The sequence below is a fragment of the Paramisgurnus dabryanus genome, chromosome 20 (genome assembly GCF_030506205.2).
Source record: "Paramisgurnus dabryanus chromosome 20, PD_genome_1.1, whole genome shotgun sequence".
Taxonomy (NCBI): Eukaryota; Metazoa; Chordata; class Actinopteri; order Cypriniformes; family Cobitidae; genus Paramisgurnus; species Paramisgurnus dabryanus.
Window position 1 is genome coordinate 13,750,143 of NC_133356.1, and position 287,567 is coordinate 14,037,709.

A 287,567-nucleotide genomic window follows, 5' to 3' on the forward strand; every position below is an offset into this window, starting at 1 on the left:
TTCCAGTACATAAACAGTTTATGTGGCTTGATTCATAAATAGCAGATGGGTCTTTCATTTCCTAAGGCAGTGTTTTGCATCAAATTGTATTATATGTATTCAAATTACATTAATGTTATTCCAGTTAAATCCAAATTATTCAATTAATTTTTAGAGTTCATATCAGAAACAACATTTTAAAGAAATATTCGAAATGGAACTTAGAAAGTATATTTACAATTACATTTACTTAATTTTATTATAGTGATTTCATTCAATACATGAAGCACATAGGAGAACGGTCCTGTCACTTCTGTTATTTTGTGTGGAGTGTCTGCACTGCCATGCCAACAATGCTGGTTCTGTGAAAGCCCGGGGCTCCAGTGGAGAGACCATAACAAGCTCGGCCGTTTGGGTCATTGCGTGCCATTAAACACCTCCCGTGGCCCCTGGGGACCCCACTGGAGACCCCCTTTTTACTTCACACTTGAATGTGTCCCTAAATCTGTATTAAAAATCTGACGTTCCTGCCCACTAGGACACTGTTACTGAGTGAATCACAGGATAAATCGAGTAGGAGGGGAGATACCTCTGCTCTGTTTTGTTTCCAGCTCTCTTTTTATTGCTGGACTGTGGGAAGGTGAAGCCATTAAGCCTCAGAATCCTACACCGCTTTTAAAAATGAATAAAAACAGAACAAGGGCGAAAGAATTCAAATTAACTCTGGTTCACAGAAGACCTTTGATTCTTGAATGTGGCTGACCAGTTGGACCTGAGAGGGAAAGCTATTCTGTTTTCAATCCTGCTGAATAATGAGAATGATCCTTTAATTAACAAACTAACTAACTAAGATTTGATTGTAATAAGCATAGGGTCTTGTTTAGAAGGTTGCCTTTGTGGAATACATTCCCTTAAAATGTTTGTCCTTCTTTATATAACAGCATGTAGTCCTGTGGTCTTGTAAAGCACACTGTTTTTTTTTGCTTTCCTCTCCTTTCCCTCATTCATGAGGTTTGTACGGGGTTTGTTGCTAAATAAACAAATCTGTCTTTGGGTTGGAATGGGTAAAATTTCACAGATAAACAAAATTAAGCATTTAAATCTCACTTTATTGTATTACATATCAAATTAGTAGTTTTATTTTATTATTAACATGTATAAGGGTTCAATAAGCAGTTATTTAGTTAAAACTTAATCCACGTTAGGGATTCATTATTCAGTCATTCAACCAACAAAAACAAACAATATAATTCCAGTAGATGACAAGAAATTCATTTGCGGTTCCCTCTTTTACACTTTCCGTCAAGCTTCCAGTTATTTGCTCTCCTTATTTGAGTTCATTTTGTTTTTGGTTGCTGTCATACCATGAATAACCACAATATATAAAAATTTTATAGACAGTCGTATGAAATCAAGTGTGGCAAAATTGCCCAATGGATTTGTTATTTGATAGGGGTGGCAAAAACAAATAGTGTTGTTAAACTCAATTGCCAATACATAAATGGTTTATGTGGTTTGGGCAGATGGGTCTTTTATTTCCTGAGGCTGTTTTTGCAAGTTAAATTGAGGGGCGAATAAATTGTGTTATATGTGGTCAAACCAGAAATCACATTAATGTTATTCCATACTTCATCATAATAGGCTTATCATGTTAGCATGTAGATTTGCATAAAAATGTCTTTAAGTACATAATTACATTCATATGGCCGAATCCAGAGCCCCTAAAGGAAAAATAAAGTATCTATTTAGTCCGCTTGAAGAACAAAATTATACAAAAATGTATAAAAATTTGCATAAAATACACACAGCATCACAAACTATTTTTTATTACATTATTATTTGTACATTTTTGGTAATAAGAAAGTGGTTGCTAATATTAGAGGCTTTTAAGGAAATTTTACACATCTGCATATCACATATTACTTTGTCTTTTTGGCATCAGGACAAATGTATCTTAAGTTACCATCTATAACTGTCAGCATCTGTAAGGAATTTCTGAAAGGAAAGCACAGTAAGTCATTGCCTGCTCTGTTTTTTCTTGCTTTTCCCATTTGTGTTGGCTATATGGGAACTCAAGTGAAATATAATTATCCCTGCCGTGCCTGAAATGATCAATCACTTCAAGAGTTTGCAAAATTCTGGTGCTCTTCGAACAGCACAATATTAACATGCCAATCTTGCCAAAGCCTCCAATGGCAATGGGCATCTTTTCTGGCATTGGTCTCTTCCAGCATACCTGCAGAATAACAGTTTAAAGGGTTGAAAGAGCTGTTTGTTTGAGTCTCTGTCCTGTAGGGGCAATGATTAGTGTTTCTCTAACAGGGGGCCGGGGCCCTCTGGGGTCCTTAATAAACTTCCAAGGGGGCCTCAAGAATTAGCCCAGTCACACGAAATTACGTACCTATAGTCACATAATTTCTTGATTCTTTTTCGTGATACTGTCACGAATTTCTGGGTTTTTTCGTGATCGTATCACAAATTTCTGTTTGTGTGTCATTGTCACGTATTGGTTACTCAACTGTTTTGTCTTAATTTCTTACCATTTTTGCTTCGGTTTAGGGTTAGATTTACATAAAATGACATCCTTACCCAAACCCAACTCTAACCCTAACGCCAGGCGACAATGTTTTAAAATGTAGAAAATATAAAAAAATAAATCAGAAAAAATAGTATAAACCAATACTTCAAGTGACATCCTAATGCAAACACCAAATCTAACACTAAACCGAAGCGAAAATGTTTTGAAAATAGGAAAAAGCAGTTGAGTAACCAATTCGTGACAATGACACATAAACAGAAATTCGTGATACGATCATGAAAAACCATGGAAATTCGTGACAGTATCACGAAAAAGAATAAAAAATTACGTGACTATAGGTACATAATTTTGTGTGACTTGATTTCAAGATGACCTAAAATTATTCAGAATAAGAAAAAAAAACATTTAAATAAGCTAAAGCATCTCAAAATCAAGATATTTCTTAATATGTTTTCTTATTTTTGTAATGAATATACACATTTGTTTGGTTACACCAAGTATATTCTATTGAGTGGGCGGGCCTTCAAATTTTGTAGTGGACAACAGGGATCCTTGAATTTAAAAAAGGTTGAGCACCCCTGCTCTGGATGCTCTATTCTGTTAAGACTTTATCACAAACACACTACAAAAGCTCAGCTTTTTATACAATAAAAGAAACAAAAATAATGCAAGGCTGTTTTGGATTTGATTTGATATTTATGATATTTAACATGCCACAGAATATTCCCTATTTCCTTTTTTCCTCATTTTGCCACTGAACATCAAACAGCATGAAATGCATTTCAGGCCAACCAAATAGTTTTGCTTGGCTTCACTGAGCCAAGCCTGGCTAGGTGGGACTGTGTGAGTTTTTTTCTGTAAATGCGGATACACAATGCAATATGTCATTTTTGTCATGTAAATTCCCTCCTTCTATATACATATAAATGTAGCTTGAAATGAATTTGTAATTCTTTGCCACTCACACTTGCTGAATATGATGAAATTCCAATCGGATATCCTACACTGTAAAAAAATTCCGTAGAAATTGCAGCTGAGTTGCCGGTAATTTACCGTAGATTTACATTTATGTTTTTTTCTGGCAACATTTTGTTCAAAGTTAAATGAAAATTAAACATTTACAAGTCTTTATCTTTACAGAGTAAAACTAAAGAACAGCATCAAGCAAAACATTCTGGGAAACAAAATCTGAAGCAAAAACAGAAAAAGGTTGATGATGATTTCTGGTTCCCAGAATGCTTTGCATGAGGCGGTTATTGTATAGTTTTATTCTGTAAAGATAAAGACTTGTTAATATTTGAAATTTATTTAACTTTGAACAAACTCTTGCCAGTAAATAACATAAATGTAAATCTACGGTAAATTACCGGCAACCCAGCTGCAATAACATTGAAATTTCTACGGAATTTTTTTACAGTGTATCTCGTGTTATAGTAATTTATTTGTGCTATTGACACGATTTTCCACTGTTTTCCGTGCCTCTGGAGCATAATTGTTTTTTTTGTGGCACACAGCACGAATTTCTAGAAACATTTTTTTGTGCCTGTGGCACGACTTTCTGTATTGTGTCATTTTATTTTATTTTTCGCATTGTTTTTCCTGTTTTTAAATGATTGTCACTTGGGGTTAGATTCGGGGTTTGCGTTAGGATGCAATTTTATGCATTGGTTTCTACATGTTTTCGTCCACTTTTTTTCGTCCACTTTTTTCCATTCTCGACTGGAGTTGGGGTTAGAGTTAGGATGTCCCATGAAGTGATTCTAACCCCAACCCCAAGTGACAATGGTAAAAAAAAAAAGGAAAAACCAATGAGAAAACTAAATGTAAAATTAAACGGTTTCTAGAAATTTGTGCTCCACGTGCACGAAAAACAGCAGAAAATCGTGTCAATAGCACGAATAAATTAATCAAAAATGTTGTGACTATAACGCAAATGTCCATGAAATTGCGTTGAAAAATCGGATTTGGACTTAAAGTATGAACATGGCATGTTTGTACTGATGCAATGAATAGAAATGATATGAATCTGTTCATGTGCATGGTTCTATTATGAATCCCACAGACATGTCTGTCCAGTTCTGGATGGTGGCCCTGTCCTAAATCATGAGATCACTTGGCTTTAGGGGGAGATGCAGTGCATCCATTGTTCTGGTCCAGAAGTAATAAAACTCACTCATGCTGTCCGGCTTGCAATGGCTCACTGCTGTCTCTTTAAGGCTAACATGATTTCACCCCTGACTACTGTGATCAGAAGGTCTCACGGCTTTGATCCTTAACTCTCTGTCAATCAAAATTAGTTATCCTTCAATACTGATCTCTTCTCTTTCCCCTCCCTTCAGGGGCCTGTCCAAGAACAAGCATGACTTTGTTTATGCTGAATGTCTTCATGAAAACGGTCACATGCTGAGCTTGAGTTGCTTCACACGAGTGCCACATGTCACCTTTGAGTTGACTGTCTTGCGATGAGCAGTATTTCTATTTGATGATTAAGATGTGAGTGAAGCTGGCTATTGAGATTCAAACTCAAAAAAAAAAACATTAACACAAGGTTTCATGTATATCAACATGAATAAAAATAAAAATTTTTAAGAGTGTATCTGGATTTCTGTCACATTTAGTAGAAGTTTTGCCCCAAGCCCTGGTCAATTTATGACCTTAATGTGCACATAGACAAACCTGTTTTTATTAAAAGATCTATGGTTCAAGTTATAAATGTGCTTGAAAAGAACGTAGACATTAAACTTCCTCAGCAGTCTCTCTACACTAAGGATATTACTTCGTTTCTTTGCTTACCTTCATCGACATTCCAACAGAAAGGTGAAGTGGAAGTTCTGGAATGACTTGATGACTTCTTCAGGAGTGACTGCTTCCAAAAGAGCTCTGCTTACTGCCAAATAATACATCATCATTCTACTATTCTGCCCGCTTATTCATCTTTCTGTCCACATCAATTTTTTTCTCCCTTTTATTGTTTTTCCTTGTTGGTGAGTGTGTGGAGTTTGAGCATTTTGTCTCTGTTAAGACCTTCACGTCATCAGAAAGTGACTCACAAACAGATCACTGAGGACCATTCAGTCATAAAGATATTTGATACTGGAGTTTACTGAAAGCTCATCTATTTAGGAGCTTTTTCCTGTGAATTAAACTTAAAGAGCTAAGTGCAACCCGAGATTTATTTTTAAAGCCAATCAGAGCATAACAAATATAGCATAAATCACTGCTGTGCTGACGCATATAAATGTTGTTTGAGCTTTAAAATGAAATCAGAATATTATAAAGCTGACCTTATACAGGTATAAATTTGTGCTATATGCACAAATCTCTTCATAAAATCTTTGACTTTACCAGGTCTGTCCTACTAGTTAGCCCTATTATATGTACATAAATAAATGTATATATGTGTTATGTATGTATGGGTTGTTTCTATTCATGGTTGGGTCAAACATGGACATTTTCTAGGTTGATTTAAATAAACAGTTGAGTTTTTCCATATCTGTAATATATTTCTTGTTGCACCTAACTCTTTCCCCGCCATTGACGAGTTATCTCGTCAATGAAGAGAAAACATTTGCATAAAAAGTGTTTCTGTTGAATTTTTATGGTAATCTGCAATACTACGATTATCCACTTACCCAATTAATGAAAAAACTGAAGCCAAAATGATATTTACTAATTTAAAATTCAGTTTGATAATTGTTCTGAATCTCATCTCTAACAAAACTTCTTCACAAAAATGCAATTATTTCAGCTTTTTGCTAATTTTTTTATAAAAAATTACCCATATTTAAGAGTTTATAAGCAGAAAAAAATATAGATTTTGTTAGTTTTTTTGTTTATTGTTTGTTTGAAAGCAGAGGGTCTGTCCTTTCATTTGATATATTTGTATGCTTATATATTTTTAGAAGAAACATTTCCTAGAAGGCATTTTGTGAAACTTTTGTGAAAATCACAAAAAACGCTGGTGGGGAATGAGTTAAATGTTTAAGTTTAGTCAGACATATCAACTTTCTTAACTGAAGTTAATGGGATTAAGTTACTACAACCTTATTTTTATAATTAATAGCAACTTCAACTTTTTTTGACTAGTTTAAAAAGACTAATTAATTCAAGTTGTTCAAACTTAAACATTTAAGTGCAAGTTTAGATGCAAAACCCTCATTTTTTATCAGGCTCTTATGTTTAGGTTCAGTAATTTCGCTTTAATGGGAAAGAGGTATTAGTCAGTTATTGAAATGCCTTATTTATACAAATGTCACTTTTGTCGTTATATTAGTATTTAACAAATTTGCCTGTCATTTGCTGCAAAACCCTCTAAGTGCATGCACTTTTGGCAAAAACCTTGTTTCCCAAACTTTGTTTCCCAAATTCCACCCTCCCAATTCCCCAGCCACTCTTCATTGTCCTTTCTAAATAACAAAAAAGGCTCAACAATTCAGTCATTATCCTGATATATTCAGTAAACCTCCTTTAACCGGGTACTTTTGCAGCTCGACGATTGAAATCCGATGTAAGCGCACATTTCATAAAATTTTTCTTCCGTGCACTTAGAGGACTTTGCTGAAAAATTATGTGGTGTTTAAATGATTCTGCCAACAAACTGGTATTTCTGAATGGCCTAAGGCGGGAATTAAGTAGATTTGATGCGAAACTATTTTGATGTGTCGAGAGGTTTTGGTTTGTTGTTTAGCGGCTTCTATATCTAAGCTCTTCATATTTACCCAACTATAGGTTGAAACATTTCAGCATTTTACAGTGTATTTATGAGAATTTCAACTTTATTTTTCCTGAGTTATTTATTTAATTTAGGATAATGAACAAACTTTCAAATTGTCCAGTTCATTATGATGCAATTCTAGCCTGATCTCAGGAAAAAATCGTACATATTTTACGAGTTAGCTCGTTATTAATATCAATTCATAGGAAGTTAATTGTGCAAAATTGTACGATTCTCATGAAATAACAAACAACGAAACCCTAACCCCGCACCTAACCCCAACGTCACAGGGGTCAAGGCAAATTGTTCCAAAACTTACGAATGTGGTCGTATGAATTGATACGAATTAGCCAACTCGTAAAATATGTACGAATTCTCCTGAGATAGCGTTGCAATATCACAAGGAAAATGTAACTACCTTTCAACATTCTCCGCAGATGAAACTCATGTTCAGAAATCCAACAGCCTACCCTCCCCTATTTCACCACTCCTTTTATGCCAACAATCTAAATTCCTACCTTAATCCATTGACCCAAATTTCTCTTTGGAGATCATAACAGCTTTACATCTGTGTGTTTCCAATAAACAGACACAACGGATCAAACGAAGCACGCTCTGCAATACTCATTTTCAAAACCATTCCAAACATTCAGACACAATATACCACATCTGACATCTCATGATACGCGGTGCACAGAGCATCCTAACTCACTAAGCAGCCTGACCTCAACTGTCTAGACTCATTCAGCACGTTTCTTTACCTGTGTGGACTTCTGTGGGACCTTGCCAATAAAAATATGTAGACTAGCAGGGTTACAGTGCCAGGGGAGAAAGGTTATGCTAGCTTGGGGAGTTCGTAAAATATAGTCTGGAGCAGGAAGAGTGACCTGGATAGGCAGATAAATCTAATTAATACTATCGTGGGGATAAATGCAAGACTGTAGATCATTTTACCAGCCTTGCTGTTTGTTATTTATGTCTCAATGTACAATTTAGTGCCAATTCAGCCCTATTTCTATTGTGTATACAGTATGAATCTGAATCACAGGGTTGGTATTGAAAGGGAGACCACATTTTATGTTTGCGGTCGATGGCTCTAACAGAGAACAAAGACAACATGACCATTAAAAGCCTCCATGTATTTAATATAAATGATATCATTCAGACCCCTTGAACTCTCTGATCTAAGCATTGTTATAAAAAATTCTCTCCGCATGCACCTCAGGAAATCACTGGAAAAGGTGGGATTGTTTGTTTGCACAAAAAGTTAATGAAGGTTCTTGCTAGATAATATATGTAGGCCTGAAGCCATGGGATGCTGGCAGTCATCATTTGGAGTACCAGAAGGCAGAGGTGAGCCAGAGGCCACAATTCACTTACACAGTTGTGCACTGATCAAACACCAAGCAGTAATACTAGCAATTTCTCCTAAACGCCATTGAGCATGAAATGTGGGGTTATTAGGTTAAATCGGAAAATGTAATGGTGAAAATTGGACTTAAATTACACCTGATATTTTCACATGGAAAGGAAAGTCCGTGAATGGGTTTTGAGGGGAACAAAACAAAATAAAACCAGGAATTGTACTGTATGAATGAATGGATATGCCATAGCTGATTATAAGACAATTAATCTATCAAATGGATTCTGGCACGATCAGATATTTAAATGAATGCATATTCACTTGCACAAAACCATTTTTTAAAAAGATTATAGAATGAATAAATATTATTATATCATTATTTTCTTCAGACTTCAAAACATTAATCTGAAAGAAAACGATCTGAAATTGTTTGAAATCTAGACTGATTCTGAATGTTAGAGTTATTAATGATTCCCATTAACATTTTGTTTGAAAATATTGCTTCATATTTCCAGTTAAATATTTCTGGCATTAAGGATTTAGCTTGTCAGTACAAGTTACGAAAATACAATATGAAAGGGAAATAATAAAATAATTTGTCTGATGGAAAATATTTAGTCATTTGTAAAACTAAATCATATTTTTGGCGGTATAAATATTATTTTATAAAACAAGTTAACAGCATGAGGTCAAAGAGATGTATTTACACAACATTTAAGTTAGGTTACAGATACAGAACTGTTATTGTTTCCATTCATTTATGTATATATTTGTTCTATATCTTTATTAGATTAATAGAAGTTTCTTTTGACTGTAATTTCCTCCTGGCACTCACCGATAGGGGTTTAAAGCTTGGCTGTAAAGGTGAAGGTCATGGACCTCTGGGATTTGTTCGGGAAATAACAGCAGACCGCTTAGACTTTAAAGAATATGAGTCTGAATGTAGCTTTGGAAGTTTTCCTTTTTGTTAATGAATGAAGAAAATGCATTGTTGAATTTTAACATAGATTTAAAATAAACAATTTTCTAGCTTTCAGGAATCATAAAAGTGCGTATGCAAAGATGAGGTTTCAAAATGATGAAAATTTGATGAAAACCTTTTCCTTTCTTATTGTTGGGAGACTACTGGCCACTGAAAGATGACTTAAACGCTAACCACAAAACCATCACAATTGATGCATGGCAAACATAGACGGCTACATAAAGTGTCTATTGTAATGAAAAGTGATGGTAAATGCCTCCGGGTCAGGAAAGTGAATAAACATCAATTTGGCGGGAATACTGCAAACCTCTATCATTTCTTTGGAATGTTTGGAAAGAAGCGATTTTGCGAACCGTCGCATACAAAGAGAGCCATTAATATGTCAGGGGTCTTGGGTTTTCCTGACAGAGGTGAAGTATGATTACAGTAAAGCCTTGCAGAGTCATAGCCCAATGAAAAAACAAATAACAACACGGAGATCCGCTGTGTATTTTCTCCAGCACACGGGGTAAATCGGGCAGTTGTAAGAGCAATTGAACTCAATCTTTCCTTCAGTCTTGAACTCAAAAGGCTACTAATGACCACCTGCATGAACTGCAACACAATGCGGTACATGATGAATCTGTAGAGGGTAGGAGAAAAATAAGAGAGAAGAAATCCCGCAAAAAGTCTTTTTGAGACTAATTCTGCGGTGGAAGGAAAATATTTGATTAGCTTAACAGTGAGCAGTCAGTAGTGTTGGTCTAGTCTGTGATGATATGGAGGGGAACAGCAGGCCTTTGTCTGCAGACAGAATGGCGCTCGCTATGGGGTCACTGCAGGACTCCAAACATCACAGACGGGGCAAAACTATACACTGGAATTCCTTTCCCTCTATGAATGTTTTATTAGCCATGTGAACAGGTCAGAAAGTCACCCCCCACCATACGATCATCAGCCGTGGCACAGGGGCACATCCAGTCCCGGCTTACTGGCTGCAGCCTGGATCAACTCCAGTGTGGTTAGCTTGATCAAGACGGTATCAGCTTTACAGCTAAAACAACACCATGCTAAACTTCTGGAAAAAGATGCAGTAATGGGAGGCACATGTTAGGGGAGCAAAAAAATCCTAAGAGTAAGGTGGTGCCGACATTTCTGAATTAGACAAAAATCTCTAGGGGCGTTCTTGTTTGAACAGTGCTTGTTTGATGGTTTTCACTTTGGGGTTACATTATGTGGCCCAAAGAGTTAAAACAGCCCTTATGATTTGTTTTTGTCCGATGAAAATATCTTAATGTTTAATCACCTACTGTTCTTAGTGAGATGGTTATTAAGCAAGTACATAAACAGTCAGTGCTTTAAACTTACCTAACAACAATTCCCAGCTTATAATAATGATTTATAAACTGAGCAGTCAGGTTGGCTTTAATAGAAATTAATGTTAGTTGTTAGGCTGAGTTGCTTTAACCCATTGTTGGGTCAAATATGGACAAACCCAACTACTGAGTTATATATTACTCTATGCTGGGTTGAAATTAACCCAAGGGTTTGTCCATATTTGACCCAACTATGGGTTAAAACAACCTAGCAATTTTAATGTATAGTCTAACAATGCTGGGTTATTAAATTAACCCAGAACATGTTTATATTTGACTCAACAATGGGTTAAAACAACCTAGCAATTTGTTTTGAAACAACATAGGTAAAATGATAACCCAACAATTTGGGTTTGTCCCTTTTTGACCCAACACTGGGTTGAAAAAACCAATAATTTGTAGTGTTAGTATGTAAAGTAAACCACTATTTTACATTTCAAACAGAGATGGTGATAGAAAGGCAAACGCTATGGATTCCAGCTTTAAGCAGAAACTATTTTAGTTATTGGATAACCAGCAGTAGCTATCACCAAAGATATTGAATATAACAAGATTGAAGACTGATTTTACTATCAATAGGGGACAATGCAACACTCGGTGGAAGTCCAGTTAAAAGAACCAATCATCAGTGAATAAAGACTGATGATTTTCTGGGGAACGGGCTCTATACAGATTTGTGAGGTGCTTACCAATCTGTGCATATAAAGTTGCTGAAGCGATCTCGAAATAAGGTGTTTAAGTGCAATTTGAGCTTAAGAAACCAAAGTTATGGTACAGTTGATGTCAAGCTTAATTGTTGACAGTGTTGGGGAAAGTTACTTTTAAAAGTAATGCATTACAATATTAAGTTACTTTCCAAAAAAAGTAACTAATCGCGTTACTTAGTTACTTTTTTATGGAAAGTAATGCCTACGTTACTTTTGCGTTACTTTTTCTTATTTTGGCTGAGGTTTGATCTCTTTCAGGCCTTGCAGATGTTTTTAAGACTAAAGTTCTGCATTCAGAAATTGCATATTTCCATCGGAAAAAATATCAAGCTCTGGCCAGCCATCTCCGTTTCTGACTCAACAGTTCAGGCCTGCATGCATTTAAAAAAATCTAATTAATTTAACTGAAGTAACTTGCATTACTTTTTAAAAAAGTAATTAAAATATTAATGTGTACATTTATAAAGTAATGCGTTACTTTACTCAATACTTCAGAAAAGTAAGATTATTACGTAATGCACATTACTTGTAATGCATTTCTCCCAACACTGATTGTTGGTCAGAAATACTGTATGTTGTTTAATTGTGATTTGTTTAAGTCTTTCCCCATTCAAGTAGTTAGGACTTTAGTCTTGCTTGACTGAAATAATTGCTGCAGCCGTTGCAAACATGACCGCCTACTGGGGCAACTTCCCTATCACATAACTCAATGTTGTTATCCTTAGATGAAATCTCCTTCCGAAAAAATGTCTTGCAAAAGACGATCTCCGGTGAAATTTCATTTTTCAATTTTGTTATTTAACAGGCCTGACCATAGACCACCAGGCAAGACTTCCCAGGCTCTGAATCAATGTTGGCTTAAAGCTTTATTGAGGTGTTACATTGGGAGTTTTTCCAGAGTAAATGTTCAACATGTACCACAAGTAAACACATGCGTATACACACGCGTACACACACACGCACTGTATTCTAATAGCAAACCACCCAATCGGAAAACAACCACAACAGCAGGAGCCGTTGTGTTGTGAATGATACTTGTTGTGAAATATAGGTGGAAATACGTGTATAATGTAAAGGCACAACAGCAGTTTTTGCTTTACCCGTCTTCCTTAAACAGATATCGTATTCTGTATCTCATTTAATGCATAGGGGATAAAAAGGTTATACTTGGCTGAATTACAGGTAAGTTATTAATTTTAAATTGAATAGTGGTAACTGCATTACACAGTACAGTTTAATGTGTTAAACACTGAATAGTAGAGCAGTTTCTCATATTGCATAGGTTTTTGGATTGTTGAGATTCCCAACATTATAAATCCAGTTGCCAAGTACTAATGTTTGTGTTTGTTGGCCTTTGTCAGTTCAGTGTGAATTAGCATGAAGACCGTTCCTGCTATAAACCTAACAATGAACGAATGACGTAACTTTAGTTTTGGATTTATGTGTAAAAAGCAGAGAAAAAATCGACTAACTTCAGACAGATTCAAATGAACCAAAAGTCAAGACAATAAGTAGAGTATAAAATCTAATCTGACATAGGTCATTGCTTTAAATCCTGTATTAGATTAAACATACATCTAAATCAAAGCACTAGGCAATAAGGGCATACAACACGTTCTTAAATACATGCGTGTTTTTGATGTTGTTGACCTTTAACTTTGGACTTTAACTTTCTCAGGTTTGACACAGATTGTAAATACTAAAAGACAGCTGAACTAGTACTCCCTTAGAGCTGACTGAGTGAATATTATGGTTGATAATGCATGACATTAATCTAAAGCTAACTAAGGTGAAAGGCCGATGTAATTTAGTACTTGTGCTGAAAGTCGAACGAGGCTGTCATGCTCCACGTACACATTTGCTTTGAACCGAATGCCCTGGCTCCTAAAATTGTTAACCTCTGTCTAAGCTTGCAGCATAACTGATGTTATAAACAAACTCAAATGTCAAATAACTTAAATCATGTGGAATATAAGGGGTGAGAACAGAGACGTATTTTCTTTTGTACATTGAATCGTTTTGGATGCTGTATCTTATTCAAAGAACTATCAATGTAAATATATTTTAATGTAGCTAATGTCATAGATTGTTTGTAATATAATTAATGGTTAAAGTAGTAGAAAATCAGTGACCACTGATTTATATTGGTTCAATAAATTGTCTGTACATATGAGAAAAAGTTTTAAATGGTATGCCAGCCTGATCTCACAGGAATTTGAACATATTTTACGTTTGCCAATTCATATGAATTGTAGAATCATACAAAAACGTACGAATGTGGTTGTACAAATGAATATGAATTATACCACAGGGCTGTTGAATGCTTTATTCTTTATACCTGTCAAATGGCTGAAAATAACCACCAGAGCAGTGTCTGTAGTAACCGTGGTGTAAGCAGAATAATTAACTCCGGTCCTTTAAATTATTTGAAAATCCGCTTCGCGTCGTGGCACATTACCACCTTAGGTGGTTTTCTAATAATTTAACGCCCCATCGCCAATTATTCCTTACTTAGTCACCTCAGAAAATGCGTATTAATTGTCATGAGATAAGCTTACGTAAGCTTGAAACAATTTTTAGTGTATTTGTGATCAAGTTAGCCCTTTTCCTGCCATTGAAGAGTTATCTCGTCAATTAAGAGAAAACATTTTCCTGCTAGTGATGCTTTCCTGACGAGTTTTTACAGTAATCTGTAATCCGCTCTTACCCAATTTATAAAAAACTGAAGCAAAAACTAAATTTTCAACATTTAAAACTCTGTGTATGTTTTGATAACCATTCTGAATCTGATCTCTAATATAATTCCTTAAAAATGCAATTATTTGAGCTTTTTGCTCAAAATATTTTACTTTTGAAGAAGTGGGGGCTTGTGACTGCTCTTCCGAGGGGCGCAAATTCGAAATAAGTGTTCGGAGTGTCGTGTGTTGCTTGCGTTTTCAAAATGTGTTTGTTGCATCATGTGATCCATGTTCATCATGTGTTTTGTCAAAATAAGTGCCTGCTGAAAACACGTCAAAACCGTTTATCATAAAAGAGATGCTCACGTTCACAAAATACACGTAAGACACTCCCTTAACTCTGATTACACATGAGATTGTGAGAGTGTCTGGCAAATGTGAGCGTCTCTTTTATCATAAACCCTTTAGATGTTTCTTCAGCAGGGACTTATTTTGTACATAGGATCACTCGATGTGCAGAACACATATTTTGAAAAAAGGAACCACACACATGACGGGCTACATACATGTTGTGACGAACTTCGCATCGAGTGCCCACGAAAAAAAAAGTCATCGGCCGCCACTGAAACCTACCCATATTTAAGAGGTTATAAAAAGAGAACAAATGAAGATAAGATGAAAAAAAAATCCCTTTTTGTTTGTTTATTTGAAAGCGGAGGGTCTGTTCTTTTATTTGATATATTTGTATGTTTATATATTTATAGAAGAAAATTTGCCTCGAAGGCATTTTGTGAAACTTTTGTAAAAATGACAAAAAATGCTAGCGAACAACTTTTTAAAAAAGGCTGGCGGGGAAGGAGTTAAAGGCAGTGGGGGCCGGTGACTTCTTTTACGAGGGCGCACGATGCGAGGCTCGTCACAACATGTATTTAGTGTGTCATCTGTGTGGCGCGTCATGTAGACTTATCTGCTGAAGACGCTTCAAAAGGGGTTTATAATAAAACATACGCACATGTTCAAAAAATAATCACAAAACACTAACTCGACACTAAACGAGTATCTGGCAAACGTGAGCGTATCTTTTATCATAAACCACTTTGAAGCATCTGCAGCAGACACGTATCTAGAGATGACGCATGATGCACATGGTTCACATGATGTAATGAACACATATTTTGACTTGACGAGCGACACTCCGAACACATATTTTGAATTTGCGCCCCTCTGAAGATAATCTTTGTGAACATATTTTTGATTCTGGATTATTCTGGAAAAAAACTATATCATACAATTTTTATTATTTAGGTTAGATCATGCTAAAACTTTGTATTTTCAAACTGGCTAATGTGCATAAAAGACAAACTAACAAGCAATGACTTTGTCAAAGAAACAACTGGCTATTTATTTTCCATTTTGTTTAATTGAATTAATGTATTAAAGCATTTTAAATATTACATTGCCAGGACAATACTTGTCTTGTTCTATTCAGTACCAAGATAATTGTCATCTTAATTTAATTTTGCATGACTCCGGCACAAATGATCACTGGAAGCGTTGGCTTTTGTTCTGGTGGATGTGTACAGTTCATTGGCTTTATTGAATCGCTCCCACCCCTTCTCCATTTCAACTTTTCTATGCAATAAAACCTTTTAGTTCTCCTTATGATCCAACAGTTTTTCCCACAAAACCTTGCTCCGTGTCCGTGGGGTGTCGTGTGTGTTGTCCCTGCAGGTCAGTGGGCTGGAGTAGATAGAGTCATTATTTGGTTAGTGCTCACACCAGCTGGCATTCTCTGTCTGTGAATGAAGAGGCCTTTGTGGATTGTTGAGAACCCGCTGGGCACGCTGAAAACACAACCACAACACGAGGAGCCGAGAAAGGAAGGCCTCTGCAAAAACAGAGAAGACCGAAGTCTCTGCCAGTACAATCACCGCGGTCCTTACAGTCTGTCAAAGAAGTTTTACCCGAGAGACGGCCCTTGGAACATTGCGAGCGCTGGTGGACGAAGATATCTTTGCGCTCATTGTGGCTCCTCCGCGTGAGAACGAGGGCCATATGTCTGAAAAGGTATTCTTGGTTGAGCGAGTGTTAAGGTTAACAGAACAAAGCTAGCGTGTCTTAAAGCATGTTCTGGGGTTTTAAAAGAGTTATGTAAGCAAGAGCTCCTTGTCTCCAAGCAAAGCAAAATGAAGTGAAATTGTAATTATGGAACATACAGTATTAAAAAAGATAGACAGACAGCATTGTAAATTTACTGTTAATCAGAGATGTGTCTGTCAATACAGGGCTACTTGGGATGTAAAAGCAACACTTAACAGCGCAGCAGTGTCTTGGAGACGAGTGACAGCATAAGATTTATGAGTCTTGTCATCTTTGGTGGGATTGGTGTATTAAGTTAATGGCACGGTGCTGTTAACTGGAGAATAATTGCCATCAGATGTGGAAATGACAGCAGACGGACTGAGCGGCAGGTGTGATCTGCTGCCTGCAGGTTTAATGCTCTTTACCTGCGAGATCAAAGCTGTGCGTTACCTCACAAGCAAGGTCTCCTGTAACTCGTGACCTCATCCTACTCATGTGTGATACAGCATCACTGAAGTCGTCATGAGATGTTTTGTTCTCACTGTGGTGCTTTGATAGCATTGGCAGAGATGTTTCAAAACAAACATATTTTAAGACGTACATATTAAAGTATGAGTATCTGAAAAAGTAAGAATAAAACTCTAGCCCTAACCCCAACATCACTGGAGTTAAAGATCTTAATTTAATGTATGAATGATGTCTTTATTACATGTATTTATATGAATTAATCTCTGGGTATAGTCTGTTTTTTTAAACATATGCGAGCGTCCGCGCACAGTGCATGCCCAACCTATGCATGCGCGTACAGGATGTACAAATGTACACGTGGTTTCAAAAATCTGGTGGTGCGCATACAGAACGTGCAAACTCTTCCGATAACGAAAATTGCATTACACGCACTGTATGTGGACCCTCACTAAGGCACAAAAAATGTACATAACTTCGGCCTTTAGCCACCTCTTGAAATACAGGTAGCCTGTGCCATGAGATTGTGCTGGATAATTTCTCTAACAAGTGTAGATTTTCTGGAATAAATGTTATATTTCATGTTCATAATCAGTTGCATACTTCTTTAATAAAATATATTTTTGGAGATTTTTCAGTTATTTACTATAGGGTCAGTTACACTATTAAACATCTGTGTGCTTTCATCATTGCACAATGGTTATAATAAAAGTTTTTCATTACCTTTCATTCCTTTGTTTTGGTTGTCAAAGCGCTCACGCATGTCAATGAATCAATAATTATGATTTCATGCATTTGCCGGAATTTTTGAGGGTTTGAATCCGGTTTGATCCTGTTTAAATTTCCCCGTGGTGCTAGTTGTTAGCCTATACTACATAAACAACACTTCAAGGTGTTTTTAAATTACTGGAAAAACCATTTAACGTCACAGGGTGTCTGGTACTGTAAAGACATTAAAAATAAATACATAAAACTGAAATTGGAGATAAAAGTCATCAATCATAGCAAAAAAAGTGCCAAAGAAATGTTTGGTCTGTGACGTTCTTTCGGTGCTGTGTTTAAACCACTAAAAGCACGGCCCTTAAAACAACACTCTTAAAATATATATTCTGAACTGTGTGTGAGACAATGGATGATGTAACACATGCTGAGAGTGCCTAAAAGCTGAGATATCCAATGAAAGTTCCTGCTTTTAAGCATTCTCAATGCAGACTGATCTCACGGAAAGTCGTGTTATAGTCACGCAAAATTGTATTAATTTATTCGTGTCCATGGCACGAAATTCAGCTTTTTTCATGCCTTGAGCACAAATGTCTTTTTTGTGACACACAAATTTCTATAAATAGTTTTTTGTGTCTGTGGCATGACTTTCTTTTTGTATTGTTTTCTCATAGTTTTTTCCTATTTTCTTACCAATGTTGCTTGGGGTTGGGGTTAGAATCACTTTCTGTTATATTTTTAGACATCCTAACCCAAACCCGAACTTTAACCCCAACTCCAGGCAAGAATAGTTTTAAAAACGGAAGAAAAACATGTAGAAACCAATACATAAAAGTACATCTTAACCCAAACCCCAAATCTAACCCCAAACCCAAGCGACAGTGATTTATAAATAGAGAAAAAACAATGAGAAAACAATACATAAAATGAAACGTAAGAAAATCAGGCCATGGAAACGAGAAACTATTTATAGAAATTTGTGCAAGTGTCACGATAAAGACATTTGTGCTCAAGGCACAAAAAAAGCTGAATTTCGTATGGACATGAATAAATTAATAAAATTTATAAAATTTGCGTGACTATAACACGACTTTCCGTGAGATCATGTTGAGTGCTTTTAAAGGGATAGTTCGGCCAAAAACGATATTAAACCCATGATTTACTCACCCCCAAGCTGTCCGAGTTGCATATGTCCATCGTTTTTCAGACAAACACATTTTCGGATATTTTAGGAAATATTTTAGATCTTTTAGTTGATTAAATGTAATGGTACAGGGTCCACCCATAGTCCACGACCTTCAAGTCCAAAAAAAGTGCGTCCATCCTTCACAAATTAAATCCAAACAGCTCTAGGATGATGAACAAAGATCTTCTGAGGGTAATCCGCGCGGTGTTGTTGTAGAAATATCCATATTTAAAACTTTATTAATGTAAATAAATACCTTCCGGTAGCGCCGCCATCTTAGACTCCTCTGTATTCAGGAGAGAGTATTAGCGTAGTGTACGCACTTTTCTTAGTGACGTATGACAAATTCGGAGGGCGGGGGCACAGAGCAGCAGCAGAGTAGCCTCCGTAGGCTGCGTAAGCTCTTATCCTGAATGCGGACGTGACTAAGATGGCGGCGCTACCGGAAAGTATTTATTTTAGTTAATAAAGTTTTAAATATGGATATTTCTACAACAACACCGCGCGGATTAACCTCAGAAGACCTTTGTTTATCATCCTGGAGCCGTTTGGATTTAATTTGTGAAGGATGGACGCACTTTTTTTGGACTTGAAGGTCGTGGACTATGGGTGGACCGCGTAACATTACATTTAATCATCTGAAAGATCTAAAACATTTTCTAAAATATCCGAAAATGTGTTTGTCTGAACAACGATGGACATATGCAACTCGGACAGCTTGGGGGTGAGTAAATCATGGGTTTAATATCATTTTTGGCCGAACTATCCCTTTAAGCACTCTCCGTGTGATCATATACATTTTGGTGACCTACATTCGAAATAACATACGTTCAGTCTATTATGCTCTAATTTTTTTTACTTTTTTTGGTGAACACAGTGGGCCTGAAAATTATTTAGACACTTTGTTTAAATGGAGATGAATTATATACTTTAATAAAAAGCAAGTGTCAAATTTAAAAAAAGTTAAAGAAAAGCACACGTTTTAAGGAAATTTTTTTTTTTTGAATAATAAAACAGTTACTGCGTTCAAAATAATTAAATATATTTTCTTTGCTTTTATAACCTTTTATGGTTGTGAAAGGTTAGTGGAAAACGTCTATAGCTAATGTGATGAACTACATCTGAGAGACTGGTAGGCCTACATCCACTAAAATGACCCCAGTTAAAATCCAAAAACAGGTTTAAAAATTTTTTATCACTTTCTTTGCCCATGCCAGTTTGTTATCTAATGCAATGACAATCAGACATTTAAACATGTGACATGTCTAAATACTTCATGTGTTCTTTCTTGTTTCCTATAGCAGTATTTCTGTAATAGTAAAAAAGAAAATCACAGCCTTGCAATAAAAACAGATTTCCCAAATTTCCAAATGAGCGTGAGTAATTTAGGGCATACCCATAAAATAACTGTCACCCATACCAGTACAAACAGGGATAGCCCATGACACGCGTTCTGCAGAGCAAAGTAAATGGAAAAACCCAGTATTTCCCACAGCCTAGTGTGCATAGTAACAGAAGTGAGTGGTTTACACTAGCTTACATCAATAGGGCTTTTTTCCAGGTAAGTGCATTTCTAATGGCTTTGGCCAGGGTAAATGCCAGACTCTGGGAGAGTGAGTTTATCTTGGAGCGGTCTGGTATTTTTACACCTTTTATACAAATCAATGACTGACCACTTCCATCACTGGACAAGCAGGATTTCTTTTTGCTCATTGGTCAATTTTTGTCTGTTTCTATATATGCATAATACAAATCCTACATGCTAAAAAAATGTGTCATGGACTGAGTTGTTTTTATTTATGTGATTACAAATATATTTGCAATTACGTGATTATGTTTTTTTTAATATAAATCTCAATTATTGCTAATTATATTGCTATAACATTAATTATCAATATTACACTTTCCTTTTTATATATTTTTTAAATATTTGAAATGTGACAAATTTTGTGTTGGTCATGCACAAGTACTACATACTAATATTGCTCCAGTGCTGAACTAACTTTTGGAAACTAAGCAGAACAAGGGCAGCTTTCCATAATGGCAGCCGTTTGTTTGTTTTGCTAACCCGCTAAGATGGTTAAAGTCTCCGAAATGGCAGACTCTGCTTTAGGGTTGAATAAGACGTAGCGAGGCTGATGTGGCTGGTTACAATGCCTGTCGTTTCTCCCCGCTGTGCCACCCATGAGCTTAAATTGCTAATGGCCCTGCCATGTATAAATACTATTCTCTAGTTAATTAGTCACAGTCACCCGCTGTGGACTACGCTTCCAGCTCAAACTGTAGGGCGAAACTAAAGGCCAACGTTTTAAATTTTCCCCTGAAAACAATGTTTGTCAGTGAGCTTTATCGTGAGCATTATGCTGTGGCATTAATGGCAGTTGTTGGAAGCTTAAGAGGGTCAGGAAAACGAAGCTTTAAGAGGCCTACAATAGGTAAAGCATTATAAAGAGAGAAATCCATTAGCTCGACTAAATAAAAATAATACATTGTAAACAAGTGTGTTGATTTATGCCAGATATATGTCACATGCTGCATCTTCTGCATAGGTTCTGGATCTTTAAAGTAATCGGACGTACTTTACAAGGTGACTAATTCATATTAATTCCACAAGGGGTGTTTTTATATGAACTCACTTTACGAATAAGCAAACTTGTAAATACTTATGAATTCCAGGGTTTCCCGCAGGAAATTTGTTAGTTAAGGTGGTGCGGGTGGGTGGGGCCAGGGACGTGGCAATCCACGTCACGTCATGATGAAAATGAAAATATTTTTATTAAAAACACTCAAATAACACTTAATTTTGAAGAAACTATGACAGAAAATGAACACATACTAGATAATTTATGAAATAAATGTTTTTAACAGATACCTCTAACGGGAATAGCTGCATGATGAAGTGAAACTAAAGGGTTAATAAACACAAACTGAAGCAGATGTTGTAGAACGTCTGGCGAACGATGATAGATAGCGCGAAGATTGTAAAAACTGATTATTTCCCACTATTAATTACATTATCTTAAAGGAGTGTAACTACTGTAGCATGTAAATAATGCACTTTAATAACGTGAGCAAGAGCGCTCAACAATTATATCGAATCAACAGGCACGTGCAACCTAGCTAGCAGGTTGCTCAAACAACAAAATCACCTTCTAACTTACTTTAAATTTGCAAGAACTAAGACTAATACAATAACAGGCTTAAATAAACCCAAAACATAAGTCCATTTACAGTTCTCATGGACACGCGTTTTATCAACTGGCTATCCTCCAGACTTTGACAGACGACGTCTTTCTCTCATTTCGGCCATGTGGCGCGCGTGCACGCTCGTGTGTGAAGCGAGTCAGCGCTATTCTCTAAGATGTTTTATCAACTGGCTAGTTATCCTCCAGAAAGTGACGGACCACGTCTTTCTCTCATTTCGTGTGGCACACGTGCCCGCTTGCGGTGCGTTTTTTTTTGGAAGACCTAGTTAAGGCAGTAGGGTTTCCCAGCTTAGGCGGGCCGCCCGAACTGCAAAGTGTTGTGGAAAACCCTGAATTCCTGTGATATCAGACTGGGATCTTACAGGATGTCCTCTTGTGAAAAAACAAACCTGTTACTTATGCTGTGCTGTATAATTAGTAATTTTGCAGAATTTGGCATGCCTGAATTTAAAGGTCCCATTTTTCCTGATCCCATTTATCAAACTTTAGTTAGTGTCTAATGTTGCTGTTATAGGATAAATAATACCTGTAAAAGAAAAATTCAATGGCAAGCGATATATTTTTTAAGAATTCCCCTTTCAAACCCTACAGTGAACGGTCAGTTTGGACTACAACCCTCTAGTTCCCGGTTTAATTACATCAATATAAAAGTTTTTGACTAACCTCCGCCCACAGGAATACTGGCTGGGTTATTTTTGACCCATTATGGGTAAATATTGGACAGAACACGTGCTGGGTTAAAAATTGACCCAATGCTGGGTTATTTTAACCAAACTGCTGGGTTATTATAGCCCATGATTGCATAACAACAACTCAACATTGGGTCATTTTTGACCCAGCATGAGGTAATTTTTAATCCAGCACGTGTTCTGTCCAATATTTACCCATTATGGGTAAAAAATAACCCAGACATTTTTAGAGTGCAGCTAAGCTCAAACCGCTCTGGCTAAGCAAAGCTGCTATTGAATCACAACACACCAAACAAGCTACACAATCAGAACTTATGTATTTCTGAAGGAGGGACTTTTATAAAACAAGGAAGACATCAGCCCGTTTTTGGGACAGTGAAAACTGCGGTATAGAGATAAGTAAATTGTGTAAAAAATACTGCGTTATATTGCGCACCATAAAAAAATCATATCTTCAAAAAAACACAGAAAAACATGACCTTTAAAAGAGTCATCTACCCACATCATTTGGAGTAAATTGATTTAAATTATATTATTTTACAGAAAACTTTGTGTTCAACAACTATCTTTAAAAAAAAATTTGATGATGCCGTTTTGGACTCGCCGGCGGGTCTGCAGAGATTAAGGGGTTAAAACACTTTATTTTTCCAATTACTGCATTTGTTTTATCTTACCCAGTCAAATTGTTATTGTCAAATGTGATTTGCTTTGTAAGAGAAGCTGGATGTAGGCAGTGGCTTAATTCATTCAGAAAGAAGGAAACTGACAAAGAATGTACAACAACCAAAGGACAAATTGTTATGGCTCAGATTCTTATTCAAAGTTCTCATTAATGTTGCAAGGATCAAATTCCATAAAATAAATATACAAAGACACAAAGACGACAATTGTTCAAGTACTGTATTGCTGTATTGGAGTTATAAAATTAACTCAGTCATGGCAGATAATTTGATCTTTGGAGAATGAAGAAATTATTTGAATTTATATTCATGACAAGCCATTATTTGCAGTTATTAATGTTAAGATATATTTTGTATGATCCTATCTCAGTGTAGCCAACACAGCTTTAGCTTATACCTGCATCCAAGCAAATGAAAACACACAAAGCATGTTTATGATATGGCAAAGTATATGGGAAAGGAGAATATAATGGTTGTTTTACAAAGAGAATAGCAGATGGCCTGGATCTAGCCTCTGGCATTTGTGCCCTCTCCCACTTCTGCTATTAAAACACGATGGGTGGAGGAGGGAAACTTAATATTTCAACTCTGGCTTAACAATTTGTGAGCTTCACACTTCACAACAAAGGCGACTGAAAGTTCTTTGTTGGGTGGCATTAATCATGGCATTGAACGTCGATGTTAGCAGCAGTTAAAGGCAGCCATAAAAACCAGGAGAGCTTTCATTTACCGTTTCATTAAGATCTGTGGTTTCAGGGATTCGGGACATTTTTGTTCAGTGATATTTCATCCACGTTGTTCTTATAGTGGCTCAGTTTTGATTAGCTTTACAAGCGCCATGGTGGATTTCATAACATAAGAGCTCATCATTTTAATACCGATCGTTATAAATCTTTGTCTTTTCGTTTACTGAGACTTTACAATTTGAGTTGATATTTGCATACACAGATAGATAAAAGCTATGCATTTGGCAGACACTTATCCAAAGCAACATACAGTGCATTCAAGCTACGCGTATGAATTGAACCCACAACCTTTGCTCTATTTGAATGACAGGAACACAAATCCTAGATCTGCAGACTGTGGTACACATCTCCAGGATCAAATAAGATCTGACAGGTCAGCTGATCTAATAGGGAAAAAAAAGCTGAGCTTTGAATGTCTTCCTCTCAAGTCATTCGCAGATGGAAGGGCTGCCTCATGAAACGCCTGTTTTTTTAAAAAAGCTTTGGAAAACAAAACAAGCTGGCCACATAAGCAGGGGGATTCCATATGTGCAAACACGTCACCTGGGCTTTCCTCATCATCTTTTTCCTCTCTTTCGCTTAATTCTCCAACTTGTGCTGTTTTTGGACTAAGAAAAAGCAGTGAGAGATTGTTATGAATGTCGTTTCAGAGGTAAACTGCTGGCAAAATGTATGAATACACAACACGGTCACCCGTCTTTGATCTCTCACTTCACAAGCGGCCACAACTGAGTTCTCTCAGATCAGACAGACTGATACGCCTGATTATTGACCGATATTTGGATGAAACACGAACTGTGGACTAGGGGCGACAGCTCCTCCTTTGATTGGGCGAGTGATGAATTACAAGGAAGTGCGGTAACCGGAGCCAAATCAACCACACGATGAGAGGGGACTGTGTGTGTTTTATGGTGGGACATAGGAGCTCCCATTTCTCATTGTCTCTCTCTGAGACTTCTTTGAAACGGAGGTTCGATGTTACAGAAGACCGTAACACTTGAGCAGTCTGTGTGTGCGTGTCTGCTAGTAATCGTCGTTTTTTATTAATGAAGTGACAACCGTGAAAGATGTGTGAGAAATTTGCCACACTCCACATCCTTCATACTGTATAAAACCTGTTTTACGCTGTAGACACCTTGTGAACTTCCTCTTCATTCACATACACAGAACTTATTTATGAGGGTTTTTACTATAGTGTGGGTCGACTGAAATGTCTTTTTTGACATTTTACTAAATTTGTGAGGTTGTTTTCAAAGATGTGGCTCTCAGATGTGTAACTAAATTTGTATTGGACACTAAAAACAAATAAAAGTGGTTTTAATATGGGCAACAACATTTAAAAAATATTTCACAATCTAACAGTCCATTTGGGGTTTCCAAAAAGGAACTTTTGTGCTATATGAAAGCAATTCATGTTTTTAATTTAGAAAGATATTTTATGGAAAATATTTTTAGGTAATTTCCTATCCACACCTTATTATTACAAATCTATGCAACACTACGAAAACACCACCGCTGCACTTTACAAAAATAAAGGTTCCTAAAAGGTTATTTGTCTGGCTGTAATGTTCCATAAAGATCCACTTTCTGTTGCACAAAAGGTTGTCTGTAGTGTACAGTAAAGCGGTTTGACAAAAGGTAAGAAAAAAGTAGTAGTAACCTTTGATTAAATGGTTCTTCGGGGTAGAAAAATATGGTTCATTCTAAAAACAACGGTGATAAATAGCACTAAAAGTGGTTCACTGGCTCGTAATCATAGGTGAACCATTTTAAGTGCCATATAGCACCTGTGTAGAACCATATGTGGTGCTATATCATCCTGTATGGTTCTTCATAGGTGCTATATATATATATATATATATATATATATATAACTGAAAATGGTTCCCCTATATGGTTATGAGTTTTTAGTGCTAGTTATCACCATTCATTTTTTGAGTGTTCTTCTATGGCACCACTAAGCCTTTGTAGCACCCTAATTTTAGTAGTGTATTTTTAAGGGTGATTACTTCAGGTTCCTGAGGGAAAAAACCGATACTATCCATACAGATGACACAAAGAAGAGGACATTTTCTTGCTCAGTTCAAATCACAGATCTTATCAGCTTCAAACAGGATCCCCAGAAACATCAGAAGTGCCACTGGGTGCTCTTGTGCCATCTACAGGTACACATGAGTCCTATTTTTCACATTTTTTTGCTGCTATATCTTCTTCTGTTACACTGTTTTTTGGATTATTAATAAACATTTTTAGATTATATAAAAAAATACATACTAGATTATTAGAGTATCTGGAAGGGATAAAAGAAGAAAATAAAACTAATGGCGATTATTAGTTTTACCGTTAATCATCAATCTATGCAAGTGATAATGTCAATGTGGCAAACTACAATAGGCTTAATTTACATAAAAAGATGAGTGTTTAATAACTTTGTCACAAGCCTAGGTCTAACTACTGTAGATTGCTGGCAGTTACAGTTAACAAAAATATGAAATACTGAACAAAACTCCGGCTAATTATTTTTAAAAGTAGCAGTTGCAAAAAAGTGACTTTTTCAGATAAGCTGGTCGCTAGCTGTCAATGGGGTGGTTCCCTTTCAAAAAGTACACATTTGCACCTTAAGAGTTCATATTAGTACCTCAAAAGTATTGGGCAAATGTACAAAATATATAAATGGTACATATTAGGACCAGTGGCGGCTCGTGACTGCTCATCTAAGGAGCGCAAATCCAAAATTTGTGTTTGGAGTGTCACGTGAACCATGTGCATCACGTGTTTTGTCAAAATAAGTGCCTGCTGCACATGTGTCAAAACCGTTTATGATATAAGAGACGCTCACTTTCACAAAATAAACGCAAAACACTCCCTTAACAGTAAACTCTATGGCTGTAAGGATTAATTGTACAAATGTGCTATTTCTCAATTAATGAATTTGAATAAATTACGGTGAAATCCGGGCACATCCAAAAGCCAGAGGGCGCTCTCGCGCAGAAACTCCAATTGTGCCACAGAAGAAGTAGCATTACAAACACTACAGTATTCCAGCAAATGTCTAGAAGAATATTTATATCGCCGTTCTTCAGATTGTTTCAGGTATTTTCATGATATTAAAGAATATTTTGAATGATTTTGTTTAACGACTGTTGCACGTTATAAACGACTCCGACTCATAATGATTAGATTGATAAGGACTTATTACTAACCAAAACGCCATAGTACACGCACAAGCTGCACATGAAACACAAAATAGCAGATTTGCGATTCAGAATCGATTTTAGACTTTTTAATTTGGGACACGCGATTTATTGTTACGGCCCTTGTAAACTCTGATTACGCATGAGATTATGCGAGTATATTTTGACAAAACACGTGATGCACATAGGATCACTCGACGCACCGAACACATATTTTGAAATTACGAACCACACACATGATGGGCTCCATACATGTTGTGACGAACTTTGCATCGAGCGCCCTCGAAAAAAGAAGTCTCCGGCCGCCACTGATTAGGACCTTTTAAAAGGTACTGTTCCAGTGACAGCTAGTAAACATGTTTTCAGCATTTTTTAGACAATATACAAATGATGGCAGAGCACACCTGATAAAGTCACTCACTTTACATTGTGCTGGAATGAGTTAACACATTCACAAGTGCATCAATCCATATTATATGTTCATCACCATTTCTGGCAGACAGCAGAGTGGACGAGTAGCTGCTTACAATATGACGTCCTCTGTACGGCAGTGACCTATTTATGATCTTTATCTCTCTAAATGTCAGGGATTTAAGAGTCAACATATGAAACAGTCTGTTTAATAAACAGGGAGATCCGTCGCACACTTTGTGGCCGTCATGGTTAATATCTCCAGTCGAATATAATCCTAACTGAAAGCAGTAAGGATCTCCCATTCTTTAGGCGGAAAACAAATGACCCGAATTAGAGGTCTCATCAGTCCTGTCTCCCGGATCAGAGCACCTCTGCATGTCAAAGTCACGTTTTAATCGCAGAGTAATTGGAATTCACGTTAATGAAAACAAATGGCTCCAGGAGCTCCTAGCGCTCCGAGTAATAAATTATTATTGCTCCCAACAATCACATCTCCCTGCATTTTTCAATTACACGCACCCAGATGAGTTGCTCAAGGAGAGCCACCTTTGATGAAGATAAACGATCTTGCCGTGGAAGTTCGAGTGTCTCATTGTAATAGTTGTCTAATTTAGGCACATCTTCCGTGATGTGAGACATGATTTATCTGTCTACATCTCCGGCTTGACAACGCAGTGATGTAATTGAAAGCAGGTGCTAATTACACTTGTGATTGGGCAGGAATATTAACAAACAGAGGACGGTGTGTTGATCACGAAAGCTATTTTCCACACAGCGATCAAACAGTCATTAACATCATGTCGACAAGTTTTCTCGATAAAAGTCAAATGGAGGGTTTTACTTTGCGCATAGATTAATGAAGCCACTGCTGGTTAGAGTTTCACTGCTGTCCTCTCCATCTGGCATTATGGGTAACTGGCGTCCCAGATTGCCATACAAGCCAAGTAATCTGTCGTTCAATGTCACCAATTCTGCCACGCTCCGGATCTCCGGGTTTATGGCGCACTGTAAAACAACTTTTAGATTTATCACCTCTGAAATAATATTTCTCATTCTTTATCCACTATAAAAATGATCGATTGACACAATATACACAATAGCTTTTGGAAAAAACACACAAGAGTCCTTTGAAATGTTTAAACATGCCCACATCACACGCTTTTCACTATGATTTATAATCTGAATACACGCAACTCACTGTACCTTTCAGAAACCATAGGGTCTTTCTTCTAAAAGTCTCGCAGATTCAGACTGCAAGGCGTAATTGCTGACGGTAAACATCGTGAGGCGCATGATTTAAGTGCGCTTTAAATTTAGCAGAGCTGAATCTAAAGGGCACGTTGCCAACCCACGGTGTTAATGATGGCGTTCATTCGACTTCTCTCACTCCCTGGAAGGACTTACTATAATTGTTCTAGTTGTCGTGGAAAATGTGTTTTTGAAGATGGGCCGAGACAGAGGCCAGCCAATGGGGCTTGAAACAGATGGGTTTTCAGGCATAAGCTTACAAATAGTTTTGGAGTGTAAAGCCGATTAAGGGAAGTTAGGTTAGCTGTTCAGATAGCAAAAAAGCAGCAGAGGTCATTGAACAATTGCAAAGGTGTCAAAAAGAGCTTAGATCTTCTGCTGAATAAAGACAGGCGGACTGTGTGTCCAAGCAACATAATACCAGCACAGAAAAACCCAAAGGGTTTTCGGCTGTGGTTGAAAGAACGTTCTGATTGTCAATCAACAATGTCGATGTGTCAATCACAAAACAGACAGGTCAGGTTAGCCGGGGGTCAAGTCTCCATACGTCTCACTCACTTAAAATGAAACACCGGTAAGCGCAGCTGCAACTGCATTCCCTTTCACAAGCCTGGCGTCTACTATTGGCAAGCTTAATGTTGAAAAATAACCCCAGACACCAAATGCTCTTCTATTCAGCTCACGGACAGACGGTTATGTCTTTAGCAAATTTAAACTGAGTGACATGAAAAGGTCTAATCGTCAGAGAGGTCCTCCAGTGAACACTTTTCAGAAACATTTTTGGTTACTTCATTGACTTTACATGTCCTTGGAGAAGCACTCAACCTTTTTAATGCGATGCAGATAAGGGTTGGCTCGCAGATGTACAATTCGTTTTACCTCCCAAGTCATCATGTCGGTGATGAACGTTCTTCCATATTAAAGTCTTGGCATAGAGGGATATAAAGGGATTGATTTACCCATCTGGGGTCTAACATCTCTTTGTGTTTGGTTTCAAGTGTTTTATAAGTCTTTAGTTTGTCCACTTCTAACAGGAGCTCTGAAACTTAAAAACAGGGCAAATGCAAAGGGCGCCCAAAAGTTCCCAAGGGTCTTTAAAGGGATAGTGAAAATTAATTTACTCTCTCATGTTGTTCCAAACCCTTTATTAGTTTCTTTATTAAAGGTAGGGTTACACATTTTGAAAAATGCTAACGGTAGCCGCCTAGCAATGAAATCCTGAGCCCACCCTCAAGTCAAATCGCCATCCAAAGTCACGCCTCTTTCCAAACACATGAACACGCACAGATCAGACGGTCACGTCTCATGTCTCATTCAACAGTGAGAAAACTTTGCAGTACAAAGTGAATAACACTTCCAAAATAACCAACATAAACAACTGGTTTACATCAGAATTAGTTTAAGCACACGTTCGGTTGTGTAGACGTAGTAACTATATCGTTACGCTAATCCGTAAACGAACACAAATTTCATAAGCAACACAATGTTTCATCAAAGTAGAATATCTGAATCCATCTCAATACAAACATATCGCGTACCTACCTTACCAAAATAAACAGTGCAACGACCCTTTCAGACCCTTTGCCTCCTGCAGCTGTTTTCATCTCGTGGTAAAGCAGTAAAGTTACCGATGTTAATTTGGGTTTTTGTTCTTGCTAATCCAGGCAGTTTTTGCTGTTTTTGTTATAAAAGATGCCTTTAGTTTTGTGGCTCCTGTGTAGATTGTCAATTCAGCATAACAGTTTGCTGTTCTCACTGTTTACAGCCAGGAGGTGAGCGCCCGTGAACGCGCCGATGACGTATGGTGTCTGCGTGGACTCGCTGCGCGGTGGGAATTCAAATTACGCTTACGTATGAGGGACAAAAAAAGGAAACGTCCGTTCGGCTCGAAATCTATGATTTGTTGAAAATTTTTTGGTCCTACGCCTTTCACAGATTACATAAATTTCTCCAAATACATTTAAAAACTTAACACAGTGATTGCTATCAGGATGTGAGGAGACTTTTAACCAGCATATCTAAAAATGTTTCAGGATCAAATCTGTTACCCCTTTAATTTCTTTTAGTAAGGGCACACTGAAGGCCAGGGTATACCTTTTTTCGGCGTCCGCGCAGCTTTCCAAGTATACTCCCTGCGGCTACACGCGGATGGTGCGCATACGCGGACGTCCCTAGTATACTTTCGGCTTTAGGGGCCGATCACACCAAACGCATTTCTGGCACCTATTTTGAAAGATTTTTTATAGGCAATGAGTGTTATGCACATTGGCATTACTTATGCATATGCGCCTTGCAGTTTTTGCCACTTGCCGCAGCACGGGTTTTTGAAGGAGCACTGAGAGCCGAAAAGCACCGATGTCATTCGCGTCTTTCCATTGTCCAATCGAATGAGTGGAGAGGCGGGCTTTCCGTTGTGACAGAATTACAGTTGTTTGGAACAACCGGAGACTGCTCTCACTCACTGTCTCTTGCGTGTTTGTGCACCTCTCATCCTTGATCAAGCTCAGCGCAAGTGTCCTCTTTGTAAAGTTTCTGCTAATATGACAGTTAACAGCAAAAGAGCGCTCACGCTTCAATATTTGATTGACAAGACAGCTCACTCAGTGGTTGTCTAGCAATATAAAAAGCCGTGCCGCACTGCTCTTTTTTAAAGTGATTAAAAAAAATGAATTGTGATGCGCTATGCGTTTCAAAGTGTTTAAAACGCATTTGATGTGATTAGCCCTTAAAACTTGACCCAAGCCAAACTGCGCCCGAGCACGATTGAATCCTAAAGCCTGGTTCGTTTGACTAGTGTGGTCGCTCCTACGGTGCCTGGGCATGGTTTGGTTAATCGCACCCTGGCCCACTTGCAGAGGTGGGCTGAGGTGCGGTTCACTTGGGCTCAGGCGCAGAATGCACAGCGTGCACTGTCAAAAATAAAGGTACAAAGCTGTCACTGGGGCAGTACCCTTTAAAAAAGGTCCTAATATGTACCATTTAGGTACAAATATGTATCTTTGAACTGCCAATATGTACCTTTTAAGGACTAATATGCACTCTTTGGGTACAAAGGTGTACCTTTTTGAAAGGATACTGTCCCAGTGACAACTTTTGTACCTTTATTTCTGAGAGTGGGGTCACAAATCGCGCCAGAGCGCAGTTCAAAAGGAGATACGTCAATTGCACGACCACTTATCTTCATCTGCCTTCGTAAGGGGGCATGCACACCAAAGCTTTTACACCCGTGGCCGGCGCATGTTTTCAATTGTTTCCAATGGAAGCGCAGCATTTTTCAAAACAGCCAGCAGCTGGCGGATTTTTTCCGCGCTGAAAGACGGCGCTCGGTGGTTTTTCCACGCTCAGCACTGAGCATCAAAATTGGAAGAGATTCAACTTTGGGTGAAAAACTCCGCTCATCAATGTGAGTTCTCACACGGCCGTCCAATCACAGTGGAGGAGGGGTGAGACAAGTATCACAACACCCAACCGGCTCACAGCTCAAGTATCACAGCTACCAAAGCGCTCAGCTGAAGAAAGCTGGCGCTCAGCTAAATAAACAGCTGGCATTCGGCGTCCTCCAGGCGTTTTCAGTCGCGTAAAAAAATGTTGGTGTGTCCCGCCTCTAAAAACCTTCTGATGCGGAGCAGGGTTAAGTGAATATCTGAGCTGCACACATGACAGATCAACTAACCAATATGATACACATGTGAGAGGGCTGTGTGTCATCGAGCCCCAAATGACTCAGAATAAAAAACACAGACTTAACATTACGATGGGCTCCGGTGATCGGGATCGATGAAAGTACAGTGTGAGTTTGTGCTTCTGGGGGAGTAGAGATGGGGGAAAATCATGCTTGGACACAGTTTGGTTGGGTATATATGAGTGCGGCCTAAATGATAACAACATTTTTATTTTTGGGTGAACTATCCCTTTAAGAGGTAAACGTCCACTGGAGTGTCCTGCTAAATGACACAGTTAGTCTCTACCAAGCAGAACATTTGGAAACTGCTTTTTACTCCAAGTACAGAAGTTTACAACCAACTGCAAATAAAAGGCCCTATCTTTTCAGAAAAGAAAGAACTTGACAAATTCAAAAGAAAGTCGTAAGTCTCCCACAAAGGACTGTGATGCCAAAACAGGGAACTGCTGGCTCAAACAGAACATAAAAACCATCTCCAGCTTCTTTACAACCTCCAGATAATTACATCTGAACTTACAAGCCCGACTCGTCATAATTGCCTTTTCTCGACTTCCTTAGTGTCCATTTCTTTGCTTCGATTTGGTTAAGCCCATCAGAGTATGTCGCCATTAGGCATGTAATGAATGGCTCCTCTGTCGCTCTGCAGTCACCAAAGAGACGCCAGCGGAGCGAACGCATACAAAGGACAATGTAGAAAACAAACAGAGTACCAGCTGCACTTCTTCGGCCCAGATGGGCAGATCCCCAACCTGCTCCCATTCACTAACATTTCTTTCAGACACCCGGCGTCACAAGCTGGTTGCAAACCGAATCCACAGACCTTTAGATTCTCCGATAGTTCTCTTCCCTTTCCACAGGACAGGAGCTGAATTGTCAGCGCAAGGAAAGTTCAATAGGATTTACTTTCTAAATTTAACTCTTAGCCCTGTGCTCTCTGGATCTTTTTAAATGAATGGTTCAGTTGAAATATCACATTGTTTCATATCTATACTTCATCTTCACTGCTGGAAAAAAGCTTGGATGTTTTTTACAGCACCCATTGGATGGCGGCTCTCCTGCAGTTAATCGGATACAATGCATGATGGACACAGGTAGAACACTATAAGTTATTGACCAGACTGCTAGTCAACACCTGCTCTGATGACAATCATCTGCTTTTTCCATAATTCATTCACTTGTATTCACCCTTAGGTCTTTTCATAAGTTAAGTTCCAGCTGTTCATATCTGAGACGCCTTGCGCTTGTGGACAGGTCTCTGGTTGCTCTCAAAGACCCACTGCTGTCCCATTATGAACTTATCCTTTGCTCTCCACAATTCATCTCAAATTTATAATCTTCACAGGAAAACGTTCTTTAGTTTCTGTCTCATGCATCTTATAAGCAAGACATCTCATTTCATTTTACTCCTGAGAAAGCTAGACTGAAACTGTGGAGTTTCAGAAGAGATCTCTTTTAGAGTTTTTTGGGGGGCCATTTTTGCCTTTATTTGATAGACATAAGAAGAGAACAGGAAAGTACAGGGTGGAGTAAAGGGTATGGGATCGGCAAAGGGATTTGATCTTGGGTTGCCGAAAGTGCGTCTGCACCATATGTCGGAGCGCTGCCACTACACCATCGGCTCGGACTAAAGATTTCGCAAAATATCTCAAATTTGCTTAAACACCAAGTCTGCAGTCCAAAAAGATTTCAATACGAACCATTGTCTGTGAAATCTAGGCTAAAGTCTCATCATGTAATAATGAGATTTGGACTTGGTTACAGTTTGCACCTTACTGTACAATATTACTGTCAACAACTGTCTCATTTGCATCTTTTATTATGTTAAATTCTTTTAACATTATTTATGCATTCTGAGAACTAGTTTGACCCATTAATTTGTAGTTTAATTTATATGCAGTTGACTGTCTTAAGTATTTATTAGTATTAAACCTCATTCACACAGACCTCTGGTCCCAGAAAATACCCGTAAAATTGCCAGACAAGCGTCTGTGTGAACAAAAACTCGTTCCGTTAATCTTCTGGGATCGTTGCCGGAAAGAGGACCTAGTAAGATACGCGGGTAACCCTCTGTGTGAACAAGAATGCCATAAAGGGCGTGTCGAAGTGAGGACGCGCGCGTCATCATCACAACACAAGTTATGGTTCAGCTCCTTACAACGAGAGATAACATGTATATAAACATTCACAACGAGAAATGTTGCAAACTAACATGTATATAAACATTCACCACGAGAAATGTTGCAAACTAGATTGAAGCAGTTATCAGGAAATGATATATGAGACGCATAAACAATGACGCACGTGCCGTAGTGAGGACGCGCGTGTCATGGCAACATGAAGTTGGTTCAACTCTTTAAAATCAGGGATTTACAACATTCACTACGAGAAATGTCAGCATACTAGACTGAAGCGGATATCAGGTAAGTTAGCTCGTTACTTACTGCGTTGAAACGGAGATCATTCAGCAGCATAAAAGAATATCGCGTCACGTGCTCATTTGAGCTATAATAAACGAAAATACCCGCATGTCATCCCAACGAGATATATTGTTCAGCTCCTCAAAATGCGGGTTTTAAATGCATATAAACAATCACGATGAGAAAAGTCTGAAAACTGTATCAAAGCAGAAATCAGGGAGCTTGTCAAATATACACTCTGAAGCTGAGATCATTCACCAGAATAGAACTGTGCATTCACGCGCTCCTTTGTAGTCTTATCATAAACAAAAATGCACGCGAGTTGTTTCTGGAGAGAGAAATAATAAATAATATGCAAACTTCAGACGCTGCGTAGAAGAGAGGGCGGGACTTTCAACATGTCACGTGTCTTTCCGGGACCATCAGATGCCGTGTAAACTTGGCAGTGTGAATGAATAAAATATCAAGCGGTCCCGTAAAATTCCAGGATGCCTGTCCCGTGTATCTTACGGAAAATCTGTGTGAAAAGGGCTTATGTAACACTAATACTGTATAAATCCTCACATAACAGCTTAGGATATTGCCTAGTTTGTGGCCCATTACATGTGTACTATTTCTTTTGTGTTTGTAACAAAAAAGTCATGTCTGCACTACGCTGTGAACCCAAGAGTTGGTGGATTTACAAGGAGCCTTTGAGATCATTTCTACACTTTCCACACTCTTATAAATCACAGACTCTCTCCAAATACGCGGCTCCAAATGACTTTACCACAACAATACACCCACTGCAGCGCTTTACACACAAATTAATATTCAACGTCATATTGCACTATTCAGTTCACAATGACAGCTGCTCTTGAAGTATTACAGACCTGAAGGAGGAGCAGCTCATGGACAGTCAGATTACCATCTATAATAATTCCTAAAGTATGTTCAAATTTCCACATGTGCGGTTTCGGCTGAATGATCGATGACTGAAGCATGTCAGCTATGAACCACATCCTCTGACAGTTCCCTTCTATGGGGGAACTAAATCAGACCTGTGTGTCTTCACCAAAAAGAGTTGATTTATAAGAACTATTGTAAAAAAAAAACTATAAATCAACAATAAACAATAAAAAGTTCCCTGCTGGTTTATAGAATAGCTATTGTATACACTCATAAAAATAAAGTGCTACTTTACAGTGATGTCATAGATGAACCATTTTTTGTTCCACAAAGAACCATTAAGTTAAAGGTTCTTTAAAGAACCATTTCAGGGTTCCCACACCTTAGTTAACTTCAAGGACCTTTCAAGGACTTTCCAGGTCCAATACCCTCAAATTCAAGGACTAAATGTGGGGACACATTTCAAGTGACAGCAAGGTTACCTTTAAAGATTCATTGTTACAGTTCCCTTTCGAGGGAATTTGCGCTGCGTCACTGCAGAGACACTTTGGGGACGCCTCCAAGGGTAAGTGTCTGAATGTGTACATCAAATTAAACCAATGGTGAGGCTTAATGACAAGACAGGGTGACGCAGGAGCCAGGATGTTTATCGTTATCTGAAATATTGCTAAAGATGGCGTTACAGGGACACAGGAAGTATGGCAAGGGAGACGCAGCGTCTCTTTCCCTTCTCAGGGAACAACAGTTACATTATTAACCCGAGAAGTTTTCATGTGTCAAACACAACTATTCAAAACATTCACATACAGAAGATATAAGCATTTAAAGCAACCAGTTTAGCACTTGCACTTAAAAAATCTATTATCCTTCACTACACAGGGAATAATATGGATTTTTTTCCAGAAAACTTCTTGCATAAAATAGATTCAAGTACTTTCAATGACCTGTATCTATGTATGTATATTTTTAAAAACTTCCCAGGATCTAAGAATTTTTTACCCCAGATTTTAGAAACTTTTAAGGATTTCAAGGACCCGTGGGAACCCTGCCATTTATTTCTTACATTTTATATTTTAAAAAAAGAACCTCTTGTGTAACAGTAATGTTAAAGGTTCTTTATGGAAGCATATAATTTTTTTTATTTCTTAGCATCATGAAGCACCATTTTTAAGAGTGTAGTCACAATGTGCAAAGCTCCAATGTTTGTGCAAAACCACAAAAATAACCATATAAAAGATGGTGGTAGGATTGTCAATGGCTACAAAATAACAGAAAAACAATGTAATTGATGTCAGAAATTCCATCCGACCAACACATTATGTTTACTATCAAGCAACAGTGGCATTGTTGGTCTTTAGTAATTGAAAACAGAGAACACATTGAAGAAAATAAAGGCACTAATGAAATCCAGATGGTACGTTGTGTTGCAAAACATGCCTGAAATCACATCATCTAGGGTGAGCGTGGTTCATTTTAAGCACATAAAGGTAGCTCCCCCAATATAAAAATGTGAGCTCTTCGAAAAAATGCTAAAGACACAGCGACTGTAAAAAATATTTTAAGTTTAGTCAATTTAACTGTATTGACTAGTGATGAGTTGCTATAACTTATAAAATTAAGTTGACATAACTTTTACAACTCATTTCTTTTCAAGATAGTTGAAATGACTTGTGAACCAAGTTGATTAAACTTAAAAATGTAAGTGTAAAAATATGTATTTATTTTTTTATAGTGAAAAGGGTCGCCAAACTTGCAGATCATCTTATCACCCAAATGTTTGGCTTTAAAGTCTTTAAAGTCTTGCACAAGGTCAAATAGCTCTCCATGCTGTCAAACCCCATGTGAAAGGTGCTGTTTACTCGGCAGTAAAAGCCGAGCAGGAACACTCCAGCTCGTGTGCTGTGGATTTGGCTGTGAAGAGACAGCTTTTGTTTCTTTAACTGAAAAGTATCAGCTGTAAAGCCCTGGATGTGTACTGCAGGGTGACACGGCCTTGAGCTGTCTGTATGTTTCGGTCTGCCTACAGTTCTTCTTTATTAAGATGGCTATGGATAAGAGTAGGCTATTATATTATAAATATAATAAATATATTTTAAGAGACATGATGACGAATAATATGCTAATTTTATTTGTAAAAACAAGTACAGTGATAGATTAATACACTTCTGATACATCTTATAACTACTACGACTGACTAGCTTATACAGTAGGGGTGAGCAGGGCACAAACTATCGCAGGGTTAATTGTAACACAGCTACTTTACATATTTATACAGGGCCGAGCAATCTGTGCTTTTGATCATTTTCTCTTACTGTCAGAAGATCTCCTGTGAATTTGTAAAAAGTTTTGATGTGTTTTGATAAATATTTTGATCAAAGAGTGTTTTGAAGAAATGAAAGTAAATTTCTTCATATTAAGTTTGTTTTATTTCTGAGTTGGGTGTGTAAGTCATCAAATCCAACCTTATATTATTTTAATCACTGTCTTGTTACCTAAAACATAACACCATTTTGAAACATGTCAGCAACTCTTAGTAACTGATAGCTGGGATTGAAAACATTTTTACACAGCGGGGTTACTGTAGTTGTGACACAGCGTTACAATTAAGCCTCAGGTATACAATGATAATGAAATTAAAACAATGTAAATACTATTCATCAAAATGATAAAAATTGGGATTTTTTGTCTTAATTGAGCAGCCCTTTCCGACAAATCTATTTATATGCATTGATGCATAATACAAGGATGGTTAGATGAAGGATCATGGAAGGATAATGTGTGGATAGCTATTATAAGTAGATGTATATAAGCAATATCCACCTTTAGTTTATAGACAAAATTTGATTTAATTATTTGTGTTTAAACTAAATCTTCTAGCAGGTGTTACAACAAACCCTCTGTTTGTTACAATTAACCCCACCTATGGGGTAAGATGTAACGTTTGCACTCCTGTCACTTTCAGTGTAATTGTACGATAACGGTAGGTCCCACAAACAAACTTTAAGTGTTTATTTGTAGCAGAGATGTGTGTGTGTGTGTGTTGATTGTGTAAAAAATTATTAATCTAACTAAAATATTTTTTGAATTATAGAGCCAAAGTCAAAAAGCATTAGGTTGTGCCCCACTCTCCCTTACTTGACGTTCAAGTACAACGTTTATATTGTAATACAGCAATACACTGATACTGTAGGTTCACATTTTTACAATACCTGTTGAAAAGTACTGCAATACAAATAAATAACATTAAATGTTAAGAAACTTTAAAAGCTCTGATGTGCTCTGAAATGAATCGTTTAAGACATTCTTGTGCTGTAAATTATTGTGCTGTAGGTTTACAGTTAGAAGTAAAAGATTACAGAATATTGGTCCATCGCCATTGTTGATACATTCACGAGTTTGTTGCTTAATATTATGTCTGTAGATCAGAGATGGGACCAAGTCCCACATGTGCAAGTCTCAAGTAAGTCTCAAGTCTGAACCTTCAAGTCTCAAGTATGTCCCAAGTATTTTTTTTCTTGGGCAAGTCAAGTCGAGTCACAGGCTATGTCAAGTCAAGTCCAAGTCAAGTCACCTTATTATTGTAATTTTACCTGCAGAATCTGATCTTAATAAAGTGACAAGATATACAGTAAGTAACTATCAGTAAATTACAATAATTTGGATTTGCATTGTAAATACTCATGTTCAGTAAAATACATCTTGGAATCAAACAAAATTGTAACTTCATAAATTATTTATTTTTCACTTCTGCCAACCGTTTGAAATTTTCCACATTGAGTCCATAAAACAAATAACAGCTTAACATCAAACAGACCCCCCTCTGAACACCTCCCTCTCTCAAACACAGTTTACGTACAACATTAAACTTTGTTACATTTCTCCCCTCTCTCTCTCTCTCTCTCTCTCTCTCTCTCTCTCTCTCTCTCTCTCTCATACATGTGCCCTGAAACAACGAGTGCGTCGCACCTCTTTCGTTCGCGCGGCTAAATTTGAAATAACGAACTTGAGCGCGCAAAAGACGCGACATGTGAACCGCCCCTAACATTGTACAATCAAGTCATTTTTCTCTGTGTGTGTTCAGGTGGCAAACTTGAAAAAGAAGTATTCAAAAATAAAAATAAGTATTTTAAAAAATAAATCAAAATTATTTTGCCCACATTTGTCCCCAACACGGTATGATGAGGGCTACATTAGCTATTATTCCATTAGATAACTACCAACTAACCAGATATTAACAAACTGACAAGCACTTACTGGGCATAATGGCTCTTTAAATGACGACCAAAATTGGAGGTTGCCGTCTGGCTGCCTGTGATTTTAATGTTGCATGTCTTGCAACGCACTGTTCGTCTTTTGCCATCTTGTTGAAGCCAAAAGCGATGACCCTCCGTACCCCTCCGGCTGACATGTTAATATCTAAGTGGGCGTGGTGTGCGTAAGGTACGAGAGGGCATGGCGAATGATAGTGTCGTGATTCAGTCATGACAACACCATTCTCAGCCTGCGCTCCAGCTGGGTCGACTTTATTTTTTAAAATAATTTATATATTTTATATTTAAACTGAAAACATGATGTGATTAACACTCAAGTCATTCAAGTCATCGTGTCTCAAGTCAAGTCAAGTCCAGAGTCTTTAACTTCCAAGTCCGAGTCAAGTCTCAAGTATTTTATTTTTTGTCAAGTCAAGTCACAAGTCACAAAAATAGCGACTCGAGTCGACTCGAGTCCAAGTCACCAAGTCACAAGTCCCCATGTCTGCTGTAGATCCTCACCGCAAGAATCCATTACATGTATAAGTAAATACTTGCCATGGTGTCAAAGTGAAAATATTATGCCAGCAAGCAGAGCATTAGAGGCTCACAAACATCAGAGAAAAGAAGGCTATGGTTTGTAATCTCTGTGCATCATATACTGATTTCTTTGGGATACCTCTTTCTGCTCTGACCTTCTGTCAATGAGGAGGTAAACAGTCTGCTTTACAGTAAAATCTGAGTGAGTGCAGAAAGAAAACTGCCCACATACAGTATAGAAATCAAAAGGCACTTTGCTAAAATTGACTTAAATTGTCTGTCTAGCGGCTGCTTCTCCAGAGAGTCTAAAAAGCATTTAAAAAGAAGATGATAGCAACTAAGATCAAACACACTGCAATACTGTCGAGCTGATACAGTGCAATACTATAGGTTTGGATATACATTTTGTCATTTATGTACATGGTTTAAGGATATATTTTTAAAATAGTGAAAAAGGAAAACAAAACAACCACACATCACACGCAAAATGACTATAAGGCTAGGAAATCAGGATTTCTATGAGTGACGATTTATAAAAATATAAATCAGATATTGCTGATAATTAATTCATCTATTTCCTATGATATAGTTAATATTTGGACCTATAGTGATTATACTATATAAGACACACCCAAAATCATCATTCTGCCACTCATTTTTCAGGAAACAACAGTAAGATTTTAAGGATTCATACATGAAGAGGTTTCAGATTGCCAGTGGTTACCATGAAGAAGTGAGATGCTCTGCAAAACTTCCAGCCAGACTTTGTAACAGAAGAGGTACTGTTCCTGAAATCAGAAAGAAGAACAGCATTTCCAAAACCTTCCAAAATTCAGTAAAAGGGTAACTAATAAAATACATAAAGAGGATAAAAAAACTCCCAACCCAATAACCAGCTGGATAGTATAAAATTAAAGTTTAAAAATTAAAATATATTGGATGTAGAAAATACAATCACTCATATTTAATTTGGCCTTTTTCAGTGTTTTTCATTATATGCCAGGAACTTGACTGAATATAAAGTGGAAAATTTGCCTTAGTACACAGAGTTTACATCGGACATGATGTTCTGACCCAAAGTACTCAAATCATTTGTTGTACAAAAGAAACATAAACTGAAAATATTGAATACATTTATAATGGTAATGTAATATTTAAACCAAAGAACAATGTGTTTTATAATTTGGTAGTTGTTTGGTCTCTGAATGTTTCTTGAATTTCAGTGGTTTCATGCTCTTGTGCGTGTTCATGCTTGCAGCAAATTGTTCACTTTCCACCATTAAAAGGACACTCAACTTTTTTTTTAAATATGCTCATTTTCCAGCTCCCCTGGAGTTAAACATTTGATTTTTACAGTTTTGGAATCCATTCAGCTGATCTCCAGGTCTGGTGCTACCAATTTTAGCATAGCTTAGCATAATCCATTGAATCTGATTAGACCATTAGCATCACGCTCAAAAATAACCAAAGAGCTTTGATGTTTTTCCTATTTAAAACCTGACTCTTCTGTACTTACATCGTGTACTAAGACCGATTTTCTAGGCAGATATTGCTAATGATATTACGCAGCGCCCGAAAATAGTCCCCTTGGTTACTTTCAATAGCAGGAAACTATTTTCAGGCGCTGTGTAATGTCATTGCACCTCCTGCAGCCAGGTTACGCCAGCAAAGTCCTTGATTATTACGCCAAAATGAAAGTATAGTTCATATTCATATCTGCCTAGAAAATCACAACTTTTAATTTTCCGTCGGTCTTAGTACACGATGTAATAAAAGAAGAGTTAAGTTTTAAATAAAGGTGACCAGACATCCCCTTTTTTGGTGTTCTGTCCCCGACTGAAGCTGTCCCCGGAAATGTCCCCGTTTTACAGCATGTCCAAAACAACCAGCAAATACACTAAAAAACCCGATCAACATGGGCGTTTGTAGTACCAGACCGGAGCAATCATGTAATGATTATTTTCACCAGCAGAGGGGGCCGCGAGCTACGTATTACTTGCGCATGCCACTGATTTAGCGATGAAGAATTTACTACGAGACACACGAGAAACCGTCATTATCATCAATCAAGTTATCATAAGATATGAAAACAGTTAAAGTTATGGGGGTTTAAGGTACTAAATACTCATTTTAAAATAAAGTAATAAACCAATTAAGTGAACTGATCACAGTATGTTACGGAGCATTTGTTTTGTGTAGGCTAAATATGTTTACATTTTGCACTATTCCTTCTGTTCTTCACGTTTACAATGTTATGAAATCAGCTGAAGTACCTTACAAGTCATTTTTGATGGGGTATGTCTCATTTGTAAAAAAACGGGAAAAAATAGATTTTTAGGATACAGAAATTGTTCAATTAATTGATTTAGAAACACTGCAAAAAATGACTTTCTTATTAGTATTTTTCTCTTGTTTTCAGTACAAATATAAAAAAAATTCTTAAGTCAAGATGCATTTTCTTGATGGGCAAAATTACCTACGAATATAAGACCAAAATATCAAATTTGTGCTTAAAACAAGCAAAAAAAAATCTACCACTACTTAATTCAAGAATTTTTTTTTTTGCATGTTTTAAGCACAAATTCACTTAAATTTATTTTTTTGTCTTAAAGCTAGATTTTGCTTAGGTGATTTTGCTTATCAAGAAAATGCATCTTGATTTAAGATTTTTTAGATATTTTTACTGAAAATAAGACAAAAATACAGTTAAGTAAGAAGTCATTTTTTGCAGTGAACCCACAACAATAAAAAGAAGAAAACTTTAAAAAAACATTTTGTCCCCATTTTTTATTCATAGATAACAACAAATGAGATTTTAATGATATTTTGACCATTTAACTAGGAAATGTCCCCGGTTTTCATTTAAAAAATCTGGTCACCTTATTTTAAATAGGAAAAAATATTGAAACTCTTTGGTCATTTTTGGGCGCGATGCTAATGGTCTAATCAGATTCAATGAATTATGCTACAGTAAGCTACGCTAAAAGTGGCACCAACAGACCCGGAGATCAGCTGAATGGATTCCAAAAAGGTAAAAATCAAATGTTTAACTCTAGGGAAGCTGGAAAATGAGCATATTTTCAAAAAAGTGGAGTGTCCCTTTAAGGAAAAGTCACCAAACTTGACATGTTGGCCAGAATTTGTCCAACTCACACATAAATTTCATTTCACGTGTTTGCATTAACATGTAATCAAATATGAAATAAAGCATATTTGGCGTGCTGTCCAATAGGAGGGCTCCGAGCTTATTATTAGCCCGAACCAAGAGAACTCCCCCATCCTAAACTCACGGCTATATATAGAGTCCTCTTTGTGCTCAATGGTGACCATGCTCCTCACAAACTTTATTTAAATACCGCTCGACAAGACCAGTGGCTAGGTTTCATGGTTATACATAAACTGAGAATACATGTGAGTGACTTTGTATGTCACATCCTCACATCATGCAATACAACTGAACAATCCTCATGCATGTTGTGTTGAACTCACTTTGGTCTGAATCATGCCATGTCGCTGAAGTCTCATCTCCTTCACTATGTCACTCACATTAATCTACAAGCACAAACACAAGTACATGCATTTATTATGATCTGTTGCCTTTTCTAACATATACCCAGATATTGCTGTAAGACCATTTAAGGTAGGTACTCACACTCAGATCTTTCTCAATGAGACTGAGAATGACATCAGTACAGATGAGGACCCCGGCCCGACCAATGCCTGCACTGCAGTGAACCGTGATTGGCCCTTTAGAGTGTATGGCCCTCATGTAGCGAATGAAGCGCACCAGTTGCTCAGAGGAGTGGGGTGTGCCATGATCAGGCCATGTGGTAAACTTCAGATGCTTCACATAATGAACATCACCAGTCTGGAAAGGTATAAAGTTTCATGAGGAGTAGAGATAACCAGCTGGATAGTAGACTTTACAATGAAAAATACATTACAAACAAAGAAAAAAATAGCTTTTGAGTTTTGAGTGAAACATTGTTACATGTTATCGTGGCAAAACCATTCAGGTTACATTTGAAAGCAAGCCCTATCCTATGCAGATTTATTTCATTAAATTATTATTTTATTACTCCTAACCTCTTTTTCCACCATCTTGATGATCTTAATATGGAAATAGCCGAGCATCTGGTGGTTGTCCAGAATGAGCTGGTAACGGTCCGTTTCTTTGGGAACGCTGAGCTTCTCGGGCCAGTACTTGTGGCATTTGACCCGGCCCCATTCTACCTCCTGAGTCATCATAGCGATAACATCAGACTTGTTCTCCCACACCATCTGCCAAAAGTTATCCTGTGTGCCTGGCAGAGGGCCCTGACAGGAGATGTAGAGGAACTCTTCTGTGCCCACCTTCATACGAATGTAGCTGGCATTGATGTAGTCTTTGTTTTCTCCAACAGGAACCCGCGTCTTATCGTCTGAATGGTTGAAGAGAAAGGTCACTAATGCCAGCAATATTGCATAATCATATTATACAGATAATATACAGAATCACGCACTGTTATCATATGGTTGTGCAAATGTTGGTTTATTTGAGCTTGAACAAGCATGTTGTATTACTTTATATAGTTATATATAAAGTTCGGCTTCATCCCGCTCCTTTTTGTAGGTAACTATATCATCATGTACAATGAATATGTATGTTTTGTCTTAGACATACTGTTTTCTGATATGCTAAAGTAGACAAATTGTATTGTGAATTTTTATCATGTTAGTTTGAAATAAATGAATATGTATAAATCAAAGAATAAATAAATATAAGATGTACGCTCCAATAGTTTTCCTGTAGATTAACTCAAACAATGAGTGCTCATAATGAAAACCTATACAATTGTATCATTTCAAATGCATGATTCCCCCTAAAATAGTTTTTAATGTGAAATCCAGTTTCAAGAAATTTATATGAGGTCTCTGCATACTGTAATGGGGTGAGTGCTGTTATTGGCTTTAATACCTAGCAGTGTTATTAATCTGCAAAGCAGAGACTGCATTGTTGATAGTTTCCCCATAGAGTAATGCAGAAGGAACAAATGGTCCCAATGTACAACAAATAACTTCTCTGAATAAATAAAACAAACTCATCTCAAGGTCATGTGTTTTGGAAAACCTGAAGGAGTGAACACAGGGGAGCAGGGTGAGAAGAATGCTCTAGGATATTCCCATGGTGGTCATGTTGGTTGCTTAAGCTTAATAAATCTCAAGACATGAAACAAAACACGCATTTCGTTTTTAAACAGCAACATTTTACTACATATATGAGTCAGAGATGATCACTAGAGGCTCTGCACAAATGTACCATTTCTTTCAAAGGGACACTCCACTTTTTTTGAAAATAGATATTAGATAATAGATAGACATATGCTCATTTTCCAGCTCCACTAGGGTGAAACATTTGATTTTTACAGTTTTGGAATCCATTCAGCTGATCTCCGGGTCTGGCTGTACCACTTTTAGCATAGCTTAGCATAATCCATTGAATCCGATTAGACCATTAGCATCATGCTCAAAAATGACCAAAGAGTTTCAATATTTTTCCTATTTAAAACGTGACTCTTTTGTAGTTACATCGTGTACTAAGACCGATGGAAAATTAAAAGTTGTGATTTGAAAGTAACCAAGAGGACTATTTTCGGGCGCTGCGAATATCATTGTGCCTGCTGAAGCCATGTTACGGCAGCAAAGTCCTTGATTATTACGCCAGAATGAGTATAGTTCATAGCCATATTGGCCTAGAAAATCGCAACTTTTAATTTTCTGTCTGTCTTACGACATAACTACAGAAGAGTCAAGTTTTAAATAGGAAAAATATCGGAACTCTTTGGTCATTTTTGAGCACGATGCTAATGGTCTAATCAGAATCAATGGATTATGCTAAGCTATGCTACCGCCGGACCCAGAGATCGGCTGAATAGATTCCAAAATGGTAAAAATCATAAGTTTCACACTAGGGGAGCTAGAAAATGAGCATATGTTAAAAAAGTGGAGTGTCCCTTTAAATATTTCATTGAATAAAATGAAAGTATTGACTTGTTTTATTAAATTTTAACTCCAAAATAACAGGTCCAAAATTATTTTCTATTTTAGAGTTTGTTCAGTCGCATGTCTCTGGATCTGTGAGCAGTGTACAATGTGTTAGAGAGCAAAAGAAATGATTGTATTGTCTCGTGAGGACTAAGTTGTGTCTCTCACATGCTATTTTACTAGTTTTGGCCGCAACTCAATGCAAGGGGGCCGCTTGCAAAAACATGTTCGGAAGAGGAAAAGGGTTTGAAAACTAAAACAGTGAGAAGGGAAACAGGGGGCACATGTGCATGCAGTACATCGCCGGGAGTAGGTAAATTCGTGCGGAGCGGACTCCACAATGGGTGGCATCAGGCTTTCCGGAGAAGGTTGCAACCCTTGAACTGCTTCCAGCAAAAACAGCGGTTAAGTCCCAGGGGCCTCACACTTTCAATCCTGGGCCCTTTATTCGTAGAACAGAAGCCGTGATAAACAAACATTCCAGGGCAAGCTAGGGCTGTCTGCCTCCCGCGAGCACATGAAACACTGTATTGTACGCCTTCTGCACAGAGACCCCCTCTCTTCAATGCAAATGCAGCCCACATACACACCACCGGCCTAAAAATCACACAATCCCCTGTGACCCCTCACATGAAGGGATGTTTCCCATTACCCGTGAAAGCTGATCGGTGAGTCACACATCTCCTGTTTGACTTTTGCAGCATTATAGGTTATATTCGAAACAGAGAGACCAAACATCAACTTACACGGCTCATGACCCACCACACCTCACGGCAGCGAAAACCGAACAGGAGTGCAAACAGGATACTGTACCCGCGATATAAAAACGGCACCACATGGGTGAGGAGGCCCGGAAAGCCGCAAAGAGGTGCCGGATAGAGTGTGAAATAGGGAGTGAAATACATGTCCACACCAGCGATGTAATCTAACCCTCTGCTCTGGTAGGACACCCGGGAGTAAATAACCAGGGATTGGTTACGTTTCATTTAATTGCTGTGTTGTGTGTTCTGTTTTTACTGGTAAATTGTCTACAACAATAAATGTTGCCCTGCATTGTTAAAAGTGTTATTATTCATATAAAACAATATATAGTTGATGTACATTTGCAGTATCTGTACCATTTACTACACTTACAGTAAAAGGAAATTACAGTAAAACTACTGTATCATTTGAAAATGTGGCCTTTACTGATTTCACATGGAAACTAGAAATATAGTCTTTTGTTAAATTCTGGCAATTCTTTACAATGTGGTTTCAAAATGGCGTAAAATGTAGAGCACAAACATCCTTTTTATGAGAATTGAGGCTTGCTAATTGTAAAATGGCAATAATGGCAATAAAAATCTTAACTAAGGGAACTAGTAAAAGAAGTAAAAAAGGTTTTGTGGTGCACTATGGGAGAGGCAGAGGTACTCACAGGGCAGGATATCCCTATATCTGTTCTTCTCACGGTTTTCAGGGGCTTTTCCAACCAGACAGTTGTCTGAGGGTTTCAAATGCTCTAAAGCCTATTAGGATAAAAGTAAGATTAGTATAAATCTCTCACTTCTATAAATGAAATGTTCATGTTTATTATAGACATCACAGTTATTATCTATATCAGGGGTTTTTAAACTGGGGTCCCCCAAGAAGGTTCTAGGGGTCTCCATAAAAGTTGTGAGATAAAAGACTTTATGTAACAGTTTAAATGTTTTTTATACAAAAAAATATAAATTAATAAAGCAATAAACCCCAAGAAGCAGTGGGTTACCAGTGCATTTTATAACAAAGGGGCGTTGTTAGGCAGTTTTTAAAAACATTTAAACTGTTACATAAAGTATTTTATCTCACAACTTTTCAGAAAAACTCATTTTAAAAGACAATGTTTTAGACAGAGATATATTTTTGCTGTGGTCAATAATTCACAAGTGTTGTCTATCAATACCAGGTGAAATTTTGAACAAAAGAAAAAATAATTCAGTATAATTTCACTTTGAACATAAGTAACGCATTGTTACTTTTGACCCTGTCAGCAGGGACGAAAGTAACACACAGGTGGGTCAAAAGTAACACAACAAAACAAGATTTTTGTGTTACACTTGTTTTAGTAACGGTGACCTTGTTTATATGTAACTGCAAACATTTTGTCATTTTTTTTTCCAAAAATTATTACATTACATTTTTATTTTAAATTTCAGTTTTATCAAATGTTTCAAAAGCAACCTGACAGTATTGGATTGTTGAAAATAAAAATTTACAGTTTGAACACTATAAAATTAAATTAAATCAAATTAGAATAATATTAATTTTTTAAATAATGCAGCAATATTAGCCACGGGACAAAGGTAACAAGTGTTATTTTCTACAGGAACTCCTGAAATTTAAACCGGATTTAATTTTATTTTAAAAAACTCAGAGAAGGTAAACTTCAGGATGTGTCAGCGCATTAAATAATCTGTAGATTGATCAGTACTTTAACAAATTAAACGAGAAACACAACGCTTTAGGATTTGACTTATTATGGTTGAAAACAGCTTTCTGGACCTACACGCGCAAAACGGTAAGGAAATAACACCATATTTGTCAAGTCTGTCAAGGGCTGTGTGCTAAAGTTGCTGTCATAGTTTGGGGTGCAAATGTTATCAGGGCTTGGAGAAAATCACTGTTACTTTCGTTACGCGTTACTTTCGGCCCGGTTCTCCCCTGTTGTATATGAAGTACACTAAAAGAAAATGAAATGACTGGATATACAGTATCTGACTGCATTCCAATCATCTTTGCTCTCTGATCATTGTGATGAAGAGACGACTTTTACTATAACTACAGGCCCTTACCATAAACTCTTTGATCAGATCTTGCTTTTCCAGCTGTTCAAGAGACTGGATAAGGGCTTTGACACTGCAGCCAGAGTACCGCCCATTCTTAGAAGGGGATATTATTGCAAGATTGGCAAGCTCCTCTTCTGACACAATCGCTTCACCTTAAGGTAAAAAAAGTGATCTTAAAAATCAATTGTTTTCTGTACAACACTGATGTTCATAGTTCAAGCAAATATAAATATATATCATTTAATGCATTTTCATTCACCTGTGTGAGTGGCGATCTCCAGGGGCGATGAAAGAAGGGCGCTGTCGTCGTCATCGTCACCACCATCATCTTCCTCATCACTGCTGCTCCAGCCGTCTGACTGGCTATGCTTTTTCTGACTGTCAGAGTTTTCTAGTGGCTGCTTCTGGGGGTCTGTCCTGAAGGGGGTACGGGGCAGGAATGAGCAGAGACCTTGACCACATTGCTACGTTCCGGGGCCTGTTATCATGCAAGGCTGATTTTCCTGCGATTTTTCCACCTAAAATGTAAAACAGCTGCTAATTGCAAGTGCTACGTCAACCTAAGTGCTAACTAAACCATAGCTGGTATTATTTTCTGGCTGGTCCTGAATTTTATTAATGACTCTATAGTGCCTCCCTGTGGTGTTTCCTTTTGAAAGCTAGGTTGAAAAAATAAATGGTTCAAATATGTTTAAATATACACAACGAAGCAGGAATGATCTCGAATTGAAATTTGCTGCCTAAAACAAAAACTGCCTGCTGGTGGCCATTGTGTTAAAGCATCAGAATTAAGGAAAATGTGATTTAATGACACTCACCTTTCCTGTAACATGTCCGTAACTCTCAGAGATGGGCAACACCTCTGACAGGTAGGTGTACAGTTTCGACCTTCCTACAGGCAAGAGATGGGAGAAAACAAGAGAGAGAGAGAAAGAAGAGACATGTGATGAGTTAACTTAGCTTAAGCTACAGTTACTTGTCATCTGAGTTTGTATAAACTGTTTCCACTGAAGGACATAGGAGGCATTGCTAAAAAATATTAGGGGTGCACCGATAAATGCGGATATACACTAATAATACGTGGGCGATAACTATTCTGAATCGCACAGCCGATATTATTCACAGCTATTTCATGTACTACGGTTTTTGATCAGTAAGTCCTTATCGTTCTGAAATTACTGTTAGTTTGAGTCGTTTAAAACATGCATTTGAAAAAGCAACACTCGTCAAACAGAATCATTATACATATTCTTTATTATCATGAAAATACATGAAAAGGTTTGAGAAACAGCTATATAAATATATCCTTAAAGGATTAGTCCATTTTCTTAAAAAAAATCCAGATAATTTACTCACCAACATGTCCTCCAAAATGTTGATGTTTTTCTTTGTTTAGTCAAGAAGAAATTATGTTTTTTAAGGAAAACATTCCAGGATTTTTCTCATTTTAATGGACTTTAATGGACACCAACACGTAACGATTTTAATGCAGTTTCAAAGGAATAAACGATCTCAAACGAGGCATAAGGGTCTTATCTAGTGAAACGATTGTCATTTTTGACAAGAAAAATAAAAAATATGCACTTTTAAACCACAACTTCTCGTCTATCTCCGGCCTGTGACATGCCGGCGCGACCTCACGTAACTGCGTAGTGACGTAGAAAGGTCACGTGTTACATATATGAAACGCACATTTGCGGACCATTGTAAACAATAAACTGACACAAAGACATTAATTTGTATCATTCCGAATACAACAACGTCGGAACGGTCCTCTTTCTCCACACTTGTAAACACTGGGGCGTAGTTGTGAATACGTCATCCGTGACCTCTTGACGTGATGACGTGTTATGTGAGGTCGCACTGGCGCATCACATGACTGGAGATAGACGAAAAGTTGTGGTTTAAAAGTGCATTTTTTTCTCTTGTCAAAAATGACAATGGTTCCACTAGATAAGCCTCGTTTGGGATCGTTTAGAGTCCTTTGAAACTACATTGAAACTTCAATTTTAAACTGCATTAAAACTGTTAAGTGTTGGGGTCCATTAAAGTCCATTAAAATGAGAAAAGTCCTGGAATGTTTTCCTCAAAAAACATAATTTCTTCTCGACTGAACAAAGAAAGACATCAACATTTTGGATGACATGGTGGTGAGTAAATAATCTGGATTTTTTTAAAGAAAATTGACTAATCCTGCGTGTGTATGGTTCTTTGTCTACAGCGCATATTGAGTTTCTGCACGAGAGCGCCATCTGGCTTTTGGATGTAGCGGCATTTCACCATAATTCATTGAGAAGCATCATCGGCCAATATATCGGTGCATCCCTAATTGATATTAAAGTGAACTTCTCTATCATGGTTTAATATCACTTGTTCACTCATTGGACTAGCTTTTTTGTCTTGTGTTCTGTGTTCGAAAGAAGGGCTTTAAATTCACTGTAACATTTAACCAACGAAAAGTTGTTATTGTGCTCACAATGTGAGAAGGTGGGATAACCACAGGTTTTACCTGCTCACATTCTCCTCCAGGACAACCAGAAGTTTCGAAACCTGGGTGATCTGCAGAATTGGATGTGGTTAGTTCCGGAGAGGCTTTAGTAGGGGAGCTTGAACCAGAGCTGACTGACATGGAGAGGATGTCCCTACAAACGGTCAGCTGAACCGTGCCCTCTGCCTTCCTCAAAATATCTACAACTTTACAGTGGCTCAGACCTGACACGATGATGCCATTCACCTACAAAACATAAGAAACTATGTGACATTATATGGTGTCTCTAAAGCCCTTCATCCAGGAGAAATGTACATACCTCCAAAATGATATCTCCCACTCGCAGACGCCCATCCTGTTCGGCCATGCCTCCACAGCAAATATCCTTCACTCTAAGAGCGCTCCCATTGACTCCGCCTGTCAGAGCAAAGCCCAGCCCATCCCTCTCCGACTTGGTGAACTCCACCTGGACAATGCAGCTCTACGGGAAAAATTTTTATTGAGATTGAATATGGAAAAAAATTGATTTATGTGCAATGTGAACACAAGTATCCACTTCCATATTCAAGAAAAAAGTTTTACACCATTACAAATTTAGTAGTGTAATATTACTTTATAGATGATATAGAGATTACAAAGGTGGAGTCAGATTACTGTCCATGTCAAGTCCAAATACAGCAACAGTTACCTCCTGCTCCGATGTCACAGAAAGCCTCTTCCTGAATCTTCCTGAGAGAAAGAGAGATGGAGAGAGAGACAAATGCATTTATCCGGTTAAATGAAGAATGAATATACATACGCATCAAAAATTCATAAACGATTAAAAAATCATCACAAACTTCACATCATCAGACATTATTAACCCTGCTAAATGAAATATCAAAGGCTTTGCCTTTAAAACATTTCCCAAACTCACGACCGTCCACCTCCTTTGCTGCCATTTTGAGGGGAGTTGTGTTGATCACCTGCTCCTTGCTACTGTAGGTAAACTATGCTTGCTTTTTTAAAGTGCTTACAGACCTCCTGGCTAGTGGTTTCATAGCAACCCGGATGCCCTCGAAATCATCTGGCCTTTATTCATCACACACAACGAATCCGCACTTTGATCGGCCGGAGGAGGCCATGTCACTCGCTAATAATTAATCCTGTACCCGCTGCCCTCTGAGCAGGACATACCGCATCTGTCGACACACAACTAATGTCACAACTCCTAGACAACAGAGACACGGGAAACCAAAGTCTTTACCGTCTGCAGGTACTGCTTCCGTTTCAGGTGAGCTGGAATCTTCCAGGGGAGGGAAGAACGTTTTCTCCGTCCATTCGAACAGACCTGGAGATGAGAAGTACCAAGAACGGTTTACTATTTCAAACATCATAGTGTGCTGTATTGTGCATTTATTTTAGAAAGTGATACGCAAACTATTCACCATACAGTACCTACACTGTTCATGTGATTTCTGGACAATAAACAATTAAGACTCAGTTTGTGAAAATGAAAGGTATCTGTGGTATATGTGATACAGCAAGCACTATAAGGATTTGCACAAAGCACAAACCTAGCTTGTCTTCAAATTTGTGCCATGAATGATGATTAAGAAGATGGATGTTATAACATTTGTAAATGAAAAGATTTAACTTGACAAACAAGACGGCAAGTATGAAGAACTCTAGTTATGAAGTATGAAGACTCAGTTAATAGACCCCTTCAAGGTTTGTAAACATTGAATGATTATCGGGTGTGCGCGCAGCATGGGGTCAAACTGTTATACTATCCTGGCTTTATAATTTAACCTAACAGGGCTGAAAAATGATGACTTACCTCAAATGAAGTGAGCACTACAAACACAAGCCTGTTTGATATTTGCATTGTCCCAGTCTGCACGTTAATTGCTTGCAGCCGCAGATGTTGTATTTTTTTGTTTTTGAGATTCTGCATGAATCGCGAAAACGTAACGGAAGACCTGATGCGATTTTCAAAGCCCACGACGCAAGTAAGCATTTTGACGATACCGAATAATACCCAACTCAATCTGCTGTAATTACTTTTCTGACCCCGACATGCGCAGTGGGAACCGCCTGTGACGTGAACCGTGAAGGGGTCTATATAACTGTCACTGTCCCACAGGTGGGACGTTTGGCATTACATATTTAAAACAATAATTACATAGTCTAAACCTACACCAATCTTGACAAACTCTATACCGTTGGAAAGCTCTAAGAATGTAGTTTTAATATATCAACACCATTTTGAAAAAAGAATGATGTAGTAAGAGTCATTTTCTAAAATATCGCAGACCAACAGGTGGGCCCAAGGTGTTATGACATATTTATTTGGAAATATCCCATTAACCTAAAAGAACCTTGACAAACTATATATTGTTGGAAAGCTCAGCGAATGTAGTTTTCATATTTCAAGGCCATTTGATGATAGAATTTGTATAGTGACAGTTATTTTGTTAAATGTCACTCCCCCATAGGAATACATATGAATGATTATATATTTATAACACTAATACCCTATAAACTTGAAATAATCTTGACAAACTATATATTGTTGGAAAGCTCTAGGAATGTAGTTTTCATATTTCAAGGTCATTTGATGATGGAAATTTAGTAGTGACAGTCATTTCGTTAATTGTCACTGACCCCATAGGAGTCCATATGAATTCGTATATATTCATAATTCTAATATTCTTCTAAATTAATCTATGAATCTTCAAAAATCTTGACAACCTATATATCATTGGAAAGCTCTAAGAATGTAGTTTTCATATTTCAAAACCTTTTTGCATTAAAAACAATGCAGAGAAAGTAATTTATTAGTTTGTGACAAGATAATGCAACTAACCGTTGACACCTAGTGGCCTTTGTTGGTAAAACCACTAAAAGTGTGACAGAAACTTCATTTTTTGTTATTTTCACTTAAAATTTGGTTCAAAACTAGTTGAGACTTGTGTCTTTATTGTTGTGGTGTTTTGAGAGTAAAACATTAAAATTTTTATATACATTTGATTAGAGAGTATATACTTTATTGCATTATTTTTATTATTTCAAATAAATTTAAACGTGTATAACTATTTTGTCATTTAATATTCACAACTTCAAACACCTCAGTGTAAAACTATAAATTGTCTTCTTTAAAAGGAGACCAAGATTTTGCTTCTAAACCAAAGAATGCCAGAGTTATTGTAATTTTAACTTGCAGATCACCTTTTCACCCCCCCACTCAAAAGGGGAGGTGAAAGTTAGAGGGTTAACTAGGGTCAATAAGCAACCACAGAAAATCTATCTAAAACACATTAGTCACCGACTTGTCCTCGCAACCACCCAGAACACCCTAGCGACTGGAAAGAAACACCATAACAACCACCCAGCATGCAATAGGCGTTATTTCACTGTCTGTGTTAAAGGTGACATAGAATGATTGAACGGGGTATTTATCCTTGTTCTGTGATGTGACATGTAGACAAATTTTTTTTGTTTGGGTCTGTAATGCCTTAGACGCTTCCTAAAAACCTCTCTCAGATAGCTCTATTAGGGTGGGGGATTTTAAACAAGTGGTTTTGCACCTATTTGGCTCCCCCTACTGGCTTAACATGCAATCTCATTACTGATTGGCTGACTTTGCTGCCACTCAAAAAATGTAGCCAATTATTTTAAAGTGGAGGGGCAATTAGGTGCCTGTGATGTCATAAGCATCAGTTTTTCAGATTGGGCCGTATTCTGGCTGACATTTCTAAAAGAGGAATTTCTATGAGACTGAGATGTTTAGCATGTCTAGCACTTTTTGTATGTTCGTGAATGCGGGTAGACTACCATTATTCAACAAAGACAAGGTAAAAATGGTTTTAAATTCTCTGCCCCCTTTAACTAAACACCCGATATAGTACGGCTATGAGTAACCCAGTTCTAGCAAAAATGAACTTTGGCTGATTGGTAAAATTTGTCAAATTTTGCCAAAATAACCGGCGAAGATGTATAATATTCCATCATGTAGTCAACAGTGATTACAGGGTGTTTGGTTTCATTTATTTCTTTATTTTATTTAATCTATTTTTGTGCTGTCATTAACGGGCACCTATTGTCTGATTCACGTTTTTACATTTCCTTTGTTGTTTAAGTGTGTATTAGTACATGTTAACGGTAAGGTACAAACCCCAAAGTAAACAATGACGCAAGTTATCGTTTCCAACGTTAATCTCTTTTCTTGAACTACAACAAACACACAGATTGTAGGCAACAGTTTACTTCCTGGGATTGGTTAATTAAAAAAGACCGACATTATCATAATTTCTCCCGCTTCGGACTAAGCCTGTTAGCACTGGATTGTGAGCGAATCTTTTAAACATGGTAAGGAGCGTCACATTTCCGGCTGACGTCAGAGGTATTCAGGCCAATCACAACGTACAGATTAGCTAGCCAATTAGGGACACAGCACTTTTCAAATCGATGAGTTTTGTACAAAATCAGTCCATTTCAGGAAGAGAGTGAAATCTGAAACTACAAAAATGTGCGGTATGTGGAAAGTAATGTGTTTTTTGAACCATAAACCATGCGAACATATTGTATTACACCAAATACACAAAATAACGTTTTATTGTTTTTTAGCAATGAAATAAGTGCCCTTTAAAGGTCCAGTGTGGGGTTTTTAGCATCTAGCCGTGAGATTGCAAATTGCAACCAACAGCTTAGTCCACAGCTCACCCATAAATTTTTAAATGCATAACGAACTACGTTAACCACAGGACAAACACATCATCGTCTGAGACAACGTACTGTAGGGACGAAACACGCTCTATAGAACAGTGTGTCCGTTTATGGCTACTGTAGAAACATGGCGGCGATTTCTATGTAAGAGGACCCGCGTTGTATGTAGATAAAAACGTCTCATTCTAAGGTAATAAAAACAATACAGTTCAACATGTAAGGTCTTAAACATCACTAATAATATAGTTATGTATATTATATAGCATTTCTGTCAAAGGATCCTATTAAAACTCCCACATTGCACCTTTAAATTTTCACAGATTTTGCCTTGTTTAAGCCTAGACGTCTGGGCTGTGTTTGGATTGTGATGGCTAATAGACGTCTTTTAAACACAGAATTGCTTGCTGGCCATCTACATACAGTAGTACTATAGTGGTTAAGTGATTATATTTGGTTATTTATTTTTTCTTCATAACATCAGACAAATAGCAAACTTTACATTCAGTCATTTCAGCAGAACAACATCCAGGTTCAAATCAAATTAAGAAAATGAAATATTGTTCGGGGCTGACAATGATGGTAAAGCACTTTAATAAGGGTTGACGTTCTGCTCAAACCATCACAATGCCTAGTGATGCATGCAATGAAAGCCAGAAACACATCGCTCCTGACCGCCCTCTACAGCCCAGTCTGAGCCTTCACATGCCCGGAGAAAACAGTAAGAGCTGCGTCCTTGCCCATGGGAAAGTTAAAGACTTACAATATATAATCTCAAATGACTCATCATGATAACAAATATGAAAACGAACTCATCATGAACAAATTAAAGGTAAAAACTATTTGCTTTACAGTAACTATCATTACTCAGCCTACAGGTTACCATAATGATATTAATAAAATACACACCACTCCATTTACCTTTTGGCATCACTGGTTGATCATCTCTAAAAACAAAGAAAAAAATATATACGAGTAAAAAACTAAAATGTAAACAATACTTAAACAATCTTTAAATCATACTATAGCTTAAAATCCACTCTCACCTCATGGCTTTAAATGTGACCCTACGTGGAGCGGCCTCACACACTTTCACTGCATCCTCCATTGTCATCCCCAGTGTGCATTTCCCACAGATGTAGACAATCTTGTCATTGGGCTGGATGCTGCCCTCTTCACTAGCAGGGGAGTTTGGCACCACCTCCAGGACATAAATTCCCTGCCATTTACTGCCAATGCCACCTGTGAGCTTGATACCTGTGCAGGCAAATCCAAACCAAATGTATACTATGGTCATTTTATGTATTCTTTTAATTAGGCCCACATGTTTTTATAACTACAATAACCAATGACCTCTCAGACTAAACAAAATCTTGTGGTAGCTACAGAAGTAGTATCTATAGTATACAGTAAGCACTTGAAAGTATACCCAAAACCAGAGAGATTCGTTTAAATTCAAATGTTGTAGTTTAAAAATGAATCTTCTTCCACTATACATCATTTCCTCACCCAGTTGTCCAGATGGAGTTTTAGATATGACAATGTCTTGGAGGGTGTCTGGAGGTGGTGGTGGCAGCAGATTTTGCACAGCTCTGCCCAGTACCATGTGCAGTCTTTTGGAGGAGGACCGGAGAATGCTAATGGCCACGTGATCTGGCACATTAGTCACATTGTGGCCATTCACCTGCAAAATGTAGGAAATTATGTCATTCATTCTAAACACTTTTACTTATTTAGATGCCATGCATGCAGTAAGGAGTGATGTTAAATAAGAACTACATAGTAAGGAAAGCTGTACCAAAAGAAGCCTGTCTCCTGCTCTCAGTCTACCGTCTGATTTGGCTGGATTATCCAGGACTTCCTGGACGTAATAGCAGTTGTCCTGTTTACTCCTGGTAATGGTAAAACCAAAGCTGCCACACCATGATTTGGTGAGCGAGACAGTCAGTTCAAACTCCTTCAACATGTCCTATAAGATAAAAGTTTATAAATGTTTATATGGTTTTCCACTTACAATTTTCAAAACACTTACATCTACAGGCCTACACAATCAGACTAACTTTTCTGGGATCTTCATCATCCTCTTCATCTTCATCATCCCAGCCATTGTTGCTAGTTGAAGGGGCACTGGACTGGGCGGGTGGCTGAGGTTCAGGTGAGGATTCCCGTGGAGGTGCTTCCTGGTAGGGTGGAGGTGTGCTTAGGGGCGATGAAGGAAGCAGATGTTGGGAGACAGAGGTGGTGCCAGCAGGAGAACATGGTGCTGTAGTGGGGACGTCCGAGTATTCTTCACTGGTCAGGACCGATGTCAGGCCGCTAGCTAAGGTATCTATCATGCTCTCATCCATATCTTCATTGGTGTGACTGGAAACAAAAAACAAGACATACACATTTGATCTGTGTCTGTTCAATACAAGCACAAGAAGAACCGGTGGGGTTCTTACCTGGTATGAGTTGAGCTACTGTTTTTTGAGATGATATCATCTTTTAATTCTTGTTGATCGGCTGTTATTGCTGCTTCAGAGGCTATTGGAGTTGGTGGTGCTGTGTTGGCCATTGTCATTTTAGCAGTGCATGGAGTTGGGGGTGAGACTTTGTTATCAAAGTCCTGCTCCATCATGCCAGCGGGTTTTGGTTTCCCTGCTTCGCCTGTGGATGGAAAAGAAGGTGGAGATGGAGGGGCTGATGTAGTCTTGTCCATCAGCACATTATCTAGCATCTCTTGGGTTTTCTCTGGAGAACCGTCTTTCTTTATAACTGTCTTCTTGAGGAGTTCACTGAGATCTGGGGCGAGAGACCTCGCTTGCAGGTCTAGAGATTTGGATCTCTGTTCACGATTTGGAAGCATTGCAGGATCCTGTCAGAGAGGGTTGCAAGATTCATGCTCTCTATAAATACTGAATACCAAAAATATCATGTAAAATTTGTGCGCTGTTACTGAATGTTGAGAGCATAAGTCTCTGGAAAAAATGTTACCAGTAAAATGTCGTTATCTGCACGTTCAGCACGCGGAGGTCTGCAGATTGACAACCTGACCTCAGATGGCGATTTCTGGAGGAGATGCAGAATTTCCTGTGGCAACAGAAAATATTGATTAGGAGGTATTGAACGGTTTCCCACTGCCAATTATGCAAAAATCACTTTCGTTTAAGGGCTTAAAAGGATACTCCACTTTTTTCAAAAATATTTTCATTTTCCAGCTTCCCTAGAGTTAAACATATGATTTTTTTACTGTTTTTTAATCCATTCAGCTGATCTCTGCGTCTGGCGGTACCACTTTTAGCATAGCTTAGCATAATCCATTGAATCTGATTAGACCATTAGCATCACGCTCAAAAATAACATAAGAGACCGACAGAAAATTCAAGTTGCGATTTTCTAGGCAGATATGGCTAGGAACTATACTCTCAATCCGGCATAATAATCAAGTACTTTGCTGCCGTAACACAGCTGTAGCCAGTGTTGCCAGGTTTGGGATTTTCCCGCACAATTGGGCTATTTTGAAAATACAGTTGCGGGAAAAATTTCGGAGCCGCGGGTTGCGTTTTTTTTGGGCTAGTTTTATAATGTGCCGCGGCCACAAATTTTTTTATCTGTAGACTTATAAAATGAACGTTCTTTATTTTCCTAATGTGCATTAATCCCATAAGAAATACCTGTCAACCCAAGGACAGCTGCAGCGTCAGGAAGTCAGTGGAAAAGTGAGTGGAGGGGCATGTTTTGCTCTTAATATCATGTTAGAAACAAGAAATTACCTTACGTAAGAAGTTACGTCTATACTGAGAGGATATTTACACACTATGTGAACCCATCTTTGTATGATATTTTCAAGTTTAATAGAACATTTTAAATACATAGATAGTATGTTAAAAGTGCAGAGTTCATACTGTCTCAAAATGGCCCGGTTGGGTACATTTAACATTAAGATAATCTTAAGAATTACTAAAGTAGAATTTTTTTGTTTAGAACAGAATAGTGTGTGAAAATAGAGCACTTTGAAGTGCATTAAGCAAATGTTCATCTGCATGGAAAGTACATTGAAAGCAATAGTAAGAGTTTATTTTAGAGCCTTTGTTGTAATCCCGGAGTTTTCAACTGTGATTGGACAAATGTAAAAATTGGGCTAGTTTTCATTCCTTTTGGGCGGGTTTTAAGTTGTCATTGGGCTGGAAATTTTTCTTGGACCTGGCAACCCTGGCTGTAGCAGGCTTAGTGATATTACGCACTGCCTGAAAACAGTCCCCTTGGTAACTTTCAATAGCAGAGGACTATTTTCGGGCAGTGTGTTATATCACTACAGTAAAAATCAAATGTTTAACTCTAGGGGAGCTGGAAAATGAGCAATACTAAATCAACAATATGGGATAAACTATATCATGGCACACACACACACTAATTAAAATGTACAACAAACACATTTTCTATCTATATTACCTAAATATCACTAATATATCTAATTGATGGAATGCTGGATTTGAATGATCCATTACTTGATATGATAGGTCTCTAACAGGTTCTCCATTGACAGCCACGATTATATCTCCCTCCTTCAGAAGCCCACAGTCCCCTGCAGGCTGACCAGGAAAAAGCCTCTTAATACGCACTATGCTGCCCTCTTCAGGATAAAGCTCAGAAATGCGGAAAGTCAAGCCAAGGCCACCCGAACTCTTCTGTAGGATTACCTCCATTGTAACTGCTTCATCTGTCACACAAACAGGACAAGACATAAAATTTGTATATTACAGTGGGTGGGTGATACTCACAAAATCCAGACTTAGAAGGTGTCCAGCATCAGATTATTTTTAAAAGCCCTTGAAACCATTTTTTTGCACATATAAGATTAAGGTCTGAACTTACTATAACCATTATTTTAATATATTTAAAAAATATTTTCTATAGAATTATTTACATTTTTAAGATTATCATTATAATTAATTATCATTACCGCAACATGATATTACATTACATATATGCATTTACAAACTCATGTTTCGGTAATAAGAACTAAAAAGTTGTCTAGGTACTATGACAAACAAAATCCAACTTTTATCTGGAGAGAAAAAAATAAGAACTGCTTACCTGGTAGCAATTTTGTGAAAATGTTAGTTTCTTGAGGGCTTAAACAATGATTGAAAATTGTTGCGGAGGATGAGAAAATTTGTCTTGGACACATTTATATTTCTTATTTTTGTCTCTACATTTACCAATGATCACCAAATACCACATGTTTTTTTACTGTAAATGTTTATAGTTTATAGTATAGCATGCACTGAAGCGCTTCATTTTTTAGATTTTTTTAATTATAAATATTTCCATGTCAAAGAACTCAAATCTAGTCATGGACAAATTGCGGTAATGAAAATTTTTCCCTTAAATGTGGAAAAAACAACAAAATTGGTTTGTATGATGTCATTTGAAATCATGTGCAAAATAGCACGTGAATAGATGTTTGTAACTGTATGCTTCTTATTTTGATACTCTTACTTTGCATTTACTTTTTTTTATCAAAATGTTTCATGACATAAGTCTAATTTCGCGAATCACCCGGTTACAACCTTAAACTGCTGTCTATACCCAGAAGGTTACAGGGGTCCCCATAAAAGTTTAAGAGAAAAAGACGAAGCAAAAATTGTCTATGAGCCAATTATTTGAGTTTGTAAACAAAATGTTGTCTTTATAATATCCCAATTACTATTTATTTTACACAGTTTAAATGTTTCTTTATAAAAATATGGATAAATATTTTAGGGGTCCCTTGCTGAAGGTTAATCATATGTGGGGGTCCCTGCCATCAAAAAACTGTGTATACAATCATGTGGAACCACTGTAAACTTTTGAACAGGATAGTTTGTGTAATAAAAAGTTATTCAAATGACATCCAAATGCAGTTAATTTACGAAAGTAATAAATAACAAAAAACAAATCTATGATCTATATGATCATAGAATGTAAAATTCATATCTTATGATATTAATATGCATATTATTTATATTGCACATTATACTTCTTTTTTTATTTTTATATTTTTTCTTCCTTATAATCTTTCTTCCATCTAGCTAAATGTAAACTTTTAAAACAGTGATCATCTAGGGAAGATCTATATTTGGCTAGATCTTTGACTTATGTTGAGCTGTCAGTTAGCAGAGTGTTGCTGTCGGATTCAGTTGACATGTTTTCTAGCAGACTTCCCCTCCCTCTCCGAGCTTCATCTTACCATTTGACACAAAGCTGAAGTCCTTGGCGGGGAAAGACAAGGGCGTTTCCATGGCGACATTTCTCCTTCGGGGGGTGGGTGTGCTCTGTGTGCTGAGGGGTGATGGAGATCTCTCTCTATCTAATGTGGAATAGGCACTAGAAATATCCAGCACCACCGGAGCTTCTCTCTCCAGAACCAGGCTTACCATCTGAAAGGAAAGCCATTTCAACAGAAAACCATCAGTGCATGTCAGACAAGAAACCAGGGAGGTCAGTCTGGGACATGGTCATGTCTACTTGACATGAGGTTTGTTATTTAAAAATTGTGTAATGGTGGAAATTGGCCAGCTTAAGTGTTCCAGTGTGTCAGTATGACAATGCACACTTCTGCGTCATATCCCAGAAAATCTCATTAGCCCAGATAAAAATAACAACTAACACATGTGTTCTTAACTTGTGTCTTGAGATTACCAGACAGCACAGTAAAAAAGGACAAAAGGGTTATGCTTACAATGTCACTAAAAATCTGAGATTTACTTTGCATTTGAGAAGTGTGTGAATAAGAAGATGATTTTCTAAATCGGATTAAAGCCATTTGCAAAGGTGGTTAATAATCATATATACATTTGTTTTCTCATTTTGCGCTTTACTCATTTTGGAATGGCAAAATAATGAGTACATGATGCCTTAGTAAACAAATTTTAGTGAACCATGGCTTTAAATGACTGTGACGGTACCTCTCCTGTTCTCTTCAGGCATTCTACCGCCTGCCTGTGGGTGACACCACGCAGGTTACAGCCGTCCACCTCCAGCAGCCTGTCACCTATAACACAAACAAGCTGTCAACATAAATTATGAGTCACATCCAATAAGGATGTTACATATTCATGCTCATTAGCATGTTAGCAACACATCTGAACCGGAACACTGAGTCATTTGCACATCATCAAGAAGACGAAAAATATACATACAGAACATCTTCATTCCAAAAGATGAATCTTTACCTATATGTATCCTTCCATCCTGATCTGCTGCTCCTCCCGGCATCACACCCTTGATATAGATTCCTCCATGACGTACACTGGTGTTGATTCCTCCCTAAAAAAACAACCAGTCACACATTGTATCAACTATGGTATGTGTCAAGATGCACAAAAATGGACATAAACTCACAGCAACACTGATCCCCAAGCTGCCGTTGATCTTTCTGAGTTCCACGTAGATGACATCACCAGGTTTATTGCTGGATATCGTATTGGACAGCTCATCCTACACAGGATGAAAAACAGACGTTTTTTTGCTTTGTGTCAGGCGATTGGGATAACTGGACATTAGGGTGCTATAAGTCATACCTGGACGTCCAGAATCCGCACTACAGGTACGTGTAGTCTTTTTCCCATTTTGGGAGCCATGATGTTGGAGAGGGTCTCCTCCAGCTCCTCCATAACAGGCCTGTACTCTGCATTCAGGGTGCTTTGGGAGTCAAAGCCTTTTTCCAGCATTATCCCTAGATTGGATGATGCCAAAGAGGTCTTGCTGTCACGGAAGTCCTCTATAATAAATAAATGTACAGTAGATTAACCAGCAGTTAAGACAGACTGTACATTCATGAGATCTTAAGATCAAGACATACGTTTGGGTTGGGACACTATGAGCTCTATTTCATCTGGGCTGTTCTGGAGTATGGAAGCTGCTGTATTAAACGTCACTCCTTCTAAACTGATCTTATTTAGAGAGATCAACCGACCACCTGAAAATACATAAGAGAGAGTGGGTTTTTTACACAGAGTTTTTTTTTTGTAATTTAATTGAGAAGAAGGTCAGGACTTTACCTGGTCTGATTCTGCCATCCTTATCAGCCGGGCCATCGGGAACAATGGATGCAATGAAAATTCCAAGATCTAACTTTCCTGTGTTGTCCTCCCCAACTATTACAAAACCTTTATAACAACAGTGATAAATCAGTGTCTTACAAGCAAGATTACTTGTAAAAAATCAAAAAATGACATAATTCATTCTTACTTACCAAAACCAAGCTTAGGATCTTTCTTCAGGGTAACACATATGATTTCTCTCTCAGGGGGAGTTTTTGTGGGAGTGTCCACTTCAAAAAAAAAAAAAACTTAGTAATGTAATAAGTGGGATGATAATGACTAAGACTTTACATTAGAGTTTTTAAACTCAGTAGGCCTAAAGTACCTCTTATAGATGAAGTGGTGGAATGAGCCTCAAAGTCCTGCTTCTGCAGGGAGACATTAGACATGATGCGATATATCGGAAAACCTAAAGCGTCCTGCGGGCTGCGGTAAGAAAAGTTCAACACAACAGACCTTAAAAATGGATGTGCATTGTCATTTTAATCGTGTGCAGAGCGTTAAATGCATTAACAGACCTGGAGCTTTGGCTCTGATCTTTATTTTCATTCAGACCTCTCTGTTCAGGAATATAACTGTTATCGGTCTGCTTCTGAATCCGGACCCCGATCTTCGCTGGCAGGTCGTCACACGACCTGCTCATGGAGTCGTTCGGTAAGCCATTCAAACCAACATTATTGAGCACTATCTCAGAGCAAGAGAGCCTTTTTATCTGATCGTGTCGAGCTCGGCATATTGACATATATTTTGACACGCTGTCACCTAGGGTGAAATACATTAGAACTTAGAAACTGTTAATTCACTATAAGAAATTATATTATTTATAGCGCAATCGTAATTTATGACACAAATAAAAATAAAAATAATGACACAACCTTTCCATGATTTTATAAACCTGATTTTAAGACCAAACACGAGTAATAAGCAGCTGAAATGAGGCATTCATTTAAAGGGGACATTAAAAAAAAAGATGAAAAAGATGAAATTTTTTTTCCCCATGTTTTAGTGTTATAATTGGGTCCTCAGTGCTTCTATCAATCTAGAAAATGTAAAAAAGAACAACACAGTAACTTCTCTGTAAAGCACGTGAAGAATAGCTCATTAAAATTTGGCTCCCCTTGTGATGTCAGAAGGGGATCTTATTATAATAATACTGCCCCTTAGTCTGCACTACCCAACCAACTCATTTGCATTTTAAAGGACACACCCCAAAACAGCACATTTTTGCTCACACCTATAAAGTGGCAATTTTAACATGCTATAATAAAGTATCTGTATGGTATTTTGAGCTAAAACTTCACATACGTACTCTGGGACACCAAATAATTTTTTGACATCTTAAAAAAGTCGTGTGAAATGTCCCCTTTAATTACAATAATGATTATATTGTTAAATTTTTATGTAGAGAAAAAGTAATGCTTTTATTCAGTCAGAAAAGAAGGAAACGACAACACACCTGAGGCCAAACAGTAGGTTAGCTGACGCGAGGTCATCTCACTGTGAAACTTGTGCTGTGCTGAGCAGAGATTCAACAGATATTGGGCAATCTTTGAGCTCTCGGTCTCAAATGAGTGCTTCTTACCACTTGGACTGCACTCAATGGTGAGTTTTCTTCTCTGAGGGAAGATCAGTTTGAAAATATTAAAAGCTGATACCATAAAAAAATACAGAAACACATCTGACCTAAACAAATCTACACAAATAGAACACAAAAAGAACACAAAAACACAAGGTGAGGCATTTTAATATACAAAACATCACTGACATCATAAAACTTGAACTGTGAACTCACATTTGTTGAAAGACTGTCTGTCTCTGACCAATTAAACTTGCGGCTTAATATGCGACTATTGTTTTTGACTTCGTAGACCATAATTCCTTTGGCACAAATTCCCAACATCAACTCTCCAATAATAGAGTTCCTTTCACGGGCAACTCTGTGAAACAAGACCCCATACTCTGGTAGCTGCTGTGCAATCTAAAAAAGCACAAAAGACATTGGATCAAAACAGTGACTGCTCTATAATATGAGTGGGACAAAATATAGATACGACAATGTATCGTTGGTCTGTCTCTGGCGATACGAAAATCAATCGAACTGCATCCAAATGAGACAGCTTGAGCATTTGTACTTGCACATGTGTGACCTGCAAATTTTTTCTAGTCATTTCTTTTTGAAAGACAAATAGATCACAAGCCTGCAAAACCAAAAGTAGTCTGGAGCCTACTTAATACTACTACTTGCGCTTAATCTTTTCCTGGACATTTTGTTTTTATAGTTTGTCAGATATTATTATGAATTGTCATAGGATTAACAGCAATACATTGATTATCAGAGAATCGTCTCACTGTGATACCATTGTTACCGTGAGCCATGTATCGGTCACCGAATCGTATCGTAAGGTACCCTGGGATTCCCACCCCTACTCTACATGCGACCAATAATAGTTTACTGTCCCTAAGATGGTTTACTTGTCTTTGATGGTCTCCTAGCCTGGTCAATGTGGTTTGTTGGCTGGTTTTTAGTTGAGACCCATCTTGGCTAGCCTGTTAGACCAGCTAAAACCAGTACAGGCTGGTTTAAGCTTTTTTTGGTCGAGAGACTACACTGACCTGCAATTATTTGCTTTATTGTTGTACAATAAGGATTTTTACATGCATTACACGAACTGTAAAAATCAATGTTTAAAGAAGCTACCTTTAAGAACTCCGTCTCAGCATCCTCTGGTAGCAACTGGGCATTATTGGCATGTAACCTTGGCAACTCATCTCTTAAACAGGGCAAGGGCACTTTCTCTATAACTCTCTTAGATATGTACTGCTCCATCTGGAAATAGTTCTTCCCATAAACCTGAAAACATCAGTATGATATTGTGAATACTAGATGGATGTCTTCTTGTGTAGTGAGATATGTTTAGATATGTTTCATAATATCTAACTAACCTCAGGCATGTAGTCCCCAAACTCAACCTGCAGTGCCAGGGCAGCAAGAAACAATGCAGTCTCTTCATTACAATACACCCTGTCGTCCAGAATGTCCCTTCTCAACTGGAGATAGTACTGGTGACGTGTAAATCTATGCCTTTATGAAATGATTCATACAAATACAAATAGTAAGCATTAGAATAAAATGTGGAGACTTCCTTTTGTAAAACAGAAAAACTAAACATGATTATTTAGCACATAGTACAGAAATCTTCAGTACGTACAATATGTACGAAATGTCATCAGGGAAAAATTTGACACGGAGAAAAAGCGTAAATGTCACGGAAGCCGCTTTTTTCCAGGAATCTGGGGCAACCTTTGAGATTTTTGTCTCTTGGTCCAAAAAGAAAAATTCACCATCTGCAATAAAGAAGGCCAGCATTGTTTAATCATTTATGCAAAACACAATGTGAATACATGATATTTATTATAGGTATTTATTGTAATATGCACATTTGTGACCCTGTCTGTGAAATCTAAGCTAAAGTCTCATAATATATTTTTGATGTGTGATTTAATTCATTGATTTCACACTTATTTCAATATTTGACATGACCTAACTCACACAATATTAAAGATATCAAGGTTTTTACAGAATCTTCTTTACATTATGTAGGATGATTTTATGTTGAAAATAGAAAATTACAAAAAAAAGACTTTAGCTGGGTTTCTCAAGCAAAGTCACATTAGGATTTGAAAAAAGAAAGTATATCCTTAAAGTACGCAAAAATGCATAAACTCACCTTCAAACATGATTTATAATTTCAAAATGCAAGTTCACAAATCATCACGTTAATGAATTTTTCAAGCAGGTTTTCGACTAAAAAATGTTATGTCATAGTATACACATCCTAATACTGCTATAATTTGTGAATCATGTCTTATGAATGTATTGGTTCATACTTTGTGCTTATATTTATATAGATCTATATAGCGATATCAGACTCATACATGTTTATATACTGAAGAAGATTGCTTTACCATCAATGAAAGCAAGGCCAAAGTAAAAGTGCTCCACAAGGTTAGCATGAGCCACGACCATGTCAAAGACATCTCTTCCACGAGACTTGATGTCACATTTCACTGCCACACATTGCTCATTTGGCATGATCACGTTAACTTCCCTTTGAGATAAAACTGACTTGCCCTTTTTTGACTGAATTGATCAAAAAAGACAGAGGGACCGGAAAAAAATAAAGTGAGAGGAGATTAATACAGACACACAGATTAAGCAACCTTAATGCAATTTTTCACATTAAACATCATAATAGAATGACTATGGATTGAATTGTAAATACAGTACTGAAATGTGCAACAGCAAATTGCTATGCACAGCTTACCACTATAGATCCAGGCAGCTCTAAAACGATATGAGGTTCATCATTCATTCTAGTAAACTCAGGTCCAAGACTCTGCAATTGAAACATAAAGGCATATAATCAACAACTAAAAGTCAAGAGTGTTATATATGTATATTACACATAAAATTGTGTGATATGTGCAGCACTGACTAAACATTTTATGTTCAGCACTGAAGACACTGAGCACAATATTACCTTAGCTTTCATTTGGGAGAGGCTGACTGCAGATTCGCTAATAGTAATACAGGGACTGGAAAGTCGGGCTTCATCCTTATTGGGAACACTGAGGTATGAACTCCGTGATGGCCAACAACTTGTGCTTCGTCTTTGGTGAAGGTCCGTTGGAATTCTGGGATGCCAAAGCATTAATACCCCTCCATGACAGACTGACATAGCTTAAGGTTCTATAGCTGAGAATAGCCTGATAATAATTTTACAATTGCAAAACAAAACTGCTAACCTGTTTGAGAGCCCTTCATAGGCTGTGGTCTGACTAGATCTGCTTCTGAGAGACCAGGATTTCTGGTGATGGAAAACTCCTGAAAAAAAAAATGAACAAGAAAAATTGGAAATAATGTCTTAATGCTCTGCAATAAAGATGAAAAACCAGAGAAGATCCACAATTAAAGGAAAACACCACCACTTTTCAATATTTTACTATGTCAATACCTCAATTTCGATGAATTAATACATGCTTATCTTTTTTGAATGCGTACATTTCATCTTTGCACAGCGCGTCATAAATGTGTTAGCATTTAGCCTAGCCCCATTCATTCCTTAGGATCCAAACAGGGGTGAATTTATAAGCCACCAAACTCTTCCATGTTTTCCCTATTTAAAGAATGTTACATGAGTAGTTCCACAAGTAAGTATAAAGGCACAAAATAAAATGTGACGATTTTTTTAAAGGGATAAAAAATAACACCATACATACAATATAGTTCTAATTTTTTATCCGCTTAAACAATCGTCACGTTTTATTTTGAGCCACCATACTTACTTTGCACTGTAAAAAGATAAAGTGTACGCATTGAAAAAAGATAGGTTTGTATTAATTTGTCTAAGTTGAGGTAAGAACATAGTAAAATATTAAAAAACGGTGGTGTTTTCCTTTAAAATAACAATACAAAATTACTAAGATTTAACTAGCAACATACAGCAACACTCATTTCACTGGATATGAAATAAAATACACTCAACATTCAACATGAGCTCACCTTGCTTTGAGTCCAGAGACAGTCTGCGAGTCTCTCCTGTGGCTACACTTCCCTCTGTATAACCAGGATACGGCCCACGCTTACCTGCCCGACAATGAGACCTGATCACTAGATGTCCACTACATTGTGTACGCATGCGAATACCTCTGGAAAGCGGCCAAATAAAAGATAGCTGCAAAGTTTGCATGAAGCATCACTGCTTAGAGACCAGTTACAACTTTTGTAATCCCATGTTTGGTTTAAGTTAAACCCTTAATCTTATCGTGTACCCTATTTAACTGGTACAGTGGTGCTTTCTTACGCACATGATGGTAAAACCTACAAGGTACAAGGCATTACCAAACTGAGTTTCAGGATAACATTTTGGCAAAGACAATACAGTATGTCTGGATTAGCATTAGAATGTTAAGTGAAGATGCCAGTTTAAGTCACATTGGTGACATTGCTGGGCACTGGGGCATGTTATGTAAAGGATGTGACGTGCACAGTGTAAAGTGACTCTCTGGAACTCTTCTATAAATATCCATTACATCAGCACCTTTGGATATTTACCAAAACAGATCTATTTAACAGTTTTATCCAAATAAGAGGGAACACTACATAGTTGGATACAACATAAACGGTCTGTGTTCATACCGTGAAGTCGTTCTCTGATAATTTGACTCTTGCCACTCAACTGTACAACGTTCTCAGTTAAAGCAGCTCGATCCACCTGGGAATAAAGGAAAACAAAACAGATCCCTCGATTCCCTCATATCATTCAGCATAAAGAGCTGATGAAAATATTTCCTGAAATGTTAAAGGAAAACTACACCGTTTTTCAATATTTTACTATGTTCTTACCTCAACTTAGAGGAATAAATACATACCTTTTTTCAATGCGTGCACTTTTAGTCTCTGTACAGCGCTTCGTAAATGTGTTAGCATTTAGCCTAGCCCCATTCATTCCAATGGCTCCAAATAAAAGTTTTTTTTTGTGCCACCATACTTACTCGTGTAACTACTCATTAAATAACTCTTTAAATAAGGAAAACATGGAAGTGATTTGGTAGCTTCTAAATTCCTCCCTGTTCGGATCCTAAGGAATGAATGGGGCTAGGCTAAATGCTAACACGAGGCGCTGTACAAAGATTAAATGCACGTATTAAAAAAAAGGGAAGTATTCATTTGTCTAAGTTGAGGTAAGAACATAGTAAAATATTGAAAAACAGTGGTGTTTTCCTTTATTTTTTTATGTTTTGGATCTTAATTTTGTTGTGTAAGTGACATTTTTGACTCACAAAATCTTGGAAGACGTCCTCCACCAGCTGTTTGATGACTTTATTCGGAGGGGGCAGGAGTGAAGCTTTGTGGTGTGATTCGCATACCTCCAGGATAGAGTTTAGGTTTGCTCGCCGATGGGCCATGTCCTCACACATGCTCAGGAGAAGGGAATTAAGAGAGTCACTTAACTGAATAGGCTGATAAAAGAAGGAGACAAATAATTTCCAATACATTGGTTGGAAGGTAAGCAGCTTTCATGTAGCTGGCATATTTTTACAATCATGGTTCATTCATCACAAGTCATTACTTTATGGGATTTCTGCAAAACTGACCTGGTTTTGAGGGAGATGATAATCAACTGACCAATAGAGAGTCATACCAAGGGAATAGACAGTTATCTGGAAAAAAAAACATAAACTAATCATCAATATTAATTCAAAGTATTGGATGTCTTATTTATTGACATTTATGTTTGTCATTATGCATTTGGAGTCAATTCAAGAATTTTTCCCTAACACATAAGTGCAAAGTTTGGTTCATTTTTTTTAGCTTTAACATTTTAAAGATAGCAAACTACCTGACTCTAATCATTAACTATTTGAATGAATGATACATTGTCTTATAAAAAAAATTTGTCTTGATGAAATAATGATTGTCATGTTTCAAATGCAAACAATATGAACCTAAACAGTAAGAAATTAAATAAAAACCTTAAGCAATCATTGCTAAAGTAAATCACTGTCAATGTGCTACCACACTGAATAGTTAGTATGCAAGCCGAGTATCCCACTGGATGTCGCTGAATAAAAAAACTGACCTTCTCCATGGCTAGCTTAGTGGAAATGGTACGTCCTTGCAGCATTTCTGGGGCTGTAAAGGCACACACCTCATCTGTCATTGCACAGTTCTTAAACGCAATCGTGCCAGTTGCTGACAAGAGCAGTGATGCAGGAGTTATAATGTTGCAGAAATTGTGACCTAGAAAAACACAAATACTTAATTATATATGGATTGCACTCTTTGCCAGCGGAAAACAACAAGGGTCAATGTCTTACCTTTGTAGGAAAGGTCCACCAGTGATTCGGCCGAGCCCAGCAGGAGGGACCAGACCTCATCTTCCTCCAGTGCTCCTCCTCTGGCTTCCAGCACCTCGGCGAGGGTCACAAACGTGCTGCTCATCCTGCAGAGCCGCTGGACAGATACCTGAGAAGGAGACACACACACACACAAGCAAGCTGGCTAATGGAGGAGGAGAGATAGTTGGAAATAATATACGTAAAGATGCTGCATAAAGAAGGCTGATCAGCAGGAACTGTGACCTCATCACTATTGATTCATGACAATCTTGTGTCACATGCACTGTGTTGTGTAAATCTAAATCTATCTACAGTGAATTCAGTGAATTACATGTATTATTGTACTATTTTTCTTTCATGTTTAATAGATTTTATTTTAATACACAAAGTATGTCAACAGATTTAAGACAGCCTTTTTCCTGAAGTAAAATATTGTATTTACAGTACATATCAAATGTTAATTCATATCGTATTATGTTTGTCCTGTTGTGGTATAAAAATACAGTCGAATAAGAGTAATAGTTTACTGAAATCTTTAAGTTTTAGTCTGGTGTTTTTTTAGCTGTAACTACTCAACATGAAAACTAGAGGGAGCCATTTCAGTTTGAAGTCCTCATCAGTTGCAACAACAAAGTGCTTGTTCCTTGGTATATAGTCCTTTTTGTCAGATATGTTTTAAAATGTAAACAGCTTGCTGGAGAATCAAAATATAAACAAGATATAGAATATATAAAAAATATATATATTTCAATACTTTTAAATATTTATTGTAAAAAATATTCAAATTATAAAATGTAAAAACGTTTATTGAAATAATGGAAAAATTATTTAATAAAGCAACAGAAAATTGACTTTTCCACTCAAATAGGTCTTTAGGAATTTTATCTGACTTTGGTATTTACATTAAGTGCATACGGGTCAGTGATATGGCATGCATATTTTTGTGTCAGGGGACAATATTTACTATATAAATATCTTGATATTGTATATATGACATGCGTCACTTTATTCAAACCTATGTTGTAAAAAATAATACAACTATATTGTGGAAAAAAACATTCAAATGTGCTGAAATGTTAAACTTTTTAAACACATTGTTCCTGACTTATGAAATATGCATAACATCCATTTAAAAAATATTTTTATGGGCGCTATTTGTCATTGACCAATACATAGGGTAAAAGTTTTTAAATGCATTATGGTTTATTATGCATCATTCATTGTTAAGAATGGAATACATTTATAATCTTTCATCAAAATGTTATAACTTGCACACCTCTGAAACAAAAGAGGTAGAAAATAATCAGATTTCCATAAGGAAATGTCAGGTTTTGGACAACAGTCAAGGTATTTCCAGTGACTGCGCATGTAAATCTGCCAAAAAATGTCAGCTTCATCAGGCAGCTAATCTTAGTGTCATGACTGTACATTTGTTGAAACCAGATTATTATTTGAAATATTTGATAAAAACAATATATAATCAATCTTTAGTTGACTACAAAAGCATTTTTGTTGTCAAAAATAGATGTACGTAGTGGTATTGCACAAATGAACAAATTTAGTAGATTTTATGGTCAGTCTTTTATAGTCAGGGATTGCTATATAAAACCAGATCAGGCCTGTATGCCTTTTTCTTACAGGGCTTACGCAATCTAGGTTTATCAGTGACTGACATAACACCTTTGTAAATAAGACAAATTAAAACCTATTGACTGCAACAATCCAAGTGAAATAAGAATGTACTGTATATATTTTTCTATTATTAAAAAAAATGAAATGCCTCATAACAACAAATCAGACAGAACTTGTGTCTCTTTAATAATAGGCTTGTACTGCACGCTTGTAAGAGGGTTAATCGGGAATCTGAGGTCATAGGTTCATTATTACAGGAAGCCTTGCGTTTCTAGCAGTATCTTTTAATAATAACCATGCAATATACATTTGGCAGATGCTTTATGCATATGTGTTGTGTAAATCGGTACAGTACAGTAGCTCAAAAGTATAAACTTGGATATCATGCTTGAACCCATGACCCCTGCATTGTTTTACCAGCTACAACACATGCATTTATACTTATACTGCATATGAAGCATAAAAGTGGTGACAGTCTGCTTGTTAACAGACATACAAGACAAAACTTCTTCCTCCAATTCTAAAATAATTTAACTGAAGACATTCAATGCACTGTTTTGCTTTCTTGAACATGGTAAGCATAATTCAGAGACATTAAGACAATATTTTAGATATAGCTTGTGACCATCTTTTTAAAACCTTTCCTTATTAAATAACTGAAATATACAGTCACAGCTTAACACTGTAACACTGGCATTTATCAATAAAACCTACCAATAAAGAATCTAATCATATGGATTTAGAATCCATTTCATAAGAATTTGTATTTTGAATCAAATAAGAACCATAAAATTCGCACAAAACGTATCAGTATAGCCTACACCTTACCTTAGCATTCAATGTCCAAAAGTCCTGATTTCCTTTTGATGTCTTCGAGACGTTTTAATTCAGTGTGTCTCATCACTACATGTTTCTTTTAGCTTCTGTTACCTTCATAGAAAGTAGACCTGTTGTACAATCACCCAAACTATTGCTATCCTGTCTGATCGCTAAGACTACTGGTGTCTGTGCCTCGACACTTTTTGCAAATTAAAGAACTATTCTTAGACAAGAGCCAAAGAGCTCAATTGGATTAGACGAGGAGTGACAGGTCACGAGGAAGTTTTTCCTTAAATTGTAAGATCATGATCCTTTACAACATAGTCCTAGCCCATCGAACCGCAACAGCATGTGCTGTATCATTAATGTATGACGTCCATTACCGAAATATATAGGCAAGTTATTATTTTCTGACCCTACCCTAATAACACAAAAAAGATTTCAGACTCTTTCTCTTAAAATAAACAGATGGCAGTGCTGGTTTATATCGTTGTTTCTTTATAGCAACAACGAAGAGCGTCTTTGTTACGATGGTAAATTCTTGCACCGCCTATTTAGAAATGTCAATAAAACACGTTCAATAAGCAATCAAAATTATACATTTTTAAATGGTGTACAATATATTTGACAGTTTCATTTAACTGTTCATCACGCTTTGCCTGCTGACACATTAAAAGAACGACAGAAATACAGCTCGTCGTATCTATGAATAGTGCGGTGTGATGGCACGGAAGCGCGTGTGGGTTTGGTGACGTAGAGCGCATGTAGTCGTCCGCAGTGCACGCGAGGCCTGCTGCCAGTATGAGAACGCGCTTTCAATACGCTGGGGTCATGTTGTCGAAACCATTAGCCGAATAAGCGCAGTTATTAATCGATAGATCCTTCACCGTATCGTTTCTGAAGAATCCGTCCACAAAGCTGATATTTCGGATACAGGAAGTGCTGTTTATATTTCAATCACAGCAGGTAAGTACGCGTTTAAAGGTGGTTTTAAAGCGTGGTATTGTTTAGCGTGGGGGAGGGTGCGTGTATACATCACAGCTGATTTTGTTTCCGTTCAGTCAATAATGTCACTTCGATGGTTTGCAGTGCTGGGATACAACGTAGCGACTGATAAATGAATAAGGTTACGGAGATAGGTTACAATGATATTTATCAAGATGCTCGTATGGCCACCGTACATAAGTATAGTGTTAATGTGGGATCTGGGTTCAATTTAATCCAGAAGTATTATAATGGAATAATATGATCGTCATCAATATATATATATATATATATATATATATATATATATATATATATATATATATATATATATATATATATATATATATATATATATATATATATATATAAATGTATGATTGAATTAAGCATGACTTATTACTGGTTATACTGTATACCCACCACATTTACAAATGACTGACTTAGCAAAATTACAAGCCTTGGCCAAAATCTCTAGTTTTATAGCTTACTATTGTATGCTGAATAAAGGTTTTAAGATTTTAAATGTATACTTTAATTGGCTATGGCTGCTGTGTGCCTGCTTGACAAAATTTGCTCATTTCAATTTAAATGAATTCATTTGATATCACTAAATTATGGGTTTTAATGCTGCTTTAGCATTTTTATTTATTTTTTCTTTTTATTCCTATGCATGCTTTTTTTTAGGAAATTATTATTTTAGGAAATGTGTTGATGAATATTTGTCTTGTCAGTTTCTATGCCCCAGTAGATTAATACTCTACTAGTATAGATATCTAACATTTAACCTATAATAGCTTAAAAAAAACAACAACAACTTGGTTTCACAAGTCTTAGCTGCTGAAAACGATGAGAAATTGTCAGTTGATTAACTGGTTTGGTGGAATGCATGGGTGATATTACAAGTTATGCATTTATAGATTGTTTAAAAAGGAAAAACTATGTTTATTAAAACGTTAGTATTAGCATATTACATAGTATGCACCTGATATCATATAAGATTGCACCCACACACTGCTCATCGAGGGTTGTACTGAATCAAATTATGGCAAAAGTTTCTCTCTATTGCTATGGATTCTGAATTCCATTTGTTCTCGCATTCGTGTTCAGACACATTCAGTGATACTTCCTGTCATTGTAGTCAGTTATACAGTGCTACTTTACTTTATGACATGTCAGAAAGCAGTGCACTATCCCACATGATACTACAGCTACATACCAAAGCAATGTTTCCTCTGAAATTGGGATGCTGTTTTTCTGTGAAACTGGGTCATGCTGTTGGTATTGCTTTTTTCATATACTCAGCCATTAGGAACATGTCCTACTCTTGCAACAGATGCTTGATAGTGTGCGTTTCTTACAGCTGTATGCTCTATTTATATTCTTTTTCATGACATGCAGATAAGTCCAGAGCCAAACTATCCCTTTAAAGGCATAGTTCACCCAAAAATGAAAATTCTGTTATTTACTCACCCTTGTGATGTTCTAAACCTGTATTGTGTTTAGGGCTGGGATAAACGATTATTTTTTTAACGATTAATCTAGCGATTCTTTTTTCGATGCATCGATTAATCTAACGATTCATTTTGTTAGTCCGATTCGACTTCGATTCGATTCGATTCTCGATTATCTCCCCATTAATTAACTAATAGCAAGTTATACATGTTGATTTACATATCTGAATGTAAACATTTCAATATATCTTTATTGCTCTTAAAATTTCAAAATAAAAAAAGACTATACAAGTGCAAAATAATGCATTCTTAGACAGAGGTAGCATTCAATAAAGCATTTGCAGTGCATACTGTGCAGTTAAGTAACCGTATAAAAATCTCAAGTTCAAATGACTTTATTTTGCATGCATTTATGAGCAAAACCTCTTCAATGTGCCTTTTGATGGTCTGTGTAATTTTTATAACTAGATTTGTTTAATCCACATTGTTTTCATGCTGTTCTAGTCCATTTAATGACAGATAAGATAGACTTATTATAGACTTAAGAAGCACATATATTATTAAATCTCTTTCTCTTAAGTTTATTAAGATAGATTAGGACTCATTTACTGCTGGACAGAGAGTGAATGAAAGCGCAGTCTTCTGGCAACAGTGACATATTTCATTGCTTTCTGTTAAATTGCTCAAATGACTGTTTAAAACACACTTGGCATCACATTCATGATTTTATGGTAAAATGACACTTTTTCGCGTAAATCCACGAGCATTTAAACCATAAACAAAGCACTTTCACTTTAATTGAGCGTGAGCAGCGCAGCAGAACCACGCAGAAACGATTGCAGCACTGTTGCTACAGAGCCGCCCAAGTATTTGCAGCTGGCTCCGACCTCCGTTTATATCCGTTTCGAGCCGCGAGCTCGCGCTGCTCATGCGGCGGGGTGCATGCTTGTTAACATGGGCGCTGAAAAAACCACGCGCCGCGCGGCCGCAGGCACTGCTCACCCTTGCTGTGTGAAACCGGCGTGGACTGAAGCCACTCGCGTTGCTACTACTGCGCCGCCTTTTGGGTCTGACGAATCGACGCGCATATTTTGCGTCGACGTATTTTTTGCGTCGACGTCGTCGATTACGTCGACGCGTTGTCCCAGCCCTAATTGTGTTTTATTCTGTTGAACACAAAAGAAAATATTTTGATAAATTAAACGCACAGCTAAGGGAACCAATGACTTCCATAGTATTTATTTTTCCTGCTTTTGTGGGAATCTTCTTTTGTGTTCAACAGAACAACACAGGGGTGAGATGACAGAATGATGACAGAATTTCAATTTTTAGCTGAACTATTTGACTTTATTCTGCAGTGCCCGGTGAAACTATATTGTATTGTCCTAAAAGTTATGTGATGGTGGTAGAGACATTATAACACTTCCAAACATCCTTATAGTGTATTTTGTTTTATCTCTTGTTTTGTTTTTTGTGGTCTAGGTTCGAAACAGTCCGTCTCGTTCGGATGCTCAGATATCGACTTCACCATGAACAAAAATAAGCGTGAGAAAGAATTCTACAGTGTAGATGTCGGTGATTCAACCTTCACGGTGTTGAAGCGGTATCAGAATCTAAGACCCATTGGTTCGGGTGCTCAGGGAATAGTCTGGTATGTTCCAGAGCTCAGATTTAACCTCTCCTACTCAAATCATGGATGTACCCAGTTGCACATCTTTTCACATGTACTTTGCATCCTTTTCTCTCGTAGCTCAGCGTACGACCACAACCTCGAAAGAAATGTGGCTATAAAGAAACTTAGCCGTCCTTTTCAGAATCAGACTCATGCCAAACGTGCATTTAGAGAACTGGTGCTCATGAAATGTGTCAACCATAAAAATGTAAGTCTGTCTAAAATAGATCATTACGTATTGCGTATACAATCATATAACCTCCGTAATCCATATCCTTCTATCTTTTTCATTCCCAGATTATAGGCCTCTTAAATGTTTTCACCCCACAAAAAACATTAGAAGAATTTCAAGATGTGTGAGTACCATAAAATGTAAAAGCTATTTATATTTATTAAACTAGACTCCAGCTAAATACCCCCTCTTCCTTCTTTATCACATCTATATGCGCACGCCCACCCCTCCCCTTTCCCATCTGCTTTCTCTGACCCCCGCCCCATCACACCCCCTGTATTTGCCCCTCCCCTTCCCGCCCCTAACCCAACAACAGTTACCTAGTAATGGAGCTGATGGACGCCAACCTCTGCCAAGTCATTCAGATGGAACTGGACCACGAGCGGCTGTCCTATCTGCTGTACCAGATGCTGTGCGGAATCAAGCACCTCCACTCGGCCGGTATCATCCACAGGGTCGGTGCTCCTCCTTTTTCAAAAGCCTTACCTCCTTAACAAAAACACTGCCATGCGCAGCCAAGGTTGTACTGACGGAGAAGCGCTTTATAATCAGTTAAGGTGAGGGAGGGGTTTTATTCCCCTGGGTTTATTACAAAAAGCCAGACCTCTGCCTGCCTTCCTGCCTGTCTGTCTGCCTGACTGCAGCTGCGGCTGTGGACTGCATTGCGCTGTTGAGTCAGGGACGTGCGAAGTGGCGACAGAGGTGAAGCGATCGAGTGATCCTCAGTAAACATAACACTCCCGTGGACCCGCATCATCTTCATCATCATCAGTCTTTTACTATAGATTCCAGTTTGTAGTGATGTGATGAAAGGAAGACCTTTATGTCACTTTATTGCTAATTCAGGAAATTTGGTATCATTGCACAAGGTCATTACAAACCTTGAGGCACTATATATTTTCTGATTGTGGATATCCAAATGATTGAAAATGGCATCATTCTAACAGATCTATAGGAGAAATAAATCATCTTCTTTTAAGGTTATGATAAGATATAATAAGAGATGTATTTTTTACATCTATAATTTGAAGTATAATCAAACCATTGGAATGCAGGACATCACATTTTAGACCCTGAAACTATATCTGCATTTTTGATGAATTTTTAATGGGCCAGCACCGTAAGTGAAACTAAAAATAGTCATTTCTGTAGTTGACATCTAAAACTGTTAGACTACAGTTACTAACCCTAACCTTAAAGGGTTAGTTCACCCAAAAATTAAAATTTTGTCATTAATTATTTACCCTCATGTCGTTCCATACCAGCAAGGCCATCGTTCTTCGCTCGTATACAAATTAAGATAGTTTTGTTAAAATCCAAGAGCTTTCTGAGCTTCTTTAGACAGCAATGTAACTTTCAAGGTCCAGAAAGCAGCCTTAAAGACAACATTAAAGGAATACCCCACCATTTTTCAATATTTTACTATGTTCTTACCTCAACTTAGATGAATCAATACATACCTATTTTTATTCAATGTGTGCACTTAATCTTTGTACAGCGCGTCATGAATGTGTTAGCATTTAGCTTAACTCCATTCATTCCTTAGGATCCAAACAGGGATGAATTTAGAAGCCACCAAACACTTTAAAGTTTACCTATTTAAAGACTGTTACATGAGTAGTTAAACGAGTAAGTATGGTGGCACAAAATAAAACGTGGTGATTTTTAAAGTGGATAAAAATAAAACCTAGTTTGCAGCACTTCAACCTCAGGTGCAGTAACATCATCATACTATTACTGCGCCCAAGGTTGAAGTGCCGCAAACAAAGTGCTTCTCCGCCATACAATATATTTTTCATTTTTTTCACGTTTTGTTTTATGCCACCATACTTAATCATGTAACAGTCTTTAAATCGGGAAAACATGGAAGTGTTTTGTAGCTTTTAAATTCATCCTTGCTTGGATCCTAAGGAATGAATGGGACTTAGCTAAATGCCAACAAATTTACGACGCGCTGTACAAAGATTAAGTGCACGCATTTAATAAAAATGGGTATGAATAAATTTATCTAAGTTGATGTAAGAACAAAGTAAAATATTGAAAAACGGTGGTGTTTTCCTTTAAAATAGTCCTTGTGACAACAGTGGTTCAATCTTCATTTCAAACAAGAATAGTTTTTGCGAGTCTCCGACACATATTTACGAGAAGTACTGCGTACATGCATGTGTTAAGCAATATACATACATAGACGTTAATGAGGCATCTGTGTATGCATGTCTATAGCTGTAGTTTAATTTTGAAACCAATGTATGTGCTGCTTTCATTTATTAATACGCATCAGAGACTGAATTTTGAGCACCAGAAGTATTCTTTTTACTTCATGAAATAAAGATTGAGCCAGTGTAGTCACATGGGCGATTTTAATGTTGTCTTTTTCCGCCTTTTTGGGCTTTGAAAGTTGTGAGTTGCATTGCTGTCTATGGTGGGGCTCCAAAAGCTCTCGGATTTCATTAAAAATATAACTTGTGTTTCGAAGATAAACAAAGGTCTTACGGGTGTGGAACAATGTTAGGGGGAGTAATTAATAACAAAATTGTCATTCTAGGATGAACTAATGCTTCAGAATGCTGACTATTGTTGACCCAACCCTGACTAATATTCTGTCTATGGTTCTGTAGGATCTAAAACCCAGTAACATTGTGGTGAAGTCAGACTGTACCCTGAAGATTTTGGATTTTGGTCTGGCCAGGACAGCGGCCACTGGTTTGCTGATGACACCATATGTGGTGACACGTTACTACAGAGCCCCAGAAGTCATTCTGGGAATGGGATATCAAGCCAATGGTCAGTGCTACTGACAAGCTGCAGAGTGCCTAGTTGACACATCCTGTGCATGCTTAATGTCAAATATCATTCTCAATTTTCAGGTTTCATTTCACGCTTTAATAGACCCCTGTGATGCTTTGCTTACACTAACAGCTTTGAGGTTTCAGTACCGAATTGTTTTTGAGGAAATCTTCCTTTTTTGATCACATCTAAAGTTTGTTTTCTTTGGGATGAGTCATGCGTGGCTTGATGGTTTGCTAATTGATTTATTTTTCAGTCCAAACTGTGATGTATGAAAGAAGTGCTTATGCAATAGTACTAAAATACTAACAGACCCTGGCTTCCTGCTTAACAATTTTCTCTCTTTTCTCTGCTGCACACGCTTAGTGGACATTTGGTCTGTGGGCTGCATTTTGGCAGAAATGGTCCGTCACAAAATCCTATTTCCTGGGAGAGACTGTATCCTTGAGTCACATCCCCGGATTATCTGTTGTCATGTTAAGAGACGTTGTTTTGTTCACCGAGAAGACGTGTGACGCATTATGAGCTACAGTAAATGTACTTTATTTTTAGTTTGGCCTAAATTTTTATGAACACTAATATGTTTTTGTTGGTATGCATGTTGTGTGTTCATCTAATGTGGTCAGTTATGTTTTTGACTGTAGCTGACTTCACAGTTTTTGTTGCCACATTTCACTCCATTCTTTATGTCTATGATGAGGCGGTTTGACTTGCCTTTGGTCCTTTAAAACCTCTTGGAATATTTCTAGCTAATTGAAGGACTTTTAGGGTTTTGGTGTTCTTGTAGCTCAGTTGGTAGAGCATCAGTGCAAAGATCATGGGTTTGATCCCCAGGGAACACACATACTGATAAAATGTATACTTTTAATGCACTGTAGATCGTTTTGGATAAAACTTGTTTGCCGAATGGATTATAATGGGTGCATTAAAGTAAAAAACAAATTATATTGTCACTATATGACAAAAACCTAGTTGATCCTAATTGTTGTGACATTTGCCGAGCCATTTTAGCTGCAGTGTTATTATGTTAAAGGGATAGTTCACCTTAAAATGAAAATAATGTCATTAATGACTTACCCACATGTCGTTCCATCCAAACTCGTAAGACCTCCGTTCATCGTGGAACACAGTTTAAGATGTTTTATATTTAGTTTGAGAGCTTGTTGACCCTTCAGTGAAAATCTATGATGGTATACTGCCCATGTCCAGTAAGGTAATAAAAACATCATCAAAGTAGTCAATGTGACATCAGTGGGTCAGTAAGAATGTGTTGAAGCATCAAGAATACATTTTGGTGTAAAAATTACGACTTTATTCAACATTGTCTTCTCTTCCACGCGGTAGTTGTGAAGCCTGTTGTGAAGCGCATGTACGAGACTAAAGTCACGTGACTGCAGTGACGCGGATGACGTGTTATCTGGTACGCCCCAGCTGTTTTTTTGTTGTTGTTTGTTTTTGTGCGCCCGTGCTTCGTTTACAGTCTGAGGGAGACGCACGTTGTAAGTTTGAAAAAAAAAAACTTCGCAAACATGTCTGAGGATAACACGTCATCTGCTTCACAACAGACGCGGAAGAGAAGACGATGCTGAATAAAGTCGTACTTTTTGTTATTTTTGGACCAAAATGTATTTCCGGTGCTTCTACACATTCTAACTGACCCACTGATGTCACATGGACTACTTTGATGATGTTTTTATTACCTTTCTGGACATGGACAGTATACCGTACATAGATTTTCAATAAAGGGTCAACAAGCTCTTGGACTAAATATAAAACATCTTAAACTGTGTTACAAAGATGAACTGAGGTCTTAGGAGTTTGGAACGACATGAGGGTGATTCATTAATGACATTACTCACATTTTTGGGTGAACTATTCCTTTAAGAATCAAAATCAGTCCAAATTAAAGGGATAGTTCACCCAAAATTTAAATTCTGTCATCATTTACTCACTGTCATGTTGTTACAAACCAGTATACATTTCTTTGTTGTAATAAACACAAAGGAAGATATTTTAAGGAATGTTTGTAACCAAACCAATCATGAGCCCCATTTACTTCCATAGTAGGAAAAAATAATACTATGGAACTAAATGGGGCTCACGGACGGTTTAGTTACAAACAAAACAAATTTACACAGGTTTGTAACAACATGAGTAAATGATGACAAATTTAAATTTTTGGGTGAACTATCTCTTTAATGAGCATTTCTTTGTGTTGTATTAGGGGTTTTAAAAATAAACTTTTGGTGGCTTATTGGTGTCTGATATATGCTGTTGAGTAACACAAGGCCTGCATCAGTATCTGGACATGAGCTGTTAAATATTCATTGTGTAAATTACTGGAACTATTTATTCTCATACTAACTCTGTCATGCTGCCCAAAATAGATTTTCTTGCATCAGAATCAGAGATGATTCACAACGTGAGCGTGAACGGTCGGCCTGTAATATTTTACGTAACGTTTCCGGTTCATTCATAGATCTTGAGTTGATCATTTAAGTGTCACATCTTCTTTGTTTCACCTCCTACATTTCTAATAGCACGTCTGATTTTCCCTGCATGACATTTATTAGTTATTTACAACCTGATTTCATCTTTTTGTCTTTTGTTTATCATTTATCCCGTCGTTGTTTGCATGCTAATTTCACTTTCATTTCATTTTTCAGTGGATGTATGGTCTGTTGGCTGTATCATGGCCGAAATGGTCAGAGGTAGTGTGTTGTTTCCAGGTACAGATCGTATCCTTACCTTTGCATTTTTGTCCATTTGCCATCCATTTCATATGTTCATCACTTCTCTTTTGCATCAGAAATTATATTCCATGTTACACTGTGTCTGTTTAAAAAAAAAAGTTTTCTGCTTTAAGGCATATCGAATGAATTGATAGCATACTTTAGATATATTGTAGACCTATATGTATTTTTCTTAACCATTTAATGCCTGAAGATATTGATCAGTGGAATAAAGTTATAGAGCAGCTCGGAACGCCATCCCAGGACTTCTTGATGAAACTCAACCAGTCTGTGCGGACCTACGTGGAAAACAGACCACGGTACACTGGATACAGCTTTGAGAAACTGTTTCCAGACGTTCTGTTTCCTGCTGATTCAGAACACAACAAACTGAAAGGTACTAACTGTTTAAAGGGAAGGGATCATTTACCTGAAAATGACATTTCTGTCATCATTCACTCACCCTGATGTTGTTATAAACCTGTACGAGTTTACACAAAAGAATATATTTTGATAAATAATTACAAGTACACAGTTGACTCTGACAGTATTTGTTTTACCTACTATGGAAGTCAGTATTTTTATTCTTTTTATTTTATTTTTGGGTGAGCTATCCATTTAAAGCTTTCACTGAATCTCAATAGTTAGCTTTGAACTGAGATGTCCAGGTGGGTTTTATTTGTTTTGTAAGTGACTCATGCAGGTGCCCTGTAGCGTGTATACTTTCAAAGACCACTGTATATTTACAAAATTTTTATTGAAATATGTTGACACAATTGTAGGAGACAAGAAGCAATGCACAATTATAAAGTCATTCCAGTGCATTTACATTAAAGGGGCCTGAATAATTTACATGTTAGGATCACTACAGAAGCACTGTTAACCCTTTATATGGTTGTGATTTGTCTTACAGCGAGTCAGGCGCGAGATTTGCTGTCTAAAATGCTGGTGATAGATGCATCCAAACGAATCTCTGTAGATGAAGCTTTGCAGCACCCATACATTAACGTATGGTACGACCCGGCCGAAGTGGAAGCGGTAAGCTTATGCCTTTGCACGAAGAGACGACCAATCCATTTCTATCAATTATATGCACAGATGTCAAGTTCATTGTCATTTCTGTAAGACATAAGACCTGCACTCTTAAAAATAAAAGTCCTTAAAAAGTCCTTTTATAGGGACACTCAACTTTTTTTGAAAATATGCTCATTTTCAGCTCCCATACCGTTAAACATTTGTTTTTTTCTGTTTTGGAATCCATTCAGCTGATCTCCGGGCCTGGCGGTATCACTTTTAGCATAGCTTAGCATAATCCATTGAATCTGATTAGACCATTAGCATCGCGTTCAAAAATGACCAAATAGTTCCAATATTTTATTAATGATAATGAAAGTTACCAAAGTGACTATTTTCAGGCGCTGCTAAATATCATTGGGCCTGCTGCAGCCATGGTACGGCAGCAAATTCCTTGATTATTGCGCCAGAATGAGAGTATAGTTCCTAGCAATATCTGCCTAGAAAATCACAACTTTTAATTTTCCGTCGGTCTTAGCACACAATATAACTACAGAAGAGTCAAGTTTTAATATAAAATATTGAAACTCTTTGGTTATTTTTGAGTGCGATGCTAATGGTCTAATCAGATACAATGGATTATGCTAAGCTATGCTAAAAGTGGTACCACCAGACCCGGTTATCAGCTGAATGGATTCCAAAACGGCAAAAATCAAATGTTTAACTCTAGGGGAGCTGGAAAATTAGCATATTAAAAAAAGTGGAGTGTCCCTTTAAGGTGATGACATAGAAGCACCATTTTTGGTTAATCATTTAGAGGTCAAAACCTTGGTGAAGCACATATATGACATGTAACACAATGCTGACTGTTCTCTTGAGTATAGTTATAAGTGATTATGTCTCTCTTTTAGCCACCTCCTTTGATTATAGACAAACAGCTGGATGAGAGAGATCACACTGTGGAGGAATGGAAAGGTACTTCATCCACTCTTCACCACAAAGTTCACAGAATGAAATTCAATGCCAGAGATGGAAAACAAACACACGGCTGCTGCACACCCAGTCGAAATCTTGCCTGCTTGTCACCTGATTGAAAAGCGTTAATAGGTCCCTCGGGGTGTTTAAATGTCTGACAGCGTTTGCTAAAATTAGAACGATTGATATTTCTTTCAGTGCTTGAGGGGCAGCGTGTGCCGTTGAACATAAACCATGCCAGTTTCCATGACGGTTCTTTATCCATCAATCTAGTGTTGGGGTGTAAACTAGTAAGAAGTGGCAATGCTGCATTTTTTTTAGAGGCTCAGCTGTTTACTTTAAGATTTAAAGCCTTGTTGTTGTTACCCTAAAGGTAGCTTGATATTATGGACAGGTGTGACATGCTTCAAAATGTGTTTTGAAAAGTGCTATGTAAATAACATTGAATACTTGTAATTAATGTAACCTGTTGTAAACTCTTTTTCATTCTCTTTATTATATCATTATTTTTATTTATCAGATCTGATCTATAAAGAAGTGGTGGAATGGGAAGAACGGCTGAAGAATGGCGTCATTCGAGGTCAGCCATCTCCTCTAGGTTGGTTAAATAAGTTTCTCTAAGCTTTTTCGGCAGGAGATTTTTCTTATGTTGCCTATTAAAGGCAGGGTGCATGATTTTTGAAAAACACTTTGGAAAAGGGAGTCGGGCCGACTACCAAAACACACTTGTAGCCAATCAGCAGTAAGGGGCGTGTCTACTCAATGACATTGTTGCCTGGGTTGCATATGTGTGGGAAGGGTCTATCAAAAGAAGGTCCAGATTTTATTGGGGTAGGGGCGTGTTTGTTTAGGTGATTTCAAATGTCAACATTGGCCATCAGAGATCATGCACCCCACCTTTAACTCTTTCACCGCCAGCGTTTTTAAAAAAAGTTGCCAGCCAGCGCCAGCGTTTTTCATGATTTTCACCAAAGTTTAATGCTTTCCAGAAAATGTTCTTCTTTAAATATTTAAACATACAATATATCAAATGAAAGAACAGACCCTCTGCTGTCAAACAAAAAAACCGTTTCATCCTACCTTTAGTGGTTCTTTTGTAATCAGCTTTTGAATATGGGTAGGTTTCTGCAAAAACACCACATTTTGAGCAAAAAGCAGAGATAATTCCATTTTTGTGACGGACTTTTCATAGAGATCCCATTCAGAGCGATCTTTAAAACAGACACGGACATGCAGCCGCTTGCCATAGGGCAATACTTCCGGGTTTAAAATGTTGCAGAATGGCGGTATTGCGAAAAGACAGAAAAACTCGTCATTGGCAGGGAAGCGTTTTCTCTTAATTGACGAGATATCTCGTCAATAGAGGTGAAAGAGTTAAATTAAGTAGATCATTGGCAAACTGTTTGGCCATTAGAGGTTAAACAAAACTTTTACATAAAACTTCATTATTTAAATTTTACATAGACCATAAAGGGATACTCCAGCCAAATATCAAAATCTGAGAGATACCATCATCTTTCTGACGAGCACATTTGGATTTTTTTAAGTAAATGTCCTAATGCTCTTCCAAGCTTTATAATGGTAGACAACAGGGATCAGGGAACAACTTTTGACTTTAAAGCTCAAAAAAGTGCATCTTTTATTCACAGAAGTAATCCACATGGCTCTAATGGGTTGATTTGTGTACCAAAAAAATCCAGATTTCAAACTTTATAAACTATAATAACTAGCTTTCGGTAACGGCGCCATCTTGGACTCATGCAAGAGTTTTAGCGTAGTGAGCACTCGTTGCCATGGGTACGTTGCATTCTCATGAACCACGTGACTCCAAGATGGTGTCCTTACCGAAAGCTAGTTATTATAGTTTATAAAGTTTAAAAATATGAATATTTTTCTTACAAGGTTGCATCAATTAGCCAGAAAAGACCCTTTGGAGTTAATCTGACTTTTTCCATGTTTTAGTGCTATAATTTGGTCCCCAGTGCTTCTATCAACCTAGAAAATGTGAAAAAGATCAACCCAGTAACTTGGTTTTGGTAAACCATTCTTTGCAAGCATGTGAAAAAAATAGGTCATTGAAATTTGGCTCCCCTTGTGATGTCAGAAGGGGATAATACCACCCCTTAATCTGCACTATCCACAACACTGCCATTTAGTGCAGAGATCAGGTTATTTGCATTTAAAAGGAAAAAATTTTGCTCACACCGAAAAAGTGGCAATTTTACCATGCTATAATAAATTATCTGTGGGGTATTTTGAGCTAGAACTTCACATACGTACTCTGGAGACACCAAAGATTTATTTGACATCTTGTAATGTCAAAAGTCTTGTAAAAAGTTGTTCCCTGTTTTCTCCCATTATAAGCTTGGAAGAGCAAGGACTAAAATAAATCCAAATGTATTCTGATCTGAAAGATGATGGACATTTGTATCTCGGATTGCTTGCGGTTGAGTTCCTAGTGGGCTAATTTTGATATTTGGTTGAAGTATCGCTTTAATATTTATCCTGGTCATGCACTGCATCAAGATTAAACAAAAAGTTCAGTCAAAAATATTTTTTTCTCAATTTACTCACCCTTATGCAATCCCAAAAGTTTTTGATATCTTTTCATCAGTTGAACACAAAGTTGTTGTTTTTTTAAATGCTGTCACTTATTGTTTTAATTCAGAATTTAACATGTTGAATTGCAGTCACATGTATTGTAATCTGACTGAATGTTGTGTTTCACATAGCACAGGTGCAGCAGTGATCAATGGCTCACCCCAGCCCTCCTCCTCTTCCTCCATCAATGATATCTCCTCCATGTCCACAGAACCCACTGTGACCTCAGACACGGATAGCAGTCTGGAGGCCTCCGCTGGTCCTCTGAGCTGCTGCAGATGACTATCACCTTCACCTGGAGATTCACTGTGTGTGGCATGGTATCAGATTTAAGCCAGTTTAACTTTGGGTTGGATATGACGCTTTTGAGTTCAGTTTTTAGATGCTGTAAATGATTACACGATTTTATCTTTTTAGCAACGTTTAAGGCAAAGCCCCTAACTGGCTTTATTAAGATTGTCTGAGCTCCATAACAAATCTCTTGTTTTATAAGCTATAGCTAGAGTATTTTGTCATGTCGTAGTGATTTCAGAAGGTAGTCTGTTAAACGAAATTGTGAATATATTTTCTCAGATTAATTTATTTTGCGTTTAAGTTTTTTCCTGCTCATTGTATTTTCTTAGTCACTTGGGACACTGATAGTATTTTAAATTTAACATATTGCACAAAATCAGCATATTATTCCAGTACTGTTTGCCATAGGTGGCTTTTTCTGGATCTTTGTGCAAAGCACATTTTATTTAAATAGTTTTTTATTGAATATTAATCATAGTCAACATCATAAAATTTAATATTTTTTATTTTCTATCAATGGTTTTGCTGCTGGTTAATTTTCTGATGGACTGTGAAAAGTGGTGAACTTTTGTGTATGTATTCTGATTTTGTAATTGTTAAAGTTTATCTAGGATTTCAGCACCATTTCCCAACATTAATTCAAATTTAGACCTTTAAAATCTGCATACAGAACAAACATTGAACAAAAATACTGTGTAGTGATTCTATCAATATTCCATTTGACAATTTTTACCATCCGATTATGATGAGCAGGATATTACTGTGATGTCGGAGGAGCTGACAGTACAAATCTTTTGTTTTTATTCGCTAGTGTGAACACCGTAAAAGTATCTACATGCATTCATTTCTAGCATATTCCATTAGAGTCATTTAAGCTACTGATTAATTTATTTTTGTAAAACGGTAAAGTGAGCTGCATTTGGAAATCGTTTATTTCCAGATAGTTTTACTCTTAGTTTCTTTCCCCCCTTGAGGATTAATGGCACATAATGTGCTGTAAATGAACGTGACCTACTGTATTGGGGATTGACATACAGTATGTGTGTGCATTGTGATTTTTAATACTTTGGAGCTCTACACAATATTTGATATCAGATGGAGATTTATCAGTGGTGTGAATGATCAAAAACGTTGAAAAGGCCTGAAGTTGTGGATTAGAAGGTAGGAATCTGAATGTGGCCTGGCCCTTTGATTTTATTTACCTGTTCACAGGGTAAAAGTGAAAACAACTTAAAGGGATAGTTCACCCAAAAATGAAATTTTTGTCGTCATTTACTCACTCTCATGTTGTTACAAACCTGTATAAATTTCTTTGTTCTGATAAACACGAAAGAAGATATTTTGAGAAATGTTTGTGACCAAACCGACCAGAAGCACTAGGAATAAAGAGTACTATGGAAGTGAATGGGGCTTCTGATTGGATTTTTGGGTGAACTATTCCTTAAATATTTTGCTATTACTTAATATTGGTGGCTTTTTATGTTGAAGTGCTCTTAATCGTGTCAATGACATTAAGACCTCCATATTTGTCTGGGAATCCTAAGTTACTGTACCTGCAAAATGAGCAGAAGTTTCAGCCTGATCTCACAGGAATTTGTGCGTAATTTACGAATTGGCTAATTTGTATGAAATGAATCGTACAAATAAGTATAAATATTAAAATAACAAAACAATATTGAAAGCAAATCGTAAAAAAACTTAGAAATGTGGTCGTACGAATAAATACGAATTAGCCAAACTGAAACAAAACCGGTCCGTTTCAGAGTCGAGTCTGAACTACCTCATGCTGATGCCATAAAGCCCACATTTCACAAGTATTACTGTAATTTCTTTAGTTTTATTTATTTATTCAGGAGATGTGGTTGTCAGCTGACGTTAGGAATATTTAAGTGTTGTATAGTTTGTAAGAGAGAATCTGTAAGGATGTACTGTATGTAAGTGTGTTTACTTTAAACTGCGAGTGCTCTGGTTGCCATTAGACTGTTGTTTTCCAGCTAATGTTTTATAGCTGAAAGACGACCCTTCTAATTTCAGACTCGACTATGTGAAAATGTTTAAAAGGATTCTGTCCATGTTTTGCTTTTTCCACAACTAAGATGCTCAAATAATACAATGGAGAGAATGGGCAGTATCCTGCATGAACTGCTTAGCATTTCATTTTCAGTCCAAAAAACTGTACATGTACTATAAGATTATGGTGCTGGGTTTATTAGCCAGACACAGGTTTTTTTATTAGGGTTAGTTGATTACCACCTTACTAGATTTCAATGAAATTCAACTGTGTTAACATCATAACAACTGGAGAAATAAAAGATTGGAGATGAATTGTTTGTGTGGTACAATTTGTTTAATATTGACAGTGGACTTTTTTCATATTTACCCCAATTTAGTTGTTCGGTCAATCATCATCAAACTTATTTTGAGTCATTTTGTGATACATTTTTTTTTGTGATACATTATAGTAAGAACATTTCTCAGTTTTGATGACTATGACAAGTTATTACATTGCAAATCATTTCAGTCTTCATTTGAAATTCACGTCAATACCCACTTCCTGAAGACCTCTACTTTGGCACTTTCCGCATACAGGAATCATTTAACAGGAAAAATGACCATGAGAACATATGCATTGTTAAAAAACCAAACAAAAAACTACTTTATAGTAACGTTCAAGTATGTGTCAACCTTAGTTTCATCATCCACTACAATATATATATAAAGACACTCATTCACTGAGTGTTTCGAAAAACACCACCTGAGAAATAGCTCTAGGTTTACTTTAATAATAAGCTTAAATAAATAACAGACTTGGCAATCTTTGCAGCTGAAATCTTTGTTCAATCTGATAGTTTACCTTAAAGATTTGAATAACTTTCAAATGTTTTGCCATTGCACAATAACAAACAGTTTGGTTGATGTCACCTCATCTGATCCAGGAAAAACTTTGATTTTATAGTGCATTTAGACTTACAATAAAGGGATTGCTGAAATGATTCCTCTGTGAAGTCTGAAAGTGTAACAGTCTATATAAATGAGCCAGTGTTTGTTTTTGTGGGTAGTGTCAGGCACAATGTGATAGGATGCAGCATGTATGGTGATTATTAGTTTTATGTATAGGCTCGTTTAAAAAATGGAAATTGTGAGAACATTTCTTCAAGACTGTTCTGCAGGATTTTTCATAACATGCATTTACAGGATAATGATATTCGGTTCCATTGAAATGACCTGCCATTGTGAGAGGTGAATAACAAACAGTCAGGAAAGTCATGCTTTGGTATTATCTGTAAATGTTAGAATATTAATGTAAGTTATAAGTGAACTGCACCTTAAAGGAAAAGCTCATCCAAAAAAAAATATTCTGTCATTATTTAATTTTTATGTGCAACACAACATTAAGAAGAATCCTTATGGACATCTTTTCCGTGCCAAAATACTTGGTCTAATAAAAATGGGTGAAATCTGTCACTGGGGGCACTTCCCTTTAAAAAGGACCTAATATGTACCATTACGTAAAGATATGTGTACAGTTGTTACCAATATACCTTTGAGATACTAATGTGAACTCTTTAGGTGCAAAAAAGTACAGATTTTGAAAAAAAATTCTGACAATGTAACTACACTTTTAAAAATAAATGTGCTTAAAGGAAAACACCACCGTTTTTCATTATTTTACTATGTGCTTACCTCAACTTAGATTAATTAATACATAACTATCTTTTTTCAATGCGTGCACTTAATCTTTGTACAGCGCATCGTGAATGTGTTAGCATTTAGCGTAGCCCCATTCATTCCTTAGGATCCAAACAGGGATGAATTTAGAAGCCACCAAACACTACTTCATCTCTCGCTCAAACTTCTGTCAATATTACTGCGCTCAAGGTTGAAGTGCCGCAAACAAGTGCTCCTCCACCAATATAGTTCTCATTTTTTATCTGCTTAAAAAAATCGCCACGTTTTGTTTTGTGCCACCATACTTACTCGTGTAACTACTCATGTAACAGTATTTAAATAGGGAAAACATGGAAGTGTTTGGTGGCTTCTAAATTCATCCCTGTTTGGATCCTAAGGAATGAATGGGGCTATGCTAAATGCTAACGCATTTAAGAAAGAATGTATTAATTTGTCTTAGTTGAGGTAAGTACATAGTAAAATATTGAAAAACGGTGGTGTTTTTTTTTAAAGGTACTTAGTGATGCAAAAGAAAAATTATTTTTGGTTACTTAAAGAACCATTTAGTTAAAGTAACAATTTCTTTCTTACCTTTTCTTTATCTATAACTTTAACTACAAAATAACCTTTTTTGATAAAGGTTCTTTATAAAAATGGTTCTTATGTGGCACCATGAAGCACCTTTAATTTTAAGAGTGTATATGAACCTGGACCACAAAACCAGTGATATGGGTAAAAAATTATCAATTAATATGGAAATACTCTAAAAACCGAATAAATAAGCTTTACATTGATGTGTGGTTTGTTGGCAAAGGACAATAGTTAGCCGATATACAGGTTATTTGAAAGTATTTTTGGTGGGAAATTGATAAAATATCTTCATGGAACATGATCTTTACTTTATATCTTAATGATTTTTGGCATAAAAAACAATAATTTTAACCCGTAGTGTATTTTTGGCGATTGTTACAAATATACCCTGGACACTTGTTTTGTTGTCTAGGGTCACATATGGCTTGTGCACTATAATGCTGCCATAGATCTCAAATCAAACCCAGGTTTGAGAAGTGGGCAGAGCAGTGAGTAATGACAGAACGTTAATTTTCAGATGAACTCTTCCTTTATCATTTAAGACTGAAGATGGCAGACGGAAAGTGAAACCGTTACACGTGATAACAGCTGATCAAATTGCCGTAACAAAACAGCACAAAATTACCTCTGACTACCCATGATACATGAGCAGAGAGATTTCCAGATTCTATCTACAACAAACACAGTTTCTTTGTGTTAAGCAGGTGGGCCGTCACATCTTGCCAGTCAAATTTTGCTCGTCCTGGACCCCAAGGTAAGATCTCCTAAAGTGGAGAAGAACTCCTCCATCTCATTCTGAAGCAAGCGGTTTCGGATCTCCGCGTCCTCGCGAGCCCGCTCAGAGTTGCGGAGTTTAATTTCCAACATTCGATTTTTCTTTTTCTCCTGGTCTAACTCCTCCTCCAGTCTCTCCATCTGGCTATGTAGAGCTCCATTTGATTCCTCTAACCTAAGACAAAATGTTTAAAGAATAAGTAAATTTTCTTAAAAAAATTTTTGATGTATTTCTTTGTTCGAGAAGAAATTATGTTTTTTGAGGAAAACATGCCAGGATTTTTCTCATTTTAATGGACTTGAATGGACCCCAACACGTAACAGTTTTAATGCATTTTAAAATTGCAGTTTCAAAGGACTCTAAACGATCCCAAACAAGGCATAAGGGTCTTATCTAGCGAAACGATTGTCATTTTTGACAAGAAAAATAAAAAATATGCACTTTTAAACCACAACTTCTTGTCTATCTCCGGTCATGTGACGCGCCAGCGCAACCTCACGAAATAAGTCATCACGTCAAGAGTAAGTCACGTCAAATTATACTAATTAATGTCTTTGTGTCAGTTTATTGTTTAAAATGGTCCGCAGATGTGCGTTTCATGTAACACGTGACCCATCCACGGCATTAAGCAAGTACGTGAGGTCGCGCTGGCGCGTCACACGAACAGAGGAAGACGAGAAGTTGTGGTTTAAAAGTGCCTATTTTTTATTTTCTTATCAAAAATGACAATCGTTTTGCTAGATAAGACCCTTATGCCTCGTTTGGGATCATTTATATTCCTTGAAACTGCAATTTTAAACTGCATTAAAACTTTTATGTGTTGGGGTCTATTAAAGTCCATTAAAATGAGAAAAATCCTGGAATGTTTTCCTCAAAAAACATAATTTCTTCTCAACTGAACAAAGAAAGACATCAACATTTTGGATGACATGGTGGTGAGTACATTATCTGGATTTTTTTAAGAAAATGGACTAATCCTTTAAATTAATACAATTAGAAATCAAGCTGTACAACAATTACAAAAAGTTTATTAATTTATATATATATATATTAATGTATAGGGTTTTCAAACAACCCTTCATCTTGCATTGGCTTAATACTTCTGCATTCACTACATATTAAGTTTTTTTTTATCAAATTACAAACTTTACCCCTTAGAAAAGATTATTTAAAAGCCATGAAAGTGTATAATGATCCATTCCAGAGCTTAATTCATTGCTAAATATATTTTACTTTCTGAACTGCCATCTTTTCTTTCTATTTTACAGAACATAAGGACAAATTTATATTAATTTACTGTGGCTTACTTTCGTATTCGTAACTCATAGCTGATCTTCTGTCTCTTCAATTTGTCCTTCAGCTCCGTCACCACGCTGTTAAGTGCTGTCGTTCTATTGTCAGTATCTCCTGTGACGTCCACCGCATCTTCAACGTTTCCATTCTCGCTGCAACCTGCACTGCTCACACACATCTCCAGAGCTTCACTGCTATCTGTGACCTCTGTGCTCCTCTGTTCACCCTGACTCCGGACAGACCCTCCAACCGACCACTCGGCCTTCACAGAGTTCAGACAGGAAGGCTCACTGCTCACCGAGTCGGCCACTAAGATCTCGCAGGAGGATGTGGTCCAGGCTGTGCTCGCCACACTGGGTACGCTGAGACTGGATGATGTCACGTTATCATAAGTGGAAAGTCGGTGTGAGAGGATCGCGTCCTTTCCCATTCGTTCTCCAGAAGATGTTCTCCGGTGGCTCCGCAAAGAAGAAAGCCCGTTCATTAACCAGTTACCGGCACTGGGCATGTTGGATACGTCCACGGAAGAACCTCCAATTTTTGTGGGCTGAGCACGTGTGCCTCCTCCCTTGAAGGAGTACTTCCAGGAGGGGAGAGACTTTGCCTGCTTACTGGGGCTGACAGTCAATCCAGATTTTCCCTGAGATGACACCTTGGCAGTGTTGAGGGCACCTACAGTAATATCTAAAGATGTGGCACTGGACGTCTGGTTCGAAGGTGAGCGGTTGAGGATCTCGTCCTCAGAGATCCACTGTGCCATGTTGCGCTGAACCTGATGAAAACTTCCGGTCTGCTCGGAGGAAACATCTCCCTCGGTTCCCACGTACAGCCGCTCGTGTTCGCTTATTAACACCGTCATCAAGTGCTGGACCTGGGAGGTTCCTGATAAGTGATGAGACTATTTACACCGTTCTGTCGTATACTTTAAAAAATATATATGTAATGTATGAGGCACTAACATCACCAAAGGATGCAATTCTATTCACCTTCCATCATTGAAACAGCGTCCTCCACTTTAGGTCGAAGGATGTTTGGTCCAAAAACTGTTGCAAGATTCTGAACACTCATCTTGTTCTCAGCTGAATGTGACTGCACCTCATCTAAAAATCTAAATGAGAACATATAGTGAATAAACGTCCTTTTTAAAACATCAATAAAGCTTAACAGGATGCTGTTTGTTTACTTACTTGCAAATGTACTTTAATAAATTATAATTAGCCTGAGGAAGAGTGTTCACCTGCTTCACAAGCTCATTGAGTCCCTTTAGAAGAAACACATGGGAACACAACACATTAAACATCCAGAAAACAAGTGAGCTTTTCTATCACCCAATCTTTTTATTTGGGATATTTGTCAAATGATTCTGTGTCAGATTACACTTTTATTCAGATTTTGAAATAAGAAATTAGACTAGGGTCTAGGAGATTTTTACCACCTCTCACTGTAAGACACACAGAGTACATCAGCAGACCCACCACTTCTTCATCTTTGAGCAGAAGTTGTGCACAGGTTAGAAAGTCCTCGTACTTGCTGAAGGGGATCACCGGCTCGGGCAGTTCCCTGAGGTAGAGCTTCAGGAGAGACGCTACCGTGTGGACGTCAGTGTTACTGCAAAAGGTCACACAAAGGTCAACAGATCGAGCCTGGATTCCCAGGGAACACACAATCTGATGAAATGCACTGAGTTTTTAAAACGTTTGTGGAAACCGATTACCTAAAAAGATTTAGGTAAAAAATATTTATAAATTACAATTAATCCAAACTTAAAAGTTTATATTTCATTGTATTTAATATGTTTACAAGTCACAAAAACTGTGTGACTCACTCATGTATGTAAGTGTGAATAAACTGAGCTCAGGGCTGGCATCGACTTCACACCGTTATTGTTTATATCAGTGGTTCTCAAACAATTTCAGCGTGTGGGCCCCCTTTGTGTACGGTGCATTCCTTCACAGCCCCCTCCCCAAAGAAAATTTATGACAAAAAAGTTCTTAACATTTTAATTAAACAAAACATTCAATTATACAAAGTAGTGCTGTTAGTTAATAGCCTTATTTTTTTATTTAGGTTTAATTAGACAGAATTTGTGGTTAAATAAATTTATTGTATGCCATGTTAAAATTGCCACTTGGTAGGTGTAAGTGTATTTTTTCCCAAAAAAGTTTAATATAATAAACCATATGTTCAACCCAAAACCCTATCTGTTTTTTATTAATTTAAGGGTCTTTGTAGCTAATGATGATAATAATAATAATAATAATAATAATAAGTGTTTAATACCGGCAAACCATGATAGTTTCTGAGACGATTATCATACCGTGATAATATCATACCGTTACAACCCTAGCCTGGAGGTGAAAGTATTAAATAAATAAAAAATTGTTATCGCAGTTTACATTTATTGTAATAAATAAAAATAATGCAATAAAGTATATATTTTATATATAAAATCACAAAATGTGAGGTTTGTGTTGGTTTGCTGCAAACTCTTGTCACAAATTAATAAATTACCGTCACTGCATTATTATTACTGCTTAAAGGTTTTGAAATATTAAAATTACATTCTTAGACCTTTCCAACAATATAAAGTTTGTTGTGATAAATTAACATTTGCATGCAAATATATTAAAAGTAAACTCAAGTGTCCTGCTCATGGGACAGCGCCAGTTAACTGGCAGATTAAATGCCATAAACCTCATCACAACCACCAAAAGTTTGTAATTATTTGTTTGTTAAAATGAGGCTGTTAATTGTAAAGACTATGTTTGAAAGTTATAAATAAAATGTTTGAGTTACCCAAGTTCTTTGACTCATTTTATTTGCGTTTGTGGTAAAAACACAAATAAAAAAATTAAGCTGAATAAACTTTTTTCACTGGTTTGAGAACAGTTCACTCATTTTAAATAAATATATTGTACTGTTCGTGTTTACATTGTGTTTTTAAATGAACTCTAAATTGATTTGGGATCTATAAAATGCAAGCTGCATGGTTAAGCTATAGTCAACCAGCTTGAAAAACCACAGACTACCTACAGTATATACAGCATAAACCAATATGGGCAAACAAGGATTGATGGTCTATGCTGAGGTTTTTTAAACACTGTTTTTTTTATCTTATTGGTGATGTTTAAAGTGATTAGTTGTCATATGCTTGTTTTATATTGAGACAAACGAGAACCAATGAAATTCAACGTTATCAACATGCCACCATTTTTAAACTTAATACACAACTTTGTAATAACAAATCTATTTAAGCTATGTCGATTGAATTGTATTTTAATGATATGACAAACCAGTGGTAGCCAAATTGTCCGGCATACACCGCCTCTACAGGATTTAACCCCCTTGTTGTTACAAACACTGTAGAGATCGATTTCACTATAGTTTCTTTGAATGGTTTCTGATAAACAGTGTTTTGTTAACGTCCATTGAGCTCAGGATGTTTTGATTTTTTCTTACCTGTCAAAAAGAGGTTTATCCCCACAGTCAAACGCATCCTGGAGTTCTTTGACGAGATTGGCCTGTCCGGGCATCCTAAACAGACCCTCTTCTTTCAGACCCTGATCTCGAATGAAGTCCACACACTGCTCTACCAGTAAAGGGGCCAGCCGGGGTCCAAATTTCTTCTCATATTGTACTGTGTCCTCCAAGTGCTGCCCAAAGATACCTACAAGTAGACATACGAGATAAAGCTTGAGGAGTATATACAAGAGCTGCAGGGCTTATGGTCAAAATAATCCATGTTAATTAAAGACCTGTAACACAATTCCTCCAAATGCAGACACACATATCTGGATACTGCAAATGCTGTTGTTATTTTAGTGTGTCTCCGTTTCAGTAAAACTTTTCTATTCCATGCCATATGATCCTTAAGCTCTGTGTGCTAAATATAGATCACTCGACCCAAACAAAGTGACAGTAGAAAACCAGACACATGCGTGATAGTTTAATTGTTTTCAGTCTGGAGAGTATGATTAGACTTATTTGTCTACAAGTGTCATGTAAATATGTTACAGTACCTCCACCATAGGGAGCCCAAATGACACGTCTGATGGCTTTGACCCAATCCTCCATGTCATTCTGGGAGTTTGCCATGAGCAGGAAAGCCTCATGGCTGAGAGCCGATTTGTCCTTCTCCCCTGTGCCGCCTATAAGGGGAAAGGGAGACAAGAATAAATCATTAAACAGCACAGATGACATTTAGAGTTGCTTCAAATGGCAAATAAATACCAAAACATGAATAATTTTATTTTATTTATTTGTTTTGCAGCTGCACAATAAATTATGACTGCCAAAATAATAATTCGTAAAAAGCACTGGGTTTTGAATAATATGGACTACACCAAACAAACTACAGTTTACAACACTCTTCACATTTCACTTTTTATCAGGAATATATATTTAAAAGCACGCAATGAAATAAAATACAATTAATTTTGCCTGAAATATATTTTTAGATATTGTGTTACAAATGTTAACGATAAAAAATAAATAAGCCTCTAAATATGACGTTTCTAGATGGATGATAAACGAAACATCAGAATCAGCTGATTTTAGTCCCCCGTTGACAGAAATTTCAATTTTTTTTAATACAAAGTATTCAAATAATTATTATTATTTGAATTTGATCATATGCATCAATTCTGACCTCAAAATATGTTTGTAATAAAATATAAAAACAAAAAATATTTTTGTACAGTTAACACACCACTAGGTGACGCCAAAGTAACAGGTGAATCTCAAATGAACTGTTATCATTTTTCATACCAGACAAAAAAAGTGACATTGCATTCTTGAAATACTAGTTAAAGTGGTGTCTGCTCTTTCTTACAAAAAAACAAAGTTTTAGGCCACACCACAGCACAGAAACTGATCGTTAAAATTGCAAATGACCTGCAGATGACCGAGGCTGCATCTCACTCTTCTACACAATCTTAGTGCTTTGTTCGACACTGTAGACAATGCCATACTTATAGATCGATAACAGAATTATACTGGCATTTAGTGGCATTACAGTGGTTCAGATAATTGGCTACCTGTGTTAGACCATTACCATTTTGAAATCTAAATGGGCAATCATCACATCTAACGTCAGTAAATTATGGACAACCACAAGGATCTGTTTTAGGGCCTTTGCTATTCTCGATATACATGATGCCCCTTGGGAATAAATATTATTAGAAATCATGGAATTAGTTTTCATTGTTATGCAGTCGATACGTCGTTATATATTTCACCAAGACCGGATGAAATCTGTAAATTATTCAAAATCACCAATAATGCATCCTTTACCTTAAATATGCAAACTGCAGCTATGCTAATTATTCTTTATCTGGTCTTCTACTTTCACAATCAACTGCCCATCCTGAGGAACCCAGTGATTACACCCGCTCCAGTCCAGATCCAGCCTCCCACAAGGACATCATGTGACCCAACACCGGTGGAAAATCATGCCAGACAATGGAAGGACTTCAAAAGGACTTCATCATGCCATTCTGAACTCCTATTTAATTTCTTAAACTATTGATTTTTCTGTGTTAAATATGTATGCTGAGTTTATGTAGGCTATATTCTATTTTGTCCCTTTTGTAAGGCTGCTTTGCAACAGTGCAAACTGTAAAAAGCGCTTAACAAATAAAGTTAAACAAAAAATGAGATCTGAGATTAGTTTTTTGTTTACCCTGGTGGGTATACAAATAATTGTATACAGATAAAAACACAGTATGCTAATATAAAATCTATAACTATGGAGCCGTGACTTATTTTCTTCTTTGAACAGCCCTCCCTGAAATAACTTCAGCATAACTTCTGTTTAACCTAGTTTTTGTGGATGGATGGTTCCATTATCTGTCTGATTTTGGCTGGGGAGCCTCAGGGTCCAGAATGAACCGGGTATTGTCAAGTAGTTGTGTCTGTGGGACACACATAGACCTCCCAGAGGAGCCTGCAGTTCGGTCTGACTCTGTCTGCATGACTAAAGCCAAGTGAAAATGGATGATGCATTACCTCCATGTTTGTGCACTGGCAGATGGCCGGTTTCCAATTTGTAAAAACAACAATCAATGACGTGACGTTTTTGGAGAGAAGTTTGGACATGTGACCTCTACACACAAGCCATTTCAGATTGCATTGAGAAATATTAAAGACATCTTCCTTTAAAATATCTATGGCATTCAATGTTTGTGAATATTATTTAACTTTTTTTTGGAATTGCATCCAGTTGCATGAATTGTGAATAAACTGCATCATGGTTACTTTGTTTGAGCACATTTTTGGATTTTGGTTCTCCTGTCCTACATTTCATGCTTACTTCCCCTGAGGCTCCAGAGATCAACCAGCGCCTGGCATTTTATTATTTTGTACTCCTACAAGGCCAAAACCAAGGTCAAAAATAATCACTCCACATTCACAACATGCTCCGATGTCTTCTCATTTGGAATTCCCAGAGATTTAGATGGCCTTGCTTCCCTATTATCTGTTGCCCAAAGCTGTGCTAAACAGCCCAACAAATCAACATTCTCCCAGCATGCATACAATGATTTTACTATGACATTCAGCATATTTCCATGGGAAGGTCATGGCTGTGGACTATTTATAACGGGGAGAACTTAACAGTGATGTGGATGTTTAACATTCCACTAATGGTAAGACCCAAACAATGTCATGCTTCGCAGCCCACCCTTTAATACATGATTCATTGTTAGAGATAAAACAAGTAATTTAAAGTCCCTACTCTTAGAAAGAAAAGCATTTCCTCTGGAATGAGCAGACATTTCTTGCTTATGTCTCAGTGGAAATGAATCTGTATTTGAAGCTAATAATAGTTTTATTCCTTATTATGATTTTTTGGAAATAAAAAGCATTGTTTTGTTACATTCAGCACAACTTAACACTGATTAAAGGGACAGTTCACCCCAAAATAAAAATTCTGTTATCATTTACTCACCCTCATGTTGTTCTAATAGCGGCAAAATCTAGGTAATAATAGCTGACAAAATGTGTATCTATTGTGTTTAATTTCTTGTATAGCAATATATGGATTTAATTGACCCAAAACTAGCCGGAGCTGCTGTCTCTGGTTCTGATTATTCCTCCATGAGCCAGCAGAAAGAAGCTGCTCTGTGGTGAGTCTCTATATTCCAGATGTTACCCCATGACTCAACCCCACATGAAATCAGCTGACCCCCAATAGCTTCCCTATCATCTGACAGCCATTAGTTCTTCCTGTGTGGCACAGTCCACAGCGCTCGCTAATACCACACAGAATGGACAGAGCATTACGTCATGTAAGCACTTCAATATATCAACCTACATTGCTAAGGGAAGCACACAAGACACGGGTATATGTGGCTTATTGTAATTGATAACACAAATTACTCGAAATTAGACTTATGAGGTGTCATGAAACATTTTGATAAAAAAAGTAAATGCAAAGTAAGAGTATCAAAATAAGAAGCATACAGTTACAAACATCTTTTCACGTACTGTTTTGCACATGATTTCAAATGACATCATACAAACCAATTTTGTTGTTTTTTCAACATTTAAGGGGAACATTTTCATTACTGCAACGTGTCCATGACTGGATTTGGGTTCTTTGACATGGAAATATTTATAATTAAAAAATCTAACAAATAAAAAGCTTCAGTGCATGTTATACTATAAACATTTACAGTAAAGAAACTGTATTTGGTGAACATTGGTAAATGTAGAGAAAATAATAAGGAATATAAATGTGTCCAAGAAAAATTTTCTCATCCTCCGCAACAATTTTCAATCATTATTTAAGCCCTCAATGAACTAACATTTTCAAAAAAAAATTGTTGGAAGGGACATAATTGACTATGACACTCAAGATGGCTACCAGGTAAGCAGTTCTTATATTTTCTCTCCAGGTAAAATTTTTGTTTGTCATAGTACCTAGACAACTTTTTAGTTCTCATTACCAAAACATGAGTTTGTAAATGCATATATTTAATGTAATACCATGCTGCTGATTGATAATTTTTGATAATGATAATCTAAAAAATTTTATTAATTCTATAGGAAATATTTTTAAATCCTCTAAAAATAATGGTTATAGTAAGTTCAGACCTTAATCTTATATGTGCAAAAAAATTGGCTTCAAGGGCTTTTAAAAATTCTGATGCTGGACACCTTCTAAATCTGGATTTCGTGAGAATCACCCAAATGTTGATTCTAAAACTGCCTATTTGGTTCAAAAATAGTGTTTTGATGGAACACTGTCAGAGAAAATGGTCCCTACCTGTCATAGGGGTGGTACCTCTTCAAAAAGTACACCTTTGCACCTTTCATATTTGTACCAGAGATACCCCAACTGAAAATCCAGCTAAGACCAGCATAAGCAGCTGGTTTTAGCTGGTTTAAGGTGACAGTATGCTCTTCCCAGCCTGGCAAAGCTGGTCAAGCTGGTGGGTCAGCTGGCCCTCCAGCCTGACCAGCTAAGTCCAGCTAGACCAGCTCAAAAAGCAGCTAGACCACCTTGCTACACCAGCAAAACCAGCTGGTTTTTGCTGGTCTCCCAGCTTGGCTTTAGCTGGATTTGTTGGTGTATCAAGGTGGTCTAGCTGCTTTTAATAGGGACATATAGGTACCAACGAATGCATTTGAGTACCTCAAAGGTATAAATTAAAACCTTTTTGAAAGGGTACTGCCCCAGTGACAGCTAGAGACTATGTCCATGTTTTCTGACCATGTTTTTTTGACAGTGAATATAAACATCAGATGTTGTTGTCCAATCAAAGCCACCAAAGTTAGACACAGTTCACTTATACTATTGTTTAAAACAAACAAGGGCTGTCAAAAGATTAATCGGCATTAATCGCATGCAATTTTTTTGCATAATATATGTGTGTGCACTGTGTGTAATTATTTTGTATATATAAATACATACACATACATGTACGTATGTATTTAATGTATATATGTATGTATTTTATATATGTTACTCCGCATTACCACCTTGAGTGTGCATTATTTTCGTATAATTTAACGGCCCGTCATCAATTATTCCTTACTTATACATTTGAAAAATATATACATAAATAAAAAATTTCTTAAATTTATACATGTATGTGTGTATTTATATATACATTATAATTGCATACACACAAATAAATTATGTACATTTTTATGCATTTTTATAAATTTTATTAATTGCGATTAATCTTTTGACAGCCCTAAAAGGAACACCTGAAATGTTTTTCATGATCTTAAAAGTCTTAAAATCTGATGGTGTAAGTTTACATTTTGTAGAGAAAAAATTAAAAAGCAGCCAATGAGAGCCCATAATAGGTATAAACTTTTTTCTAGTCACCATTACAATTGTGATATATTATAGTTTTGCTATTATAAAATGTAAAAAATATAAACAAACGACGAGTAAAAGTTATAAAACATTTGAACAGTAGCAAGTCTGACAACTACAAAGTAAACAATACTTTTTTTTTAATTTGAATCAATATATCTTATTAACTTGAAAAGTGCACTATATGTAGCCTGCATGCATATATGTCCAGGTATGAATCAAATATCTGAATACTGTTTTGTGATCCCATAAGAGTTGAGTTGAGTAAACACTAAATTTGTTTATAATCTGAATGCAGACTCTCAGCATGGAAAGGGTTAAACTGTCAGAGGGTTTCAAATCAGAGAGCAGATGAACTGCAGAGAAACACCTTTCAGCATAACTCATACAAAATTACAGGCCCTTACATTTATGCAAGTCTACCTCACCAGCAGCACTTTCATTCCTCACAGCCAATACCAAAAATACATGGTTCGCAAAACCACAGCTTCCTGGATCATTTTCATGCATTTGACACTCCAGATGTTACACCCAAAACTAGATTTACAGGTTAAACAACAACAAAAATGTCCCATCATCCATAAATTCCAATTCTCCAATAATACAGCACTGCACTTCTCACATTTCGATCGCTTTTATCCCAACTATACAACTAGTGCTGCAATTCACCGATCCCTATTAGAAAATCATATTCTTACCCTTCGCATGAATGGATCTGTGCTCCTGCAACTTGCGGCAACCAAGCCCCATGTTGGCACACGGGAGCCAAAGAGGGCGGATTTACAGCTGTGCCATGCTAGTTACATCTCTGATCTCCTGAAAGGTGAATATGCAACACATTTGTGCGGCATTGAAGGCGGATCGAAAGAGCAAAAATGGAGAGAAAAAATTGAGAAACAGAAAGAGATAAGAGTACAAGAAAGTTTGCATTTGAAGGAGGAGTAGAGAACAGGAGAGAGAGAGAGAGAGAGAGAGAGAGAGAGAGAGAGAGAGAGAGAGAGAGAGAGAGAGAGAGAGAGAGAGAGAGAGAGAGAGAGAGAGAGAGAGAGAGAGAGAGAGAGAGAGAGAGAGAGAGAGAGAGAGAGAGAGAGAGAGAGAATGTGTGAAGGAAAAGGAAAGAAAGATAAATAATGGGAAAATAAAATAGAAATGTGAGAGGAAACGCAAAGAACCCAACAGTACCATCATAGCCCCAAACCCGAAAAACAACTTCTCTGCTTCATTCATTTATTCAAAAGAAGCTGTTGTGCTCTTTTTTCAACCTTTCTTTCTTCTCCGCCCCCCTAGTCTATCAGACTCGCCCTCGCTCACCCTCATGTGTGCAGCCACCACACTACTGCTCATCTTTGGCAAACACTGCAAACACCCCCCAAACACAAACAGACCCAGCTAATCAATCTGTGGTTCTGTGTGTGTGCTGTGTGGTTGGGGGTTGATGTGACTTCACATGGGGGGGCGGTTTAACATTTCGGTAAGCCTTCCACACAAATCTCTGCATGTTGCCTGGATCTTTCCCCCCTATTAAATCTAAGGGCTTATTAATTAAACCTTCCCCTCTTTGAAGACATTTTTTGAGACCACAAGCGGCTTGTGTGTGAGTGATACACAGATGCTTTCATTGCACACTGCCAGAAGGCTTTAGATCAGAGCTTTTAATGTACCATACTGCAGCATCTACAAAGCACGGTGTTTCTCCAGCATGCTGTCAGCTGTAAGTACATGCTCAAACCGTGCAACTCCACTCAAGTCTCCGGTCGTGCCTTTGTGTCAAGAGCGCTTGTAAATGGGGCCATTGTTTGGGTGACTGATATGAAACGATTGGGACTTGAGAGAAGCAGGTTTAATTTGATAGGCTGGGCTGTATATTACATTTACAAGAAGCACATACATATGCAACTTATCATTTGCTAAATATGCAAAAAAACTATGAGATAATTTTCATTTTTTGGTGAACTATTCCTTCAAGAAGGACAGTATCCATGTACAAATGCAGTTCTTCACAAAAATAATGTTTTAATTTGGAAAGAATACACAGACACCTTGACCCTGTATGCCAAGTGAAGCCACGTGTCCAAAGTTATAACCTTTACGTTCAACTTTGATTGCTGTAGCAGCAGCTTGTGATATTTACTTGTTGTAAATGAAAGAAATCCCTCATTAGTTATTTTATGACAAAGTGGAAAGAAAGTCAGAGTGTTGCTAGGGACCAAAATAAATTTCCTTGTAAACTGTCCAAAAAATCCCCCACATTATATCACTATAGCTATATTCTAGAAGCCAAAGAAGCTTGTACAGTAGCTCAACTGGTAAATTATTGTGTAAAAGGTTGTGATTTCTACCCAGGTAAAACACATACACAAAAAATACTGGGGTATTTTCAAACCAGTGTGGTTCAAAAAGCGACAAGCCCAGCTGTTGGGTTAAATTAACCCCTACATTTTTATATTTGACCCAACAATGGATCGAAACAGCGCAACATAGGTTAAATCAACAATTTGGGTTTGACCCATTCAGAATTGAAAATAACACTTTGAAGTCACTTTGAATAAAAGCATTTGCCAAACACATCCATTTAAATGTAAACGGATATGCTAACAACAGCATATGGCTTCAAATAAGGTGTATTCTGAAAGTTTGCCCGCTTCATATGGCCTAATGTAAACTTCATTTTAAACAGGAAATGTCACCACCAGTGGGAAGTGGGAACTGACTAATATGATGGCTAAAGTTAACCAAACAGTCTATACTAAATTTCCCAAAAAAGACAAGGTCACTCGGTTTGCTTATGAGATACTGGGTCAGGCTGTGCCAACTGGTGGGGAAGTTCCCAGGGTAAATGTAAACAATAGATGCTTCGTCAGAATCTGTCCCATGGGAACATACTGGTGGATGCGTAGTGTGACCTATATGTGATATACAAGATGTGGATTGTTTGTTGTAATTATTACAATTCAAGGACACTCTAAAAATGTTGTGTTAAGTTAAAGGAATAGTCTACTCATTTTCAATATTAAAATATGTTATTACCTTAACTAAGAACTGTTGAATCATCCCTCTATCATCTGTGTGTGTGCACGTAAGCGCTGGAGCGCGCTGCGACGCTACGATAGCATTTAGCTTAGCCCCATTCATTCAATGCTGCCATTTAGAGATAAAGTTAGAAGTGACCAAACACATCAACGTTTTTCCTATTTAAGACGAGTAGTTATACGAGCAAGTTTGGTGGTACAAAATAAAACGTAGCGCTTTTCTAAGCGGATTTAAAAGAGGAACTATATTTTATGGCGTAATAGCACTTTTGGGAGTACTTCGACTTGCCTGAAAAGTCCGCTCCCCTTCTCACTCTCATAATGGGAGAGGGAGGGTGTTACTGCGCCAAGTCGAAGTACTCCCAAAAGTGCTATTACGCCATAAAATATAGTTACTCTTTTAAATCCGCTTAGAAAAGCGCTATGTTTTATTTTGTACCACCAAACTTGCTCGTATAACTACTCGTCTTAAATAGGAAAAACGTTGATGTGTTTGGTCACTTCTAACTTTATCTCTAAATGGTACCATTGAATGAATGGGGCTAAGCTAAATGCTATCGTAGCGTCGCAGCGCGCTCCAGCGCTTACGTGCGCACACACACAGATGATAGAGGGATGATTCAACAGTTCTTAGTTAAGGTAATAACATATTTTAATATTGAAAATGAGTAGACTATTCCTTTAAGTTAAGTGCTGAGTTAAACATTACCTAATGCTGGGTTGTTGTTACCCAACCATGGGTTGTAATAACCCAGCAGGTGTATTTATAACCCAGTGGTGTGTTCTGTCCAATATCTACCCAGCATCGGTTAAAAATAACCCAGCATTTCTTTAGAGTGCATATTGTGTATTATTCCTAAAATGTTTATGACACTCCAATATCCAACATTTCTAATTGGCAGATATTGGCTACAATTTGTGTCAAATGACTGAACAGGAAAAAACTAGAAATCTTTGAGCCTCCTATCTAAAAGTTTTTCCTGGCACATAAATTTCTTCATGCTTTAGAAAAGCTTGATGTACCCATGCCTCATTTAGATGATGCGGACGTATGAATATGAAATTAGTTCCCACCTCTCAGACTATAGATATACTGTGTATGTACATAGATGCTAGTCACTGAGTCAATGCGGCATAAATACATAATATTTATGACTCGAACTACTGATCCATGCAGTCAAGTGTGTTAATGTGATTGGTTACATGTAGGGATGGGTACCGAAACCCGGTATTAAACTGGCCCCGGGGCTAAATTATGAAAGACCGTAGTATCAGTAAGATCTGACGCTATCGGTTCTGCTATCGGTCCTGGAGAAAAAAATAAAAATAAATGTACTATGTATTCTTGCTTAATAATGTTTTCGTGCACATTTTATCTCACCAAACATTTCTAATTTGCGATTAAGACGTTTGTCTGTGAGACCTGCGAGATCTCTCATGCGCGCCGCGGAGGCTGGCTGTCTGTCAAACACAACACAACAACGAGCGCGGCGCACGCACACGCATAACAGCACGAAAACTACCGCTTAATACAAAGAGTGACGATGGCGGATAGAGCAAAACATTCAAAAGTGTGGTTATACTTCACTAGAGTTGATGCAGACAACGCTCGTTGTCATACAGGTAAGTGCAACAAGATGTTTGCATGCAAGGGCGGAAACACAAGCAATCTGTCAAAGCATCTTTCAAAAGTGTATTACGTGCAGAAAGAAGCTGTGTCCCAATTCAAGGGCTGCGACCTTCTAAGCATACAACCTTAAAAGGGGAGCACTCTGTCTTTCAAGGTGGCAGCCTCAGAAGTCCGCGAAGAGAACTGAAATGAGACAGTCTAACCCTCGGAGGACCTATAATTTGCGTCACCTGTTGCACGCGCCCACCGCGCCTGTCAGCAGGACACAGCGGAGACGTTTCTGACTTATTTAAATAAATATGGAATCAGAAAAATATTCATTTATTTTAGAAAATATGACACGTTGATGTAGATTAAACTATTCAACAGTATATAAAATTAATCAACCTTAGAAATACGCAACATAAACAGAATAATATTAACACAAGTCACAGCCTCAAGTCGCGCTGCTGTGACGCAATCGTTCTTAAAATACGTCCTTAGAAGGTCGCAGCCTGCAAAATTCAACCATCATCTCTGGTGGTTGCCGCATCAACGTCAGGCATGTATGCTAAAATCATGTTGAATCAACATTGTTCACGTCATTTAAAACAAATGTACAATCTCCCTAATTGGTTTGCTTACCTTACGTTGAAATTCTGTTGATTTCTTTTGGGAGAATATATTTTCTACTTCTTTTTAAAATCCCAAATGAAGAAAAATCAGCATGTTAACATTTATTTAGACTAAATATCCTATTTAGAGTATTTTTTCTGCAGCTTTCACGCTGGTGCATTAATAAATATATGTATAATATTTAGAAATGATATCCAGAAATTAATTTGTAATAATGAAATGCAGACACATAATTAACTTAATCATGTGAACATAGGTGCGTGATCAAATGTTAACATTGGCCAAAGTACCGATAAGAATACCGTTAAAGCACCGGACCGTTAAGCAGTACCGGTAAGAGTAGTAATACCGTTAAAACCTTAACGATACCCATCCCTAGTTACATGTTTGTGATGTTGGATCTATGGATCTGTTTGTGGATGTTGGATCTGTTTGTGCGGACCTATGAATATGCTAATTAGTTCCCACCTCCACCCTTCTATATCTATATCTATATCTATATCTATATCTATCTATCTATCTATCTATCTATCTATCTATCTATCTATCTATCTATCTATCTATCTATCTATCTATCTATCTATCTATCTATCTATATATATATAGATAGATATAGATATAGATATAGATATAGATGCTACATTCTGCAGTTTCAGACACTCAATGTGGAATAAACACATAATATCTATGACTCGAACTACTGATATACGCGTTCAAATGTGTTGATGTGATTGGTTACATGTTTTTGATGTTGGAAACCAATGCAATTTTAAACCACAGTAATGAGACTGTCTCTAATTTAATGGAGAAAATACTCAGCAATGGTGTTGAATAACGAATTTACACATGGCTTGTCTTAAAGCACATTGAAAACACCAGATAGACATATAAACAACAATAAAAACCTGATTTTCTCTAAAAGAGGACTTTGACAAACGCTTCACCATGTGCAGTTATCTTCACATACCAATTATTGTGTTGGCCCTTTGTTCAATGGGGAATCCAACCAATTATTACAGTGGGGTCCAAAAGTCGACACCACTATTAAAATGAATCTTTGTTCTCTTCATTTTCTTCTCTAGTTTAATACAAACTAAATTGCATCTTCGGCATAACAAAAAAAGTTTATCTGATTATTAATGTAAATTTATGTGTGACAATTTTTCTTATTATTTAGTATTGTTTTAATGACAACATGCATTGATAGTACCTGTCTTCAAAAATAATTTGCAAATGTTTAAGAGAGCATCTTGTGTGCTTTAATAGAGGCCACAAAATCTAAACTTTAGCTTTAAATGGGACATATCATGAAAATCTGACTTTTTTCATGTTTAAATGCTATCATTGGGTCCCCACTGTGCTTCTATCAACCTAGAAAATGTGAAAAAGATCAACCCAGTAACTTAGTTTTGACAAACCATTCTCTGCAAGCATTTAAAAAAATATGTAATTTAAATTTGACTCCCCCTGTGATGTCAGAAGGGGATAATACTATATCTAACCAAGAAACTGCCATTTATTGCAGAGATCAGCTTATTTGTATTTTAAAGGACACACCCAAAATGGTACATTGGTGGTATTTTGAGCAAAAACTTCACATACTTACTCTGGAGACACCAAAGATTTATTTTACATCTTAAAAAAGTCCCCTGTGTGAAATGTCCCCTTTAGCGTGTCATATAATATTTATTATAAACCAGAACATATTTTAGTGCACATTTTAGTTTCGTCACAGTCCTAGCTACCCTTCGAGTCTCCTCTCAGAGGACAGCACATGCCCTCTAGTGATGAACATGAGTAATGTCTTTCATCAGTTTTAATATGCAAACCCTTTCTCTGAAACTCTGAGCACAGTACATTAGATGTTTGCTTGTTTTTCCAATAGCTCCATATAAGGATGACAAGTAAACAAAGTAAAGCAAGAGCGACTATAAAACAGCAACTGATGCCAAAAACCTGACTTGATCAGAATACAGAAGATTCAGCTATTTAACAGTCTCCTACCTGGAACAATCTCAAAGAGATGTCGTCCTGGTTCTTCAGGATTGGCTGTCAGCTCATTGACCTGACTGCCCTGCAACGGGATACAGCCCTGGAGGGGAAAAATGAGAAAACATTGAATTTAGACAGTGCTTTCAAGGTCATGTTTGCATGTAGTCATCTCTGTTTGAAACTTTTACGCTGTTTTATCTATTAAATCATTAGGAAATGAACAATGACTACACAGGATAACTGGATTTATGTTCCATTAAGCTTTTGTAATTTGATCATTGATTTATAGTAGTAAGCAGGACCTTAGGGATCTCACTTTAGGACAGATAAGACAGTGTGGAGTTATAGTTCCCTGCTGTGCATGGCCCTATTTTACGTTGTATTCAGCAATGCTGAGTCATACACAATTAAGCCCAACCACTGTCAAATCATAAATTATGCACCGGGCTCCTTTTTCTGAGCTTATCCTTTACTCCACTGGCCCAGTGTTAACACAGCAATGCTGCAGAATCTCATCTCTGCTATTCAGCTGTGGTTAAATGAAATTTCAGAGGGTATGTATTGAAGAGGGAAAAAGCTTATAGAGTTACCCACTCAAGTGCGAGCAGAGCACATTTCTGAGCGAAGATTGGATTAAAATGAGATAGAGGTGGGGCGGAGAAAGAGCAGGGCCACTACAAGAGTTTACAGGGAATAATAAGTCTCGAACGATGGATGAGCCAGGGTCGCCGGTACGCTGGGGAAAGTCATGCCGCAGTCAGCACAGTGAGGGTCTTAGGTCACCTGCTCTATATCTGCTAAATGCTTTGACTTACACTACAGCCAAAAGGCAGGGCGGGCTGTTAGCATATTAGTTTGTCAGGCTAACAGCATGCTGATGTCATCCTGGTAATGGAGACAGTGTATCATCCTGATAGAATCACAGATATCACTCTTGTAAACTTGCATACAAAATCCCAACATCTTTATACTGTATGCTATATGTATATGTTATACATAGTGAATGTTAATGTAAATTAACCAGTCCCCAAACTCGTTCTCTCATGTCTTGGGAATGCATTTGAATTCCTTTAGATTAGTTGGTAAAGCACTGTTAGGTTTTGGGTTCAACTCCCAGGCATGATACAAATGTGACCCTCAAATCCAGAGATTTGGAGCACCAAAATTTGATTTCAATCATTGATTTCACTTTAATTTTAATCTTTGACATGACCTTACTCATAAAGATATCAAGGTATATATTCAAATAAAGTGCTTCTTATTTAAATTGAATTATGTAGGATGATTTTATGTGGATGACAAATTTACACTTTGAAAGTCACTTTTGATCAAATTGACATATGCAGAGCATTCGTAGCTTATATGGGCTGCACATCCCTGATACTGTATATATTCACATACAGTGTTGTCCCGTCCACTGATACAGGTTGAGGTCTTCAATAAGATTGTTTGTATTTTGGGTTTAGGGGTGAACTTTAAAAGTCATTAGTTATCTTGCAATCAATGTTTATATCACTAAGATGAATGACATATTGATTTTTTTAGAGGTAAAGACATTGATCATACCTAAGACAAAAGTTCAAGGTCTTTTAGGATTTTTCTTCAATTTAATATACAGTGTCACTTTGTTTAGACACATGAGTGTCATATTTTGAAATGTGGATTAAAGGGATAGTTCAAACCAAAATTAAAAATTGCTTTTTATTTTCTCACCCTCAGGCCATCCGATATATTAGTGACATTTTTTCTTTAGTAGAACAATAAAGAAGATATTTTACAGAAACCACAGAGCTCTCTAAGTTATATAATGCAAGTCAACGAATCCGCCCTAAGTTCAAAAAGCAGAAAAATCCAATACATAAGTAAGTCAAACGACCCCTAGTGACTTTGTGAAGCCAATCAAACCAGGCTGTTTACACTTGGCATTAACATGCGTTTTCGTCGATCGGATCCCGACGTTAAACGGTGTTCAAAACGTTTTGAACGCGTCCACTTTCGACCACTTTCAACCACATCCAGAGATAGTAGAAACCACTTTCGATTGGATCGCTTTGGAGTTGCGGAACGCAAATGTGGTTGAATGTGTTCGAACAGCCACACGCGACCGCCTTCTCTCCGCCCATTTATCTAATCTGAGGTATTAAACACAAGTTTTACGTCTTTTTTTGACTTCTGGCGTGAACATACGGTGAACAGCGCTATTTTTAGCCTTTCTGATAAAACTACTGCGGTTGTTCTCTTCGTTTTGAAAGCGTGAAAGTTGCGCGATCCTATTTCATCAATTGCGCTGAAAATTCCAGTAGCGCCTCACTGCAGAACACGACATCCAGGGGGCGGGGTTGGATTTAGATCCAGGGGCGGAGCTGGATCCCGATCCAGAGATCCCATTGGTCGCCAGTTTTACCACAAGACACATCATACACGTGTTGCTGCGTTACCATTTCCGCATTAAGTCGTAACTAAATTAAGTTATTATTTTGACATAAAAACTAACTTTACTTATGACTACAATAAAAGTAGTGCCTTTAGGGTGAAATGTAAGTTTTTTGCTATAATGTTTTGGAGTAAAACATTTCGGGTAAGCCTACTATGAGTAATCTTACCACATGCAGTTTAAGACCTATTAATGGATACAGTATAAATATGCATAATTATTAAAATATATAGGCTATGGCATGTTATTTAGAAATTAATAAACTGAATGTTTATCTTGTATGGACTTTGAACTTGTTTTAACGAGTCTTTGCTCACAGCCATTAGGAAACAGGTTTCCCTCGTAGATGGTTTACTTTTTGTTATTTGCTAATAAAAGATATCAAATAAATTTGTTTTTATATTTACTCGTATAGGAATAGCTGTGTTATAAGTGGGATAATGTCAAAATAAATCCCTTCAATGATATCAAACTGTCGGGAACGTGTTCGTACCTCTCCTTACACCTAACTGTGATACTTTCTAAATTATGAATCTCTCTCAACTATATTATTAATCAAACGTACACTTAAATTGATAAGAGCAAACGTTGGCGACCACAGGTTGCAACTAATTGCGGGCTGCAACAACGCAAATATACTGGTTCATTTGGCGGAACAAAGTATATAAAGTGGGAGGAGTTGGATCTAGATCCAACCCCGCCCCCTGGATTTTGTGTTCCGCAGTGAGGACCATCTCGAAAATTCAGAGAAAGCTCCAACATATAAACGTACAAACACTGTGCAGCATGTATACTTGCTAAACAAGCAGCGGACTCCGACATAATATTAGTTTGCCCACCGTCTCAAAGGACCGTCCCCTCACAGTATTCAGGACAGAAGCGGTCAAAAGTGGACAAAAGAGACGGATTTAAATACCAGGTGTAAACCTAATGTGTCTCTCTCGTCCACTTGTGATCCGCTCAATGAAAACACATCTTAATAGTGTAAACAGCCCCTTAGTCTTGTGGCCTTAATTGCACATGCTTGCTTAGTCTAAGAGCCCATAAGGTGTCCCATCTGTAAATAGCCGAAGGTCAATTTACCAACCACTAAACACTAAGAAGAGGATTGGCTCATGTTTAGCAGAGGCTGTGCATTAACACTAATAATGTTTTAAATAACGATCAATTTTTGGGCAAAAAAAAAAAGATTGATTGGCTTCACAAGACGTACATCACCAGGAGTTGTGGGGATTACTTTTGTTTTACATATATCAGCTTTTTGTTTACTTCATGCATTATATGAATTACAGAGAGCACTGCTTTTCTGCAAAATATCTTCTTTATTGATCTACTGAAGAAATAATGCCAGCAACATATCGGATGGCCTGGGGTTGAGTAAATAAACAGCAAATTTTCATTTCGGGGTGAACTATTCCTTTAATTAAAACAAACATATATGATAGTATTCGTATTTTATTTTATAGCCTACTTAGGTTGCTCAGTGATTTTGTTTCCTTATTGTATATAACCCTGTACCTGTGGTTTGGTTTCCTCTTCATCCTTGTAAAAGTAGAGCTGGTCAGTTCTGAGTACGAACCATCGCAGCTGCCAGTTCTTCATGATACTTCGTTGTTTTTTAAGCCAGCCGGTCTTCAGCGCCCTCTCCTGAAGACCAGGGGACGACGGCCTGCTGGACCCGCGGGAGAGCTCGCCCATGACCATGCTCTTAGACCTGGCTGTTTAAAGTAAACAAACACACATGGAAACAAATTAAAGTCTTATATTAAATGTTTTCTCGCTTTGTGAAACCACAGAAAATGTGATATTAACCACCTAGCCAAACTTGTATGATTAAAAACACGCCTAATAAATAAAATAAGGTATGAAATTCTTTGAAAAACAGGCAAGTTCCTCTACTCTTTAACGCTGGGGCGTGTCCGCGGTCGCCGGTGAGACCACGCCCACTCGCGGGAAAGCTGACGGGCTCTCTCAACTTTTAAATAGGAGGGGCAACCTTCCGATCTCTTTGATGAAGCCAATACGGAAGTGATTTAAACTGCAATTCATCGACTGGCCGCTAGAGGCTGGCTCCAAAAAGTAGTATATTCCCATAGACCTCCATGTTAAAATGGCCAACTTTACAGTAGAAAATGATATGTTTACAGCCTGGTACAAATTTTTTTTTGGTCTGTATAGCTAATTTTGCCCTCCATGACAACTGTGAGGGAGGTGAATTTTTTTGTAACTCATCCGTTTAAATTATATTAAGCATAAAAGTTCTGCATAATTAAGGGCGTGGCCACTTGAGTGACGGTTGAACAGCCACTGCTGTCACTAGAATCGAGCTAGACGGGCGTGGTTTCAGCAACCAGTCACCTCAGCTTCACCCACGTCCTGCCTTTATACCCATTTTCGGATATTCGCGAGTGATGCGTGGTGACGAGCGGCCAAGATGGCGACGGCAGGCACCGTCTACTTTAAGCTTCAAAAACGATCTTCAGAAACCTATGGGTGACATCACGAACACTACATCCATCTTTTTTTACAGTCTATGGTTACAACCTAAATGCATGCTCGCATGGATGACTGGATATGTTAGGGGCGTGGCCATGCTCAGTGCCTCCAGTGCATCATCGAGCTACCAGTTTTAGCCCCGCCCATAGAACGCACAGAAATGCAGTACTACAATAGTTCACAGTTTTTGTAACATGTTTCAGCAATGCATTTCTAACAATTATAGTGTGCTTACGAACAGTTCTCTGAAATGACTTTACACAGACTTTAAGTACTTGAAATTACACTCATTTTGCAAGCCTGTGAATCAGCTATAGTTGGGACAAGTAAGTACACGGATTGCAAATAAAACGCATACAGTATACTGTACTTGATGTGTTCAGCAATACTGGCAATTTCCCCACCGCAACAGAAGGCAAGATGCAGCATGCATGTCCTATGCTAGACAGGCTGTTCAGTGTAAGCAGAGTAATGATGCAAAAGCCTATTTCTTTTGGCAATGCTTCTCCATGAATTGAATTCTTCCATGTTGGCCGTGGACAACCACAAACCACAGTAAAGTGGATCAGGGCAGCTGTTTGGGAGGTACTAAATGTCCCATGTAAAGACCAGTGTCACAAGCAGCTGCATTATAGCAGTCCGGAAAGGAAAAAAAATCAATCCTGTGTTTCCTGAGAGCAGCAGGAGGGCTGTAAACATGAGCGTGCACTCACAGCTTTCCTTTGTATTGATGTGATCAGTATTTTTTATGGACTTTTTCTGCCCCCCCTTGTCCCACTTCTCTATTTGCCAAGTCATGTGTGATGTTTTTTTTTTAAGTCTTTACCTATAATTGCCACATCAACGTATATTTTATGTGCCTTTAATACTGTCATACAACATTAAGATCAAAATATTTAAAGACTCTGTCTTTTTATATATATTAAAATCACTCATATTACAACACAGGCATATTTCAAAGGTGTAAATGGAGCTGCATTACAGTAATGGCACAGCCATTGTGCTCCGCCTATCAGAGTAAGAGCTGCAAATGCTGTTTCACTGTGATTCAATCACTGTAAGTAATGGAAGGCTCATCAGTGTTAATGTGCACCTCAAAGCCTCACGGGGAGAGACAGAGAAAGAGTGTACAAATGGAAAGAAGAGGACTCAGTCCTTTGAACACAGTGGGTCTCCAGGGACATACAGAATAATGTTCCTCCTTACCCATAAACCAACCAGTCGACTCTCAATAACATGCAGGTTGGGAGGGGTAGCATCAGAATTTTTCTCCAGCAGTGACAAGTTGACATAGGATGCCAAAATTTAGCATTACTGCACATACTGTTTAGATATTGTCATGCCAAAATAATTTTTTACATTTTAATTTTTGGAAAACATAAGACATAAACATAAAGGATTAGTCAATTTTCTTAAAAAGAAAAATCCAGATAATTTACTAACCACCATATCATCCAAAATGTTGATGTCTTTCTTTGTTCAGACGAGAAGAAATTATGTTTTTTGAGAAAAACATTCCAGGATTTTTCTCATTTTAATGGACTTTAATGGAGCCCAATACTTAACCTTTTTAATGCAGTTTAAAATTGCAGTTTCAAAGGACTCTAAACGATCCCAAACGAGGCATAATTAAGGGTCTTATAGCGAAACGATTGTCATTTTTAGTAAGAAAAAAAAAAAACTTCTCGTCTTCCTCCGGTCTTGTGACACGCCAGCGCGACCTCACGTAATACATCATCACATCAAGAGGTCACAGATGACGTATCGAAACTACGCCCCAGTGTTTACAAGTGTGGAGAAAAAGGACCGTTCCCACGTTGTTGTATTTGGAATGATACTAATTAATGTCTTTGTGTCAGTTTATTGTTTAAAATGGTCCGCAAATGTGCGTTTCATATATCTAACACGTGACCTTTCGACGTCATTACGCAATTACGTGAGGTCGCGCTGACTCAAGGAAGAAGCCGGAGGAAGAAGAGAAGTTGTGGTTTAAAAGTGCATATTTTTTATTTTTCTTGCCAAAAATGACAATCGTTACGCTAGATAAAACCCTTATGCCTCGTTTGGGATCGTTTAGAGTCCTTTGAAGCTGCGTTGAAACTGCCATTTTAAACTTCATTAAAACTGTTAAGTATTGGGGTCCATTAAAGTCCATTAAAATGAGAAAATTCCTGGAATGTTTTCCTCAAAAAACATAATTTCTTCTTGACTGAACAAAGAAAGACATCAACATTTTGGATGACATGGTGGTGAGTAAGTTATCTGGATTTTTTTAAGTAAATGGACTAATCCTTTAAGAGAAAATAAGAGGTGAAACATGCAAACTATTTCATAATTAATTAAAACAGAAACTTAGCTAAGAACATAATTCTCCAAAGCACCAACATCCAGTGCATGATATATCACACAAAATATGTATCCCCAGCTGTAACTGGGTCTGTATCATTTTACAAATTACAACCTTCCACCTAAAGGGTTCACATATTGTATCTGTACCTTATGTTATATACGAGGACCTTTTTAAAGGGTACTGCCTCAGTTACAATACAATTATTCTAATGTTGTGTCAATTTTATGTTGTTTCACCAGGCCTCTGCTGATTCCTGTCCCTAATTCACAATCTAAAAATACTTATAGGCTAATAGTCCCATATTTTATCCAAAATCATTTTACAATGATAGATACTCAAATATTGTCTGACGGTTCCTTAAATACCCTTTCTGAGCTCTGCTGCTGAATGTGAACATAATGTGAATTAAAAATTAATTTCAACTATTAATCTATGCCTGTAATGATGAGACGACTTAAAATAGCCTCGTAATAAAGAGAATCAGATTAATGGTTTGGGACAGAGCATGTCAATGTATACGAGGACACCTTAAGTTTGACATATTAACAAATTATCATGAATCTAGTAAAGCTTTTGGTTGATTTGGATTGTTCCTATTTGTAAAAGCAAGTCGAAAATCATTATCATAACACCAAAGACGTGAATTCCACTCTATTAAGTTTCTTTAGCATGCATAAAAAAATGTAATATTCCTAAATATCTAAAAATGTATGTTTTTCTACTGTTCAACAAATCAACAAATTTGCGTTTGAAAAAGTATTGAACTGTATAAAGGACCACACACATGATCCTAAAATAATTTGTCACACCTAAAGCAATAACAGGCAAAACTTTCTTAAACTGTGTGGCAGCGTGTAAATTAGACTCAGCAGTATATCTGTGAGCCTTCTCTGCTGTGATGTGTGCTATAGTGGCTTAAAACACGATGAACTCAATCACCCCCCATTAAAAGTGCCACAATCCATATGCAGGGTGACAAACGCGGAGGCCGGCAAACAGACAATGTGCTTCAAATGCACATGGCTTTATGTTACACAGCAGGATAAAAATCAATTTACAAAAAGCCTTTTACATGCAGAAAGACTGTGAGATTGCTGAAGCTGATTTGCCTCTATTCTCGATTCAGGTGGGGCATATTTAAAACAACCGTGCAATATCAGTACAACCTTAATAATAATATTGCAGTTTATTAGTCTTAATGGTCATTTTTTGAGCTGCAACTACAATCTATTACTTATACTCTATGCGCGTATAGCATTCATATATTCTGAATATACAGTATACCCCAATAGTACAAGTGCAAGCTTTTCCCCATGCAGGTGGAACTGTTTGACATTCAGGCGTTATGATTTATTACACCTATAAGTCCCTGAATATACGTGCCGAAACTAAAATTCATCACGGACCAAGAATAGAACCAGCACAGTTCACATCCTGAGGTGCATTGAAATCAAATGATCACACCCATATTGGCGTTTCTGCATTACATACAATATGATAAACCAAAGAGAAATCACCCTGTAAAACATGTAGTCTAATTGGTAAAGCATTGCACTACCAACGCAAAGGTCATTGGTTATTATATACTGATATTAATGTACAGTGTAGACTGAATGCACTGTAAGTTGCTTTGGATAGAAGTGTTTGAAGTGTAAGGTAATAAAGGAGACCCTAAATTCTTTACTTCCTGTTTAAAGTAAACACATATAGACCACTTACTGTATATCCCTTAACCACTCTAATCAAACTGAAAGATGTTACTAAGCAACCGCCCAGTGTTGCATCACCGCCACAGAGGCTTGGACATACACTGTCCACAACACCCCATCACTACAGGATGCTATGATATCAGCAGACAGACATCCTGCATCACCAGCTGAGCGAGAGCCGGTAGGTGCAGCTGAACTAACAGAAAAGGATGAGAGAGGTTGACTGATGCATAATGCAGCTTTGCAGAGAAATTTTAGAAAGTGCTTACCTCTCCTCGTCTGTCTAATCTTGGGGCTCAGCATAGTGTTCATAGCTGGATAACACTGTCCTCCATCCACATGTTGGGATCTTCACTCTACTCTCTTCCCAAGCCTCGCCCTGTTGCACCTCTTCCGCCTGCTCTGGACAGCATCTCCCTCCCTCCCTCTCTCTCTATGTCTCTCTCTCTCCCTTTCATGTCCCACTGGCCCACTGCACCGAGCGGCAGGATTCCTGGTGCCCCTCCCATCCTTATTATGCAGAGGCAGCTGGAAGAGAGAGACGTCTCGCACACGCTTAGATCCACCCTTACCCCAATGCATTATTCATCCCAGACCACCCAAATTAATTCCAACGTGGACCTGCCATTAAAGGCCTGGATGATTACTCTCAATAATTCAGTGAAGCAGAAACAGAAGGTCTTATGCTCCCCTTTCCCCAGCCTAATTGGCTCTTTAGTCTGGTAAATGTGTTTACATGTGCTTGTGTGCATCTCTCTCTCTTTGCTATCTGTCTACTGTATGTTTGACTCTAAATAATCTGACTTTCAAACTAATTATAAAACAGTTAGTTGCTATTTATTACTTTCCATTTTGATTATGAATTTATGAACATCTCAAAATGTCAAAACACACCCAAACCCAACGTCGGACTGATGTCAAATCCCAACGTCGGCCTAATGTCAAATGCCAACGTCGTACTGATGTCAAATGCCAACGTCATACTGACGTCAAAACACAACATCGTACTGATGTCAAAACACAACGTCGGCCTGACATCAAAATCCAACATCGGCCTTATGTCAAATCCACATCGGCCTAACGTCACATGCCAACGTCATACTGACGTCAAAACACAACATTGTACTGACATCAAAACACAACGTCGGCTTGACATCAAAATCCAATGTTGGCCTGACGTCAAATCCCAACGTCGGCCTAATGTCAAATACTAACGTCTTATTGACGTCAAATGCCAACGTCATACTGACGTCAAAACACAAAGTCAGCTTGACGTCAACATCCAAGGTCAGCCTGAAGTCAAATCCCAACATCGGCCTAACATCAAATGCCAACGTCATACTGACGTCAAAACACTTCGTCAGCTTGACATCAAAATCTAACATCGGCCTTATGTCAAATCCCAAATCGGCTTGACATGAAAATCCAACATCGGCCTTATATCAAATCCCACATCGGCCTAACGTCAAATGCTAGCGTCATACTGATGTCAAAACACAACATTGTACTGACATTAAAACACAATGTCGGCTTGACATCAAAAGCCAACGTCGGCTTGACATCAAAATCCAACGTCGGCCTGACGTCAAATCCCAACGTCTGCCTAATGTCAAATGCTAACGTTGTATTGACATCAAATGCCAACGTCATACTGACGTCAAAACAGAAAGTCAGCTTGACGTCAAAATCCAACTTTGGCCTGAAGTCAAATCCCGACGTCCGCCTAACATCAAATGCTAACGTCATACTGACGTCAAAACACAAAGTCAGCTTGACGTCAAAACACAAAGTCAGCTTGACGTCAAAACACAAAGTCAGCTTGATGTCAAATCACAAGTCAGCTTGACGTCAAAATCCAACCTCGGCCTGAAGTCAAATCCCAACGTCATACTGACGTCAAAACACAAAGTCAGCTTGACGTCAAAATCCAACGTCGGCCTGAAGTCATATCCCAACGTCGGCCTAACATCAAATGCCAACGTCATACTGATGTCAAAACACAACATTGTACTGACGTCAAAACAAAACGTCGGCTTTACGTCAAAATCCAACATCGGCTTGACATCAAAATCCAATGTCGGTCTGACATCAAATCCCAACGTCAGCCTAAAGTCAAATGCCAACGTCATACTGACTTCAAAACCCAACGTCGGCTTGGCGTCAAAACCCGACTGATGTCAAATCCCAGCATTGGCCTATCTTCAATTGCCAACGTCGTACTGAAGTCAAATGCCAACGTCGTACTGACGTCAAAACACAACGTCAGCTTGACGTCAAAATCCAACGTCGGCCTGATGTCAAATCCCAATGTCGGCCTGATGTCAAATCCCAACATTGGTCTAATGTCAAATGCCAGCGTCATACTGACATCAAAACACAATGTTGGCTTTATGGCAAAAACCTACGTCAGATTGACGCCAAAACCCAACGTCGGACTGATGTCAAAACCTACCTGACAAGGCGGGGCCCCAGGAGAAAGCCTGTAGGACGCCTCGGCCCTGATCCCAGCAACTCTAAACATTACATCTGTGTGTATGCTAAAAAAATATATATTAAAATGTAACACATGATATTAAACATAGAACAGGATTAAGTTATAAACAATGTGGCATTTGAGGAGCTGAAGTATTTCTGAAGTGGCTAATATGTAAATCATATAATGTACGTGTCACCCTAAACACAGTTTGTGATCGAACAGAAAAAAATATTTGATTTACTATTATATACATATAAAATTATTTAAAAAATGTAAAAAGTCACATAATTACCCCAAAGCCCCCATCGGCTCCTTGGCAGCAAACATTTACTCATTAGGTTTTCCTTATAGGATCTACCATCTTCATGTCAGTAAAATTTTACTAACTGCCTGAAGTCTCAGTATGTTGAAGAAAAATCAGTTCAACAATGTAATATTAAGCGAGAGACACCCACTCGATGTCTGGAGGAACTTGGGAGGAGAATGATTTTGTCAAGTCAGAATTAAATGCACAAAACGAATCCGCAAAAGCCACATCCTAAAGAAAATGTGGTCATATCATCAAAAATGTCAAGAGTTTATCTCATGACCCAATGACGCAGTAATTTGCCTCTTGCCTAAACACTGTGTGAGGTCAGGATTTTTACATTTAAAATCTATGTGTTTAACTGCAGTTAGTTCATATGTGTAAAATGCTCATATGTGTAAAATGAAGTAAGTGGGTTGATTCAGAGACATATCTACGGAAACGATGACTAGTGATGCAGAAGTGAAAACAGAAGTGTGGCAATGTGGAAGTGTTTATTATTTTGTCCATATATGACAGTGAGTCAAATATTGTCCTAGACTAGTGGTTCTTGTGCAATACTTAAATATAATCAAATGTTATATATAAAGAAATCTTAAAGTATTATCCAGTCCCCCCACCACCACTACACATTTTGGATGTTCCTTCTTTCAATAAACACACCTTATCAGCTCTTTAGTAGCAAACCATAAGACCAGAACTGGGTGTGTCCTATAAGGGTGACATACAAAATGTGCAGAATTGAGCAGTACTGATATAAAGACACTGAATATGGACTGATGCAATGAAGAAAAGGTTTTAAATAATGACAGCTGTTGTGTCCAAAGCTGTGATTCACTTTATGTGCTCCTGTATACTGCCCTCCAAAAGCTAACTGCAGTAATACGCAAACACTGAAACTGAGAAAAATGCCCTTAAAGTTTTTACACCAGCCAGTCAAACATGTTACTGCAAATTTGGCACACACGTATCTCTGAAATGGGACAAAATTGAACCAGGAGACTTTGTCACAAGACACAACAGATCTCACAAAGCCCATTTCAACCCTTAACTTAATTCTGACCAAATGTGTAGTTACTGCGCTTTGGCTTTGTAGGGCAGTATAGCTCACTGGTAGAGCGTTAGCAAGGCAAAAGTTCATGGGTTCGAACACACATACTGATAAAAAAAATTTATGTCATATAGTTTACTGTAAGTCACTTTGGATAAAAGCATCTGCCAAATGCATAAATGTATAGCACTGACTAAAGGCACTTAAAAACGATGCTATTACTGCAAAGAGAATCCAAATCCAATTTTGTTTTCATGATCATCCACTTAAATTTCCATTGACATGTGAGGACTGAATTGAGCCCTGGACTTGAATTTCCTATAAATAACCTTTATTATGATGAGTTAAATGTGTTTTCTCTGCAGACCTATGTTACCAAAGCACTTTATTCACTGCCGTAATATTATTCTGCAGATTCCTCACTGTATGGTACTGCTGCAGCAAAGATCAATGAAAAATTAGCAGCAGATGAAACAGGCCAGGCAGATGATTAATGATAGACAACCATTTTAAGTCAGGACTGGGACTGCAGCATTGTAATGTAGACAGAGCAGCCAAAAAAAAGAAGCAGACCCAAGCATTCCTACTGCATTAATTGAACATTTCATTAGTGTAAGTAAAATTGTGGCTAAGAATATTTTTTTGTAAATGTAAACAAAATATCTGAATGTATACAGAAAGGCTTTTATTTCAAAATTTCCAATTTAAAAATAAATAGTACCGACAACAACACAGATACAATTATAACATTCAAGTATTACAGATAACCCAATACATATAATTTATAATAAAACTACAAGTACAAAAATGGGTTGAACATCAGTAGAGACTATTGAAGGGGACATTTCACAATACTTTAAGATGTAAAATAAATCTTTGGTGTCTCCAGAGTACATATGTGAAGTTGTAGCTCAAAATATCATATAGATAATTTATTATAACTTTAAAAATAGCCACTTTGTATAAATGGCAGTGCCGTGGTTGGAAAGTGCAGATTAAGGGGCGGTATTATCCCCTTCTGACATCACAAGAGGAGCCAAATTTCAACGACCTATTTTTTCACATGCTTGCAAAGAATGGTTTAATGCTTTTTCACATTTTCCAGGTTGATAGAAACACTGGAGACCCAATAATAGCACTTAAACATGGAAAAAGTCAGATTTTCATGATATGTCCCCTTTAAATGTTAAATAATTAATTTTAACTATAAGCTATGTGTGGCATTATTACTATAGACAATCATTTAAATAAACAAACACATACACTCAGTATAAATACACATAGAGAGTCGCTTTTTGTTACCTCCGTGTCGAACCAACCTTATACAAAAGACAGTGCTGTATAGAGCAATGGTGGCATGGAATTCTCTTCCGCAGTTTTTGATTTTGGGAATGAATGCAATGAATTTTCGTAAAAGATTAAGACTTTATCTGTTTACATTAGAATAATTGTTATTATTTATATTTGTTGCTTTTCTGATATGAATGGTTAAAGAGTAGTGGTAGTATTGCTGTAACTGTGTATTGTGAGAATGAATAATGTAGAGCTGTTGTTGTTTTTGTTTGTTTTTATTTTTATTTTTAGTATGTAGTTGTATTGTTATGTATTAATGTGTGCACTCCATTTTTGTCTGTATAATATATGGTTTTATGTTATAAGAATATATAAATTTTTGGTTGTTGAAGTCTATAGACCCCAGGAAGAATAGCTGCTGCCTTTGCAGCAGCTAATGGGGATCTTAATAAACAAACAAACATAATGGTGCTAAATAGCACTAGAAGTGGTTCATAGGGTGCTATAGCACTACTTGCGGTCCTACATAAGCCGCATTCGGACGACTTAGTTCTGCTACTAATTTACAGGAACAAGTACTAGGACACTTTTTCGAAAACTAAATATTTCCCCAGTATGATTTTCCTATATGTAAAACCATAAGTGGTGCTACAGACTGTTTCAGCAGTCACAACATAAACAAACGACTTTCGTGGAACAAAAGTTTACCTTGTTTATGAAATGTTAACTACCGATCGGCTGCCAACCTCCCTTCACATTTGTTATTTTCGACAAGGTGTTTGTTCCAGAGTTCAGGTTAGCCACTAGCCAGCCCATCAAACAAACAAAAACCGGAAGTTAAGCTCCGTTCAGACCCGTAACCGCGACAACGCCCATGCGTTCGATGAAACCGTCTATAAGACCACTTATGATTCTACATAGCACCATATTGTTCTGTATAGGTGCTGCTATATAGCAGTTAAAATGGTTCCTCTATGAATATCGAATGCATGTCACAGATGCTGTCAACCTTAACATAAAAAGCAACCTAAAATACAAAGAAGAAAAGGGGAACTGTTTCTTTGTAATTAAAATCTTCACATTAAAATCTCTATATGTTAAAAGACTGAAAATGCAGTTGACTTCTTTTCCCCTCGAGCAGAAAAGAAATCAAAGTCGCCAAGCGTTGTCTTTTAGAAGGCCTCTTATGGTTGTACTTAAAGTAGGTGGTTGTTCCCATTGAAATGGCATCAAGTTGTTCACCTAGCAACCAGCTCACCCAGATCATCGAGAGGACGTTGAGAAGGGTCAACAGTATGACCCAGGCTTCTCTCGCAGCTGCAGACCGCCAATCATATCGCTGCAGGACTGAGAGCTTCAGATGAAGGTAGTGCCCACTACTGAAGATGAAGAGCAGGTGGCCCATTATCAGGACCATGAGGAAAAAAATAAATATGCGGTGGTTGTCCCGCCCCACACACTGATTGATAAAGAGACAGTGGTGGTCGTAGTCCTTGATGCACACGTCACACAAACGGCAGTGTTTGCAGTTGTCCACTTGGATCAGCTGAAAGCACAATTTTTGTGTTTGAAAAACAATGGCAAAGCAATTGGTAGTCTCTTTAACTGAGAATCATCAAAAGATTAAACCAGAGCAAACTCAGGGGCCTGCAGACAAATTTGTCATGCAAATATGTAATTTATGTCAAAATACATCAGCCAACAAACATATGAGTAATGAAGTGCTCACCTCACAGTAAATACAGAATATGTCTGGGCTTTGGTTGGCTTCCAGTAAGTCTCCTACGCTGGAAAACCGGGCATCAATCTCACCCTTATTTAGCTGTCCTGGGTTCTGGTATAGAACTTTCCAAAAAAGTCCAATGAGCACAAAGAAATGGACAATCGTAATGTGTAACAGGGTGTGAGCTGGCCACAAACGTAAGCAGTTAAGGACTCAACATCAATTATAAAAGTGTTTTTAAACCAATGATGTAAGCAATATGCAAAGGATATTAGGTAAAACTTTATAGAAAAAGCAAGCCAAAGAATGAATTATCCCCGCTGTTAGTGTTCCAAGGTAAATGGGGTTTGGTAACCTACAAAAAAGGAACATCATTTAGCGACATCACTGTATTTGAAATTGTATTGATATTAGCAACACAATCTCCACGTACATGTATTAAATGATACCTATCTCACCTTTGAAAGCTGCTCAGTCTGTGGTATTGTGAGAGCATGACCTTTGCCATAAAGGGAAACATCAGCGCAGAGAAAATGGCACCATATTCACCCAGAGCTGCAGAGATTATGAGAGCCGTCGCCACACTGAGAGACGGCAACATCAGCATCCAGTAGTACATCACTGCAAAACAGCCAATGAATATCGTTATACAGTAATAAAAAGACAACAAAGCACAGGGTTCCTGTATAGCTCAGTGCATTGCATTTGCAGAGCAAACGGTCATAAAAATGTTTGTAATGCACGGTAAGTCTCTATGGATAAAAGTGTCTGGCAAATGCAAAAATATAAAATATATATAAATAAATATAATACCATATGAATCTTTAGGTTTCAGATCCTTTGGTCGTTTGCTGAACTGCGTCAACATCCTGGAGAGTTGCTGATGTCTGCATGAGTATTAGAAAGAAGACATGCGATGCATAAAATATCACTGTGTTTTAAATTGATAAATTTAATTATTCCATTATATTCCAGAACCACATAGAAATAAAAAAATTATATCAGTGTAGAGAAACGTTTGTGATTTATAACTGTTTGCATGCCAAAACATCCTGTATGTATAAATATCCTATTCTGTAACAATTTATAATAATACCCTTGAGAACTACAGCCTTTATATTTTCCATTGATTCTCGACAGACCTAAAAGTATTTCCCCGATTACAGAGATCTAGTGGTGTGAGGCCAGTATGATTTTTCATGTGTAAAATGTGGAGTCCAGCAGTCTTCATCAGTATCCAGCACACCTCAATCATGCCTTTCTCTGCAGCCACGTGAAGCGCTGTTGCCCCCCTGTGGTCAACTGCATCGGGTGTACATCTCTGGTAAAATATTTAGATAAACAAAAAGCTATGATTTCAGACTGTGCAGTCTATAGAAATAGAAAGTCAAGCTTTAATTCTTTTGCGAGCTTAATAAGGTGTGGAAGCCATTAAATGTAATCTCAGTCTGCCTTATTTTAAAATTGAGATAACCTAAACTAAGAATAACATTAGTCTGAGTAATACAGTTTTCGGAGTAGTATTAGTGACTTTGATTACTTATGCTTTGCATATTATAAATGTATATTTTAAAAACATAGATTACCACTGTCAATTTGATACTCTACATCTATGTCTACGAATTCTAGAAATTCATATTTAAAGGGGACATATCATGAAAATCTGACTTTTCCCATTATTAAGTGCTATAATTGAGTCCCCAGTGACTCTATCTACCTAGAAAATGTGAAAAAGATCAACCCAGTAACTTAGTTTTGGTAAATCATTTTTTGCAAGCATGTGAAAAAATAGGTCAATAAAATGTGGCTCCCCCTGTGATGTCAGAAGGGGATAATACCACCACTTAATCTTCACTATACAACCACAACACTGCCATTTAGTGCAGAGATCAGCTTATTTGCATTTTAAAGGACACACCCAAAACAGCTAATTTTTGCTCACACCTACAAGGTGGCAATTTTAACATGCTATAAATTATCCATATGGTATTTTGAGCTACAACTTCACATACGTACTCTGGAGACACCAAAGATTTATTGTACATCTTACAAAAGTCTTGTGAAATGCCCCTTTTAACACTTTTAGCCCAGTGCGTATTTACTGCCACTTTACCCATTTGAAAAAGTTGAAGGCAAATGTATGTAAAGTAAAAGAGCTTACCTGTGATCTCAGGAGATACCGGACAACGTCAACATTTCCTGTGGAAGCTGCCAAATGAAGTGGAGTGACCTGATAATAATCTGCATCTGAGAAACTAAACACTCCAGTCTCCCACAGGTAGTGGATGGCAATACTGACAGGAAAAAGAATAAATTCTTGACAATATTCTGAAGTATGAAATAAACAACAAAACCAAACAATTGCAGTGTTGTAATTCGCCTACTTTTTTGTGCACTAAAAGTATGTACTCATTTTGTGAGGGAAAAGTACATTTGTGACCCTGTCTGTAAAATCCTGGTTAAAGTCTCATAATCTAATGATGAAATTAGGAGCATAAAGTTTGATTTTATTCATTGGTTCAAATTTATTTCAATCTTTGTCATTGTCTTACTCAGTCAATATTAAAGATATCAAGATTATATTTTCACATAATGTTCGTTATGTAGGATGATTTTATGTAAAAAAACAGTAAATCACAAAATAATGACTTTTGCTGGGTTTTCACAGACTGTGTCACATTTAAGTGTGTAGCAAAAGACTATGCAAGTAATGAGACATACATAACCTAACTTGGATACAATGTGAATTGAATGATTCTTTTTCACCATCCTTGTTTTCTGCTTTTAAAGGAACACACTTTTTGGGACTTAAGTTTATTAATCTTATCCCCCAGAGTTAGATAAGTCTGTTCATGCCTTTTTCATATCTGTGCGTGCCGTAACTCTGCCTGACGCACCCACCACTAGCCTAGATTAGCACAAAGACCGGAAGTAAATGGCTCCAGCTAGCTTACTGCTCCCAGTTAGTGACAAAATAACGCCAACATTTTCCTATGTTATATGTTATAAGCTAGGCTAGCGGTGGGTGCGTCAGCAGAGTTTCGGGACACACAGAGATGTTAATGGTATGTATGGACTTATGTAACTCTGGGGGATACGGTGAATAAGCTGAAGTCCCAAAAAGTCAGCGTGTTCCTTTAAAGCACTTGACTGTTCAGGGTTACTTACACACTTCCACCACTGACGGCATGAAGAAGAGATGTCTTCCCTTGCTCATCTACCAGCTTTAAATCGATGCCATGCTGCATCATTTTGTGCATGATATAGATATTGCCATTTCTGTTGTTATAACACAGAACAGTAAGGCCTGAGCACTCTTTTAGCACTTTAATATGACTATTATGATTTGAGAAGCAATGATCTTAATAGTACCTGCAAGCGAAGTGAAAAGGAGTCTGTCCTGCATCGCATGGGATGTTTGGATCAGCACCATTGTTTAGCAGAAGCTCAACCATCGGTCTGTTTCCATGGAGGGCAGCAAAGTGGAGGGCTGTAAAACCTCCCCAACCTGGGACAACAAAAAACTTCAACACACCTTACATTGCCAACCAAACACAAATGGCATAGATCTGCATTTGAGCCTAGTTATTCTCAGTTCTGGTAAAAGGCTTTTTACAACTAACCAACAGCTGAAGGTAAGTAAGAGCATCAATAAGCATTCAAAGGTTGTTTACAAAACAAATTTCCTATCAATGTCTTTGACAACCTGCAAACACAATGGGACATAAAAGTTAAACATCTGTCATAAACAACCTATATGCACTTCACTGGGAAAAAGCAGTCGAGGAAAGCAGAAACGAGTGCATTAAAACGTATCGCACCTGGGTCTTTCCTTTAATCGATAAGAGTAACGCTACCCATTAACGTTAATATATAATCAAGAAAACGATGAGTGGGTGAAAGAATGGAGAAAAACTCTTACACAGAAAGAATTCCTTTGAACAAAAAAATTGATGTTAACAGATGGCCACTGCCAGGTTCACTATGGTTTACAAGCTCATCTAGTACAAAGCACAATTCACTCACCTCTTTGCTTCAAGAGTCCCCGATCCTGCTGTAATAACTGGGATACTCGATCGATTTCACCGCGTTGAATCGATTCAAATATACAACTTCCTGCAGCAGCCGCAGGCAGCATTTCGCCACCGTGTTTACGCCTGTGTTTATGTTACGCCTACGTCCTACTAGAGAATGGGCAGTTGTGATGTCAAAAATAAATTTGTTTTCTATTTACTTCCACTATAATGATCGTTCCGTTACATGAATATTTCAATAATCCGATAAGAGCGAATCGGAAACATGCCAACCTAAAGTAGTGATTTGTGTAAACTCCGCCTCTGGAAGTGGATTGGGTTCGTGCTCAACCAATAAACCGGCCGGAGAGAATGGTAAGGATAAAATATTCCTCGAGGGGGCGCCTTGCGGCCCGGAAGCTTAAACTCCTAAACAAGCTGCATTCAAATGTGGTGTTTTTGTTTCAACTGTGAATATTTGTAGATTACAAATTTACTATTTTAAAGTATATTGAAATACACATATTTTACTGCCAAGTGTAATGCAAATAAAAAATCTGCAGATTAGTTAAACAACTGATACCATGTCTGTAAGCAAAAACAACTGTGATTGGTCTATCCCGACCATCGCGGGGAAAAGTAACCAGTTACGTTTTAGAACGTCAAACCTCCTATGAGCAGAAAGAAAACGTAACTTAGAGGTATTTGGACCTGTTATATCAATTAAGAGGTAATTTTCGTACTGCTTTACCTTGCCTTCTTTTGCACTTTAGCTAACCTTTCTGCCTATTTGTAGTGATGGCCAAATGAAGCGTTTCGAAGCATTATTGCTTTCCGATACAATTGTGCCGAAAATGGTTCATTACTCGAAGCTTCATTCAAACAGAAAATGCACACCACCATCTGCTGGTGAAGTAAATGTAATGCAACAAAGCTGACAATGCGAGTAGGCTAATGTCCCTGCCCCATTTTGGCTGTCAGAGCTTTGACACTGTGTTCATGTTTCAAACCCTCAATAAAACATTGAGCCTGAGATGTGTTTGTGTGTGAATATTTAGCTGTAGGATACAGCACTCTACAACTTACTAACTGGGCATTTATGCATTTAAAAATGTATTTATAATGTGGCAGAGGGCAACTGGACAGGGCTTGGACAATGTGGAGGAGGGTATTCATTAAATGTTGTGGTTTTTATTCAGAAATATAATTTTATATTAATTATAATACATGTTTATATTTTTAATAATTTTATAATATAGCCTAACGTTAGGCTATACATTTGGTGATGTGGGCGATGTTTTTTTTTTTTTTTACAAATTCACCAGCTTTGGAGAATATTCTCTCGCATGAAACAGATGATGCTGGAGTACACAAAATTGTTTAGAAAGCTTTTCTATGGTTTGGCTTCACTTGCGTGAAAAATAAAGCCGCCAAGTTTCAAACCTGTCAACGCCGGATTGGGCTGTCAAAGCATGTCGTGTGGTTCACTAGAGAAATGAACCAGTGTGTTTGCTTCAGACGTCGTATTTCACGTGACTAGTGACGTAACGATACAAGCTCCGAAACAGTGGTTCATTGCGAGGACTTTTCGAGTCTGAAGCAAGCATCGAAGCTTCGGTGTCAGACGTAACATCACTACCTATTTGCTCTGTTTGTTTTCGCGGCACGTGACTTCAGCCAAGTAAAACTAGAAACCGAGCATACATTACCACTCGTTAGCCACAAACTAAAAATAGTTTATAATAAATATTTATGCTAAGTTATCGAAACACTTACTTTAAGATCAACGTAAGACCAATTTTTGTCCGTTCAATGTTTAGCTTAAATTACTTCTAACTGTTCAAGGTAAGAAAGTGCGTGTGTAACTTATTTTGATTTTTTGAACTCACTATATATGCAAGTAACTAAAAAAAAAAACACAAGAAAAACTTAAAACAAGAATAAAATTTGCTTGGAGAATGTTTGAAATACATCCTTTTCTTCTTGTGTTCGCGGTTTATTAGCAGCTTCCGACTCACTTTGATGCATCTATATAACTCGTATAAAAAATGTAAATCCATTTACCCTAAATATATAAGATGATCTATAAGATACATAAGATGAACTATAAGATACATATACATTGTTCGAGTATTTCAATGTAATTGAATGAATGTAATCCTATTATTTTAAAATGTTCAATTTGTATCCTTGTTGCGAGGTGTGATATTTGTGCTATTTAAAATCATCACATGGTGTCGCACTTGCTCTGAAAGTCTCAACGCAACTGAAGGACAAGACTTTCAAAAGCCTTTAATATTTTAATTATTTATGTTTCCTTTTTGTTATAGTGTATATTTGTTATATTTCTTGTTTATGCATTATAATGTTATAATGAATTGAATTGAATTAATGTGACTTGACATATTTAAAACATTTTAGAGCCTGCTTAAGCCCTATTGATACACTATTTACGTGCTTTCTCATTCACTTTTCTGATTGGTTGATTGGAAACGTTATAAAACAATGCCACTATGTTAAAATAATGAGAAAGGCAGTACTTTAAACCAGCCTAATGTGTCCTCTCAGTAAACAATCACACAGTACCGCCAGTTCCCTCTCCTCAAACACGCACAATCCTTATTCTGCTTCTTTTTCTCACTAGGAAGTGAGGCACATGACCAGTTGCAGCTGATGTCAGAGTTTCGCACTGAGCAAAGTTCAGACAGGCAGTGTTGTAGATTAGAGCTGTCTTTGGCAGGTTAAGAGGCATGTGCTAGCTCGTTGCTCAATGGGTAATGTGACATGGGAAGCAAGAGGAAAGCCTCCTATACAACCATAAATCTACAAATCAAGTCCAGTCATAGACAGAGATGTCGCCCACCAAACAACAGGTATGTGGCTGGTCTACAGTAGTTATTGTTATGAATTTCATATTATTACATATGGGTTTCTTTTAACCAACTCATGCTTTGAGGTAAATATGGTGTCTGTGGCTGTGGTGTTGCATTTAGAGGTATATGTGTGTGTTTTTCTTTAAAGTGATTTCAAACCAGTTCTGTCTCTTAAAACTTGGATAACACTTCCAAGACAACAAGATAAACAAGGAAGCTTGACTTGTTTTTTTAAAGCACTTTCTGAACACAATTAATTTCCTCGAAACTCGTTTGTTCCTACTTTGATTTATCATGTTTAATCAGGTTTAAACATCTAAAGCATTAGGAGTCTTTACTGGAATTAAGTCGGTGTTTGTGAGAGAGTGTGGGAGGAAGACATGATATTCACAGTCTATATTTAAAGTCTCATTGTTGAATGAATAGACTGGTAGGAATGTGCAGTGCACACATGTCATTTCTGCAAGAATGTGAAAGTCCTCCCTGTAGCAAAACAAGCTTTAGCCTTGACATCACATGATCACATTAATGTATTTAATGTGAACAGCTGATTCTGCAGAAGTCTTAGACTAAATGTTAGCGTTTGGTCAGATAATACTTTTTTGCCATACTCATCAATATCTACAGTATATACAGTTTATTGATTCACTTGACAGAGTGCGTATGTGAAATTTTAGCTGAAAATACCCCACAGATAATTTATTATATAGGATGTTAAAATTGACACTTTGTAAGTGCGGGCAAAAATGTGTCAATTTTGGGTTTGCAAGTGAGCTGATGAAATGCAAACAGTGATCGCAATGATGGTGGTTTGTTAAAATTGAAACTCGATTGTGCTGTCAATTATTTTCTCTCTCTCTCTGCACTAAATTGCAGTGCCGTGGTTGGATAGTGCAGATTATTACACGGCTCTCTGGAATGCTTGATTCTGATTGGTCAGTTGAGACATTTGCAGGTTCGTTCTTTTCAAATAATAACCGCTCCAAAATAATAACGCATAGCCGGACTACTTGCACGAGTAAAATCGCTCCGCGCCAATAAAGATTACTGTCTGTTTGGCGCCATCTTGTGACAAACACTCGACAACCACGACAAGACACAGACAGCTTACTGAGACTGAACTTGACAAAATAGAGCATAGACAGCTACGAAGCCAACACACAAAAAATACAGAATGGGCATTAAAACTTCTCAAAGACTGGTTAAAGAGAAAAAAATGGAGACAGAAGCAGAGGATCTTAATAAGGTATACGATCATTTTATGCATCTGTGCAAAGTTTGGCGGAAGGATAAAAATGTTAATTTAAAACAAATATGCCAATAAAATGTTTCAAATTCATATTCATGTCCAGTTTTTTTTCTTATGTGGCAAGTAGCCGTGTAATAAGCGGGATAATGTAGAGGCAGCCGGTAGTTATTGGGAAATAAGCCCCTTCAGTGTGATACAAGACCCTCCGCTTCGCGTCGGGTCCTGATCACACTGTCGGGGCTTATTTCCCAATAACTACCGGCTGCCTCTACATTATCCCTTACTTAAAGTGCATTATTATTGTAATTGCACAAAACGGGTGAAATCTGAACAATTTATTTTTTCACATGCTCGCAGAGAGTGGTTTACCAAAACAAAGTTACTGAGTTGTTCTTTTTCATGTTTTCTAGGTTGATAGAAGTGCTCACCAAAGCTTTTACACTTGCTGGCATTTGTTTTCAAAGGAAGCGCAGCGTTTTTCAAAAAAGCCGGCAGCTGGCTTTTTTTCGCACTGAAAGCCGGCACTCGAAAAATATTGGAAAATATTCAACTTTAGGTGAAAAGCTCAGCTTGTCACTGTCAGTTCTCACACGGCAGACCAATCACAGAGGGGCGGGACAAATATCACAACAACCAACAATGACTGATAAACAAAGCAGAAGTATCACAACAACCAAAGTGCTCAGCTGAAGAAAGCTGGCATTCGGCGTCCGCCTGGCATTTTCAGCTGCGTTTAAAAGCTTTGGTGTGCAAAGCGAACTTCCCTATTACATGCAATTAAGAAATTTCAAGAGAAATGATTGAAAATAACTTGTAACTTGTATTGCTTGGTCAGTGTGCTGGTGTTTTAAGTAATACCTTTCTTTAATTAGTTGGGTCGAGACATGGATAAAATCGACAGGGAGAATGGAGAACTCCGTGCTTCAGGAGAGAGTTCAGACAGCGTAAAAGTGAAAAAGGGTCGAATTCAAAATGTGATAGATGGAAACCTGAAAGCTGATGAAGATCCAGTGGTGGTTCTGAGAGATCGGCTGTCTCAGTTCAGTTCGACAACTAAACATTCACCAGAGCAAAGAGACCAAGAGCTCAACAGACTCCTGCTGCTGTTCATCCAGGTAACATATTAGGACAGGGCCTAACTAAACACATTACAGAGATCATTATGCTGCCAGTTTATGTTTGGGCATACCCACAAATTAAGGAATAACCTACACGAATTAAGTCCTAAACAGACTTTTCACTATCGCAGAAAAACATTAAGCCATTGCTTAAACCCAAATTTAGCATTTCCAGTTTACATTCCAACACTGATCTGTTCTTAGTACTATTGATCTGATTTGGGCCAGCGTTGACAAACACTCATGACCTATTGAGACTCTGTGTGTGTGTGTGTGCTGGAGTTTACACATGTTACTTATTACCACTCCTGCATTCTTACTGGTATTTGACCAAGTCCAGAGTAGAGAATAACACCACACATTCACTTGAAAAAGTCACACACAATTAGGGACTGAAACTGGGAATGTTGGTTGAAATACCTTCATAATTTTATTAGTATACATTTGCTATTAGGCATGGGCTGGTATAAGATTCTGGCTGTATGAATACCTTTAGCAAAAATATACCACGGTTTCACGGTGTTGCGTTATTGCCATTGCAACACTAAAATGTGTTTTTTTTCAAATGCCAGGTAAAAAAAAGCATTTAAATTATAATATGCTTTCAAAAATATAGAATATTTTCGTAATGTATATTAAATGTAAACATCAAATCAATCACATGACTTAAAGGAGCATTTCACCCGTAGAAACATTAATCTTTATTGAAAGTGCGTCATATTTATAGTCGAAATGTAACATACATTTCGAATTTGGTGCCTATTTGACCAAGAAAAGGGGTGTTTGTAGTCTCACTCCCTCAACAAAGATAAAGCACTTCCTTCTTTCAATGATGCAAAATGATGATTTTTACATCATTGAAAGAAGGAAGTGCAACACTAAAATCTGTATTTCTCCTGTCTCAGTAGCAACTGAGGAAATTATGCACGACCATTCAAAAACATGACTGGGGTTCTAACTATACAAAGCTTAATGCAAATGGGTGAAGTGTCCCTTTAATGATTTAATGAATTTTGTATAAACACAGCTCATACCTTGGAGACGGTATCATAGAACATTTCAGTAGTTCTGAATCCTTGACTGTTTAAAACCTCGGTATACCTTGAAGCCGGTAACCGGCCCATGCCTAGTTGCTATTCAATGTCAATGTTATTTTGTCATGTTTTGTAAAGTTTTGATTATCTTTGTGCCAACATAAACTAGTTGTTTAAGGAGAATTGACGATCTTAATCTTCTAAGGTCTCAGAGAGTGACTGCATCCTTGATAATCTGGACCTCCAGAGTTTGGCACAGCAAGTTGGAGAAGCGTTTGTGTGTCATATACAGCAAAGAGTGTCAGAGAAGCCTGCAGGTACCCATATGAATACGCACATTTTTTATGAAGTTGTAAAGTGGTAGATCATCAGTGTTATCTGTGAATCAGCTGCATAAGTGGTCTCTCTAAAGGCCAACTAAAAAGCTACTGTAACCGAGAGAGGGAAGTGGCTCACTTCTTCATTTCTTAAATATCTGACATAAGCTAGGCAAATTTGCACTTTTTGATGCATTCATGTTTATACTAAAAACTTGTTATTATTACTAATTAATCAGACTTCTTAAAAACCATGGATAAGAGCGTTTGTGTAATCCAAAACCTTTGTCTGTCTCTTGGGTGTTGATTATAAGTTAGATGGCTTGACTCTACTGTCCTGTTGGTTGATTTCATGGTTTTGTTTAAAACAGAGGAAGCTCGATATGACTTGGAGCAGTTCTTTCAGATGTCAGAGGTCAACTGCAACAAAGGATGGCTTCTGCTAAAATCAATCTCTCTCTTGTCTGACAGAGACTCTGTAAGTTGCTCAGTCATTTATTCCTTTTTTTCAGTCAACTTTCAGTGAACTCTTATCTACAGAATAAATATGTCAGTGGAAGATCTTAACATTTAAACTTGAGATTACAAACTATTTTTAACTTGGTTGCTCACTTGTTAAACTACTATATAAACTGACATTATTACATACTGTACTGGCTTTATTAAATACTTAAGTGTTCAGGTCAGTAAATCTTATTTTGTTTTTCTGGCAGGAAGTTGATGCTATGATCAAGACAGGTGTACCTGGTGCATTAGTCAAGTGTCTGTACCTGTTTGTAGCTTTACCTCCCAGAAAAGTGAACTGTAACTCTCCAGATGACATTGAAGAGGAAGTTAAATGCTCTTTTCAGGACACTCTTACTTGGGTATGTAAATTTTTTGTGAATAAGGACTGAAAGGATTGGTTTAAAATTGTCTATTAAAAACACAAACTACAGTTACATTCCTTCATATGTTTGGCATTTATTTAGTACACTTGCTCCAATAGGTAGATTTTTTTGTATTCATATTAATGTATACACATGATTGCTAATGCATTAGGTTAAAAACACAGAGATAAGGCAGCGTTTACACTCTTCACAGGCGATCTTGCAGCTGTGCAGGCAAGTGCGTTTCATAGAGGTTCTAGTGGAGACCAAGGAGCTTTCAAATGTGATCATCTCTCTCACCCTCCTGTGGGATCAGTGCAGTCCATCATGGAGACGGCAGGCATCTCGTGTGCTCAGAGCTGTGTCTGCTGCACAAGCTCACAACACTGTACCTGCACTGCAAGGTTAGCAATCTCACACACACATACCCCAACCCACTGGAGTTTATTTCATTTTTTTATCCATTCAGGCAATTTATTTTTGTCTGATTGTTTATAAAATATTGATATTGACTGAAGAGGGATAGGGAGCCTGCTGTAAACACTTTGGACATCAATGATGTTAAATTTGCTTTTTTGTACACTTAGTATTCCAAAAAGGATTACGTTACTTGTTTTTTTAGCTGGAGATCTGCTGAAATTCAAATTTAACATAATCTTATTCCAAATCTGGAAGTTTAATCCTGAGAATTAGGACAAATGTACTCATTAATATAGGGAATTATAGTTCCTCTTTAACCGTTCAGAGTGATATCTAATTAGATCTGCTTTTATAAAGTATAAAGCATTATCTCTTTGATTCTCTTGCCTTTATAGCCAGTAATTGTATGAAGATCTGCATTCAGAACATGCATAAGATCAGCAAGCAGGTCCCCGGACATGTTTTAGCTGAGGTGGCCGTGAGTGTTTTCAGCTTTGTGAAGGACTCTTATCCAGTCAACCCTGCTCTTTTTGACGAGTTTGAAAGCAACGATGCCTACAACATTTTTCAGGCTGCCTTGTTACGGTAAGCTCATGCATTTTGCTTGGTAAACTATTTTTACAGACTAAAAGACAAAATGCCTTTGATGACTTTAGTGTTTAGGTGGATCATAATATCATGGAAACAGATTTGCTTAAAGGAAAACACCACCAGTTTTTAATATTTTACTATTCTTGTTCTTACCTCAACTTAGACTAATTAATACATACCTATCTTTTTTCAATGCGTGCACTTAATCTTTTTAAAGTGCGTCATGAATGTGTTAGCATTTAGCCTAGCCCCATTTATTCCTTAGGATCCAAACAGGGATGAATTTAGAAGCCACCAAACCCTTCCATGTTTTCCCTATTTAAAGACAGTTACATTAGTAGTTACACAAGTGAGTATGGTGGCATAGTAGAATATTGAAAAACGGTGGTGTTTTCCTTTAACAAGTACATATTGATCATGACTTTTTGGGTACTTTCCGTTCTCTTCTGTAACTTATTTTTCTTTCTTCTGTCCTCTTCTCCTACTGCAAATACTTTTGAATGCAGCTGAATTAGATAATTGAGTGGTAAATTGAGCTCAATCACATTAGGGATCATGTCAGCTCTCTAAGTCACTGTGTTTCCCAGCTGTGACACAATATAGCAATTTTAAGGAGTCCGGGGAATTATTAGGACAATGTAAAATTCTGTTTCCCAGACTTGTATAGGAATAACCTAAAAAGTCATAAGCATTAATTTTTTCTAGCAACTGTATGCATAGGTGCTCTTTGTCAAGTGCAAGCTTTACAAAATGACATCGTCCTGTGATTAAGAACTGCTAAAGTCATGAAAAAAGTGTTTAAATGGTCCAATGGTCATGCATGATCCAGGCCTGTGTTGGATAAAAACTTCAACACATTTCATGTCGTGTTTAGAGAGGTGACCTTGTTTGTGAAGTCCAAGCAAAAGTCTCATAATCTAGTTATGAGATTAGCCAGATAGCAATAGACTCTGGGATGGATTCACCCCAAAGTCAGCAGCTCTGGCGTGGATCCTTCCTGGAGTCTATTAATAGCATCAAAGTTTGATTTCAATCATTGATTTCACATTGATTTTAATCTTTGACATGGCCTTACTTAGTCAATATTAAATATATATAACTTATTTTTTTTTTTAGATTACAGTAAAATTATTTTGTTTAAGTAAAAAAACAGTAACTAACAAAAAAGTCCTTAGCTAGGTTTTCACAGACTGGGTCACAAATGAAGTTTAAACATGTACTGATGTTATCAAACATATACAGTACATGCCATGGGACTATAACAGTGAGATATTGTTTGTACTTTTACAGCTGTGAGGAGGAAGTGACAGAGGAACACTTCCCATTCATTCAAGACCTTCTAGGCCTCATCGCAACATTCACCCTGTTTGGCAAGGCTGAGTTAAAAGTGGCCGTATGCGTGAACAACCCCCAGCCGCCTGACTTCAGGTTTGACCCCACTCTGGCTAAAGGTAAACCTACATGACAGACACCAAGTGCCACACTGCATCTCTTCTCCGCCACCTCATGTTAACGCCAAAGAAAAGGCAATTATGTCCAGGATGATGAAGTGTAGCTCTCCTCACTAACCCAGTTAAGAGACCCTGCATCCATTCTCCTCATCTGTATTACAATCCTCCATTCATCACCACCAGAGCACCTCACTCCTGAGTGAGAGAAATGCTGGGCTTTTTTAGCCTTATTTCATTTGCCTCTGATGTAATTTTAATTATGTGTAAAATTCAATCATATTACCCTCTGCAGTTATATTTATTTACCATAAACATCAGTGTATTTCTGTCTGTAGAGCCAATCCGTCTTTTAATGTTTTGACACATTTGAGTGTTTATAGATGTGATACTCTCATTCATTTGTGTCATATAACACAGTTTGCGTCAGTATAAGTGAGAATAACTCAATACAGACTCAATATTTCTTATTTGCATGACCCCTTAGTTGTTCATAATGTCATTAATAATGTACATTTTGGAACATGATGTTACATAAACTATTTTATGGTTGTGTCAAGGCTATGTTAATACAAAATTATTTAACTTAAACATAATGCATGTGTTTATTATTAACTCTTTTGATTTTAATTACATAAAACCTTTCAAGGGTTAATTTGTAAATTATTTCAAGAAGTACTGCTTTGCACTTAAAAGAGTCCATTAGTACCACAGAGGTACATATTGGTACCAACAATAACTTTTTACCTTAAATATACATATTATTATTATTATTATTATTTCAACGGTACATATTGGTAGTTTGGTATCAAATGCATACATAACTGTACATAGTGGTAATACAAACTTTTTAAAGGGTCAGTACTGCCCCAGTGAAAGCTGGGGTACATGTTTTGCAGCTTCTCTAATATAACTGCGTGTTTGTCTTTACATCTTCAGGTTTATCGGTGAAAAACCTCACAGCCTTTAAAATCATCCAGTCCTCTTTCCTGCGCTCGAGCAACACAGTCATCTGCAGCCAAATCCTTCGCACCATCCAGGCGATCTGGTCTTGGGAAAAGGCAAACTTCTTCCTTCTTGAGTGGTCTTTGCAGTCACTGGCTCAACTGGCCGAGTGCATGTGGCAGAAACCTCCGCCCGTTCATTTTATTTTCTTTGAACTGCTCGAGATGGTCATGTTCCAGCTCTCCTATATCCCACATGAGACTATCAGGAAGGTTCAGGCAGTGTTGAAGCAGGGGTGTTCGGAGGCTTTCAGCATTGCAGCTCTGGAGTGCTTTGACAGGCTCATTATGCATAGCGGATTGATGTCAGAAGTCCTAAGTGATGGTGGACTTATGGAACAACTGTTGTTTGAGCTTAAAAAAAGGGCTAAGATCATCAGAAAGGCTGGTGTTGCTGGTAAGTCATCTGGGGTTTACTATGTACCAAGAATGTTTGGAATGCAGATGCCTAATCTGATCTGTTATCTTATGTATTGACAGTAATTGAGAACAAGGAAGACGACTATGAGAGAAAGTTGACCACCGGCATTCTGAATGTAGTTGCAGCCCTGGCCACGCAGTCAATCAGAAACACTGGTTAGTTAAATTAATTGTGGGTATATCAATCACCAGGACCTGACTCTACTGTGCTGGCATTTATTTTAATTTGGTTATTACAGAGAAAACATTGCTGCAGTGGCGGATTGTGACTGCTCATCCGAGGGGCACACATTCAAAAATGTGTTCGGAGAGTCATCTGTGTGGCTCGTGTTTGTGTTTGTTGCGTCATGTAAATCATGTGCATCACGGGTTTTGTCAAAATAAGTGCCTGCTGCACACGCGTCCAAACAGTTTATGATAAAAGAGATGCTCACGTTCACAAAATACACGCAAGACACTCCCTTTACAGTAAACTCTGATTACGCATGAGATTATGTGAGTATCTGTATCTTATTTATCATAAACCCTTCAGCTGCGTCTGCAGCAGGCACTTATTTTGACAAGACACGTGATGCACGTAGGTTCAATCGAAGTACCGAACACATTTTGAAATCACGAACCACACACAACGGGCTACATACATGTTATGACAAACTTCGCATTATGCGCCTTTGAAAAAAGTCACCGGCCATGGTTTATGTTTAAAACTTTGTGTATAAAAAGCTTTTCCAATGCTTTCTGCTTTTCTAAAAGAGTTAAATCAAACTTTGATGCTCTAATCCAGGGGTGGGGAACCCTGGTCCTGGAGGGCCACTGTCCTGCAGAGTTTAGTTCCAACCCTAATTAAACACACCTGAAAATCTAATTCAAGTCTTCAGGATTACTTGGAAATTAAATTCAGGTGTGTTTGATGAGGGTTGGAACTAAACTCTGCAGGACAGTGGCCCTCCAGGACCCAGGGTTCCCCACTCCTGCTCTAATCTAAGTACACTATAAAAGCGAAAAGTTTCAATTGGTAAAAAAAATCACCTGAAGTGAAACTAAAGTGAATTATTACCTTGAATAAACTTCCTTTTTTTGGATGTTACCAATTGAAGTAAAGTTGATCCAACTTTTTACAGTGTATGAGACTTTCGCATGGATTTCACAGATGACAAGTGCCATTTGAAGTAAGATACAGTACAAATTCAACTTGGAAATGGCTTTTAATGGGTCTCTTTTGGCTTTTAACAGTGCTCATCAGGAATTTGGGGATGATTCCCTATGTGAAGATCTTCATAGACATTGAAGAGTTTCGCAGTCCCACTCTGTGTATTCTCGAGCAGCTCTCCAAAGTAAATGCAGAGGAATACATGAGCACAGCCATCGGAGCTCTCTGCTCCTCCACGGAGAGTGAAATCAAACTTAAACAGGACCTCTTGCAGGTATATGCTCATTTCTTTCATTTTAGTTTTTCAGTGTCTTTGAAAGTTTGCTCTTTTACCTTTCTTAGTCCATATAAAGAGTTTGGTTCCAAAACGCAATAAACGGCATTTAAAAAAATAGTAACCACCAAAATCAGTATTGTATCTGGTCAGTATTAAAAAGTAAATTGTTTATTTTATGCAAAATCCGATATCCGCCGTGTTATTCTGTCATCTTTTCTCCCTTTTTCCCAAACCGTGACAACGACCAGTCTTCATTCCCTAAAGAATGCAATAAATCCGCTTAACCAATCACAGGGCACCATTCCACGCATTGTAAACAATAAGGGTGGCGCTTTGAATACACACAGAATCCTAGTTTTTCTCATCTACTTGGTACTTTGTGATCAACAAACAAACAAAAACAAAATAATACTTCTGATGGCATTGATAAATCTGTGGTGGTTTTCTGTGGCGGTCAAGAAACGTAAGCCATCAAAATCAAATAATTTATGTGAGAGTCTCTCGGGTGAAGGACAAATGCTGGCTGTTGCTTGTTCTCACACGACAGCATCAAGCTTCTGTCATGCTAACACATTGACCCCAACGGATCTTATCATTATTTCACGCAAAGTCAACAGAAATCGAGAAGGACCAAGACATTTTACAGCTGATCGCTGTCAAAAAAGTTTAGCGACGACGTCCCAAGGATGACAACAGCAAAGACAGTGTTCTTAATACGACAAAGTGTTTTGATTAATGCCATTAATGTTTCTTTTTAATCATTGTATACCACTGGTCAACTAAATGAATATAACATGGCAAAGATGAATGCACATTTATAAATTGATTCAATAGATTTGTAGCATTTAAAAAAAAAATTCTGGATTTATTGCATTTTGCGGGAAAAAATAATCAGTTTTTATAATAAATCTTTGAAAATCAAATTATGGATTAAAATTTTTGATCTTATTATAACCTAAAGATGCTATGTGAAAGTTTGTAACAGTAAATATTGGTTTTCATCTTGTCACTTTCTTGGTATAGAAAACACATTTTCAATTAGTCAAAATGGATTTATTGCGTTTTGGAACCAAACTCTTCATATATTTCTATCCTTCTTATTTTTCCTTATGTTTAAAATACAAACAGAATCTATGTTTTAAAGTTACAGTTCTCTTACAAAAGCTGAGCCTTTAAAATATATCTCACAGTTGTTGGTTGCAAAGTATAATGGGGATATACTGTAATTAGAAGGGCTTCTACTAAAACTAAGCTTTGTGTTACCTGTCTCTAAATGCAGCCTGTATTTCTAATTCTAACAAATTATAACGCGTTTAAAGCATAATGAGCCAGTGAATTTATTATTTCAGCTTTTGGGAGCCTAATTGCATTATAGGTAAACTCAGATTGATTTGCTAATATACAGTTAGCTGTTAACTCAAGCTTCATTCGATTAAGCTTGTAGACTTGGGGTGCGATGCAGAGAAAATTATGAGCAATATCAGATCAGAGAATGTGAGAGGAATCCAATTATGCATAACTACATTATTCAGTTACTGTACATGGCCATTTTTTAAGATTCAAGCGCAGGAATACTAACATGCAGACCATTAAAGTGTAACTGGGTTACGGCTGCTGGCAATTGGATTCACCCCTACCACTCTGCGAAAAGTGTCAAAGCCATTCTGATTACTTCTATTGGTCCTGATTCGGTTTGGGCTTCATTTTATGACACATTAGCTCTTTGATTTATTAGCATGGATATTAAATAAAGGTTAATCCATTTTGCACCAGACTCTTCGAAACGACAGTCCCCTCCTTTCTTTTTCGGTAGTGATGCATAATTTGTGAGCAGAACAAATACAGAATAGTCAAAGGAGGGAACTTATAACTTATCCTTGATAGCATTGCTGGTCACCTGCATACTGTATGTTGCTTTTTAGATGTTCGTCCACAGCATAGGATGTTGCTGTACTGTTGACCACAAGAAATTTATTTCTAGCTCGTTTTACAGTTGTGAGCTTCAGCATGCCTATGAAAACCCAACTTAAGTATTTTTACTGCATCAAATCATCATACATAATGTAAACAAAATTCTGTAAAAATATATCCTTGATATCTTTAATATTGACTGAGTACGGTCATGTCAAAGACTGAAATCAACGTGAAATCGATGAAACATTGATACCCATAATCTCATAATTAGATTATGATACTTTAGGGTAGATTTCACAGGCAGGGTAAATTTTTTTGTCTGAAAAAATGGGAAAAATTTGCCAGAAAGACAAGAATATGTAAGTTGGTTAACCATGACTATGCTCATCCACCAGCATAACCTTTTCAGCAGGAATATTCTTTGATTTGCTTTTCTATTTGAACTGCTTGTAATAATCCCTTTCCTTGTGTCTTTCACAGTCTATTATGAAAGTTCTGGGGAGCCTAAACAGTTTGAATGCCTTCCGTACCTCAGGAGGCTTTACCGGATTGCTCTCCATTGTAGTGGACATGGAAGGAGCACTGCTGGAACATCCTACGGGAGTATGGGCCTCACTCAGTCGCCAGAGCCTCATTGATCTGCTCCTCCTCACCTTACACACCATCGCCTTGGCCGTGCACTTGCATCCGGTTAACACCCACTTCTTCCACAAGAGCGGCCTCTGTGAGAAACTGGGTGACGCTTTGCTACAGCTGGGCTGTTTTCAGGAAGGGCTCCCTGTAGATCAAGACAAAGACAACTCGCACTGCAGGAGCTTCCAGCAGTTTGTGGAAATGGTGGAGAGGCCGGAACCTCAGTTGCCGCCACCATTAGGAGACTGCGTGAAACTGTTGGGTTTTCTGGAGCAGTTTGCTACAGGTGTGAGCCTGGCTGCTGATCCGTGTGTAAGCGCGCAGGATAATAATGAGACTGTTGAGAGGCCAATCACAGTCCCAGGTCAGAGAGAAGAGGAGCTGTCCAATGAGGATGAGGCTCTGAGTCAGTCTAGTATGTCAGTATCAACACAGTCTGGGAGGTAGGTTTTTATGATTTTAGTATAATATGTTCTTTGAAAATTGCGTTCTTTATAAATTGTGTACGTGTATTTATTGTAATATGGGTCATAATTGGTGATCTAAGCCAGCTGGTAACATGGACATTGAATCTGTAGAATAGACAGAACACCAGTACTATTTGCAAAATAATAATAATAATAATTATTATTATTATTATTTTTATTTTTTATATATATATTTTTAAGAATTGTTAGATTAATTATTCAGATTTACAACTTTTTTTTAACATCAAATGAGAAAGACAAGCGATTTGTGGTGTGTCTCTAACACAGACAAATAACATCTACATTTTGGTGCTTTACCCAAACATACATGCACTACTGTTGTTTTCACAATGGTGATGCAATTCCCATCATAAATGGGTTATTTAATCGAATTTATTCTGTTGTAATAAAGGCACAGATTTAATTTACCATTTGCATTTTGATATATGTTTCTACTAAAGGGCGGGCATGTTATTTTGGACCATTATTGTGCTTTGACATATGTGCTACTGAGAAATGTAAAATATGTATGTTAAAGGGACACTCTTTTTTTTTTAAATATGCACATTTTCCATTTCCCCTAGAGTTATTTGATTTTTACCATTTTGGAATCCATTCAAGCTGATCTTCGGGTCTGGCGGTAACATTTTTAGCATAGCTTAGCATAATTCATTGAATCTGATTAGACCATTAGCATCGCACAAAAAACCCCAAAGAGCTTCGATTATTTTTCCTATTTAAAACTTGACTCTTCTGTAGTTACATTGTGTACTAAGACCGACGGAAAATTAAAAGTTGTGATTTTCTAGGCAGATATGGCTAGGAACTATACTCTAATTCTGGCGTAATAAACAAGGACTTTGCTGTCGTAACATGGCTGCAGGAGGCGTAGTGATGTTACACACTGCCCGAAAATAGTCCCCTTGGTTCCTTTCAATAGCAGGGGGCCATTTTCAGGCGCTGCCATGTTACAGCAGAAATGCTAATGGTCTAATCAGATTCAATGAACTATGCTAAGCTATGTTAAAGCAACACTATGTAGTTTCCATGTAAAAATGACTTACAGCTCCCCCATGTGGTTGAAAAGCGCAACAGTGCCTGGTATCAGACACTCTTCTGCAGGCAGGGGGAGGGGCGGGGCTGTGTTTCCTACCCTCCACCGCCACTTTCAGAGTGTGCTTGTAGCAGCTAGGAGGCTGCTCAGGTTGCAGCAACAGTACAATTTGTCCAGTTAAAAGTTGTTCTATCACTGAAATAACTTTGGAGACATTATTTAAAGGTAAAAAAAACTACATAGTGTTGCTTTAAAATGGTACCGCCAGATCCCGGGGTCAGCTGAATAAATTCCAAAACGGTAATAATCAAATGTTTAACTCTAGGGGAGCTGGAAAATTAGCATATTTTCAAAAAAAGTGGAGTGTCCCTTTAAGCACAATATTTCTTATTCAGGATTTATTGTGACATTACAATACTTCATCCTGGAGCTGTAAAACTCATCATGACTCTGCTGCCTAGTATCTACTGTCCTAGTGACCCTCATGTGAGTAAGCAACACTGTTTTGTATGTCACACCTTAGTTATTTTATTATTTAACACAAAATTCTGAGATTTACTAAAAAATAAGCAAATGTTTTTTTTCTATAGTTGTCTGAAGAGCTTCAGATGTCTCTAGCTCATCATGTGCAGACTCTAGTGAAGTCGGAGAGAAACAGGCAGGTCATGTGTGAGTTTGGCCTGCTATCCACTTTGCTCACTTACTGCAAACACATCCTCATAGACAATTCCCACTCGCTACACCTGCCTGTAGTTCGGATCTTGGAAAAACTTGCCTCTCAGTCTATGGATCACAAGGACCTCAGGTGAGTGCGTGTATGAAGTTAACATACTTAAAGGGGACATTTCACAAGACTTTTTTAAGATGTAAAATAAATCTTTGGTGTCCTCAGAGTACATATGTGAAGTTTTAGCTCAAAATACCATACAGATAATTTATTATAGCATGTTATAATTGGTACTTGTAGGTGTGAGCAAAAATGTGCCTTTTTTGGCTGTGTCCTTTTAAGTGCAAATAAGCTGATCTCTGCACTAAATGACAGTGCCGTGCTTGGATAGTGCAGATTAAGGGGCGGTATATCCCCTTCTGACATCACAAGGGGAGCCAAAATTCGAAGACCTATTTTTTCACATACTTGCAGAGAATGGTTTACCAAAACTAAGTTACTGAGTTGTTCTTTTACACATTTTCTAGATTGATAGAAGCACTGGGCACCCAATTATAGCACTTAAACACCGAAAAAGTCAGATTTTCATGATATGTCCCCCTTAAGGAATTTTATTAACACAAAATGCTCTTGACCATTTATGTTTAAATAAAATATTTTTATATACTTCTGTGCCATTGCAATGGTATGCTTCATCTCAGGCAGTTCCTGTGTCTTGGAGATCCTCTGATGTGTGGTGGAAAAAGTCAGTTTTCTGTCTCCGGTGAAGAGGCCCTTTGCACACGTACGGTTCCTCCTCAGTCCTTTCGGGCTTCCTTTTTGGCTCACTTCCTGTTTCGTAAAAAACATTTTTTGGTACATTTGATGAATTATTGTCTCATGTTAACGCAACTTCTTTTATGTTCTGTTTTCTATTACACAGACCAGAGCAAAGACACAGAAGAGAACAAGACAATGAAAAGACAAAGAAAGACAATGAAACGAAGTTTTAGCCTCCTAAAAACATCTTCAGGCAGTAGGACAGTAGTTCCTCTTCACAGAATCATAAGCCTTGTCTCCATCACTTCACCACGGAGCTTTCAACCACACAAAGTCTCAAATTCCCCTTCCTTTGTGGAGTTTGACATGACAGACAGCGGCTATGGGTAATGCCCACGCAGTGTTCAAGCAAGAATTTGTGTCCTTTTATAAACAGATATTTTCCATTAAAGTCATTCATGCTTTTTATTTTATATATGGGTGAACTCTCACTTATTTATTTATTCTGTTAATGTTCTTCCACATAGATGTCTTTTTTTGCCATCTATTGCCACAGTGAAGGGTGTCAGTGCAGACTGCATCTCCACAGGAGGCTTGGGCACTGGTAAAACATTTTTTTTGGCATTTTTGTGCTTTTAAATCACAGGACTGCTGGAATAATGCAATACAGGTGTAATGTACCTTGTCCTTTTTTGCTATCTTGTGTTCTTCACAGACTGCAGGGGATTTCCTCCTTCAGCCGGCATGTCGTTCTCCTGCTGGTTCATGATCTGTAGGTTCAGCTCGGCCTGTGAATCCCACCCTGTGCGTCTGTTCACCATTATACGGCACATGTCTCGTGCAGAGCACCAGTTTTGCTGCCTGTCTGTTAGTATATCTGCCACTGACGGCTGCTTGGTGATCTCCACAGAGGAGGAAGCTTATCAGTTTTTGGGTAAAAGTAATTTTTACATTAAAGGGATCAGTAATGCACCTTTTTCCAGTATGTAATGTAAGGAATTAGGTGGACCTCCTAATGGTTTAGATATGGAGTGTGTCAATTTTTTGTTTTGTTATGCAGACATGATGGAACCAGAGCTCCAGACTCCCAGTATGCTGTCAACCTCAGTGCGGTTTAAATGTTCCCAACACTTAATATCTGGTCAATGGAACCATTTATGTGTTGTTATGGCCAAAGGAATCAAGAAGAGCTGTATGCTCACCGTGTATATGAATGAAACTGCAATAGGAACAGCAAAGGTTGGTGCAGGGAGTTTTTATTAAAAGAATAGTTAACCCCCCCCCCAAAATTATATCTGCATCGATTTACTTTCTTGTCTTTACTTTTAATTTTCTATGGGTTTAGCATTATAATGTTTGGTAACCAGACACATGAGAACCAATAGGATTTGATGTCAAATCTGACATCATTGTATTTTTCACTCAAATTTCTGTTGTATGGGTAAAATGTTCATGTAAAATACTCAGCATAAACTTTAAAATATCTTTCTCTTTGCAGATGAAGTATATTCAGCCATTTCCTGGCCAGTGCATTTCAATGGATCCCTCTGCAGTCATTGACGTGTGTGGGATTATCGGTACTCCATCTCTATGGAAACAGCGTGCTGCCCTGGTATGGCGGGTCGGTCCTACTTACTTATTCGAGGAGGCGTTGAGTTCTGAACAAGTGGGGAACATTTATGGGCAGGGCACAAACTACATTGGAAACTATCTTGCTCTTAATGCCCAAGGTGAGACGGTTGCCTCTCTGTCTTGTATGAAAATCCAAAACACTTCAGAATTTTGTAGAGATCTATTTTTATTTGTACGCATCAGGAGGCGAGACAGATGTTGAGATGTCCCAAATTAGGATTGCCTCTCCAGAGAGAATTTCCTTTGGCATAAATCCGACAATATCCACTGTCACTACAGTAGCAGACATCAGAGACCAATACAATGAAGTGGACTCTCGACTTATAGCTAAAGAGGTACCGGTTAATTTGTTTCATAAAATGATTTATATAAAGGTATATTCAATGTTTTTTGTTTATTTGTAGTAATTGATAAAAGCAAACGCTTTGGGTTACAGATGCCATTATAGAAATGAGTAATTCATGATTCATTTATTCTATGTCTAATATTGCCCTGGTCACATGATCTCAACATGGTGAAAACCCATGAGACAACCTGCTTTATATATACTGGAGTATTCATACCATTGTTAGTTTAAATTACTTTTAACTCTTTCCCATTATTTTTCTTGATTTTCACAAAAGTTTAATGCCTTCAAGAAAATGCTATTCTTTAAATATATAAATATACAATATATTAAATGGAAGAACAGACCCGTGTGCCTACCTTCAATAGTTCTCTTTTTATCACCCCCTAAATATGGGTAGGTTTTAAAAAAAAAAAAAAAACACAAAATTTTGAGCAAAAAGCTGAGATAATTCCATTTTTGTGAAGGACTTTTAATAGAGATCAAATTCGGAGCGATCTTTAAAACTTCCAGGTTTTATAGGATACTTCCAGGTTTTATAAGTTGTGGAAGTGCCACCTGGTGGATAATAGCGGTATTGCAGATTGACGAGATAACTCGTCAATGGCGGGAAAAGAGTTAAAAATTATTTTTAATTTTAATGCACATAACATTTTAATAAACTTTAATTACTTTACACTTTTGATTGCTATATTGGTTTTTGAATGATGGTTTATTAATCCATTATTTTGTTCACAGATGGAGATTACATCACGTGATAACTCTACTCCTGTCTTCCTGGCCCTTAATATCAGTCAGAACCTCAGTGGGACTGCTCGGACAATTGGGGCAGCCTTGATTGGTTGTTTTGGTAAAGCCTCAAATCCGCTAGCTACTGTTTTTAACACAGCATCTGTACTGTACCTTAACTTGTGTTGGGCTGATTTCATACTTTCATTTCCAGGAGTAAGAACTTTCAAGTCATTCAGTGCTACTAGCAGTTTCCAGTATATCGGTGGACCTTCAGCCATTCTGAGCTTGGTTGCGATGGCCTCAGACGACGCCTCCTTGTATGCTGCGGTCAAAGTTCTTTTTTCAGTTTTGGAGACGAACCCTGTGATGGAGCAGGAGATGAAACGGACCAATGGTTATAAGGTAATGCTGTCCAGTGAAGTCATGCTTATTGCAGTGCATTACATCAAAGTTAAAGGTTTGACTTGGTTTTTGTCTCCAGCTTTTGTCCTTCCTGCTGAAGGTGAAGTCTCAGCTAATCAGCAGTAGAATATTTCAGCTCATTCTGTCTATTGTGGGCACGATGGAGCTGGATAGTGGGGCGTTTCGAATACCAAACGTCAGAGCCTTCGAGGACGTCCTCTGTGACTTCGAGGTCAGTTTTAAATTTGTGTGATATAGTCATAACTATTAATACATTATGTGCTCTTTATACCTCGACATAGCTGACTGACTGTTTGACAAGTGTACAGTACTGTGCAAAAGTCTTAGGCCACCACCACCAGACTTGTTGTTTTAGAAGTTTTAATGTCCATCAATATTTATTTTTTAAAAGGTTTGTTAAGATACAAATAGAAAATACAGGAAATATGTACAAAAAAATAAAAATAAAATTATTTTCAGGACTAAATGTCTTCTTTAGGCATCGTCGGTCTTTAGTGTGACCTCTCTTGGCATTAAACACATCATAAGCGTTTTTGAGCAGAATGAAGTAAAAAGACTAATTTCTTTAAAATTAGAAATTAGAATTAAAATGTATTTAGGTTTAAGAGATCCTGCAGTTTCCTGCTTTATCTCAAGTGAAAAAGGATTTTACCCTATAAACTTGACACTTCAGTTTACATTTTTATACAGTTTTGTAATACTACATACACATTTCCTGTATTTTATGGATGTATTTTATTGAAGAGACTGAGAAACAATTATAAATGATCACTATAACATTGCAAAAACAACATATCTAATTCTGGCATGGTGGCCTAAGACTTGCACAGTACTGTACATGTGGTAACTGATGTAGGTGGCCATGTTACCAGGTTGTGCATTATACAATAGTCCATTGTTACATAACACAAAAACACTAGTTGTCATTCATGTTGTTACAATACAACATTTGCTCCATTCATACAGTAGCAACTTTCCATTTACCATCTCTTTAAAGGTTTGGCAGAACACGCCAGAAAATCTCGACCTTCGTGTTTTAAATCATCTTGCTGATCTTCTGAAGTCATCATGGTATGTTTTACTTTACTTTTAGAGTGCTGTGTGAAGTGATGTGAAACTCAGGGCCCGGTTCCTCTTTATCAATCATGCATAAACCTTCTAACAGGAAGCACACTTGACTGTGTAGATACTTGACTGTGATGATGATGAATATGTCTGTTTATAGTAAGAATCAACAGAATGCTGAGGTCATGCACAGACTCAACATGATGGGAAAACTTCTGATCCTGCTGCATGATCCCAGTGTGACCCGTAGGAAGGTGTTAGTCATTTGTACCATCATTCGATCCCTCCTCGAGGAACATTTCAACACCACTGACATCAAGAGGCATGACAAACCTTTTATTAGTTGCTTGTTGAAGTGAGCCTATATTTGAAGGCAAAGTCAATTTCAGTTATATGTTTCATAAGCCTGTATGGTCATATGCAATTACCAAAGGTTTAAAGGGACACTCCACTTTTTTTGAAAATATGCTAATTGTCCAGCTCCCCTAGAGTTCAACATTTGATTCTTACCATTTTGAAATCCATTCAGCTGATCTCCGGGGCTGCGCTAGCACTTTTTGCACAGCTTAGCACAATCCATTGAATCTGATTAGACCATTAGCATCACGCAAAAAAATAACCAAAGAGTTTCGATATTTTTCCTATATAAAACTTGACTCTTCTGTAGTTACATCGTGTACAAATGCTGCATTTACACCAGCCGCGGTAGAGGCGGCAAGCACGGGTGATTTACATGTTAAGTAAATGCAAAGACGTGATTACACACGGATTATTATCCTGTGGCGCGGAATTGGGCGTTGCCGCGGGAAACACACACGTAGAAAAATCTGAACTTAAGCGGGTTTCCGTGCCGCGTTAACCAATCAGGACCTTGCTGTAGTAGTGACGTGATTACAAGAAGCGAGGCGGAGTCTCCGCAGAGTCGCAGAACCCCCTCCCATTTTCGCGTAAATTTCTCGAATGACTAGAATTTCACATGCAGCTTTCACGCGCAAATGAAGCGAGTGAATTCAAATGTTCAACCGCCCAACTATGCGCAAATAGCGCGTTTTTGGGTACACGCGACATAAAACCGAGAGAAAATTAAAAGCTGCGTTTTTCTAGGCAGATATGGTTAGGAACTATACTCTAAAACTTGCGTAATAATCTGTGACTTGGCTGATGTAACATGGCTGCAGCAGGCGTATTGATATTACGCACTGTCCGAAAATAGTCCCCTTAGTTATACAATGGCAGGGGACTATTTTCGGGCAGTGCGTAATATCACTACGCCTGCTGCAGCCATGTGTCATCAGCAAAGTCTTTGATTATTACCTCAGAATGAGAGTATAGTTCCTAACCATATCTGCCTAGAAAATCACAACTTTTAATTTTCTGTCGGTCTTAGTACATGATGTAACTACAGAAGAGTCAAGTTTTAAATAGGAAAAATATTGAAACTTTGTTTATTTTTTGTGCAATGCTAATGGTCTAATCAGATTCAATGGATTGTGCTAAGCTATGCTAAAAGTTCTAGCGCCAGAACCAGAGATCGGCTGAATGGATTCCAAAACGGTAAGAATCAAATGTTGAACTCTAGGGGAGCTGGAAAATGAGCATATTTAAAAAAAAGTGGAATGTCCCTTTAAGTTTAAATAAAAGTATGATTTGTCGAAGGTAATAACAGTGTAATAACATTACATTATTAATAACAATGGTGATGTTTGCTTGCATTTCTATTTGTTCATTAGGCTTGGGCTCTTTCTAGTGCACAGTCTTCTGCCTCCCACCTTAAACGAGAATGACACTTTCTCCGATCTGGATTTTGATGATCAATCACAAGGTACAGATATTCAATAAAACGCTTGATTCCATAAAACAGAGATGAGCTTTGTTCATTTTATTGATCATTTTAGCAGCTCAGCTCAATCATTGTTCGTTTGAGAACTAAGCTCATTCCTTACATCCTCTTTGTTGTTCTAGGCTGGAGTCAGACACCTGGAAGATCAGTTTGGATCAGAAACCAGTTGCTCTCTATGCTGTCTTCTCTAATCATCTCAAACACTTCAATGTCTACAGAGTGAGTCAGGCTTAACACAGTAACCCTGAGAGGTTCTCTTTGTTCTTGTTTCAATGATCTCAATGACACAAATGTATACATAGTGGTATTCTGACAAGTTTCTTCAATGGCAGTACCCAGGAAGAGGTGTTCTTCGCACTGGGGTCCGATTGGTTCCTACTCTTCCTGCAGGGCCACATCCATACCGGCACAGTGCTGCTGGCTCTCACACTGCTTACACACTTCCTGTCTAATCCGAACATCCTGGTCATTTTCAAAGACGGTGTGGCACCAGGAACATTAGTGGGGACCATGGAGATGCCTACCAGTATCACAGGTATGTCCGAATCGCATATAAGTACATTAGAAACATTTATTTAGTATTTTTGATTTTGTTGCTTTTTTCTATTGCCTGTAGATAATTTAAAATATCACTCATGGTCGTACGAGTGTTTGAGCTGCATTTGCCCGGGGTTTGACATTCTGCAGACGCTTCTTGTCAACCATATTCACCTACCTCAGATTTACGGATCTCTCGCTGCAGTGCTTTTACGAAAATCAGACTTTCAGGTTTCTGTTGAAGAGGTATCAGCAACATTTTCCCAATTCATTTCTTTAGGGACATATGTTTATTGATATCACTCCCTCATGATGTTTGTCTTATTAAACTATAGGCTTACTTGGTTGAGATGCATTATGATTTTTTTTTTTTTTTTTTTGATTGCAGGTAGATGTTGACGTGATGCTTCAGAGTTTGATTGACAGCTGCAGTGTTTCAGTTGGGTTTCAGTTGTGTGCAGATGCAGCCTGTGTTCTTTTAGAACTGATCAAGGTTATCATTACCAGGGTAAGTGTTTTTGTTGAACATTCAGCAGTACTGTTTGTAAATAGTTAAAGGGTTTAACGTTGGGTTGATCTAAAAGTAAATCCGTTATTTGAACTAAATCATATATTTATGAATAACAATATAAACAGCTGGATTATAACACTGCTAAATGTATTGACATAAGAAAAAAATATAAATTTAGTGATATTTACTGAGTAAAATGTGTAATAGGGAGCACAAGCATAAAAGAATAGCAAGAATAGCACCACCTAGTGTGCAAAAAATATTTTAGATATCACTACAAAGAGGTACTGAGGTTGATACCAGAATGATTTGTATTTTATATAACATTAATAAATAATAATATTAATAAATAATATTGAATAGTCACCTGTGGTTTTATACTGTATATGTGTACTTATTTTGGCAACCAGATTTATTCAACTGTGGCTGTCAGAATTTGTGTTGGTTGGCTTGTCACAACAAGTTATTATGAAACAATATTCATGTCAAGGGTGTCATATATTTCAAAATGTTACCATAAATAAAAGATGATGTAATATTGAGGTTGTATTTTAGATGGTGGTTAGATGATTGCAAGTCCCCTATTGCAAACGCATTGCATAATCCAGTTACATGTAAGCCGTGTCTGTGTTACGACACAAGTTAAACCGACTTTCCTCAGCATTTGTATAATTGTGTTTTTCCATAAGCCTGTAACAGAAAGTGCAGATGGCTGGGAAGTCCAGTACCCAGGTAACGTGATGCAGTTCCTCTGCCTGGTACACAGTCTGTTTCCTGAAGACCCCCTATGGACCACCCCTGACTTTCTCAGTGCGCTGGCCAGTGCTGTTTTCCCCTTTGATACCCCTGAGGTGAAACATTTAGGGGCTGCACCTTACATTTATTGAATATACCCAAGAGACATTTTATTACCCCATAGGCATGTGATAGAGTATTTTACAGAAGTGCATCTTCTCACAGAGCTCTACATGTGTTCAGGGTTCAAAAGAAATTGGTAACGTGGAGGAGTCCCTCTTGCTTCGTCCCTCCCACCCAGGCAGGAAGCAGGTGTGTGACTTCATCCGCATCCTCTTGATGGACAGCCTTATTAACATCTCTGCCAAAGACTGCGTACATCCTTTAATACAGCTACTGGAGGTGAGCAATTTTCCCTTAAAAGATTAGTCCATTTTCTTAAAAAAAATCCAGATAATTTACTCACCACCATGTCATCCAAAATGTTGATGTCTTTCTTTGTTCAGTCGAGAAGAAATTATGTTTTTTGAGGAAAACAATCCAGGATTTTTCTCATTTTAATGGACTTTAATGGACACGCAACAGTTTCAATGCAGTTTAAAATTGCAGTTTCAACTGAGTTTCAAAGGACTCTAAACGATCGCAAATGAGGCATAAAGGTCTTATCTAGCAAAACAGTTGTAATTTTTGACAATAAAAATAAAAATATGCACTTCTAAACCACAACTTCTTGTCTATCTCTGGTCCTGTGACACGCCAGCGCGACCTCACGTAATTGCGTAATGCCGTGGAAAGGTCACGTGTTACATATATGAAACGCACATTTGCGGACCATTTTAAACAATAAACTGACACAAAGACATTAATTAGTATCATTCCACATACAACAACGTCGGAACGGTCCTCTTTAGCCACACTTGTAAGCACTGGAGCGTAGTTTTGCATACGTCATCCGTGACTTCTTGACGTGATGACGTATTGCATGAGGTCGTGCTGGCGCATCACATGACCGGAGATAGACGAAAAGTTGTGGTTTAAAAGTGTGGTCAAAAATGACAATTATTTCGCTAGAAAAGACCCTCATGCCTCGTTTGGGATCGTTTAGAGGCCCTTGAAACTGCGATTTTAAACTGCATTAAAACTGTTTAGTGTCCATTTAAAGTCCATTACATTAGAAAAATCCTGGATTGTTTTCCTCAAAAAACATAAATTCTTCTCGACTGAACAAAGAAAGACATCAACATGTTGGATGACATGGTGGTGAGTGAATTATCTGGATTTTTTTAAGAAAATGGACTAATCCTTTATGTGAGAAATGTAAAAAATATTAATAATTTAATAAATTAAGCCATGCACAGTGCTAAAGTGTTGCCTATTTTAAGTAGGATATTAATGGATGAGTGGATGGATGCATGCTAGTTGGTTTTTTATTGAATTAGAAAAAGTTAGACTCTTAAGTTTGTGTAATATAATTGTCCCAAAATTTGGCCTGCATATATTTGATGTATCCCTTATGTCTATAACACAAGCAATGTGGGAAATGTTACACATTAATGTTAAATAATTAAACTTGGGTTAAATAATAATAAAGGGTTTTACTTAATCCTGCAAACCTTATTGTTAGCAATACTAGTGTTGATTGATGTAATAATGCACAAAATAATGTATTTACAATTACATTATATATGTAGGAATTATAATAAAATGGACTAAGACTCTATTATGCCTTTTAATTGATTTCCCTTATTAATACTTGAAATATAAAAATCAGTCTTTTAAAGTACGGATATCGTATTCATATTGTTACTATGTGTATAAAATCATTCCTCCATAAGGTGCCACTCTTTGCTCAGTTATGATGGTACTGCATGCTGGAGGAGGTTTACTAGTCCTCTATTCAGCTAAGCCAAGAGAGCGATGGTGACTACAGTGTCACTCTTCCTCATCATTATTTGCTTTAACATTCTGAATGGTTTGTTTTCAGTTTTCTCCAGAGGGTGTTTGTTCAGAGCAGAGACAAAGCTTTCAGACTGAACTCCTGGAGTTTGTTATGGACATCATCCAAATGACAGGGCAGGAGGAGGGCCAGTCCACACATGTAGCCAAAGATGGTAAAATAGAACCGACAATACATAATCCAAAATTCATTTCTTTTTTCCATACTCACCAGTGGTGGGTGATTTGAGAACAAATATTTATTGGTCATGAAATCGTTTTGCATTAGATTTTTTTGAAATCAAATATTTTTTGCCATATACTAAGCCATTTTTTACACTTCGATATTTATGACAAACAGTAGAGGTCTTTCTGTGACTATCAGAGCCGGTCTTCATCTTTGTGTGAAAGTGCGAAAAATGGCATGAACGTATTTTTTACACCAAAAGCAAACATATGCAAAATATTATATTATATTATATTTTTTATATTATATTTAAATATCAAATGCAAAAGATTTGTTAGATCATTAGAGTGTAAATTCTTGTAAATTGCATCTCTCACATTTATGGCAAATCCTTAATTTTTTTCCAGATCCATCCAAGTCCAAGCAGGATAGAAAGGCTACCATATTGACTGAGAATGTGCCGTTCTTTATTAAAAAGCTGGTGGAGAGACTCTATTCTGGCATGTTTGTGGTGGATCCAGAGAGCCTGCTGGTCTTCATAGCAGAGCAGATAACAGTGGTGAGTTATTTTCTTATTTAACCCACAGCATATTACTATTAAAAGTCTAGATAAACAGTTTATCTAAATTTTGGTTGTATTGACATCAGGCACTGGAGAGAGGTCAGGGTAACCGAGAGATGACGATCAGTGCTCTGTATAAAAGCTTGAACCGAGCCCTGCTCTACTTCCTGTCCCGTCCCAGGCAGACTCCGACTGAGCAGGAGCTCATCATTCAGACCCTTCATGTTTTGCACCAGCATTGGGATGTAGTGATGGCAACTTACAATGCTAATGTCCACTTTCTAAGCTGTCTGTTGCACTGCTTCATGCTTATCCGCTCTGGCAGGTGGGTTTCATTGTGTCAGCAAAAAGCCAGTTTTGTGAGAATTGCACATAGTTTTTATGAATAGAGTAATTTAAGGGATAGTTCATCCCAAAATTAAAATTCTGTCATTATTTGCTCACTCTCGTGTCATTACAAACCTGTATAAATGTCTTTGGTCTGATGAACACAAAGAAAGATATTTTGAGGAATGGTTGTAACCAAACCGATCAGAAGCCCCATTGACTTGCATAGTATTCGTTTTCCTTCTATGGAAGTTAATGGGGCTTCTGATCCATTTTATGTAAACTATCTCTTTAATGAAGCATAATGCACAGATCAGAATGTTTGTGCAAAAAATGGCACATTTAGTAAAGTTATGATGCCAAAGTAGCATCATATTTGAGTCATTCATACTTCATTCAGATCTACATTTTTAATAACCCAATAGTTGGTCCCAAGTACGCAAGCCCATGGAGTAGTAGCCTAATTTACAGTAATACCCGCTTAAAATAGCTTTTAATATGATTTATTTTTTCTGAGATGACACTCAAGATTTCCTAAAGGTCACACGCCATTCATTACTCATTATTTGCTAAGAAAAACTTTGGTTTCCACGTGATCAAGGCTTTGTCACTGTCTTTCAGCTTTCTTGATGGTTTTGGATGTGAAGTCCAGAAAAAACAATCCAGAAAAATCTGGAGACACCTCTTTCCACACAAGAACAGCCGGGCGATGTCACAGACCAATGTGATCAATTCAGCAGAGGGTCGGTATTTTCTTCTATTTAGTTAAAATCAATCAGACACACGAGTACAATTGAAAGTAAACTTGAATGTGCTTTTGATTTTTGTAGTGGAATCCGAGCTGATGATGCTTGTGGAAAGCACATGGTGTAAAGTCATGCAGGAGAGGAGACAGACACTAGAGGAGGCCTACAAGATCGACCTGTCTGCTAAGACTGTTGGGAAAGATGGCCTGCTTTCTATGGGAGATGTGAGCCCTCTGTGGGAGGAGACGGCGATGAAAGCTTGGCAGCTTTTTATAGGTTAGTCAATGCTAATATATTTATCACCTTTCCAAATTCTTGCAGACAGTATTTAATGATCAACTTGCTTTGTTTATGAATGAAATAATAATAATAATATAAATAAAATTTATTTATTTATTTTATTTATTTATTTATTTTTATTTATTTATATTTGTATTAATATTTATTTATTAATATTTATTTATTGATATTTATTTATTTATAACTATTTATTTATTTAGTTATAACTATTTATTTATTTATTTATAAATATTTATTTATTTATTTATTTATAAATATTTATTTATTTATTTTTAAATAATAAATACATTTATGTATTTATAACTATTAATTACTTTATTAATAAATATGAATAAATGTATTAATAAATATTTATTTATTTATTTATTTATAAATATTTATTTATTTATTTATAAATATTTATTTATTTATTTATTTATTTATACTTATTTATTTATTTATACATATTTATTTATTTATAAATATTTATTTATTTATTTATAATTTTTATTTATTTATTTATAAATATTTTTTTATTTATAAATATTATTATTATTCATAAGCAAAGCTATATACATATACATATATATACTTTGTTCATGAATTAAACAATAATTCCTATTCCTATTCTGCATATATATATATATATATATATATATACACACACACGCACGCACGCACGCACGCACGCACGCACACACACACACACACACACACACACACACACACACACACACACACACACACACACACACACACACACACACACACACACACACACACACACACACACACACACACACACACACACACACACACACACGCGCGCGCACACACACACACACACACACATTAATGTTGCTATTCCTATTCTGCTTGTATAATTTGTAGTGAAAAACATTTTTGAAATAGAAGCATTTTCACAAGTGGTATCAGACCTTTGGAATGTTTTAATTTTATTTTGTGTTTTCTGTTTAGACTCCCAGAGTAAAAAGGTAAATAATGGTCACCAGAAGAGGGCAGGACTTCTTAGCAGTGCATTGCAATCCGTTCAGAGGAGGTTCGAGAAGGATCCGGCCGGCAGTGTTGAGGTAGGGACCCCAACTTAAGATTTTGAGCATGTTTTACTGTTATGATATGCATGGCCAAATCTACCTCGCTGTTGTACCCCAGTCCTCCAGCCAAACTGCTCTCTATCAGTGATGCAGTGGCCATGAGAAGAGAGCATCGTTTAGCAAATTCCTTCACAGGTGCCCTCGCACCATCCCAATGTCATCACAACCGGAAGCCGCCACCACCTACCCGGTGGCACCGTCTCAATCCTTTCTCTAAATCAATTTGGATTATTACAGCTGAGTACACCTCAGTGGGCAATGTAATTGATATTTGTTAATTTTTTCCATGGGAACACTCACTAGAACATCGCGTTTGCTGTTGAAGGTTAAAGACGCTGTTATTGTTGTTTTCCCCCCGAAACGCGGCCCACATCATTAGTTCCCGCCGCAGAAGACGTCGCCATCTGGAAAAGGATGCACAGAGATATTACTCAGGCACGAGGGCATGAAATTACTGTTTCTTTGCAACTGCTGCCATCGCCGTCACCGCTCCAGAAACGGGGCGGTACTTATAAGCAGCCCTGATCTGATGAAAACATTCATTTTGTGTTACTCCATGTCAGAGCAGTTTTTGACAGCCTATCAGATGTCTTGATAAATTGTCCTATGTGAAAACAAACATGCAGCTTTGAATTTGGTGTTAGTTTCTGGAAAGTCTTCCTAAATGTCCGAATAATGTTTGTACTGTATATATCATAAGGTACGAACATGCAAGTCTATATGAGTTTTATAACCAGGTCTTCATTTCTTAACCATGTAGCACAGCGCAGGGAAAACTTTCCTCTGGATTCATTTCATATATATGCTACGGACTAATTATATCTTCATAATAGAAAGATAATTAACATAGCTAATGATCAAGTTAAGTTTATTACACATTCGCCAACAGCCTAGAATGAAGCTGACATTATGTTATGTTATCATCAAAGGTAGTCCTTTTCTGCGGAAAGTAATTAAAATGGAAATCAGTGTGATGTTAATTGCAGAGGGGATGCTGTTTAATGTTGCGCTTGTACGGGGCCAATAAGTTTGCTGTTTGCTGGTAAATAGCATAATTAATGCTATATATTACTTATGATTCTCTAAATAAAGGAATGCGATTAGGCGATGATTCAGTGTTTATCTGTCAAGACAGGGCCATAATTACTCATTTGAACTTCTTTGTAGCGCTTCTTAATCCTGCCACCCATTTGGCACACACATGCACAGTTTTTTAGTTTTATAACTTAGTTTTTATCACTTGAGTCGTTTTTACCCCCCAAATTGTACTTTTTTGTGAATTTTTTTAACTTGGCTGTGGCATACTGCAGTCAGCATTACATTTGTTGGTGACGAAAGCAGATTTAGCACAGAGAAATTAAAAAGCTATTTCATAGTATTTCCAATAAAATTATTAAAATGTAATTAAAATCCTTCTGCACTTTTCTGTTTGGAGAGGATTTAGTTTGTATAGTGACACTAATCAAAAAGTCTTAGTGGTAATACTTTACAATAAGGTTGTATTTGTTAACATTAATAAATGCATTAGCTAACACAAGCTACAGTAACAATGAACAGTGTTGTTTATCAGCATTTATTAATCTTTGTTAGTGAAAGTTAATGCCATTACAATTGTTTATGTTAGTTTATTGTGCATTAACTGATGTTAACAGTTAAACATTTTAATAAAAAATTTTTTAGTAGTAAATACTAAAATGAATATGAAGATTAATAAATGGGATTCACCAGTATATCGACCTATACTTTGTATCGGCAGATAAAAGCATTTTTCCCACTAATAGACATTGACCGATTTTTTTAAAACAGCCGAGGTTCACAGCAGATTATATTCTGGCAATCAAAAGGGGCAGAAAAGCTCGTATGCTCTGCACTTCTAGCATTTAATGACAAAACTATCAGTATTGAAATCAGTAGATGTCATTAGCCTTATCGAATCTGCACAGAAATGTTGTATCCCTGCATCCCTATTAATAAATGCTATGTATTGTTCTTTGTTAGTTTATGTTAGCTAATTCATTAATGGTAACAAATACAACATTATTGTAAAGTGTTAAAGGAAAACACCACATTTTATCATATTTTACTATGTTCTTACCTCAACTTAGATTAATTAATACATCCCTATCTTTATTTAATGCGTACACTTAATCTTTGTACAGCGCGTTGTGAATGTGTTAGCATTTAGCCTAGCCCCATTCATTCCTTAGGATCCAAACTGGGATGAATTTAGAAGCCACCAAACACTTCCATGTTTTCCTCTTTTAAAGACTGTTACATGAGTATTACACGAGTAAGTATGGTGGCACAAAACAAAACGTGGCACTTAGTTTGCAGCACTTCGTCCTCGGGCGCAGTAATATTGACAGACGTTTGATCGAGAGGAAGTTGTCAGGAGTGATAATCTTAATGCGCGCTGAGGTCGAAGTGCTGCAAACTAAATGCTCTTCCGCCATACAATATAGTTCTCATTTGTTATCCCCATAAAAAATCACCATGTTTTATTTTGTGCAACCATACTTGCTAGTGTAACTACTCATGTAACAGTCTTTAAATAGGGAAAACATGGATGTGTTTGGTGGCTTCTAAATTCATCCCTGTTTGGATCCTAAGGAATGAATGGGGCTAGGCTAAATGCTAGCACATTCATAACACGCTGTACAAAGATTAAGTGTACACATTGATGAAAGATAGGGATGTATTAATTTGTCTAAATTGAGGTAAAAACATAGTAAAATATTGAAAAACCGTGGTGTTTTCCTTTAACGAAAACACTAATAATGTTTTAACCCCCTCAAGCCAGTATTTAAGATATTTACATTGTAAGTTAAAGTCCACATTTCATTAGGTAAAATGTGCACAGTCAGAGAATGCTAAGATTTTTAGAAAACATTTCCATGTGAACTAACTTTCTCCCAGTCTTGGGTTATGATTTAATCCGTAACAGTGTTGGATTCAGTAGTCTTCCGGTTCACCTCTAGTCTCTGAACTGCAGTGTGTGTGTGGCTGTTTGGCTGGGTTAGAGAGGACACCACAGCGATGATTGCTTTAATGAGCCTTTAAGTAAATCTAGATATGAGCAGGTCGGTGGTGAAGTACACAGGCTTCCTGAAGCGCTAATGCCTATCAGTACAATAAATCAGCAGGACACAGAGCATGGCGCAGGGCCAGCAGTCACCTCACACTGCGCTTATATTATACTTTAAGTTAATTAGAGCACGCAGAGGACTATTGGAGACAGCTTTATTGTATGGTTAAATAGCCACTAGCTTGTTTTTCCCGCATGAATGCAATTTGCAAAATCTTATTGTAACTGTGTGCAAACCTAATAGCTACAGATGATAGTTTACATACATATAACTGTCCGATTGTAACGCACCTTTATGTGTCTGGGTGGTGTGTGTTTTGTTTCCATCAAAGGGGTTCGTCATCGACATGGAGACGCATTGGCAAACTTGTGAAACCATATTTGATGGCATGTTAAAAAGCCACACTCAGGTCTGTTATTATTATTATTTATTTAATACTTTCTGTATAATGGCTGTTCCCCAGTAATCCATCAAATACAGTTTTCATTGTGCTGTTTTTTTGTGTAGATGATTCACAGTGAGAATGATAGTATAGCCGGTCAGTGGCTAAGAATTGAGGAAGATCTGCTCAGGGAAAGGGGCCTGTTTGGCCCCGGGCCCGGTGTCTTTCTCAAACGAGGCTGGGTACAGAATACAGCAGAGGGACGCAATCGCACACGTTCCCGAATTCGCCGTAAAGAACTACGCCGTTCCAAAAAGGTAATCTGTCGTTGAGCATATAAAAGTCTATCCGGTAAATATTTTGGGCTTTTAGGAAGGTAAGATAAATTAATTTTGGGTTATTTTTTTAGATGCCATCATTCACTTCAAGCCTCATTCAGAAGAATATCACAGAAGAAAAAAAAGCAATTGTGGAAACAACTGAGGCTGATTCAGGTATCTGTGGCATCTCTGTTGGCAGGAGGCCTTTAAACCATTACACATTGTAATAAGCCAGATTGTAATTTGGGTTACCTACAAAAAATACCAACACACATGCTCTACCTCCCAGGCTACTTCTCCGACAACCAAATTGCATTTGTTCATAAATTTGTCTGGTTATTGTAGATTACTTTAGTGCAAATGGCCACACTGTGTACAAACAATTGTTTTTATCATAGTTTTGTATTGTGCAGCTGTGTCATTCCATTTGATTTTTAATGTCTTTGTTTTATCTTAGAGCCCAGGATTCTGTGTGAGACGGGCCGGGAGGTTGAAGAGGAGCCGGGGTTAGACTGTGAGCGTTTGACTTTCTTCCCAGTGCTGAATGACGCCTCTCTTCAAAGTGAGGATTTCTCCGATCAGTGCACAGACACACAGCTTATACTGCAGGAGCTGGTGCCCGGCGAAGAGGTGCAAGTGACCACTATATACATCTATACACCACAGTACTTATACAATACACATCATGTTCCATTTTCAGGCTTTATTGCAGATAACATGTGTTTAGCCTGACAGGGCTCGTCATATTAACAGGGTTTTCAGTGTCTGACAGAAGTATTAATAAGGAACAGTAGGGGGTGATGTCTGCTGTCTTGTATTCATTCAGTAGGTGGTGTGTCCTGCTGTGCTGTGTGTCAGCTGAATTGCCCTCTTCGTACTTATTAATATAGAACTGCACACGCTTACCACGGCCTACGTCTGCATTCTTATTTCCAGAGACAACATGATGGCTGTAATTTACAGGCACCATATCTTTGGTGGCTTAGCTTTTTATTATTGCTCAGGACTTTTCACAGATGTAGTATTACTGTACTGTATGTAGATGCAATATTATTACTGTTGCGAGGAGACGTTCCCTAGCGGTTGACACACATGCTCCCATTTCTGCTCAGTATTTCAATTAATGAAAGTGGCAGCCATTACTTAAATAATAAAATAAACAAAATATATCCTAATGCTGGGAAAAACATATATTCCCTCTTTATAATCCCTAAGGTTAAGTCATGTATACATGATGTTGGATACCTGTAAGATAGGGGTTATCAGGAGGTTCTAGGGGACCTCCAAGAGGTTCTAGAGCAGTGGTTCTCAAACTTTTTCAGCGTGCGGCCCCTCTTGTGTACGGTGCATTCCTTCGCGCCCCCCCCCCCAAAGAAAATGTATGACAAAAAACTTTCTAAAACTTAACATTTTAATTAAACAAAACATTAAATTATACAAAATAGTGCTGTTGGTTAGTATTCTTATTTTTTTTAGGTTTAATTACACAGAATTCATGATAAGTTAAGGTATTTTATAAAATGTCATATTTTCGACCATCTTGCGGCCCCCCTGGGGGCCCTGGATTGAGAACCACTGTTAGAGGGTCCCCAGAAAATGTAAGAGATTTTTTTATAAACTTTAGTTAAAATGTAGGAGTTTATCTCTCATTTATCTCTTCTTGCTACATACATTTCATTCTCATTTACACTTGCTTTGTGTCTTTCAAATGTGTTATAACAGTACAGTCCTCTTTGTCTCACTCACTGGAATTTTTAAGGCAGTATTCGTTGTAAAGCTGCGATGAAGCAATGTTCTGCAGTCAAATAAATTTGAATTTAAAATGTTCCTCTTTAGATTTATACATCCAGCATTACTCGAAGTATAGCCAATTGTATTTGTTGTACATAAAAATATATAAATTGATATGTATTTCAGGTAGGGGTCCTTCACAGAATATTTATCATATTCGGGGGTCCTTGGCATTATCAATTTTTATTTGACAGGTTTTAGAAAATAAAAATACGTAATTTTATTCTTGATAATTAAACCGGACTCTTGCCCTGAACATAGCCATAGAAGCTGGCAATACATAAAAAAAAATAAGGGAGTAAAAGAAGTTAAAATAAGTAAGGATAAGGAAATTATGCACATCCAAATTGTCTTCAACAGGTGCAGGATAAAAAATATATCAACATATACAGATAAACAAGGGAATTCTGCACACTGTTAAATCTATACTCTTGAATAATATTTGAATTGACTAAATCTTTTAATAGACTAACAGAGTGCATATTTCCTTTGTTTTTCTTTATAAAAAGGCTATAACAAAAATTAAAAAAAAAATTAAATGATAAAATAAATAAATATGATTACCAATGTCATAATATGTAACTTATTGATTGTCTGCCAAGGTTCCTTTGACTGGTCAGTTTTGCAACATGGATTCTTAGAAAAGATGTGTTAATTTTTTACACATTGTTTTGTGTTACGCTGTTTACCATTAAATGTGTTGTCTTTAAAGTGATAGTTCACATTAAAATAAAAATTATGTCATCATTTACTCATCCTCATGTTATTATAAACCTGTATGAATTTTTTTTGATTAACACAAAAGAAGATATTTTGAGAAATGATGGTAAACACACAGCAGATAGTGACTATTGACTTCCATAGTAAGAAAAAAATATAGTGTGTTAAGTATTGTAATAAATGACTGTAAGCACACAATTGACGGTACCCATTAAATTCCATCATATTTTTTTATTCCTAAAGTCAATGGTCATCTGCTGTGTGTTTATCATCATTTCTCAAAATATCATCTTTTGTGTGAAATGCATACAGGTTAAGAACAACATGAGGATGAGTAAATGATGACAGAATTTTCATTTTTAAGTGAACTTTCCCTTTAACTAGACACAAAATGTGTTGTTTTACTACAACCGTTTAAGAGTGTAAAAATCCTATGTTGTTCCATAGTCAGTTTGACTATAAATTAAAGATTAAAAATTGTAATGTTTGAAGTGGCTTAAAACCATAGATTTGTTAAATGTTAAACTTTTTATGATTGTACCTACAAATCTCTAAACAGTTTTCAGTTTCAAACACAGCCAAATCCTTAAATTAAAATGGTGGAGCAGAAGATAGAGTAGATACCCATGTTTATGATGTGAACTTCCACCTTAAACTCATGAGAACCTTCTCTAGCAGTAAATATGTACCTGGTGTAAATCTCCAAGACCAGACAGAATAAGGAGTGACTCGGGTCAGGGCTGATTCTGTTTAAAGTTCTGCCTGAAACCAAATCCCCACCAGGTGGACCATATATTTAAACAAGGCCTTAATCAATTAGCGTGTTGCTATTGTGGCTGTGTCATTGATTAATTCTGGTAATAAACAGTGGGGCCTTCTCTCCGTGCTGGTGAGAGGACGCTTGCACGGAGAGGAGGCGCTGATTTGATTTGTATTAATTGTGGAGCGGCTGGCAGTGCGGCGGGACCCCATATGTTTCGTGGACGCGCATCCCCGGAGCCCAAAGCCACCGTGACTCAGGGCTGAGGCCAGGTGCAGCTGCTTGCTGTGAAATGAAGGGAGACAATACGATTAGCCACGCATAATCGAGAGGTTTCGCGCGGACTCCGCCCGCGGAGGATTTGGCTCCGTCTCACCATCACACCATCCATTCAGCGTCTTTCCTTTTTCTTCCTTTAATTTTTGTCTCTCCACCATGTTGTTTAGATAATGAAGTGGTAACAGTGATCAATCAAGACCAGGGTAGCGTTTCTTTGACATGTTGGCCCCAGGGCACAATTCGGGAGGCAGGCTGCAGTGACACTCCGTACAACTGTTGAAAACTTGGCTTAGTGTCGTGTTTGCTCATTCATTTAATTTGGCTGCATGTAAAGCAAATTACACATTTATTTTAAACCGTTCAGTGCAAAGTCGTGGACAATACTGTAACCCACTTGACGGATTTGTTTCTGTTTCTCAGGTCAAAGCAAAGCACTGTGTGGTGATCGTCAGTGGTCATGTGGTGTCCGATGGCGTGCTGTTGTTTGGTAAAGATGACCTTTACATATGTGAGGGCTTCACGTTGACCTCCACAGGAGATGTGTGCTGTAGAATCCATCATCAAACCAAGTAAAATACATTTTTTGTCTTTAATAATCACTCAAAATCTTATATATACAGTATAGTTGTATACAGTACATACTGCGTAAAAAAAAATGTTGCATTTTTGTCTAATTTAGTGCATATGTTTTTTTTTTTTGTTTTTTTTTACAAATGACACTGTATAATCAGTATATTAATGTCATAAATGTTTAAATTCTTTGCATTTACAAAATATAAACATACAATTTGAGAATATCTTGTTTTTTTGTAGTGTGAGAGACACGTATATCTGTAGCATGATGAATAAAGAAAAAAACTCATTGAGTCCGAGCTGCAAATGCTGGTCATATGATGACATCAAAGAGGCAAATTTCATGCGCTATCTGCTTGAGGTGAGAATCGTAGAGCTCACAGTAACTTGACATAGTAAAACTGCTTGAATATAATTTTTTATGTAAGGGATAATATATAGCCAGCCGGTTGTTAGTGCAGAAATGAGCCCCGACAGTGTGATCAGGACCCGACACGAATCGGAGGGTCTTGTATCACACTGAAGGGGCTTATTCGTAATAATAACTGGCTGGCTGTACATTATCCCGCTTAGTTTATGACTATTTAAGTAAGGTAAGAAACATTAAATATTGATTTGGAATATTTCTAACGAATGCAGACCTTTCGTGAGGAAAACCTGTTTATGTTCGATTTAAGATAAGACAAGACTTTCAAATGTCATGAATACACTATACTTACAAGTTATTAAACCATATTAAGTCATATATTTTATTAAAAGCATATTTAAATTTAACTTTTGTGTAAGATTTACCTGCAGGGGAGAGCGGGGCACAACCTTACGCTTTTTAGTTTTGGCTTAACCATTCAAAAATATGTCTGATTAATTATATTTTTACACAAGCAACACACACATCTCTGCTTCAAATGAACATTTTAAGTTTGTTTCTAGTATTTACCATTCTTGGACAATTACACCAAACGTGACAGAAGTGCAAACGTTACAACTTACCCCATAGGTGGGGTTCATTGTAACAGGCAGGGGGTTAGTTGTAACACTTGCTAAAAATTAAGTTTGCAGGCAAGTATTTCAATACTATTTTGTCTATATACTTGAAGTGGATGTTGTTTATATATCTGTCTATAATAGACAGGTATCCACACTGTATTCATTCATCCAGCCCTTTTCTAACAATAGTTCAATTATAAATGGATACAAATGTCTAAATATGTGAGAAAAAGGCAAATTTATGACAAAACATTTATTTATATGTGACCCAGTCTGTAATAACCATACTTAAGTTTCAAAATCAAATTCTGAGATAATGAGCATCAAAGTCTGATTTTAGCCATTTATTTATTTATGATTTCAGTCTTTGACGTGATCTTATTCAATCAATATTAAAGATATGAGCAAAAATAAATTTGATACACAATTTTTGATAAGACAGGCACATTTATTTTGTTGGCAGCGAGCAATCATTTATGTGTAGCCTATTTAAAACAAGGGCAAGAATAACGCTAACTTTAGCAGTATCGTAAGTGCTGAGGGGTTAGTTGTAACACAGCGTTTCAATTAAACCGCTGGGTCAAAATATTTTCAAGCCCACCAAAAAAGTGGCTAAGAGCTGCAGACATATTTCAAAACAATGCTATGTTTTAGTCAACAAGACACTGATTAATATGACATAGCATTGGATTTGGTATCTTACACACCCAACTTAGAAACCGATAAAAAAAACATATGATGAAAACATTTACTTACATGCCACCAAAACACTCGTTCATCAATAACTCTCTGGAAAAAACTTTATACATTTCCAATAATTTGCGGGAGATCGTCTTTTGGCAGCATGAAAAAAATACCGGAAAAACAAAACGCTCAACCTTGTGCAACAATGTAAACAGTCCGTGTTACAACTAACCCCGCATTAGTTTTTGCCCCGCGCACCCCTACTTGTCAATATTATTTGCAGCATCCGGGTTACCATGTGTTATTAGTTCTGACCGGTTGTTATCTGGGAATTATAAACCTGCAAATGTTGCGACTAGCCAATCAGAATCAAGCATTCCAATAAGCCTCATAATAAGACCAAATTAAATCCTGTTGCTTTTATGATATTTATTTTGTGCTGATACCTGTGATGTACAACAGTCTTTATACAGTATGCTGTGCATTTATATATAATTTTTGTTTTGTTTATCTAATTGTATTTTTGGTTTCATTTAACAATACTTTAGGACAACGCTCTGGAGATATTCTTGAAGAACGGATCTTCAGTGTTTCTCGTATTCTTCAACAATGACCACGTCAATGCCTATAAAAGGTAAACCGAGAGAGTACCTGAGCTGTGTGCAGGTGCAAGTGTAATTCAGACCAAATTGATTTCTCTTGATTTCTCTTCTCTCTTTGTCCGTCTTTCCAGGCTGTGCTCTGTGGTCTCCTCATTAAAGGGAAAAGGACCAGAGACTGTATTTAATGTGAGGTGAGTGTCAAAGCAGTCGAGAACAAATTACCATCATCTACCGTACCAGTGCTCACAGACAGCTGCCGCTTCAGTCTCTGATACTTTTATATTGAAACGGACCGAGTTCTGTGGTTTTAAAGTTTCCAGAAAAGCCATTCTCAGCTGTATGTGGTTATATATTGACAGGAAGACTCTCAATCCCCTGAGCAATATATAGCCATTACACGGAAAATACAACTACTGCATCTTCAGCACTTTCTATCAATTAAAACAACCTCTGTAACTTTTCCTCCAAGTCATAAGCACCTGGTGCACCTCATGATTTTATTGTTGTTAATTGTCTGCAAGGGTGCAGTAAGCACTCTTCCTTTTCGTTATTTGATTTTGTTTCGGTTCAAATTGCCGTTCTTCCTTTACTCACTATTTCAATTCCATCTCAATTTAACTGCAACACATTCTTCATATCAGAGTTGCCTTGTGTGTTTTTGGGTTTACACTTGATATAATCTTACCCACATTAGCTTTAAAACCAAAATTTGATATCCGTTATTATTGCACGGCTTGTTGGAATGCTTGATTCTGATTGGCCATTTGCTGGTTTGTTATTCCCAGATAACACAGGGTAACCCAGACGCTGCAAATCATTTTGACAGGAACAGCTTAAAGGGACATTCCACTTTTCTAATATTAAAAGTTACAAAAGGGACTATTTTCGGCTGCTGCGTAATATCATTGCGCCTCCTGCAGCCATTACAGCTGCAAAGTCCTTAATTATTATGCCAGAATGAGAATATAGTTCCTAGACATATCTGCCTAGAATATCGCAACTTTTAATTTTCCGTCGTTCTTAGTACACGATGTAACTACAGAAGAGTGAAGTTTTAAATGGGAAAAATATAGAAACTATTTGGTTATTTTTAGCGCGATGCTAATGGTCTAATCAGATTCAATGAATTATGCTAAGCTATGCTAAAAATGTTACCGATCAGCTGAATGGATTCCAAAACGGTAAAAATCAAATGTTTAACTCTAGGGGAGCTGGAAAATTAGCTTTTTTTTTAAAAAGTGGAATGTCCTTTAAATATTACACAAACAATATATACATAAATGTCTTTTAATAACATATATGACATTATATTTACAAATGTTTAAATGAAATAGTGTGTTCTTGACATTGAATGTGTTGTCTTATCAATATTTAATGTTCCTCACCTTACTTATGAGGTAAATAGCCATGTAAAACATGAGATAATGTGCAGGCAGAAATAAGCCTCCGATTCGTGTCGGGTCCTGATCACACTGTCAGGGCTTATTTCTGCAGTAACAACCGGCTGCCTATACATTATTCCTTACTTAAATATTCTGCACAAAAGGTACATCTCACATTGTCTAAGCCATAGTTTTATTCATTAAAATACAGGTGGACATTCAAATATTAACAGTTGTACGTAAAAGACCATTTATTGGTATCTTCAGCAGGTCTGGCGTGTCCTTTATTAGATGTCTGAGGTGAGAAAAGAGTCTTTTGCCGCCACATATCTTGATTACCTCGAGCTACTGAGTTTGGCGTGATCAGCCCTGAAAAATGACTCTTCCTTTGTGATCTGTGATCGAACAGATTGTTCTTTCTGAATCTTTGCCTTTCCTCCTTACACTTCTCTAGGCAAGGCTGGCAGAAATCTTCTTCTCTGACCAAATACAGATTTCCCGCCGTCTTTACGCAGTCGGGGGCATTGCCGTCTACCAGTGTGTAAGCCACAGGGTTGCGATTTGTGTTGAGCTTCCTCAGGTTGGGCAGCACGTGGAGGCATTCGGGTACCTCTGTGAGCAAGTTGTCAAAAAGGCTCAGCTCCGTCAGGTTTGTTAGAGCAACCAAGGTGGGAGGGAGGGTGGTCAGACGGTTCATACCCAAGTTCAAAACCTGGAGGTGCTTCAGACTTCCTATTTCAGGTGAAAGGCCGGTCGAGTCTAGTTTGTTGTTACAGAGGTTCAGGTGGACCAGAGATCCCAGGCGTCCAATGCTTTCAGGTAGCTGCTCAATATGGTTGCTGTGAAGGTCTAACCAATGCAAAGCTGTAAACTGGCTGATGAATTCTGGGATTGTTTTTAATTTGTTCCGGCTCAGATCAAGTTCCTGTAAGTTCCTTAGTTTTAGCAGACACTTGGGAAACACGGTAATGCCGATGTTGCTGAGATCAAGTCGTAGTTTGCCCTCTGGAGTTACTCTCAGGGCATTTTTGGCCATTTTTAAAGTTATCTTGGTGCCTTTGTCTCCACTTGCTCTCTTCCCCTTAGCCATGAAGCTGTACAGACACAGAATAATGGTTAAGCGTTTCTGAAGCATCAATTTGATTAAGTCTTTACCCGAATCGTGTAATTATTATCTCAGGACCTTGTAGCTGTAAACGTGTTTAACTTAATGACGAGACAGTTCAGTTGTTTGAATAGGGATGGAGGTATCGTGTATAGCCAGAGGGTCCGTGGAGGTGTGGAGAGAGGGGTCTAATGCTCACACCCTGACTCACTCACCCAGCTCACCCTAAAGGGATCTTTTAGGATAATGCTATTCTCTAATTAAGGCTAATACCAGATAACAGTGGGTACAGGAGACACTGAGCACATATTGTGGCAAGGCAAATGAAAGCTGTTTGCGTTCCAGCTGATTGATCCAAGGTGGCGCTAGCAGTCTGTGTAGAGAAAGTCAAATCAGTACTTTGATAAATGACACTGGAAAGAGATTTAAACTCGCTCTGCTCATATCTCCCCATTAAAATGGAGGAGTGGCTGCATTGTAAGCCCTTTGGCGACTCATTAATCACATTGGTAGATGGGCTAATACGGCTCGTCCTGTTTCTATTAGACCTTTTGTTTTTGAATCCGTTGCATCCGAGAGGTGCAATTACACAGAGCTGACCATCGTGATGATCCATCTTCATGTTGTTTGTGATTCACTGATTCTGAAGCCCTCCAAACCCAGAGAAAATTGGGGGTTGTTGCTATTTTCGTGACATATGAAATATAATAGATGCCGGAGCTACACGATTTAATACCAGAATTTATTTGTAACAGAAGAAATTGTTTATTATTGATGTGTCTGTGTTTGCAAATCTTTCAGTCAGTGGTTTTAAAGTCTCTTAAGAGAAGTTGTTTTTAAAAGTGGGCTGTGGATAGATTTATATAACACAGGATTTTCTATAAAAAATAAGAAAAATAGTGTATGTATATATGTGTATATATGTGTGTGTGTATATATATATATATATATATATATATATACTAGCGTTGGGTCAAAAATGGATGAATGGGTTGTTATTTAAAGGGGACATTTCACAAGACTTTTTTAAAGATGTTAAATAAATCTTTGGTGTCCCCAGAGTATGTATGTGAAGTTTTAACTCAAAATATCCCACAAATAATTTATTATAACATGTTAAAATTGCCACTTTGTAGAGATGCAGTTTTTGTGTGTGTCCTTTAAAATGCAAATAAGCTGATCTCTGCACTAAATGGCAGTGCTGTGGTTGGATAGTGCAGATTAAGGGGTGGTATTATCTCCTTTTGACATCACAAGGGGAGGCAAATTTCAAATACCTATTTTTCACATGCTTGCAGAGAATGGTTTACCAAAACTAAGTTACTGGGTTAATCTTTTTCACATTTTCTAGGTTGATAGAAGCACTGGGGAGCCAATTACTGTATAGTACTCAGATTTTCATGATATGTCCCCTTTAACCTACTGTATGCTGGGTTTTTTAACGCATTGTTGGGTCAGAAATAAACATTTTCTAGGTTAATGGCTAAGTAAATTATAGGGATGTAAAGTTTACTTCTAGCTCTTTTCTCTGGGTCTGAGAAAAGGTTCAAGACTCTTGTTTTTAAAGCATTCTCAATTCTACCAATGTCAAATGAAACAGTTTCTTCTCTTTTCAACCCAGTGTCAATGATATAACAATGATTACTTAAAAAGCGCTACTAAATCAATAGCCACATTGTTGGTGTCTTTAAACACTAGATTGTTAATCTGTTATGGACCAGATTTATTCCTTTACTTAAACAAGCGGCACAACTTCAAAATGGCTGAAGGTAAAAGGATAAGGCAAGAGCTTGTCAGTTAACTCCAACCGTCTTTTGTTACCAAAGATTTATTGCATTCCCATTTCCAGCAAAAGAATACGTAAAAAGTTTTTTTCTTACTCACATTTTTTAAACGAGGTCCATGCAAGAGAACTGCTTGAGAATCGGGGTGGATCTGTATTCCGAAGAGGCTTTGTCCTGTTTAACTGTAACTAAGCAACTGCTTACGCAGGGTGCCAAGTGTTTTATTGTCCTGTGACTGGAGTCTGTACAAAAGAAAGAGGAGAAAGAAATGTTGCAGTATTTGTGTTTCCGCCTCTCACATTACAGTTCAACAAAGTTCTTTAAAGTACTGTACATCAGACAGGATGTTAACAATTTCACTCCACCGTTGCAACAATTTTACTTTTAAATATATACAGCATATTGAATATACAGTACAGTTTTAGATTTTTACTAGTTTTATTTTGTAAAATAGTTTTATTTTGCAGTTTACTTGTTTTATTTTGTTATCCTGATTATTCTTATGAATGTCATCTTACTGTGTGTTGTGGACACAGTAAGAGCCACATTTATAATCTGTGTGAAGGGGCAAATAATCTTACATGTTAATAAGTTACTGTAGAATCCAGCTTTATAGGTATTTTAAAACCAATAGATGGCACCATTTACTCCTTTGAGATTAAATTATCTGATTGAAGAAAAGCCTACCTTTATTTATATACAGTAGTGGGCATTCGTGGCCTAATGGTTAGAAAGTCAGGGTTGCAACCCGAGAGTCTCATGGCATCTGTCCCCCATTTCAAGTATGGGTTACCATACACTTGTCATTACGTCACTTTCACTATTTCAGATGTGTGTCTTTCCTATAGCCCTCATGTTTGAAGACAGGCAGATTAGGTACTATTTATACCTATTCAAGGTATTTTGTGATTGTTCAAAAGTCAACAGTTTAGACAGCAGTACATGTCATGTAGTAAAGTATATTTTTCTTCAATTTTTTGTTTCGTTGTGTTCATACAGAAGAACATCCTCAGTTGAGAAGACTGTCCTCATTAAATGGCAGGTAATGCGTGTGCCTTCACTAAATTTAACTATTATTAACTTTCTACTTTTTCACTGATTTGATAATATACAGTACCAAAGTGTTCACTTATTGCAAGTCTATACTGATTATAACAAGCTTGTCCCTGATTATAGCTGAATTAAATCAGACAAATATAATACTTTGCATTAAGCCAAAATATTTTTAAAGGAAAACACCACAGTTTTTCAATATTTTACTATGTTCTTACCTCAACTTAGACTAATTTAAAACATACCTATTTTTATTCAATGCGTGCACTTAATCTTTGTACAACGCATCGTGAATGTGTTCGCATTTAGCCTAGCCCCATTCATTCCTTAGGATCCAAACAGGAATGAATTTAGAAGCCACCAATCACTTCCATGTTTTTCCTGTTTAAAGACTGTTACATGAGTAATTACACGAGTAAGTATGCTGGCACAAAATAAAATGTGTCAATTTTTGCAAACTAAGTGCTCTTCCGCCATACAATATAGTTCTAATTTTTTCCGCCTAAAAATTGCCATGTTTTATTTTGTGCCACCATACTTCCTCGTGTAACTACTCATGTAACAGTCTTTAAATAAGGAAAACATGGAAGTGTTTGGTGGCTTCTAAATTCATTCTTGTTTGGATCCTAAGTAAAGAATGGGCTAGGCTAAATGCTAACACATTCACGACACGCTGTACAGAGATTAAAGGGACACTTTACCCATTTGCATTAAGCTTTGTATAGTTAGAACCCCAGTCATGTTTTTGAATGATCGTGCATAATTTCCTCAGTTGCCGCTGAGACAGGAGAAATACAGATTTCAGTGTTGCACTTCCTTCTTTCAATGATGTAAAAATCATCATTTTGCATCATTGAAAGAAGGAAGTCCAATATATTTGTTGAGGGGGTAAGACTACAAACATCCCTTTTCTCGGTCAGATAGGCACCAAATTCTAAATGTATGTTACATTTCGACTACAGATATGACAAACTTTCAATAAAGATCAATGTTTCTACGGGTGAAATGCCCCTTTAAGTGCACGCATTGAAAAATAGATAGGTGTGTATTAATTCATCTAAGTTGAGGTAAGAACATAGTAAAATATTGAAAAACGTCTGTGTTTTCCTTTAATATACTTTGTAAACCAGCTAAAGTTATTTTTGTGATTTACTGTTTTGTATTGTACATAAAATAAAATATATAACCTTGATTTTTTTTTTATATTGACTGAGTAAGTTCATTTCAAAGATTGAAATTTAAAGTGAATATAATTGAAATCAAACTTTAATGCTCCTTATCTCATAATTAAATTGAGACTTTAGCCTGGATTTCACATATATTTTTAAAATATTGTAATATATTATTGTCTTAATATTTATATTTGTTATGTTATAATTGTATTTTCCATAGAGGGGGGAAATCAGTAACTTTGAATACCTCATGCATCTGAACACTCTTGCTGGACGAACATACAACGATTTAATGCAGTATCCTGTTTTTCCTTGGATCATTGCTGATTATGAATCAGAGGTGACAAAATCACTTCCATGCAGACTTTTTAATAAAGCATCTGCTGGAATTTTGTATTATTTAATTGTCAAATGTTTTCAATGTTCATTAGACTCTGGATCTGTTATCTCCTGCAACATTTCGTGACCTGTCTAAACCAATGGGAGCCCAAACAGAGAAAAGAAGAGAGAAATTCATTCAGAGATACCTCGAGGTAGAAAGTAATGAAGGTAAAACATCACTCTGATGCTCACTATACATTATTGTTTCTGGACTGTACTGAACATATACAAATGATGTCAAACATTGTTCATTTACATAGCATTTAATCCTGCTGGATGTATGCATGTGAGATAAACTATGGCTAAGATAAATGTGGTGTGGTTTCATTTGCTTTGTGAATGTTATGATTCCAGGTGATCTGTCTGCACAATGTCATTACTGCACACACTATTCCTCAGCTATCATAGTGGCCTCGTACCTGGTGAGGATGGAGCCATTCTCACAAACCTTTCTCTGCCTGCAGGTAAACATCTCACTTGTCTGAGATACAGATACATCACATACTGCTGTTTACATGAAACAAAAATGTTCGTTTGTCTCTTCTTTATAGAATGAAGCTCAAAACATACTGTGACAGAACGTCTCCTATAAAATTAATTTATCCAAAAAGCTCACTTGATAAAATAAGCTTCAGAGTTTTTGGCCTTGTTTGGGTTTGTGTGTGCCGTTGTTTGCTTTACAAACCGAATTAGGGTACGATTTTAATATGTATGCAAATAAATTCTTTTGCTTCACTTGCATGCAAAACCACATTTGGTTTTTAAAGAAAATCTCATTTTTGCACGAGGAACCAATTGATTAAAATAAAACGCCATGCATATTTGATAGCTGGTATAATGTAATACAGACATTTGGATAACACTTTGCAATGATATTTGCTTCACTTGAGCAGCGTTTCTCCGTACAGTAATATTCGTAATTAGATTTGTGCCACTAACAGTATATTACTTTCATTCAATGAGGGCATATTATTTTACTACAAATTGCATAACTTCTCCAGAGATTTTCATCAAGACACATAAATTCCCTTGAAAAATAAAAAGCCTGAATCAATTGCTTGAAAATGTCTCAAATCTAAGCAGTTGTTTCTTAGTATACATAGAGATCTTATCTGTATTATGACTTGTCTTCTCAATCTTTTAATGTAATACTGTAGATAGATTTCTTCTATTGCTGTCTTGCACTCAAAATAGCTATACCATCATTATTTTGCTTTGAAATAATGCTCAGGAATGCAACCTTGCTAGACTTTTCAAGGACATTTTTTGACTATTTCAAACTTATATTGCAGGGTGGATCGTTTGACGTTCCTGAGCGGACGTTCTACTGCATTCAGAAGGATTGGGAATCTGCATCTAAGGACAATATGAGTGATGTGAGAGAGCTCATTCCTGAGTTTTTCTACCTGCCAGACTTCCTTGTCAACTCCAACAACCTTGACTTTGGTAAGTCATCTATCTGTACAGTGCCAAAAGAACATCATTTTTTGTTATTTTACAAGTACACTCACCTAAAGGATTATTAGGAACACCTGTTCAATTTCTCAATAATGCAATGGTGTTATGATGTGGGGGATGTTTTCTTGGCACACTTTAGGCCCCTTAGTGCCAATTGGGCATCGTTTAAATGCCACGGCCTACCTGAGCATTGTTTCTGACCACCATGTACCCATCCTCTGATGGCTACTTCCAGCAGGATAATGCACCATGTCACAAAGCTCAAATCATTGCAAATTGGTTTCTTGAACATTGCAATGAGTTCTCTGTATTACAATGGCCCCCACAGTCACCAGATCTCAGCCCAATAGAGCATCTTTGGGATGTGGTAGAATGGGAGCTTCGTGCCCTGGATGTGCATCCAACAAATTTCCATCAACTGCAAGATGCTATCCTATCAATATGGGCCAACATATGCTTTCAGCACCTTGTTGAATCAATGCCACGAAGAATTAAGGCAGTTCTGAGGGCGAAAGCGGGTCAAACACAGTATTAGTATGGTGTTCTTAATAATCCTTTAGGTGAGTGTATATAAGCTATAATTATTAATCTAGTTTTATAAGCATGTAAAATGTGTGTTGACACAGGTTGCATGCAGGACGGGACGGCCTTGGGCGACGTGGTTTTGCCACCATGGGCCAAAGGAGACCCGCAGGAGTTTATCAGGATGCACAGAGAGGTCAGTCCCTCTCTGGCACATTCAGAGTATATCAATATCAAAATGAGCTTTTGTTCATCGCAGTGACAGTATGCTATACTGTTCTGCATACAATCGTCCACTTGAATTACTCTCAGATTATACACGAGATGGACAATAAGGGTCAGTGCCATCACAGAACGCACCAAGTTTCATTAAAATAATATCAGTGTCTGTGCAGCATTGAGATCCAGCTGAAGTTAAATAATGTTTAGAGCTGCTTCATTTCTCGTGTTTCTTGAGATAATAAGCACTTGTTGAGTTCATCAAGAAAGCCCCATTGCTGTGTTTAACGCCATTGTAATTAGGAGATAACAGGGCCAATTCAGCACAAGTACAATATTTGCACTCTCCTATAACTCCATTACAGAAGCCTGCTGGTTATTGGAATGAATGCATTTGTTTCTCGCTATGTTACGCCTGCAGGCATATAAGGACCAGGCTTTATCAGTTCCCAATCTACAGAGCAATATTTGTATCATTTCCAGATGGCATAAAATGAGTTATTCTGTCTGCTCGCTTTCCTTCATATGCAAATGAAGGGTAATATGGGGATCTTCCACAATTTAGAGCCCGTGAGTTAGAGCCGGTGTGATTATTGTTGTAATTTTAAGTGCTGTTTTCGCTTTATGGTTAATGTTTGGACATTTTAGGCCTTTTCTAAAATACTTTGAAAAAAAAATTGGGACAAAGTAACTTAGCAACATAAAATTGGACTACCAACTTTTAAAACATAATTGTTTTTAGATCCGATTGTTTGAGCTGTAATCAGAATATTTCCTTCATATCTTTTGAAAATGTATTATTTTGCAATCTCTTCGAGCATTTCTGCCCACACATTTGCAGAAATAAAAGTTATGGCATCACTGATACTGTAGTAGCCCCCATGCATATCTGCTGACTGATCGCGTTTGCGCTCTCCGCAGGCTCTTGAGAGCGATTATGTGAGTACACGCCTGCATCTTTGGATTGATCTGATCTTCGGCTACAGACAGCAGGGTCCGCCCGCCGTGGAGTCTCTTAACACTTTTCACCCTTATTTTTACACGGACAAATACAACACAGCAAGCATGAAGGATCCTGTGATGAAAAGTACCATTCTTGGCTACATCAACAACTTCGGCCAAATGCCGAAGCAGGTATGTGTATTGAGTTTAAAGAAAACATGTTCATTTGCTCTTTATTTAAATTAGTATCCCATCTGTGTTTTCTTGACTGATAAACATATCTAAGTAAAGCTGTAAAAGAGGTTAAAAACATGAGAGTTTTGTGTTCCAGCTCTTTACAAAACCACACCCAAGCCGCACATCTCCCAAAACCTCTGCAGGAAAAGAGGCTTCGGTATCCAGCCAAATCATCCCATTTTTTTATAAACTGGACAAGCTCAAGCCTTCCACCCAGCCCATTAAAGGTACAAGAATACATACATACTGGACATACAAAGGTCCATAACAGAATCTGTGGTAGACCCCCCCATTTAATCATTCGTAGTCACCTTGTTATTTTATTCCATTCCTCAATTATTTTTTACAAGATGTGGACGTGTCTGCGGGGAGCAATAGGAGCCGCAAGGCAGAAGATGCTTGCTAGACTTTTCACAGGCTCATTTTCTCAGTCATAGCTCGACTCCATTCGGCTCCCGCTATTTGTTAGGCCACTCTTGATGACACGGCCTCTGAGGCTTATTTAATAATCCGAATATCCCAAAAGGATCTCTCTCTCTGGAAAATTAGATGAATCTCTTTTCATCTCTCCCACTCGATTGTCTCTCACTCAATATCTCGTTCTCACATCATGTGTTGCTTTATCATTCTGATCCGGTAAATCCAAGGAAAGATATAAAGGTCATCTTGAGAGATATTTGCAATCGTCTCAGAGGCTTCATTTAGATTTCTGTTACTGTCAGAGAGTAAGAGAGACTGACTGTGTCATACTGTACAGTACTTTATATAGGTCATTTATATGTGCCAATTTAAAATGGATTAACTTCATGTATGGTGATTTTATGTGATAATAAAAGATATGATAAATATTTAACAAATATATTTTTATATATTTAATAAAAAATTTAGACAAAGTGCAATATACTGTTGCATGTCACACTGCAACATACAGTAACATTGTCCTTGCTTGAAATTTCATATGATGAAGTCCCAGTATGTCAATGAAGCTAACTGTCATCGGTTTCTCTTTGAAGAGCTCTCACTGGGGCCGGTGGGTCAGATTGTATGTAGAGAGAAGGACGTGTTGGCTGTCGAAAAGAACAAACTTCTCATACCTCCACAGTGGACCACATACTTCTGCTGGGGTTCGTATGACCAGACCTGCACCTTTGGGAACTACACGGCCGAAAAGGTTTGCTTTAGATTTATTCGTATACCCATAGGGGCAGTTTCCCAGACAGGGTTTAGGTTAAGCCAGGACTAGGTCTTAGTTATATTAGGACATTTAAAGGAACACTCCCCTTTTTTTGAAAATATGCTCATTTTCCAGCTCCCCTAGAGTTTAACATTAGATTTTTATCGTTTTGAATCAATTCAGCTGATCTCTGGGTCTGGTGGTACTACTTTTAGCATAGCTTAGCATAATCCATTGAATCTGATTAGACCATTAGCATTGTGCTTAAAAATAACCAAAGAGTTTGAATATTTTTCCTATTTAAAGCTTGACTCTTCTGTAGTTACATCGTGTACTAAGACAGAAAATTTAAAGTTGCGATTTTCTAGGCAGATATAGCTAGGAACTATACTCTCATTCTGGTGTAATAATCAAGGACTCTGCTGCTGTAACATGGCTGCAGTAGGCTTAGTGATATTACGCACTGCCTGAAAATAGTCCCCTGCCATTGAAAGTTACTAAGGGGACTGTTTTTGGCTGCTGCGTAATATCATTGCGCCTCCTGCAGCCATGTTACAGAAGAAAAGTCCTTGATTATTACGCCAGAATGAGAGTATAGTTCCTAGCCATATCTGCCTAGAAAATCACAACTTTTAATTTTCTGTCGGTCTTAGTACACAATGTAACTACAGAAGGGTCAAGTTTTAAATAGGAAAAATATCCAAACTCTTTGATTATTTTTGAGCGCGATGCTAATGGTCTAATCAGATTCAACGGATTATGCTAAGCTATGCTAAAAGTGGTACCGCCAGACCCAGACATCAGCTGAATGGATTCAACTCTAGGGGAGCAGAAAAATAAGCATATTTTCAAAAAAAGTGGAATGTCCCTTTAAGTAGTTCTTGCAAACATAGCTTATAAAATTATGCTGGTGTGCATCTTGAGACAAAACAATTACATTGATAAATGTTAAGATATGTCAATGCAAGATGTTTTTAAATTAAGCTCAAACATGCATTTTAGTCTGGGACTAGGATAAGCCCCATAAAGTTTATTCACTCATTTGATTCTCATCTTCGGTACATTGGCATACTATAAATTTGAATGCTGATGACTTAACAGGTTCAATAAATTCTTTCATACCCGTTTCAGAGCTTTGGAGTGTGTGAGAGTCTGTCAGACTGGGGGGAAGCTGTGTGTGCTTCCTGCCCTAACAGCAACACCATCATCACGGCCGGGACCAGCACCGTTGTGTGTGTGTGGGACATCTCCATCAGCAAAGACAAACTCAAACACATGAAACTCAAACAGGTCAGTACGTAAAAAAACTTGTTAAATTCATCAATAATAGGACATTTTAATTGCCATTCAATAAAAATGGCATTTTTAATTCTTATTTACTACCCAAACCAAAATCATGCTTAAATTGCCTAAAGTTGTGCCCTGTTGCAGTGCGCAATTAACAGAACGGATTTTTCTTTTTCCTTCCAGACCTTGTATGGACACACAGATACAGTGACATGTCTAGCAGCATCAGAAGCTCACAGCGTGATTATTAGCGGCTCTCTGGACCAGACCTGCATCCTGTGGGACCTGGAGGACCTCAGCTACATCACACAGTTACCAGAACATTCCTCTGGCGTGTCTGCCCTGGCTATTAATGACCTGACTGTGAGTATCCTGCTGCAAAAACACACACAGAGGTCAGCCTGCATTTTAGCCCCAGAGTCTCTCCCCGTCCATCTCACTCTTGTGTTTAATAAATTGGCCGGTGCAGTTGTTAGTTGAGTCTGGGTGACGACCTTGTTTGGGGTGTATCTGTGTGGTTTTTGGGCATTCCTGGAAGGGTGGGCATTTCCTTTCAGACCTGCTTTAATGCTTAAACACCCTGTTACATGGTCAGATACATATCTGCTACTATTAGTGCCAATAGAAATGATCCACAGCAGCCCTGATTTACAAATATATGAATGTCATTATATAAGATAAATAATAAAAGAAGTGGCATTTATTTAAAAAAAAACATGCCAACAAGCATATAACATTTCAGTAAAAACTATTTTTTGGTAGGTTTAAAGTCACAAAGGAAACAGAATTTGCAATTTTCATTATTTTCCTATTGTGACGTACTGTTTATCCAAGTGAAACACAAAACCCAGGAGCTCCGCCCTTGTGCCATAACTCTTGACCGGAAGAAAAGTTGTTTCGAGAAGAGTTGGAGGTTAATGTTTTTAATTAAAGATTTTGAACGCACATGCTTTTTTTTATAATGAAGTGCACACATAAATAATGTATAAAACAGTATTTTTTATAAAAAATAAGAATTGTCGTCGGAGCCGATGGTGTATTGGGCAGCGCTCCGACATGTGGTGTTTTCGCACTTTCAACGACCGGAGTTCGATTCCCGGCTCGTGGTCATTTGCCGATCCCATACCCCTCTCTCCTTCTTGTACTTTCCTGTCCTCTCCTTATTCACTGTTAAAAATAAAGGCAAAATGGCCAAAAAAAATAAGAATTGTCAAAGTCGATTTCATGGTGACTTTAATCAAACAATAATAAGACTATATAGTAGGTGAAAAGCAGTAGGCAAGTATGTCCGAATTCATAGTATTCGAAAAACACTAGGCGGAAATTATCCAGATGACCTAATACTTCCAGCAAGATCTCGAAATGTACATTCGATGGACACTTTACTATCCCGTGAGCCACCGGGAGAGGAGTTATCCAACGAAGAAGAATGAGAGACATTGTTTTATTAAAAAGTGTCCGAAAGTGGTAATGCGGCCATATTCAAATGCAAATACATATATTAGGGGCAGTTGACATTTCGTCTCTAAGACCGCATCGCTTTCCTCCTCCTTTTCCAGTGCGCCTTCGACGCAGCAATTTGAAAAGTTTCAACTCGCTGCAGCGCTGACACGCCTGGAACCGCGACACTCTCTTTGAGTGCGTTTGCTGCATGTCTGCATTTAAAATGACTTAGAAGCGCGTGCAAAAGATGTGAAATGTGAAACAGCTCTCCCCTGTGGTTTAATTGCACTTGTTTAAGTCATTCCAATTAATGACTAACTTATTGTTATGACAACGTACACTATGTCAAGTGATGTAGATATGCGATTTTGGACGCAGCATTACTGAAACATCGATGGCATCGTAATTACAATATGATGTTTACTGAGTGCTAATTGGACGGTCTTTGTTACATACATTTGCATACTGAATTGCTTTTTTTATCTGTCATCAGATGACAAAAATGGCAGACAAAATTCTTTATTTAATCCATTTATTTCTGTTCATGCCTTTCAAGCACTGGCTTTGCGAATCTTGTTTGTTGTCTAATGTACTGACATTCATACTTGTGGCTAAACATTTTTGTCTCTTTTTTTTAGGTTGAGATTGTATCATGTTCAGACACACATTTGTACCTGTGGACCATGAAGGGGCAGCTGCTGGCCTCCATCAATGCTTCATGCGCGCCCGATGCCAACATTCTATGCTGCTGCTTTACGCAGAAGCACGAGTGGGACCCACGCAACGTGATCATCACCGGCTGCGCAGACGGCATTGTCAGGGTACGATCCGAACTTCAGAACCGGCCTGAGATGATCTGTGTTGTGAACTTTATAATGAGAGCGTTTTAAATGAGAAGTCTTCTCCAAAGACTACACCTTTGTGTTTAAGCAATAAATCTTTCCGCTAGCGTTTCCCGCTTAATAGTCAGGTAATATAGCTGCAAAATATTAAAATATGGTAACTGGGATATTGAAATGGGGCTCACAGGCTTGGTTCCGGAGTCCCTCAGAAGCATTAATAGTTACATGTGCTCACTTTAGATGAGGTAAGAGCAGTTATTAAATCAAAATGCTGCTTAAATTAGGCTTCAATTGGAGCCCAGACCTGCGACATCAGTGGCCGGCAGATTTGATTTATGAATATAGCTTCAATTGCATTCGATTTTTTTCTTCCTCTTTTTTTCATTAGCTGTGTGGTTCTGTTGCAGATATGGAAGACTGAATATACTAGAGTACAATTACCTGGACACGAGAAGAGCTCAATGTCTCAAGGGCATGTTTCGCCATCAGCTCCTGAACAAGCAGGTAACACTAATACACTTCACCTTAAGTTGGAACTGAGATCGAGCATAAATGCGTGGATTTGTAGATGTTGCCCCAGGCCACGAGACTCTTATAACCACAAGCTTCCTTAATGGCTCTAACGTGGACTTTCTCTGAATATTGGAAAACGGCGTGCTTTGCGACAAGAGATAAGAGTCGTTATTTTCTAATATACAAGTAATGTGTGAAATGAAATAGCCAGAACGAATACCAGACATCTTTCAAACATGCCGTGTGCAAATTGGATTGCTTATTTTTTAAGCGTGACGGTGCGGGCACACGGCCAGAGGTTTGGTTTTGAGCCATCCGAAGGAAAGTTCATAATGATGCACGGTTTCGTGCGACGCATTAGGGCTAGCTGCGAGGAATTACAGGGCAAAGTTATTAAACATACAGCCAGTAAACACTGATAAGCAATTTTGCTGATGTAGGCACGCAATTTAGAAAGCAATAATAACCAAATCCAATTTGGTACACATTGGTTACAGCACAGCGTCGGCGCGTGTAAGTATCAATGCGTTCAAATTAAATTGGGGGAACTCGTAACTGTGAAGGCTTTATATTAGATGTATTTCTCTCAATTTAGCAACGTGCTGACCATAAATAATCTGCCTGTCTCATATCTCACTCTTCTTTTTGTTTTTGCTTTTCATAGATGCCGCCTCGTGGAAGTGGGAAAGACATCTGGTGCTCTGTCGAGAGTTAAACCGCAATGCGTCCTCTCGTCGGCGTGGCAAAAATAACCCTGCGATTACTGCTCTTGGCATATCCAGGTATTGACAACAGCCTAAAACATGTTTTGATACATCCTTCCCATCTTGAATTGATTCATGGTTTAACTCTGTCTGGGCCTGTAAGGTTACAGCGGATCAGAGTGGTGTGGTCATTCAGTTAGTGACCATTGAAAATATAATTCATCAATTTGCGTATTACTGATTTTCTAATGTTACATAATGAGGTTTGTAATTTCAGAACGCATGGCACACTGCTGGTAGGTGATGCCTGGGGTAGGGTGCACGGCTGGTCTTGCGAGAACTGAAAACAGACCGCCGATCAATCGTCTGTCAGCCAGCGTTTCAGACGGCCACATGCCAACACCGTCTAGCTTAAGTGCTGCCTACGTGTGCACTTCACGCTCACCACTTCCAGCAGGACTGCTGACTTCAGGAGAGGCGCTCCCGGGTATGGTGAATTACAGGGGTGACGCATTCGTTCTTGGACAGGGTGAGGCTCGCTGGCCGGGGCCGGAAACACAACCCTGCTTATTTAAGAAATGCAAGTTGATGCTTGACTTTCATTGTATAGTAGCTCTTTCTCTCAGTCGACTGTCAGAAAGTCAAAGTAATGTTTATTTTATAAACACAGCTTTTCTGGAGTTTCAAAGTTTCATATTTGTTGTAAATGGTTTAACTCAAAGCAGCAGGGCTCTGCTTACTCTACTAGTGTGGGTTACACGCTGTAAGGATGTTTGAAAACATGTTGCGTAGGCGATATTTTGTAATAGATTTTTTTCAAGATAATCAAGCTGATTTTATTGGTTAAACCTAATATTCTTTAATTAGATATGAATAAAACTGTTTACACTTACTGCGGCGCTATTTCTATCTTGAAATAACATTTATTTTAAACACAAGGGAAAACTCCACATCTAAAGGGCTGAATCAACCCTCCCCAACCAATTACAGAAGGAGTTTCCATTGGCAATGTGCCCCGCATTCCCATCAGGGAGGGAAGAGCTGCATTTTGAAAACTTGCACATTCCATGATCAGGAGCATTCTGGAATAAATACTACTAAATGATGGTGTAATAATTATTATTATTATAAAAATGTGCCAGGACCCTGTGGTCTGGATGTAATAATCTTTAAAAAAGTGTATATAAAACAACACAGCTTTGACAGTTGATTATAAAACTTCTATTGTTTTGCAGTGCGGTAAAGAGATGGAAAGAAAAAAAATTTTCATAGAAAACACGTTATTGCGGATGCACTGATGTATTGGCATCAGGAAATATAGGCAAATTTTCCCACTGTGTGACATCGGCCAATTGTTTCAAAACATGGCAGATTATTTTCTGGCAATGAAAAGGGGCAGAAAAATGCATCTGAACTCACACTATGTGATTAGATTGAATTGCGTGACAATGTATGTTCTGTACAAGCATAATAATTTAAAACAATGAGTAAAAAGCAAAACTATCTGTATTGGTAGATGCCATCCTAAGTAATCGAATATCAGTATCAGCACAAAAATTTGGTATCAGTGCATATCTACTGTGTAGGGCTTTCAAATGATTAGTCGCGATTAATCGGATACAAAATAAAAGTTTGTGTTTGCATAATATGTGTGTGTAATTATTATGTATATAGAAATATACACATTCATGTTTGTATTTAACAAATATTTACTTTTGTGTGTGTGTATATATATTTATGTATATTTGCATATATTTTATATTACATGTCATTTTAAAGGAACACACCACCGTTTTTCAATATTTTACTATGTTCTTACCTCAACTTTGATGAATTAATACATACCTATTTTTTTCAACACATGCACTTAGTCTTTGTACAGCGCGTTGTGAATGTGTTAATTTTTAGCCTAGCCCCATTCATTCCTTGGGATCCAAACTCTTTAAATAGGGAAAACATGAAAGTGTTTGGTGGCTTCTAAATTCATCCCTGTTTGGATCCTAAGGAATGAATGGGGCTAGGCTAAATGCTAACACATTCACAAGGCGCTGTACAAAGATTAAGTGCACGCATTGAAAAAAGATAGGTATGTATTTATTAGTCAAATTTGAGGTAAGAACATATTAAAATATTGAAAAATGGTGGTGTTTTCCTTTAAAATAATTTATATATATTTTTTTAAATGTTCACATGTATGTATGTGAATTTAAATATACATAATAATTACACATATTATACAAACACAAACTATTATTTTATATGCTATTAATCGCGATTAATCATTTGCCCACAACTAATCTCTACATGTTACATTGTTTTTATCCACTCTGAGTCACATGTCTAAAACATACTGAACATTCTGACATAAGAATCAGATAATGTCATGTGCCAAAGCTTTAGATCTTGAGTATTTGTTAAACTCACTGATGTATATTTATACAAAATTCACAGGCATCTTCAAAATGTTTTTCTAGATGTGTAACATCATCTGTTAAAAATGCCAGTTTACTAATGATTTTTATGATCTAAATAGCATCATTTAGTTATGACCTTGAATGAAGCTTTTGTTTGCACGCAGTCTTGTTAATAAAAGGCAGTGTTTTGACATCCTTAATGAATCATCAGCGTGTATTTATTTTACAGAATTACAAGTGAATGTACAGATTTTAACATGTGGTTTCCTGGCAGTCAAGTAGTTGATGTAATGTTTTTCAAGAGTTGTCCGGGCTACTGCCGGTAGTTAAATCCATAGATTGAACACAGACTTCCATTAAGTTTTTCTGTAAACATAATTGCAACATGGACCATGGAAATGCTTTAATTAAGCAGATGTATAAATGCCAGATTTGAAAATAGCAGGCTGTGTACACATTTATTGCACAGTATGACGTTATCAGATGTCATTGCAATATAAAATGACTAATAATGTTTTTAAATAAATATAAATAGAACATTCTGCAATAGCTCCAGGCTGCAAGCACTGACGTGGCAAAAACCAACAACCCCAAAACATTGTCGGGTCCTCCACGGTTCTGCTGTCCAGATGTGTTGTGTAACTTTGCTGTGTACTAAGGGGCTTTTTGGCACATGAGTGCATGAGGCTCAAACATGCAGACAGCAGGGGAAAAGTGCAGATAAGAGCTGTGATTACTGGGAGTCCCACCAGGCCACGCTTCACTTCTCTCTCTAGGGAAGAGGGCTAATTGTTGCTCCCCTCTCCAACCTTAGGCTGCCTCCTTCTAATAGCCGTCATTAAGCGGCATGAATAATCCAATGGTGGGGGCCGGGCCATAAAGAAAACGAGGATGGGAATCTGAGATCAACTATTCCATAAGGTTATATCGCCACTGTGCTCTTGTGTGTATACTATGTGTAAATAGGTGTAATGCTTGTTCTCGCAATGTGGAACGTGAAGAATATGTGGCAAAATATGCATTGCTCTGCTTTGGGATTTGAATAAATAGTTCACGCAAAAATACTGTAAAAGTCACATTATTATATTGAAATGAAATGGGTATGAGTAAAAGTATCAAATTATATTTTTTCTTGGAAAACAGGAGAATTACTGAATGTACATGTAGACTAGCCCATATTCCTTACTATACTACACTCTCAGGAAAAAAAATGGTACAACAGCTGTATGACACCCTTTACTAAAGCCCTAATACCATTTAGGTACAAATGAAACAGTCTTTACACAACTGTCATTAGGCTTCATGTGGCCCGAAAGAAATGACAGACAGATGACGTCAAAGTACCGCGAGAGCGAGTTGAAATTAGACTTCTCCGTATGATTTCTCGAATCGCTCTCGCGGTACTTTTACGTCATCCGCCTGTCAGTTCGAACCAGCCTAATGACAGTTGTGAATCGGAGGCGGAGCTCGCGCGTTGCCGCGGTAACGCGTTTGAACCCGAAATTAACTTACGGTCTGTGTTTGTTTATCGGTATGGCTAGCGACTAAACTGACCTCTGGAACAAATACCTCGTGCAAATAAATATTTTGGTTTCCACAAGACGAGGGGAGACTGTGAGCATGTGCAACAATGTGCTGAGAGATTTGGCATCCAGGTAAGAATATAGACGTATGTTAATTTTACACAGTAAGGTTAGCTCAGTGTAACGTTAGTAGTTGATACACTTTAACTTAGCTATGAATTCAACTAAGGTAATTTAATTGGTTTGTTATCAAAAATAATCTAGAATTACTCTGTTGTTAACGACCCTTTGCTGAAGTATACCGAAAGTTAAAGAGCACCTATTTCATTGCTAAAACAATGTTATTTTGTGTATTTGGCATAATACAATGTGTTTGCGTGTGTTATGGTTAAAAACAAACATTATTTTCCACATGCCATACGTTTTTGTAGCTTTCACTCTCTTCCTGAAACACATGGATTTGAAAAGCTCTGTGTCCCTGATTGGCCAGCTAATCTATATGTTGTGATTGAATACCTTTGATGTCAGCCGGAAATGTGATGCTCCTTACCATGTTTAAAAGATTTGGTTGCTAACAGGAGTTACAGGTTGTGAGTCCGAAGTGGGAGGAATTATGATAATGTCAGCCTTTTCTACATCACCAATCCCAGGAAGTAAACTGTTGCCTACAATCCGTGTGTTTGTTGTAGCCCAAGAAAAGAGATTTACGTTGGAAACAACTTGCAACATCGTTTACTTTAGGGTATGTACCATTTGCATATTGTTAACATGTACTAATACACACTTACACACCAAAGGAAATTTTAAAACGTGAATCGGACAATAGGTGTTTCGTCCACAAACCACAAAAGATTTGTTGCTGTTAAAACCGCCTTTTAGACCTATTTAATGTAACATGTATTGAATTTTACAAGTTATAAGATCTTAACTTTTCCACTCCATCCCCAACAAGAAATTCCTGGCAGTTTTAATTAAAAGTAAAAAAATAACTGAAAAATAAAAATGGCAAAATTGTACAGGCCTAAACATAAAATCATTCATATAACACGTTTCTTAAATAAAACAGTAAATTTTTCATATTCCATACGCCATATATTTCCCACACCAGGATCTTCAATATCCATCTTTAACAAAGTCCAAAACTCAAAAGTCTTTTCCTTAGTGCATACAGTATGTAAATATTTCATGAGACCTTATTCATTGCTTTGTGAGGAGAAAAGACCATCAAGGTCATCTTGAACTGTTATTGCACAGAAGAAGAAAAACACAGAAAAACAACAGCACATGGTTTTGAAACGACATGAGGGCATGTTAAATAATGACAAGATTATATTTTTTGATGAAACAACATGCAACTCCATATAGGAACAATATTATTTTTCAGTTTAAGCATCTGCCTTTAATTGTGTTTTCAAGTGTTGTTGAAAACACATCAGAATTAAGAGCAGCTGAATTTGTCGATGGCTTCATACTCAGCTTGCCCTAATGTGTAAGTCTTTAGTTTGTGGTACACTCTGATCTGGAGCCTTCCCCCTGGAGAAAACCGAACATTCTCCCTTTGTTCTGGGTGTATAGTTGCTGCATCATCCGCACAAAGCTTCACACACGAGAGCACGGAGGCCTCTCTCAGAGAAGATCCGAGAGTAGCAGAACAAACGGCACGCAGCTACAGTCTGAGCCGTCCTGCCGAGCAAAAACAAAGCAGGACGGCAGAAGGTCGTCTTCTTGAGTGTAGATGAGACGAGAGACTTTGATGGAGAGCATAGCTGCGCATTTATGTTCGCCGCTAATGTCTCCGAGTGATCCAGAGCCGGGGGCCGCAGGAGCAACTGCATCTCTCTGTCGTTCATGAGAAGACCCCTCTGCATCTGCTCATTAATATGCACTGTGACCACAACGAAGAGGGGGAGTCGCTCTCTTTAACCTTTGTGCATGCGGCTAATTGTGCTAAGTAGAGCCGCTTAATAGACTGGAAAATAATCACCATATATCTCATGGAGAGAAGCAAATGACCTTCTCAAAAGACAATAGCCATCTCAATTTTAATACATCGGTGATTTTATGATATTAAATGTCAAACCATTTGGGCTCCTCTGAATAATTAAATCAAATAAATTATAGCACCTAGGCAGAACCATCTTGTAGCCTAACCCAATTATAATGCACTGTAAAGCTAATTATTAAGCATGATTACAATTAGTATGATTTTAATAAATGTAACCATTAAAGGGTTCATCACAGTCACTGGCTCTTAACTATGTGTAGGAGACATAAGAGAGAGAAATCCAGCTAGATTGCTAAACTCAAGAACAGACAGTAGGAGAATATAGGATGAGTTCAAACCTCATACTGTGAATGTGCTTATAATAGCTGCACTGCTATGTGCACCACAGCACGGTCTAACCAGACTGTGTTGTTGATGGGTAGTTGACGTGTCCTCTGGTGTGACATCCTATACCTCATTTAAAACTATTTTAAAGAGGATTTTGTTACTTTTATAATTACTGTGCATGCAATTTTTATGATCTAATATTCATTGAGAGACTACGTGGAATTTTTGCACTTATAATAATTCATTTGTCACACCACATGACTGTTTAAATTAACTTGTAAGGGCAAAACACTTTTTTAAATGGGTTGAAAAGTAAATGATAATATACAATACACACTTTCTAATGTAACTTGTTAGTTTTACACACTAAACAAATAATGGGTCAACCCAGTCGCTGCACTTTAAAAAATTATTATTGTTTATTTATTTATTTAATTATTAATAAAAAATTATTTCAACTTAAAAAAAGTTACCTGGTTGCCTTAAAATTTAATTTAAAAAGTTTAGTTGACAATATTTCTACTCAACATTTTTGAGTCAACTGTTTTTATTTTTAAGTCAAATCAACTCAAGATTTTCTACCCAGTCTCACGAGGTTTCGTGATATAGTCACATAATTTTTTTTATCTTTTTTTCGTGATATTATCACGAATTTCCACTTTTTTCGTGATTGTATAACGAAATCATGTTTTCGTGTGATTATCACGTATTGGTTTCTCAACTGCTTTTTCCTATTTCTAAACCATTTTCGCTTCGGTTTAGGGTTAGATTAAGTGCTTGCATTAGAATGTCACTTTATACATTGGTTTATACAACTTTTTCTGATTAATTTTTTTATATTTCGCCTGGCGTTACGGGTTAGAGTTGGATTTGTGTAGGGATGTCATTTTATGTAAATCTAACCCTAAACTGAAGCAACAATGGTAAGAAAATAGGACAAAACAGTTAAGTAACCAATACGTGATAATGACACGAAAACAGGAATTCATTATACGATCACGAAAAAACGCGGAAATAGAATAAAAAATTTATTTAATTTAAAAAGAAATTTCATGAGACTGGGCTGAAATTTTAAGGCAACCAGGTAACTTACTTTTTTAAGTTGAGCCAACAAATCTTATTTTACAGTGTGGATCAGAAAATTTTTATATTTGACCCAACAATGGGTTAAAACAAAAAGCACAGGTTAAAACGCAATGGGTCATGTTCATCCGGTTATTTTCAACCCAGCATTTTATAGATACATTTTATTAAAAAAATAAATCTTGTTGTTATTGGAATAAATGAGTGTACTCTATTCATATTTTTATTTCAAAATAGCAAAATACAGTTCTTACATCATATTGCATAATGAATTGATGAATGTTTGGTTAAATCCATCCGTAATGCCATCCCCTAAGCGTTCTTGTACAATATAAAAACCTGAAATTCATACATAAATGGGTCCAAATATATGTCAGTGTCCAAAAATATGACGTGGTGCTCTTTACACAGATCTTATACTTGTAATACTAGTACACGTAAAAAACAACAACACCAGTACGTACTGTAGGTACAAAATATTTTAAAAATAAATAATTTTGGTACGAAACTCTTATAATACATATTTACACTTGCTTCTCTACAAAGAGTATTTGGGCATATACTGTTCCTGTGCAGTTTGTGTTGGACTCAAGCTGTGCGCATCTGGTCAAATCTGTTTTCAGCTCCGGCTTTGGTTTAACCAGCTCCAGTTCTGCATAGGTCAGGTCGTCTACCACCCTTGGCTTAAGAACAAAAAGAGGGCGTTTCAAACATTTCACTATACTGAATGTGGTCAGATGTCTGAAAAAGAAGTTTGGTATCCTAACAACATAAAATTATAGGTGTAATTTTAGGATTGTTCTTAGACTGTGATGTCTTAAGCACGTCTCTGGTTGACTCAAATTTCTGTCTGTTCCTCACAGAAAGCAATCATATGGCCTCAGAAGAGTTTGAATAGGTCACCATTCACTTTAATTGTACAGAAAAGCATGATATGAGCATACTACTACTGAAGCAATAAACATGTGAGTATTTATTAATTGCATAAGTTGTTTCATGTGTGCACCTTCCCTTTAATGTCTTAAGATCTTTACCAGACTTCATTAAACATAAACACAGATTTGTTTGGCGCTACAGTATGGTAATTCTTTACATCAAAGCCGATGTGTGGTTTGATCGACCCGATTACAACCGGATTTCACAACACAAGGCTGGATCATAAAATGTTTTCTTTTTTTAACCTCTTTCTGCATTTCTGCGATGATTTCCCTTGAAACTAATCTAATAAGAATCAAGCGCACTAAATAAATAATCATGCTTTAGAAAGCAATAATAGTAAATAAAATTATAAGACCCATAAATGGAGGAAGGTATAGCAATAACTTTGGCAAACATAAAGCTCTGTGAGAAAGCCACATTATTTCCCTCTTGCGTTTTTCTAGCCTGCGATAATTCAATTGAGGTAAAGAAAGTGCATTGTAAGGTGCAAATATTATAAACGTGGAAATAAAGTGATTAAGATAACTAAATACTGTTTTTATGCAACAAGTCTAATATAAGTGTGTTCATACCATGTGAGACTTAGGTTGTGCCTTTAAAAGTTTTGTTCTGCGTGGTTTCCTTGGTGCAGGTGCTATACAGTACAATAAACCAAAGATACATTATTATGAAAATAAAGTATTTATAATAAAACATGTACGATTTCAAAGTTCAAATCAAAATGTAGATTGAGGAGGGACTCTGTTACCTTTAGCTGGTATCTGGGGTGCAGATAGTGGAATAGTGATGTCTCTGATCTGAGGTTTATGCCTTTTTTCTTTTCTGTGCATTGCAGGAGAAGAGCTGGCCACACTGGTTACTGTTTCTCCAGAGCTGGATATATTAAAACATTAATATTAGTCTTGCCATTACATGCAATCATATATGTGACCCTGGCCCACAAAACCAGCCATAAGTAGCACAGGTATATTTGTAACAATAGCCAAAAATATATTGTATCGGTCAAAATTATAGATTTTTTATGTCAAAAATGTATTAGGAGGGATTATTAAAGGGATATAGAACCCAAAAATGAAAATTGTTCTGTTGTGAAGCGCATGCTAAAGTCACTTGACTGCAGTGCAACGTGGCTGACGTGTTATCTGGTGCGTCCCAGCTGGTTTTTCTTTTTTTTGTGCGCCCGGGCTTCGTTTACAGTTAGAGTTTGCAAACATATCTGAAGATAACATGTCATCACGTCACACGAAGAGAAGACAATGCTGAATAAAGTCGTAATTTTTGTTATTTTTGGACCAAATTGTATTTTCGATGCTTCAATGGACTACTTTGATGATGTTTTTATTACCTTTCTGGACATGGACAGTATACCGTACATAGATTATCAATGAAGAGTCAACAAGCTCTCGGACTAGGGATGCACGATATATCGGCCGACATATCGTTATCGGCTGATAACTGCTTATTTTTAATAATATCGGTTATCGGTCTGATAGCAAAATTAGGCGGATAAATGAAAGCCGATAAATGATGGATTATTTCTGTTTGTTGAACCACTTCACTTGCTTATTGCTGGCCAAGGGGGGATGTAGTGAATGGTGCTTTCTGTGACATAGCACGAAGATGACACGTGTTGCGGGCTTAAGAAGAGTATGCTAGTCTAGCGCAAAGACAAGATGTCCGTGGTCTGGGAGTTTTTCATTGTGAAATTAATATGAATATTTATCGGCCTATATATATATATATCGGTTATCGGCCCCCAAATATAAAGAGTTATCGGTATCGGCCAAAATTTTCATATCGGTGCATCCCAATCTCGGACTAAATATAAAACATCTTAAACTGTGTTCCGAAGATGAACGGAGGTTTTACGAGTTTGGAACGACATGAGGGGGATTTATTAATGACATTACTTTCCTTTTTTTGGTGAACTATCCCTTTAAGTAAAGATAATGTTTCATTAAGATTTTTTGTAAATTTCCTACCATACATACTTATCAAAAATGTATTAATCATAAGTAATATGTGTTGAAAGGACTTCATTTGGAAAACTTTAAAGGTGATTTTCTCATTATTTAGATTTTTTTTGCACCCTCAAATTCCAGATTTTAAAATAGTTGTATCTCAATTTCAAAAAATTGCCCCTTATGGTTTGTGGTCGGGTCACATATAAAGTAAGCAATGGTAAAACATTATATACAGAAGTTTACCTATTTTCTGGACACTTTACCAGGTAATAACTGGCTAGATGGAGGTAGAATTGAATAGGCATCCGAAACAAACGAACAAGCAAACAAACAAACATTTAGTGTGAGTGCAACAAACAAGACAGGATCATAATCCAAAAATTTCACTGTATTATTGAAGTATTTAAATGTTAAATCGCAAATCGATTTGGCTTTATCACCTTGTAGTCTTCGCTTATGCTGAAGGTGTTGACATGTGATAGTCATGGCAAAAATAAACATACAGATGAGCCCAAGAGAGCAGATGAGCACAGCACACATGTATAAATCTAAGGAAAATCACAACAGATCATAATGAAGCACTGGCCATGTAAAAAATACATTATTTACATGTCATTTCACAACAGGATATGGTAAAGTAAGGGCTGAAGGTTCTGCGCATAAAAAAGCTAATAAAGACTTTCTATTCCAATAATAAAAACTTTAGCTGAGCTGACTTTGTTTTACACTGCTGGTTTATACTAATGTCTGCATGTGGTTTGATCATATGGAGGAGGATCTACAATAACACATGAGCCAAAAGCTGTCTTAAAACACTCTAATCTTTGATTCAGTCCAGCACACAAACATGTGTCTTTATCAGTGGCAGAGATTAAACTCCAGACTGCAATGAATCACATGCTGACATTTATTGAAATCTAAAAGAGGTGCATACCTTCAAACATGCGCCATATGACATCAGTTTTTCCTGTGGTGGGTAGATGATGTACTGAAAACATAAACATTTGTATAAATGCATTTATATAAACAGTTCCAAATTTACACAAATCTTTATAGGACTGTTCAGAAATATGTTCAGTCAATGTTCAGAAAACATGCTGCATAAATTTGGCTCAAGCTACTGATTTCCCTCCTCTATCTTGTATTCTGTGCAGATCTGTGGAGGTTTGTGCTTGATGAGGCTTCAATAAGAACAGGCAAGGACATTTAGTGAAACAGTAAGTTATGTCAGAGGCCTCTGAAAATACTTAACCTTTACCCTGGACAAATGGCGCTTTAATAAATCTACATCACAGAAAGGCTCATAAACAGCTATTAATGCATTCTAAGAGCTTTGAAAAGCAAAGGACAGATCTGCATTTACATCTTAGTGTTGTATTACCTGCAGACAGTGTAAAAAATAAGTTGGTTCAATTTTAAAAAGTAAGTTACCAAAGGCCTCATTTATAAAGCATGCGTACGCGCAGATTTGATCGTTACATGTGCGCAAAAATCTATGACAAAGTCTATATTTTTAAAAACTGTCGTTGATATGAAAAAGTGCTTAGCCCCACATTAGGGTCTGAGCAGACGTACGCACTTTTGCTTGTCCGATGCTGCAGGTTTTTGGAAATACATTCTTGCTGTTTGAAAGGATTTGAACATCGACAGGTGCTCTTTTATATGTCAATGACATTAATTAGGCATCGTTTAAAGGCGGAGATCTGGTACTGCTCAGCTGTGCACAAGTTCAAGATCCTTTGTGATTTATAGATTTCACATCTTAGAAATCCACAGTTTCTGTACGTGCGTTCATTTTATGAATCACACGTACGCATTTTTGAGAAATTATCGTGAGATCAAATTTAGGATGGTTTCTAAGCAGCATTTTATAAACAAGGACCGTGGTTGCCTTAAAATTTTGAGTTAATTCAACTTAAAAATATTAGTTGATACAACAATTTGACATTTTTTTTACTTTGACAGTACTATATTTTTTAATTAAATTAACTCAAAATTTAAATTTAAAAAGGCAACCAGGTAACTTACTTTTTTAAGTTGAACCAACAAATCTTTTTTACCAGTGTGGGAACTAAATTTAGTTTTATTGAGAATAAAATATGATTGTCTTATTATCGCTATTGTTTTCTTTCTTTCTTATTGTCATTCTTTCAAGACTTTAGCATTTTTTAACATAAAAATTTACTGTAGATGATGTTACGAGTAAAACTTAATAAAGATTCCAAATAGTTTTCAAACAAATTGAATGAAATGCCATAATGAGTTCCCACTTACTGTATATATTTTAAAGCTTAAGAAAAAATATTTGTATATTTACATTTGTAAATGTAATGTGAAAAAATAATGTACGTGAACTAACAATAAACAATATTAATTTTCAGCATTTATTTATCTTTATTAATTTTAGTTAATGCCAATGCATGTTAGTTCATTGTGCATTAACTAATCGCTGACTAAATTTAAAAGTAAATGCTAAAAATGAACATGAACAAAGATGAATAAATGCTGTAGAAGTGTTGATCATTGTTAGTTTATGTTAACATTAGTTATTAGTTAACTTCATTGTAATGTTACAAATCTACCTTTTATCTCTCTCTGCTCTGGGTCTTTTTGAATGTAGGTGCACCGTACATGTGTACTTCATTAGTGTGTACATGTTTTTAATAACAACCAGGAGGTTGACCATGAGCCGTGACTAGGTATAGAGTTACACATATGATCTGCATTTTCTGTTTGAAGTTAAAGGCGCCCTATAAAAGCCCTGCTAAACTGAAAGCTTCAGCACATTTTCAGATCTGCAGTAGGTCTGCAGAAACGTTGTGCAATAACGTTCGAAAACAAAGTACACAATAAATCTTAGCGCGGGTGGAGTTTGAGAGCGGATTAGTGTACAGTATGTTTTAGTGCTGCTTTTGTTTTGGAAAACATGAAGTCATTTGCTGGCTAACCTTGTGGTTGTAAAGGGATGGCTGAAGTGGCTAACCCTGCTTTGTGGTCTTGATTGCTTTGTCTTTGTAGGTTATTTTAGCTTGTTGACATTGTTTTGTTGCATCTTTCGGAAGACGAATTTCCCGGCCTGGGTAGACCTACGACCTCCATTTCCTTCCTTATTGCTTCTTGTTGGTTTCCACTCTCACTCGGTTTGTTTTTTGAGTTCTTTGGGTCTTACAGTTGGGTAAACTAGAGTGTCTGTGGTTGTCTAACCCCTACAGGGATGTTTTGTTGACAGTAACAATCGAAACCAGATATTTTCTGTTCATCAACAGCTGTATTTTCATTATACAGAATGGTTCTGGATGACACATTTTGTATTAGCCTATCCTTATATTTCACTGCATTTATATTAACTTTAGATAAATTTTTGCATACACAACACTGAAAAAAATGATTCATTGAATTTAATCAGTTTTTTTTAAAGTAAGTGGTTGCAATCAATTTATTTAAGCTACATTTAAACAAAAGTTTTATATTTTATTTTACGTTACTAATCTTTTTTGTTTAAATGTAGCTTAAATAAATTGATTGCAACCACTTACATTAAAAAATGTTTCAATTTTAATCAATTCATTGATTAAATACAATGAATCTTTTTTTTGCAATGAACTATGTAAAGAAATATTTGTACTTGATTAATTTAACCAGCAAAAAATGCTGATTTGTTTCAACACATGGTTGGGTAAAATATGCTATAAAAAAACCTCCTAAAAACCACCAACATAACACAGACTCTTTTAAATACCATCACAACATCATAATTTGCTCTTATGCTGGGAACTGGAAATATCTTGCCTAAATTTGAAAAAAAAAACATGTTGAATTAGCATGTTTAAAATAAGTAAACTCAATGATCAACTTTTTTTTGATACTTGACTGAATCATCTTCTTTCAAAATAAAAAAGTTATGCCAAAAAGTTAAAATTTTAGTTCAGTTTAAAATGATGCTTGCACTGTCAGAAAAAAAGGTTTAAAAATTGTACCTTTTCTGTCGCTGGGGTGGTACCCTCAAAGGTTCAGTTTTGTACCTTTTATGGCTATACAACACATTGAAATGTTGTACTTTTTGGGGTACAATATTATACCTTAAGGACCTATTGTGTACCTTTTAAGGACCAATTTTGTACCAAATAAATGTTAGCGGTACAAAACATTAAATTGTACCTTTTAAGGTACAAAATAGGTCCTAAAGGTATATTATTGTACCCCAAAAGGTACAACATTTAAATGTGTTGAATAGCCATAAAAGGTACAAAACTGAACCTTTGAGGGTACCACCCCAGCAACAGAAAAGGTACAATTTTAAAACTTTTTTTCTGACAGTGTGAAATACAAACTGCATCAATCATGTTAAATCAAAATGAATTGTTCAAATAAAGTGAACAGCATCAAAAATTCTATTTTAAGTGTGGACAAACCCAACTGTTGGTTTAAAGCAACCTATGTCCATATTTAAACCAACCTGTTCTGCTTGTCCTTATTTTACCCAAACATGGGTTGAAACAGCCCAGAATTTTTGTGTGGTTTACTTTTTAATATATAAATAAATCTAAAATGTTAGCGTAAACTACTAAAAACGGCAATGATTATTCATAATAAAAACCTTTCCAACGTAGGCTAACAAATATGCATTTGTTGTCTTTATTCTTGAGAACATCATTCATTGCCATTATTTGCATAATGATAAATCCAGTGGATGCTTAGACATGTGGGACCCCTCACGGTCCAAACACCCCAGGAAAATTCATAGCACAGCCAGAGTAAATGTTTTTAATTTCATTCTTGCCAAGTTGCCTGCTCCGTCCCCCAGTATGTCCAGTTGGTGTTGTTAACAACCTCACGGTCTGTTTGTGTTGGCACATTTATAGTAAAAATAATGTATATATGTGAAGGGTGCGACCCAGAGACACACTGACGGGAAAGATGTAAGAAATAAAAGCGTTTACGCTTCATTTTCATTCTTATTTTCTTCCAATTTTATAGACCATTGAAAACCATTTGATTTGGGCTTTAAACAGTTGACATGAAGTTAACAACTTAGTCGGATGGTTACTCTTTTGTGATGTTTTGAAGACAGACCATCCCCTGAGTGAAAGAGGTTTAGAAATATCTAACAATGAACCTCGTCTGTAATTGTGGAGTCGAAATTGACCCTGTACTGGGTGAACTGAAGGATTAGTGAGCTTGAGGAAACAGCTGTTGTGTGGTTAGCCCTGACCGTAGCAAGACATTATTCATTCACCCCATCCAACTCAACCACGCTGTTCCCCGATGCTATCGAAGAGGCCTTGAATTGAACAGTATGTTTTAAACCCGTATTTGCCTTGTTGACAAATATATAGAGGTTTTACATGGTTGGGTAAAATATAGACATTTTATATAGTAAGTCATTAAAAAAAATGGTTGGGTTTGTCCATATTTTACATAACCATGGTTTGAAAACAATCCAGCATTTTTATCTGTGTGTTGCGTATCATTCTTTGTTTCTTGATCAAATTGGCATTAACATATATGTGCGCTCTAAAAATGCTGTTTTTTTAACCCAGCTTGGGTCAAAAAGGGATGAACCAAACCCGTTGGTTTAAAAAGCCCAGAATTTTTTTTATATTTGACCCAACAATGGGTTAAAACAACCCAGCATAGGTTCAATTACAACCCAACGGGTTGCGCTCATCCCTTTTTGACCCAATGTTTGGTTGTAAATAACCCAGCATTTTCTTAAGAGTGTGCGGAAAAAATCACCATGGTTACCTCGTAATTCCATGCTCCCCGTCCCATTCCCAGAGATCCTCCATTTATTTCGGTGCTGTCGTATTTCCTGCACTTTGCAAGTGTAGTTACCCCTGTCCTCCGTCGATACATTCAAGATCATTAGACGGAAGATCTGTCCATCCTTCTCCTCCCACAGAAGAAACTTGGTATGGAGAAAGTGTTTGCTGTAGTTGCCATAATGCTTGGTTTTCTTGACGCTCATCCGGACAAGCAAGTGCTCGTCTTCAGGGCTGGGTAGGTAAAGCCAGCGCAGGGCCAGCAGACTGTTGCTCCTCTTCCTCTGAGATACCAAACAGGACAGTGTGATATTGTCTCCTTCCATACACATGCTGATGGGCCCGGGGGTAACGGTTACATTTAACGCAGCACTTAGCTCTGGAAAAAACATAGATTCAAAGAATAAATAAACTTAAGTGCATTTATCTGTACTGTCTGAAGAAGAAAAATATATAGAGATGGACTGTATGATACTGTATAGGATCCTGAGATGTAAATTTAAAATTCAGTTAAAGAAACTCAAAACCTGCTATGAAGTTAATTCATATTATAAAAGCAACATATGTGACCATGTACGTGAAATCCAGGCTAAAGTCTCATAATGTAATTGTGAGATTAGAAGCATTAAAGTTTGATTTCACATTGAAATTAATCTTTATCCTTAGTTAATATTAAAGATATCAAGGTTATATTTTAACAGACTGTTCTTTACATTATGTCAGATGATTTTATGTAGAAGATAGTTACTCACAAATAATGACTTTAGCTGGGTCACATTAAAGTCCCAGTAGCTCAATGTGTTAACAGTGCTCAGGTTGTGGGCTTTATTCCCACAGAACAAATATATTGAAAATGTATAGATTTTAAGTCACATTGGATAAAAGTGTATGCCAAGTGTGTAAATGTAACTTTAAGTAATAAAATCTAATATTAAGGACAGATTTAAACTTAAACATTTGGTTTTCTATCAACAGTATGAGCTGGGGTACATGACGTACAGTATTATTTTTCTTATCCAAAAGCAAAAAGTTTTCTTGGGAGTATCATTGTAGATTTTCTTCTGTTCTGGCCTAAATCGTGACCCCAAAAGGGTGTTAAATTTCTGGATGCATCTGGGCCCAATATGCCCTGACAAACACAAAAATACAGGTGGAAAACATTCGTCTGCCTTCTCGAACCACAGCGGAGAACAGGGAACACGACAGGAAAATTGTATCCAGCTGTTGAAAGCCTTTTTCGTGTTTATGTTTTGCCCCAATTACATGAGTCCCTCTGGGGGTCAACCAGGGCTCTGCTTTCAATGCAGAGGAACCACATCACAAGAGACCAAAGATTTGGACATAAACATGTAGCCCCACAATAATAATGCTGAATAAAATCTGATGTCCGGAGTCAGACACTCCAAAACTAAGCTAAAGTTTTTAGTTAACTGTTAAACTATGATTGACTACAAAAAACATATTTTGAAAATAATAAAACATATAAAATATGTATATAAATATATTTAACTATATATAAACTAGTTTACCTGGATATAAGAAGATTTTTATTTTATTTATTTTATGCAAAATTAGTTTATAAAGTTTAATCTGCACACTGTAAAACATTTCTTTAGAATTTACAGTATTAATGGGTATTACTGGCAACTAGCTGCCAGTAACTTACTGTAGATTTTACATTTATGTTATTTACTGGCAACATTTTGTTTAAAGTTAAATGAATCAGACTTATCTTCTACAGTAAGTTACTGGCAACCAGCTGCCAAATTACAGCAATTTTTTACAGTGAATGTCAAAAACTTTGTCAGAGTCCATGTCTGAAAACTTTAACTTTTCTCACTACCTCACTCATAACCCCCCCTCCCCTTACAGGTTGTTTTTCTTTTCTTTCATATTAAAAGGCCGACATAAACAGACAGTCTTACCTCCAATGAAAGCCCTAGTCAGGAGAACTATCGCAACAGTAGAGAGTTTCATTCTGTCGACTCTGAGGCTCCATAAACCCAACTAAACGTCAAGAAAAGCAAGAGTCCCTGGGATTTTCTCTCTCTTTCTGCATGTGTGTAATATGAAACAGTGCATGCTCTGTTCTCAGTTAGAAACACCCCCATCTCTCTCTCTCTATCTGTCTCTCTCTCTCTCTCTCTCTCTCTCTCTCTCAATCTTTCTTTTCTCTCTATCCCATAACCCATAATCGCTCCCCCTGCCAGTGAAAGTATACGTAGGAAATGTCATTTCCGGAGAAAACCTTTGGAAGCAGCACAAATTTCCAGCTGGACATACAGAATGCGAAAGCAGGAGCGGCAGTAAAGTCGGGTGGGGGGGGTTCTGTGGTGGCTAACTTTCTCAGCTTTGATAACAAATGCAGACGGTGGTCTGTCTTTTCACAATGTCTCTCTGTTCCAGCCAGGAACCCTGAGCACACAACTTTTTCAAGTCAATCAAGTCGATCTAGGTTTGAAAGAATAAATTTACCAAAAAATAAACATTATTATTTTTTACCATCATGTTATTTTAAATCGGAATAATAAAGAGGGTATTTTTAAAGAAAAGTTAAAGGTTCACATAATGATAGATCATAGTGATCATGTCTGTCACGTTGTCCAACAAAAACCCTTTAAAATTGGACTTTATGACTTATCCACTATATCTAAAAGTTTGGAGCATAGCTTTATTTAAAAAACAGACAAGCGTTTAAACCATCATTCACTTATAGTACGATTTTCCAAAGCAACCTGATTATTAAGTGTATCACAGAGACTGGAGTCAGACTGAATAATTCAGTTCACTGAAAAGATCAGATTGTTTTAGATCAGATTTTTCCAATCCAATCCAACTTTATTTATAGAGCACAGTTTAAACAACCACAAGGGTACCAAAGTGCTTTACAATTAAAAATACAACTAAAATAATAAAATAACACCAACAAGGACAATGACAACAAAGACCACAATAGCTTTCATAGTGCAGGGAATGCCAGAGAATAAAAATACGTTTTTAAACGAGATTTAAAAGTGTGGAGAGTAGGGGAAGCTTTAATGTGCGGTGGTAGCTCATTACATAATTTGGGAGCCACTGCTGTAAAAGAGCGATCACCTCTGGTCTTCAATCTGGTCCTGGGCACAATCAATCGAAGCTGATCCCCAGACCTCAGTGACCTTGACGGGGTATAACTATGAATGAGTTCCGAAATATACTGAGGTGCCAATCCATTCAATGACTTAAAAACAAACATTAAAATCTTAAATTGTATTCTAAAATACACAGGAAGCCAGTGCAGTGAAGCCAAAATGGGAGTAATATGTTCTTGTGGGATCCTGTTAACATACGAGCAGCTGCATTTTGGACTAACTGTAGGCGTGAAAGAGAAGTTTGATTCACGCCAATGTAAAGTGCATTACAGTAGTCCAAACGTGTCGAAATAAAAGCATGAATCACTTGTTCAAAAGTTTTAAAAGATAAAACAGGTTTAATTTTCGCTAAAAGCCTCAACTGATAAAAAACTAGATTTAACCACCATATTTATCTGCTTATTTTTAGCTCATACAGTATATTTTTTCTAATATTAATAACGTTTGAAGTTGCTGTAAACAAATGCCACAATTTACATTTTTAGGTGATCTACACTATAAAAAAAAAATCTTTGTTGCACTTTAAATTTTTAACTATAATCAACTTAAATTTACAATTAATTTCAACTTTCTTGATTAGTAAAGGAGCTGCTATAAATTAAAATATTAAAGTTAAATTAGCTTAGGCTGTTTTAACTTTATTTTTATAATTTATAGGAACTTTTCACTAGTCAAAAAAGTTGAAATTAATTGTCAAATTGATTAGACTTAAAAAACTAAGTGCAACAAGGAACTTTTACCGTGTATTTTTTAAAACATAAAATTAAAAAGTTGGCATAACTTAAAAAAATTACTTCAATTGGTAACACCTAAAAAAAATTTTTCAACTTATATTTTTAAGTGAAAAATATTTTAAGTGAATAATTTAATTTGAAAAAACTTAACATTTTTAGATGTTAGTTGAAGTAAATCTTTAAGTTAAGCCAACTTTTTACTTTTTACAGTGTAGTTAATAGTCCACCGTCTCTCTGTTCAGTAGTGATATGAATCACATACTGCCCGTTCACTCTTATAGCGGTTTGAAGCATAATGGTTTATTGGATAGAGTAATGTGCTGAGCTAGTGGGTTCTCTGACTGAGGGCTGCTGCCAAAAGGAGTTGTATTACACAATGTGCTTATATATAGACACAGACTATAGAACTAGCACACAGCGTAACACATGCCGTGCCAGTCCAGCACTCGAGCTTTTGTCTGTAACTTTGCACTGCTTGGAAACTTTTTTGTTGTTTTGTTTAAAGATGTAGTTAGTACATTTAGAAATGCTAGTATCATTCAGAAAAAGAAGTAGTAGTACTGTAAAATGCAATACATTAAATACATAATATGGTGCTGTGCTATTCTAAACATTGCCAATTTTATAATTTTTTTAAAGTAATTCTCATTTTTTTCTTTGCAAAGCTCTCATTTTTCTTATTAAGCAGTTAATCAGGCCAGAGAAACTCAATTCATTGTATAATAATTTTATGTCCCATTCATTCCTGCTATCAGGACTCTACACTGACTCCATGTGGCTACAGCACAGATGCCAACATGCTCTCCACTGGATTGAATCATTTGATAACTATGCATATGCAAATATGAGATCCATTATATTTATTAATGAAGAAATGTGTTTGTGTTGGTTCATGTTGTTAGCAGTCTAGAAGCTTATATTTTGGATGACGTCTGTATTCATGTTTGTATACAAAGACTCAGTCACGCATGATATATGTGTAACAGGTACAGTGTCTCTGTATGTGCGTTATCATGTATTTCACCTTTAGCGTTACAGTACACTGGTATGTAGATAACCTAAGACGCACTGATCCTTTTACTTATTCAATTACATTTTAAGACATAGGCCACCCGCAGATCCGACTCCTGCAGCGAAATCATGCATTTCATATCAGCGTAGATTAAAAGAGCTCATGGAGAGAAGCTCTTAGTCAATCAGTAAGTGGCTTGTTAATGTAATACACCAGTCAGCGGGAGAGACAGCACAGTAACACAGGCATCAAATCAACCAATACTTTCAATCCAGACGACCCCAAAATACCATGGTCTCATTGGGGGGGGGTCTTGTTGCTCAACTGTGCAAAGTTCAACAGTGCAAAGGTCATGGGTTCGATCCACAGGGAAAACACATACTGATAAAAAATGTATGCACTGTAAGCCACGTGGGATAAAACGTCTGCCAGATGCATATTTGAAAAGCTCCGATGCAGAACCCTCTAAGTGCGTCTGACATGTTTTTTTTTTTTAAATAAGCATCTTAATGATTCTGCCAACAAACCAGTATTTCTGAATGACCTGAGGGTGGGATTTGAAGTAAAAGTATTTGATGAGCGTATAATACATATCGAGAGCATTCCGTTTATATCATTATATAATTTAAGATGGGGGTGGTGTTTAGCGGCTTGTAATGATGTAAAATACAGTCTAAATGGCTGCATAGTTTTTGGTATAAAAAGTTTTATTTTGTAAGAAAAACTATGTTTTTATTAAAAAAAGGAATTATAAAGACAACAAGTTCTAATATTAAATAATTGAGGTTTTGCTATTGCATTAAAAAATCAAAACAAACGATTTAAATAATATTTGGAAAATATGTACTTTGTATTAAGTTAATAACATCTTTTCCACCCAGTGTTTATTCTCAACCCGATTTTAGAACATTCGAGAAACATTTTTAATCAATTAAAACATATTAAAATAACATAATAACCTATTTTTAATGTTCAGATGGAACACCCTGGGTGTCCACGGACCCCGCTATGAAAATCGCTGTGTTAGTCTCTCTACCATAGAGGCCACTGGTCAGTGAGGGGTACAGTAAGGCACTTGACCACGATCCACAGATGCACTTAAAGTTAAGAATCAGGGGAAATCAAAGCAAACGCTCTCTCATATCTCTGGTATATGTACAATCTCGAGGGGGCTCTTGTTAAATTCATTTGGGCCACTTACAAAGCAACAAAGCAAAGACACCCTTCCATTAAATCACTTGCTCAGTTTGTTTGTTTATTGGCTTTGCCATCAGGGCAAATTATTCTCAGTTAATTGGTTTTATAATTATACCGTTAGATATGCGGAGGAGCAGCATTGTGGCACTTTAAAAAAGACCCAGCATGAAAATTGGACTATTTAATGACCTAGATTATTTACATATAATAGCCTGTTGACTTTCCCCAGCCTCACACTATTAACCGGTATCAGTAAACTGTAACGTAAATTTCTGGCAATAAAGCTATTCAGAAGGATTGAGAAATCGTCATCAATTTTAGCAATTTGAACCACTAACATTGACCCAATGAATAATTTTTTTAAATCCTTATAATATGAATTAAATAAAATATTATAGACTGTAAAAATGTGTCACTACAAATTCATCACGTTTCCTTCTCTTCTAAATGCGCTGTGTACTAGGAGATCTATTGACATTTTAATTCCAATGACTGTTGAGTTTTAATAAAAAGAGACAATGCAAGCCCCTCAGGAGGGAGTCATTTAGCTCGAGCTTCATTCAGATGGGGGCGGTGCCTGATTAAGTCACAGACCAGCTAATATCCCTGACACAATCAACATCCAAGACCATTACAGTCATCATAAGAAGTCCTGGCATTTTGTAAATGAGCCGGGGAGCGGTGACATAACTCTAATATTTGATAGCTTAAATACTCTCAGTTCCACTGTGATAATTATACAGATGATACAGACACACATTTGCCTCTGCAGCAGCAAACACAACACGAAGAAGTGAAGCCTGTCTGCACACTGTCTCTAAAATAAAAATCTTAACACATTTAATGATATTCTAAAAAAAAAAATTATTAGATTTTTAAGCAATGGTCAAAAATTGACCCTTTAGCTTTCATTGGGGCAGTACCTTTTAAAAAAATCCTGATGGGGCGGTTTCCCGTAAAGGGTTTAGGCTAATTCAGGACTAGGCCTTATTTATATTAGGTCATTTAAGAAGTTTTTACAAACATACCTTACAAAAAAAAAACATTACAGGTGTGCATATTGAGACAAAAAAATGTCACCAATATAAGGTAAGATTAGCCAGGACAAGATGTTTTAAAATCAAAGCAACTAAAACTTGCATTTTAGTCTGGGACTACAATAAGCCTTGTCTGGGAAACCAACCCAAAAATGTACACATGTATACATTTGGTGCCATTATGTTACCTTGAGTTACTAATATGCAACCTTTGGTGCCATATGTACATCTGAGAAACGTATATGAACTCTTTAGGTGCAAAGGTGTACTTTCGTAATAATAAATGTTTTCAAAAAAATACCCTCTCTTTCTACCATTGTACAGACAAATGGTACCTTCCAAATTAACATCATTGGTTCAAACAGTATTCCTTTGTTGGGCTGGCCCAGCACAATCTCTCTGCAGTTCATACCCATCTTAAAACACCTTTAACTTTTGAGCACAATCTTTTTTTTTGACCCCATTTAGTAACGTTGTTTTTAAAGCACCACACTGTTTTGGAGAAACAAACCAAAAACTGTGAAGTAAATCTAGAAATGAACAGTGGCAGCCCGTGACTGCTCTTCCGAGGGGCGCAAATTCAAAATATGTGTACAGAGTGTCATGTGTGTTGCTCGTGTTTTCAAAATATGTGTTTGTTGCGTCTTTATGAGATTGCTACACATCAGGGAGGAAACCTAAACCAATAATTCCTGCTGCTCACGCGTCTTTTATGATAAAAGAGAGGCTCACGTTCACAAAATAAACCAAGACACTCCCTTAACAGTAAACTTTGATTACGCATGAGATCATGTGTGTGTGTGTGGGGCAAAAGCGAGCATCTCTTTTATCATAAACCCTTCTGCACCAGGCACGTATTTTGACAAGACACGTGATGCACATAGGATCACTCGACGCGTTGAACACATATTTTGAAATTACGAACCACACACATGACTGACTATGTTGTGATGAACTTCGCATCGAGCGTCCTCAAAAAAAAAGAAGTCACCGGCCGCCACTGCAAATGACTAGGGCTCTCTCTATATAAAAGTGGAATTTAACAAGATCTGATGCTATTTACAAATTCTTGATAAAAGCTTGATTATTAGATTATAATTATAGAGATATGATGATAAGACCATAATAATAAATAGTATTTCAACATTCTAGAAGTGCAGTGGTCTTGGCAATAACAATTTAGCATTTGCCACTGTGTAGCAATAAACCAAGAGTGTATTAAAAGTGAACCGTTATCTGGTTCCTGATAAAGCATTAAGAAATATTTGACAACTAGAATATCTGTAATTGCAGTATGAACCCATAAATGTCAGGAGGAGTGATTCACAGAGGGAATTACCAGTGCTTGGAAGAAACCATTCTGGCCTGTTATAGGGTTTAGCATCTAACAGATATCTTAAGAGCAGCCACAGATATGTAATCAGAGCTTTTACAAGAGTGCAGTATCTCTCTCGCCACCCAGCTTTTTGGAGACCCCTCAACCCTTAACCACACATGGTAGAGTGGATGTAACAATATTTGCTAACATTGCCACATATGTAGCCTATGTGGGTGATTGTTGCAAAATTAGACTTCATGAAATATTTTGATAAAAAAAGTAAATGCAAAGTAAGAGTAAATAAGAAGCATACAGTTACAAACATCTCTTCATGTACTATTTTGCACATGATTTCAAATGACATCATACAAACCAATTTCATGGTTTTTTCCACATTTAAGGGGAAAATTGTCATTACCGCAACGTGTCGATGGCTGGATTTGGGTTCTTTGACATGGAAATATTTACAAAAAAAATCTAAAAAATAAAAACCTTCAGTGCATGTTATACTATAAACATTTACAGTAAAGAAACATGTGGTATTTGGTGATCATTGGTAAATGTAGAGACAATAATAAGGAATATAAATGTATCTAAGAAAAATGTTCTCATCCTCCGCAACAATTTTTAATCATTGTTTAAGCCCTCAAGGAACTAAAATTTAAAAAAAATAGTTGGAAGGGATATAATTTGACTGACACTCAAGATGTCCAGGTTCTTATTTTTTCTCTCCAGATAAAAAGTGAAATTTTGTTTGCCATAGTACCTAGACAACTTTTTAGTTCTCATTACCGAAACATGAGTTTGTAAATGCATATATTTAATGTAATATCATGTTGCGGTAATGATCATTTTTGATAATGATAATATAAAAAAAGCAAATATTAATATATGAAATATTTTTTAAATCCTCTAAAAATAATGGTTATAATTAGTTCAGACCTTAATCTTATATGTGCAGAAAAAAAATTCTGATGCTGGACACCTTCTAAATCTGGATTTCGTGAAAATCACCCCCATACATTATTTTAATAAATAATTACTAATATACACTCGAAAATTTTGTAAAATATGAACAAAATCAACAGTTGGGTTAAATTAACCTAAAAATTTCCATATTTGACCCAGCCATGGGTTTAAACAACCTTGCTTTTTTTTAGAATAGGAAATGAATAGAATAGGTAATGAACAGTGGGTTGCTTTGCTCAATATCAATCATGTGCTGTAAACTACAGCTGGGAGTCTTATGGTAAGGCAGAGGTCAGGCTGCCTGGAGGGTGAGCGAGGGTCTAATAGCTCTGACAGAAGCTTAGCAACAGAGCTCTAAAGTGGAGAGAGGGCGGCCCTACCACATTTGTGAGTGTCCATCACCTTTACACACCACGCTCTCTGCTGCAGCCAAGACTCCTGGGAAAGAGCTCAATGCACCCATGTCCTATTATAGCATTGCATGGCTGCAAAGTTAAGACTGGCGTGATACACATCAGGGAGGAAACCTAAAAAAAAAATGCAATGACTGTAAGAAGAGCCTTTTCATTTTTTTAATGCACATCTGATTTAGATAATTGCTAACAGAGATTGTGCTGTAAATTAAAAAACCTCAGAATATTTTAATAACAGACACATACAGTAGATGCAGGAACAAGCCTGGATTCATAAGTTTTCATATATAGCACATCATTACAATTTTGTGAGGAATACACTGGATGCAAAATAGTAAATAGACATTATTAACTCTTGAAATCCCATTGAGTGTTTAGATGTCAGCTGTTGACAAGGCTCAGGAATGTCTCATCGAAAAGAAGTTGTGAAGCAACAAGCTATTTTTACTCTCTGGGCACATGTTCATCTGGTTAGATACCTGCTATCCACCACAACAACTCCACAAGAGTGTATACTTTATGCCACAAATGTCTGGTCTTTTTGATAAATCCTCTATAAGCATCGGTGGTCCTCAATAGTAACTTACCCTTGTGGCACACCACACAGGAATTAGTTGGCTTGTTTGTTTTGTTTTTTCTTCAGCCGGACATTTGACACCACACGGTTATTTCGAACCGTGAGCTGTCTCTGCTCGATGCCGAAGCGTTTCTGCTTCTGAATTCATGATGCTTTAAACGCGCCGGGGCCTTTGCACACTTCTGCTTTTTGTCAACTACAAGGAGGGCCCGCAAAGTGCTGTTGCAAACAAAAGAGGGATAAAATATTTTTTTGCAGCTGTTCACCACATATAGTATGCTACGGATATGGAATGGCTTCATTCTGAAGCATGAGAAATATTTTCTCCGCTAAAAAAATGAGATATAAGAGCAAAAGGTAAGAAAATGAGACACTTGCTGTGTTTATAAACTTGATGCTCTTGCTATTTTTATAAATATTAAGTTGTCGTTTAGCTAAAACGTTATATAATTATATAAATTATATAAAATCATTATATAAAAATGGTAATGCATTGTTTATTTAAATAGACTATGATGTTTATAGAAATGAGATTCAACAGCATTTAATTTTTTGAATTTATCATTATTGATGGACATGAATACCATAGTCCAAAATAAAAAGAGTTCAGTTTCTATTGCACAGAAGCGATGATGACTTTAAAGTTTTTTACTATCTAATAAAGTATATGATATTCAAAGTTTCACCTAAATACTTTGTACTTTCAGTGTGTGGAAGTAGCTTCAATGGTAAGATGAGAGTCCCAGTTGGGTTAAGCATGAGCAGGGACAGGAATAAAACATTATGTAAACTATGCAAATCACACCCAGACAAATGCCTTATTTTACTTCAGTCCAAAAAGAAAAATTAACATTAATAAATTGTATTAAATGATTTATGATAAAACAGCAAAATCTGTCTACTGTATCTTTCGATTGTAAAAAGATTTTAAACAGCTTATTTTGTGCACCCTCCAATCACATTTAGTTTAAAATAAGTGATGCTTAGAATTAGAGCTGTGCAATTAATCCTTTTTGTTTTTTAAATTCAATTTTTGATTCAAACTTTTTTTAAAACAAGATAATCGAGGTAAAATAATTATTGTGCAATTAAAATATAAATTATGTGCTGCTGGGCCGATGTGTTTGTAAGGCAATTCGAAGGCACCATTGCTTAAACACGTGTAGCCTATTGCAACACTTACTTAATAAAAAGGTTAAATAAACACATGACCATAATCGAGCAGCCCTACTTATAATACATTTGAATGCATCAATACAGTCCACCAAAGATATTTTCTTTAAAATATGTAGCATGCTTCACAGCATCAGTGATTTAATTTTACTAGTATGTTTAAAACTTCAATCACAATTATGCAGTTGAGGTTGCATGTGTATAGATCTAATGCGTTTACAGTAAAACACATTTGAACAAGAAACAATTTATAAACCAACTTAACCGTATGCAATAGATGACAGTATAAATACAATCTGGGCCACATGCAGGTAATTCTAGTGGGAAACATTTTAGCATGTAAAGCAAGGGGAATGGAAAGTGTCTTCTCTAAATATATTTCATGTGATAAGACTCTTCAGTATATAAGGAAAAGGTGTGTCTCGCAAATGATCAAATTTAAAGGTTAAAGACCTCCAGGCAAAGACTCACATCTTTTTTCATTTACATTTGGCAGATGCTTTAATCTAAAAGGATTTACAGTGCATTAAAAGCTACAGGATACACTTTATCAGTGTGTGTGTGTTTCTTGGGTAATGCAATGCTGTACCACTGAGCTATACAGGAGCACTGGATATAATTGTTTGAACCCTTGCTGGGTCAAATATAAATATTCCAAAGAAGACACCCATTCACAAAAATCACAAAATATTTTTCCTAGTTTTATGCTTTTGGCTACCAATAAGAATGCAGTACTCTTAGATCCATTTAGTAAATGATTTCATATAAAAAGCTTAACTATGTAATCCCCCAAACATGTGCTTAAAATGTATAGAAAGTTCGGAGACTCTGTTTGGGTTGCTTAACTGACCCCTCTGCTTCTCTTGCAGGAAAGGAAAGCCTTTTAATCACCTTTTGGAAGGTGAACCACATAAATGCAAGACACTGTGCGTCAGCCATCTCAGAGACTGACAGGGACAGCTGTGCCCTGTCCATGAGAGCGAATGCTTGAAATGAGCTCCCTGGAAAAGCTCCATACAGGACGAGGAAGCATGCAGGGTCACGGCAGATTCTCGGATGGCTTTAGTGACTGCGGCGGCAGCTTTATGGACGACACGGACAGAGAAGTGAGCAACCTCACCGATCGTGCCTTCAGGAGCCTGTGCATCGGAGAAGAGGCCATATACAATGACACTGAATTCTCTTCTCCTACGGAACGCCATAAGGCTTTCGGAGAGGAACAGCAGCAGAAGACGGAAAGTTCATACGGCGTTGGGGAGGTGGGAGCACAGTCTGAGACGGCCTCGACATTCCAACATTCCTATGTGGATGTAACCCATCAGGAGCAGGTGTTTAAAGCGGGAAGTTTGTCTTATACAAACAATGGCTCGAAGGAGGTGACGTGGCAGCAGGGCAGAAGTGCATCAAGGGTTTCCTCTCTAATCAAAGCCTTTAGTTCTGGAGAGTGTTACCAGGATAGAGGGGCATATGATGTTATAATGGCAAAGGATAATTTTAGAGACCCCGGGCATGAATCGTGGGACAAATCAGCTCTGTTAAACATTCATAGAGACCTTTCCGAGTTCTCCTCAGGATACCATCAGAATTTTATGTCAGGCCCATTTCAGACTTACAGAAATCATTTTTATACATCAGATGTGGCCGCTGCCGTTGCCCAGATGGACACAGCGGTCATGATGAAATCTTCGCAAAGTAAGTTCAAAGCACTGAACTCTACAAACAGTTTTTTCCACAGCGAATTCAGTCCCTTCCAGCTATGGGAGGACTACAACAGGTTCCCATTTGAAAGCACAAAAACGCCAGGTTTTATGTCAGCGAACGAAATCCCTAGGTGGTACGATTCTCCCATGTACAAAGAGCTAAAGGACACCCACACAATTCCAAACTACTCCCTGTGCGAAAGCAGGCGCTTCAGTCAGGACGTCATCCAAAGTCAGCGCTCCAGGTCCACGGTCATGCAAAAAGCTTACGCCGTCGAGAAAAGGTGCGAATCTGAGACGGCCTCAAACTGTCCGCCCTGGAAGAAAAGTAATAACTTTGTTAAGAACAAACTTCCGAGCAACCGACCCTCCACGGTCTCACCGACTAATGAGAAAACATGTAGGCCAGATTCTAGTTTGTTTGGTAACACCAAAGTTACACAAGAGTTTCAACACAAAGTTGAGAAAGTTGTTGACAGCGCCCAGCCTAGCAATGTGACACCATTTAACATCACTCAGCTTCTCACACCAGTGATTCACAATAGACAAGAAACAGAAACGTCTGAAATCCAGCAGACTCCACACACTCCCTCCCTTTCGGATTGTTCCCCTCAGGGTGAAGCTGACCCGAAATCTCTGTCTGATGCGAAACTTCTGCGTGACAGTTACAAAACCAAAGCTTCAAGTTTGCTCTTCAACCTTAAAGACAATCGAAAACGAGTCAAAAGCACATACAGTCCCACTAAATTTAAAGGTTTGGAGGTAACAGATCGAAACAAGCAGCCCTCCAAGTTGGAAGGACGTGAATCCAGATTTTCAGATCTTCTATCCCCAGAAACAGCTCAGGAGAGTTTTATAGAAATAGACCCATGGACTTCCAAAAACCAAATCCAAGAGCACAGCATAGCCCCCTTCACCCCTAAAAATCATGTCGGTGATAATTTGACTTTAACTTCCCCTCAAATTCCGAATGGAGCTCGTAATTACAACTTCCACCATGGAAGTTCACAAGGTCACTTTCTCAGCCCAGATCTGCTGACTAACACAGAAAGTACTCAGCGTGAGCTCTCATCACACAACCTTTCAACACAGGATAAAAGCTCGGTGACTTCAGAAGGTCAATTAAAAGACCTCAGCAGTACTGTTAGTCCTACTAGACCAGAAATAGCAAAGACTCACTTACCAGCACATCAAACATCAGAGCAGAGATTTGGTTCGAGTCAAAATGATCCAAAACAAAGACAGGACTATGTGAGGGAAACACATTTGGAGTACAACCAAAATGAAGCTGTTAAAGAAAGAAGTCTGTGGGACCAGACTGGTTCTGTAAATTCCACAGACAGGGAAACTTTAACTATCAATGGCAGATGTGAAGCAGAGCCGTTTAAGGGAGAAACAGCATCACAGATTCAAACGGACAAACAAAAAGCCATTGCCAAGCAGTACTCGCCATCTACAAACAATAGTTTTTCTATTCGAAAGGAAACTTACATGCAAAAAGTGAATGAAGATATAAAACTGGGTCGACTTGCAAAGGAAGAAGACCCAACATTCAGGAAAACCTACAGTGATACACCTGTGGTACACGACAACCAATTAAACACATTTTCAAAGGACAACTACCAAAATAAAGCATCATCTCCACCAAAGGAAGGGCAAGCCTATAGGGGTTTACAAAAATACACCGTCAAGAACGATCTTGTAGAGATGCTGCATTCAGAAAGAGATTCACGTGCGTCTTCTAAAAGAAAACCAACACAAAAGACATCTGAACAGAGAGCTCTGTATGCACCTTCAGATGAGAATAAAGATCCAAATGTTTCTTATCAGCAATACAGGTATGAGGCAAACAAACAGTGGCGCATGACATCAGGAAACGAAGATAAGCATATTAAAGACAATGCATGGACATTAGAGAAAACAGCAGAGATGCTGGAACATAATGGTACCAAGGATAACATTTCCAGTAGGTTGTCAAGTGCGCAGCAAAACATGCTACAAAAAACAATGGTGAGCCAAAAAGAGTTGCATGCAAATTCTGCTTCACAGGATAAAGTTTCAGTAAACAAAATCTCAGATCAAAATACTAGTGTACCATCTAGAAAAGAAGACCGATTCTGCATCAATGATATTCTTGCCATAAGAGATAATGAGCATGCAAATAGTATAAAGGAGAAGAACGTTTCTGTTGGTGATCTGGCAAGATCTGAAAATCCACAAAATCTAATAAAAAATGACACAGCTGAGCAGAAACCAAACATAACCGGGGCAATTAAAGAGCAAGAGGCTCAGGGCTACAAAGTACCAGACTATAGCCCAGCAGCTGGATATCTGAAAAAAGATCTTAATAACGTAAACGAAGGCCTGGCAAATATTAACATGGACAGAAAAGACAAACTGATGTGCAAAAACAATGACAGAGTTGCAACAGGAGCACTTGCTTACAAGGAAAGAGGCCAAAGCAAACAAGAAATACTGACATCTAAATTGACAGCACAAGCTCAGAAGGAAATATTAGCAATTAAAGAAAAGGGTTTTGGAAAACGAGGCATTTTTGCAAGAAATACAACAAAACAGAGTATGAGTATTAGCAGTGAAACAGTGCATGATGGTCAAGAGGGTCATACTGCGAAGAAAGAAAAAGAAATCACAGCAGATAGGCTAAAACATTTGTTTCGGGATATCACTTATTCGAGTGTAACCCAACATAAAGAAGTTATTAAAACACACAATGATCATCCGGCATATGGATCTCCCCCATCAAGGGAACAGCAATCCATGGAATCTCAAGAAGCCATTCCGACTGTAGCTTCGGATAAGAAAAGTTTGGCTACAGAAAGGCAGAGGGACTCTTTAAAGCATGACAGACGTCCGGCTGGTGATGAAGAGACATCAAAAGAAGCATTTATAAGAAATGAACAAGTGAAAAATATTAAAACCTACCAGCCAGCCAGAATCACAGAAGACACACAAATAGGTAGGATAGGCTTAATAGATATCAATCCTAAGGAGCAGCTAGCAGCCACATCACCCTTTGAGGCAAAGTTAAATAGACATTTGACACCATCAGTCAAGACAGAGAACTACACATCCCATAATCCACCTGCACTCCATTCTGAAAATCAAACGATGCAGACTGAAAAGAGAAATCGTCAAGCTCAATATAAATACTCTGAACAAGTTGTGACTGAACCTAAAGATATCTTTACTATCAAAAAGGATGACAAGTCTCCGGCTAAAAGCATTGAAGATCAAAAAGTGAACAGTGGTTTGAATCAAACCTCTCAAAAGAGCACTGATGAGCAACAGGACATTTTGGGATTGGACAGATATGTACCCAAAGTTGAAAAATCTACTGTACATCATAACAGTGGGCTTACTGCTGCAGTAGAGCAGTCTAAAAATGAACCTATTAAAAATAGCTGTGGGATTAAAGTTAGTCAAATGACATCCTCATCAAATGACATGATGGTTCAAAATGGAAATCCACCTGCTAAACTTCTAACCGAATCTGCCAAATCGCAGCTTACCGTTAAACCTCAAACCAATACAATGAATCCAGATGAAGAGCAGTTTAAAAATAGAAACTATATGCATAGTTCTGGACTCAATCCAGGTATGAAAGCAACATCATCAGTGGAGACTACTGAAAACAACACCGTAACAACAAATGACCTGGTCTTACCAAAAACAAAAGATCTAGAAACTCTAGAAAGTTTGGTTAAAGATGCAGAAGCAGCAATAAGCAAGAATAATACAACAAGCATAAATGATGTAAAACAAAATAAAATTTCTCCAGTAAAGGCTGTGGAAACTGCACCTGCAGACAAATTGTTGGTGAGTCAGTCAGAATCAGAAACAAATAAGAAATCACTGAAACAAATGCCATCAGATGATGCAAATGAAAGCCTCCATAAGAAGGAAAATGCAAAGGAACTTCGAGAAAGTGCCAGCGACACATATAAAGAAGACCTACTAAGACCAATAGGAACTGCATATAAAGACGAGAATCCTGAGTCGGTGAAAGAGTCTCAAAAAGTGACACCTGAAAACACAATAAGTAATCTCCATAAAGTAGCCAAAGATTCGACAGAAGTAAACACTTCCATCCAACATACAGTTTCGACTGGGGAGGAAACAACTCAAAAGGATAATACAGACCTGGTTTCCATGCAGAATGTGGATTTCACAGAAAATGACTCACATACTGAAGAGGAGCCTGCAGAAGAACCCATGATATTCAATATTTTTGTGTCAAGCAAAACAGAAAACCCTTCAAATGATGAACCTATGATATTTACCATATGTGTGTCAAGTACAATTTACAGTGATGAGCAACAAAATCCAGTACAAGAAGAAGATAAAAGTTCTGCTAAAACTGAGATATGTGTGATAAAAGTTGATAGCATTGAAAAAGATCAAGATGGAAATAAGAGTATTGATCATAGAAAGACTGAACTGTCATCAAACATTAATGCAGAAAAAGAAACCATGGTTAGAAACTCTGAGCAACCTGCGCAAACATCTATGGAAAACCAAGATAAACCGAATGAGGGCATGGATAAACACTGTAAACCAACTGAGATAGAGAATATCAGTACATCTAATGAGAACCTCATGGCGAAATATGAACTTCCTGACAGAAATCACAGTCATCTCAACAGATCTCTGGAATCAAAAGAGAAAAGCTCAGATGATATAAACACACAAATACATGCAGAAGAGTTAAGAAAAACATCAGATCAGCAAGCGTCCCTCAGAGAAACACAACTTTTAAAGAAGAATGACATTGAAATTAAGCAGCAAGCAAACAGTCCAGTAAAAGAACAACATTGTGATATCCCTTCAATAACTGTCCTGTCCAAAATGTCTGAAAAGCAACAGATTACAGAAAACGACAAATTGAAGCTAGCTACTTGTTCAAGAAATGACACTCTAATACCAAAAGATGCAAAAAATGGTGAAAAACAAGATCACGACACTGAGAATATTGAAGCAATGAAGCAAAGCAGGAGAACTGGTGATAGTCAGTTAAAGGATAAGAAAGTTGAAGAACAAGTGAGAAACACAGAGAAAGTACAAAGATTGAGAAAGACAGAAAACATTACTGACGATGTCTCTACTAGAAAGTCCCCATTGAAAATTGAAGATGTGTCCTTGACAGCTAAGGAACCTGCAGCCACTAGTGATTCAACAAAAACAGCAACGACTGCTGAGGTTTTAAAGACATCTATTTCTAATGCAACTGTGGCAAAGCACACATTCAACACCAAACTGACTGAAACTACAGGTATCAGGCAGACATTGTCTCATGTCAAAGATACATTTCTGGTCCAAAATACCACCACAAAAGATCAGAAAACCGAGTATGCAAAACAAGATGATTGTACGGGGACTGTGCAAAGACACTCTGTTTCAGCCATAACCAGACAGAGTGAAAATACAGGTACTGGGCAGGCATTGTCTCATGCCACTAAGAAACCTCAAAAGGTAGACAATGGAGACAAAAGGTCAGATACATTTCTTGTCCAAAATACTATCACAAAAGATCAGAAAATTGAGTATGCGAAACAAGATGATTGTACTGGGACTGTGCAAAGACACTCTGTCTCAGCCAAAACCAAGCAGAGTGAAACTACAGGTACTGGGCAGACATTGTCTCATGCCACTAAGAAACCTCAAAAGGTGGACTGTGAAGACAAAAGGTCAGATGCATTTCTGGTCCAAAATAATACCTCAAAAGATCAGAAAACCGACTATGCAAAACAAGATTATTGTAAGGGGACTGTGCAAAAATACCCTGTCTCAGCCAAAACCAAGCAGAGTGAAACTACAGGCACTGGGCAGACATTGTCTCATGCCACTAAGAAACCTCAAAGGTTAGACAATGAAGACAAAAGTTCAGATACATTTCTGGTCCAAAATAATACCTCAAAAGATCAGAAAACCGACTATGCAAAACAAGATGATGGTACGGGGACTGTGCAAAGACACTCAGTCTCAGCCACAACAAAGCAGAGTGAAACTACAGGAACTGGGCAGACATTGTCTCAGGCCACTAAGAAACCTCAAAAGGCAGACAATGAAGACAAAAGGTCAGATGCATTTCTTGTCCAAAATAATAACTCAAAAGATCAGATAGCGGAGTATGCAAAACAAGATGATTGTACGGGGACTGTGCAAAGACACTCTGTCTCAGCCACAACAAAGCAGACTGAAACTACAGGTACTGGGCAGACATTGTCTCATGCCACTAAGAAACCTCAATGGGTAGATAACGAAGACAAAAGGTCAGATACATTTCTGTTCCAAAATAATAACTCAAAAGATCAGATAGCGGAGTATGCAAAACAAGATGATTGTACGGGGACTGTGCAAAGACACTCTGTCTCAGCCACAACAAAGCAGACTGAAACTACAGGTACTGGGCAGACATTGTCTTATGCCACTAAGAAACCTCAAAAGGTAGACAACGAAGACAAAAGGTCAGATGCATTTCTGGTCCAAAATAATACCTCAAATGATCGGAAAACCGACTATGCAAAACAAGATTATTCTACTGGGACCGTGCAAAGACACTCTGTCTCAGCCACAGCAAAGCAGAGTGAAAATACAGGTACTGGGCAGACATTGTCTCAGGCCACTAAGAAACCTCAAAAGGTAGACAATGAAGACAAAAGGTCAGATGAATTTCTGATTCAAAATACTATTACAAAAGATCAGAAAATCGACTCTGCAAAACAAGATTATTGTGTGGGGACTGTGCAAAGACGCTCTGTTTCTGCCAAAACCAAGCAGAGTGAAACTACAAGTACTGGGCAGACATTATCTCATGCCACTAAGAAACCTTATAAGGTAGACAATGAAGACAAAAGGTCAGATACATTTCTGGTCCAAAATATTATCACAAAAGATCAGAACATTGAGTATGCAAAACAAAATGATTGTACGGGGACTGTGCAAAGACAGTCTGTTTCAGCCAAAGATGCACAAGTCCTGCAAAACCTCATAAAGGGAGATTTGGAGGAGAAAAAGACAAAGCCAGACAAGAATCAAGCTGGATTTAACACACATAATGAAATTACAAACAGGATGAAGATGGTTTCAAAAAATGGGGCTAGCACACATGTTAACAATTATTTGGGAAAAGGGAGTATTATTGGGGAGGATGTGTGTGCTGTTGTAAAACGCGACCAGACTTCTTTTGAAGTTCCAAATATTCACTTAAAGGACATAAGATTGCCTACAAATAAAGTGTCATCAAAACAAGAACTTATCGAAGACCACAAAAAGAAAGAAAGTCAGAGGGAAACGAGGGAAGGTGTTGTGACTGAAAATATGGGTAATAAAGACTTTACAAAGCAAAGAAATTTACAAGTAAATAGCCTTATAGCTCAAAATATATGGATGGATAATATGAAAGAAACAGGTGAAAGGACCCCCAAACAAAAAGATTATTTAGGAAAAGAAATCACACCGCCTAAGAAGGATAGTCAGAGGCGAATGTCACCTCTTCTAAAACAGGAAGCAGTTCAGAAGCAAGAGAGAAAAAACAGTGATAAAATACAGAAAGAGGACTCTGGTATACTACGTCCAAGTGGACATTTAAACAATGATGGTAATTTGAAGGTTAATGAAAACAGAAGCAGCTTCAGAGAGAAGAAAGAGAGAAATAGTGAGACTATTACAGACCAGCATCAGTTAGGAAAAGGTATTTTGGAACCAAAAGGAAATGTAAGTTATGCTAGTCAGCAGGACAACAAGAGTGATGTTATACCATCCAAACCAGAGGCTGCACAGAAGAACAAGAAGGTAACTAGACCAGAAATATCAGCTTTAGCAGACTACGCTAGACTGAGAGTTATCTCAGTTGAGAATGATACAAAGGAGACTGATATACTACCCAAAATTGACTTTTACTACAGTCATGACCATTCAGTTAGAGGACTTCCCCAAAACGCACATGGAAATGTGTCTTTCTTGGACCCGGTTGGAGAATTTAAAGGAGAGGCTCATTCAGTTGAAAGGGAGAAAGGTAAAAATCCCAAACCATTGCAATTTCTACAAAGGGACAAAGAGACATTTTCACCACAAAATCGCTCCAATTCCAGCTTTTTTTCTGCTCAACCAAAACTGACAGATAAAGAATCAAACACCAAACCAAGTTTCATGGAAGAAACAAACAGGGAAGTACATCACAAAATTTCCCAGTCCAAGAATCTCCATGCTGAAAACCATTTAGCATTGCAAGCTGAAGCTAGAAGTGGTCATTTTAGATCAAGACAAGTCGATCATGAAAAGGCTACTGAAAATGTTCCTCATTCTGTAAGACAAAAATCCCCCTTGCCACTCCAAGCTGTTTCTGCTACAGTAAAAACAGAGCAGAACCCAATAAATACAATATCACCAGCTAGGGAGGAAACAGAAGAACTACAATATTACACCGTGAATGCTCTTGACAGTGATGTAAAGCTTAAAGAAACACCTAAACCACCTCAAGACACCTCAAGATCTGAACCGCCTTCAAGCCTTGACAAGATAACCCACAACAAAGATGGGGCTCATAAATCCGAAGAAGAGATAAATGAAGACAGATCTTTTTTGCAGAGTCTGTTAGAATATGGGAAAGTTCAAATGACAGGACCACGATCGAACTCTTCTTCTCCAGCTATGGGAAAACCCACTATGTTCAAAGTGAAGGACAATACCATCAGAACTTCATCTGTGACCAAAACGGTCAAGCCATGCTTTCACAGGTCCTTCTCAGATGATTTCAGTATGGGCTCTCCAATGGAACACCTTAGTGGTTCCGAAAAAGGAGACGAGGAACATATTCAACCTGTTAACTCTCCGGTCATACATGAACCAGCCACCGCCTCCCAATGGCTTTCGAAATCAAGAGAGACACGACCCCAAAACATTTTGCCCTCAGCAGAATTTGCAGCAAAACAACTAAAGAGCCACCAGAGAAGCCAAAATCTGGAGGATGAAGATACTCGATGTGTGATGTCAGAAGATGTAGTTAATGTAAGGGCGCCCTACTCACCCAAGATTTTTAGAGAAATTCATAGAAACACCTACCAAAGGCCTGCCTCAGCCTGCTATGAAAGACCAGAGTCATCCTGTTACGAAAGGCCAGAGTCAGCTTGTAGCGATATCAGACCACTGGGTAAGCCGCCATCCGTGCCTCCTAAAACAGAAAAAGGTCTTCGACGAGCGCAAAGGCTTACTACAAGACGTATGAAAAAGGCAGAGAACAAGACAACACCTGAAAATCAAGAACAGTTGGCGCCCGAACCTATCAGAAATGTCTCCACTGTCCCCTCATCGTCATCACTGTCAAAACATCTACCAGTACAAGCCACGCCCCATCTTTCCCACTATAGCGCCGAGTCAAATTTTACAACACCTATGCACGGTATGGTGGCTCAACCTTTCACTATGACGCAAAGAAAGCTTTTGCAAGATCCAAACTCAGGGCAGTTTTTTATGGTGGACGTGCCGTTAGCAGTTAAGACAAAGACATTTTATGACCCAGAGACAGGGAAATACGTTCAGCTCAATATCCGCCCAAGGTCCCAGAGCGCCCACTCGCACCCAACGCCCGTAGAGGTGTTGAACGGTCCGTACATGTTGTATCCTGGATTTCTGCCAGTGCCTGCCTCTTCATTACCATCAATAAGGCCGTCATCCCAGCTGTCAGCACCAACTACAGTAACCGGTGACCAGTTTGACCCAGGTACTGATGTATGGAAACAGACTCAGCAAAAATACAGCATAAATTCAAGGGGACAGCCTGAATCTGCCTACAGGTCTTATGAGCACATTCGTGATCCGTCTTTGAATGCGCAAAACAACTTCGGTGGTAGTGAAAGACGTACCGATATTATAACTATGAGTGAATTAGAAGACTTTGCAATGGAGAGCGCGTGACTTGTCCAGGCGGTTTAGTGTAGTTAGGCAAGATACTGTTTGTACACATGACTGTATATCTAAGCTAATGAAATGTGACTTTTGAATAAGTTTTAAAAACTGTTTTTGATGTTTATGTAAGGCTTGCTGTTGGACTGACTGGCTGTTTTATAGCTGAGGTGTTTTATTGGAGGAGCAGCTAGGGCTATTTATTTTAAGAAAAAGTCTAGGAAAGAACTGTGAAGCATTCCATTTAATTATGTTATGTTGAAAATTATTTTGCAGTGTAATTGTTTATAATACAGTAAAGACTGTGCCCTCAGAAAACAGTAACTTGTTAACATTTCTAAAGCAACTTTTACTGTTGAATACTAATACAAGCCAGACAAATAAAAAAAAACTAAAGCATCATTACACCAAGACAAATGTTGAAGCTGTTAAGTTATTTTACTCAAAGTTAATGGCAAACAATATGCATGGAAATTGTGCAATATGAAAGTGTGTCAGGATTAACCCTTAAATTATTGCCTACTTCTCACTTGATGTGCTTTGGCATATTACATATTAAAAAGGGTGGTATTTACCTTGCTTTACCTTGCTATTGATGTATGAAACAATTACCTTATAGACAAATACTGCAATGTACTACTTTTACAGTCTTTCAGAAGCTCATTACATCATCTGGCTATTAAAGAAAGATATGAAATCAAAGTTTGTTGGCTGCTCTTTTTATAGGCTACACAGAACCATTAAAAAGTTAAAGGTATTATCTGATGTAACAAACTTCAAAATGAGACACAGGTACATCTGCTGTGCTTTTACATATGGATCTATTTGTGGGTTTGAGTGATTTCAGTATCTGCACAATAGACCACTCTAGTGGACACATGGAGTATTGCACTGAAATCAATTAATGGTATAAAAGCTATTTGTTTAACCTGTTTAAAAATGTTTAAAGTCTTTAAAGCGTACGATCTTTACATTTATAAAGTTTTTTTTGCTTGTTAGTAAAAATATAGCCCAAACAGGTCAAAAAGCTGTTTTACAATTTTTTTTTTTTTTTTTTTTGACAAAAATAAAATTCATTTTTAATTTTTATTGTATGTCAAATTTCAGTCAAGATGACTATATTGAGGTATTTATCTTTTTAGTAAGTATTAAATAAATAATATCTACCCAAATGCTGACCTTATTATGACCTAGGCTGCAATGTTATTTCTCAGACAACTGAAGTAATGTTTGGATACGACTTCACTGACAATTAATACAACAAAAGAACTCATTAGCTTCATTCAAATAGTATTTGAAACAAATGAATGCCGTTATTTAGTTTAGTTTCGGGATATTTTAGACTTGCTTGGCCTCTCTCCAGTTAATTTGATATTACAATGCTTCTCTCATAATAGAATGAATTAGCACAGAAATGCAATGTAATGGCACTGAATAATCAATAATCCACGTGCAATGAATGTTACTTCTATAAATGCTACTACAATAACTCTAAATTACTTAAATCATCACAGGCCATTTGTTTTTGTGTTTGCTTGCTGTGCGAATTCATTTTGGGAAAAACGATTAACAACAACAATTGATTTTTCCCTCATGAAAAACACTGGGTTTTCTTCAATAGGAAACATCTTTATCTGTCGATGCAATGTAGACTCTTAAAATAGTAGCCTATTACTACTGGCTAGGGGCAGAAAGAAATATAAAAAAACATGCTTTAGTTTTAGCTGGAGGAAAACTGTGATCAGATTCTTTGTTCGGGTAACCTGTCCGTTTTTGGCAAATCTTTAAACGAATAAAATATCGAATAAAATAATGCATTCATTTTTTTTGTTCAATTTAGCAACACAAAATGCACTTTTTAAATAAAAAAAGTTTTTAAGTACATTTCCAAAATATTGCACAATTGCAAACATGCATATTTATGTAAAGTGTAAGTATAAATATTACATCTAAATCTAGGATCTTATTTTATTAATATTTTTAGCCTTTAATATGCATATTAATGACGTCATATCCATCAGACCCCTGCAGTGATCTCGAGGACGCAGACTTATTACACCGACCATAAACTCCCTGTAGGCAGGTTTGTGACCTGTTGCTAATGTTTGGTACCTTGGCCAATTCTCCTACGAGAAACAAACCAGGCAACTAATCTTAGTTTGTGTTACCACAGAAAACGTCTTTTAACAAAATGATTTGTGTTTTCTAAAGTGAGGTAAGTTACGCTTATCAAACGGATTAAGCAATACTTTCATCATTAAATCACAGTTAGCGTTAGCTTTGTTGTTACCTGTCAGTTGTTTCTGCTTAGGTCGCCATTGGTTGACACCGCATATGTCGTCACTTTTTGCTTCATATTATTTTTTATCTAAACATTTAGCTCAGTCTTAAGATGTAATATTTGTGACTTATTTTTCACAATCGTTTTACTGTATAAGTAACCTATATTTTATGTAACCATGCTTTAAAATACGGCATATTCCCCTAATTTAATTTTCTGTTCTACATTATTCAATTTATGTAATTTTTTTCGTTAATGTTTTTTTACAATACACCCAAAAGCTAAGCTTTTTTCAACTCCAAATAGTGTCACAATAAAACGCAAATGCCAAGCTGCACTGTTTCATAAAGCAAGACTTTTGACATTATCTGGCTCTGCTTTGTCACCAGGGTGTCGCATCATGAATTATTAAATCACTACTTTGTGATAATACATAATTCCACATCAATTATTAATGCTAATGTGTGTGCAGTTTACTCAATTGTGTTATTGACTATCAAAAGTAATTTCCTGAAAATCCTCAAGGACATGAATTTAATCAGTCCGGCTCCTTTTAAAAAGTAGCACTGTTAAGTGTTTTTAATCTAAGTTGCTTTTCTCTTATTGACACGTGTTTCTTTGAAAGCATATATATATAGAAAATTTTTGAGTTTTATAAACCATTTCATGATTTGCATGCTCTTATATATTTAAGTCCCAAATTCATATCCTTGATGTATGTTTCAGATTGTATTTTGCACAAAAAAATGTAATCATAATTTAGCATAAACCCATTAAACGTATGACAAATGAGCTTTGTGGTTTGCTCAATGCATATTGTCATTATTAGCAACTATCACATCAGTCTCATCCTGGGACACGTGTAACATAGCTAAGTGAGACGAAAAGTCGTGATGTACTTTGAGGTAAATAAATAATAAGATCAACCGTTGCTTCCATTTTTGCAGCCCTACCGTTTGTGAACCAATTAATAATTGATCACAGCCAGATGGTGTGAGCAATAGGCAACAGGAGATGTACATGATTGCCTACATGTTTAATTGTTTCATTGAACATGTCAAAACAGGACCAGTGTGTGGACTCTTGCAGTCTATCATGGCTGCGCAGATGTGATTACCAGAAATGTGTCAGTTGGCATCACATCAGCATGAAAAAGAATTTAATCTGGGTATTATATTATAAAACATGACAAACCACTTAATATACATTTCTGTCCTTATCTTACATATATTATTTCACATTAGTACATTTATATTTCAGCATATCATATATCTCGACACAATGCAATGTCTACCATCACCTGACTTCACAGTACACCAGGCAGTATAAGTCAAACATTAAAGTGGATTGTGAAAAATAAAATAATTTCACATTGGCAACCAGGGAAATTTTCCTTTAACACATGATGTGTTTAGAGTCATTCCACCATAAAAGCTAAATTACAATTCCACCTGCCCACATATACTAGGTTAACCGGGTAGGTTAACCAGGAATAATAAGCAAAAGTTAAGAATGAAAGATAAATTACAATTTAATTAATAGTTTAACACACACATATACACGCAAAATACACATAAATGGAATGCACTCAACACCGTCCTGTCCGCGGCATGTCAGTGCGCTTAAAAAGGAGGCAGCAGGCATTCAATGATAAATCCTTCATCCAAACAATGTCCTCCAGGTGGAAAAAAATAAAACTCCCTTATTTCTTTTCCAGACCCTCCTTTGGGCAGTGCAGGTGCTTGTCAGGAGTTCTTCTTTGGGATGTGATCTTAGAGCTACCAGAGTTAGGACTGTGATCGCTTCCTCCAGCAGCAACAGTGCTTTGGCCCAGCCCGACCCCTGGCCCTGCTGCTCCAGGCCCGGCTGTAGACCCTATCCCCAGCAGATTGGCTGACTGCAGTACTGCCTCAGAGTGTTCCCTGGCCTTCATCCGCAGGGTTGCCACACTGGCCGTCCGGTTACTCTGGCACCCATACGGCGGCAGGAAGGAGAGGCTCATTGGGTCCGGCACACAGCAAGAGCACAGTGGGCTTCCTAAAGAGAGGTAAACAGGAACAGTGTGTAAGAACGGGGTGCATAAGGATATTGCATGTCTCCACTGGCTTCTTTTTATAAATATATGTTTAATTTCACTTCGCGAATGTTATTGCGATCACTGAAATCAACAAGAACATATTTACAGTTTATGTAACCTCAGAGCAGGCATTTAAAGTACTAGCCAAGCAGTTTAACTAAATACCATAGGAAAGGTTTGTTATTTGTATGCCAGATATAGCTTTATTATGCAATAAGTAATGCTAAATAGTTGCGAGATGAACAAAATACATAATAATATAAAAATTATTCACTTCAGAAAGTGTCTGTAAATCATGTTATCAATAAATATTTAATACAAGACAACAGCACACAATTATGTGCTAGGTTGCACATTAGTGCACAAAAAAAGCAAAACAATTGATAACAGCATATATAATAAATATATTAGCTATGTATCAGTTAAAGAGGATCTTACCTTTTAAAGTTGCCACCTGTGACAAGGCTTGTGCATAAGTAGCTGTGTTCAACAGAGTCCCAGGCAAGCAAGATGGGAAAAAAGGTCCACCCGATCCGACCACTCTGTTTATACTAGGCATGACACAAGAATGGCCATTAAATGTTAAATAAAAAAACAAATGCATGTAAAAATCACATGTTTAGATGATCTACATGTATAATCTACACACTTTTGCTGTATTTCCATCGGTTCTTTTTTATTTCTGCCGTGGTCAACGGGAGACTGGTTGAGGTTTCGTGCAGGAGGGTTGCCTTCATTGATTTGTTCTTTGCCTCCCTCCTGGTCTGAAGTTCCTCTTTCGGTTTTTCTCCACTTTGCCCTTCGATTTTGAAACCACACCTGGAAAGAAAGTGAAAAAAACAATGTTTGTTGAAAATTAGGATGATACAATTTTCTCTATTCTGTTCTGAAACTCACAAAATATACTTAGAATCAGTAGCCTAATTATTATTTGCATTAAAAGAAAATCAAGTTTTTGATATAATCCTACAAGCTGGTGACTTGTTTCAAACTTCATGAGCACAAATTTCTAAGCATATGCAGGGAAGTTCTTGTATCTTAATTGAATGAAGGTCATTGCCTATAACAACATTTAATTGAGCAATTTTTCATTATCATTTTTTAATGACTTCCTACTGACAGTCTCCCTGCTTCTGAGAGAGAGAACCGTGATGAAGTCGTTTATTTCTCTATTTAGTGATTGTTTGACAACATCAGATTCGATTAAGTCTGTGCTTTCTAAGGCATTAATCATATTTGAATGGGAAAGGTTGCATAATGCAGCCATATCTCGTCCGCCTGGCCAGCATTGTGCAAAGGTACAATGATGTGAACAAACAAAACGCCACACACGTATAGCCAGCCGACATAATATGAGACAACAGTTTACTGGCAAGACAACAATATTCACAATGTAATTGTGGCAACATTATCTCACCCTTGCACCTTCCAGCTAGAAGTCATGATCCCCCAGCACTGAATGCTCTATAATTGCACCATTAATCTCAATTTGCAGTTTGTTCTTAATGCAGCGCAAGCCAATTGACACTTTAAAAACGGGGGGGCGCCTGCACTATACTACAACAAAAAGAAAATTTATTTCCTAATAATAATGTAAGTTTAATATCCCTGCATGCTGCGACCGATTCATGTTCAGATTTAATAATAGGAATCGGGTAATCCGATTAGAGAGAAATAATTTGTTTACAATCCCTAATTTACAGCAGCGAATTCCATTATCGCGTTGCAGTCATTGGTTTTAAGCGATAGTAAGATGACCCTAGGGAACACAAGGGAAACTATTATATTTCTTACAATTAGATCTGAGCTCTGAAGAAAACCCAAAAGCAAATCTGGAATGCAGGAAATTGCATATACGGACACATTGAATGCAATTACAATGTGGCCAAGTTGATATTACCACCGATGTTTTGCAAGGCCACAGAATATGAAATTGGAGGTTTCAGGTGCACGGGCGCTTTAACGAAAGCAAATCCTTCACGGTTAAGCACGTCTGTATTTTTTAAAAAGCACTGCATCTTCAACTCCATTTGCGTTAAAGCACGGAAATGGGAGTGCATCTTAGCAATTTTTATACCTTAGAGACGAGGACAAATGAGTGTAGAACATTAGCACTAGTTAATTATGAATGACCGATTAATCAACCTAATCTAATATTCCACATTATGTTGATGTTATTAAAGCGCATCGCGGAAATGACAGAGTGCCTTCATTTACTTGCTTTGGCCAAACGCTTTATGTTATGCTATTAATTATATGTTTGTACCGGGACAGTTGTGGAAAGTGTCTCACCTGGACACGGGCCTCTGTTAGGTTTATTTTCATAGCCAGCTCTTCTCTTGTAAACACGTCTGGATAGTGAGTCTGTGCGAAAACTGCCTCCAAAGCTTCCAGCTGAAAGCAAATCGTATCTGTTGTTGTCGTTTATTCTTTGTAATACATGAAAAAAATACTACTCGAGTATAAATGTTGCATGCATATCAGCAGTGTCTTATTGCGTATTTATTTTCACAGTTTAGCGATAAAAACTCTTTTTTCGTTTTGCTTTATAATTAAAATAGTTAAAAATTAACAATTAAATTCCTTTTATGTATAAACATTATAAAACAACATTATAATGCAAAGACATTTCAGTAGTGGGATATTTAGCTTCTTTTAATTGTAAGCATATGCTACCTGTTGTAAAGTGAAGGTTGTCCTGTTTCTGCGTTGTTTTCTGCGCAGGAAACCGTCATCAAAGTCTCCAGAGGCGTGATTCCCAAACCCATTTGTGTTTACTGTTTAAAGTAAAAACATCACATTTTAAACATATCTTTCTTTTATAACAATTTATTTTTCTTATAGAATCATCTTATAAAGATGTTGAAAAATATTATCCCCCCAGTTCCCTCACAGTTTATTGTGCTGGACTAATTTACAGGGAACAGTTGTTTGTAATCTGGTAAAGACCTGAATTACCACTTTACACAATGGGAAACCGTGACCACTAAAATGCCGACTGAAAGGCATGACATCTAACATCTGTTCACAGGCAGACTGCAACAAAAAAGTCTCAGCTGGAAAGCTATCATAGGTTTCGATCAAGTTGCCATGTGGCAAAACATAAAACACCCCCAAAAAACATAAACAAATAATTATAAACTGCTGCTTCGATTAAAAAAACAACAACTTGGCTTGTATAAAATAAAGACACTGGGTAAATATAATATATAATACATAATATAACGATAAAACTGATAGTTTTAATGTTATATTTTAAATGATTACAAAAATTAGTCGAAGTCAATGCAAGTAGCCTAAAACATTAAAAAAAACTTAGACGTTACTAAAGAAATGCGTACTTACGTGAGTTGGTCCTGCAGCACTCTCCTTCTAACTGTGGTGGACAGTGAAAGTAAAACATATTTGTTTCCTGATGTTTTTTCTTCTCGTACCCAATGGAGTAATTATTAAATATTTCACTCTGCAAAGAATAAACAGTATGTTTTTCAACTATTAGGCTCTATAATGTCCTAAAAAGAAAACTTTGACTAATAACAACATTTTTGCATCGTCTCCGATTTTAAATCCAAGTTATATGTAAAGATTTAAAGGAAAAACATGCGTCTGCATTCATACCTATAGATGTTGTGTTGTTCAGTCGCGCTCATGCGGTGATGAAGTGCTTTGGAGAGATACCGGCGTCTCGTGCTCAACCTCGGCTGTGCAATCACAACGTCAATCACTAAGTGCTCCGCTTTCACCTCCCCTGCTCCAACTCATCCTCTGCTCTGCACACGAGGAGGGAGTGACCAGCTGTCTTTGTGACTGTTTACAGCACGACAACACTCGCCTTTATAATCTCACACGTAATTGCAATTAATCAGATTTTCTTTCCTCACTTGCAAGTCATTTGGATAGGATCGCCGCGGCCAACCGGATTGCGCACGTGGTGGTAAACGTCAAAATCCTCCAAGGCATCGGCGAATTACTCCGAAAGTGTAACTTTACCTTTATGCATGCATATTCCCAAATCGCAAACACACGGGCACACGCACCATGCACTTTTTTATACAGTTGCTTTTTATATTAAAAATCTAGATGACTGTTTTTGAATTTAAAATTGGCTGTCAGACCAGTAATTGCTCATTATATGGGTTAGGGGTCCACTTTATACGAGAATCCACTGGCTGTGCGCTCGCAGGTCCAAATTTTGATTTTGTTCACAGCAAGGGGTCCGAGGATTTATTTCCCACTCTCGCGTAAATTATATGCAGCGGGACCCTTTCAATTACTTTTAAAACGCATGTGGGACGCCGCGCGCAGACACCGTCGCTCCTCTGCTGCTGGAAATGAGGCTCCGAGTACCAGCTGAAATTTTGAAGTGGAGGACGGTATTGGATGAAATCACATAAACTGCAAAAAAGCAAGTGTAATGGTGCATAATTGGTTCTCTAATAGCATTACACAAGGATAATAGCCTGTTATGGCCCCCTGCACTATTAAGTGCTTCCCTGGCGTAGAACGTTTATGATATTAAGAGGGGAATATAATGATATTTTAGTTATTAAATGCGTGTAATTAATTTATGCACCGCTGAAAATAAAGTTGGTATTATGATCTCGTCAAAATGCATTGGGAAATGAGACAAGCTCTGTGCAACTTACTGACATTTGTGTTATTATTGCGAATAGAGACATATTGAGATACTGCATTCGCTGTATGGGAGACAATGTGATACAGCAGTAAATATGGCACTGGATGTGCGAGTGTCATAAAGCGCTCTGTTTTGGCCAAATCTTTACACTGCAAATTCAAGGGAATAATTTCTGTTTTTAATATTTAACTAACAAAACAATTGAGTGTGCGCGAGGCCTCGTAAAAGAAAAAAGTTTGCAAACGAAAAACCTCTTTGGCACCATGAAGTCGAAATGTGTGTAGTTGGAAAAACTTTCAGTACCATGGTCAGCGATAGAAAAATAAATGCGGACCAATCTATTATACAGACTGAAGTTTTCTCGTATAATTAAAGAATAAATGGTTTTAATGAGGTAGCCAACACGAACGATCCAATAGACTAATTCATAATTACACAGACTACTTTTCCACTTGGTTTATTTGTACGAAGTCCTTAAAAATAAAGATCTTACAGTGAGTCCCTTAGATGATTTATTTGCCTAGTTTAAAGAAAAAACGAGATACAGTCATACAAATCACTAGCATCACTTGTAATTGTGAACCTGTTTCAAACTTTAAATTGTTTGCTAGGGTATTTGCAAAAACAAATACAAGATATAATGAGCAGTCATTTCTGACACATACAAAACTACTTGAAATAGCAGCAGTAATGTCCCAGAGAGGCCAGACATTGTGATTAATGTGCAACAACATAATATCATAGATGTATTTAAAATTCAATAAGGCCCTTTGAGGTGCTGCGTGTTTTGGCTTATGATCTAATGATGCATTACATTTCCTAGATCATATTAGGAAAATTAACTAAAAAGATCCATACAAAACACCACAGTTGATGCAAAACTTGTTTTATTGGGTAACTTTTAATTAAAGTTTATGGATTGTAAACTCATTCATTGCCAACATATTGCATATGCATTGGTTCATTTATCTGTGTTTGGTGGGAGGTAGATAATCATGAGACAAGTTTCAAAAACACTGACCACCGACTAAAAAGTCAAGTGGATAAATTGGCACCAAATAAGTTTAATAGAAGAACCCCCTATATAAATACATTTTCCATTCTTTTCACAGATTTACTGGTAGCATTAAGAACAAATAAATTGTTTTTTTCCCAGTTAAGCAATAAGAAAAAAAAACAGTACAATAGTTTGGCAAACATTCCCTGAATAAAAACATTTTTCAAATAGAGAATACATTTGATTTCAAGTCATTTCCAGGAATAAACAAATAAACAAAACAGTAACAAAATACAAACAAATATGAAGACACTTTTGACTACATACATGAGTACATGCATCTGAAAAGTTCCAAGAAGTTACTGACAACATATTCAACACATCTAGTAATCTAAAAATAACTGATGCATCGAATCACCCGCAGTTCCCTAGTGTGACGTATACATTTTCTATTCTGTACCTCAGCTAATATGTTTTAATATGCTCTGCTCAGTTTACCTGTAGTCAGCTTTAAGCTTCCACATCCCTTCCTGTCCAGGAAGTCTATGAAACTCACAGATATTCCTTAGAAGTTCTCTAAAAACTGCTGTTTGCGAGGAGTTAAGTCTTGGGGTGAAGTACTCCAGAATCTCCTTGGTGCTTGCTTGACCATCCACCTGAGCTTGGAAGGCCACAAAGTTCCTCAGGTCGACCAGAAGCTCATCGTGTTCTGTAGGAGCAGCAGGTACAGGAACGGGCCGAGTGCTTCTCTCTTCTTCTTCTTCTTGTTCCTCATCCTCTTGTCTCTGGGGTTGACTGATGTGATTCCTGGCCCTCATAATAGCAAGGAGAGAGGACGATGAGAGAGAACCAGGTTCTTGTGCCCCTTCACCACTGAAGTGAACACCAGATCCTGGCTTCTTTATTCCTGACTTCTTTACAATATTTGCATCCTGGATTAAAACAAAAATAGTGTTAGAGAACACAAGTCTTTATTATTCTATAGGGGGTTCAGAGAATATTGTATGCAAACAGTATTTATACCTTGCATTTCTCTGATGTTTCTGCCGTCGTCCTAGGTGCTTGAGAAAGTAGTGGGTTTTTCTTCTGCCCAAACCTTCTCCTAAGAAAAATCAGATATTAAAATGGGTATTGGTTTTAAAATGTAAATGTATTTTTTCTTTTACATCGAATGAGATGGACGTACTTAAGTGGAGGTGGGGTGGCTGGTGTTGACCCTCTTGAGAAAGGCGCCCTGAGATTCTGTCTTGAGGACTTAAGAGCTCTCAGTGCATCCTTGGCAACCCTGTTAGCCTCGGCTTCCACAAGTACAAAATCTGGGTTTGATGACTCCATGATGGAGTCATGCTTCATGACACTGTGGATTCCTGATTTCTTAAAAAGTTTGGCTAAAACATAATCATCGCTCTTTTTCTCATCTTTATTGTCCTCTTTTTCTTCATCGTCCACTTTTTTGTATCTCCTTTTCTTCACCAGGTGAGAAATACGACATCCTTCAAATCTGGCATCCGCTGAGTGCTTGCGCTTTTTATGCTTGTGTTGATCGGAGAACTTTTTTTCTTTTGTTTCACAATGCTTTTTCTTCTCCCTGTGCTTCTGAGGGCTGTCTGCCAAACAAACATCATTTGTTGGAAGATAACCATTGGAATGAGATTCAAGTTTATTGTTCAAATGATCGTTGACAGAGGTAGCATGTTTGTTGTTTGACAGAGATGCGGTATTTTGGTCTTCAACGTCAAATGCAGATGAATGAGATTGAGATGGTCCCGATGTCCCCTGAGAAGGATGGGAAGACTTGTGTCTTTTTGGAATCTGCACATCTGAGCCTGTGCCTATACACAGAAAAAGACAAAACGATTCATATTCGTTTCTTTACGAACAAAGCTTGATTTTAATAAAGAGTCAGAATGCAAAATGTATTTAGATTCATGTTTACAAGTATGTAAATGTATCGAATTTTAACACATCAATGAATTACCTGCAAATATTGCACTGGTTTCTGTTCCCTGTGTGCCGTCAGGATTACTCAGTGTGAAAAGTTCATAAATGTCGTTAGATTTGAAAAACCGTCTCTGTTTAGGATCTTTTAGCACTCGGTTGGTGAGAAACTGTTTGAAGATTTGTCTGTGGATGAGGACCAAAAACACTGTATTAGTTTTTTCCAATCTCCATGATGATATACCCCAGTCCCACATTTCCAGTATGATTTTCTTTATAGCCTCAACACTGACATGCCACAATCTTACCCTGCTGGACAGTTTATCAGCTTAACAAATGCACGTTGTGTCTTGGGTTAGTTTGTAAATAGAAAATTAATATGTGAACAATCCAGTGTTTGGAAATTCCCATTGCCTCCCTACAAATAACAGAGTAGTCTAGAATAGCCTTCAGCGACCAATTAGCAAATTTGTGTTGATATCTAATAAAAAAAATTATGCATTTCAATTACTGTCTATTGAGCTCCTGCAGACAGAAGTAGGACATTATGGATTGTAATAGTCCTTCTCAGCATTACCAGCTTCATCTAAACGCCCAATCCTAGGAAAGGATTACCTGTGGTAAATCTTTTCTTCAATGGTTCCAGCTGTCAACAGCCTGTATACGGTCACCTGCTGTTTTTGCCCGATCCTCCAGGCGCGTTCGCGTGCCTGCAGCGAGAGGTCAACAGTTCAGATCAATACTGATCAGTACTGCATACGGTACAGACAGAGTTTTTACAGTAAATGGCCAACCTGAGTGTCTGTGCTTGGGTTCCAGTCTGGGTCGTAGATTACAACCCTATTCGCACCGGTCAGGTTGACTCCTAAACCTCCAACTCTTGTCGTCAAAAGAAAGACAAAGATGTCCTTGTTCTGAATAAGGTAAACACATGTTAGTGAAGTGTAAAAGTGGAGAAGCAAAGCGAAAACTCTGTCAATAATCTGGTTCACCTGGTTGTACTGAGCGATGAGAGGCTGCCTGGACCCAATGGTGGTGGTACCATCCATTTTGAGATAGGAGTAGCCATTCTCTTTCAGAAACACCTCCAAGATCTCCAGCATCTGTGTGTGTGGGAGAAATGGTTCGAGACAGAGCATTGAGAACAGGATTAGTGCTAATAGGATTAGGTGAGATTAATATTACATGTACAGAAGTACCAACTGTGTGGGTTTTAGGTTCTCTCTGAAGCCAAATCTCATTTCTATTGAACAAAGACAGCTGGGTCCTGACAGACACCCTACAATGCAATAAGATCTTGTAATGAATTCTATTAGAGGGCGAAATGACATAATAACTTTATTGGTCCTTTAGTGGCTGCTGCTGGAGATGGGGAGAGTGCATCTTATCTATCAATACTCTGGGTTTATTCACACTTCTTTACTTAAGGCATGCCTGCAGAGGCAAAGGCTTGATGGATCTACTTATATGAATTTGGCCAAAATCAACATATCAGATCTATGATATTGTGCAGAGTCTAACCAAATTTCGCATTATTTAAAGTTCAAATGATGAGAAGCTGTGGGACTTTATATCTTAAAGTGCTGTAATGATCCCTTTTGTCTTTTTTCCGTATCCATTACTCTCTTTCACACTGACCTGTCTGGATTGCGTGAAAAGCAGAACTCTGTGTCCCTGTTTGAACCACAGGCGCAGAAGAGACTCCACCACAATCATCTTTCCCGATCGCTTCCAGTAACCGAAGTGCTCTTCTTCGGTAAGCTGATCGTCGGGGATGCCCCGGAGCAAGCGCGGCCCACCTGTGAACAGGTCTGGGTGGTTGCACATCTTCCTCAGAGCTATGAGGCCCGAGAAGACCTAGAACAACAGGGTGGGGAATTGAGATTAATACACCGGATGGACACGTTAATATATTTAATGGCAGGAGGAAAAGTTTCCCATGTATGAGATACGGCCAACACAAATCTTAATATTAATAAACTCGGTTAATTTAATGATGGTAATTGACCAGAGCAAAGTAAAGTCTTTCCTTCAAGTAAATGCAGCAGTCTTTGCATTATATATGTGGCTTAATGGAGTTTGTGACCACATAAGAGGGGTTTGTAAACTGCTCTGCAACCCACAGCTTTTGCCTCCGCAAAACACATTTGGAGCATCGTGATGAATAGTCACGAGGAGCCTTTTCCTCGCTGTGACGGCGATACGGCGCATACGCAAAGTCAATAGATCACAGGGCACTCATTTATTGAGCACAACAAGCATGTCCGCAGGTGCACGAGGTTGACGTGACATTTGTCAATAAGACATTAAACTAGATTCTGCATCTTTGTAATAATGTGATTTAGCAGTAAATTACATTCATTAGCGTTCATAACCTGAACGCTTGCCTGGTGGGAATGGAGCGTTTGAACATCACACTTCACCGATGACAGAAGATGTTTGTCTCCGCAAGCTTTAAAATGTGTATATAAACATACAGAGAGGATGTCATCGCTCTCAGGTAAACTGAATAATGAATAAAGCTCTTCACGTCGTGGAGAACAGAGGATCATTCATTTTAAGCATTACCTGCATATCTCCATTCAAAATCTGATAAACCTCCTTGGAGTCCAGGAAGGTCTGGTAAACCTGCCGCTGATCTTCTGTCAGCCTGCAGAACAGGACCTGTGTGGACAAAATATATGTTTCACATCATGCAAGGACCTTTCTTGTTCAACTTAAATAAATGAATAACTCATATGTGAGATGTATTATATCTGCACCTGTTCGCTTTTGTCAGGTAAGGAGAGGTTTGCTTTCACATCAGCCTTCATTCTCCTCAGCAGGTAAGGGTTAATTGTGTCACGAAGAACACAAGCGCATTTATAGGCTGTCTGGACCTAAAGATTATACATTGAATAAATACATAAATCCACATGTTGTGTAATTCGACAAACCAGCTTCAATCCAGTACAGGCTAATTAACAAGCCCCGACTTCAACGCACTTTACGAAAGCCAAACAATTTGTGTGTCCTGAGACATGTCAACAGCCGCTTGCTCTCTTTCTCTCCTCCTATCAGCAGATTGACACATTAAAGATTCATAAGAGTGCTGCTGGACTCCAGAGGGGGCCTGCACTCTTTTATCAATAATGTTCTCCTGATCCTGCGTTAGGCCAAATGCCATTTAGCTGTAATTTAAAGGGGTTTGCAGATCAAAAGAAAGGCTGCAGTAGAACCACAACACTGCAGGGCATACAATGAGCCTGGATTAGGGCGCATATGAGAAGACAAAGAGAGGGAGGGGTAAGCAGAGGTTGAGAAAGATCAAATGAAGTTCTGGAGATGGCTGTAGACTTTGTTTAGTAGGGGAGAGCGGGGCACAACCTAACGCTTTTTGGTTTTGGCTCAATCATTCAAAAAATTTTTGAGTTTGATTAATTATATTTTTCACAAGCAACACACACATCTCTGCTACAAATGAACATTTGAAGTTTGTTTCTAGTATTTACCATTCTTGGACAATTACACCAAACGTGACAGAAGTGCAAACGTTACAACTTACCCCATAGGTGGGGTTAGTTGTAACACTTGCTAAAAATTAAGTTTGCAGGCAAATATTTCAATACTATTTTGTCTATAGACTTGAAATGGATATTGTTTATATATCTGTCTATAATAGACGGGTATCCTCACTATTCATCCCCTATATTATCATAATTCAATGATAAATGGATACAAATGTCTAAATATGTGAGAAAAAGCAGCACAATTATGACATTTTTTTTTACATGTGATCCAGTATGTAAAAACCATACTAAAGTCTCAAAATCAAATTCTGAGATAACGTACATCAAAGTCTGAATTTAGCCATTCATTTCATAATGATTTTAATCTTTGACGTAACCTAATTCAATCAATATTAAAGATATGAACAAAAATACATTTTGACACACGGTTTTTGATAAGACAGGCACATTTATTTTGTTGTCAGCCAGCAGTCATTCGTGTGTAGCCTATTTAAAACAACGGCAAGAATTACGCCACAGCGTTAATTCAATTAACACAGCGTTACAATTAACCCCGGTGGGTCAAAATATTTTCAAGCCCACCAAAAAAGTTGCTAAGAGCTGCAGACATATTTCAAAACGATGCTATGTTTTAGTCAACAAGACACCGATTAGTATGACATAGCATTGGGTTTGGTATCTTACACCCAACTTAGAAACCGAAAAAACATGATGATGAAAAAATTTACTTACATGCCACCAAAACACTCGTTCATCAATAACTCTCTGGAAAAACATTATACATTTCTAATAATTTGTGGGAGATTGTCTTTTGGCAGGATGAAAAAAATACCGGTAAACAAAACGCTCAACCTTGTGCAACAATGTAAACAGTCTGTGTTACAAATAACCCTGCGTTAGTTTTTGCCCCGCGCACCCCTACTTGTTTCTGATGAAAACAACTGTATTGTAATACAGGGACTGACCAAAACAGGTTTATGCTAAACCTAGATGTCAGATCTAATAAACGTCTCAGGTGATGTTCCTTCGAAGTTTCAGCTTGAAGAACCCAATGATCATTAATAATAGCATGTCGAAACTGCCCTTATTTGGGGTGGAAGCAAAAACGCTTGGTTTTTCTGTGGTTTTTTGAGTGCTTTCAGTTTAAATAGATCCGAACAACAGTATCTCACTACAATTCGCTGAGGGCCGAAACTATGGTAATGCAGGACTGTCAGCCAGTGGCTGTGGGCAGGGCTTTATCAGTATGACATCACATTGATAAGAAAATCAAAAAGGCATGTCTAACGAGACTGCTTTGGTTCAACAGGGATTAAAAAAAAAGAAGTCGGTGCATGTTTTTCATTGTAGGGTGGTTGTGTTGACACACTTGCAACACACATTTATGTCCAAACACCTTGTAGTGGTGGACATCCTTTAAACGGTTTTCTCAAATATTGGCCAGTTTGGGTCTATGAGCTTTTTTAATTTCAAATTAATTTGTGTGTATATCTTGTGACTGGTCACTATATTATTTACACTTTGCACAATTTTATTATAAATCTTTAAATGTACCGATATTTAAATAGCCCTCTAATATTAGGTTATAAAGCTGCATTCATATTTATAAATGTAAATTGTTTTATATGTCTTTGATTATGCAATGAAATTTAAACTATTTACATGATTCAAAAATGTAATTGTTACTCAATTGAATATCAACTAAACAAAATGTACGAAAAGATGAAGTTGGTCTATAGGATTGTACAGACGGTTGATATGAGAGCTTTACTGAGAGAGAGTCATGGGGTTTAGATATCTTCAACCATTTAATAACATTAATAATTAGTAAAGGTTTTTATTATTGGCAAAGGAAACATCAATACCCTTTTAAAGCAGTTCGAAAATGAAATCCATAAAGTAAGTGTGCTACTAAAAAGGTTTCCTAATAATGGCACATCTAGAATCCCCACACCATACAGTTGTCACATCACGGTTTAAAGGTTTTAATATAATTTTGAATTAATACAGACATTTCCATGTCTACCTAAAGTGTTATGCAGGTTCCTCGGTAAGTTTACAGTTATATTTGGTGGAAATGATAGGTTTGCATCAATAATAGGGGAACATTAAGTTGATGTGTGGTTCACCTGCACTGGAGATGCATTAGAGTATCCGCCCATAGTAATGGGCACAGAGAACTGCTCCATGAAGACAGGCAGAGTCCCCAGTTTTCCTGGGAACACAAAGTCAAAGAGCGACCACAGCTCTTTCAGGTTGTTCTGCATGGGCGAGCCCGAAAGGATGAATCTGTGGGGTGTCCGGAACTGAGGAACAGAATAAAGTTAGAACTGAAATAGTCATCAAAAGTGTTTTTATGAACAGCATATATTTGTGTATCCACAGGTAGAACTTATCTGATAAAGACCTTTATTATAGATTTTTAAAAGCTCCATTAGCTTCGGTTTATTCAATACCAAATCAAAGTGTTGTGGAATTTCCGATGGATTTTTTTAATAGAGTGATCGATAGCACTGAAGCTCATATAAATTGATGCAGACTGAACGGATAATTTCTGTAAGGTATCAGATTTACTGCCAGACTACATTTGTATGCTCAGTGCGAGTCGTAAATCTCCAAGTTGTCTTTGGTACTACAAATTTACATTTTTACATCGAAAGCGGAAAAAAGTATACTTTAAAAAAAAGTATACTTTAAAAAAAAAGTATGCACTGTGTGTTTCCTAGGATTGAATTTACAGCCTTTTGTGCTGCCAAAGCCATGCTCCACCAAGTGCGCTACAGGAACGTTATACATTTAGCAGATGCTTTTATCCAAAGCACCATATATTTGATCAATATATGTTTAACCTTGAAATCAATCATTAGCAATAACAGCTTGATTTGAAAATGAAATCTCTTAAATGAAAGCAAGAATCACCTGCTTGCACGCCACAGTAACCCCAGCATTGGGGTTCCTAATCTTGTGTCCCTCATCCAGGATGACGTAATGCCAGTCATACTTCTGAATATAGTCTTGCATAATGCGTATGTACGAGTAGGAAGTGATGAGGATGCCGTGACCGGCCACTATCTCTGGGATGAGCTTCTCCTGTAAGACGGGAACATGAGTATCAGCTGCAGTGGTAAAAGCCAACGCATCACGCTTACACAACAACGTCTTTTTTGGCCGTTAATTAAATTGGGGAAACTGTGATAGGTTGCCGGTATCGGGCCCCTGGCGATAGCGTCTTCATCAGAACGACTAGTCTATACGTCTGCTTTGACGTTTCACATGAACGGTCTCAAGTGTGTTCCAATTATAGATGTGCAAAGCGACTAACCTCTGTTCCCAGCCTATCGCCCTCCTCCCCACACCCCCCCGCACACTTTTTTCTTTGTAGCCAATTAATCAGGTACATCTGCTCTACAAGAATGTTAGTGTTAGCGTGGCGGTATCATTAGGTGCCAACGCTGCATAAATGTTCCTCTGTCTCTCTACAAGCTCTTGAGACCAACTCTCCACCTAGAGGGCAAAGTACGGACTGCCAGACAACAGGCCCCATTAATCACTGTGTCAGGCAGGATGGGGGGGCAGTGAAGACCACTCACAGTAAATACCTCACAGCCGCTCCTGCTACCTTAGCTTTAATTAATTTAACATTTCCTTGGAGCCAATTCGACTCTATGGTAGGATATCTGCTGACAGGGGAAAATCTTGCTCCGGTATAAACGTTATAGACCGGTGCGACACAGTTCATCTTAATCTTGTTTATGTTGCTTCTTTGTATAGAAAAATTTAAGCCCAAAATGGTCAGATATTTCAGTGAGATTAAATAGAGAAAGAAATAAAACTGATCTGACGCATCTGAAGATCGCGGTCATGGCTATGGGACTTACCTTTCTGCTGGTGAAGGAGCCGGTGTCATGGAGAACAGCCACACGGAATGGAGGCCACCAGGTGTGAAACTCTTTCACCCACTGATGCATGACAGTGGCGGGACACACAATTACTGTGGGACCCAGGCCAGCATACCTACAAAAGAAAATACATTCACCCTGAAGTAACTCTTCATTCTCTTTAAGGCTGTGAGGCGATGATTTAATTAAAAGCACCAATCGCAAAAATGATTCTTTCCCCACACAGTACACCTGTCCTCCAAACAGGTAGTCCAGTATTTATACATTAGAGAAAAATTACAAGCATCAAATTTATGAATTGATAAACACCATGAGCTGATGGGGCAGTTCTGCTTTTCCTCCCAGTGCATTTGTTCAATAAAGGTGATGAACTGCCGAAATGCACTAAATGGCTTTGGGAGCATTACGGCTTGATATGATATTCCGGATTGTGAAAGCCATTGATAGCGAGCCATAATTGAGTTTGCAAACAATCAATTTGCGGATGGACGACGCCAGACAGCTTATTGACCAGCAAGGAGGGGCCCAGCCCATCCGAAAAGCAAAAAGGCACTACCTTAAATGTGTTTAATTACATGTTTCATGTTTAATTTCCCACCCCCTCTTTCACCAAACAGTCTCTCTCTTTCATGTCACGTCCTTGTTTCCACTTTTGATGTCGCCACTAAGAGAATTAGAGGAATATCATAATTGAAACGTCTTTAATAATTCACACCAAACCTCTCTCCACCAGCAATCCAGCTGCTGAAATATTAATCGCAAGCGAGACTTTGAGTCTGGGAGGGGTGGGGGGAGTCAGACGATGTTTGCGTGAGTGTGTGTTTATGAGCGTTCGAACGCATGTACGACGTATTCGAGTGGGTAGATGATGATGATGATGCATGAGCATGTTTAATAAAGACGAGCCTTAATAAAAACGAAAAACTAAAGGAATTAAGGAGACAATGCAAACAACAAAAAATGAGAGCGTATAAATAAAGTGTATGTACAGCAGTGAAAGTGTTTGATTAAGAAGATTCCCTTGCCTGTAATTGGATCCACGTGTTTTTAGTTTGCTATAGCTTAGGCCTGCCAGGAAGGCAATTATCTGGATCGTCTTGCCCAGGCCCATCTCGTCTCCCAGAATGCCTCCTGCTTGCTGGCAGTGCAGTTCCCACATCCACCTGACACCTGTCTGCTGATACCTGGACAACAAAAGCAAACATGTCGCACAAAACGCAGCCCCAGCACAAACACAAACACTGTGGCTGATGAATTAATCATAGGGCCATTATCTCTATTGATTCTGGATAAATGGGCCGTAAGTGTTGGCCAATTGATGTGCTGTAAAACGCATCCACAAAACAATAGCAAATCCCTCTCTTCTGAGCCCAAAGCACTTCACCCCCCTATAACAGCACACTGTTTGGCTTTTGGCACTCATAAAGTTAAAATGCATTCAAGGTATCTATTTCTGCAAGGATTTAAGACTTTGCACTGCACGTGATTGTTTAAGGAAACAGATTATTAAGAGAATCTACTGTTGTAATTGTGTGAGTCATACTTGAAGAGTTTCTTCCAGAGGAAGCCAGGCATTTTAAATCCTTCATCAAACTCGACCTCGCTCTCCTCTGACTCCTCCTCGCCAGCTTCTCTTTTTGCCTCTTTATCCCGAAGTCTTTGCCTTTTCCACTTCCTGCGGAGAGACAGACGCACTGCGTTACCGTTGTATCTTTTAAATACTCCTTCAAACAATGTCCACACTTTATTACACACAGTATAAACATATATTATGCAAAAAATACTTTTATTTTGTATGCCATTAATCGCAAATAAAGGCGCTCTAAGTGAATCTGTGTGATGTCCCCTCCTGTTGAAGTTCGAAGTGTTGCCAAACAAAACGGAGCGTAGCTAACTCCTCCCCTCCCCCTCCCTTCTGAACGAGTCATGAACGCACCCAGCCTCCACTCCCAAATCCTTCTTGTCGTTTATTGGCTGGAACACTTGGATATGTTTCGTGGTGGTAGGTTTGACCACTCTGTTTTTGTTGCAGTTTGTAAAGCCTGGGCTGTCTGCAAAGACCGCGTTTTTTTTACAGTGTGTTCAGGGGACAGGCAGCTAGCAGATAGTGAGGAGATGTTTACTGTATGAAAAAAAAAATTTTATGGCCTAAAACGCGTGAATTCGCTTAGAGCACCTTTAATCTTTTTATAAGAACAAAATCAAAACAAGCTAAATGCAAAATGAATAAAATCTCCATATTTTATAAAAATATATTATTTTTTTGAATAAAATATGAGGAGTTCAGATGCAAAACCCTCTAAGTGCATTTGACTTGTTTTCTTCAAAATTAGCATTTTTATCAGGCTCTTTAATAGCAATGAAAATGAATAAGTTTATTAGTTTATTAATGCTTTATTATCACAAATGTGACTTAAGTCATTTCATTCTTATTTAACAAATTTGCCTTTCAATGCAAAACCCTCTAAGTGCATACAAGCTTTTTTTTGTCAAAAAACCCCTCCACTTCTAAAAAAAAATCTTTGGACAAGCCAGACAGTTGCAAAATCACTAAAGATGCAACTACAAATAATGCAAATAGTGAAAGTCCGAATTTAAAGGGGTCATAGTGTGAACATCTGACTTTTCCATGTTTAAGTGCTATAATTGGGTCCCCGATGCTTCAATCAATCTAGAAAACGTGAAAAAGAACAACCCAGTAACTTAAATTCGGTAAGCCATTTTCTGCAAGCATGTGAAAAATTTGGTTGTTCAGATTTCCCCTGTTTTGTGAGGTAGGTAGCAAGATGAATTACAATAATACCGCCCTCTTAATCTGCACTATCCAACCACAGCACTGCCATTTAGAGCAGAGAGAAAGAGAGATAGAGAAGAAAGAATTGACAGCACAGTTGAGTTACAATTACAAAAGCCACCATCATTGTGATCAGTGTTTGCATTTCATTAGCTCATTTGCATTTTAAAGGATACACCCAAAACTGGCACACTTTTGCTCAGGCCTACAAAGTGGCAATTTCAACATGCTATAATAAATTATCTGTGTGGTATTTTGAGCTAAAACTTCACATACACACTCCGGGGACACCAAATATTTATTTTACATCTTAAAAAAAATCTCATGATAGGACCCCTTTAAAACCCAGATTTGAAACCCATAGTCGTTCCACACGTTATCATTTATCCAATTTTGCTTAAAAAAAAAAATAGATGTGTTGTTTAGCGGATTCTGCCAACAAACCAGTATTTCTGAATGGCCTAAGGGCGAAATTAAGCAGATTTGAAACAAAGGTATTTGATGTACGTGCTGAGATCATTCTGTCAATATCATTTTCTCAGAAGTGGCATTTGGCGGCTTTTGCATCTGAGCTCCTCATAAATAAGAACATGCATTTTTTTTTTAAGCCCAAAGGGACAATAAAGTAGCAGAAGAAGGCATCAAACACATCAGAAATAGATAAAGAGCACCTGAAGGCACAATGTGACATGCTGCTCAGGTTCACCCTGAACGTGTGTCACAGAGAAAGGCAGACTCCATAGAAATGTTTCCCATGTTGCTGATTTTATGTGATGTCTATACAATTTGATTAACAAAAGAAAGTCTACTAAAACTGAAACAAGTCTACCGCTGCCATTAAAAATCTGATTCTGTTAAAGACGTCTCCTGTGGGAAAGTTTACAGTAGCCTATAAGGGGTAAGGTACAGACAGGTACCGATAGTCCCTTGTCTTGGTTTTTAATTTCCTCACCAAAGAAATACAGACAGACAAAAAGAGAAAGAAAACGGAGAGTGAGAGACCTCTCCCTTCTTAACTTCCCTGCCCCTCACTATTGCAGGGCAGATTTAATTGACCCACTTCTGGCTTCAGGGAAAGCTGCAGCATTTAGTGGCAATGTCGTCAGAAAAGCAAATTAAGATTGATACAGACAATTAGGAGTTTGAGTTCCCCAAGAAAGGTACAGAGAGAAGAGTGTAGGGAAAAAAATCCATCTTCATTTGGGGCTGGTCCTGTCACTCTGCAATGAAACCGTTCCCTTTATCTGGGGCTTCCGAGACGGCACTTGTAATTAAGTCAAGACTAAGCATTGGTTCAGTTAATTACGTTTTTTTCCTTTCCTCCACCACTCGCTCTGCCCTCCACCAGTAGCATCCAGAAATTGCGACTTCATTCACATTTAAACCAACCACAGTGAAGAAGACCACGCCAACTCAATTTGCTTACTATTAACACGAATGAATAAATCTTGTTAGGTTTGCATCAATCTATTTTCATGTTAACACTGGAATAAATACATGCATACCATAATGAGAAAATATGAATAGCCATAGAATTTGCTTAGTCAAGGGACAGCTGCCAATCTCATCAGTGGATTAGACTATCTGTTCTAGCATACATGCTAAGCAAAGTATGGTCGCTTGAGTCATTAACTAAACTCATCAATCTATGAATGGTCTTTGACTGTAATGATTAGGAAATGAATTTCTTAATCAAAGCTTGAATGACAGATTCGGGCAATGCTTACCTAATCCTTTGCCTGTAACACTCGATATCACCATCATCTTTACATTTCTTTACTTTTCCACTTTTCTGAGAATCCTCATCCTCTGAGCTGCTGGGAATATATTCATCACTCTCTTCCTCCTTGGACTTTCTTGTTTTAGCCTCCTTCTTCTTCTTCTTGTAAGGTTTAAGTTCATATTCGTCATCCTCATCTACCCAGAACTCATCATCTCTCTCTGGTTCCTCAGGATCCATCAGTTCATCACTAGGAACATATTCTGAGCCCTCACTGTCTGATGCCCGTTCCCCAAAACCTTTCCTCCTGCCCTGGTTTAGATCTTTCTCCACCTTGGGCCTGGCCTTGGGGTGAGCCCTCAGAGCGGTCCTCTGGAGTTTTCGCATACGCTTCTGGAGTTTCTTATCTTTGCTGGATAAGGAGCCGTTTTTCTGCTCTTTGCCATCCTTGATATCTGTTATTAGCTTCTTGGTGGTCTTTTTCTTTAAGGGGGGTTTCTTCCTGCTCTCCGCTAAAATGGCCTGATCTGTGAGGTACTTATCAAAACCGGAATCCTCGCTGAGCATAACTTTACGAGGTTCTTTCTTCTCCGGCTTCTGAGGGATCCGTGAACCGAAGGGGGTCATGTGACCCGTGCGGATGAGCTCTTCCCATTCGGTCTCTTGAGATGGCATGAGCATGCTGCCCAGCGTAGAAGGACCTGGTTCTTTTAGACATACATAATTACACAATTAAATCAAGTGCTAACGCTAGTTATACAAAAACAAATGTTTATATGCATTACTGTCCATTTGCTTTAAAATATACACTGCTCTATAAAATTTTTGTCTTACAATCTGGCACAAGCAAAAAGATTGGGGACATGATGCTTCAGTACATTTCATTAATGAGAGTAGGTTCAAAGACCATGGCAAAGCTTCAGCATAGGACTGTGCTTCTGGCTTACCTTCGTCATCCTCAATCAATAATGTTTCCTCGAGCTTCTGAATATCCTCTCCATCAAGTAAGGCCTGCAGTTTCTTCTGCTTGGCTCTGATCTTTTTTAACTGCTTCTCCTGTGAAAGACAATAATATAAACTCTTCAGTCTTAACAGCTACAAAAACAATACATTTTTGTGTATATTTATCTTATAAATTTGTTGTTAACAACATATATTATAAATAATAAAAACATCATGTAAACATTAGAGCATCTGCTGACCTTATTTTCTTTTTGCCGTTTAACAGACTCTAATTTGCGACTGATGTCCTTGCTAGAAGCTGCATAAGGAGATAACTGCTCCAAAACTTTGTTGATGTGTTTCAGAGCAATTGTACATGACCTAGAATGCAAACCAAACAATAACAAATACGTTAAAATACATCTACAAATTAAAAAAATGTGACTTTATTAACTTTACATGATCGTTTCATGGGTAGGATAAACAAAATAAGTTTACCTGACATCATCCAGCACAGACTCGTATTCTTTCTGAGCATCTGCTTTGGCCGCTTCCTGGTTGGCCTCCTGTATGGCCCTGTCCACCTGCTGCAACACACCTTGCTCCAGAACATCTTGGTCATAGACATCCACTCCCAAACCCTGAAGCTCAGCAGCTTGGGAGCTTTGAGCCACTGACAGGATCTCCTGACGGTTGATATGGAGCAGGGCCTTTGATTTTCTGGAGTTCTGTGGTCCAACACCTTCTGGATGTGTAGCCGCTGGCTCTTCCCTACTGGTTCCTGGGATGGAAAAGCCATTTTCTTGGACACTGACAGGGCTGGACAAGGGTGGAAGGGTCTGGTCCTCGTTACCTTCTTCTGGCATTGGCAAGCAACTGTAATAGGGATGATCTCAAAAGTATAACCTTTGATATCTTTGGATATGTCAAAGTTTTTAAATTAAATAAATATTGAATCAGAACAGCTTGTATGAAGAATCGCATTTATAATAAATTTGAATTAATGACTACATATCCTTATTGACTGGTCAAACGTGTAACGTTACTGAGAATAACAATGACAGGTAAACATCATGTGCATATTACGGCCACGTCAATCTTCACATAACGACAAAAGTTCTGTATTGATACACATCGAATAAAACAATATTTGATTATCTACTTTGTAAATGTACTAGGTTAATTATAGTTAAATCAACAAAGTGGATTCTTTATGTTATAGGCCCTTTGCTAACTGCTAACGGTTTTTGCTAGCTTATTATTGTTTACCACAAGCCTAACAAGCGTGTGAAAAAGCTCAACAATGAATAACAAACCTTCAGCACGACCCGACTCTTTTAAATGGTTTATTCGTTAACGTAATATCCATTAAAGTCGCTGTTTCAGACGTTTTGTTGTTTACTACTTTAAAGCATGTGAACCTGTTATACAATCACATCATTGTTTAATGTGAAGCAAGAACGTTTAAAGCACAGTTAAATGTCACCGGTTTGGGAAACATATCAAAATAAAAGTCCCCCCAGTCATAATTGGTAGTATCAAAAAGCGGAGTGATACAAGATCATATAGCGCCATCTTGTGATCGAATTTTAACAATTCCTTTAAGAATTATCTTCACTTTAAACAAACTAGGATTTCACAGCCCTTTGCTTTTTCTTTATTTTTGTACAGAATGGTAGCCTATTTAGTGTAAGTTTTGAAGGATTTATGAGATCTAAATGTGTTTTAAATAAAAAAAGGAACAGAGGTATATCAATATTTTGAGTTTGATTTGAATTCATTAATGCCAAATAAGCACTAGATGGCATAAGCGAACTGCTTTATGTTGTTTCATTTAACGAGAAGGGTTTAGAACTTCCGGTCTGAGTTGGTCTGCAAGTGATACTGTACTGTTAATCAGGTTTGAAGACAAACCAGGCAAGTGTGAAACCGCCCAAAATCTGAGCAGGTATGCAGACAACTAGGAAAATACTTAAATAGCTTTATTTTTTGTTGTTCAATAGCTCATTGTTTACCTATTTTTCAATTAGGTACCTGATGAATTAAACCTAGTCGAGGTAAGAATGATTTTTGTCAGGGTTTATGATATTTTCATGTTAATTACCAAGATAATAAGTATCATGTGCTTTATGTGCACAACTGATACTTTTCCTGATACCATGTAAACAATATCCAGTTGTTTAAGATTTTGCCAGATGGTTGTATGAATTCCTTCCAATTGCCTCAAGGAAATCCTTTTATATGTAGTATTGAGTCAACTAGGGACTGCAAAGGTACTAAATAATACTAAAAAACTGAATTAGATTACTCTCTGTTTTATCTTTTCTATATATGCCATCATTTACATTCATACAATTAAGTTATTACTGGTATCTTTTCAAAGTAGTGAACTTTTAAGTCTGAAAAGTTGCATTACTGGAAAACCTTATTGAATTTATTTTGGAATTCCTGGAGTCAGGAATTGATTTTAAGCATTTCAAGCGATAGTTTTCTTCATGTTGTTTCTATGTCTCTAGTCTCTACTATTTGATCAATAACATGTCGAAGTGGTAAAAAGACCCGCACAGAGAATTACATTTATATGAGTTTGAATGGGACTGTAGAAATTAGACTTGTAACTTATGTTTTTATGCAAGTTTATCAACTTTATGGAACATATGTCTGCTTCAGTATTAATTAATTAATTTAAATGCTTTAAGCTAACCAGGTGCCGAGAAATGTATTGTATTACTATTTTACATAGTAATTGAATAGATCATTCAGTGTGAATCTTGGGGCATGTCAAGCCTCTAGACTAGAGGATGCTATAAATTCAACTTGCCACCTCTTTTCCTTACTTTGTAATTCTAATGCCTGAGCTTTGATCATTGTGAAATATTACAGATAATGTTAAAGTGGTGCTTCAGATAATTACTGATAAATTGGTGGGCATTTAACTTTAATCAAACTTTTTAGTGAATTCTTCAGGAGTCACCCACTACAAACAGACATACACAGTTATGCTATAAAACCCTGTATATTTTACAGAATTAGTTCCTAATCATCTGTTATGATTATTTTGCTTATTTCTGACTAAGTTTTCCATACTATAAACATGACTTGCCGTACCATAAAGCTTACAGATTGTGTAGAGAATTTATTTACACTGATTTTCAAACTAAACAGAGGATTTAATTAAGAACGCATTCATGTTTCTTGCAAAGGCATCTTAACCAAACATTCAATTTGTTAAAATATACACAGTGTATTATGGCAGATTTTCATGTGGTTTTTGTACTTTGTGAACAAAATTTTTAATGTCATGTAGGTCTATAACTAAAATAAAACAACATTTATCCATTGCTTTAGGGAGGCAATGCTTAATAGATGAGTTTAAGCTGCAGATTACATTTCTGGTGCTGTAGACAATATAGCACACAGTTTGAATACAAAAACAATTATACTTTTTATTCATTAACATTTTATTCATAGCAAATTTTATTTAATTACGTTCTTAAGTACTGCAAACTGCCCCAAAGTCTCCTGTCATTCCAAATTAATGTGAAAGTGTGGAAAAGGCACTTGCTGTTTTACTTTTCCTTCTCTCTGTTCATTCATTTTAATGTGAAAGGACAATTAAAATATTTACACAGCGTGTAGAGTACATGAAAGGGAAAAAGCTCAGAGGAGCGAAATAGAAAGTGATGTTTAAATAGCTCCCAGTACAAGGCAGAACATGTTGTTCAGAGGGAGACTTGGCAGGTGGAGAGAACTTGCTCAAATAAACCATGGCCATAAATGAATTGCTTTAGCAAATGATATGCTTTTAATATTGAAACCAAAGACTGCCTGACTGTTAAGAGGAATGTAAACTACTTTCAAAGTTAAGGGATTTTCCAGTTTTACAATCTTACTAGATCAACCTATCTATCTATCTATCTATCTATCTATCTATCTATCTATCTATCTATCTATCTATCTATCTATCTATCTATCTATCTATCTATCTATCTATCTATCTATCTATCTATCTATCTATCTATCTATCTATCTATCTATCAAATGTTTTATTTTTTATGTGTGGCACAGCAACATGGGATGCTAGGCTCCTTTCTTTTCCTACCATCTGCCATCACAAATGTTTTGCCAAAATTCCGACAACAGTAGGAGACTAATAAGAGATTTCTTTGAAGCAAATGAAGTGAACCATAAGCCTTTTTTTACCTATTTCCCATCATTATCACGTAATGTGTGTGGAGACCCACACATTTCCAAAGATTGCCAAGGGAACGGGCGCATAACCAATTCCCCTAAAAAGCAAGAAATACTTGTGATCTGCTGTAGGCCTGAAACTTTGCCACCAAATAGACTTTTTGAGAATTGTAAAACTTGGACCTAAAGTGGGTGGTCATAGCCAGCATGTTTTAGCAGGTTTTTTATGCAGCATTGCATCTTGCAGAATCTGTATGTAGCACAGAAGCACAATTTTTACAGGGATATGTTAAAACATATATGCTTTATTCTTGTTTGATCGTTTAAACTACTGTAGGTTTAAGGTTCATCATTACTTATCTCCAAAATGTTGAAATCTGAGGCACTTTGGTGGACTGTAATGACTGTCATATTGGGTACATTCTTAAAAATAGAGGTGCTTAAAAAGTTCTTCACAGTGATGTCATTGAAGAACCATTTTTGTGAAACATACAGTTTTTGGGGGGTGTAAAGGTTCTTTATTGAACCCTTTAGCTGAAAATAGTTTGTGAAGCACCTTTACTGTATTTTTTAAGTTAAGTGAGTGAAAAGATAACCATTACTACAGAATTACATCTGGAGTTTTGTACAGTACTGTATTTGGTGTCATTATATTAGTCCATTGTATCCTGACAATATATTATAGATGTAGAAAATGTGTTTTAATGAAAGGAAATGAAATGCATACATCTGTAGGCATGAATATAAGCATATTCCGATTTCAAGCACATTCTTCAGGAACTTGATCTCAGACGGGTGGAGTGTAAGAAAATCACTGTCATAATTCACTTTCTTATATAATAAAACTGCAACCACTGTTCAGCCATATAAATAACATTTCTTTTGCAATAACATTTTTTTTGCTTTGTAGAAATACAGAGATATTTATCCCAAAATGGCACAGATATGATTTTTGGTCAGTATAACCCAGCATAATCCCTGGTTTACTGTTTCTTTTCTTCTTTTAGTTATGTGCTCTGAAAAACTGGACACATTTTTGTGTGCATTGACCAAACCAGAAGTCTTCCTTCAAAAAAATATTTTTCAAACAAGCTATTATTATTAACTTTTAATATTATTAACTTCCAAAGCGTTTCAATTTTTTTCCTATTTAAAACTTGACTCTTCTGTAGTAACATCGTGTACTAAGACCGAAAGAAAATTTAAAGTTGCGATTTTCTATGCAGATATGGTTAGGACTCTCATTTTTGCGTAATAATCAAGGACTTTGCTCATGTAGCATGGCTGCAGCAGGCGTAGTGATATTACGCACTGCCCAAAATAGTCCCCTGCCATTGAAAGTAACCAAGCGGACTATTTTCAGGCAGTGCGTAATATCACTACGCCTGCTGCATCCATGTTACATGAGCAAAGTCCTTGATTATTACGCCAAAATGAGAGTCCTAATCATATCTGCATAGAAAATCGCAACTTTAAATTTTCTTTCAGTCTTAGTTCACAATGTAACTACAGAAGAGTCAAGTTTTAAATAGGAAAAATATTGAAACTCTTTGGTTATTTTTTTGCGTGATGCTAATGGTCTAATCAAATTCAATGGATTGTGCTAAGCTATGCTAAAAGTGCTACCGCCAGACCCGGCTTTGTGGATTTCAAAACTGTAAGAATCAAATGTTTAACTCTAGGGGAGCTGGAAAATGAGCATATTTTCAAAAAAGGTGGAATGTCCCTTTAAAGGAAATTTCCACTTATCTCCAAATTCTGTTTAAACAGAAAAGCTTTGTTCCTTATAACACAATTGAATTGACTGATTGTACAGTTACCAACAGCTGTCCCTGCACTGGCTGCACTTGTATTAGCATAAATTCCCCTTGTATTGCATCACAACATCTCTTATCTGTTGCACATGTGCTCATTTCTTAGGGAATGTTAATCATTACAGCTCTTCACTCTGTAGTGAAAATGTCTGCTGAGAATAGTTTGCCACAGTTTTGATAATGATAAATGGCTTGAGTCTTAGCAGCATATTTAACTTGGACAAGTTGATAGCATCACCTCCAAGTGGTCTCTGGTTTATTGTACATCTGTAAGTCGTTTGATAGTAGAAAAAGTGCATTATATTCTCATCTGACCTGATGTTTGCATCAGAGGTGTTGATGGGGCATGAAGGTGTTGAGACTAATAATGTTGAGATGCTTGTGTCAGGTGACTGTGCTCTCTTGAGTTGGTTTCAGTGGGACTTGCATGTTCACTGCACGTGTGCCGTCGAGGTTGTTTTTTATTCTACCGCAATCAAATCATAACCCAAGTCATGTAGCACAACGGTACATTTGCTGACACAGCAGTGAATTTGTGAAAGATGAGGGTAAGCAGCTGTTGTTAAAATAATCATTAACCAGATGTATAGACGTCTGGTCATTGTGGTTAAAGTGTGTGTGTGTGTCTGTGTTGAAAAGGATGATGGTGTGCGCTGTCTCTTTTCAGCAATGGCACCATTCAGTAATTTGGGGGGGCAAACAATTTCTTGTAGTTTGTTTGCTCTACTGTATAAAAAAGAGATCAGTTCAACTTGTGGGTGAAATAGATGGGCAAAGATCACAAATAGAAATGTTGCATTTTTGTTGTTTTCATAATAAAGATTAGTGAGCTGGCTGACATTTTTATAGTCTTGCAGCAAGGCTGGCCTTGTGGGCTAATAGGCTTTTCCTGTTATAGAAAACTTGCTTTCACTGAGTTTTCCTTTGACACCTCCTCTTTTTTCATGTTTCCCTTTATGAGAAGAATTTACCATCAATACTGATGAACTATTCCTGACTTTCCTGAGACTGCAGATATGTTATATTAAACATTAACAAGTCTTTGTCTTTACAGAATATAACTATAAAATAATGTCCGCATGCACAGCTTTCTGGGAACCAGAAATCCTCATCAACCTTTTTTTGTTTTTTCTTCAGATTTTGGTTCCCAGAATGGTTTTCATGAGGCTGTTTTTTAGTTTTATTCTGTAAACAAAGACTTGCTTCTGTTTATTGTTTATTTAATGTTAAATGTCCAGTAAACAAACTGTTGCCAATGAATAACATAAATTTAAATCTACAGTAAGTTACTTACAAACAGCTGCCATACTGTAATTTCTACAGAAATTTTAACAGTGTAAGATTCCATTATATACCTTTACAGGCACACTAAACATCATACAATGTTTTACCTTTTGTGGTACATTACTGTACCTTAAGGATTTATTTTGTGTCTATTGTTTTGTACCCCTTATATTTAACTGGTACAAAATTGTTCCTTAAGGTACCCAATAGGTCCTCAGGGTATAATATTGTACCCCAAAATGTACGACATTTTAAAGCAACACTATGTACCTTTAAATAATGTCTCTAAAATTATTTCAGTGATAAAACCACTTTTAACTGGACATATTGTACTGTTGCTGCAACCTGAGCAGCCTCCTAGCTGCTACAAGCACACTCTGAAAGTGGCGGTGGAGGGTAGAGCACACAGCCCTGCCCCTCCCCCTGCCTGCAGAAGAGTGTCTGATACCAGGCACTGTTGCACTTTTCAACCACATGGGGGAGCTGTAAGTCATTTTTACATGGAAACTACATAGTGTTGCTTTAATGTATTGTATACCCATAAAGGTACAAAAATGAACCTATAGGGTACCACCTAACACTGTCAGAAATAAAGGTACAAAATTGTACCTTTTCTGTCACTGGGGCTGTACCCTTTCAAAAAGTACAGCTTTGCACCTAAGGATTTCATTTTAGTACCTTTGAGGTACATGCTGGGACCAAAGAGAGCTTATTAGTACCTCAAAAATACATATAAGTATCTCAAAGGTACATATTGGTACTAAATGTTTACATATCTGTACCTAATGATCCATACAATTACCTTTTTAAAGGGTGCTGCCCCACTGACAGCTAGGGTACATATTTTGACTCTTTTCTAACAATGTAGGTCCTATGCAGTAATCTACCCGAAATTGTATTCTGTTTTGTATTCTTGTATAGGTAACAGAAAATTAGGGTACAGCCCCAGTGACAGAAAAGGCACAGTTATGTACCTTTATTTCTGACAGTGAAGTGACAGACAAGGTTTTTACGTGTTCCTCATGGTTTCGAACTCATGACCTTTTGGGCTGCAAATGCAATGCTACCCACTGAGCTATACAGTAGCAAAGATATATAAAGATTTTTTCTAAAGGTTTTTATTAAAAGTATGATGTAGTAACTCAAAGGTTGTAGTTTAGCCTCTGAAATGCCAATTTATGAACTGCAGATTTCTTATAATCCTTCATTGCCGAAAGGACTTTTAAAGCCGCATTTCTCAGAATCATGATGTTTCTGTTTTTCCGAGTTGATTTAGAGTGGATTATATTATATTTGAATACATCTGAATTCATCTTTTGTATGTTTTCTTTAATAGAATACACTAACTTTGTTACAGTAGGTCTTATTTTCTCTTTTGAGTTTAAATGAAAATTTAATGAAGTTCATTCCACTCCAAATCAGTTCGGAAAAACAGAAACACTAAGATTCCCACTGGATATGAATAGGATATTAATATCTTGCTCTTCATCAAAACAATTCTATCACTTTAATCATTTAAGTTTCATAATGACCAACGGAATATGATTTAATAAATGTCCATTCCTACTGAATTTTCACTCTTAGTGAAAAGATTTCACATTGCAGCAGCTCTTTTTTCTCTTTCTGATTGCAGAAATTTGTCTGTGTCTGTGATTGAATATTAATACTTTTATTAGCTTCTTTCCTCTATAAATGCAAGTATATTGTGCTATTGGGAAAATGGCTCTTCTCAACAATAAGCAGGCTACATGTAAGCTCAAGTAATTACAGGCTTTGCTATTACATTTATGGGGATAATTATTTTTTACAGTAAGCCAGAGAAATGGGCCTTCATAATTTAGAAGGCAATATGAAATGCTGATGTTTAAAGAGCAGTGAATGACTGGAGGAGATCACTGCCCTGATATTACCTTTCCCCTTTATTGTCTCTAATGAGATAAACAGATGTGTGTGGCATTGTCTTTTACAGCAGTGCAGGACCTATTCAGCAGAAATAAAGTGTCCCATGGAGATCCCACCTCAATATGCATAGTACAGGAAACATACAGAAGGATCAGGGTCTTACATTCATTTATTTATGTTGTATTATGTTGTCGGGAAAACATATTCATGCTGTGTCTTTGCAGAATAGTGGTGTTTTTTTCATAGTTTGTGTTGTGTTGACCTTGGGTTGGAACAATTAGTCTTTGCCATTGAACAGGGCCAGACCTGATGTTCCAATCAAGACTTTGGCATTTTGTTTTCCCAGAAGTTAGTGAGAAATTAGAGTCTTGGGTCAAAGAAACTATCCATCTGTAACATTCTGTCTATGTCAGCTGATGGAGCCACTGATGTTTTTAAAAGTCTGGAAGGCTTGCAGATTGTCTGTCTGGCCCAGGGCAGAGTGCCCATGCGGGTCCTGAGGTCCCATCAGAGAATCAGCAGTCACCAGTCATTTACAGCAGATGCTGATGTTCAACCCCAGTCCAAAAATCTGGAGTTCAGGAAACAGATTTTGTCAAACAAAACAAAGGCCATGATATATATGTTGTTTATGCATTTGGCAGAAGCTTCTATCCTAAGCAACTTACAGTGCAGAATATATTATACAATTATTATCAGTTTGTGTGTTTTCTGGGCTCGATCCCATGACCTTCTGTGCTGCTAACATAATAGGAGCAAAATGAGTTGTTATGTAACTAATTATATTGATCATGTATCAATAGGAGATAAATAATGGTTCCTTGAGCAAAGTAAAATGAAGACATTCAACCCTAACTATCCAATTTCATACATGCTTTTGCATGTTTCCCACATGCACAGTGAAATTTGTGTGAGTTTAAGCCCATCAAGAGATCCAGCAACTACAAAGGTTTTATTATTGTGCATTTGAGCAAGGCACATAAATTCAGGTTCCTTCAGAGATATTTTTCATGCAATTCAGTGTACTATTATTCATGTTATATAATTTAACATCGTTTTTTTTACACTGTTCCCTTACTGGTTTCTTGCTCTCGGTAGAGCCAAACACTGATGCATGGCCTTTGATATTTTTTAATTATGAATTAACCATTGTACAAATGTAGGCCAGACTCTGTCTATTTATTGGCTGCCGCCATCACCATTTATTCATCATTTAAAAATGCAGTAAATATTACATATAAACTCACCTAAAGGATTATTAGGAACACCATACTAATACTGTGTTTGACCTCCTTTCTCCTTCAGAACGGCCTTAATTCTATGTGGCATTGATTCAACAAGGTGCTGAAAGCATTCTTTAGAAATGTTGGCCCAAATTGATAGGATAGTATCTTGCAGTTGATGGAGATTTGTGGGATGCACATCCAGGGCACAAAGCTCCCGTTCGACCACATCCCAAAGATGATCTATTGGGTTGAGATCTGGTGACTGTGGGGGCCTTTTTAGTACAGTGAACTCATTGTCATGTTCAAGAAACCAATTTAAAATGATTATCCTGCTGGAAGTAGCCATCAGAGGATGGGTACATAATGGTCATAAAAGGATGGACATGTTCAAAAACAATGCTCAGTTAGGCTGTGGCATTTAAAACAATGCCCAATTGGCACTAAGGGGCCTAAGTGTGCCAAGAAAACATCCCGCACACCATTACACCACTACCACCACCAGCCTGCACAGTGGTAACAAGGCATGATGGATCCATGTTCTCATTCTGTTTATTCTCATTCATGTTCTCATTCATGTTCTTCCAGTCTTCAACTATCCAATTTTGGTGAGCTTGTGCAAATTGTAGCCTCTTTTTCCTATTGATAGTGGAGATAAGTGGTACCCGGTGGGGTCTTCTGCTGTTGTAGCCCATTCGCCTCAAGGTTGTGCATGTTGTGGCTTCACAAATGCTTTGCTGCATACCTTGGTTGTAACGAGTGTTTTTTTTTTCAGTCAAGTTGCTCTTCTATCAACTTGAATCAGTCGGCCCATTCTCCTCTGACCTCTAGCATCAACAAGGCATTTTACGCCCACAGGACTGTCGCATACTGGATGTTTTTACCATTTCACGCCATTCTTTGTAAACCCTAGAAATGGTTGTGCGTGAAAATCCAAGTAACTGAGCAGATTGTGAAATACTCAGACCAGCCCGTCTGGCAACAACAACCATGCCACACTCAAAATTGCTTAAATCACCTTTCTTTTCCATTCTGACATTCAGTTTGGAGTTCAGGAGATTGTCTTGACCAGGACCACACCCCTAAATGCATTGAAGCAACTGCCCTGTGATTGGTTGATTAGATAATTGCATAAATGACAAATTGAACAGGTGTTCCTAATAATCCTTTAGGTGAGTGTATATTTGGGATAACTTTTACAGACATTAAATTCCACATGCTAGCATGTTTTCAATCATATGGATGTATCATTCCTGAAGCTGTGCAACCTCCCTATTGTGGCCAAGAGTGTAGACACTTCAGTTTCACGAGTAACCAGCTCTACATCCCATGTAAATTTCCATGTTTTAACTGTTACCACAACTAGAAATGGAGGATCATTGTGCAATGCCTTATTTTCTTTGCAATTGTGTGTGAAATTAACAATGTTCTGCAAGTCAGTTAAGGTACATTGTGATCACTTTATATTGCATTCTGCTTTTACTTGTACTGTAGCAGTTGCACAATTGTCTCTGGAACACAATGCTTCTTAAATGTTCCTGCTCTTTTTAGGAGATTGTGCAATGCGAAATATCGGGAATCATAGTGATGCGGTCAATGTACTGACTTTTGTATCTAATAATAATTCAACAAAGTGAACAGAATGTGCTGAAATTTTTTGGTTCTCTTGCCTTTGACAGGTTAGAGGGTCACTGTACCCTAGAGGGCTTTATAAAGAAATATATCAGTTGAGCCAAAAATAAACTAAGAACAACAGTACATTGGAATTCAAGGAGATGATAAATGGTTCTCCGAAGGGCCAAACATATATCCTGATTATACAATACACATTCACCATGTTTACAGGATGTACTAAACGGACATTAAGCATTTTTTAAATATTCGTTTAGGTCAGCAATTTTTAAATTTGGTATCAAACTGATTATATAATCTTCAAGACCTAGTGAGTGAAAGCGTCAAAGCTTCATAGGCTCTGTGTTACCTGTCTGTCGACGCAAAACTACTTTCTGGCAGTTAGCATTGCAAGGGAAAGTGTGATGATGTGGGTTAGATTGGCATTACAAACAGTTCATGGTCCTGGCGTCTAGCTGCTGTCAGCACCTGGTCAAGATGCCAGTTGGAAGTGAAAGATGCACCATCGAAAATTCTGTCTGTGGCTTCATTTATTCACAAATAAACTGGCAGGCAAAATCCCAGCAATGGTTTCTTCTTCCCAGAACTCTTGTTAGCATGATGTTTTTGGCATTCTCAGAATGACAAGTTCGTGTTGGCCTTACATTCATATAATATCAGGTTACATTACATTTCATAATTGAGCAAATTTTTGGCAGGTAATCTTTTATGACTTTCGTTTTACTGAGTCTGGCTTGTTTTAAAGAGCACCAATGATCCGATTCATGATTTTCCATTTCCTTTGGTGTGTAAGTGAGTACGTTTACCTGCACAGAATAAGCGGATAACTACTAAAAATCTGCTTCTTATAGAAAACTGTTTTCATGCGTTTACATGCAAATCAATAAGCCGGCTATGCAGTCAACTGCGTTTACATGGGACTTGGAGAATTATCAGTTTTCTCGCAGGCAGTGACGTCACCAGCTATAGTACATATAATAGTCGATCAAAAAGCCAACGGCATATCTGTCTTAAGCTATATTGTTGTATCTCTTCTCGTGTCTGCAGAACCTGTAAATGTGACATAAGCTTCTATTTTAACAGTTTCTCTGCCAACTGCTTAAGTCGAGCGGAGACTTTTATGCATTACTTTGCACTTACTTCCGCGTGTGACGTTTATCTTTCATACGCGGAGACATGCGAACATGGAAAAATCGTGAGAAAGCCGGTTAAGGTGTTACATGCCGAAATCGGCGTACTGAGCAAAAAACTACCTGTGCCGATTGGTTTTTGCTTACGCTGTTTATGGGCTTTCCCCGATTAAAGAAAACCGTTTTACGCGTTTACATGACCACACGTGTTATCAGTTTATTAAGCATAATCGGCGTAAGACTGTGCATGTAAACGCACTCAGTGTGTATTAGTGCATGTTAATGATATGCAAAAGGTACATAGCCCAAAGTTTTCAACGAGTTATCATCTCCAGCATAAAAAATGTTCTTTTTTTTTGGACTACAACTAGGGATGCGCGATAATTTGCAAGATTTACTGCACAAAGCCATATTTCACTTATAATAGGCCCTGCGATAATCTATGCTCAGCTTGTAAGTGAACTACGGCTTTGTGTAGTAAATGCGGCTCCATCTGAAAGCAGGTAATGGCGATTTACTACTAATCAAGGAACCGGCTTCACTGACGAGATGCGCAATGACTATTGCATGCAAATTATCAGGCATCCCTAACTACAACAAACACCCGGATTGTAGGCAATGGTTTACTTTCTGGGATTGGTGATGTAGAGAAGACCAACATTATCATCATTCCTCCCGCTTCGGACTCAAAGCCTGTAAGTTAACTCCTGTTAGCAACCGAATCTTTCAAAAATGGTAAGGAGCTTCACATTTCTGGCTGACGTCAGAGGTATTCAGGTCAATCAAAACGTACAGATTAGCTGGCCAATCAGGGACACAGCGCTTTTCAAATTGATGAGTTTTGTACAAAATCAGTGTGTTTAAGGAAGAGAGGGAAATCTGGAGCTACAAAAATTTACGGTATGTGGAAAATAATGTATTTTGTGAACCATAAACCACGCAAACACCTTGTATACCAAATACACAAAATAACGTTGTTTTTAGCAATGAAATAATTGCCCTTTAATGCAGTTATCTGTCTTCTTTTTTTATCTGTCTTTTAATAGGTTTGTATTTTTGTGGTAAAAATACAAATAAAATAAAAATGTATTATATTTGTTTGCAGTCAGATTTTTCTATGGAGTTTTGATCTTAAAATTTATTTTCATCAGTATCTGGGTTTTTTCAGGATGCTTGCAACATGTTTAAAGTCTGTTCTCAGAATAGAAACCAAGTTTTATTGCTCAATTCCTTAATACCGTGAAATAATACAATGCTAACCATAGAGCACATGTGTTCCCTCAGTACAAGGCTGGATTTCCCTTGATTTACATATAAAAAGAAACCAAAGTAATGTGTTAAACCCTAAGAGTGATTTTATTAGGACTCCTGTGGTTTTCTGTTGTGAATGTGTGAGCATTTATTAAAATGTAAATGCATTCATTAATCGGTTCCAGATATATAAGCAATCACTTTTATTAATTTTATATTTATTCATTCAAAGATATTATTCCAAAGCATAGAGATATCAGACTTGTCTGTCAGATAAATATGAACCCAACAAGTCTTACTGGACTCCATATCTAATGACCATTAGCCATACTGGTAGAATTGAATGACAGGATGTGAGTAAATGAAAAGTCATGAAATTCTTCTAAATTGCTGCCCTTTGATAGAGCTCAGGCCTTCGGGCACTGATGTCTCCATACTGTATATATCATATTAACTTTACAGAATCTAGTTGTCAGTCTTCATTCTTCCCATTGACAAGAGGCCAGGCCTTAAGGGCACAGACCACTGCAGACATTCAGCCACAGAATAAAATCCAGTGTAGTTAGTTCAGATGTGTATGGCATAGATAATCTGTTCATGTCAATGGGAGGTGGGAGGTTGGAGATAGATCTTCTATTTAGTTTCCAAACACTGAATTGTAAGTCATATGAGAGAACCAGATGTTTTGCTACAGGGTTTCGATACATTTTTCATTCTGTGCAGAAACTTACACGTCTTTGAAAATATTACTTTTTCTGTTGCGCGTATGGCCAACTCTGCTCATTTTCACATGACATTTTTCTTCCTTTACAATTCGACTGTGTTGATGCTTTATTTATTTGTGCCGTCTGTGCTTTATTTATTTATTTATTTGGTTTACTGCTAACAGCTAGTTAATCTAATGAAATCAATCAAATGACTCTGGCCTTTTTTATAGACTTTTACTGGAATTTCTAAAAGAAATCCAAACCATGCCATTTGTATTGGCTGCTTTTGGACAATTGCACATTGTGTCTTTGCATTTCCAGTAATGTGAGTAGCTGTTCATTTGTTTTATACTCTATGTGAACAACGACCTTTCACAATGAAAAACTGCTGAGCGTGGAACATGGCTAATATATTTAGAGCAAAAGCCAAAATCCTTCAGTCGTCTCTATCAGATAAGACCAAACACTGACTGAAATCTATAATAATCCCATGGGGCCGGAGAAAAATATATTAAGGGACCCAGTTCTCTTCTCCAAAATTAGATTTTCGTTTTGCTTGCTTAAAGTGCATAGAAAATGTGTGGGGCTCTTTGTGGTGAAAATATCTTGCTCTGTCAGCTGGTACACTTTAAAAAAATAATGGGTTATTTTCAATCCAACGGCTGGGTTCGTCCCTTTTTGACCCAACACTGAATTGAAAATAAATAATCCAGCATTTTTTTAGAGTGTACGTTTTCCCATGATCACTTATTAACAATAAAAAGCATTAGAATAACAACTGATAACTTTTATGAGAATTCAGTGTAACCATATCTTTTGACTTCACTATGCAGGATATTTGATACAAATATAAACTGACTTTGAGCTTGATAGCATGATGAGATATAAAAAAGAGCAATGGGTATACACATGGAAATGTATGCGTTATCTTTATTTATTTATCAAAGCAAATTACAGATAATTGTCTAACTTAAATGTACATGCATACATTAAGAAGTATACCCATGATTTTGCCATTTGAACAACACATGCATTACCAGCTGAGCTACAAAAACATAACTTGTGAACGTTATCCTGGCTTTCCTGAAGATCAGCTGATAAAGCATAGTGCAACTTTAAGGTCATAAGTTTTGTTTCCCAAGGAATTAAAGGACATGCTTAGAGATGTTGATGTTTTATCTTGCTATGAAAGCCACTTTCGTTTTGACCAAGCTGACCCTCTGTACTGTACTCTGATGCAAGTTTGAATAAATGTACTTTTGCAGTGCCCTGCTGGTCTTCTCTCCGCTACATCTTTTCTGACCTCCATCAGGTAGCTGATATTCCCGCCGGATGGTATTGACTCAGCTGGGCTTAGTAAAGTATTTCTTTTTTGAACACACTGGGTAGGTTGAAGGCCTAATTTGTAATGCTGCTAAAAAGGTTGAAGTCAAACCGCTAAGCACTTCTTTATTATCCTTCACACCTTCATACCAGCACAGAGATCTTTAAAGAAATCTCACCCTCAGAAAACAAGCTTCTGCGCTGAGGTCCTCTTACGACCGTGTGAAATCCCTCAACGTTGGTGTTTTTAGAAGCCCAGGCGTATGGAGTCAAAGGTCAGGAGAGCTTGGAGGTCCTATACATAAAGTTGCCCCTCAGATATTTTCAAGGGCTTTGAAAGGCGTCTAAACTTCCTACCAATTTCCATGTGTGGGATAAAAAGATGTTTGACTGGGAGGGTTAAATAGTTTTGGGTAGCCTATTAAAGATGAATTGATTTTGTGCTTTATTATAATGTTGGGAAAAATTTGGCTTTCTAAGTGGGTATGCTGTACAATAACCACATGTGTTTCAACTTTAAATGTATTATGTATTTACATTACACTTGCATACACTGTCAGAAAAGATGGTCAAGAAATGGTCCCAAGCTGTCACTGGGGCATTACCCTTTAAAAAGGTCTTAATATGTACCATTTAGGTGCTGATTTGTATATATTTGGTACCAATATGTAGCTCAGAGGTACTAATATGAACTAAGGACCTTATGATGCGTTTATCCATGGTGACTTCCCTGGGAAATCACCCATAATCTTTGCAATGCTTATGCAATGCTTTACCAGTTGAGCTACGGGAGTCAAGCTACGGAAGTTTTACAAATTATAGGGATGTCATTTTTAAGTTTTTAACCATTATTTTAAAGCCGCATAACCTAATAAATTTTACCTTGGTATTCTTGCACCGACAACAGTAGAGTGGTTTTGTTTTTTCTTCTGGTGGCTGCTTGCCAAATTAATCACCCACAACAGGTAACTTTAGTGGGCGATCATGATGAATAGCACCAACTCCATTAAAGTAAAGCAAAGCAGAAGTGATTAATAACATCCCGAGAACTGCATATAGAGCAAAACAAAAACACATCTTTCCTGACCTCTTGCCGTTCAGGGTGAAATCGTAACCTTCGTCTCCTTTGCCCACACAGGGCAAACAAAACAAACCAAGCCTTAGGCTGACGAACATTACTGAACCGCACTCTTACAGTATTTGTCCAATTCTGCACAACTCTTTACAAGTGTTAATGATCATTTCCTATTTCAGTGCTCAAGAGTCAAGAGGGTTTTCCACATCTCATCCTGGTTGCTATAGCAACATCTCCTCGACTCTTTCACAATCATAAACACAGTTTACAAAACATGTTTAATGCATGCCATATGGCTTTCTTGATGCCATCGGTAGTTACGTGATCGTCTTTGATCACCATCTTCAGCGCAGCAAGCAGTGATGCATGTTCTTGGCCCGTGTTTTCGCAGGCATCTATCACGAAGCATCTGATCTCTGTGGTCTTATCCGTTTTTAGTGTCAGGAACACAAATGAGCTGAAGGCCCAGAACAACAAGCAACATAAACAGCTTTCAGTGCTCTCCACGGGGAGGCTGATCGTTTATCTCTCTCAGTGAAGCAATCTCTCTGTAAAATATTTTCACAACTGTTTGTGCTGTGAGGGACACTAATGGGTCATTTGGTTGTTATCAATTCTTAGCAGCTATAGCGGAGTTCTGTGGTTGATGCAAAGTTCATATGACCTGTGAAATATGGTCAGTAGTTGTGAAAGACTCATCTCTGTCTTCACTCAGCCTTGAATGAACTAGCCTTGAAGAATTCACTGTCTGGATAGTTCACCCAATAACGAAAGTCATCATTTTTTTACTCTTAAGTTGCTACAAATCTGTATTAATTTATTTGTTCTGCTAAAGACAAAGGGAGGTATTTTGAGCAATGTTTGTTAGCAAACCATCTTAGAGCACCACTGACTTCCATACTGTATTTAAAATTACAGAAAAAAATGTTTTTGTTTCACAGAAAATTTCTGTAATTTATTGTGACCGTTATTTTACAGTATTTTACGGAAATTTTTACAGTGTAGTATTCTTTTATCCTATGGAAGTGAATGGTGCTCATGATCGGTTTGGTTACAAACTTTCTCAAAGTATCGTCCTTCGTGTTCATCAGAACAAAGAAATTTATACAGGTATTTAACAACATGAGAGTGAGGAAATGATGACAGATGATAATGAAATTTTTTTGGTACACTGAACCTTTAAGATATGGAAATATTTTTTATTTGTTGAATAGTTTTTTATATTTGTTTTATCGATTATCCTGTTCAAAAGTTTACGTACCTTTGGCTTGTTTATTGTTTTCCCTTTTTGTTTGCACCTCTCTTAGTCTCTCAGTTGTCCAAGGTGTAAAGAAATGAATCTCAACATAATATCGCTGTTGGAAAATGGGTAAGAATGCAAAAGATGCTGGAAAAGTAAAGAATGTTCAGGACCTGGAGGGTTTTTCTGAAGATCGGTGGACAGTTTAAGAGACGTATGAACAACTTTTACAAAACATAAAAAACAGTTTCCGATCCCACAAATAACATCACACTGTATTAAGGATTGTATGTAAATTTAATTCAGTTATTAGTGTTGTGGACAATATGAAGAGTTTGGTTCCAAAACACAATAAATCCATTTTGACAAATTTCGGTAAAGACGTGTTTTCTATACAAAGAAAGTGAAACTTTCACATAGCATCTTTAGGTTATAATAACATTAAAAATTAAAATCCATAATTTGATTTTCAAAGATTTATTATAAAAACTGATAATTTTTCTCATAAAAGTTTTTTTTTCAAATGCTATAAATCTATTAAATCAATATATAAATGTAAATCAATATATAAAATCTTTGCCATGTTATAGTAATTTAGTTGACTAGTGGTATTTATGATGTAAAAAAATTTTACATTAATGACATAAATCAAAACACCTACTTTGTCATATTAAGAACACTGTCATTGCTGCTGTCATCCTTGGGACTTCTTCACTGAACTTTTTTGACAGCGATCAGCTGTAAAATGTTTTAGTCCTGCTTGCTTTTCGTTGACTTCGAGTAAATTAATGGAAAGTTTTTCATAAGATCTCCTGAGGTCAATGTATTAACATGACAGAAGCTTGATGCTGTCGTTTGAGAACAAGCAACAGCCGGCATTTTTCCGTCGCCCAACTGGCTTACGTTTCTTCCCCGCCACAGAAAACCACCACAGGTTTATCAATGTCATCAAAAGTATTATTTTTTTGTTTGTTTGTTTGTTGATCACAAAGAAGATGAGGAAAACTAGGATTGTGATTTGTTAAGTGGATTTATTGCATTCTGCAGAGAAGGTGGACTGCCGTTTATTGTGTTTTGGGAAAAAAGGGAGAAAAAATGAAAGAATAACACCGCGGATATCGGATTTTGCGTAAAATTAAGAATTTACTTTTTAGAGAGTAACTAAACCCTTGACCAACTTTTTTTTAGTAAATTATATGTAAGAATGGGGCTTTATTAGTGCTGTTCATTTATTTGAGTAACTTTTTCAAAGTGTTTCAATGCTACAATATATGGTGTAAAAACATCTGAGTGCTGCCCTCTTCAGGTTGAACGGTGGCTACTGCAGTTGAATTTTCCTATTGGATGTTGCAGTAATGTGTGACGTAAGCGGTACAATCCTACGTAAGCAGGTTCAAGCTCACCACGCCGTTGTTACGATCTCACCACACACTTGTGCTGCTTTCCAGGCAGGTTTTTAAACCTGTGAATTACGACTTCAAAACCACGACTCATGACTCTATGCGTTCCAGGCAGCCTGTAACCCGTGTTTTTACAACCTTCTACCTGTGAAAGTGCAGTGGAACGGCAGTCAAACTCGTGACTTCCCACCCGTGAACTTGTACTAGATCGATGTACTCCCAGTTCAGAGTCGTGAGTCGTGGTTTTGAAGTCGTGATTCACGGGTTACCGGTTGCCTGGAACGCAGCATTGGTTCGAGCTCAGTTCGTCCCCTCTATCTCCATTGGGTCTGCCACTTTTCTTGCATTTTTCAAATATTGCCAGTGGGTGGAGTCAGGCTCTGACCAGGGGTTTAGTTACTCTTTAACACTGACCTGATACAATTCTGATTTTGGTAGTAATAATTTTTTTCTGGAGTTTATTGAACTAAATTCTTCATATATAAGCCTCTGTTATGCAAAATAGCTTAAATGAAATAAAAAACTCCACTTTGTTTGACGCCTCTTATTTTTTCTCGAATATTTATCAGTTTCTGTAAACTTTTTAGCTTAATTGAAATATATACGTACAAGTTCTTGTTGATAGTTTATTCTAAAGTTCTTTAAACGTATTATCTAGGGTCTCAATGAAACAGGTGTGAATTTGACCATCTCACCCACAGTTCTCATTACACAACAATACAAACAGTGAAACTAATATCCTCCTCTCTCTGGATCAAATTAAAGAACATATACTTCTCACCTTTAAAATAATAAAGCAGCAAAAGTCTAAACAGCTCTCTTACCTCAGGAAATTAGACCCTGTGCACATGCTTATTTTCCTTAAGTCTCTGTACTATATGTAACGCAATAGCAGGTGAGAGTACAAAATTACTCAAGTTTACAATCATGCAATCAATATTATTATTGTAGACAAAGAGAGACATTGCGTAACATATTGAATAAATAAAGTATTAACTATGAAAGGTTTTTGACATACTAAGAGTTAGTATTTCGTAGTGGAACAAAAGTCATGAATTACATGGTGTTATTCTGATTTACACTACAATATTGTAGTGAGGTCTTGTCATCTGAATCACAGACAGCCTCTGAAGTCTGGAGTTAAAGATCTGCAGGTGTTTCAGCAGAGCTTTTTGGGAGAAAAATTGAAAGGGCCATTAATAACTTTAAATAGCTGCCTGGCGTAAAGGGGTATGAATTATTAGGGCATTGTGAGGAGTGTACTTTGAATGAACATGTGAGGCTGAATGTATCAACACTTTCAAATAAGAGACCACTTTTAGTTTTACTTCTGGAGAACGTCAGATGATGAACTTTCTTGAGCCCTGCAATTTATTTCACCTCACTGCTGTTTAACGTCTGCTCGGCAAATAACTATTTTAAAGAAATAAACAGTCACATTTTTCAATGAATGCTGTAGGTGAGTCACTATAACCACAGGGGTATTGTAAGATTAGGAGCAACATAGTTTGACAATACAATTTGACTTCATTGAAACATTTATAATCTTGAATTGAATAATATATGTGACTAACAGAACAATCTATGGTTTGCTAATTGGCAGTTCACTCCTTAAAAGTGTCTATATTTAAACCTTTATGGCTTTTTCTTCCATCCTTTTAAGTTTCAATAATATTTCTCCAGTCCCTCCTTCCGAAAATTCCCATGGCTTTTTGCCAACATTTGTCTTTACCTTCCATCTTGAATTAATGATACTTTCTTTTTTCTTCTTTTTGTTTGACATAAGCTGTTTGACATAATCTTATCTGCTTCTTTCTTACTCTCCTTCTCTATTTCTGTCTCATCCCCATGTCTCATTCGCTCACATATCTCACTGTTTTTCTTCCTTTTCATTATTAATCTTTTCCTTATGTAGAGGTTTTTGTTTGTACTATATCTACTACTTGTACTATATAATAATTGATTTTGATAAACATTTTTAATTGGTCTAGCTTGTACATTTTTTCCCCTTTTTAGCAATTTAGTTTCTGCTCCAAGAATTTTTTTCTGAATATATTGATATTGAAACTAGTCTGGTGTGTGAATTTGGGAAATGTCTTTGTTTACATTTACCAGAATACTTGAGGCTACACTTGAGGCTACACTCTAAATAGCACTGAAAGCTCGTAATCATAGGGGAACCATTTTAGTGCTATAGGACCTATAAAGCACCTATGAGCCACCATCCGGGGGTGATACTGTATAGCACCAGATATGGTTCTATAAGCACAATATGGTTCTACACAGGTACTACATAGATGCTATATAGCACTTAAAATGGTTCCCCTATGATTACGAGCTATCAGTTCTATTTAGCACCGTTTTTTTTTTATTTTTTTTTAGATTATATAAGTCAAAAGATTTTCATTTGGAGATTAATATAACTAACATAATGGGCCCTATCTTGCACCCAGCGCAATTGACTTTGTCAGTGACGCATGTATCATTCGTATTTTGCACCGGCACACAGTGGGTTATTCCCTCCACAGACGCACGTCGGCAAACTAGGGAATGAACTTGCGCTCCCTGGGCGGTTCAGCGCAAAAAAGGAGGCGTGTTCCGGCGCAAACCATCCCTGATGCTATTTTGCAGTTTCAAAAAACAATTGCGCCACTGACCATAAAAAACTAGTCTAAAGTCAGTGGCGCGTTGCGCGTTGTTTATTATGCTATTTTAAGAGCGCATGCTTGACCATAATGTATAGCGTGCACAACGCGCACACACTTTGCTTATCTAATCTACACAGATGCAACAGTTATTTTTGCAAATCATAAATTATTACAATAATAAATATTAACACATGAGATAAGGGAAATCATTGTGGTGAGCATTGTGGTGATAGTTTTTATTTATTTTGTGTGGCTGCGTTAAAAAATTATCATGCAAATAACGATTAAAATATTTTCATAAGTTTTTTGTGTGGCTGTATTACGTTTATTTTATGTAAATAATAATTACAATGTTTTTATAAGAAACCTTAATGTATGTGAACTTGATTTGTAAGTGTACTTTGGGGTTGGACTGCTTGCATTTCTTGGGTACCGAGTTCAAAGCCCCCAAACCCTTCAACACTTTCAGCGGTGAGGGTGGACGCAGCGATGTCCTCTGCTGGCATCAGGTCTTGTGTAGAGGCAGATCCACCTCCCATTACACGGCGTGCCCGATTTATGCTGGCAAGCTTGGGATTCCCCCGTCTCCTGACATCATTGTAGCGCTTGCGGCGCAACGTCCTGAGGATGCCAGCTGATGAGACAATTGTGGCTATTTCCTCCCACGCCTGTTTAAACGACGCTGATTTTGGCGAGTTTCTCCTATCCCCATACAAAACAACTTCTCTGTCTTTGACTGCTCTTACAAGAACGTGGGTCTCCTCGGCTGTGAACCGCTCCTGACGTGCGCCTGGTAAATCCGTCATAATAATAGCAACCTGCCATGGAACTTGCGCACTTGCGTTTAAAGGGAATGTTGGATGATGTTCTTATTGGTTTATTTGACGTTACACCCAAACCACACATATTAATAATGAACCTACTTCAGACCAACCCCTTATAGATTTCCGCCTAGCGCAAGAGTTTTTCTTTCGCCCGGGAAAATAGCAACAGCGCCCAAGATCCGCCCACAAAGTCACTTGCGCTTTGCGCTTCGCACTTGCGTTTCAGATCGTTAAAATAGGGCCCAATGTGTCTTTGAGGAACCAGAAATGGTTCCTTGGTGGCATCGCTGTGAAGAACCTTTTTAAGCACTTTGTATATCTGTTAAATAATTTGCCACAATGTTATGATTTATCATAGTTACGCCATCAAGGTCTAAACATCAAGCCTTTAATATCAAATTTTATTACACTTTCTACAAACATGCTTTAGTCTGGAATGTGTGCTTGGTGGTTAGGTAGATTGTTACAGGTCCAACTCTATTATCTTTTAATTATGCCTGGAAACCTGATGGCATGTCTTATTGGGGCAGGAAACTAAAAGGGACCGAAAACATCTGCAGGCTGTTTTTAGAGACGCAGACACTGTGTATGGTCTGCATGTGTACGTTTTCAATTGAGCGAACCAAAGCGTGTTAAACGGTTTAACTAGTTTTTATCCCTATGATATGGATGCATTCAACATAAGTTACACGATAATCAATCACGAATGTGGCTTATTGTTGAAACAGGCCAGTTCAAGGACTTGCTCAAAGTCCGTCTGTTATTTGTAGGATTAATGAACTTGATTCACTTATTAAAAGTTTTAAAAGTTTCCAATTTAAAACATCATCCAAACAATTTTTGTTTGTTTTCTCATACAAACAATCCGTTTGGTTGTGTGGTTTGGCTATGCCATTTATTTGCGAAAACAAATTAGATTTCTTTTGACAGTTCATACGGCGACGTTTGGTTCTCGTTGACTTGCAGTCCACTGGGGTTTCTTAGCATGTGAACATGCTAATACAGAACATAGGCCATTTCTGCAGCCCTTTAACATATTTCACCGATGCATGTGGGTGAAACATTAGAAAAGAAGTACTCTAGTTTGTCTCTAGTTTTCTCTTTGAACCGGTTCCATTATTTCATTTAGTAAGATTTATTTTCGCAGAGAGAATGTAGATGTTATGTAGAGGCTTTTTTGTGGAGGAGTTCATTATGTGGAAAAACATCTTGGGGGATTTCCAATCAGGAAGAGTGCCATCACAGCACTTGAAAAATTTTTGGTTGTCGAAATTCAGCTTTGAAAAACATGGAGGCTAACTAAATGGATAACATATTGTTCATCTATTTTCATATTGGAAGAAATTGTGCTGTTCAATATTTTTGTTTTCACACTGTTTGAACATAAAAACACCTATTTGAAAAAAAAACAGTACTCATGCAGTCATATAATAATGTCAAATCAATGATAACAGATCACTTCAGTATTGTGAAAGAAGATTAACCATTATTCCCTGGGAAAATGCAAGTTCTCATCCGACAGCCAAAAGGATGTTCTTATCTGTCATACTGTTATACCACTAATGACTTCTGTCATTACGCAACACCACACCTTGATGTGTAATAAATCTTATTATCTTTGGCATCAACAGTAACAGACAGATTAAACATGCATCCTAAACAAAAGGACCCATCGTATTAGAATGCTCAGTTGCGCAATCTGTTGCACCTGAATTTAAAGCACAAATTACTGTTTCTGTTAAAATGCCGAATGCACGATAGAGCATGAAGGATCTCCAAAACCAGATGACGCAGAAGGTGTAGGCTACCAGTAGCCTGTTCTGCTATAATAGTGGCCTCAAGCCAAATTAAACTCTGGGATCAGGGTAGTGTTTTGTTTAAAACTCACATCAGCAGTGTTCTAGTAGCCTGCTCTATACCAGTGGTTCCCAACCTTTTTCACTTCAAGGCCCCCTAGTTGCCCACAACAATATTTGAAGGCCCCCCACTCACTCATTTTTTTCCAAATAAAATTAACTAAAGCTTGTAATGAGACAGGTGTTTATTCGCTACTAAAATGGCCAAAAAATAAGAAACATCTTGATTTTTAGCTTAATTTAATGCTTGTTTTCTCCAATTTTTTATAATTTGAAGTCATCTTGAGGCCCCCTTGGAAATCTGCTGAGGCCCCCCGTGGGCCCCGCCATGCTGGTTGGGAAACACTGCTCTTGCCATGACCAAAAGTTTTGCAAATGACACAAATATACATTTTCACAAAGTCTGCTGCTTCAGTGTTTTTAGATCTTTTTGTCAGATATGGTTTACTGAAGTACAATTTCAAGCATTTCATAACTGTCAAAACTTTTGGCCATGGCCCATAGGGTGCCTAGTTACAGGGTTCCTATACAGCGAAAAGTATGGAAAAGAATTTGATTTGAGTAATTTCCACGTCGGAAAAAATAAATCAGAGTATGGAAAAATAAAATTTCCAGACTATTGTCCTTATTTCGTTTTCTAAATATAAAATTTATAATTTTGAAATGTATATAATAAATATATTTACAACCGTTTTTTTCATGGTGTTTGGATCAGTGTGCCAGCACTGCCAAAAGATAGTTTTTACACTTGTATGCTGGAGGTCTGCAGTGATTGGTTGTTACGTTTTTAGGCGGCAGTTGCCATCGCAGCACCCCTACCTCAAAATGCTTGACTATAACACCTGGAACGTTGTCCTTGAGTATTACATTTAACTGTGGATTTCACGGCAAACAAAATGGGAAAATGCAAGTTTTCCAAAATTTCTTATTTATTCACTCCCATGTCTTTCAAAACCATAAGCAGTTGAATTTTAAAACAATTTATCAGAACAAGTTAAATATGGTTGGAAAAATCTGTAGGGAAGTCTGGAAATTTAAGTCTGGAAAGTATGGAATTTGAAATGAAAATTGTGTAGGAACCCTGTAGATATAGATGAGTTTTTCAAGATGTAATATTTCAGAATGAAGTGAAGTTTCAGGTCCAAATACCCAATAATTAATTTTAATACCATGTTGAATAGGCCCATTTTTGGGTGTGCAAGAAAAGTGCTGTTTTTGTGCCTCTTTTGTGTCTCTTTAAATGACTCCCTCCCCGTTTACTGTTATCTATACTGAATTCATACACCGTTTTTAATAAGAAAATCACTTTTCTTCATTGTTCCTAATGAAGGTGCGGTAATGAATTATGTAAAGAAAATAAAAAATAGAAATTATGATCTAACTGTGTTTTTTGTACTGTTGTGGGCGGGGCCTGCACAGTGTGATGTCAGTTTGCTGAGAAAACACCAGCAGCTTGAGGCTGTTTAGATTTGCAGGGATTAAATAAAAAGGACTGGGCAGATTTTTATAATCACAGGGTGGTTGTATACACACACAATTATTTTTTTAAAAACATATAAAAGTGAATTTCTCATATTAGGTGACATTAAAGTATTAGCTCTGTTGGACATAGAATTTTATTGGATAAACAGAGCATGTAAGCATACTAGAATTCATAGTCTTTTTTTATGTAGAAACCAACAGTGCTGTAGACCAGACACAGTGCATCTATGCGAAGATCCATTGAAATACACAGAAAATATAGATTGGTTTCTTACAGTCAGAAAAATGAAGCCTGCTAGTTATGAGATTTTTTACTCTTTGTCCAATACATCTCACCTTACTTTGCCCTCTGTTATAATCCTTTGCATGTGTACAACAAGACCGTGCCATTGCCATTCCTTCCCAGAATAGCTGTAGTTTACACGGCTGAAACACTCTCCCCTTTCAAACTGTCTGCCATTTAGATATTTTCCAGATTTTGCCTGTGATTCTATGAATGTATGGATCTTTTAGTGGGTTTAACAGTTAGTCAACTGCAATTGTGTTGATCCAGAGAAATGTAACCAGGACAAACACCATTTTAAAACATTTAAACTGACATGAAGGCATGATCCTTCATCAACTTCGATTAAATTGAATTTATAGAATATAGAATGTTTTTTATATATACTTATATATTTTGTTAAAAAATTCTGCACAAAACAATGATTACAGATGATTAAATAAGTATAGTTGGGCCTGTCCTTGCACCTAGACCCCTTTCAATAATCATTCAAAACTAAACTCAAGCCTAGTTTGGCCTTAAATAAAAACAAACAAAGCAGGTCCCCAGAGACTTAATAAAGTAATAGTAACAAATCCATGTTCTTATATAATAAAGCTGATTAACTAATATTATAAAACTAAACTCCTTTGGTCTGTTTTCAATCTCCTGTCATCTGAACACATTGCATATTGTGATATTTTACTGTGAATGTCTCAAAGCCTCGCAATTAGGATTTTGGAGTTTATGTTTAGCTTGGGACAGACCAATAATATACTGAGGGATTAACTGTTTATTATGCTGTCCAGTTGTTTCTAGAACAGAATTAGAAAAACTTAGTTGTAATTAAGTGTCAGTGACCTTTCAAACAGTCAATAAGCTTTATTGCTCTTTATTGGACTTCATTTTGGCTTTCTGATTTGTATACAAATTTGCATTAGCTTTTTGGTCGGGTGAAATGCCATGCACGGTCACAGGCCTTTTACTGGAATAGATTTTAATTCGTTCAAACTCAACTGGATAATGTTTCAATAATCACATGACTTGTCCACTGTTGTTCAGTCTAGACAGCAGTTAAGTGGTTTAGTCACCTAGGACTTACTAACTGTTTTAACTATTTTAAGTGGGAAGTACAGATTTTGAATAATGGTGTCTCATGCCATGAAAACAAACCGTTGACGTAACATCAAAACGTCTCAAAAAAGATTGTTTGCCATTAAAGGGATAGCTCACCCAAAATAAATATTCTGTCATTTACTCACTCACATGTTGTTACAAACTAAGGATGTCAATTTATGCAGTTTCCCATATTCGATAGTCATTTAAATTAACATCAATCAATCAAATAATTGTTACCAGTAATAGTGCAATAAGCCTTTACTGCAGTGGCATATAGCCAATGACATAAAAGTGTGTGTAAAAACGACAGCTTCCTCACGCAAATAATTTTTTTTGTCTAAATAACATGCTAGTGGGATTGTAAAATGAAATATTTGGTGTTTTGATAAAATCAGCAATTTAAATCTCGTAATGAAATTTAATGACAGTGTATAACTCCGCTTCACATGGGCACTCTGCAACATGCGCATAAAAGTCCATGCGTCCATGACATGTCAAAATAAAAGTTTCATTTTCATCAAGTGTTATTTTTTCTTTGTTGTTCACCTCACTTTCCAAGTCGTTGATACACCGTTTGTTGTAATTATATCAAAGCACACGAAGGACACTTTTCCCATCGTCACCTGAGCTTAGCCCTGCGGCGTACTTTCAGCAAAGACGCTTATATTATGGAGATGGCAACCTTCCATTTGAAAACCTGCAACAGTTAACTTCACTAGCATGCAGCACTTTAGCCAGTCAATAATGATCAGTGATATATGTTGCAGAGGTGTTAAGTGTAACGACAGTCAGTTACAGTTTACATTTTTACAGTTTCTTGCCAGAATTTAAGATTACTTTTTAATCTGTTCATAAAAACGGCTTCTGGTCTCCTTCCCTGTGTATAGCACTGCGGATGCCATTTCGTTGCGTTGGCAGCCAGCCTTGTCTTGCATGACGTTAAAAAGTCCAGGAGTGTGCTTGGCATCGAGCATCGTTGTGATCATGGCTAGTTTAACTTTTTCACGCTCGCTTCATTTCTTTCTCCGGCTGTTTGTGTTTTGCGCAGGCACCGCACACGTGCATGATCTTGCTTTTTTGACAATCATTAAGTTTTATCGATTAAATCAACAATTAATCAAAGCTCGATTAATACCCTATTACAAACCTGTATAAATGTCTTTGTTCTGATGAAGGAAGATATTTTGAGGAATTTTTATAAGCAAACTGATCAGAGGATCTTTTTTTACTATTCAATGGGCCAATTGAATTAAATTCAATTCAATTGGTTTGGTTACAAAAATTCTTCAAAATATCTTCCTTCGTGTTCATCAGAACAAACAAATTTATACAGGTTTGTAACAACATGAGATTAAGTAAATTATAACACAATGTCACTTTCCCTTTAATATAGACTTAAACTTTATTATTAGACTTAGAATATTTATTGCTCATTTCAACATTACCCAAGCATTATTTTCTTCGATTAAGATATGTTAAGGATGCAAGAACAACACTCCTCGTCCATCATATAGCCTCAAAAAGATTTTTTTCTATTGGCTGATGCACCACATAAAGTGGTGTGTATTGTCTTCTGAATATCTGTGCTCAAGAAAGAACATTATTCATCTAAGGAGATGGTTGGAGGCAGGGGAACCCTTCATCAGAGCCTGAGTCACTTTAAAAGAATTTGACAATGCTAGGCATTGCTTTGTCTGTATCTGAGACCATACACCATCATGATGTGTTCGCCCTTGTTAAAGTTTGTTATCCCCTGGACCCTTAGCTATACAAATCCATTTCGCGAGACATAAACAACACAGGCCCTAAAACACTTCCTGTTTGTTTTTTGTTTTTTTTGGGTCATAAAATTTTTATCTGGTCAAATTTTCTATTGGTTGTATTTAATATTTCTCCTGCTTCTGGACCAGTGTATTATAACATTTGCGGAATGGTCTGTATTTTAATGATGTATAGCATTAAATCTACCCTGTCACATTAACACATGAAAGCTCTTTTCATAATTTTAAGTGACTCAACTGCAGCTGTTATTATGTCCTATAACTGTTCTGATAATCTGTAAAATTGTTGCTCCTCCCTTGAGAAATCATTTTGAATTGATTTATGTTTCTGTAGGTTCCGTTCATCATGAGCACAATTAAAGCTATTAGATGGGCATTCAGCTATGTACAATCAAGAAACGTTTCAAACAGAGCAATTGCCGAATCATTATTGCCCTTTTCAGAGAAAGCATTGAATAGCTGTATCTTGTAGGTCATCAGATGTAGAAACCATGAGTGCTCGCCAATGTGCCGCGAGGAATGTGACTTAGTGATTGTGTCGTACAATCTCCTTTAAGCATTGGAGCACATGCTTGCAATAAGGCAGGGGATATGGAGTACGTTAAATGGCCATAGGCCACGTCATGCAACTTCAGAGAGGTTGTGATGAGAAAGTCCAGTAGTCCTTGCGTTTGTCCCCTGAGGATGGAATTAGAGGGGTTTTCAAGCAATTTGAAAGATTAGGTAAAATGTAACACAGGGGTTGACATAGAAAGCTTTTGAGATTTAACCGCTGTGAACCATCACTGATCTGAACATGGGTGACGTAGATAGGGCATGAATAATTTTCAGCATGATCACTTTACTTCGTTAACATTAATAACACGAACAGAACATTATTATATTATTTTAATAAAAGCCTTTACCAATTATCCTGTGAGGTCATCTGTGAGGTTAGGTGAGGTGACAAAAACACATTCTTCTTTCTAAGCTTAGGTGAACCAACACAATGTGATGGCAATTTTTACACATTTTACTAAAGCCCTTTTCACACAGACATGAGTACCCGGCATCTGATGGTTCCGGAAAGACACGTGACCTGTTGAAAGTCCTGCCCTCTCTTCTACGCGTGCATTTTTGTTTATGATAAGACTATGAAGGAGCGCAGTTCTATGCTGGTGAATGATCTCAGGTTCAGAATGGATATTTGACAAGCTCCCTGATCTCTGCTTTAAAACAGTTTTCAGACATTTCTCATTGTGTTTGTTTATATGCATTTAAAACCCGCATTTTGAGGAGCTGAACGATATATCTTGTTGGGATGACGCACGGGTATTTTCATTTATTATAGCTCAAATGAGCACGTGACGCGATATTCTTTAATGCTGCTGAATGATCTCCGTTTCAACGCAGTAAGTGACGAGCTAACTTACCTGATATCTGCTTCAGTCCAGTTTGCTGACATTTCTCGTCGTGAATGTTGTAAATCCCTCATTTTAAAGAGTTGAACCAACTTCATGTTGCCATGACACGCGCGTCCTCACTACGGCACGTGCGTCATTGTTTATGCGTCTCATATCATTTCCTGATAACTGCTTCAATCTAGTTTGCAACATTTCTCGTGATGAATGTTTATATGCATGTTATCTCTCATTTTAAGGAGCTGAACCATAACTTTTGTTGTGATGACGCGTGAGTCCTCACTACGACACGCCCATTACGGCATTGTTTCGGCTTCTTGTTCACACAGAGGGTTTTCCGTGTATCTGACTAGGTCCTCTTTCCGGCAACGATCCCAGAAGATTAACGGGATGAGTTTGTGTTCACACAGACGCTTGTCTGGCAATTTTACGGGTATTTTCTGGGACCAAAGGTCTGGGTGAATGGGGTTTTAGTTGGCTAATAAGTATGAACGTGTTTTTGCTTTTTATCCTGTAAACTTTGGGGTAAGGGAAGTGGTTAGGGGGTGGGGTATCATTATAGTTTTTTCAAATAATCCTGTTTTTGTACTATTCACTTTGTACAAATTGATACTGCACTGTAAAAAAAATCCGTAGAAATTACAATGTTATTGCAGCTGGGTTGCTGGTAATTTACCGTAGATTTACATTTATGTTATTTACTGGCAAGAGTTTGTTTAAGTTAAATACATTTGAAATATTAACAAGTCTTTATCTTTACAGAATAAAACTATACAATAACAGCCTCATGCAAAGCATTCTGGGAACCAGAAATCATCATCAACCTTTTTCTGTTTTTTTGCTTCAGATTTTGTTTCCCAGAATGTTTAGCTTGATGCTGTTTTTTTAGTTTTACTCTGTAAAGACAAAGACTTGTAAATGTTAAATGTTCATTTAACTTTGAACAAAATATTGCCAGTAAAAAACATAAATTTAAATCTACGGTAAATTACCGGCAACCCAGCTGCAATTTCTACGGAATTTTTTTACAGTGTGATTATCCATCTCGTAAATACATACGAATTCCAGTGATATTAGGCTGAATAGAATATGGTTTTGTACCTATTTTTACAATAAAATCTCATTTCTGACTGCTAGAGCCTTGTGTGCCTTGTGAAATTATAATACACTGAAATATAATTGTTTTGGTGCTCTAAATATAAGAATACATTTTAGATTAAATTACTTTGTTTAAAGATTTCTAGTTTTAAGAAATTATATTTGGCAGCAAGGATGTATATTTGGTTTGAACATTGGGGTGGTCGAAGTGTCAACTGTACGTATGTTTTCATTAATCATTGTATAAATATTCGGTGAAGGGTGTAATTGCTATTTTTAGGGGGTTACCTCCCCCCTTTTCCCCTGGAGACGATGCCCTTGATTGACAGCTGTTTGTTTTTGTTTCATAAACTTTGTTCCATGCATTTAAACGTTAAGTTATTCTAGAGCGACTATTATATGTCCTCTTGAGGTTAATCAGTAATTTTTCATGCTAATCTGTGTTAAACAAGTTGTGAGAAAGTTGGCAAGTTGACCTTCTTAATTGGTCTAGCCTGAAACAGTTTAGAGATCAGTGAGCAAATGCAATAGTCGTTTTCTACTCTGCATAAAATTGCACTAAAGAAGTCAATAGCTGAGAGCTAATATATTTATATACTGTGCTTTG

The 287,567-nt window shown here is 37.2% G+C and overlaps 10 protein-coding genes across 18 annotated transcripts; 3 read left to right on the forward strand and 7 right to left on the reverse strand.

The window, feature by feature from the left end:
* Window positions 1-38,062: 38,062 nt before the first annotated feature.
* ptpn20 (protein tyrosine phosphatase non-receptor type 20) lies at window positions 38,063-73,244 on the reverse strand. Of its 2 annotated transcripts, none has more exons than XM_073812841.1 (45): window positions 72,698-73,244; window positions 72,460-72,620; window positions 71,975-72,040; window positions 71,660-71,839; window positions 71,016-71,091; window positions 70,380-70,463; window positions 69,623-69,701; window positions 69,358-69,511; window positions 69,142-69,213; window positions 68,783-68,957; window positions 68,026-68,161; window positions 67,760-67,898; window positions 67,515-67,667; window positions 66,609-66,794; window positions 66,273-66,432; window positions 65,335-65,578; window positions 65,142-65,242; window positions 64,969-65,046; window positions 64,775-64,882; window positions 64,576-64,692; window positions 64,295-64,494; window positions 64,116-64,211; window positions 63,947-64,040; window positions 63,680-63,765; window positions 62,962-63,151; window positions 61,238-61,443; window positions 59,724-59,819; window positions 59,192-59,604; window positions 58,808-59,111; window positions 58,546-58,716; window positions 58,257-58,431; window positions 57,794-58,004; window positions 57,669-57,694; window positions 53,290-53,373; window positions 52,732-52,772; window positions 52,363-52,524; window positions 52,065-52,289; window positions 50,374-50,447; window positions 49,815-49,972; window positions 49,562-49,707; window positions 48,166-48,256; window positions 44,811-45,145; window positions 44,377-44,592; window positions 44,214-44,276; window positions 38,063-41,512 (listed from the first exon to the last, which is right to left on the reverse strand). In XM_073812841.1, the coding sequence occupies exons 1-45, from the start codon at window positions 72,819-72,821 to the stop codon at window positions 41,405-41,407; spliced, it is 6,564 nt and encodes a 2,187-aa protein (XP_073668942.1). In that variant the 5' UTR covers window positions 72,822-73,244; the 3' UTR covers window positions 38,063-41,404. The 2 variants fall into 2 exon arrangements, with proteins under 2 accessions (XP_073668942.1, XP_073668941.1); XM_073812840.1 differs by having other exon boundaries at window positions 61,238-61,449; window positions 72,698-73,243.
* Window positions 73,245-75,934: 2,690 nt separating this feature from the next.
* Window positions 75,935-92,229, forward strand: mapk8a (mitogen-activated protein kinase 8a). 3 transcript variants are annotated; one of them, XM_065296543.2, is made up of 12 exons: window positions 75,935-76,135; window positions 79,090-79,258; window positions 79,358-79,487; window positions 79,577-79,635; window positions 79,828-79,966; window positions 82,130-82,295; window positions 82,665-82,736; window positions 85,245-85,427; window positions 85,944-86,068; window positions 86,956-87,019; window positions 87,540-87,617; window positions 89,757-92,229. In XM_065296543.2, the coding sequence occupies exons 2-12, from the start codon at window positions 79,137-79,139 to the stop codon at window positions 89,900-89,902; spliced, it is 1,284 nt and encodes a 427-aa protein (XP_065152615.1). In that variant the 5' UTR covers window positions 75,935-76,135; window positions 79,090-79,136; the 3' UTR covers window positions 89,903-92,229. The 3 variants fall into 3 exon arrangements, with proteins under 3 accessions (XP_065152615.1, XP_065152616.1, XP_065152614.1); XM_065296544.2 differs by lacking the exon at window positions 82,665-82,736 and adding an exon at window positions 84,965-85,036 and having other exon boundaries at window positions 89,752-92,229; XM_065296542.2 differs by lacking the exon at window positions 82,665-82,736 and adding an exon at window positions 84,965-85,036 and having other exon boundaries at window positions 75,936-76,135.
* Window positions 90,980-124,718, reverse strand: arhgap22a (Rho GTPase activating protein 22a). 4 transcript variants are annotated; one of them, XM_065296538.2, is made up of 10 exons: window positions 124,594-124,718; window positions 116,789-116,988; window positions 112,849-112,936; window positions 100,262-100,390; window positions 99,702-99,909; window positions 97,718-97,850; window positions 97,430-97,503; window positions 97,229-97,350; window positions 96,257-97,124; window positions 90,980-95,123 (listed from the first exon to the last, which is right to left on the reverse strand). In XM_065296538.2, exons 1-10 carry the CDS (start codon window positions 124,634-124,636, stop codon window positions 94,901-94,903), a joined length of 2,088 nt encoding a protein of 695 aa, XP_065152610.1. In that variant the 5' UTR covers window positions 124,637-124,718; the 3' UTR covers window positions 90,980-94,900. The 4 variants fall into 4 exon arrangements, with proteins under 4 accessions (XP_065152610.1, XP_065152609.1, XP_065152611.1 ...); XM_065296537.2 differs by lacking the exon at window positions 124,594-124,718 and adding an exon at window positions 122,095-122,236; XM_065296539.2 differs by lacking the exons at window positions 112,849-112,936; window positions 116,789-116,988; window positions 124,594-124,718 and adding exons at window positions 106,269-106,386; window positions 106,753-106,856.
* Window positions 124,719-126,363: 1,645 nt separating this feature from the next.
* Window positions 126,364-133,003, reverse strand: LOC135786923 (palmitoyltransferase ZDHHC13). Its single transcript, XM_065296541.1, has 10 exons — window positions 132,702-133,003; window positions 132,048-132,183; window positions 131,844-131,954; window positions 130,837-130,969; window positions 129,818-129,996; window positions 129,489-129,562; window positions 129,134-129,296; window positions 128,948-129,030; window positions 128,682-128,872; window positions 126,364-128,498 (listed from the first exon to the last, which is right to left on the reverse strand). Exons 1-10 carry the CDS (start codon window positions 132,811-132,813, stop codon window positions 128,043-128,045), a joined length of 1,638 nt encoding a protein of 545 aa, XP_065152613.1. The 5' UTR covers window positions 132,814-133,003; the 3' UTR covers window positions 126,364-128,042.
* Window positions 133,004-134,456: 1,453 nt separating this feature from the next.
* wdfy4 (WDFY family member 4) lies at window positions 134,457-192,940 on the forward strand. Its single transcript, XM_065296545.2, has 63 exons — window positions 134,457-134,533; window positions 135,333-135,561; window positions 137,683-137,925; window positions 139,168-139,279; window positions 139,651-139,757; window positions 139,993-140,145; window positions 140,363-140,552; window positions 140,964-141,153; window positions 142,450-142,610; window positions 143,547-144,008; window positions 144,092-144,187; window positions 145,265-145,455; window positions 147,853-148,448; window positions 149,922-150,012; window positions 150,117-150,331; window positions 150,895-150,977; window positions 151,116-151,338; window positions 151,480-151,556; window positions 151,668-151,886; window positions 152,013-152,191; window positions 152,451-152,682; window positions 152,768-152,919; window positions 153,669-153,780; window positions 153,874-154,064; window positions 154,144-154,296; window positions 155,083-155,156; window positions 155,311-155,472; window positions 156,881-156,972; window positions 157,113-157,209; window positions 157,323-157,525; window positions 157,607-157,773; window positions 157,916-158,035; window positions 158,728-158,889; window positions 159,017-159,175; window positions 160,758-160,884; window positions 161,303-161,454; window positions 161,544-161,782; window positions 162,406-162,527; window positions 162,615-162,806; window positions 163,788-163,900; window positions 167,342-167,419; window positions 167,518-167,709; window positions 167,802-167,886; window positions 168,170-168,342; window positions 171,683-171,831; window positions 172,076-172,196; window positions 174,055-174,140; window positions 174,240-174,299; window positions 179,379-179,421; window positions 180,825-180,944; window positions 181,036-181,153; window positions 181,340-181,449; window positions 182,278-182,431; window positions 183,070-183,161; window positions 184,106-184,318; window positions 184,458-184,590; window positions 185,377-185,534; window positions 186,669-186,827; window positions 187,008-187,187; window positions 188,906-189,088; window positions 189,517-189,613; window positions 190,287-190,404; window positions 190,604-192,940. Exons 2-63 carry the CDS (start codon window positions 135,541-135,543, stop codon window positions 190,668-190,670), a joined length of 9,519 nt encoding a protein of 3,172 aa, XP_065152617.1. The 5' UTR covers window positions 134,457-134,533; window positions 135,333-135,540; the 3' UTR covers window positions 190,671-192,940.
* Window positions 175,350-178,616, reverse strand: lrrc18a (leucine rich repeat containing 18a). Its single transcript, XM_065296546.2, has 2 exons — window positions 178,480-178,616; window positions 175,350-176,584 (listed from the first exon to the last, which is right to left on the reverse strand). Exon 2 carries the CDS (start codon window positions 176,578-176,580, stop codon window positions 175,717-175,719), a length of 864 nt encoding a protein of 287 aa, XP_065152618.1. The 5' UTR covers window positions 176,581-176,584; window positions 178,480-178,616; the 3' UTR covers window positions 175,350-175,716.
* Window positions 192,941-197,888: 4,948 nt separating the features above from the next.
* vstm4a (V-set and transmembrane domain containing 4a) lies at window positions 197,889-208,430 on the reverse strand. Its single transcript, XM_065296547.2, has 8 exons — window positions 208,269-208,430; window positions 206,327-206,722; window positions 201,516-201,569; window positions 201,022-201,129; window positions 200,825-200,858; window positions 199,366-199,490; window positions 199,190-199,251; window positions 197,889-198,361 (listed from the first exon to the last, which is right to left on the reverse strand). The coding sequence occupies exons 1-8, from the start codon at window positions 208,318-208,320 to the stop codon at window positions 198,203-198,205; spliced, it is 990 nt and encodes a 329-aa protein (XP_065152619.1). The 5' UTR covers window positions 208,321-208,430; the 3' UTR covers window positions 197,889-198,202.
* An 8,165-nt stretch (window positions 208,431-216,595) lies between these two features.
* Window positions 216,596-230,227, forward strand: c20h10orf71 (chromosome 20 C10orf71 homolog). 2 transcript variants are annotated; one of them, XM_073812801.1, is made up of 3 exons: window positions 216,596-217,088; window positions 218,774-224,894; window positions 225,051-230,227. In XM_073812801.1, the coding sequence occupies exons 2-3, from the start codon at window positions 218,888-218,890 to the stop codon at window positions 229,535-229,537; spliced, it is 10,494 nt and encodes a 3,497-aa protein (XP_073668902.1). In that variant the 5' UTR covers window positions 216,596-217,088; window positions 218,774-218,887; the 3' UTR covers window positions 229,538-230,227. The 2 variants fall into 2 exon arrangements, with proteins under 2 accessions (XP_073668902.1, XP_065152027.1); XM_065295955.1 differs by having other exon boundaries at window positions 218,774-230,227.
* A 2,611-nt stretch (window positions 230,228-232,838) lies between these two features.
* Window positions 232,839-237,672, reverse strand: drgx (dorsal root ganglia homeobox). Its single transcript, XM_065297522.1, has 7 exons — window positions 237,502-237,672; window positions 237,229-237,346; window positions 236,560-236,660; window positions 236,176-236,277; window positions 234,533-234,702; window positions 234,322-234,434; window positions 232,839-233,843 (listed from the first exon to the last, which is right to left on the reverse strand). Exons 2-7 carry the CDS (start codon window positions 237,284-237,286, stop codon window positions 233,509-233,511), a joined length of 879 nt encoding a protein of 292 aa, XP_065153594.1. The 5' UTR covers window positions 237,287-237,346; window positions 237,502-237,672; the 3' UTR covers window positions 232,839-233,508.
* Window positions 237,673-239,388: 1,716 nt separating this feature from the next.
* Window positions 239,389-255,771, reverse strand: ercc6 (excision repair cross-complementation group 6). Of its 2 annotated transcripts, none has more exons than XM_065296549.1 (20): window positions 255,635-255,771; window positions 254,817-255,194; window positions 254,579-254,699; window positions 254,324-254,432; window positions 253,384-254,083; window positions 250,406-250,537; window positions 249,888-250,046; window positions 248,842-248,977; window positions 247,883-248,053; window positions 247,093-247,269; window positions 244,217-244,333; window positions 244,023-244,118; window positions 243,093-243,311; window positions 242,447-242,557; window positions 242,249-242,368; window positions 242,070-242,164; window positions 241,495-241,640; window positions 240,703-241,348; window positions 240,540-240,618; window positions 239,389-240,448 (listed from the first exon to the last, which is right to left on the reverse strand). In XM_065296549.1, the coding sequence occupies exons 2-20, from the start codon at window positions 255,182-255,184 to the stop codon at window positions 240,011-240,013; spliced, it is 4,140 nt and encodes a 1,379-aa protein (XP_065152621.1). In that variant the 5' UTR covers window positions 255,185-255,194; window positions 255,635-255,771; the 3' UTR covers window positions 239,389-240,010. The 2 variants fall into 2 exon arrangements, with proteins under 2 accessions (XP_065152621.1, XP_065152622.1); XM_065296550.2 differs by having other exon boundaries at window positions 254,817-255,210; window positions 255,635-255,769.
* Window positions 255,772-287,567: the final 31,796 nt, after the last annotated feature.

Coding starts and splice junctions, on each gene's coding strand:
- ptpn20 (XM_073812840.1), bottom strand. CDS start 72,821: ATGAGCAGCACGTTTGTGACCCTCGCCGAGGTGCTGGAAGCCAGAGGA. Junction 71,092..71,659: donor AGGACGTCTTCCAAGATTTT/GTGAGTCAAAAA, acceptor CTTTATTCCCAG/GTGGATCGAGCTGCTTTAAC. Junction 69,702..70,379: donor GTCTCTGGACTCAAAGCAAG/GTGAGCTCATGT, acceptor TTTTTTTTTCAG/GAGTTTTCCATCACCAGAAA.
- mapk8a (XM_065296543.2), top strand. CDS start 79,137: ATGAACAAAAATAAGCGTGAGAAAGAATTCTACAGTGTAGATGTCGGT. Junction 79,967..82,129: donor CGGCCGGTATCATCCACAGG/GTCGGTGCTCCT, acceptor ATGGTTCTGTAG/GATCTAAAACCCAGTAACAT. Junction 87,020..87,539: donor CACTGTGGAGGAATGGAAAG/GTACTTCATCCA, acceptor TTTATTTATCAG/ATCTGATCTATAAAGAAGTG.
- arhgap22a (XM_065296538.2), bottom strand. CDS start 124,636: ATGAGTAAATGTTTGCTGCCAAGGAGCCGATGGGGGCTTTGGG. Junction 100,391..112,848: donor TCTCTTTGAGATTGTTCCAG/GTAGGAGACTGT, acceptor TTCCCCTTATAG/GCGGCACAGGGGAGAAGGAC. Junction 95,124..96,256: donor TATGAGTTACGAATACGAAA/GTAAGCCACAGT, acceptor ATTTTGTCTTAG/GTTAGAGGAATCAAATGGAG.
- LOC135786923 (XM_065296541.1), bottom strand. CDS start 132,813: ATGCTGCCTGCGGCTGCTGCAGGAAGTTGTATATTTGAATCGATTCAA. Junction 131,955..132,047: donor CCTTTTCACTTCGCTTGCAG/GTACTATTAAGA, acceptor TTATAACAACAG/AAATGGCAATATCTATATCA. Junction 128,499..128,681: donor TATTCTGTATTTACTGTGAG/GTGAGCACTTCA, acceptor TTGTGCTTTCAG/CTGATCCAAGTGGACAACTG.
- wdfy4 (XM_065296545.2), top strand. CDS start 135,541: ATGTCGCCCACCAAACAACAG. Junction 174,141..174,239: donor CACGTCAATGCCTATAAAAG/GTAAACCGAGAG, acceptor CCGTCTTTCCAG/GCTGTGCTCTGTGGTCTCCT. Junction 187,188..188,905: donor TGGCTATTAATGACCTGACT/GTGAGTATCCTG, acceptor TCTTTTTTTTAG/GTTGAGATTGTATCATGTTC.
- lrrc18a (XM_065296546.2), bottom strand. CDS start 176,580: ATGGCTAAGGGGAAGAGAGCAAGTGGAGACAAAGGCACCAAGATAACT.
- vstm4a (XM_065296547.2), bottom strand. CDS start 208,320: ATGAAACTCTCTACTGTTGCGATAGTTCTCCTGACTAGGGCTTTCATT. Junction 206,723..208,268: donor GACTAGGGCTTTCATTGGAG/GTAAGACTGTCT, acceptor TGTTTTTTCCAG/AGCTAAGTGCTGCGTTAAAT. Junction 199,491..200,824: donor GTAAAGTGTCCAGAAAATAG/GTAAACTTCTGT, acceptor TAATATATCCAG/CTCTGGAGAAACAGTAACCA.
- c20h10orf71 (XM_065295955.1), top strand. CDS start 218,888: ATGCTTGAAATGAGCTCCCTGGAAAAGCTCCATACAGGACGAGGAAGC.
- drgx (XM_065297522.1), bottom strand. CDS start 237,286: ATGTTTTACTTTCACTGTCCACCACAGTTAGAAGGAGAGTGCTGCAGG. Junction 236,278..236,559: donor CAACCTTCACTTTACAACAG/GTAGCATATGCT, acceptor ATTTGCTTTCAG/CTGGAAGCTTTGGAGGCAGT. Junction 234,435..234,532: donor CCGATGGAAATACAGCAAAA/GTGTGTAGATTA, acceptor TGTCATGCCTAG/TATAAACAGAGTGGTCGGAT.
- ercc6 (XM_065296549.1), bottom strand. CDS start 255,184: ATGCCAGAAGAAGGTAACGAGGACCAGACCCTTCCACCCTTGTCCAGC. Junction 250,047..250,405: donor CTCTGGAAGAAACTCTTCAA/GTATGACTCACA, acceptor TTTGTTGTCCAG/GTATCAGCAGACAGGTGTCA. Junction 247,270..247,882: donor TTACTGTGGCGTGCAAGCAG/GTGATTCTTGCT, acceptor TCTGTTCCTCAG/TTCCGGACACCCCACAGATT.